General features: G+C 50.2%; 9 protein-coding genes and 3 long non-coding RNA genes across 43 annotated transcripts; 4 read left to right on the top strand and 8 right to left on the bottom strand.

Moving 5' to 3' along the window:
- Positions 1-16802: 16802 nt before the first annotated feature.
- TMEM235 (transmembrane protein 235) lies at positions 16803-22951 on the bottom strand. The gene is given in 5 exon segments (XM_074320217.1): positions 16803-17336; positions 17339-17544; positions 19481-19618; positions 20194-20274; positions 21920-22951. Coding segments are annotated over 5 exon segments (1095 nt in total). The 5' UTR covers positions 22101-22951; the 3' UTR covers positions 16803-16847.
- Positions 22952-27023: 4072 nt separating this feature from the next.
- Positions 27024-35129, bottom strand: BIRC5 (baculoviral IAP repeat containing 5). The gene is made up of 4 exons (XM_019735462.2): positions 34952-35129; positions 34587-34696; positions 33113-33230; positions 27024-29257 (listed from the first exon to the last, which is right to left on the bottom strand). The coding sequence occupies exons 1-4, from the start codon at positions 35060-35062 to the stop codon at positions 29168-29170; spliced, it is 429 nt and encodes a 142-aa protein (XP_019591021.1). The 5' UTR covers positions 35063-35129; the 3' UTR covers positions 27024-29167.
- A 6266-nt stretch (positions 35130-41395) lies between these two features.
- On the bottom strand, positions 41396-56116 carry AFMID (arylformamidase). Of its 3 annotated transcripts, none has more exons than XM_019735671.2 (11): positions 55962-56116; positions 54347-54437; positions 46237-46341; positions 46104-46152; positions 44974-45059; positions 44807-44879; positions 44520-44617; positions 44155-44233; positions 43914-44055; positions 43590-43694; positions 41396-41824 (listed from the first exon to the last, which is right to left on the bottom strand). In XM_019735671.2, the coding sequence occupies exons 1-11, from the start codon at positions 56019-56021 to the stop codon at positions 41792-41794; spliced, it is 921 nt and encodes a 306-aa protein (XP_019591230.2). In that variant the 5' UTR covers positions 56022-56116; the 3' UTR covers positions 41396-41791. The 3 variants fall into 3 exon arrangements, with proteins under 3 accessions (XP_019591230.2, XP_074176798.1, XP_019591228.2); XM_019735669.2 differs by lacking the exon at positions 41396-41824 and adding an exon at positions 43255-43470; XM_074320697.1 differs by lacking the exon at positions 43590-43694 and having other exon boundaries at positions 41645-41824.
- Positions 56117-56142: 26 nt separating this feature from the next.
- TK1 (thymidine kinase 1) lies at positions 56143-65423 on the top strand. The gene is made up of 7 exons (XM_019735672.2): positions 56143-56417; positions 56523-56554; positions 57890-58000; positions 60226-60319; positions 63950-64039; positions 64367-64486; positions 64577-65423. Exons 1-7 carry the CDS (start codon positions 56352-56354, stop codon positions 64790-64792), a joined length of 729 nt encoding a protein of 242 aa, XP_019591231.1. The 5' UTR covers positions 56143-56351; the 3' UTR covers positions 64793-65423.
- Positions 65424-66522: 1099 nt separating this feature from the next.
- On the bottom strand, positions 66523-70377 carry SYNGR2 (synaptogyrin 2). 2 transcript variants are annotated; one of them, XM_019735673.2, is made up of 4 exons: positions 70209-70369; positions 68122-68359; positions 67705-67844; positions 66523-67601 (listed from the first exon to the last, which is right to left on the bottom strand). In XM_019735673.2, exons 1-4 carry the CDS (start codon positions 70305-70307, stop codon positions 67404-67406), a joined length of 675 nt encoding a protein of 224 aa, XP_019591232.1. In that variant the 5' UTR covers positions 70308-70369; the 3' UTR covers positions 66523-67403. The 2 variants fall into 2 exon arrangements, with proteins under 2 accessions (XP_019591232.1, XP_019591233.1); XM_019735674.2 differs by lacking the exon at positions 67705-67844 and having other exon boundaries at positions 67244-67601; positions 70209-70377.
- A 543-nt stretch (positions 70378-70920) lies between these two features.
- On the bottom strand, positions 70921-82873 carry LG15H17orf99 (linkage group 15 C17orf99 homolog). Of its 4 annotated transcripts, none has more exons than XM_074319494.1 (6): positions 81766-82873; positions 81428-81460; positions 74340-74639; positions 72774-73040; positions 72496-72632; positions 70921-71501 (listed from the first exon to the last, which is right to left on the bottom strand). In XM_074319494.1, exons 2-6 carry the CDS (start codon positions 81441-81443, stop codon positions 71241-71243), a joined length of 981 nt encoding a protein of 326 aa, XP_074175595.1. In that variant the 5' UTR covers positions 81444-81460; positions 81766-82873; the 3' UTR covers positions 70921-71240. The 4 variants fall into 4 exon arrangements, with proteins under 4 accessions (XP_074175595.1, XP_074175593.1, XP_074175594.1 ...); XM_074319492.1 differs by having other exon boundaries at positions 81822-82871; XM_074319493.1 differs by having other exon boundaries at positions 72774-72995; positions 81822-82871.
- On the top strand, positions 74866-84310 carry LOC141568804 (uncharacterized). Its single transcript, XR_012492019.1, has 3 exons — positions 74866-75035; positions 80482-80680; positions 82904-84310. It is a non-coding gene; the product is annotated as an uncharacterized LOC141568804 (long non-coding RNA).
- A 333-nt stretch (positions 84311-84643) lies between these two features.
- Positions 84644-93781, bottom strand: TMC8 (transmembrane channel like 8). Of its 7 annotated transcripts, none has more exons than XM_074319487.1 (17): positions 93437-93781; positions 92846-93186; positions 92397-92675; positions 92048-92199; positions 91575-91724; positions 91195-91277; positions 90517-90653; positions 90046-90193; positions 89464-89634; positions 89028-89167; positions 87420-87543; positions 86958-87055; positions 86587-86770; positions 86300-86430; positions 86062-86220; positions 85557-85635; positions 84644-85091 (listed from the first exon to the last, which is right to left on the bottom strand). In XM_074319487.1, exons 3-17 carry the CDS (start codon positions 92543-92545, stop codon positions 84861-84863), a joined length of 2136 nt encoding a protein of 711 aa, XP_074175588.1. In that variant the 5' UTR covers positions 92546-92675; positions 92846-93186; positions 93437-93781; the 3' UTR covers positions 84644-84860. The 7 variants fall into 7 exon arrangements, with proteins under 7 accessions (XP_074175588.1, XP_074175590.1, XP_074175586.1 ...); XM_074319489.1 differs by lacking the exon at positions 93437-93781 and adding an exon at positions 93187-93318 and having other exon boundaries at positions 92846-93040; XM_074319485.1 differs by lacking the exons at positions 92846-93186; positions 93437-93781 and adding an exon at positions 93187-93334 and having other exon boundaries at positions 92048-92195.
- TMC6 (transmembrane channel like 6) lies at positions 93332-109124 on the top strand. Of its 12 annotated transcripts, none has more exons than XM_074319484.1 (22): positions 93379-93406; positions 95084-95178; positions 97153-97293; positions 97448-97572; positions 97746-97841; positions 98190-98348; positions 99717-99822; positions 99970-100054; positions 100326-100583; positions 100902-101092; positions 101958-102102; positions 103274-103429; positions 103931-104082; positions 104179-104260; positions 104446-104543; positions 105240-105329; positions 105635-105710; positions 106463-106596; positions 106730-106906; positions 106991-107069; positions 108005-108072; positions 108815-109124. In XM_074319484.1, the coding sequence occupies exons 3-22, from the start codon at positions 97226-97228 to the stop codon at positions 108876-108878; spliced, it is 2409 nt and encodes an 802-aa protein (XP_074175585.1). In that variant the 5' UTR covers positions 93379-93406; positions 95084-95178; positions 97153-97225; the 3' UTR covers positions 108879-109124. The 12 variants fall into 12 exon arrangements, with proteins under 12 accessions (XP_074175582.1, XP_074175585.1, XP_074175578.1 ...); XM_074319477.1 differs by having other exon boundaries at positions 93380-93406; positions 97445-97572; positions 103928-104082; XM_074319480.1 differs by lacking the exon at positions 93379-93406 and adding an exon at positions 96074-96205 and having other exon boundaries at positions 95104-95178; positions 97445-97572; positions 103928-104082.
- Positions 98342-99792, bottom strand: LOC141568805 (uncharacterized). Its single transcript, XR_012492020.1, has 3 exons — positions 99575-99792; positions 99080-99192; positions 98342-98689 (listed from the first exon to the last, which is right to left on the bottom strand). It is a non-coding gene; the product is annotated as an uncharacterized LOC141568805 (long non-coding RNA).
- Positions 109125-112933: 3809 nt separating the features above from the next.
- Positions 112934-232440, bottom strand: TNRC6C (trinucleotide repeat containing adaptor 6C). Of its 8 annotated transcripts, XM_074319476.1 has the most exons (23): positions 231917-232439; positions 196832-196931; positions 196042-196063; positions 178100-178417; positions 158720-161317; positions 148106-148321; positions 146193-146359; positions 143438-143518; positions 142005-142062; positions 139927-140069; positions 138415-138564; positions 136893-137039; positions 134321-134440; positions 132083-132166; positions 131614-131845; positions 128715-128882; positions 127511-127702; positions 126868-127011; positions 123407-123523; positions 120682-120876; positions 119832-119902; positions 119197-119336; positions 112934-115965 (listed from the first exon to the last, which is right to left on the bottom strand). In XM_074319476.1, exons 2-23 carry the CDS (start codon positions 196892-196894, stop codon positions 115605-115607), a joined length of 5787 nt encoding a protein of 1928 aa, XP_074175577.1. In that variant the 5' UTR covers positions 196895-196931; positions 231917-232439; the 3' UTR covers positions 112934-115604. The 8 variants fall into 8 exon arrangements, with proteins under 8 accessions (XP_074175577.1, XP_074175575.1, XP_074175570.1 ...); XM_074319474.1 differs by lacking the exon at positions 123407-123523 and having other exon boundaries at positions 131725-131845; positions 138415-138588; positions 143438-143590; positions 231917-232440; XM_074319469.1 differs by lacking the exon at positions 123407-123523 and having other exon boundaries at positions 138415-138588; positions 143438-143590.
- Positions 232441-258052: 25612 nt separating this feature from the next.
- LOC141568836 (uncharacterized) lies at positions 258053-270623 on the top strand. 2 transcript variants are annotated; one of them, XR_012492055.1, is made up of 6 exons: positions 258053-258126; positions 258405-258533; positions 267129-267261; positions 268208-268362; positions 269374-269432; positions 270113-270623. It is a non-coding gene; the product is annotated as an uncharacterized LOC141568836 (long non-coding RNA). The 2 variants fall into 2 exon arrangements; XR_012492054.1 differs by having other exon boundaries at positions 268208-269432.
- The last annotated feature ends 11186 nt before the right edge of the window (positions 270624-281809 follow it).

The following is a 281809-nucleotide window of genomic DNA, read 5'->3' as shown; positions in this document are numbered from 1 at the left end:
ATGCATATTCGCCAACAAAAAAAAAGTTTAAAACCCCCATTCCGGGAACAGCTGCCTGTGTGGGGCCCGGGCGGGGCTGCTGAGGCCCGCCCCCACCCCACTCGCTCCTCCCCCAGGAAGCCCTCCCCGAGTTCCAGGGGGCTGTCTCCCAGCTTGGCCCAGAGTGGGAGGGGAGAGGGCGGCTGAGGGGCTGTGATCCCAGGGGTGGAGTGGGGGAGACTAGCCCCACCGCGGGGGTGGCCCTCGTGTATCCCCAGAGGCTCAGCCCTTCGGCAGGGCCCCCCAACCCCAATGCCAGGCTGGGTCTAGGTACCCAGCTGGTGCCCAATAAGCATTTACTGAATAGACGGATGAAGGAGCCAATGAACTAACTGATCCCAGGTTGCAGGGGAGGTTCTTATCCTGAGCTCTGGCAGAGGACTGGCAGCCCTCACCCCCACCAGCCGGTGGCGGACACCTTTTTCAGGTGCAGCTTGAGGGCCTCAGGTGAAAATGCTGGAAGAATTTCCAGAGTCAGGCCACAAGCCTGGCAGAGTGGAGCTGCCTTCCTCGCCTCTCCTGCATAGGATTGCCCAGCACTAAAGGAAGGCTTGCCCTGCCGTGCCCCACCTCAAGGACCTGCCAGGGCTCCCCACTGATGACAGTGTCTAATCCCTCAGGCTGGCTTTCAAGGTCCTTTGTCCCACAGTGCCATCTGCCTGGTCAGGCAGGGCTTTTGCATGCTCCGTGCCCTTGCTGGAACTGTCCCCAGGTAGCATGCCCCACCCCCTGCCTACTTATATAAATCTTGTTCCTCTCTGGGTCCATTTCCCATCTTGGAAAGGAAGCCCCCCCCCACCCCCACCCCTCTACTCTGTTATCTCCTCCACAGCTATTCAGGTATTTCCTTAACACCCAGTCTTGTGCTAGGGACCCAGAGAAGGAAACAAGTCTTGCCCTCCAGTAGCTGGCAGCCCAGGGAGGGGCACCAGCAAGTGACCGATGACAAGGCTGTTCAGAGGTAAGCCAAGAGTAGAGGAAAGGGGAGAAAAGGGTGTGTGTCTTGGCAGAGGGTTGAGGGCTATCCTGGAAGTCTTCCTGGCAGAGGAGGCAAGCTGAGCCCAGTCTGGAAGACAGATGGGATTCCTCCCAGTATGGAAGGCTGGACAGTGCCCTCAGGCCTTCCCAGCACTGACCCTGCTGACTCACCCAGGACTCTGGGAGCCCTGGAATCTTGTATGGTTAACTGCCCACCTGACCTGCAACATGTGATAGCCCAAGCTGCGTCCTGCCCTGCCCTCGGCCCTGCAGGAGCGTAACAAATATTTGTTTGTGGAATTAATCTCTCAAGCCCCTCTGTGGGACCCAAAGCTGGAGGGACAAGTGAGTGTGCTGGAAAAGCACCAGCTCTGCATGCTGCCCTCCATTCGAAGGGATTGTTGGTTCCTGAGCAGAGGGCCCTGCCATGGCTGCCTCTTCCACACCCCAGGGCTGGGCTGGGGCAAGCTCAGTCTTATCTCAGCTCCCCATGGGAGAAAGATAAGACCAGAGAGAGGCCCAAGCCCCACCTGTGTCCAAGACACCTCCTGCTCCCCTGTCACCCTGTCACCCAGCTCGAGACTTTTCGCGGCAGCCAGCCCTCCAGGTTCTTGAACGTGGGACCGCCCTTCGTCCTGCCCTCATGGACTTCGGGCTCAGCAGGCAGGTGCGCAGGATAAGAAATTATACGGCCTGAGAGACAGTGACCCTCAAACCTTCCCACGGTTTGGATCATACACTCTCTAGTAAGAAAGGTTTGTGCTCATAACTGTGTGTGCATAGTTATTTATAGATTACAAGTTTCTACGACTATATAAATCTATTGCCTGCATTATGAAATATTCACAAAAGATAGACATTTTAAAAGGATGACATTTAGATACGAAGCATAAAATTCTCCTCCCCACCCCCATGGATGATTGTGTGTAACCCACTCTGGAGACAAAAGTCAGGGGGAGACCCCTTGGACTCCCCAGCATGATGGGGTCCCTGACACCTCCCCTACTTTGGCCCAGGCCCTAGCCTCAAATTCCAATCTTCCTTCTTCCCAAAGCTATTCTGTCAGCATTTGGGGAGCCAAGCCCGGGGTACCCAGGGTGCCCCCCAACAAGGGCCATTTCTCTCCCTTGCAGGGCTGCCGGGGAGAGAGAAACTAGACTTGTTTGTAACACAGGGGACAGAAACAGGCCCACCAGGGACAAGATTGGGGTTCCTTACAAGACAAACTTCCTGCACAGTTAGGGCACAGAAGGAGGGTGCTCTTCAGCGCTAGATAACTAGGTTCAGATCCCACCTCTGGGGTAAATGACGGAGCGAGAGGCTGCGTGGAGAGAGCACGCTGTACGTAGGTGTCCAGCACACAGAGCTGTCACTGGGAGTGCTGTTCGGGACAGAGGGGGGATCTGCCCCCAGGGCACCCGGCGTCTGTTCTGGACTCAGAACCTGGTGAGGTTATTCTTGCCCACGCCCTTGTGACAGTGTGACTTCTCTGGGGTAGCTGGGGAGGCCCCCCCAGGGTGGACAAGGTGGGCAAGCCCTGACGTTCTGCAGCAGAAGAGTTTCCCGTCTTTTCCCCCTGGGGATATGGGCCAAGGGAGTCTCTAGGGCAGCAGACCACAAAGCCCAACTCCTTCCATCCACCTGCATTCTGTCCATGTCTGCTTTCCAGAACCTTCTTTCACCTTCCTTCCCACACAGGCTCTGGTCCCAGTGGCTGCAGGAGTGGGAGACAGGGAGGTAGGGGAGTGTCTAAGGGGAAGTGTTCCCCCCGTGGGTACTCAGCCAGGTCAGAGGGGCAGCGGAAGGAGGCCTGGCCTCTGACTTGGCAGGACCCCACACAGGATCAGAGCCTGTGTCCCCCTCATTCTTGGGTTCTCTGACCCCAGCACACGGACAGATCTGTGGAACTAGACCTACACCAGACGGGCCCCTGTGCCCATGCCCAGGGTCTGACCCCTCTGTCCTCCCAGCCTGGTGGGCAGAGGGGCCAGGGCAGAGGCCTGGGGAATAGAAGCTGACCCTGCGCCTCGGCCCAGGCCGAGTAACAGGAAACGAGAGGCCTATGACGGTAAGCAAGTGAGAGAGATTCGAGAGATTAGAGTCTGCTGCCTGATCAGAAGCTGCCTGGAGCTGGAGGACAAGTTACTGGAAGGAGGAGGCAGCTGCAGCAGTAAATAATGCCAGACCCTGAACACTTGTCTCTAGTGACGGGAGCCCAGCTGGGGCACAAAGGCCGGGGCCCCTGGGAGGGGCAGACGGGGCAGAAGCTGCAAGGCTGTGCTCTGGTTGCAGCAGAATAGCGGTGGGTGGGGGAGCCTGGGAAGGCAGGGGTCCAAAGGGCCTGAAATGGAAAGGGTCTCCAAAGCTCTGCAGCAGGTCCCTTGGGCCCAGCCCCCAGCCTCCAAGGAGGCCCTTGAAGAGGGGACCCAGCCCTGAGCGTGCTTGGCTCCCCCAACATTCCTCCCTGCCCCCACCCTGAAGCCAATTCCTGGAAGGCTGGCTGCTTCCCAGCAGAGCAGAGTGAGCCCTGGGGCAACTGTCCCAGTGGATTTCCCAGGATTCCAGCCTTTCCACCCACCAGGCTGCCAGGCCTTCACACTGGGAATTTCTGCCCCTCGGGCGCCCTGAGGCCCCTGAGAAGCCCTTAAGAACTGGCGCTCCCCTTGGCCCCTCCCCACTGTACGCCAAGCTGTGGAAGAGGTCGGACCCTCACCCAGCACCTCCAATCCCAAAAGGCTGAGCCCCCTGCCTTGCACAGTGTAGCAGGGACCCTGAGAGGCAGCAGAGGCCTCCCAGCCCCATGGGGTGGGGTGGCTTAGGGATGGAGGGGCCGTGCTGGGTGGAGGAAGGGGCCTCCAGCCTTGCCAGAGAGAAGTGGCAGGAAACAGGACAGCACATATTATGCATGAGTAACTCAGGTTCATGGAGAGGAAAGGCCTGCTCAAGGCCACCTGCCCAAGGCCACCTTTTATTCCCTCCCAAAGCCATGGTGGCACTCGCTTTCCATCCTCCTGTTTGGTTCAGACCAAGACCTTCCCCAGTCCCACCTCAACTGCTCCTGCCCCCGGTCAGGACTCTGATTCCCACCCTGACTCCGGCAGCCAGCCCCGCCAGCCTGGGCCTGGGCGCACTGGCCACCTAGGAGAGGCCACAGGCCCGCAGAGCAAAGAGAAGTCCCCTCCCACGGGGTAGAGGGAATGCAGCCATAGCGTCAGCCGGGTGACTCCTCCAGGGCAGTGGTTTTGCTCCTCCAATGTGGGATGAGCAAGTGGCTGCAGAGAAATAATCAGTCACTGGTGTAACTTCGCGGGTAAGGCCGAACTTCCAAACTCGAGAAGGGTAATTAGGAGAGTAGCATTGTGACCCTGAGGGCAGGAAGGCATACTTCAGACACTAATCATAAAGGAGATGATAGATTTAACTCCATCAAAGGAAGAACTTGTAATCTATTGAGAATTCCATAGACGTGAAAAGACCGGGACCAGAAAGGGGGGAATGTTTTTTGCAGTAACTATAACCAAGAGGGATTAAGTGTGCTGTGGATATAGATGCCTCTGACAAATCAATGAGAGAAGACTTACACAGGCTCCTCACAGAAGAGGAATCTGAAAGGCTCAAGCATCAGAGAAGATGCTCAACTTTATGAGCAGTTGGAAACAGCAGATGAAGTCAAAAGATGCCGCCACACATCCACCAGAATGGCTCAAGTTATGAAGTCTGATAATTCAAATGACGGGGACAATGACAGGCCGTCCGGCAGGGAAAGTGTCAACCCCTGGTTGGGAAAACATTTGGCATTGCCTGGTCACCTTCGCCCCAGGTGTCTGCCTTCCATATGCACACAGGTGCCCCAGGAAACGCGAGTGTGACTGCGCCCAGCAGCGCTGCCAGGAAGCCAATCTGCAAACAGCCCCAGGTCCCTGACAGACGGCGTGGAGGCATCAACTGTGGCCTGGGCACACAGCCGTGGCAAAGAATGAACTAGAGCTAAAACTTGGACGAGCCTTGCAGGCATAATTTCCACCCCAAGGAGCCAGGCGTACAAGGTACACAGCGAGTCACGTTATGTCAAGTTCAAAATGTAGCAGGACCCAGCATTGGCTAAGGCATCCATCCATCCACGGCGCAAGAACCATCAAGAAAAGCAGGTGAAGCTCACAGAGGTCAGACAGCCTGAAACCTACGTAACTTTACTAACAATTGTCACCCCAATAAACTAATTAGAAAAAACAGAGACAAAAACAAAGGTCAGACAGCAGCACTAACTTCCGGCAGAGGGAGGGGTTGTTCATGGCAGGGAACCTTCTGGAATCCTGGCCATACTCTATTTCTCGGTCTGAGTGACAACGACATGGGAGTTCATTTTACATTTAATTGTAAGACTACAAATATGCTTCTGTGCTTTTCTGTATTATGTTGGGTGCTGTCTTAGGACTGAAAAAAAAAAAAGCCCAGTGTACCTGAGCCGTGCCAGGCTCTGGGACGCCCGTCTAGCCCTGCCCCTGGCACTCACGTTCCAGGAGCTCATGGAGTGTGGATGAAAGGTCCGTGGTTCTCCCTCGGCCTGTGCAGTGCTGTCTCCCAGCTGCCCTAACCTCAAGGCCACATGGCTGTCTGCAGGGCTTGCCTGCCAAGCAGTGGGTTGCAGCCCCGTCTCACCCTCACTGCCTCCACTCTCTCCTGGTCTCCCACCCTGTTTGGATTTCCTTAGATGGCTCTAAAGGTGGCCCCTCTCACACACTCGTGTTTCCCTCATCAGTGAGGGAGGCACAGGGGCTTGGGAAGCCTTCTTCTTATCCTCTTCCTTCCCTTCAAACAGTCCATGCATGTGGACTTGACATAGGGCAGCCCGCAGAGGGGCCAGGTGCATGCCCACTGCCGTGCCCAGCCAGGGCTCCTGGGCCCAGCACTCTCCCTTTGCTACCCCCCAAGCTGGGGAGATGATGGTGCAAACAGCTGTCACTTGACTCCTGGGCTGTCAGGACTGGAGCCAGGCCAGCGCCCTATAGATCCTGCAGGCTCAGGGCCAAGAGGATGGGTTGGGAAGGACATTTCCCCCAACCTGTTTACTAGGACCCAGGCCGCTATCTCTAGCTCCAATCTGCTGCCTCCCTTTATCTCAGCAGGGCCAGCCCCGGGTTCCCAGCAGCAGCCTCCACCACTCACTTCCTGCCAGAGGCCCAGCGTTACAGGAATACGCAAGCAGCTGAACTCAGCTCATGCGTGTGTGTGTGTGTGTGTGTGTGTGTGTGTAAGAGTGTGCGCCCACACCCCAGAGCTTGCACCTGGGGTGGGGGGATGACAGGGAGCTTCGGGGTACAGCGAGAGGCAGCCGCCCCAGGATTCATGTGTCGCTCCCCACCCCACTGCCCTGCAAGCCTGCCCAGTGTCCTCCCACCGCTCTAGGCAGTGGCAGGGATCTCAGAAAGGCCAGGGAAGGGGACCCCCAGACCTTCTCCCATGGAGAAGCCGAGGGAGGGCCAGCATCTGTTCTTCACCCATTCCTGGCCCCCTCCCGCCGAGACCCAGGGACCTAGCGTCAGAGCTCCCTGCCTCCCACAAGTGTCCATGCTGCCTGGGGGTCCCGGGGTTGGGGAAAGTTGGACCACATGTCCCCTCATGTCAGTCATTCAGCTGGCATCACTGAGCACAGTGGGCTGGGCACACAGAACACTCCAAAGGCCAAGAACATCCTAGCCCCTGGCCATAAGCCACGGGTAGCGAGGAGACACGTTACCTGAACCCCAGAAGGAGGGCCACCTCCTTCCCCTGCTGGGCTGGGTTCAGGGGGGCTTCCTGGAAATAGGATGTCTCAGCGGAGCTGGAAGACTGAGAAGGTAGTAACCAGGGACACGTGCCCATAGTTGGGGGATTTCCGGGCAGAAGAAATGGCAGGTGCAAAGATATGGGGGTGAGAGAGAGGTCAGTGCATTTGGGGAACAGAAATGTTGCAATTCGGCTGCAATGTGGGGTGAGGGAGGCAGGAGGGGCAGCATCCTTGGAGCAGGGCAGGAGCCCAAGGTGGCCTGGCCAAGAGCGGTGGCCGCAGGGGCAGGATACGACCCCATGACCTCTGGGGATTGGGGCTAGACTCTCCTTTTGAGAAGAGAGGGAAAGAAGAGGTCAGTTCAGTGACCTGCGCAGTGGGGAGGGGACAAGCTCGGTGGACTGCCCAAGGGGCTTCTGGCTTCTCAGCCCAGCCTGGGAGTTGTGAAGTGTCCCCAGCTTACCAACAGGACAACTCAGATCTCAGATACAGCCAGGGACACACACAGGTGTATGCGTGCACACATATACACATACACATACGTACATGTGGGCACGCAACCCACATACCCACCCCCACAAACACATGCTTACACATGTACACAGCATCCCCTCGCACATACATGTAAACGTGTGCACATTAAACAATATTTATATGCATATGTGCACATTCATCCACACACAGACACAATACATGTGAACACACAGACCCTCATTCACACATATACACACATGCACGAGTCTAGACAAACCCCCTGAGACCAAGCCTTGGTCAGGGGGTCTCCCCTCTTGACATGGCTTCAGAGACAGGCCTTATTGCCCCGGGGAGGGCCCCCACCCTTCTGCCACACTTCCTGTTCCCTCTGCAATGGGGCAAGCCACCCCTGGGACATGGCGGGTGCTCTGGGACTAGGTAGGAGGTGAGAAGCAGCCACCCGCGAAAGGAGTCTCTGTTGGGCCTGATTCCCCCAGCTCTCTGGGGAGACAAAGGCCTGGTTTGGTGAGCAGGCTGTGCCACCTTGGTGGCATTCTCAGGTTGCCCTAAACCCCGCCCAGCCTCCCAGCCCCAGGTTGCAGTGAGGATTGACAGGGAGGCTTTCCAAACTGTGAAGTGTCTACAAACAGAAGGCCTTCTGTGTTTCTGCCGTGGCTGGGAGGTGCCTGGGGATCCAGCTGTTTGTCCCTTTTCTCCCTGCTCCCCTGAGAGCCACCATTGCTGCCCCAACCCCTCCCTTCCTTCCCATCGAGGCCTCTGCTTCCCGGCTCCCACTTCCCAGCAGAAGGGCTGGAGCCAGACTGAGATAAGGGGCTTGTTTTTTAAGGGCCTGGAATTCGGTGGAGGTTGGAGGTCAGAGCCAGAGAGGCACTGGGGCTGCGGGTAGGGAGCCTTTCCTTTAGATGGGGGTCCTTGGGGTCACAGACCCTATGGGGATTTGCAATTTCCACCCTTTTAGAATGGCCCTGCTTGGTACAGGGGTTGAGGTGGAGAGCTCCAGGGAGGCTGTCAGACCCTGGATGTAGCCGTTGGGCTCCATCTCCACCCCTGCTCACTTCTCTAGTCAGGCTGTCTGCTCTTCTTTCAGGGCCTCAAACGCTCCAGCTGCCTCCTAGCCTGAGCCTTTGCCCATGCTGTTCCCTCAGCCTGGGGCACTGTTCCCTCTGCTTTTGTCTGTCTTCAAAACAGCCCAATCACTGCTTCCTCCAAGAAGCCTTCCCAGATGCTTTGACCAGGCCCATTGCAGCTTCTCCCAGGGGCTAACATCCTCCTTCCCAGTGCCCTCTGTTGGGCAACATCCTGTCTTCACCCCAAGAACGTCAGCTCCAAGTGAAGGCTGCTCTGGCTCACCTTTGCCCCAGACCCCCCTGGAGCAGGCACATGGCAGAGCTCTGATGAAGGTCAGTGTCTAATAAAGGCTGGGTGTCCTCTTTGCTGAGAGGTGCCCTGATTGCAGCTGTGGGTGCCTCTTCTGGTGAGCTGTGACCCTGTGGGACTGATTTCCTCCTGTGGGGGACATCTGTGGTCCACATTCCAGGAAGGGGAGCTGCCAAGTGGGGCTGGGCATTCGGAGGGAGGCCTGTCCCTTCACCACTACCCTGCACTGCCCCTCAAGGGCAGACCTCTAATTCTTCCTCCCGTCATGCCCATGAAGTCAGACGTTCAGACTGGTTGCTTCATCGTTTTGTCCCTCTGCCTGGCACCTGGGCAATGCTGGGAACACAGTACATGCTCAACAAATCTGTACTGAAAAAAGTAAAGGAAGGGAAGCTACTTTTCAGGGACAACATAACACAGTGGCTGGGAGCCGGGCTCTGGAGGCAGCCAGATGGGCCACTTCCTCAGCAAGTGACCTTCGGCGCACGTCACTAACTTCCATGCGTCCCCATCTGTAAACCGGGGATGATGATAGTATTTGTCTCCTAGAGCTGCTGGGAGGCTTAGCTGACATGTGTCAAGTGCCTGAGCTGTAGAAGCTCCACCGGCCTCGGTTTCTACTTGGGGAAGCAGAACCCTCCCTCTCCCACATCCCAGGATATTGAGGCCCCCCCCTCGCACCCCCAGCTACGAAGGCCGAACTACAACTCCCAGCATGCCAGGGACCCTCCCGCCTGCCGGGGTCAGCCACCTCTGGTCTGGGAAGTCCCGCAGGGCCAACCCCGCGACTCTGGGTCGCCCTCACCTGGGAAGGTCGGGCCAAGTGGCTGGGCACTGTCCCTGAAATACTCCGCGAACTGGTTCGGGCTGTGGCCCAGCGGTACCGGAGTCGTTGGGCGCAGGGGTCTGGAAGCTGGGTGGGGGTCCCGGCGCACGTGGTGGATTTGCGCAGCGACATGATGACCAAGCCCGGGCCGGCCATGAGCCGGCCGAGGCTGTCGTAGGGGACAACTACGGCGAGGGCTCTACCGTCCGCGGTGAGGGGGGCTTGCAGGCTGGGGCCGGGGGTCGTCGCGGCGACCCCAGAGCGCTGTCCGTGGTGCTGGCAGGAGAGGCGGCTTGGGGCGCAGGGTAGAGCTTCAGCTGTAGGCTGGGCATTGCGCTCTGCGTCCTTGCTGCTCAGTCAGGCCCAGCACCTGAGGGCCTGGTAGAAATGCAGATTCTCGGGTCCCACACCGGACTTGCTTAGCCAGAATCTGTATGTTAACAGGATCACCAGGTGATCTGTGTGCTCATTAAAGTGTTGCCCACCTGTCCGATGAGATGGGTGTTATCCCATTTTGCAGAAGGGGGCTCTGAGATGCTGAGGGAGGTGCTCAAGGTTCCATACCTACCTACCATGTTTCCCCGAAAATAAGACCAGGTCTTGTATTAATTTTTGCTCCAAAAGACGCATTAGGGCTTCTGTTCAGGGGATGTCATCCTGAAAAATCAAGCTAGGGCTTATTTTCCAGGAAACATGGTAGTAAATGGCAAAGCAGGATTTGAACTCAGATCTCATTCTAAAATCTAGCTATTGTCCTGCACCCACCGCATGAAAACAGTCTAGAAAAGGGGGTTCTCCACAGGCTGCACATCCTGAGGGGAGGGGTCTAATAACTTAGGGAGTGTCTCCAAGGCACACTCACTCCCACTGACTGGTACTCCTTCCCTGGGTTGACAGCTGCTGCCATTGCTGTTGCTGGGGTGTGTACAACTCTCAGCTGTGCCAGGGACAAGCCACAGGGTCGTCACTTGAGCCCTGAGGGCCTGCCTGTGGGGTCAGGTGGTGACTGGGGCTGGTTATGTACCCAGACTACACCAACTACCAACTATTGTCTGGAACTTCAAAGACGCTGAGTCCACTGCTCAGCAGGCAGCCTGATGCATAAACAGTCACTGCCAGCCATGGGGTGGGGGAGGTGCTGGGCTTGACCGGTGTCCACAGAGAGTGCCTTGGGAACTTGGCGGGGGAGGGGGGCTTAAAGGGAGGCATGAGACTCACAGGGATTTGGGGGCTTTGCAGAAGAGCCCTTTTAAAGGTTGAATGGAAGCCACCCCCCCCTTTCTGCCCAGCAGGGAGGAAGTGCTGGCTCACTGGGCAGGAAACTGCAGAAGCATAGTAGGGAGAAAGGAGTTCAGGATATGGACAGGGAATGTGGCTGGGGTGTGGGGTGCAGGGGCACCCCTGTCCCTGGAAGGGGAGGCAGAGGCCAGATAGTACCAGCCTTAAATGCTATGCTAAATGCTTTGGACTTGATGGCACAGGCAGAGGAGCTACAGCGAGCTTTAAAGCAAGAACCAGAAGCCCCCTCCCCCTGGCCCCCCAGAGTCTCCCCTCATGCAGTCTCCTGTCCTGTTCTGGGAGAGGAAGTCAGCAGGGAAACCGCAGGGCCCCACCTGCTAAGGGCTGATGGGAAAGGAAGTGCGACAGGTGTGAGATCTGGGTGGGTCAGGGGGGTTCAAACCACAGAGTTTCAATGTGGGGGCATCATGGCCCAGGAGGAGGTGGGGCACAGAGTGTAGATAAGGGGGCTCTGGACCCAGATAATTGGTCACTAAGACCGCAGACTGTGCAGCTGGCAGCCTGGCAGACACTTAGCACCGTCTCAGGCAAGGTGTCCTCATTCAGACAGCTGGGCTCATGGTTGTGAGTAATGCAAGGGGAGCCCTTGGAGCAGTGACTCTGGGCTAGTGCCAGTTGATGGAGCCCTTCCCTCCCCCATCCCTGTCCCCTCCTCAGAGCTGCAGGAAAAGGCTGCTGAGCTGCAGGGGGTGGAGCGGACCTTGTTTGTGCCCACCAACACCATGGCCAAGCTCATCTCTGGTGGGCACAGGGCGACTTCCGTTTGCCCTCCAGGTTCACCTTCCATGCTTCTGCCTTGTGCAGGGGCTATGACATCCGTCTGATCCCGAGCCTTCTGGATATCTGTTGGGTTCAATCAGTGGGGCCCCTGACAGGAGATAAGGGTGTGGAGGAGAGTGAGGTGAGCATGTTTGTGCCCCTCCCCAGCTCCCTCCTCGAAGGGGGCCCCTGGGCCAGGCAGGCAGCCCTCTCCATACTTCTGTTTCCAGGTTCCTGTAACCACACCCTCTTCTCGCCCCTTTGCCTGGGGGTCCTGTGCTATCCCTCCTGACTTCGCTACATGCTGCCAAATGTTTGTAAATTGTTCCTTTATTAAACTCTCCGGTTTCCCAGTGTGCCTGTGCCCTCTGTTTCCTGCTGGGGCCTGACTGACGCGTGTGCCCTGGGCTGCTTGTCCTCCAAGGGGCAGCCTCTGCCAGTTTCCTGGTGCAAGTGCCGCTCTACAGGGGGCCCTCAGGGCGCAGGGGTGCAGGCTGTGCAAGGCCCGCGATTCACAGGATGGTCATCCTAGTCTCGTGTACTCAGTGGGACGATTCTCCAGTACTTGGCAGTAAGGTCTCTTGAAGGGGCGCTGTTCCCTCACTGACATAGGCACTTGGGAGCCAGCTGTGGCCCTGGAGCTGGGCAGGGGCAGATGCACCCCATGTGACTGTATGCCAACTCTGCCCCCCACCTGTCTATCTCAGTAATGTGTCACTGTCGGCGCCGGGGTTTCCAGCTCCTCCTGGGGCAGGAGTGCCACCTCCACGTCAACGAGCAGGGCGGGGTAGCACCCTCCCCTGGGGCCAGCGCAGGGTGCTGGGTGCTCAGCACTTCCGGCGGAATCCTGCTTCCCAGGCACAGGGTTGGGACCTGGGAGAGCGGCCTCTCCAGGGAGGCGAGGAGAACCGTTCCCAGATTGGCCACGCGGGGGCAGCCGCGGTTCAGGCCAGCCGCTCGAACACCCTCCGAGCTCGGCGCCCTGCTGCCCCCTAGTGGGCACCCGGAGCACTGGGCGCTCCGCAGGAGGGACAGCGCCCACTCAGTCCCTCCCTCTCCTTAGCTGGGATGTCTATACCCACGCCACAGCTCAAGGGGGAAGGCTCCACGGCAGAGCTGGGGAGGAGCAGACAGGACGGAGGTAGGAGGTGCTGCAGGCCCCCTGGACCTGTTCCTCCACCCCACACACCTGCAGATCGCGGGAGTGCACTCCCACTTCCTCCCGGACCTGCCCGACGGCACCGTGGACACAGACGAGCTGGAGAGGATGATCACACGGGGCCTTGGGAGCCCCTACCACCCGGCCTGCGAGCTCATTTGCCTGGAGAACACTTACAACAGCTCTGGGGGGCCGGGTCCTCTCCATCCACTACCTACGCCAGGTAGGTCCCGCCCCACCACTGCGCCCCTATCACCAGCTGGGCGTTGGGCCCCTCTCCTGGGATTTGGCCCCTCTGATTTGCGCAGTGGGAGCCCACCAGTGGCCAGACTGCTGTGGGAAGGACGTGCGCGGTCCTAGGCTGCACAGGCAAAGAGAATTATGCCCCAGTTTAGGGCCCTTAGTGCCCGAACTTTCTCCACCAGAGCGGAGACCCCCTGCCTGCAGGGAGCCGAGTGCCAGAGCAGCACCAGCCAGAAGGCTGAGAAGTGGGCACTAACTCACTCTGCAGCCCTGTTCCTCGCTGTGAGCGGGAGGAGAGCTCCTCCCCCGTGGAACTGTGGGAAGAAGCTTAAACAAGATGAGGCTTTCGCTGCTCAGACCATGGAAAGCGTTTGGCCCATGTGAGCACACCGGCTCCACGGCTGTCAGCATCCTTACTCTGCAGGGTCCGGCACAGCGCAGTCTCTAACTTGGGTCTTTACATCCATTCATTGAACCTTCACAACTCCCTGAGGTCCCCACTTTACAGTTGGGGACACCGAAGCCCAAAGAGGTTAACTGATTTGTCCAAGGTCACACAGTTAAAAAGTATCAGACCAAGTCTGGTGACTCCAAAAGCCAAGTCAGGACTAAGGGTCCCTCGTTTCCTCCCGCTATGGTTGGGCTGCCCTCTGCCTTTCCTGGGGTGACAGGGTTGGGTATTGGTGGGGTCGCGGGATCGGGCGCCACTCACCGCAGGACCCGGGCCCAGGACTCCAGGAACTGGCACCCCCTGTCTGCTCTGTGGAGACAAACATGGTGATGGTGAAGGTGGACAGGCTGCCACCTGAGGAGCTGTGCGGGCACCTGCAGGCCATGAGTAGTGCGTGTGCTGCTGTTCCCCTGGACGGAGCGGTCAGTACGTGCCGTGTGGGACCGTGACATCTCGGCACAGGACACCAAGCTGGCACTGAGGAAATGGGAGTTTGTGCTGAAGCAGCTGGGGCCCTGAGGACGGGGTGACAGGACCCTGTGCCCTGGCCGGGATGGAGGCTGGCAATGGAGGTGTCCCCAGGGAGTGGGCAAGAGGAGAGGGGGGAAAGCAACACCCCCATGACCTGCTGGTCTCCTTGGACCCTTAACCTCCCACCTGTGTTCATTCAGCAAGCCCTGAGTGCCTCCTGTGTCAGGGACAGGGGGACCCCGTTCCAGCCCCTCACCATAGCCCAGGTGGCCGCCAGGGCAAGACCTCTACTCCCGGCACACAGGACAGGACCGCCCTGAGCTGGGGTTGGATGGCAGAGGGCACTAACTGCCATGAGGGGTGTGTGTGGGGTGTGTGGCCTCATCGGGTAGTCATCTAACATGTTTGTACCTTTTTAAAACATAAAATTTTCTGCTGACAAAATAATGTCTTTATTGTGATTTGGGGCTGGGTCTCATTTTCAGCAACTCCTGGGGTAACTTAGGAGTTGAAGTGAAGACCAGCCCTCTTGCTGAGGTCCACTGGACACCTAGACAAAATATAACAGGCTTTTAAAAATCACCCACAAGAAACCACTATTAATATTTCTGTATATTTTCTTCTGGATATATATGTATGTACTTACTCTGGCCTGTCTGGGGCAAGTGCCAGCAAATGTGCTGTAGTCGTTACCCATTGCTGTGTACCAAGTCACCGCAAAGGGTAGCGCCTCCAAACAGCAAGAGTCCTTCATTATTTCTTGCAGTTTCTGTGGATTAGCCATTAGGGAGTGGCTCAGCTGAGCAGCTGTGGCTCGGAGCTTCTCATGAGGTGGCTGTGAAGACGTTGGCAAGGGCAGCATTAGCTGCATGACCCACTTCCAGGGTGACTGGTTTGCTCGGCCACACGGCTGGCACACTGGTCAGGCAGTTGGCAGGAGGCCTGAGTTCCCAGCTCGGAGGGTCTTCCCAGGGCTCTGAGTGTCTGCACAGTGACAGCTGGTTTCCCTGGGACGAGCAGACTGAGACTGAGGCAGAAGCCATGTCTGCATGACCTAGTCACACTCACTCTGTGGGACTCACTTCTGTGGGGCAGCCCGGTTGGCCCTGGCTGAGTGGGGCAGGGGCTACATAAGGGGTGAGGCCCCCAGAACGAGGCTCACAGGGGCCATCTTGGAGGCTGCCTACTACATTTGTGGGTGCCAGCTGGGAGTGGGGCCCAAGCCCACGAGAGGTCCCTGTTCTCAGAGGTCGGGCCTCCTGGGTTGGGGCACAGGTGGCATCAGAGGACGATCAGAGCCAGCCCACAGGGTGGTGCAGGTAAATGCACCAGAGGGAGAAGGGCCAGAGTGGGTGGGAGAGAGGACGGGGTAGAGCTGGACCGTCACTGAAGGAAGGGCTTAGATGGGGCGAGAGCAGGAGTCAGGGCCGTCCTAGTCAGTGCCTGTCACTCGACTGCAAGGAACAGAGGCCCAGGGGAGCCTCTGAAATCTGGGACAGTGATGGTGAGAACACGTGTGCAGTCCAGGGACATCCAAGAACAAAGTTAGTACAGAAGGGTTCCTGGGGGGCGGGGATTGAGAACTAGAGGCTGAGAGCCCAGTCTCTGCCAGCTCTCAGCCTTTGACTCCACCTTCTCCCTCCTGATTGGCTGTCTCCCAGCTCTGCTTCCGCTGATGGTCAGCTTGCCCAGTACCACGGTGGTTCGGCTCAAGTACCCTCCCCACAGCTTCTCTTGGGACAGGGAGCCATGGTCCTGAACAAGCCGCGTCGCCAGCTTTGGTCAGGACTTAGGGGTTGCAAGTGACAGAAACCCAAGTTTCTTCTAAAGAAAAGAAATGATCATTGGTTCATGGGATCAGTTAGGAGGGCCCCAAGCAGGACCTGCTCAGATGCCTGTCTCAGCTTCTCCAAGGAGCTGCCACCAGCAACCCAGGCCTCACACTCAGAGCTTTGCCATGGAGGGAAAGGGGACGGGACCTGACCATGCAGACTGGGACAGGCGTGCTGGCTGGGGAGCCGCGAGGACCAGGCAGGAGACAAGGAGCCTGCCAGCCTGTGTGGCCTCATGCCGGGGAGGGAACAGCTGGCCTGTCCAGACTCACGGCTGCTCCTCCTTGTGCTGTGGAAGCACGTGAGTCAGTGCCCTCGGGCCCCCACGGGGAGCGGGAGCACAGAATGGGGTGCCAGCAGCCACACTGTCTGCTCAGCTGCGGAGTGGACCCACCCACAGGCTTTGGGGGCCCAGCACACTGCACCTCAAATCATGCACTGGCCTTCCCCTGGGTGGCACTTCTGTGGCCTTTCACCTTGGCTGTGTGGCCTGGCCACCCGGTGAAGGGTGAAACACTCACTGTGGAGACAGGTCAACCAGAGAGTGAGGCACTCACCCCCCTGGCCGGTGTCAGGAGGCAAGCAGGTCTATTCTAGAAGAAGGGAAGGGGCAACACTACACCCCCCCACACACATACACACATACACACCCTCCCCCAAGGGGCTCTGGGGTCCCAGCGGCCACCAAAATGCATCTTTTCCAGTGTCCTGTCCCCAGAGCCCAAGCCCAGCTGCAGCCAGGGATAAACTCGCCCACTGTGCATCCCCCAGCAAACCGACAGGAGAAGCCGCAGTGGGGCGGAGAGGGCAAGGAGGTTAGACCCTGATGAGCGAGCGGTGAGATCTGCTCACAGAGCCAGGCCCTGGATCCACCGGGAGGCCCAGGGTGTCCCCAACGCTGCGGTGCCGACCTAGAAACAAGGAGCTTGTGTCTGCAGAAGACGGCTCTGGATCACGGTCTCACACACACACACACACACAGTGTCTCTGGATGGGTGGATACACACACACACAGTAAGTGGTTTGGCCCTTGCCCTCTTTGTGAGCTGGAGGCATTCATGATCTATGCTGAAAATTTTTAAGAGAAAGAAAAGGCTTATGCCGCACACAGTACAAGCCGATTTATTTAAGGACAAATTGGCACAATGTTGCTACACAGATGGGTAAATGCTAAAACACCAGTAGGAAGAGAAGTCCCCACTCAATTCCCTAGCTCTTTGTCCTTCAGTGGGACCCCCAAGATGGTGCCAGCCCCTGTTCCCCCAGGAGCTTCCTGTAACCTTTGAAGCAATAAGGGGAGACTGAGGCAAGGGGAAGACCAAGGCAAGAGAGGCTGCCATTCCCACCCTCCATCCCCCACCCCCAGGACACACCTCAGACTCCGGAAGGCCCTGAACCCAAAGTGACGCTGCCGTTTGCTCTGGGGTGGTCTGGGCCTCAGCCTCCCCTTCTGTAAAATGAGTGAATGAATGGTGAGTACGGTGGAGGGCGGTGGTGGATGGGCCAGCGGGTGAGCGTGCAGCACAAGGCACGTGCCCAGCACAGTGGGTACCTGCTTCTGTCTCCAGCTCTCTCTCACCCCGCCATCTGCCCGCCTGCCCCGGACTCAGATGACCACAGAGTGGGGGGCGCCCGGCCGCCGGCTCAGGCTGAGGGCTCTGGCTGCTGCGAGCAGGAGGGTGCCGCTGAGCACCTCTGAGGCGCAGGAGCCCCAGGCCAGGGCCACAGACCAGCCGAAGCTGACACGGACGTCCTGCACGTGCCGGGCACCGTACTGGCGGGCTGTCTCGGCGAAGGCCAGGTCTGAGTATCTGACATAGATGCTGACCCCTGCCAGGGTCAGGGCACCTGGGGAGGAGACAGGGTGACCACCCGGTGTGTCTGCCTGCTGGGGGTACCTGCCCTACCTGGGACCCTGGCTAAGATGGTCCTGCAGACACGGCCTCGCGAGTTCCTGCCCACTGGCCTTTGGGGAGAATGGAGACTCCCACCAGTCCTCAAAACCCAGGACCTCACCTCCCACAAAACCCCTTGCAAACAGCACCACCTGCACCCCTAACACATGGTCCCCACTCACTGCCCCCACATATGCAGCACGCACGCTCCTGTATCCCTGAGTCCCCAACACACGTGGGTACACACACACTGCTAGTGGCCTCTACCTGCAGCTGGGGGGCTCAGAGCCCTGGCCCGGTACACCCTAGCTTCCTCTCCCTCGCAGCAAGCCCTCCTCACTTCACTGGGTCCTCTGGCCGAGCCTGTGTTCCCACTTCCAGAAGCCGTCTCCCTACTGAGGTCTGAGTGGCAGGTGCTTGCTCTCTGTTCCCTTAACCCCCCATCCTTCCCCAGAGAGGCTGCCCTCTCTGCGATCTCCGCGCAAAGCTTCCTTCAACAGAGCAAGGTGGGCTTTGCACTGGGGACGGTGCTGGGTAGCCCTTCGTCCGGTGGATCAGGGAAGCAAAGAGCTAGGCACTGGGACTTTTCCTGTCCACATCGGCTCAGAAGGACCAGCCCACGTCCCGCAGCTGCAGGCTGATGTCACAGCCCACTCTCGGTGCCGACTCTGGGGAATGTGGGCCAGGGGGCAGGTGGACCCCAGTGCTCCCCCAGGCACTTCCCGGGTACATGGTGTTCCCTGTGGACACTGTGCAGGCAAGTGCAGGAGGCCAGCCAGAGCGGCCCCTCGGGGCCAGGTCTGGATCTCGCTAGGGCCTAGCGAAGCGGCATAACCTGGGTCCCCTAATTGCCTGCCTCCCATGCCGGCCCTCTGCAATTCCCCTCTTGACCAAAGATGGGAAGCAGGGAGCGGGGAGAGGACTGACAGCCTCCAGCCCAGAGTGGGGAGGGGCGGCAGCAGAAGTTATGCATTTAATTTTGGGGAAGACGTGGAACACATTGAAAAAGTGGGCTCTGGGCGAGGGCCAGCGCCCCGCCGCGGGGCTGGCAGGCACCTCTCTCAGGCTCCCGTGGGGAGCTCTCATGCAGCTGGGGCCGCGGAAACTGACGCATCTGTCTCAGCCTGCAGGGGTCAGACCTGCGGCCAGGCCCTGCTCCTCCTGCCGCCAGCTGAGCTCCTCTCTAAGCTGCCAGCTGCCTCCGTCCAGCCTGGCTGAGGACAGAACCTGCCAGAGCAGGGGACAGAGTAAGCTCTCAAGCTAGACCCCCCACCTGTAGCCCCTGGCTGGCACCAGGGCCTCAAGCTGGGCGACTATAGTGGAACCCATTACTCCAGGCCCCGTCCACCCCCATGTTCCTATCTCAGGGGAAGCACCCCATCCACCCAGTGTCATCTTGGAATAATCTGTGTGCTCCCTTCTTGCAGTGCTGATGGGAGGGAGGCGTGGGGCCAGCTGGTCCTCAAGTGCCACAACCCTGACAGTAGAGCTGGTCTGGGACACCAGACCCACTCAGCCTGGCACTGAGTGGCATGGGCTCTGAGGACTATCCCCAAGGAACCACTGGCCTGCTGTCAGCGACAGCTTTGGACAGTTGGGGGCACTGGTTGGCCAAAGGCACTGAAGGGTAGGTCCTGGGATCACCTGGGAGATTCTTGAGCCTCCCAGGCCTTGAAGCTCAATCCTGGGGCACGCCCACCCCTGGCCCTAACTCTTGGCCCACTTCTAGGACCCCTGCCCCTAATGAGGTGCCTTCACCTGCTGCAGCTCAATCCCCAAGGTGGGCCAGGCCCAGGCTCAGCACAGCCCAGAGGGGAGCAAGGCACAGGCGGCAGGCGAGGCGGCACCCCACTCCCAGGACCTGTGGCTCCCATGGCCCCCAGACTCACCCCCCAACAAGAAGTAGCAGCCGGTGAAGAGCAGCAGAGGGACGCTCTGGGCCAGGGAGCTGAGGAGGCCACACATCCAGCCCATCACGACGAGGACGAGGCTCAGAGGCAGGACCACCATGACGGCTCGGTGCAGAGCTGCCGGGAGAGGGGGCTCAGGGTGCAGGTGGGGACCCGGCCCTGCGCCCCAGGCAGGCCCAGGTGAGCGTTTCACAGCCTGTCTGTCTGGAGGTCCACCTTCAAGGACTCACAGGGCCACCCTGACGGGAGGAGGAGATGGATCACCCGCCTCTCTCTGATGCCTCCATCTCCATGGTAACCGCCCAACCCTCCCAGTGGTCATCTGTTGTCCTGGCACAGGTTCCTGAGGCCCAAGGTGAGGGAGGCTTCCCCTGCACCCTCCCCAACATCCCAGCTTCTCTGGGGCAGCAGATACGTGCCCCCCAAGCCACCAGGTGGGAGATGCCCTCCAGGTAGGCTCACTTGGAAACACAGAGTCCAGAAAGGGCACAGGGAGGGCAGGGCAGGCTAGGAGTCGGGTGCCTGTGGTCACGAGCCAACAGCAAAGCATTGGGGCCCGGGACTAGTGACGAAGGGTCTTCAATTATGTACGGAAATGTCTTCTGGGCCACGCAGGGTCTGGCTGGCCATTCTGAGCCCAGCCTTGCCTGAGATTCAGGAAGGACAGCGGGTGACTGCACCCCAGGACTCACAGAGGAGGTGTCGCACTGAGGTGGAGACGTCCAGGCTCTCACTGGCAAAGGGGTCGATCAGAGGGATGCAGCTGTTCTGCCCTAAAAGCAGAAAGCATGCCGAGCCTGGCGGGCGGGACACCTGTGGGCCACCACTCACCCTGCGCTTCTCTGAGATGGGCGGTCCTGCAGCACGCTGATGGCACTCTCCAGTCCCTGCCGGTGGCCTCAGGGCCCCATCAGACTCTCCCCTGGAACTTGGAGCTGAAACTCCAATGGCTTTAGATAGCCCGAGACCTTTCCTATGTTTCTGCTATGTGCACATAATACCCGCAAGGCTGCCTGCAGGACGCCCTTAGGCCAGGGTCCCCGAGCTGCTCATATGCCTGGATAGGGAAAGGGTGCGTGCAGCGTGGGCTCTGACTACCCCCCTGCATGCACCCCACCCACACGTGCACACACACCAGCACACATGTATGCACACGTGCACAAGTCTGTGTGGTAGGTGAACAAACAGCTCAGTCCTTCCTCCCCAGCTGTACTGAGGAAGCCACCGTCTCACACACACACACTCCTAGTCACCTACACAAGTGCTCACACACTTCTCACTCTCACATACACCTACACACACATACACACTCACAGTCATATTCATACACACACAGACACATGCTCACGTACCTCAGACTCACTCACACATGTCGCTGCTCCCTAGCGCCTACTGTGCAGAAATCACTCAGGTTGGCCCCAGTCCGGTGAGGAAGGCTCTGGAAGCCCTCCAGCCTGCTGGTTCCCAGCACTGTCACAGGGGCCTGAGGGAACGCCCTCCTCTCTCCCAGCCCTGGCAGCCTCTGCACAGCTTTGAAACACACATGGCATCTGTTTTCTGCCAGTGTTTTCAGGCCATCAGGCGGTGGGGGGAGTAGGGGTCTTGCCCCCATGGCCCTGGCTGTAGCTGAATGGCACGGAGGGGGGGCAGGTAATGGGGCTGCCGGCAGACCTCCGGGGACTCGGACAATAGTCAAGAAACCACTCCTGGTCACTTGCATGAGGACCCCCGGCCTTCCCAGAGGCCCCAGCTCCCCACATCTGCGCCTCCCTCCTCCACCCCCTTCCTGAGGAAGAACAGGCCCTGCCCAAGCCTTTCCCTCCCTCATTCCTCTGACACTCCCTCCACCCCCAGGGAACCTGAAAAGCATCATTCTCTCCCCATCTGACAGGCCAAGACTTTGAGACTGAAGGGGGGCAAGGGCCCAGGCCACACAGTGGTGAGTGACAGAGACCCTGTGAGCCTCAGGGTCACCTGGTATCCACCAAGTGACTAGCCACTGCTGCTAACAGGAGACAGCCCCTCCCCCCCAACAGATGCAGCCGAGGGGCTGCCCACCGGCTCTGCCCCAGAAGGTGACGTGTGCTCACACACTCACACATGTCGCTGACCAAGGCAGCCCGGTGTCCCCCAAACTCTCATGGCCTGCCCGCCCGCTGCCCCCCCACCCCCCGCCCGGATCTGAACCAAGTCCCTTCCTCCAACTCACCCTGCTTTGGGAAGGGGCAGAGATGGAAGAACGAAGGTGCCAGGAGGGAACCAGAGACCCCCTGAGGGCAATATGCGGGTGGGGGAGAACTCTGAGTGCTTCTCCGGCGGAGGGGGTGTGGGGTGTGGGAGGGGCCGATCTGAAGCCAGGGGCCGGGCCAGGTCGCTGCCCTACCTGGTGCCCCACGTGCCGCCTCCCCAGCCGCGTACCTTCGCAGATGTGCCAGAGCCCCGAGTGCGAGGAGAGCGGCCCGGGGAGCCCGGTGCGGTTGCCAGCGGCCGCCACCTCCAGGAGGTACCAGTAGTCGCTGCCCACCGCTGCCGCCAGCAGCGCGAAGCTGAGCAGCGCGCCCAGGGCAGCGACCAGGAGCAGCGTGCCCAGCCGGGCCATGCGGGGGCGGGGGCGGCAGAGGCGGCGGCAGGGAGTGGAAGGAGCTGGGAGGTGAGGGGAGTCAGGGAGATGAGGGGAACCGGGGAGCTAGGAAGCCGCAGTGGTCGGGGGGTTCGGGAGGCGAGTGGGAGACGGAGGAGAGGGAGTCTTGAGAGCACGGAGTCGGGGCGCCGGGGAGTAGGGGAGCAGGGCGGAGGAGGGGCGCTGGGGGTCGCAGGGAGCCGGAGTGCGCGGGCGGTGCGGATGTTCGTGAGGATCTTCCAGGCACGGCGCCCCCACCGGCTGGCGGTGCCCCTCGGGTTCGCAGGCAAATGGACCCCACCTCGCTGCGATGGCCAGCTCGCGCCCCCTCCCTTGCCCCTGGACGCGCGGAGGACCTGGGTTCAAGTCCCAGCTTCCCCAACAAGCTGGCCTGACCTTGGGTCTCTGGGCAAATTTTGTCATCTCTCTAAACCTCCCGTCCTTCAGCCACCGAATGGCCTGGCTGGGGAGGAGGACGGGTGGGGCCTGAAGCTGCCCAGGACGGGGTCAGCAGGCTGCAGCCCCTCCCTGCTCTGGGAACTCTCAGCCTGAGTGGTGGGAGGCAGCCCCCTGGGCTGGGGCACTCGGCCGGGGCTGGGGCACTCTGCCCGGGCTGGCCTTGTGGTCCCGGTCAGGTCCACAGATCAGGACCAACCAGAGCGATGGATAGGGTGAAGTGGGGTGGGCGGGCTGGCTGGGGGGCTGCAGAGGGAAGAAGCTCTACTTCCATTAGCTCCTAATCACAAATGCCCTCTGGGACAAGGCCATCACTCCTATAGCAGACAGGCAGGAAGCACCTGCTCCGGCAGGTGTCAGGTGCTGGTGAGGTGGGAGGCTGTCTCCTGGGGCAGGCAGTGACATGCATGGTTGGGACAGGCGGGGGCTGTCAGAGTGGGACTCTGGGGTTTCATCTCTGGCCATGGGAAGGCCTCCTCTTTGGGCCCCTCACTGCACAGAGCCTGCAGAGAAGGGCTCAGAGGCTGGAGGTCCACGTCCTCAGACGAAGCAGTGAGACTTAGCGTCACCCCAGAGTATTCGTTTCAGCCCCCTTTTCTCTACTAGGTTCCTCTGTTTGTAAAAGAATACAGTCAGTAAAAGCAATTGCAGCAAAATTGTTGAAACGGTACTTCAAATTGCATTCAGACAGAGCGGCTGGGAAGTGTTTGGGTCGCGTACAGGCTGTCCATCTTTCCACACCTGCACCCAAGGCTGGGTTGGGGCAAGCGGGGGTGCCCAGGGGCTTCCTGGCTGTGGCAGTGGCAGCGTCAGTGGCCTCTGTGCCTGACAACCCTGCCCTCAACCACTGCTCTGGAAGCCAGGTGGCAGCCAGGGGCCCTTCTCTCTAGGGGGCACTGGGCCTGGAAGGTGAAAGGAGGCAGACAGGGACAAGCATCAATGAAAGCAGAAGGGGGACTGGGGGAGGGGAGCGTGGGGTTGGGGCGGGGCTTCTGTGGAGAACTGCTGCGGGCTCTGACGACGGCTGGGGAGACAGGGTGAAGAATGGCCCCATCTGCCCACAATATGACGGGATTAGCATGGCTTCATTTGGGTCAAAACCTTTTGTGTGTTTAAGGTATGAACCGAGACTCGTCAGGGGGAACCCCTTTCTGGCTGCATGCGCACGTGCTTGCTCCCGGCGACACTCCCCCTCGGCCTGAGCTGGGGTCTCCTTTGCACCTCATAAAACTTAAACGGGACAGGATCCGGCTGTCAGGGCCAGCAATGGGCGTGTTCGAGGCCAGTTATTGCAGGGCTGTGCATCAATGTGTCGGAGTAGCCACCCCCCCCACACACAGGTAGGTCGGTGGCCAGGTTAGCAGTCTGCACCCCATCTGCTTTAAAGCGCTGGTTCAGACGCGGTCGGAGCCACTGACCGGACTGTCCCTTAGGCAGTGAGCGCGTCCTTGACAGGCTTCTTTGATGAAGTCCGCCAGTGTACTTCCCTTGAGATGCACCCGAATCACACCCTAGCCCAGTTCTGACAAGGTGCCACTTTAGAATGCCCCACTACTTTTCATTTTTCATCCTCCTTTCATCAACTTGCAGCCCATAATTAGAGCCATCAGTGGGCCACTTGGCGAGCACCAGCCTGTCAGGGCCCTTCAAAGCCAGCATCAGACCACGACTGCCAAAATCAGGGGCAAGAGTGATCTTGTGATGGAAGAAATTCCAATTATAAGTGACAGGAAACAGGACTGTGCCCAAGCCTCTTTGCTTTAAACTTACATTCAACTAACGGGACAGCAGCTGGAAGAAGTCTGCCTGAGCCCGTGAAGGTGCTGGAGCAGACCCGTCTCCTGCTCCAGGCTGAAGACTCGCTATATAGAACACAGCATGTTGCCCAGAGGTAGCTGAAACCGTTGGCAAAATCACAGAGCAGCTCAGCACCCGCGACACTGCACCTACGCTCACGGCACTTGGCAAACATCTCCACAGACTACGAACTTGCTACCTTATCCAGCAGGTGCACTCACCTACCCAGGTGTGCTGTAAAGCTCATCTGTCCTGGGAGACTTGAGACACTGTTCTAGCCCCAGTGACCATCCCAAAGGGTTCTCCGAGGGCTGAGGTCACAGCTTGGAAGCCTAGCTGATCTCCTTTGTGAGATGTGGCCTTGACCAAGAGGCAGCCACACAGCTGAGAGGTCTTAACCCCAAGAGTTGACAGGTCTGGGGAGGGCTCATCACTGCCACCTGGCAATCCCTGACCGGACTTTGCTAACAGGGAAGCAGGAAGGTGGCCCCGATGCCACCCTGTGCCCACATCAGGGGAGGCACCTGCACCCTGCAATGGACTCTGCTCCCCCTGCCTGGCGCTCCTTTCCTTTCCTTGTCCCCCTCCTGGTGGCCCCCCCTCTTGTTCCCGGACACTCAGTCCTGTCCTGCTGCCACCCGAGGCGGAGTTCATCGTTTTTGTTCCTGCAGATTCGCACCACTCACAGGGCTATTGCTGGCCTGTCCTCCCACCATTCAGAACATGGGGACGCTGAGCTCATTGCGGGCGTCCGAGTACTCTGGGCTTCAGTGACTGGACACAGCACCTGGCCCACAGTAGGTGCTCAAGCAAGTATCTGAGTGAAGAACAGATAAACATCACCACCGTGGGGACCAGGTGGGAACCAACCCCAGAAGCCAAGGTCCCAGTTTGATCCCCACCAGCTGAAAACAGGCTCAAAGGCTGTCGACCGAGCCTAGTGGAGAGAAAACCTCCAGCCCAGCTGGTTCTTTGCTCTAAGTCAGGGGTGTCCAAACTGCGGCCCGCGGGCCAACTGTGATCTGCAATCCATTGTTAATTGGCCCACAGCAAATTCCAAAAATATATTTAGTTTACTTACATAAACCAGGTGAGGCAATACGTACTTCACCTTGAGTGAGTGGCCTGGCTGTTTGTGTATTTTACCGCATATGGCCCTTGGTAAAAAAAACATTGAAAAAAGTTTGGACGCCCCTGCTCTCAGGGTTTGATTCCTCCAGGGCAAGACAAGTCCTTCGCGATGGAGGCAAGACTGGCTCCAAGCCAAGCCAGGTGACGGCACCACTCACCCCTTCCCAGCTCAGACCTTAGATGCTGAAAGCGCATGTGTACTTAGTTACAACAGGGGAACCGGCAAAGGGTATGTGGGAGCCCTCGCACAATCTTTACAACTAACTTCCCGTGACTCAGTTCAAAACCCAAAGCTGAGATGTTGCACCGTGCGACTCAATGGCGCCGTGGGGAGGCAGGTTCCACCTCCGTGGACAAAGGCCTGTCTGGTGACAAAGCTGAGAGATGGAATGTGGACAGTGTGGACAGCCCTGGCTCTGGAATCAGGCAGTTGACCATGGCCACGCCCGAGGCTGAGGGCCCAGCTCTGGGGCCAGACTGCCTGGGTTCAAATCCCAACCCTAATACTTACTAGTTGCATGATCTTGGAGAAGCTATTTCACCTCTTTACAGGTCTCCATTTCTGCCCCCAAAAATGCAGAGATCACATTAGACATTTTGGCAATTGGGAGTTATTTCTGAGCACAACCTGTGAAAAATGTCAGCACCCCAAGGGGGTGCTCCTCTGCCAGCGGTGGCTGGTGGCTGTTCTCAGCACACCCCACTTTCAGTCAGGCTGGCACTCTGCTTTTCACGGCGGGAGACACATGGATTTGGATTCCGAGGCTGGCCCGTTGGGCTCCAATAAGTCACAGCTCCTGTGGCGCCTGCGAGCCACGCACTTACCACCCTTTCCCGTCTCCCACCTGACCTAGAAAACCGGAGTGAACACAGATTGGAAAGGGCAAGGCTGCTGCCCTTGGCAGCGGCCTCAGGCTCGATTCATGGATGTCTGTTGAGCTTTCCAGCCAGCCATCATCATGGTCCAAGGGTTTTTAGAAAATCCATTTCTGGGATGAGGGAGCGTGGACGATGTGCTGCCCCTCAGCCTTGCTCTGCGGCACCCCCCAAGGCCGAGAACTGCATCACTACCCACTGAGCAAAGGGACTGAGCACAGAAACAATTTTTCTCAGCTTCTCCACAAAGCCGGTTGGTAAGGACCAGCCATTAAAGCAAAGTGTCCACTTACAGACTGGCACGTGTATCAAAAGCAGCAGTTGAGATGAGTAGAGAGGCTGCGGTGCTTTTCCCCCTAACAAAACCGCTGCGCTATTCTCCACGCTTAGAGAGGAAAATATAATACATTTCTGAGATGCAGCAGGAAAACCTAAGCCCGAGGGGATTTTTCACAGCTGGTTTATACATGGAAGGAGTCCCGACGACACACGCGAGTGGGTCTGGGGCTCAATGGCTCTTGCAGAGGCCGAGCTGGCTGTCTGCCCGGATGCGTCCCTCCCCCCGCAGGAAGGATCAGTTGGCAGGCTAAGGAACCATGAAAAGCTGACAACATTTTAAAAACGCAGCAGGGTCCTCAGCCGTGTTTGAAATGAAATGGTCTTTATTTTTCGGAAACAACCAAGATGACCTCCAGGTTTCCAGCAGGACTCGAACAATCCAGCCTACAGCTTAATTTCACGGAGGAGGGAAAAATCACATCTATCATCTTAACATCAGGCTTCGGCCCTGCGTGAGCGGCCTGGGGAGGAGAGCGGAGGCCCTGGTGTGGCCAGCCAATGCTGTGGACACGGGTGTCACAGCTCTGGGGACAGGACCAATCAGGGCTGACAGCGCCTGCAGCTGCTCACCACACCCCACAGCTCTGAGGCAAGTCATTTAAAAAGGATTCAGCCCACTGCACTGTTCTCGGGGTGGGAGCAGCCAGCGCATCCGACGGCTCACTAGGGCTGTCTAATCGCGCAGCAGTTTCGTAAATGAGTTTCTGCTCCTTTCTCTCTGAAGCCACCTAAAGGTCACATCAGTTTCCCCAATGACTTAGAATGGCTGTGTGCTCACATTCAATTCTAGTCTGTGCTACTCTGAAAAAGAACAACTCACACAAAATAAGAAACTAGCAGTGAGGAACCTCAGGAGGGGCTAAGGGCTTGGTCTCGACCCCCCCTCGTCATAGAGTCACGTATCTGCAATAAGAAGAGCCAGCTGGGGCAGCGCAGGTTTTATAACCCCCGAGTTACAGGTGAGGAACCTGCAGCTCAGGTGCAACAAGCCCCCAGGCCAGCATCTGGTCAGAGAGGGCACCGCCAGTGGGGCTACCCCCAGTAGGGGCACCACCAGTGGGGTACCCCCAGTAGGGGCACCACCAGTGGGGTACCCCCAGTAGGGGCACCACCAGCGGGGGTACCCCCAGTGGGGGCACCACAAGCGGGGGTACCCCCAGTAGGGGCACCACCAGCGGGGGCACCCCCGGAGAGGCCCAGTGCGAGTCCCACACCTTCTCCGGCACGACTGCTCAGACTCTGCCTAGACCATCTGCAGCTGAAACGCAAACAATATAAACAAGTTATCCGTTTTAAAAATTTTCCCCAAAGAGGTTTTCCAATGTAATTTTTAATTAATTGACTCCATTGCCATCCTTTAGGGAGACTCATATTAGAAAGACGGGTGAACTATCAGCCCCCTAATCCACGTCATTAACGGGAAATAGCTATTTGCAGAGAACTGGAAATAAGACCAGGAACTTCCGCCTTGGGTTTTCACCCCACCCCTGCCTGCCCCATCTGTGGGTGACAGCCCGTCCAGAGCCGGCCTCCCCCGGAAGAATCTACTCGGACTGCCCTCTTCCAACCAGAGAAGAGGAGGCAGTGAGCGTCCCCCAGACAATGCCGCGTCTGGCATTAAGGACCTTTTCCTCGTCTGTTTTAGAGAAACGCTGCCACCTTGCCACGTGCCCGCTGGAGGTGAAGGATCTTCAGCTGACCGCAAAGCACGAGGCCAGCCTGACTCAAGACACCCGCCTGCTCCGCGCCGTCCAGCCCTCACGCTTCCATCACAGGAAGGGCTCTGGCACACATTGCGTCCCGAGGCAGCTCGAGGCCCAATCCCACTAGTTCTCCCTCTGTGGCTTTGAAGTTTACAAAACAATGGAGTAGGTGAGGAAACCCCTTAACACATAGCATATTCGGAAGTTTGGCAGGTAGAAGCATGGTCGCAGGACCTGTATGCATCAAAGTCAGGTAATACAGAGTATTGGGAACACAAGAAATGCACTGTAAATTTAGATTATGCAAATAAAATTTAAAATGGATCCTTAATTCTCTTTGTTCAGTAGCAATGGACCTGTGATTGCATTCACATCAAATCTCAGGCTTGACATCTAGTCAACATGAAGCCCAGACACTTCACTGTGGAAGGGCTCTACCCACGTGACCACACTTCTCACCTTCCCACCCTGGCAAGTCCAGGAAACAATAAAGCAAAAACTAACAAAGGAAAAAGAGAGATTCCATCACTGCACTCAGCGATACCAGGTGCAAAGACAGAAGTAGCGCCTGGCACCACTTCCAAGAAAAGACAAAAATACAGTTTAAATATTCTCATTTCAAAACGTTGACATTCTCCTTTTCTAAGGCACTGTTAAGGGGCCCCACAGAAAAGCTGGAAACACTGGGGACCATGCCTTGGCAATGACGCATTCCACTCGGGCCAGGAAGTGCGGCGGAAGGCGTCACTCCATGCCAGCCAGCTGCTCAATGGCATAGCGTACTTTCTTTGCAGTATCTTCAAATTCTTTCTGCTTATTGTTGGTTTCCTTTGCCTGGAAGTAAAGAACAGACCCATGAAACCAAAGCAAGAGCTCCCATATCACACCCTGTGGGCCAGATCAGGAAGGACGAGGTCCACAGTGACATCCGGCTCGGCCACCCAGCGCGTCTGGCAGAGCCCCGCCCCCCATCACCCCGCCTGCGTCAGCCGCTCCTGCAGGGGAGTCCCGAGCCCCCCGCCCCTGGTCCAGCTGATGAGACCCTGTGGAGCATTCCTTTCTCCTGAAACACAACACCTTCATCTCCAGTGCTCTCTGGATCTGGCTTCCAACCTTTCATTCTGCTAAGTGCTCTCTCCAGAGGAAAAAATGACAATCACAGTAGCAAATTCAGGGACCTCCTTCCCTATCCTAATTTTTATTCTCCTTGATTTCGCTGTCACATTAAAAATTAAGCAGAACTTTGTGGGGATAAGTCTGTTTTCTAATAAGAAAAGCGATAATGGCTGACATTTTAAAAATTACTTTTCAATATGTACTTTTTTGTGTCTTAAACTTTGCCCCATGTATAAGGCTTACGTATTTTAAAAATAATAAGCTGTCAAGAACAAGAGAAAGCAGCACCTCACGAATAACAGTGTACCTGGTGGTGAACCACTGCAGGCCCGCGGCCTCGCATCACCGATGTGTCACTGATGTGACAACGGCCACGGCCTTTGAAACATCTTTTATTTACTTTTCTTCTTTTTCAAAAAAGCCTAAGATTAATTAAGACCCTATGTACACAGGCTGTAATCTAATCACCATCACAACACCGAGGTCAACAACTTCATTTCACACATTTTCTAATAAAGGAGGTTGAAACAAACAAGAAACTCACTATTGAAAAACATAATAAAACTCACTGAGCCAAACTCCTGCCATCAGGGGCTCATGACTCAGTTCTCCTTCTAGAGCTTCACTCTAATTTCGTCACAAGTGTTTACAAACGAGTCTTACACAGAAGTTTCTCTCCTTGTCTCATATTGCTTAGTCCCTGAACTGATTTCTTTTCAGATTGGTTCTAACTTATTTTTATTCAAAAGATGGAGGCAGGGATGCAGGAGCAAGAAGCGAGTCAGGGCATGTGGGGCTCCCAGGTTAGACCCCCACACCGCTCTCCCTCCGCAGCTGCCCCCCCATCAGGGCCAGGCGAGTGACCCTGTCAAACCCAGCAGCAGCGTCTCCCATTTAAATCTGGGGTCTCAGAAATTCACAGTACAGCAGAAAACAACAATATCCGTTCCTCGTCTTCAGTATTTGTACACATTATTTCATCTTTTTTTTTTTTTTAAATGTCTGATGGGGAGGGGGGTTGACACAGTGTGAGGGATATAAACGATAAACGTCTAACTATTACTTTGTTTTGTGCACCTGAAACTAATAATAAAAAAAATGTCTGATAAACTACTAATGTCTTAAATTATGCGGTACGATCACATAACTGACTCCCAGCCCATTTACCCCTACAGAACAGATGAGGCTCGCATGCCAGCCCTCCTCACAGGGCGAGGGACCCAGATTGCCCCCTGGGTACCCCCGGGTGACGCACACAGGCCTCTGATCATGCCCACCTCCCAGCACTGGCTCTGACCCCGGCATTGGCTCTGACTGGCTCTCGTTATCCATTCACACCAAGACACCAGGAGACCTGTTTTTGTATCAGTGACAAGTTATTTGCAACAAACCTCACAACTGCTTGGCACTCTAAAACAGCCCTGTCCACAGAACTCTGCAATGACGAAAATGTTATCTGCACTGTCCAGAAGAGCAGCCTCTGGCCACGTGTAGCTACTGAGCAGATAAAATGCTGCCGTTGAGACTGAAGGACTGAATTCTAAAGCCTAGTTAAGCTGAACAGCCACAGGTGGCCGGCGGCTGCAGTAATGGACAGCACAGCTCTAAGACGTCACAACAGCAGAGGCGGGGGCCACAGACTTAAAGAGAAAAAAAAAAGCCTTCTGCTGCATAAGTTTTATATACCAATTACGGAAACTATGACCAGCTTAAACTTTCTACTCTTCATTAAAATACATGGATTTTAAAATGCTCTGGAAGGAAATACACCAGACAGTCAGCAGTGGTCGCCCCTGACCTGACACGGGGAGGAAGGGCTTGGGAGTCTTCCTTACAGAAGCTTATGCTGTTTGCTTTGTAATCAAACAAATTAATAAAGACTAACCCATTGTTTTAAAGTATTCTGCTGACGTGGAGAGAACAAAAAATAGTTGCAAGATGAAAGCTGCCCCCCAGACCAGGTGACAGCATCTCCTGGGCGGCTTCCTGCTCAGGAAGGAGCGCTCCTTAGCCCCCTCTCCCAACAGGCTGCCGCCTCCCGCCAGCAGACCTCAGGGTCCACAGCACTCTGACCACACGTGTTTGGGAACTGGACTGTCACAGCTGTAATGTCTTCCTACTTGGTGTAACTACCTACCCTGTGGACTTCTCAGAGTCATCCGGCTTCAGCCTCACTGGCCACACCCCCACCTTCCTCCTGCGGGCTCAGGCGCAGCTTTGTCACGACTGCTCCCTGAGCACCCAAAGCTGTTCTCAGCTACGGTGGGGTCGGCGGTGAATGTTATCATTAGGAATTCTTGTAGAAGGATCAGCATGGTTATGAATAGGCCCGTGGCCTGTTCCTCATATAGCCATGGGGCTAAGAATGGTTTTTCCATTTTTAAACCCTTGTGAAAAACACAAAGAACAGCTCACAGAAACCACGTGGCCCACGAAGGCTGAACTGCAGAAGTGTGCTGATCCTGCTTGGAAGGCTCTCCCTGGGCCACTCCCCAAACCCCGCACTGCAGTTCCCCAGACATGTCCAGTAAGGAGCTCTTCCACAACTTGCTTTACTGACCACCGATTCTGCCCCCTTCCTGACAAGAATCAATTGTTCTTAGCATTTAAAAGTTACTATACTGCACAGAATTATTTCATACTGATCTCCAAAAAGGAACATAATTTTCAAGCGGAAAAGGACCTCAGAAAACTGGGGGTGGAGGGGTCTGTCCTCCATTTGGCAGCAAGGCTGGCTGAATCTCAGAGTCTGCGAGTGGCTACCACGATGGCAAGACCCCCGCCCAGTGCACTGCTAAGGATATTAAACACCTAATATTTATTCTCTGTAGGGCAACCAGATTGAGCAAATAATTACAGAGGATGCCCAGTTAAATTTGATCTTCATATAAACTAGTAATTTTTTTAGTAAACACCCACAAATAATGTGACACATGCTAAAAAATTATTCCTTATGTATCTGAAATTCAGATTTAACTGGGGGTCCTGGTCCTCTCTGGCAACCTTATTCTCTGCAGCCCAGACTGATGGGGCGCCTCCCCTTTGGGAGTGAAGCATGGCTTCACTCGCACTATCTCCCACTAACCGAGTCTGCCTGTCCAAGAGTCAAAGTCCACCTGCAGAAATCCCTCCAAGGTCTAGGTTAGACTGGCACCTCTTCTTCCCAATATACGTAATGTCCTTTCCCCAATACATGCTCTACTAAGTGTCCCCAAACCCTGTTGCCACCACTCACACACGAATTTCACTGTATAAATGACTCCCGTCTCAATTGTCACTGAAGGCAGGAATGGCAGCCGAACCCTCACTGTGTCTGTCCCACCACCAGAGGGAACCTCACTCACACTCAACACACCTTTACTGAGGGACACATTTTTCTGACTGCCCAGCCCCAAGACCACACTCCAGCAGAGACGTTCTTCTGTCCTTTTCTGTCCTCACACACACACCTGAGGGTCTTAAAAAACGCTTACAGAGGAAGAGTCCGTCCAGCCTTTGTGAGGGGCTGGAAAGTTTGGTATTGAAGACGCTACACAGGGCTGCCGCTTGGCTCTTACTCCCCGTAATACATACAATTTTGTTCTTGGCTCTTTCTTTGTCCAGTTTCAAAAATTCCCCGAGGGTTAATTCTTCAAACTGCTTCTTGACAGAAAGGAAAGCACAACCAGATGAATGCTTTTTATGTTCCTCTCTAGAAAAATCAATATAGGAGCACGTCAACAGAGAAAAGCTGGTACAGGGAGAAAAGCAACAGTTCATTATCAACAGCCCCTTTCCCACCACCCACTCCCAGTCTCAGACACCCCCCCTTTGCTTCGGGGCCACGTATGACGTCCGAAGCAGATGTGAGCAGTGCCAAGTCCCGAGCTACCCCCCCCACAGCTCGTCCTAGCACCTCCGCTCTGCATGGACATCTGCCCCAGGTCATTCTGCTGATGATACATTTTGCCTGGAGCCCTTTAACAGTTAGTAGGAAAAGTGTCACACACTGTAAGTCCAGAGCTGTCACATGTCAAATCCCCCTAGAATCCTCAAGGATTGAGGACTGTTTGAAGCAATCTCATGTCACTGGAATTGTTACATAATCTACTGGTTCGGAATAAGGGCAACGCTGGCCAGGCTTCTGCCGGGAAGCCCTATGCTTCGCACCATCCCTCCGCCTGGGGAATAAGCCCTGCAGAGCAGACAGCACAGACCCACAATGCTACTGGAATGGACACAGCCACACAAAGTCCAAAAGGACAGCCAATAGCAACTCAAATCTGAAAATGTTACAGCACTCAGCACTCAGAAATCCACTCCCAAGAACACAACAGGTAAATACGCAGCGATTCCTGTCATGCTCACCATGCCATCCAGTCAATACTGGGCACTAACACCAAACACATTAGGAAAAACAGCCAACTATCCTGGCCAAGAAGAGAAACAACTCGGGTGATTCTCTGGGGACAAAAATTAAAGTCGTGGAAACAATTGATTCTGACGGGGGATGAAAAGGCGAGAAAAGAATGTGGCGTTACATTACGGGAGAGACAGCTGTCACCGTCTATCCGAATATGCGTATATATAGAATTAAAAAAAATAATAACTGGTGCCTTAAAGAACAAAATCCAGAACACTGAAGCGTACCACCTTAAAAGGGTGGTTTCTGTGGCATGTGAACTATAGCTCAATAAAGCTTTAGATTTAAACACTCTACAAGGAGAAACGCACGTGGACATCCCTAGGTCACAATAAGATCTATATTCTGTGCAACCTGAAAGGCTCAGGTACGGTACCTACAAGAACTGGCCTCTCTGCAACATGCAGCCTCAAGGACATCGGGCCAAATCAGGTTAATTAGGTTGGACGCATCGCCAAAGCACCAGCACAGAGAATCCGCCATTCGCAACAGCTGCTTAGGGCACAAAATGAGGTCGGAAAACCGTGGCTCCCTCACTAAGCGTCTTGGAAGTGCGGGCAGTTTTCCGGGGCTCGGCTCAAACCAGCAGCTCGGCGTGGAGCCAGGGCACCCAGGGCCGCCGGCGAGGCCGCCTGGGCTACTTACACGGGGTCGTCATCCGGCTCCCAGCCTTCCAGCTCCTTGAAGCAGAAGAAGCACTGGGCCAAGTCGGGCTCGTTCTCAGTGGGGCAGTGGATGAAGCCGGCCGCGGCCATCTGCAAGGGGGACACCCCTCAGACCCTGGCAGGGACGCGTCCCGGGAGCCCCGCAGGACGGGTCGCCCCGGGCCCCAGGAGCCCACAGCGGGGTCGGAGCCCCGGCGGGAGGAGTCGCCCCCATCCCGGGAACCCACAGAGGAGTCGGAGCCCTGTGAGAGGGGTCACCGAGGGCGGGGGTCGGGGCCTGGGACGGGGCGCCCAGGCCTGAGACCCGGTGGGGGGCAGGGGTCCCGGGAGGCCGCGCGGTCTTACCCGTTCCGGTGTGCAGGCGCAGCCCTCCAGGAAAGGCCAGTTCTTGAACGTAGAGACGCGGTGGTCTTTGAGATAGAGCTGCCAGGCCGGGGGCAAAGACGGGGCTCCCATTGCACCGCCGCCGAGCGGTGCCGTGATTCAAATCCGGCGGTTGGCGGCCCCCGCGGGGCATGTCGGGAGCGCCCCGCTCCTGAGCTGTCCGCCCGCAGCATTCTGGGAGTGCGAGGCTGGGAGGCGAGGGGCGTGCTGGGAGTCGTAGTCCTCCCGCCGCTGGATTCGGCTCCTGTGCGCTGCGCATCTGGCAGCCTTGGTCCGGCGCTCGCCCCTTCTCACGCTTAGCTCTTGCAAAGAGTGCTGGGGGAGAGCAGCTGACGATGGGCTGAATCTCTGTAATGATTCAAGAAGTGGCCCTTGTTGAGTACATATGTATTAAGCCCTTTCAGCCTGCAAACTCCAGTTTGTTTTTGTTGGCGCTCCACTCCCGGAACCCTCTAGAGCCAGCTGCCTGCCGTTGTCAAGCCGGCTGGGTTATAGAGTGTACAGAGAATCGTCCATCTAAAGACCGCGCATCCATCATGGGAAAGATGTTGCATAGGTGAAATCCGCAGCTAAACTTCCACCCTTGCTCTAGTGAGCTACCGTGTTTCCCAAAAAATGAGACCTAGCGGGACAAATCAGCTCTAATGGGTCTTTTGGAGCAAAAATTAATATAAGACCCGGTCTTATTTTACTATAAGACCGGGTCTTATGCAATAATATAATATGATATGATATGATATGATATGATATAATATAATATATAATACCGGGTCTTATATAAGACCAGGTCTTATATAATATAATTAATGTATAATATAATATACCGGGTCTTATATTAATTTTTGCTCCAAAAGACGCATTAGAACTGATTGTCTGGCTAGGTCTTATTTTCTGGGAAATACAGAATTAACTCGTCTCTTATCAAGTGTTTTCACTGAAGCTTCTTGGAAGTCCAGAAACTGACATTTGGACCTTTATTCTTTCCTTTTCTCCAGTATTCCCCCAGAATTAGATATCCCTTCAGGTCAATAGCTAGAGCTCTAACTATGCTGCAGCATCCAGATACTTATTCAATCCTGTCCCTTTTGATGGGCCCTCAGGTTTCTGATTTTGTGCTATTACAAATAATACTACAATAAATACTTTGTATGAATATTCTTGTGTCCTGGTACTTTTACTTCCATAGGCTAGATTTCTAAATGCAGACTTCTAGGTCAAATGTGCTTCTAACATGTTAACACCTAGTGCCAGATTATTTTCCAAAAAGCTGCAGCAGTGCTCATTCCATCTGCCATGACTGTTTCCTTGCCGGCACTAAATATTTAAATTGTTGCCAACACGTATTTTTGGTACACTTATCTATTGAGTTGTTTCTCTTTTCCTTATCAATTTTTAGGCGGTCATAGGTATATGATATTAGCCTTTTAGCTGTTATGGATTGCAACTTGCTGTTTTATAGATGAGAAAACTGAGGTGTGTGCAGCATAAGTCATGTCCATAGAGGTCACAGGGGCATCAGAGCTGTTAAAAAAACAAAGCTCGACTGAGTAAATTTGAAGATCTAATTGGCTTTATTAAGTGATTCATGAATCTGACATCATCTCTTCTAAGAAACAGAGAGACACTCCCAGGAGTTATACGAAATGGAAGGCTTTTATAAAAAAGAGGGTGTGGGGGAGGGGGGTTATCACCTTGTGACGGGTATAAATGATAAATGTCTAACTATTACTGTGTTTTGTACACATGAAACTAATAATAAAAAAAGAAAAACAAAAAAGAAATGACAGAATTGACTAAAGAAAAAAATAACACTACAGAAACCAGTACTTCCACTGATCAGAAAATGCCACTACAAATATGCAAAGGAAAATAAAATCCTGAGGAAAAATATTTGTGAAAAAGAGAAATAAAAAATAATAATAAATAAAAAAGAGGGTGTAGGGAGGAGGTCCTTAGCAGAAGAAAAATAAAAGTTCATTGGAGAGTTCAGGGTGACCACAGCTTCTCATTGGCTGAGCTGCAGTGTTTTCCATTGGCTGGACTTGTTGCTGGGCAAGAGAAAATCTTCCTACCTCCTGCCAGGGTGGTAAAATAGATACACGTTTCTGTTGGAGATGCAACATTAGTCTTTTTCTGTTTGGAGTAATTGACTATAGTAGTAGAGCATGAGACCTCCCTCTATAGGCCTTCCAGACTCCAATTTTAGTTGAGGTTTTCATTATTAATTTTTCACACAGCAGATCTAGAAGCTGGCTTGTTTATCGCCCATCCAAAGTCTCCAGCGCTCCAGCGAGCTCATGTGGTGACAAAGTCTATATTTACTGAGCCCTTACTTTGTATTCATTCATTCAGTGAGTACTAATTGATGGCCCACTATGCTCCAGGTACAGTTCCAAGTGCAAACAGCCCAGCAGGAAATAAGTCAGGCAAGGTCCCTATGTGACACCTCAGGCACCATGGTAGCACATCACATGCAGGAAATCACTTTACTGCTTATGTAGAAAGCCGGAGGCCTAAGTCTGTGCATGTGGACCACAGATATGAGTGATAATCTTTCCCATAAGATTTTTAAAAAGTATTATTGCTCGTATTTTATCATATACAACAGTAACATAACATTGATATTTATTATAAAGTTGGTATCTATTATAATATTGTATATGCAGAGAAATCTCAACATGTGGGGCTTGGGTTACTTTCACTTTCTATGGGAACTGAAAGAGTTATAATTAAGCTGAAGTATTTGGAATGTCTGCATTTTTTCTAGATCATTCTTTTTATTATATATATATAATTATATATGGTAAAAATATATATAAAATAAAGTTTACCATTTTAACCATTTAAATGTCCAGTTCAGTGGCCTGAGGCACATATACACCGTTGTGCAGCCAGCACCACCATCCATCTCCAGAACTTTCTCATCTTCCCAAACTGAAACTCTACTCATTAAACACGAACTGCCCATTTTCCATAATATTTTGTGACAAATATTTAATTCATGGATGAGCTTTTGGCTATATCAAATTTTAGCAGTAATAGCTTCTGCAATTTTGAGCTTTCTGCATTATTACTACCAAGTTCCTATAGTCTTGTGTGAACTTTTTTTTTTTTTAATTTTTTGTGTCCAACTTTTAACATCTAAATTTAGTAGTTAACAAAACCTTGAGACTTATATCAGTTTAAATAAGATATTTACCATGTGCAGTTTCAGCTGTTGTCAAATTTTGTTTTGTTCATTTCTACCAGTAATAGTCATTATGAATTGGATACGAAGCTGATAACTTAGGTTTATTTCTCAGCTTAATTCAAGAGAAAATTGTGAGCAATTTTGTGAAACAGAGTGGGAAGAGAAAATGAGGGAGAGAAAAAACATACAAAGATTAAAAAAGAGATCCACACAGAGGTGGGAAGGAGGGTGAGGCTGTGTTGGTTCTATTAGTTGCCAAATTCTCAGGGGCAAAGGTCTCCCTGGTTAATGTGAGAAGGTCAAGACCAATTTCCCTGAAGCCTGAAAGTTGTCCCACAAACTGCTGTCACATCAAATTTTTTGATCTATGCCCACCTGAGAATACAAAGCAGCAGGAGCTTGTTTTAAGTCATATGTCTTTATTTAAAAAGGAGGTTGATCACCTCATTTATTAGTCACTTAAATTTCTTTTCCGTGATTTGCCCATTCATGCCTTTGCCCAGGTCTCTGTTGGGCTGCTGAGATTTTTTTCCTACCGCTTGTTGAGTTTGTATACAGAAGGGACTTAACTTCATTTGTCATGTCCGCCACCCCTGCACCCATTTTGTTGTTTGTCTTTTGACTGTGTCGTGTTGAAATTTGTATACAGTCCTATTTATCACTCATTTCCTTTCTGACTATTGTTTTCTATTTCCAGTTGGCTTCTGTCGTTTTGTTGTTTTTGCCGTGCTGAGAAAAACGTTATTCCACTCTGAGATGATTTATAAAAGATACTCATTGACAATGTCTTCTGGTTTTGGTTTTTATGTTGAAGTCTTGACCCCTCCAGAAGTATATCAATGGAAGGCGTGTGAAAGGGGTTCTGATTTATGTTTACCAAGATCCAGCCAGTTGCTCCCACACCGTTTGTTCAATAAGCAGCCTTTGCACAATGGGTTTGAAACACCACCTTTCTCACATGCTAAACTCCCTTGTGTGCTGGCACCTATTTCCACAGTCCTGTTCTGTCCCTGGATCTGTCTGCCTACTCCTGCTCCAACCAGATTCTTTTATGGGTGAATAAATAGAGACCCAGAGCCTCTGGCAGAAGTCTGGAAAGGACAGAGTCAGGGATGGAAACCAGGCTCCTGGAACAGGTTCACGTGCAGCTCCCAGGTGCTAGGCAACCAAAGAGGGCCGACACTTTGATCTGCTCCACAAAGTCAGGGAGGAGAGCTTTATGGGCTTTTGACATCACACAGAAAAATGAGCTTGAAGGGAGAGGACTGGGGAAGGAAGGAAGGAAGGAGTTCTATGTCCCTGAGGACAGGGCTGCGTCCCCAGACCTGGGTGTCCTGGAGGGCCGTAGTCCAGAGGGGACCAGGGCAGGGCCACCATGATGACAAACCTATCGGAGAGCAGGGAAAGACCAAGGCAGATGCTCCCTTTCCATCCTCAAAGCAGGTGTCCCAGCAACAGTAAAACCTGCAGCCTATGTGTGTCCTTGGCCTACGGCCAAACAGGGTGTTCCGGTCACTTCCAGAGCTGGGCGGATAGCGAAATCAGAGGCCTCATTGGTCTTCCAGCCTCACACGGGCCTCCTGACTTGTGTTCTTTCAATGTCACAGCTTTTGGGTAATTTTTCATCTTATCGTTTTAAAATAAAGTAGCAAGAATAATACAAGGAATTCTCATGTACCGTTTACCCAGATTTTCTAACTAGTTTACATTTTGCCCATTTATTACTCTCATTTGCATTTTTCTCTCTCCGTGTGTGTATGCATACATATATACACACGTATGGATGTATGCATATATATCATATACATATACATGTATATACTTTTACCTGAACCATTTATGAGTAAGGTGAAGGCAGCCTGCCTCTTTACCCATAAATACTTCATTCTCACCACAGCACAATTGTCAAAATCAGGAAATTTCACATTGATCAGTTATCTAATTTAGTCTATTTAATGTAAATTTATAGTCAATTAAAATGTTTATAGTAACATAAGCATTTATATTAGATACAAGGAAGACAACTAAAATTGCCCACAAGTTCACCCTGTAGGTTAACTGCTGTTAAAATGTGTGTATCCTTCCCTTTTTTCTCCATCTATAGACATCTACGTGTAGAATATCATCTGCCTACATCTATATCTATATATCCTTAAATGAAAACAGACTCATTTTTTTGTTCTGTCCTTCCCTTACCTTAAGGCATTTTGCCTTAAAAGGTCATAACCCAAGTGTGGTGATGAGGGTTTCCTGCCAGCAGCCATGAGGTGTCCCACAGGAATTTGTCACAAATATTAGATGAAGTCATACAGTTTGTGAGACATTTCTTTTAAAAATCTAGAGTGGAGTCAAGTCATACCTGTCATGTCATTCTCATAAGCCGGCATCTTGAAGGTTCTTTGAAACATTGTGATGTTTCAAATTAGAGACGACACTTAAGTGCTCATTACATTCTTACCCTAAAGGATTCAAAGAACCCAGAAGAGGCCAACACCCCGCTCCCAGGTTCCCAGCTCCACGTCCCTCCCGAGGGGAGCAGAGGCGTACATCCTCCCCGACCTTTTCTCTGCATTCACACAGGGGCGAGCACACGCAGAAACACGGCATTTTGTGAGTGTGTACTAGGTAACATTGCTGAGCTGGTAGTGTGTCTTACTGTTGGGCACCTTAATTTTGCCACGTAATTCTATGTCCTGGAGATTTCCCACATGGTGAACACAAATCTCTTCTAATGGGCTTGTGGTGGGGCTGCTCAGGTGTACTTATTCCTTACTGATGAATATTTAGGCTATTTCCTACGTTTGCTATAATCAATCGTTCTTGAACTGCTAGCTATTCAGTGTGGGAGGGAGGCGGTGGGCCGCAGTGGGTGGTGGGTGGCTCCTTGGGAACTGCACACACCGCTGTGGGGGAGGAGCAGATGCCATTGTCCTGTCACGTCAAGGTATTATCTGGAGGCTAACACCCCAGGGCTTTCAGGGACAGACCCAAACTTCAGGTGTTGTCCAGGAAAGAGTAGACAATGGAGTGAAGCAAATGAAAGAAGAAAAGCTGGTTTGGGACACTCTTACAAACGAGTCAGTAAACTTTCCTGAAAAGAACCAGATAGTAAATATTTTAGCTTTGGGGGCCATCTGGTCTCCAATGCAACTACCCAACTCTGTCACTGTAGCTCAAAAGCCACCACAGACACTTTGTAAATGAATGAACATGGCTGGGCTCCAATACAACTTTATTTATGGATGCTGAAATTTGAATTTTATATAATTTTCACCTGTCATGAAACAATAGTCTTTTCTGATTTGCTTTCAACTGTTTTAAAAAGCTTGTTAGGAGCTGACATTTTTGTCACACCTCTCAGCAGGCAGGGGGGCCAAACTTGGGGAGAGGCGTCGTCCTGGGCTGGATCCTCTCTGGAGCAGCTCAATCCAGGCCAGGCCAGGGCCGTGGAGACCTGTACGGTGCTCAGACTGGAAAGAACAGACTCTTGCCAGGGCAGATGGACAAATGGAGGTGCTACCAGGCCCAGAAGTGGAAGCTGGCGAGAAGGGGACGTGGTAAGGTTCTTTGGAGAACAAGTCGGGTGCACACCCGTTGAGGTTCAGGAGGCTTCAGAACTCCTGGAAGATTGTTTTCAAAATAATCTGCAGCACAAGGAAAAGATATGAAAGCCCCAGAGTTGGAGTGGCTCTTGTGAGGATCTCTCAGGAGGAATCTGATTAAAGAAACAGGCTGCATTAATGCTCAGAGAAACGTAGTCCTTTCCCACCTCCCACAGGAAATGTTCCAACAAAGCTCCCCACCTTACGTACACATACCTCCTGGCCGCTGCCCATGTGTGTATGACCCATGAGCCAAGAATGGCTTTAGTTTGTAAACGGTTGAAAAAAATCCCCAAAAGAATATTGTTTCGCAACATGTAAATATTATATAAAATTCAAATTTCAGCATCCGTAAGTAAAGTGTTATTGGCACCCAGCCATGTTCATTCGTTTACGAAAATTGTCTGTGGTGGCCTCTGAGCTAGAATAGCAGAGTCGAGTAGTTGTGTCAGAGACCAGAAAACCCCCAAAAGCTAAAATATTTATTTCTTAGGTTTCTCAAGAGATGACATTGATGGGTGTTTTGTTTTCTTCCCAGTTAAAAAAAATGATACATGTTCACAATAGAAAACATGGAAATAGCTTCCAAAAATGCACTGATGACACCACGTGGTAAAGGCTTTCTTTTCCTAGGCATCTATATGCCTCCAAAGGTCCAGCTGTCTGAGTATTTGAAAGGAAGAATTTGCTGGCTCTGCTGTTTCTTGTTTCTGCTCTCACATCTGAATCAACGTGACATGTCCTAACCAATTTTCACAAACTTCATTTTGTCACCTGATTCGACCATAATTTAACCTCCCTGGGCATTTAGGTCGCTGCCAAGGTTTGAACATTAATAAAATTGTGGAGACTGTCCTTGTGTGTTTCCTGTGACTATCCTGAAGACAGAGTCCACGCAGCAGAATTACTGGGTCAGTGGTTTGGGTCCACATTGCCAGACTGGGCTCCCGAACTGTCAGGCCAGCGTGTGCTGCCAGGAGCAGACCTGGAGGAGACTCCCTCACTGCCTGCTCACCAGCGCTGGGCATTGTGAGAATTCAAACGTTGCCAGTGAGAGATGTTTACATTCCATTTCTGTGATCACGAGTGCACTTTAACCTCCCCCCATATTTACTGGCTATTTACATTTCTTTTAAAATGGTCTCTTATTCTTTGTCCATTTTTTCTACTTATTCAGTTCTTAAACAGAAATAAGAACGGTTCTTATTGATTTGAAAGGGCTCTATATGTAGTAAGGATATTAACTCCATGAATTAACACTAAATGCTATAAAAGCCTGGTGGAGGTGGCAGCTGATTAAAAAGTGAAGTTAATCGAGTGCTTACCTGCCCAGAAAGAAAAACAAAAAACAAAAAACAAATGGTAACTCTGTATCTGCCAGATCGGTGGCACATTTTCCCCAATTTATCCTTTGATTTTTACAAGGATTTTCCATATTAAAATTGTCATGAACATTTACCCACCAAATCCACCCATCCTTTCCTGTATGGAGTTGGTTTTGCTTTATGCTGAGCCACAGACAGGCGAATACTATGTCATACCTGCCTCTCCCCATCTACAGCCCCCTACAGATCCTACCTGTGTGTCCAGGACCAGACCCTGCAAATCACCTGGGGCTATTTCGGAGGGAGGTGAAGTACAGGAAGCAAGTGGGGCACTCGATTCCTATTGTCAGGTCCCCCAACCTCCTGGATGCCAAAAAACCAGGGCGGAGGTTCCACTGTGCTCCCCGCCTACCCAAGGCTCCTTATGTGTCAGGGCTATAACAGGACCCATGCTGTCCACGGTGAAGGGACGCACACCCCACCTGGGTGAGCACGTAGTCTGGCTGGGTCAGTTTCCAAATGATTTCGAAGTGATCCACATCGTGCACTTCTTTAAACGAGGCTTTCCACCCTGCCCTGCACAGCGTCTGTGTAGGAGCAACGAGGGAAGAGGAAACATGAGGGTGCAGGAGAGGAGAGAAGGGCTCTCACACAGCGCTTGGCACACACCAGGGGTCACTAGTATTTGAATAGATGGCTCATGGTCTTTGTTGACTACATGGCTCATGGTCTTGGGGTTTTATTTTGGTGAAAAAAGAGGAAGATGATGAGATTACCTTAGGTCAAAATCAGAGTGCTCGGCGTACCTGATAAAACTCTCTGGACTGGCGGTGGAATTCAGGGCTGTCGTGGTGGCCCACAGTCACCAGGATGTGGCAGGCGGGATCCACGGGCTGCGTTAGGCCCGCCTCCAGGAGGCGCTGTGGGCTGTTCCTCTGAGCATCCTCCCTGGTGCAGCACAGGTGGGTGAGGACAGAGAGAAGCCTCACCCCGGGCCCTCCTGGAAGGCTCCAGGCCAGCCTGGGGGAGATGAGGGGAATGACTCACAGGGTCAGGAGGAGAGGGTCATTCACAGACGTGTGCATGATGGGCTCCAGGTCGTATATCCCGCTTACCAGGAAAAAGCCTGTGAAGGTGAAGAACAGTCAGAGGGCCAGGCGGCACCACCCAGACCAGGCCTCAGGCAGGCACCAAGTGGGCAAGATGCGGCCAACCCAGGCTCCAGGGCCAGTGGGGCCAGACCAGGGTAGGAGGCAGAGAAGAAGCACAGTAGGCCCTGCTCGTGGGGCTCAATACCCCCAGGTCGAACCACTCATGGTTGTTCGGATTTTGAGCAGCTAGTGCAGACCTCCAGGCCCAATATGAGAGGGTGGAGGCTGCCCGGCCAGACTGCAGTGCCCATCCATGGAAACCTTTGAGGTTGGGGGTGACTCCATGCTTGGTCCAATTGGCCAGGAGCATCATTGCGGCCAGGTGGGCCCCAGCTGAGTGTCCAGACAGGTAAATTCCCCTGGAATGGGCCAGAGCAGAGAGCCAGATTTGCATGGTTTCCCCAAAGCATCAGGCCAGTATCAAGGAGTCCCAATTTGCCTTCTGCTCCACAGGCCAGAAGGGTAGCTAGGCTGCATTCAAGGGGCTACACCCATGGTCCTCCCACCCAGCATTGCCTGACAAAGAGAAACCCTGCAGTCATACTTACTCATTGCGCGGATACTGCTTCTGGACAAACACGATGCTCCGGGTCACTTGGTCTACCATCTGGTCCAAGGTACCTGCACAGAAAGCATGAGCTGGCTCGGCTCCAGCAGGGGCTCGCTCCCCACCAAAGCCCATCAGCCCTCGAAGCTGCAAGACCACCCTAATTACCTTTGGGGGCAATAGCATAACCCACTACCACCACGGTCACGCCCTGTGCTGTCAGTGGGTTCACCATGAAGGCCGACGCGTCTTTACTGCAGAAAGAGACAAAGACGTGCAACTTAGCCAGCTACACTGCTTCTGGGTCCTGTCCACCCAGAGTACCATCGCCTTCCTCTGACCCCGGGTGGTAGTGAGAAGAAGGTAGACTTCCTGCCACATTACATGCTAGCTACAGGACCTTGGGGATTTTATTTAACCTCTAAGCCTGGTTTCCTCATCTGTAAAATTGAGACAATTATACTTCTCTTAGGTGCTGGTTTGGAGAATTGAAGATCAGACACGTAGAGCGTCACCTGACTAAGGATAAGGTGCAAAAAATGTCTAGTAACATGAATGCTTGAGTGGGGAGATCCCACCTCAGATCCCTCCTTAGTAAGGTCCTAGGGAGCACAGTGTCCTGGAAGACCCTAAGTGCCTCTCTGCTTATCTTGGGATGACCATCTGTCCTCGTTTTCCCAAGACTTTCTCGTTTTTATCACCAAAAGGCCCATGTCCTGGGAAAGCACTCAGTGCGGAGCAACCTGGGATGGTGCCATGTCTTTGCTGGCAGAGGGGACTGAACATGCTTCTCACTCGATATAGTGGGTTGAACAGTGTCCCCCCAAAAGATACGTCCACATCCTAACCCCCAGTACCCTCAAATGTGACCTTATTTGGAAATAAGGTCTATGCAGGTGTAATTAAGAATCTTGAGATCATCCTGGATTTAGAATGGGCCCTAAATCCAATGACGGGGGCTATTATAAGAGAAAACAGAGGGAGATTTGAGAAGCAGACAGAGAGGCCATGTAAAGAGGAAGGCTGAGATCTGAGTGACGCAGCCACAGCCAAGGAAGACCTAGAACCACCAGAAGCTGGAAGAGGCAAGAACAGGTTCTGCCCTAGAGCCTCTGAGGGGAGCGCGGGCTGCTGACACCTTGACGTCAGACTTCCAGCCTCCAGAGCTGTGACAGAACACATTTCTGTAGTTGTAAGCACCCTAGTTTGTGGTCACTTGCTGCAGCAGCCCTCAGATACTCATAGGCCAGGAAAAGATGAACCTGCCTGTCTCTAGTCATCCGAATTTCCTGGCTCACCTTCCACTCTGCCAGTTTCCTCCATGAAGAAACACACAGAAAGGCAGGGCTGTAAGACAAAACACAGGGTGCCCGGGCTGAGGCAGGGTGCCAGCTGAGCTCTGCTGCGGGACCACCATCTCCTTCCACTCACCTTCAGACACTTTCTCAGGAAAGTAGATGTCCAGTTTCTCCGCTTCGCCGTCTCCATAGCGGACATCCAGCAGGCTCCTCCTGGTGGCCCGGGCCTTCTTGGTGGCTATCTCGGGAAACAGACAAGTCGCTGTCAGCACAACCTCAGGCAGCAGCAATTCCTATTTCATTTCAGGTAGCACCCTTTTTGCTGAAAGCCCCTTTGGGTTGACCAGTCAGCTCCAGCGCAAGGCTCAGAATACCAGCATGGGCCAGGGAGCTGTGTCCTACACAACTAGACTGAGAAACAACGGCTTGAACCAGAGTGGGGGGGGGGGGTGAGATGGAAGAAGGCAGGGAAAAAGAGTAAAGTGAAAGTAAACATGTTTATGTGCAGAGCATATACATGAAAGTAAAAAAAAAAAAAAAAAAAAAATGTGGCAGGCATTCTGCCTTGTTCTCCCTACCACACAGGGTCAGAGAAAGGCAGTTCTCTGGGTGGACAGGACCCAGAAGCAATGTAGAAATGCCCCTCACTGCTTCCCCAACAATCACAGAAATCCAGGCCGCTTAAATCTCTCCAACACCGGGCACTAGACAGTGTAAATTGGTAAGACCTTCTGGAGGGCAACTTGGAAATACGTGTCAAAACCCAAGAAGATCATATTCTTTGATACATAAGTCTTCATCCATATATTTATTATAACAGTAATCAGAAATATTCCCAAGGACTTGTTTTAAAGATGCCCATGGTAATGCTACTTACAATGGCAAAGCATTGGTCACAGCCCATGTGACCTGTAACAGAAGACTGGTGAATTGCATTATCGTATATCCCCTCTCTGCTTTATTGTTTATCCCAGCATTCATTATCCTTGATATGGTTTTTTATCTTGCTTACTGTCTGTCTGTTGCCCTCACTTGAACATAAGCTCTGTGAAGACGAGGGCTTGGCCCACCTCTGTACACCCAGGACTTGATACATGGTAAGCACTTAAAACTGTGTGAAAAAGAAAATTGTGTAATAAATAAATATTTTAATAAGCAGTGTTGGGTCAATTGAATATGCAAATGGAAAAAAAAGTTTCTTAATCCCTACCTCATACCATGCCAGATCAATTCCAGATAGACTACAGATATACATGTGAAAGACAAGACAATAAAGCTTTTAGAAAAGAAAGTAGGGGATCCTCATGACCTTGGAACAGGCAAAGATTGAATAAAAAGGACCCAAAATGCACTAATCAAAAAGGAAAAACTGAAGAGTATTTCATGATGTAGAGAGAAAATACATTACACAAATGTCACAGACAGTAAGGAAGAGGAAAAATATACCAAGCATGATTGATGCCATCTTTCTGATATTGAAAATTGGTGGGAAGAGACCTGCAACTTGGGGTATCTGCTCCTGGAGGCCCCCAGGACACCAAACTTGGTGGCCACAGTGGGCCCCCAAAGAAAACAGTGCTCCCCTGGGGTGAGTCTGCAACTCCAGAAGAGGCCAACTTGGTAGGTGAAGATAGTTTGCATAACTGTGTTTACACAAGTATGCATAAAACTTAAAACGGGCTGTTTTCATTTCAGCTGGGCTGCTCAAAGCCAAGAGAAATAAAAATGATGGTAGATGCTAAATTTCTCATGTGCCAAAGCCGGGGCAAAGTGGCTGCAAAACCAGTTTTGCCATCACTGACCATGTCACTGACCCTGGGAGTCAGTAAGCCAGGGAAGGCTATGTTTTATGGGTCCCCACTCCCTCTCCCATGGAAGAGGGAGATGTCCTATCTCCGGAAGCTTTAAGCGACCATCTGCGCAGAGAACCTGGTGTGTGACTTCTGCAGGGATCTAACCACCAGAACAAAACAGGCTCCACGTGTGTCCATGTGCCACGCTGGACACAGACTACTCTGAAGGACTTGTGAAACAGAATCGACCTGTTAGTAAACAGATGACTTTCAAATGATTAGAACCACAAGACTTTTTTTTTTGTAAGATTTTATTGGGGAAGGGGAACAGGACTTTACTGGGGAACAGTGTGAACTTCCAGGACTTTTTTCCAGTCAAGTTGTTGTCCTTTCAATCTTAGTTGTGGAGGGTGCAGCTCAGCTCCAGGTCCAGTTGCTGTTGCTAGTTGCAGGGGGCACAGCCCACCATCCCTTGCGGAAGTTGAGGAATTGAACCGGCAACCTTGTGGTTGAGAGCCCACTGGCCCATGTGGGAATCAAACCGGCAGCCTTCGGAGTTAGGAGCATGGAGCTCCAACTGCCTGAGCCACCAGGCTGGCCCAGAACCACAAGACTTTGTTAAGTGAATCAAATATATTGCATTTGTGATTCTAAGCTCAAGTGTTCCTTAAGAATTTAATCACATTTTGTAAATTGTGTTTAAATGTTTAGAGGAATTTAATCTGTGAAAGTTACGAGTTAACTGACCATCAATTCAAAAAATAAGTGAATGCCATTAATGTTTCCTATGAAGAAATTATATGTTTACATGGTTAAAAAAAATACGTAAAAGGCTTTTCAGTGAATGTCCCCCCCATCCCCTAGTTCCCTTGTCCCCCGCCTAGGTGATGACCGTTATCAATGCGGATATAGAATCTCCCTGCCTTTAATCCGAATGACAGCAAATTAAATACATTTCTGCCCTGCCAGTTGCACTTAAAATTTCTCCGAGAGCTTTCCCAGTCAGTACACAGCGTCCTCATTCTTTTCTTTTTTTAGAACAGTTACTTAGTATTCCATCCTATGGCTGCACCTTAATTTATTTAACCAGTCACACCAGTTGCTTAGGACAAACAAACCAATCCAGATTATCAGGAGATTCTCTTGGCTCTCCCTCCCCCAGTTTATCCTGAACCCTGTTTCCTCCCCACCCCCACTGAGACCACCCTGGATTCCCTTCACTTCTCCCCTGGAAGGCAGCAACTCCCCTCTGCTCTCCTGCGTTCACCAGGACGCCCCCCTTCTGTAGGGGGACTCCTGTCTTAGCTCCAGCTGCCTTAACAAATATCATTGAGTGGGCGGCTTAGACCACAGACAGTCATGTCTCACACTTCTGGAGACTGAAAGGCCAAGAGGAAGGTGCCAGCAGAGGTGGTGTCTGGTGGGGGCCCTCACCTTGGGTTCTACACTGCCGCTTCCCGCTATGTGCTCACGTGGCTCGTCTCTGTGGAGGCAAGCTCTCTGGCTGGTGCCTCTTCCAAGAATCCTCCTGGATCAGGGCCCCAGGCCGGTGATCTCATTTAGCCTTAATTACCTCCTTAGAGGCCGTATCTCCAAATACAGCCACACTGGGGGGCAGGGCTTCCATATGTGAATTTGGGAGGTGTGGGGGCAGAGCCCCAGAAAGTAGTTTCCAGGCTCTAGGCCTCACATAGACAGGTGCTGGCTCAGGTAGTAAATTGCCATCAACTGTGATTGTATGGCCATCAGCTGTGGCTGGTTGGCCGTCAGCTGTAACCAGTGAGCCATTGGCCACTAATATAACTGCTGTGGCTACGCTAGCAGAAAGAGAAGAGAAGAAGAATGGGGGCTAGCAAGAAGATGGCGGCTGGGCTGGCAAGCCTGGATGGCGGTTTGCGGACAGTGTGGATCCAGCCTCCAGTGAGAGTATAGTGCCGCCAGAGAGAATATAGTGGTATGACTCCCCTACCTATGGCTCCGTGGGTGTTCCTTTTTGGCCTCACCATATCCTGCGTTCTTGTATGGGGAGCGGGACCAGAGACCCCACAGGCCGCCCAGCACGACAAATGGCGCAGCGAGCAGGGTCTCCCGCATGACAGGGGGATACAAACATTCAATTCACAGCAGCTCCTACACCCCCCCAATGGCCCTGGGGCCCTGCAGAATCAACTCTCCCCTGCACACCTTCTCCAAGGGGTGACCCTCACACCCCACCCTCCGCCACCCCCCTCACATGCTCCATATCGCCTGTAGTACTTGCTCTTATATCACACTGACACTTACTTATTCCTTATTCATTATCTATCACCTCCCTCCCCCCCGGAACCACAATGATACATGGGTGGGGGGCTGTCTCTTTGGCTCACTGATAACCCATGCACATAGATGAGTGACCAGCACATGTTAGGCACCCAATAAATATTCACTGAATGGATTAATAAATGATGAAATAACTGCTGAGAGGCATCTTGGCTTTGCTATCACAAACAACCCTGCCCTGAAGAGCCTTGTACACACATTCTTGCACCAGCTTGCAAGGGTCTCTAGGAAGTGCTCTCAGCAGTAAAATTTTTGGATCAAAGGTATAAAGGCATTTGTCATTTTGAGGCCACCGCCCACTGCCCTCCGTGGGGGTTTACCCTCCCACCTGACAGGTTCACCAACAGAGTGGGTTCCTCAAAAGGGAGTGATTCAATTAACACAAGAGTTCTTAAAGGATACGTGAGCTGACTAGATTGATGTGCCCAAACTAGGAAAGTATCTAAACTGAAGAGTGACTAAAACCAAGCAGCCATAGGTGTGCATTCTCATGCACAAGTCTCCCTCCCTCAGATATTAAAAAAACTCAACTAACCCTGAGAAGGAGACATTGCCTCTCTGTAGGAAGTGGCCCAGGGGTTGGTGGCAGGCAGCTGGGTGCAGGGACAGAGAATGAGGTGACCCACGGCCTCCTCTCAGAGAGTGAATACCCAAGGGCAGGAACACAGGAGCGTGTCAATGAGACCTTATCACAGACTTCCTTTTCTGATTAAAGCAAAAATGGAGCTTCTATTATTCACAACCCAAAGTGTCAAAACTCTTAACAGATAGAAGCTCCAGGCCCTGGAAGCCCAGTCCATGGACCCAACTGTGCATCATGTTGGAGCAATTAGGGGAAGCAGGGGCCAGAGCTCCTAGAGACCAATGCAAGTGTGAGGCAGGGAGACCTGCCACAACCACGGAAGGCTGAAGACCAAGGGTCTGCTACATACAGAAGCTTCCATCTAAGAGAAGGCCGGGCCCATCTGCCCCCTCTAGTTAACAATGGCTGGCAGAATTATTGATGACCTTATTTTAAAATCTTCCAGTAAATCTAGGCTCCTTTTGCACTAAGAAAACAATCATTACCAGGGGTGGCCAGTTAGCTCAGTTGGTTAGAGTGTGGTGCTTGCAGCACCAAGGCTGCCAGTTTGATCCCTGCATGGGCCACTGTGAGCTGCGCCCTCCTTAAAAAAAAAAAAAAAAAGAAAAAGAAAGAAAAGAAATCATTACCTGAAAATAGCCAAACACAGACAGTGCAGACCGGGGCTACTTAGAGTGTGGTCTGTGGATACTGGGAGCCCTACACTATTTGCTACTGGTCCATGACAAGCCAAGTGCCTAAGGAGAAAGTAAGCTTTTAGAATATATGCAGTCTGGGCGACCAGATGGCTCAGTTAGTTAGAGCAAGAGCTCTTAATACCAAGGTCGCCTGTTCGAGTCCCACATGGGCCAGTGAGCTGTGCCCTCCACAGCTAGATTGTAAAAACAACTTGACATCCTGGAAAAACACACTGTTCCCCAATATTCCCCAATAATAAAAGGGGGAAAAAAAAGAAAGAATATATGCAGTTTGGCTAGAACGGCTTTGTCCATTGAACTTAATAATAAGAAATTAGGACTTTCAAGCAAAAACTTGTACATGAATGTTCATAGAAGCACTATTCACAATCGCCAGAAGGTGGAACCAGCCCAAATGTCCATCAACGAATGAGTGAGGAAACAGAATGTGGTATGTCCATATCATTGGATATTACTTGACCGTAAAAAGGCATGAAGTTCTGACACACACGACAACACGGATGGACCTCCACGCTCAGTGATAAGAAGCCTGACACAAAATGGCCACGTATGTGTGATTCCATTTATATGCAACATCCAGAATAGGCAAATCCACAGAGACAGAAAGCAGTTAGTGCTTGCCAGGGTCTGGGGGTGGGGGGATGGGAGTGACTGCTTAATGGGTAAGGGTTTTATTTCTGGGATGAAAATGCTTTGAAACTAGAGGTGATGGTTTACAACCTTGTGAATGTGCTAGATGCTAATGAAGGGTTAAAATGGTTAAATTTTATGTTCTGCGCAACAAAACAAAATTGGGACTCGTATTTTGTGTGCCTCTTTTTTGCTTTTCATTTTTCTGGTGCAGAGGGACAAGCCCAATCTTGCAGCCTGTGAAGGCAGGATGTGCCGTGGGAGGCCGCAGAGGCTGTCAGTCACGCGGCCCGGCTGGATTAAAGGGTGAGATTTCTTGCCAGTGCTGCAATGTCCAGCTGCTTGCCTGCGATGTGCATCGCAGTTTGGTTTAATCGTTACCCAATAATAAAACATGTTTGCTTTCTCTTTGTGGAGAGGTTTTCTGTCTGGGTTGGCAGGAGACTTTATCTTTCATTTTTTCTACTTGACATCATCCCTTTGCTGTGTTTTGCCGTCTCCTGTGAGTTTGATTCTAACGAGGCAATCTCCAAGTTTACAGGTGGCACTGATGAGGTCTTGGGAACCCCACCACCAGAGGCCAGCTGGCGCTCACTCAGTCACACTGACTGATTGTCCTTCCCACCCCCACCCCCACCCGTCAGCCTGCTCCACTTACCAGGAAGCTCCACTAGGGGAAGTGGCGACCATCACTAGCTGTGTGAGCTCAGGTAAGTTATTTAACCTCATTAAGCAGGGCCTGGACTAAGGGGAGGTGAGTGAGGTGGCACCAAAAACTCAGTAATGAAGATTGCTATGGGCCAAATGTTTGCGTCTCCCCCCAAATTCACATGCTGAAGCCCTACCCCCCCCCATACGATGGTATTTGGTGGTGGGACCTCTAGGAGGTGGAGCTCTCATGATGGGATCAGTGGTCTGTAATAAGAGGAAGAAAGACCACAGCTCTCCCTCGCTCTCTGCCATGCGAGGACACAGGGAGAGGGCCCTCCCCAGGGAACCAAATCGGCTGGCACCTTCATCTCGGACTTCTCAGCCTGCAGAATTGTGAGAAATAGATTCCTATTGTTTAAGCCACTCAGTCGATGGCATTTTGTTATTGGAAGCCTGAAGTGACCAATGCAGAGAACAATAATATTGAAATGTGATACATATTTTTTTCAATCAAAATTAATGCCAAAAAGCCCACGATGAACAAAATGTCAGCATTTTAAATAGAGACAAGCGCCACCCCAGCACACGCATGGCCCTAATGAAGATGGTCTTTGTCTATGACATGGGCCAGCTGGGGCAGGGAGAAAAGGAAGGGAGGCGGAATGTGAACGTAAAGCTGACCACAGGGCTTATCGAGAGCCATTACTAGAGTCCCCAAGGGCCAGGCAGCACCCTCTTCTTAGCCCCTGCTTCTTACTCGTGACTCCCTTTCTCAACCAGGAAGATAAACATGTTTTCTACAAACTCACTGAGTGTCCCTTCACACTCAAATATTTATTGAGCGAGCAGAGGTGTATTTGGCACAGAGCTGGGTGCAGAAGGGGACTCTGGCGAGCCGGGACACAGATCCACCGCACAGAGTGGGTGCAGGAATGTGCTGGAATAAGCCCCCACAAGCCTGTTCCTCCAGCTGAGTTAGAGAACCACCAACCCCAGGAGCTCTGTTCAGTCTGCTGAAACAAAGGTGATTTGCCAACATCCGGTTTTCCCGACTGAAGGGAGAGGCTGGCTTCCTCCTCACTAACACTTCCCCCCATGGAGACTGCTTCCCCAGCCCAGCACAAATGCTCCTCCGAGGGTTAAAATCACTACAACATTCTGGAGACACACGGCAGAGGTGGGAATTAACCTTAACACTTCACTAACTTACAAGATCCCAAGCCCTGGTCTTCACCGTTTGTATAAACAGCAACAACATCCCACGTGCAGCAGTCCAGTGGGAGGCCTTGCTTTTTTCACTCCACCTCCCTGTGCACTGTGCCATGTGGCCGTTAGGCCTGGGTACTATTGGCAGAGCAGGAGGGGAACCGAGGCATGGTTGACTGGGCCTCCCCTGACTCCAGTGGTTCTGTAGCGAGGGCTCCCTGGCACCTGGCCCTGTCCCCAGTGCCTGGGCTTTGGGAATGCCCCAAGAGCTGGGGCTGTGCGGCTCCACCCCTCCCCCAGCATTCTGAACCACTGCCACATGCTAAAGCCCACCCAAAGCGGCCACAGAGAGGTCCCCAGTACCCTCGTTTCCGGTCTGTGAGTAGGTCCTCAGGGCTTCCTCTGCTCCCAGTCGGACGACCCATGTGCTGGGGGTGTACTGACGCTCCAACTCCTATGGGATACAGACACAAGGCTCCATAAGACCTGTTCTCCAGACAGAGTGAGCCCGCCACACACACATTCTTGGAAGCTCTTCTGTCTCAAGAAGCCCCCTGACCGGTATTCTCAGGCTCTCAAATTCAAAGGCCCTCCAGTTTCCAGCCTGGCAACCCATCCCCACTATCCTCCCACTAATTAATCAGATACAACATCGCAGACTTAAAAGGGAGATGAGGTCCCATAAACACATCCCAATTAATGCTACCATAAGCACCACTCCTATAGCACTAAGCCCACGGGCGGCCAGGGAGCTGCGGTGGGGTGGACGTGGAGCTGACCCCTGGAGAGGGTACAGTTGTGACTGGGGGAGGACACAGCACAATCAAAAGCACAGAGAGAGCATGGGAGAAATGGAAGTGTTGGAAACGCTGACCTGCCAGATTGCTAAAACGCAGGGGTGAGGCTGGGAAGCTGGGGCTCGATGTCAGGCTAAGATGTTCAGAGCTAACGCAGAACATAACAAGGGATAAGGTTCCGGAGACAGGGCTAGAAGGCAAAGAACAGGTGAAGCCTGGAGTGGGGAATTTGAAGGCAAGATGGCCTCGTGGAAAGGTCTTGGGCTCCGGAGTCATGTGGGCTGAGTGCCATCCAAGCTCTGCCACTTACTAAGGTGTCTTACCCTGGGCAACTCACAGTCTCTGGGTCTGTTCCCTCATCTACACACTGGGCATAATAACAGCAGCCTCACAAGATTAAAAGACAAAGCATGTAAATGAAGTAAAGCCAACCATTCAAATGTGGGTACTTCTTGTTGAACAGCGCTTCTCGTGGCCAGGGCTCTCTGGGTCAGGACCCTCTGTACCTGTCAGTGTCATTACTTGTAGGATGGCTCACTCTGTGGCTATCATCTTTCTTGCTATCATTTGGTAATGCTATTGCAATGGATTTCTGAGAGTCCTCTGATATTGCAGGTGTGTGTGTATGTGTGTGAGAGACAAAGACAGAGCGCGAGAGAGACAGAGAGACAGGCAGACAGAATAGGATTTCTTAGGGGCAGTACCCACAACTTCCATCAGAGTCTCAGATGTGTCCATAACCAGAAAAAGAGACAAGGCCTCCAGTGCAGGACTAGTTAGGAAACTATAACTGAATGACCGTCATAACAAGTGCTTTCATATGTTGCTTCTAGCCCTCACAACCACCCCACAGTAAGCACCAGCCTTTCCGTATCTTTGCGCATCTGGTACATCCTCCATACACATTGCATAACGTCAGGCTCAGGTGGGGAACTTCGGCCCCAACTCCGGTGGGCTTATGGATATTAACGTAGTCAGGGCTTCAGTTTTCTCTGCCCTTAAAATCAGGCTCACAAAATCCCGCCTGCGGTGAAAGCGCAGCGCGAAAGCCTTCGGGAGCTGCTGGCACACAGTAGCCGCTCATCCACGACCACAGGAGCGTCTGGGCTTCCTTCTTGGCGCTGCCCCCTAATCCCTGAGCTGTGCTCCTCAGCCCCAGCCTCTCCCTGCAATCCACCTACCTCTTTAGACAGCTTCTTCCAGGGAGCCTCGCCTTTGCGAAGCTCAGCAGGGTCACCCATCTCGCGGTCCACAACCAGAGGGGCACACGCCCCGCGTACTTATAGGGGACGTAGGGGGCGGGGCGATGCTCAGGCACCGCCCCCGGAGCGAGATTCACCGCCCTGCGGACTTGAGCCGGGCGCGCGCATCCCCGGTCCCACCCACGAGGGGCAGGGCTGCAGATAAAGTCTCCCGCCAGTTCCACGGCCGCACGGTGATTGACTCTGGGGTGGTCGGGGCCGCTCCCGATTGGCCAGCGCGCCGGGGTAAAGCCAGGCGCGGGAACCCGCGCAAGGTTCCGGAGCCGCGGCAGCAGAGGGGTCCTGTTCAGCGAGGTTCCTGGAGGTGCCATGAGCTGCGTCAACCTGCCCACCGTGCTGCCCCGCTCCCCCACCAAGACCCGGGGGCAGATCCAGGTATGGGCGCCGGGGTGGGGTCCTGGCAGGCGGGATCGGGGTCATGGCCGGTGCCCTGGCGTTTGTGCACAGTGGGCCCCGAAGTGACCTCTCCTTCTTTTCTAGGTGATTCTGGGACCCATGTTCTCAGGAAAAAGGTAACGGCCTCGCGGGGTGGGGGGTGGCCCGGGACCACTTTCTCCTCCGCTCCCTTTCCCAGGACGGTGTCCTCCCTGGCGCCCCTCCCGGGCCTGCCGCCCCTGTCAGAACCCTCCCCCTCTAGAACCGCCCCCGCCGCCAGACCTTGCTTTCCCGCCCAGGATGCCGCTCCTCCCTGAAGTCGATTCCTAGAGGACGCTCTCCTTCCCTGCTTGCCCCGGTCAAAACGTCCTCTCCTTAGCAAGGAAGGCTCCTTCCCGAGCTGGTCACGGCTCACAGTTTAGCCTCTCACTCGGAAGGGGGCATCCAAGTCTTTTAAAAATTGTGTCCCCTGTGGGCCAGCCCCTAAGCTTCTTGCAGTAAGCATCTGTATGCCTCCTTCCGGTGAGACTGTACTGTTCGCTTAGATGGCCAGGAAACTTTGCACACTGAGGAGTCAGGTGATGTGCCTGCTCACCCGTGTGATAGAACCGCTTCCCAGACCGAGGTGGGGCTAGTGAACGCCTCAGTAACCCCCACCCCGGTCCATGGCCCTGGGGGAACACTCCAGCCCAAGTCCCTGGCCCACAAGGGGGAGGCTCAGCGTGGGCTCTTTGACCCAGAGGCAAAGTGCTTTTTCTTTGTTGAGCAAAAACATTTTGTGATGTCAGTTCAGACTGAAGAACTGAGAGATTACTTTGGACCCCTCGCCTCTGTTTGGGGCCTTTACCTTCATCCACTCCACCATATCCGAGAAACTCACCCTTCCAGACCTCCCCAGACCACCTAAGGGCCATTCCCTGCCAGCAGGCCCCCAGTGACATAGGACACTTGTTAATGTCCCTCTCCGGTCTAGACTGAACTCGCAGAGTGAGGCCCTCTCATCCTCACTGATCTTTCCCACGCACTGCCCCTTGCTCTTTCCATCCATTGGTGGGTTTCTGTACACTCTTAGAATGTGGTGGGGGGGCCGGCCCAGTGGTTCAGGTGGTTGGAGCTCCGTGCTCCTAACTCCGAAGGCTGCTGGTTCGATTCCCACATGGGCCAGTGGGCTCTCAACCACAAGGTTGTCAGTTCAATTCCTCGAGTCCCGCAAGGGAAGGTGGGCAGCGCCCCCTGCAACTAGAAATGGCAACTGGAGCTGAGCTGCGCCCTCCACAACTAAGATTGAAAGGACAACAACCTGACTTGGGAAAAAAAAAAAAAAAGCCCTGAAGTACACACTGCTCCCCAATAAAGTCCTGTTAAAAAAAAACAAAAAAAAAAACGAAGGCGGTGGGGGAGCCCAGCTTGGGCTGCTGGGTCCTCCTGCCGCTCCTATGCCGTGGGCCTCACCTCCCACTCTGTCCTTGCAGTACTGAGCTGATGAGACGAGTCCAGCGCTTCCAGATTGCCCAGTACAAGTGTTTGGTGATCAAATACGGCAAAGACACTCGGTACAGCAGCAACTTCTCCACGCATGACCGGTGAGTCCCTGCCCCTCCTGTCCTGTGTTGACCCCTCTTCTGAGAAGCCCAGTGAAATTCACAGGACACAGAACATACTGTCAGAGCACGTTTTAGTGGGGATGGTTCATAAGGCTGATGCCTGGCATTGAACGTTCAAAGCCGCAAACTTGCCAGGTTGTGTGACAAGGCAGCCTGGGACAGCCTTTCATGGACTCTAGCCCAATGGTTCTTAACTGGGGACGATTTTGCCCCCCAGAGTCCATTTGGCAATGTCTGGAGTTTTTAGTTTTCACAGCTGGAGGAGGGGGTGCACGTTCCTGGCATCTAGTGGGTGGAGGCCGGGGATACTGCTGAGCAACCTGCCATGCGCAGGATGTCCCCAAGACACAGAAGTACCCGGCCCGGTCATCAGTAGTATGTGCCGGGGTTGAAAAGCCCTGCTCTGAAGTATGCACCTATGCAGGTGGCAGGCTGGTTTTGTTTAGACTGCATGTTGGTTTTTATTTAACTTTTCAGTTGGCTTGTCCGCGCTGACCCCGTCATCTTGTGGCCTTCGTGCATTCCCGTTGTATGTTTATCTGCCTGCACCCCGTGGACATTTCAGTCTGCAGCCTGATTTCGGGGTTAAATTTAGTTCCCCTCCTGCCCCTTCCTTGGCAGCAGATTGGGGCCTGAGACACTCCTTTCTTGGCCCTCCAGACTTGTCCACCTGAGCCGCCGATGCAAAGCCATGCTGTGCCACACACAGGGCTGGTGGCTTCGCGGTGGGCATGCGGGCTTTCTGAAGCCAGGTGGATGGTGGGGTGGAGAGTGCCAGGGACTTGTTGTTAAGTGTCAGGAATGAGAGTGACGTTTCAGGCTGTGCTGATGCCGGTGCATTTACGCCTCCCAGTTTGCTACCTCATCCCTAAAACATGGTGTCCACTGCACAGGACTGCGGCGTATCTGGGAGGACAGTGACAGCAGAGGAGGCGGCACTGTGCACTGATTAGAAGTTCAGTTTCTGGAGTTGGTCAGAGCGGGGTTAAATCTGACCGCTGGCAGAGTGTCACAAACCCTGTCTAACATGGACTGTAGGGGCAGTGACCATGACTGAGTCCTTGGCAGGAGTGACAAAGCTCTCGTTTTGCTCCCCGGCTAAAGCTGGAACCAGCTTGCTCTCTGCCTGCCCTCTGCTTCTTTCTGTTTTGGGAGGGGAGACGGAATTTGAAATGCAAGAAATGGTAGGATGATGGCAAGATAATAACTAAGCAGTAAAGTATTTTATTTTTTTATAAATACAGCCGCAAACTGCTGAGCCTTCAGAATGGTCCCTGCTTCTCCAAAGGCTAGCTCAGAGGAGCAGGCAAAAATGGAAACGAGAGAAAACATTGTAGAAAAACATGGACTCTGTTTCAAAAGACAGAGGGCAAAGAGCAGCATTCCTCTTCAAACAGACCCTGGCTGTGGGAGCAGGGTGGCGTCCAGTCTGTCACTTCATGCACTGGAACATCCCCACACACGGCCTTCCGCTTTCACACTGCTGGGTAGGAATCTCCCCGCAAGACCCATGAGGGAGCTTTGTGACAGCGGATGTGAATCCTGGTTCTGCCAGCTAATGGCTCCAGGATCTTGGAGAAATCCTTTAGTTGGCTAAAGGAGCCAAGTGGGAGAAGTTCTTGTAGGTCGTTGCACGGCTGCTGGCGTTCCAGGCTCAGCCCTGCCCGGGCACGCAGGACTCAGAGTCTGTTGCTAACCGTCTGCCGAGGGCCCTGTCAGCACTCTGCCTTCAGGCTTCCTTCCTCCGTGAAAAGAAAACGATAAAAAGAAATCCTATTTTGTGACTGTACTGGTATGAAGACAAATATAACGCAGACTGATTTAGAGTTATTCTTCTGACTTTTAAATGAAATTAGAACATTTCATTGGCCCCTAAAGGACCGTGGGCCCTGGGTGCTGTGCCCGATGAGCTCACCTTGCCCACCCCGGCCCACTGAACAGTGCAGGAGAGCTTTATATCCGGCGTCGCTAACTTCTAGTCCAAAGAGCAGTGACATAGCTTGTGTTGAATAACCAGTTTTCCGAACAAGGGCCTTTATTCTCCCCAAATGCCCTCCCATGAGCACCAGCTCCTCAAAGCTCTAGGCAAACAGCAGCCCGCTTTGCCGGTCGGTGAGGGTGGTCACGAGAGCTGCTCTGGCCCCTGCACTGTGGTTTCTGGTCTCCTGGGTCACCCTTGCTCATGCTCTGGTTTCTTTCCCCAGGAACACCATGGAGGCGCTGCCAGCCTGCCTGCTCCGGGACGTGGTCCAGGAGGCCCAGGGCGTGTCCGTCATAGGCATCGATGAAGGGCAATTTGTGAGTTGCTTTGTCTGGGCATCATGCCCCCTACGAACTCCCCTGGCTGTCTTCCGATTTCGTCTTTATTTGGTTCTCTGGTTTAAGCTGGGTAGCAAATGGTAGGTTGACCAGTATTTTTCCTTGTCGCTTTGGAAAAGCAGCAGCAATCCTAGCAGCTCATGTGAAGGCTGCTCTCACTGCGGGTTACCCTCTGGGCAGGTTTGTGGTCCGTTCTGTCTCAGAACAGTGTGTCCTAGGACACACTATTTTCATTTATCTTGCTGTGTATTCGGTGTGCCTTCTAAATGTGAGACCTCATGCCTTCACTTCATTTCAGCCTCTCTCTGCAAGGTGTTCCGCGCAGCCTGTCCCAATGTGTGGTTTTGATGACTGAGTTTTCATTTCTGGGATTTCCGGCCAGTTCTTTTTTTGCGTCTGCTACTCTAATTCACATATATTCATTTGTCTTTAATAATTGACTGTTGTTTTTCTTTTAGTTGATGTGATTCCCTTCCATGGTCGTTCTATAAATCTTCTTTTATGGTCTTTCCAGCTCACTCGGTGTCTGCTGGTTTGAAGCGTGTTCCCTGGCTGAGTAGGCAGCTTGTCTTTTGTGGCCTTAGTTTCTCTCCTGTGCTTTGGAACTTTTTGTTCCTGCAAGTGCATCTTGAGTGAATGGAGCTAAAACATACTTCCAAAGGGGACTGCTTCCGCGCTTAGTGGTATGGTTGCCTCCACCCAGTGCATTAGGGTAACGTAGCTGCTGTGACAAACCCAAAATGTCACTAGCTTAACGGGCTAGAAGCTTATTCCAAGTCAGTGGTAGGGAGGCCTGCCGAGGAGGTCCCCATCTTCACACGTGGCTTCTAAGATTCCCTGGGTGGCCACATCCAATGGTGAAAATGGGAAACGAGAGGGTCTCCTGTGTGGGAGCCAGGCTAGAAGTGTGTAACTCGCTGACCTTGACCACTGGAATTGGAGCACATGGTCCCCTGAACTGTACATCTAGTCATGCTCTGTGCCCTGGAGGAAGAGGGAATTGCAAGTTAAAGATAATTTTTTGTTTGTTTGGTAAGTGGTTAGCGATCTCTGCCTGCCCAGGGCAGAACCAGGCCCCGGGGCTGTAATGTCCTACAGGGCACTATGAGATGCTGTCCGATGTGAGGCACAGCCCCACGCCTTGTTCCAGTGGTGAGGCTGGTGGGTCTCCCACCCTCGAGTGGGGTGGATCCTTTGGGGTCCCCACCCCACCTTCCTGAGGGTCGGCACACATGTGTTTCTTCATGACTCCAGGCAACGCAGAGGCGCTTGGGTTGCTTTGTGAAGTCTTTGGCATTTGGGGAGATGCATCTGAAGACCCCCAGTCGCAAGCAGAGGATGTAGGTGGGCAGCATGGCTCCAGGGCACGCCGGCCTTGCAGCGGTCACCCCTGCGTGTGGTTAATGGCTTGGCAGTAGTGGAAGTCGTGATTTTAAAAACCTCTTTCTGGGGCGGCCCGGTGGCTCAGGCGGTTGAGGGGTCCCTGGAGAGGGCTTTAGGAGGCCAGGTTAGCTCTTGATTCACTGTCCTCGGGAAGGGGGATGACTCTGTGACCGGCATCGTAGGCCTGATCTCTAGGGAGGGTGGACCAGAGTAGGCTAGGGCTGTGCTCGGTAAAACAGCAGCGGTCACTCCTGGTAGCCAGGAGAGGGGAGGTGTGGCCCTTGTTCACGTTTGGTCTGAGCTCAGACGTCGTTATGGAGGGTCTTGTTTCTGTCTTGATCCACCAGTCACAGAGTGGCCTTGCCTGCTGTTCACGTTCCATGAAATTAATTATGTTCAGAAGGATAACACCAAGACCCGCTGTGAGTGCCAGGCCAGCTCCTGCTGCTGGGGCTGCTTTTCTCTTTTTACTGCCCAGAAAAACAAACCAAAGCCATGTAACGTGGTCTACATCCTTCCAGTATTTGTAGATGCATATTTTGTTATAGACTGGGCTCATACCACACGATGACCATTTTCCCATGTCAGCAAATACCCATCCTTACGAATATGCCGTATCTTCCTTAAGTCATCCCCTGTGTGTGGCATTTAAAGGCTGCGATGGACATCTCTGGCTGCCATCTGGTGTACTAGGATTTCAGTACCAAGTGGAACTGCTGGTCAAGGGGCCAACCTCATTCATTATTTTCTGAGGTTGTGCCACATGGCAGCAACTTTCTAGGTGTCGGGGATAGCACCTGAGTCTCTGCCCTTGAGCTTACATCCCCTCACAGTTCTGGAAGCCTGTAATCGAGCTGTGGGCGGGGCTGGTAGGGCGGAGGTGTGAGGGCGGATCTGTTCTAGGCCTCGCCCCGGTCAGGGCTTGTAGAGGACCGTCTTCTCTCTGTGTCTTCACATTGTCTTCCCTCTGTCAGGGTCTCTGTCCAAATGGCCCCTTCTTATCTTCAAATAAGGTCACATTCTGAGGTATTGGGGGTTAGGGTTTCAACATATTAATTGGGAGGGTAAGAGGGGACACAATTCAACCTAAAACATCACCTAAAAAACTAATGGCAATAAATGCCAGTGACATGGTTACCAGTGGACATTTGGAAATGCTATACATGCCTGGGTGGCTCCGTCCTTATCTTTGGTGACGCAGGAACCCCCACAGGGGCCCAGGGTTCAGTGCTCCGGGGGTGGTGGTGGTGGCATGTGAACAGAGGACAAAGTGTCCAGGGGGAAGAACTGGCTCTTTGACTATGGCATCAGTTTTGGGGGTGGGGGGCGAGGACCCTCCTAGCGTCCTCAAACTCTGGTGTGGAAGAGCCTGTGTCCTGACGTATGTCTTAGTGTGGAGGGTGAGCTGCAGGGGTGCTTGATCTTGGGGGGTGTTGCCCTCTGAGTGTGGCCACTTGCATTGCTCTTGGTTTTTCTAACAGTTTCATGGTCCTCATCTCGCTAGGCACTCAGGTCTCAATGACCTCGTACCCTCAGTAAACAGGCCAAGGAAGGCCTGAGCGGCTTGGAGAGAGACCCTTTGCCCAAAGTCCGTTCACCCAACCCAAAGACCAATCTAGACAGGTGAACACCCTCAACTGAAGGTAATATGATTGACTGATGAAAATTCACCAAAGGATTTGTTTAAGTAGCAGCCTCGCCCTGGGCCACGTAAAATGACATTTGGTTTACCAAGTAAATGACCTTTCTGCAAGCCCTGCATTTAGAAGGGCATGCTGTGTCATCCTGGCATCATGTGGACCATTATGTTAAAAAAGGAAACGGAAAACCCAGAGAGAGCCCACCTGCCTACCAGCCAAATAGAATACATAACAAACTGAGTGCCTTTGATCCTTAATGCCAACAGCCTTTCTTACCATTTCTTAGGCTCAAGAATGTGACGTCCTTGCCAAGGTCACACAGCTAATGGGTCCAACCACGAGCAGGTCCCAGCCCGAGGCAGCCCTCTGGCCTGAGCGTGCACAGCCATGTGCGAGGGGGTGGGGGGTGAGCGCAGGAGCACTCACCTCTGGTCTGGGGGGCCGGGGAGGGGGTTAGGGTCTCTGTCTGTGTTTCACGCTGATCCCAGTGCTGGAGTTCTTGGGTCTGGCAGCATCCTCTCCGTGGCTGCTGGAAGCTGCTGCTGAGGCTGGAAGTGCACTCTTTCCTTCACCCACCCTTTTCCAGTTCCCTGACATCGTGGAGTTCAGCGAGACCATGGCCAACGCAGGGAAGACCGTGATCGTGGCCGCACTGGATGGGACCTTCCAGAGAAAGGTAGGCGTCTGGTCCAGGTCTTGGATGGCACCTGGCAGGCACACAGCTGTGCACAGGAGCTTCTCCTCCTCCTCAGTGCAGTGCTCCCTGGATGGCGGGGCCTTGGCCAAGCCCCAGGCACTCAGACCAGCCAGCCCCAGCTCTCCGGTTTGCCAGGGAGTGAGTCTATCTCAGATGAGGGCCCTCGGCGTCAGGGGGTGGCGCTCTGGAGGAAAGCAAGGTCCAGGGAGTTTCCTGGCTTCGTGCTTGTGAAGCAGAGGGTTTCCAAGGCAAACCCGCCTGGAGAGCGAGGCGAGTGTGCGCACCTGCTCTTTCCCTGGAATGTAGGCTTTCGGGACCATCCTGAACCTGGTGCCCCTGGCGGAGAGCGTGGTGAAGCTGACAGCCGTGTGCATGGGGTGCTTCCGCGAAGCCGCCTACACCAAGAGGCTGGGCACCGAGAAAGAGGTAGCTGCCCCCTGAGTTCTCCGAGGGGGTGGGGGCGGCCCGGAGGTGCTGTGTCCGCTCCATCCAGGCCCTTCATGTCCCCTGCGCCAGGTCGAGGTGATTGGAGGAGCAGACAAATACCACGCCGTGTGCCGCGTCTGCTACTTCCAGAAGGCCTCGGGTCAGCCCGCAGGACTGGACAGCAAAGAGGACAAGGAGAACTGCCCGGCGCTGGGGAAGCCGGGGGAGGCCAAGGCCGGCGAGCACGCAGGAACCAGGAAGCCGTTTGGCCCTCATCAGATCCTACAGTGCGGCCCCGCCAACTGAGGTGGGGGGAGCCAGCGCCCCCTGGCGGATGCCTGGCCCCTGCACGCTGAGCAGCCTCTTCAGAGGAGGAAGTCCTGGGAGAAATGAGGTTTGTTTCACTGGCATTTGGAACTTTCCGTGGGGCTGGCGGTCCGCAGTCCCAGTTCCCTCCACCGGCCTTTCTCAGTTCCCTTCCCAGCTGCTGGTCCATCATGACCACCCCAGGCTGGCGCTGGCTACTGCTGATACCACTCCTTCTGGGTGAAGGGCAGGCCACACGCTGTGACATCAGCGCTGCTGGCTTCTTCCCCCTCTGTGGCTTTTACCGTTAAGTTTCTGTTCTTACTGGGAAGTGCGGACACCAGCACCTCTGGCTTAGCACTGAGCCTCGTTCCACACCAACGCTCCGTCCCTCTGCCTGGGACAGGCTCCCGGCCTGAGGATGGCAGGACTTGTGCCCTGGACTTCCCTCTGCATTGAAAGCCCTTCCTGTTTCGGCGATCACTTTCTCAAGAATGACAGCTTCCTTCACATCGGTGAAAGCCTGCTGGGGCTCAGATCCCAGGGGTTGGCTAGTCTTTTTGGGGGGGGGGGTGTTGGGGGCAGGGTCCCTGATTCTTCTGTTGTGAAATTAATAACTAATATTGAAATGCACCGGTTGTTGGAAGCACATTACTTTTTGGTGCCTGGAATTCCCCGGCTTGCACTGTAGACACTCCGACGTGATGTGATGGGGATTTCTTTCTAGATCTTTTCCTAGTACGACTGCTGTCTTAGCCACAACCCTTTTTAACTGAGAAATGATCGTGAAGCATGTCCTAAGAGGAACATTCGCTTGCTCTTCTGCCCGGGTGGGTTTCAGGACAGAAGAGCCTGGGGCCCAAATTGGAAAGACGAGGAGGCCGTGGTCGGTGCTGCCAGCTGGGGCTGTGAGGTCAGGTTTTGTTTGTGAAACAGACACTGGACAGTTCAGGAGCCAAGAAAACTAGCTCAGCTGTGTCTCTAGGCGGCTCACATGGAAGCAAGAATCTGCTGGGGTGAGGGTGGGGGTGGGCCTGGGCTGTCGGTGTGCCCCATGCAGATGGGATCGGGGTCCCAGATTACACTGAGGTATAGTACAGCGGGGAGGCTGCAATTCACAGAACGCTATTCATTCTCACTCGGGATTTTGAAATGATCAAGGCCGACTTTTGACAGCTCCCCGTCATTGCTCAAAAAACAGAAGCTGGGAGCTGCTTCAAGGGGCCCTGGCCTCTTCTGAAGGATGGGCTCATTCCCCTGGGGTGCGGGGCTCGGTGGCCAAGCCTGCTCCCTGCCCTGTCCTGGGAAGTATTCCAGGAATGCTGAGCCTTTTCTGCAGGAAGTAGGGGCCCTTCCGAGGGTGCCTCTCACTCTACTGTGAGAGGAGCAGGAAGCAAAGGGTTACTGGGAAAGGAGCATTTGGAGGGTCAGCTCCCAGGTACCCCCACCAAAACTCTAGCAAGCGTGCAGCAGGACCCTGGCAAGGCAGCTCAGAAAACCCGGCTTGTTTACAAGCTGAGCACAGTTGCTATTTTAAGCTATTGCTGGAGGGCACCGTGAGGAATGAGACCCCAGGCGGGAGAGGGCAGTCACTCGGCATGCTGGAGGGGCAGCCTGCCACCACCTTGTTCAAAATGCAAGTTCCACAAAGCCACCCCCGAGGGGTCCCCCAGCGTGCAGCTCCTCTTCCTCCGACCCCCAGGCTGAGGCTCAGCCAATGACAGTGGAGATTTATGAATGAGAAAAACATTTATTCCATCTTCAAACCAGTCTAACGCAACCCAAGGGGTGCCCTGTGTCTTCCCCCTAAGCTTTTTAATACATTCAGAACAGCCTGGGGGCTGTGGGTGCACCCACACCTCCTAACTAACAGTGGCAGGATATTTACATAAAGCTGGGTGTTGTCAGGCAAAGCCCCTCCCTGCTGCCAGGGGGTGAGAGCACAGAGCAGGAAGTGCTGCCCAGTGTCCCTTGGGGTGGGCACCAGCCCTGCCCCATGGCTATCAGGATGGTGGCCCAGAGGCACCGGGACAGGGTGGTTACTCCAGATCTGAGAGTAGAATGAGCAACACTCGCAGTGAGCACGGGTGGCCCGCTCTCGGGCAGGTGGGGGCATAAGAGCCAGGGGCGGGAACAAACCTGAGTGAAGAGGAAGGGAGCCCCAGCCCTGCACCAGCAGCAGAGCAGTTGGAAGGCCCCCCGCCTCATCTTTGGCAGAGAACCCCAAGTCACTGCAGCCACCATGGCCGGGTCCTGGGCCCGGTTCCTTTGGGCTGGGGAGAAGCTAAGGCACTTGTCAAAACTGCATGTCAGGCACTTCTAACTACTCCAGGGGGGATTGGGGATCATTAAAAGCAATGACAAACGTCTAGATAAAAACCCTTTTCTAAAAAATGCCCTTAAGGAGGGGTGGGGCAGCCCTTGGGCACAGGCACTGCAGGGCACGGGAGGCAGGGGCTCCCTGGGCTTTGTGAGCTCCGACAGGTGACAGAAGCCATTTGGGACGAGAGGGCTCTGCAACTCCAGGAGGCAAACCTCGTGGGAGGAGTTCAGGATGGAGGGGTGCCCCCCAGGCACCCTCCCCGTGCCCCTTACCATCCCCGGCTGCGACTCAGTACACAGGGGGTGGCTGGTAGCCCTCGGTGGTCTCGGCATTCTGGGTGAAGGGCGGCTGTTGGTAGTTGTCCACAGGTGGGCCTGGGTAGGAGGCGTAGGCTGTGCTGGGGTCTGGAGTGGGGTCCACGTAGTTCTGGATGAAGTCGTCCACCCCGGCCTTGTAGCGCTGGTAGGCCAGAGAGGCCAGCACACCCTGCAGGGAGCCCCGAGGCTGGGTTCCTCCACTGCCCTTCACCAGAGCCCTCCACTACCCTTCATCAAAGCCACCAAGGACCCTGGCCACCCAGTCCACCTACCCAGGAGAAGATGGAAAAGAAGCTGAAGGTGATGGCTGCGCGGGCTGAGTCGGCTCCCACCAGCACGTCTTCCAGCTTGGTGGCCACCCACTGGTTGGTAAGGAAGCAGAAACCAACGAACCACAAGAAGGTCCAGAGAGCTGGGGAGAGGGCCGGGAGGACAGGGTTGGCTCCATGGAAGAGGCAGGGATCTCCCAGAAGCCTCCAGGAGCGTAAAGGGCACTGATACGGAAGCCGGGGTGGGGTCTGGATGCCATCTGAGGAGGCCTGGTTTCAGATGTTCAGACATCCTGTGTGCAAGCCTGTCTGCTCGAGTGGGGCTGGGGACCCTTCTCCGCTCCCCACCCCTCCCGAGGGCACTGAGGCCCCCAAATCCTATTCACCTCCCGAGATCAAACAGAGGTGACCGACAGATACCTGAGAAGAGCAGGTCACCGATGACCAGGTACTTGCGGTCAGTGGCATTGCTGATCTGGGGGAAATAAGCGTCGACCACGAAGAAGAAGGCACAGGCCAGGAAGGCCAGCACCCCGATGGCACTGCCGTAGCGGCAGGCGTCCTCATTGTGGTTGAACACGCAGTATCTCTGTCGGGAGTCGTGGGTGTTGCTGTAGCCCTCGCCAAAGATGCAGGAGAACACTATCAAGGCGAAGACCTGGGGGCAGAGGCGGGGGCTGAGCGGCTGCAGGCAAACCCAACAGGGCACACGTTGTGGGGAACCCTGGCCTCTCCCACCGCCACTGCTCCCCTTAGGAGGTCAGCAACGAAGCCCCTTCTGAATTTGAGTGAGCTGATAAGCAAGTTGCTTCCTGGTGCACAGTCCCTCCATTCTCACTTCTGCCTTCTGCCAGGTCCTCTTCAGACACCAGATCACAAGGGGCCTGGCTGGGGGTTCCTAAACTGGGAACATGTGGGAAAGACTGGGGAATCTCCTGGGAGGGGACTTCCTGCCCCAGCTGCCTGCCTGGAGAGGTTATGGAGGTTAGCTTCATGAAGGGGACTAAGGGCAATCTGCCCATCGCCACTTTTAATGACTTTTAAATGAGACAAGCTACAAAATCATAGCAACTCAGGCTTGTTGTCTCACCCTGATCCCCTTCTGCCCGAGACACCGCTATAGCGCTCAGCCTCTGCCTGAATGCCCCAGTAATGGAAGACTCCCCCACCTCTTGGGAAGGCCATGCCAGTGAACGCTGACTCCCACCCCCCAAGCTCCTCCAACTCTCCCCTGCTCAAGGCTGGCCTCCCCAGTTTGGCCAGCTTTCTTCCTACAAGGACTTCGGGGCTCTTTGGTGTCCTGGGCCCTCCCCTCTGAGGAAACCCCAGTCTGTCACCTGCAGAGAGTGGGTCCTGCCCACACAGGCTGGTCTGACCAGCAGACCTGTGGCTATAGCTCTGCACTCGTGGAGATCCTGGGGGTCCTGGGGTGGGGGTGGAGGGGGTGCACCAGTCAGGACTCCAGGAGGGGCTCCAGGCCCATGGGAACAGCCTCATGTCACCTGGTCGCGTCCCCAAACTCAAGGCCACTGCCCATCTCCACCCCAAGTCAGCAGATGCAGGACAGCCTGCACACCTGGTTCCTAGTGGGACAGGCCCAGGCCTCTCTGTCCTGCCGGGCCTGCCTGCTCAAAGCCCTCTCCATAGGCTCTGGAGCTGGCAGTCATAAGCCCCACCCCCAGCAGGAGATGAAGCCGGAACTCTGTGATGCTGGGAGCAGTGTGCCAGGCCCAACTCCTGGCACTGCCATCCCGACACACGGGACATCTGCTCTTGTGGTCAGACCCCACAGTCAGACAGGGAGGGGGTATGAGTGCCACCATGACACCTCAGAAGGCTGCAGTCCCACGCAGGGGTGGTGTGGACACTGCAGGCTCAGCCCACTGCCTGTCCAGCTTTGGATGCCAGTTGTCCAAGAACATGGGACCACCCCTTCCAACCTTCCCACCCCAGTACCCTGGGGCTGGAGGTATTGCCTAGCTCACGGGGAGGGGTATAGCCTAGGGTCACGCGATCTTAGGAGAGGAAGCAGACCCGTGGGCTGCTCCTGAATGGAAAGGAGACCCTGTTTCAGAGCCAGGCCGCTACACCCACACCCGGCACCCCACGTGGCTTCGGAAAACCCCTTCCGGGTGAATTCCCCCAAGCTCCAGTCGTGGTGTGCCGGCCACCTGTCCTGGAACTGCCCCAAGTTCCTCCCACTGCCAACAGGTTGACGGGCCTGCTCCCCACGGCACCTTCCGGCCACCCGGCGCCCAGGCCCAGGGGTGGAGCTGGGGTCGGCGGAGCCCCGCGGTTGAGCGGGGTGGGGGGAGGGACGGCGGACCGCGACCCCCGCGCGCCGGCCCTACATGCGCCACCTCCAACCCCCCCGCGGCCCACCGTCCTTCCTCCACGCCCCCAGCCCTAGGAAGCCACCACCTGTCGCGCTGGTAGGCTCGCGGCGTCTCCCGCGGGGCCCGGGGCGGAGTCGAGTCCTCGCGGCGCCGGCGCCCCCGCCAACTCACCGTGCACACGGCGCGCACCACCACCTGCGGCTGCGTCAGGTAGCGCCTCAGGTCGAAGGAGCCGCCCGCCTTGGCCGCGCCGTAGGCCCCGCTCTCCATGTCGCCGTCGTCGCCGCCGCCGCCGCCCGGGACCGCCAAGGAACCAGCCGGGCGCACCGCCCTAGCCCCGCCCCGGGGCGTGGCTAGCGCGGCCCCAGGGAGCGAGGGCAAAGTGCGGGCGGGCGGCGGGACGCCCCGACGGCAGGGACTGCGTTTCCAGCCGCAGACTCGCTTCCGGCCGCCGAGCGCTTGTCCAGCCCCACGGTGGGCTGAGGTCTGGGCGCTCGCCACGCTGGCCCTCGGCGCGACCCGAGAGGGGCCAGAGACCCCCCAGGAAGAGAGGGACTCACGGAGGGCGCGGCTCTCGGCCCCACCCACCTTTTGCCCCTGCACTCCCGCCTCCCCCGTCCGGGCGTCATCTGCTCAGGACCCAGGCTCAATGCACCCCCACTCCTTGCCTCCCCATTCCACTCCAACCCCCCGGCCACATCCTGGACCGCCTCCCTGCCTGGCCTGTCATTTCTTCCTCCTCTCCCGAGCTAAACCTGGGTGGGGTTGAGACCACCCCCCAATTCTTCCTGGGCTGGGTCCCGCCCCAAGGGTTGTGAAGGGCAGAGTGACTTCAGACTTCCAGGCTCCAAGAGGGTGTGCAGACAGAACGGAAGTTCCAAGGTGACAGGCAGCCGGCAGAGTTTAATCCAGTTCTAAACCAAAATGGGTCAGAGCATAGGAACAGGGAAAGCTCTGTGTGGGAAGTGGGGAGGGGTGCCTTCTCCAGGGGCCACAGGCTGAGGAGGGAGGAATTCCAGACACCCTTTGCTATTGCAGGTAAGGTTAATGAGGAGGTGCTGGCCAGGTGGTGCTGAGTGCTCCCAGGTGAGCTGGAACATCAGAGGTCAGTGGGTGGAGCCAGAGGAGGTGACACCAGGAAATGGGGGGGCCACTCCAGGGAAGTGGGGAGCAAATGTGGGGGGAGCTGCGTCTTTTCACAATCTACCCCCACCTTCTTCCCAGACCCACATGGATGGTGACACACAGTGGAGGGGCGACAGGCCGCACAGAAGCCACTCTGTCCTGTGGCCTCCCTGTCCCTCTACAGCCTCCACCCCATCCTGAGGTCACAGAACACAGGGGCTCCAGGAATCCAGGCTGGCATGCTTGTTCTTCATTCAAATGGTGGGTCCTTCTGTAGGGGGCAAGCACAGGGGCTGTCCCGGAGGGCCCTACTGAGCTGTCGCATCTTGTGGTCACAACCTTGATGACAGAGGTGAGACTCCAGGTTAGGCAAGCACAGCTCCCAGACACTTCCTCCCCCACCAAGGCCTCCAGGAATTTTATGGTGTCAAGTGCATCAGTGCTTGGGGCAGGAGGAGGGACATGGGGCTTAGTCAACCCACTAAATGAAGGGGGACACTGAATCACCAAGAGGGCAAGTGCTGGCTCCTGGTCACGTGGTGAGTGGGAGCCCAGTCTCTATACCCAGAAGGGAAAACTGAGGCTCAGAGAGGTGACACTGGCTTGCTCAAGAGTCTGGCCTTTGGAAAGGACCGAGACTTCAGATGGAGAAAGGGGGGCTGACGTGAGACAAGGAGGCCAGACTCCTGGACAAGGCCAACCGAAGAGGCTGAACTAGGAGATGGCAGTGTCTTAGGAACTGAGGGATGTGAGAAGTTGACGGGGCAGAGGTGACTGCCACCACAGGCCAGACAGGTGGAGCACAGAGAAGCCTGCAGTGCCTGGGGTTGGGCAACACAAAGGCCCTGGTCACTTTACAAGTCAGTGAAGTGATGGTCTTGGAGAGGGGGCCTCAGGAGGTCTGGCCCTTGCCTTCTGTCACCGGCTGGGAAGCAGTGACCTATGTGGTTCCCATGGAGGGCAGAAGCCCCTGATCCACCCTGGTCCCCAAACGCATCGTGCCGCATCCCAGTATCCCTCCAGACCCATAAGGAACACAGGAGAGTGCCCCACCCAGAGGCTGGCTGACTCCACTGCAGGGCAGGGTGGCTGGAGCAGCAGTCATGGCACAAAAAGCCATAAATCAGCAAGCCTGAGGCAGGCACCTGGCACACGGCAGGCCCTTAATAAACTTCTGCAAGTCACACAGAAGTGACATGGCCCTTTCCCTGTCCTGGTGGCAGGTCTGCCCTTCAAACCTACCACCCACTTCTCTCCAGCCTGGGCTTCTATTGGTCCACACAGGCCACCTACTGTTCTGACTCCTCCCCCACATCCAGCACCAATTTCCTACCTGGTCCACTTGGTCCAGCCCAGCATCCAGGAGGTGATAGCTGCAATAGAGGTGAGGCTGCCAGCCAGCATAAAGGTGGGTCCCTGGGGCAGCTGTCCTGTGAGGGAAGCGGAGGTGTCTGGGCTGGGTGGGCTTCTCTAAGGTAGGGCCAGAGTAGGCATGACTCCTTCGTGATACCCTTCCCAGCTCTTGGCAGCGGCCAGGTGGAGCTCTTCCACCTCCCACCCATCTACCCAGAAGCTCCAGCTGCCCCTCTGGAAACCAAGGAGCCCTCTCACCTGGCGGCACCAGTGTGAGGGGGCTGCTTTGGACACTGATGTCATTTTCAGCCTGGCACTGGAGCCACTCCGACGTCTCGGTCAGTGGGAAGGAGAAGTTGGCAGGCTGCCCGTAGGTTGGTTTCTGCTGCATGTAGACGTGCCCATTCTTCCCAATCAGGCTGTAGGTGATGGGAGGGCTGCCGAATGCCTGGCAGGCCACCTCTACCCTGGGGCCTGACCCTTCGTCCAACAAGGTAAAGTTAGCTTGCAGCTGGGACACGGGATCTGGCAGGGTGCACAGGGTAGCACAGGCATGGCTGGAAGATGTAATACCCTCTCTCCAACAGGCTCCCTTGTTACAAAATAATGAGCCTGGAGGTCTAACTGTGATTGCCACCTCCTCCAGGCAGCCTTCTGGATTATTCTTTCTGCCCTGTGTCTGGGCTTCTACCCTACTTGCAATGTGTACCACACAATTTCGCATTCGGTTTTATTCATGTGTAGCATATTCTGGGTTGCCAGACTTAGCACATAAAAATACAGGAGGCCCAGGTAAATATGAATTTCACATAAAGAATGAATAATTCCTTTAGTGTGAGTATGTTCTATGCAAAATTTATCTGGCAATCCTATTTATATTGTTTCAGTCTTGACTCTTTTACTGGACTACACATGCTCTTTCAGGACTGTCACTTAGAAGATTCTACTATCCCCCAGGGCCATCAGCCTAAGGCTCTAAACAGCCTTACTGCTAAGTCACAACCACCACCATAAGTGGAATACTTACCATCTACTAAGAACTTCCAGTGAATTATTTCTACCCTCCTGGGATAGGTAGTCTTGTCCTTGTTTTGTAGATGAAACAACCTAAACTCAGAGAGGTTGAGTGACTTGCCCAAGGACCCACAGCCCACTGCCTGAGATTGAAACCCTCGACCTGTAATGTCCCAGACTGGGCTCGCCTCCCTGGGCTGTCTCCTCCTAGGTGTGGGCCCAGTGCCACCACAGGTCAGGTCGGGCAACACTTCCTGCTTCCCAGCCCTGATGCCTCCTACCAGGAAGGACCAGAGTTAAGATCAGGATACAAATCAGAAGAATACACATTTGGGAGCTTGATGGAGTGGGGTTTGAAACCATCATTTGCCACTTGCAAGCCAGGTGGCCTGGGGCTACGTTCTCCACCTCCGAGAACTTTAGCTCCCTCCTCCACAGGCGGGAAGCCACCCTCAGCTCTGTGATGACTAAACTAGATCAAGAACAAAAAGTACCCACTTTATCAGCTTGAAGTCAGAGCTCTCAGCAAGTGGGGCTTGGGCCCTGGTCACTTCCGCCCTCAGACTCTGTTTTACTCTCCCTTTGGGCCCCCTGAGGCCCCTGCCAGGAGATTGTGCCCTGGGGGGGGGGGCAGCCAGGATCTACCCCAGCCTGTGACCAGGCCCCAAGGGACCGAGAGTGGTTCTTGGAGGCCAGTCTGCCTTTGCCGCATAGCCTCAGACCCCAGGCCCCACGATTCCCACGCCTAGGAGCTTCGCTTATCTTCCAGACCCTGCACCCCACATGTGTCCCCTCCCCCGATGTACTCACTGGCCCACAGCTCCCAGTACATCTGCAGCTTGGTGCTGACCACACGCTTGCCCCCGGTGGTGGCTGCCTGGCAGAAATAGGTGAGCAGGTCTGGCCTGGACTTGAGCGTGACATTGATGCTGAAGGAGGCTGGGTCTTGGGTCTTTACCATTTTCTTGGCGACTTCAGTGTCCCCAGTGCCCCAGAGGGAGTAGGTGATGGGCAGAGATGCATGGGGTGAGTGGCATGTTATGAGAACTCGGCAGGCTTTGGGGAAGACCTCCAGGACTTTGTAGGCAATGGAGATCTCAGAGGTGCTATCTGGAGGTGAAACAGTCAGAGGAGGAGGAAGAAAGCCAACATTTGTCAAGCACCGTGAGGAAATGCTGGTTTGGCGGTTCCTCAAAGAGTTAAACAACGAATTACCGTAGGACACTGCAATCCCACTCCTAGATATGTAGCAAAAGCATTGAAAACAGGCCTCTAATAGATACACATGCACACGTGTTCGTAGCGACACTGCTCACACTCGCCAAAAGGAGGAAGCAGCTCACATGGCCGTCCATGCGTGAACGGATAAATAAAATACGGTCTCTCCATACAACGGGACAGTGTTTAGCCATAAAAACGAGCGAAGTGCCTACCGACAGACACTACGACCTGAACAAACCTTGGGGACGCCATACTCAATGAAACAGACACCAAAAGCAACATACGGTATGATTCCATTCATGTGAAATATCCCGAATAGGAAAACCCATAGAGAAAGAAAGCAGATGGGCGGTCAGGGGCTGGGGGAGGGTAGTGGGGAGTGACTGCTCATGGGGACGGGGCTTCCTTTTGGGGTGATGGCATGTTCTGGAACTAGACGGAGGGGGTGGTGGCAGACACGGTGAATGCACCAAATGCCCCTGAATTGTTCACTTTAAAATGGTTCAACTTGTCATGTGAACTTCCCCTGAAGTTTTTTTTCCAAAGAAAAGAAAAAAACTGCGAGTAAAAAGTCTGCCTCCTGGGTTTAGACTCTTTCTGCCTTTCATATTTACTATGAAAATAAAATGAACTTGAGACATGAGTAGGAAGCATGGAGAAGTTTGGAACACTGGATTCAACTTCCAGATTCAACAGTTTTGTGAATCGTAAGCTGTGGGGACAGGCAGAGACATTCTTGCACATCACTCTGTCCCCAGCCCGTGGTAGGAAACCAGAAATGTACTGTTTGTTGGCTGCGTGACTCTCAGATGAAAAGGCAGGTCCTGTCTAGTGACGCCCTGCAGTATGGCCTACGTTCTTGTTCCAGGGATGTCCTCATGTGCTCAAGATGCCAGCAGTTCAGGCGTTCCTTGAGTACACAGCTGAGCTGGGGATTTCCTCACAGGGATGGGGACAAGTCAGGTACAAAGTGGACCAGTCACCTGATGAACTGGCACTGCCAGCAGGCCTGGGCGTGGCGGTGGCCTGGAGGAACTCCAATGCCTGTCCACTCATGTACCAGAGGCTTGTTCGTGTCAGACCCACCAGGGGACCTGGGATTCAGGGGCGGAGGCGGGGCCACAGCGCCCAGAAAGGTCAACACCTGGTTTAAAGGGACAATCAGAAGGCAGGGGGCAGAGGGCATGACCCAGACCCACCAGAGGCATTACGGCGGAGGGACCCCAGGGTTGGAGGGGATGGGCGAAACTGAAGAGAAAGAAGCCACTTCGGGGAAAGCAGGACCTCAGAAGAATTGGGGAGACCCTGGAGGACACGGCATGCTCACACACCCAGAGGTCGCTACCCCTAGACCCAGGGTCAATGCCCAGTCTCCAGCCGCTCCCAGCAGGGGTTCACCCAGCGAGACCACCTCTCTGCTGGTGTAACTTTGGAAGTAACTTTCTATTCTGTAGGCACATCCTGGAGTCGGTTCTGACACACAAAACACCTCTAAGGTCTTTTCATATTGAGCCTCAGGCTGCCCGTAGTGAATTCTCCACAACAGCCACCGGGATTAAACAGAGCTGCCTTCTGAATGGGGGTTTGGGAGAGAGGGCTGGATTATGAATGGTGCATTTTCAAGACTGGTGTGTGGGGGCAGTGCCGGGGGAGGGTGGTGGTGGAAGGAAGCGTCTATGAAACCTGAATATCCTAGACCTCATGCATTCCTCGTGCCCGGCTAGGCACGTGGGCTCTGGAAACCACACTGTGATCAGAAAACTGCTTACTGAGCAGAGGAACAAACTAGACTGCAATGGTGTTCAGAGACATTACCTAGGACTCCTATTTCTGACCACTAAACATATTTCTTTCTAGACCGGTGGTTCTCAACCAGCAGTAATTTTGCCTCCAGGGGATTTTTGTGTCTGCAGACATTTGGCGGTTGTCATGAGTGGGGGGGGTGCTCCTGGTTTCTAGTGGGGGAGAGGCCCGGGATATGCAGTGCCCAGGACGGCCCCAGAGCAGTAGGATCCAGCCCCAGTGTCAGGAGTGTCGAGACTGAGAAACTGGTCTAAGCTGCTGCCCCAGCCTCATAGAGTCAGGATTTCTTCCTCTGCCCAGGGCTGCACAGCCACCCACAAATACGTCCTCCTCTGTGCCTCTTTCTAAACTTCATAAGAAACCCTATTTTTTAAATACTTTTTTTTTTCCCCCAAGCAAGCTTTCATGCAATATCCTTGATTTGAAACGAGGCTGTCTGGAGAATTGAAGCTGCTCTGTGGACACCATTCTGCAAACTGCTCCCAATCATTGGTCAGCACGACCCTGGCTGGGGCCAAAGGGCCGACTCATGGCCCACGGCGGCTCCTGGGGCCAGAATCCCTCACAGGGGAAACGGGGGCCAGGGCAGAGGTGTGATGACACTTCTCGTTTTGCTTCCTTCACGGAAGGAAATGATCTGGACTTATAACTGAAACAAAAAAGCTCGCCCACCTTCATTTCCATTGCATGGCCATTAATAGAAACTTGATTTACATAAGTTCACAGACAGGAGCATTTTTTTCATACACTACGCAGTGGGCCATTCACTTTTTATTCTAACAAGACTTGTGTGGTTTTTTTCCTTTTGATTATTTCGTGTATGCGTCTAGCCCACCAATAATAAGCGGTCTATCGTTTGTTTTAAAATTCATCAAGCATGTCAGAACATTTGAATGATGGAATGTCACACTCAAACTTTGATGAAGTGACAAGGCCATCCTTGGGACTGGACGCTGAGCCAGAAGGAGGCTGGGCTAAGTGGGTGGCTGTGCGGAGCGTCCATCCAGACCCAGGGGAGTAGAGCTGCTGCCCAGCCAGGCTCAGAGGCCCTTGGGGATCGCCCCTCTCTCCGTACTTGTCTCTGCGACACCGGGAAACTTGGAGATTCGAGTTCCTGCCTTACAGATCCAATTCATTAGACCTGAGGTGGGACCCAGGAGCTGATTTTGAACAAACAACCTACCTGTTGAGGGTTGAATTGTGTTCTCCAAAAAGTTCTGTTCAAGCCCTAACCCCTTGGTCCTGTGAATGGGACCTTATGTGGAAATAAGGTCTTTGCAGATGTACCCCAATAATCTATACTGGGTTAGGGAGCCTTAACAAGAGGAGAAGACACTCACACACACGCACACACACGCACACGTGTGCACACACACTCACACAGACCATGTGAAGAAAAATGGAGGCAGAAGTTAGAGCGTGCTGTCACTAGCCACCCAGTGCCACGGGTTGCCAGGATCCACGAAGCCAGGACAGAAGCATGGCACCGCTTCTCCCTCAGCCTCCTGAGGGAACCAGCCCTGCTGACACCTTGATTTTGGCCTTCGAGCCTCCAGAACAGGGAGAGAATCAATTTCCGTTGTTCTTAACCCCCCAGTTTGTGGCACTTTGTTATGGCAGCCACAGGACAAATGCAGCCACCTCCACGTGATTCTTGTGAAATGGTCTAGAACCTCCCTCAGAAATACCAAACGGGTTTTAGGAGTAAATGGAGGACAATCCATCAAGGTTCCCTTGCGCTCGCTCAAGGACGTACAGTAGTTTAAATGTCCTTCACCCAGATGCTGCCCCTCCGTCCTGTGTTCACAGCAGCCCACAGGAACCCCCTGGCTCCCAGGTCACCCTCCTCCCCCTGCCCCACCCCACAGAGGGCCCTGCATGTCCCCCTTACATCCCGCCTCCCAACCTGCGCAATCCTGACGCCCTCCCATTGCGCCCCCGGAATGCAGGCTCAGTTGGTCCCCAAACCCCCATAACCCTCAACACCTTCTCATCTACCACACCCAGTGGAAACCAGCCCCCTCCCCAGGGCACGGGCTAAACCAGCGGCTGTCTGAGGTGGTGTGGATCCCCACAGCCTGCCCAGCAGCGGCCTGGACCATGGGTGTGGACATCCTTTCAATGTTTCTGGACTATTCTCCCTCCTTCCTCCCTAAACACCAGCCTTGAACCTCACGTCTTCAGACATATTCCAGCTACCCCTCTGGGTTACAATGACCTAGAAATGCCCATCATTTCTGGAAGATTCTTGCCCCCGGTTTCTGCTACAGTCATGTGTCACATAAGGACGTTTTGGTCAACAATGGACCACACATACGGCAGTGGTCCCATGAGACTATAACGGAGCGGAAGGATTCCTATCATCTAGTGACGTCATAGCCAGTGTGACGTCATAGCACAGTGCATTCCTCATGTTTGCTGTGACGCTGGTGTAAACACACTGTGAGGCCAGTTGTGTAAAAGTGCAGCACATATGATTACGTGCAGTGTGATACTTGATTATAAACTGCTATGTTACCAGTTTATGTTTTTACTGTAATATACTTTTTATCCTTAGAGTACTCTTTCTACTTATAAAAAACAAAACAGTTTTGCTATAAAACAATAGCTGTGTTCTGCCAGCAGTGGCCTCACACATTTCCCATTTACCACATCTCTTAATGGCATCGTTTTCTCTTGCGCTTGATTTAACCTCATGTTGTTTTGTACAGTAACGTGCTGTACAGGCTGGTAGCCCAGGAGCAATAGGCTGCACCACACAGCCTAGGTGTGCAGTAGGCGACACCATCCAGGTGTGTAAGTGCCTCTGTGATGTTTGCACAGCGACGAAATCGCCTTACGACGCATTTCTCAGAATGTGTCCCTGTCGTTAAGCGGCGCCCAACTGTACTCTCAATACTACAGCTGCCATGATTCCCGGTATTTCAGAATACACGGTGTATCTTTGCAGTACCTTGGCTTTTCAATTTCTTAACGTTCAGTATCTTTCGCCCAACTTCTCGCTCCCACTGAAGCCAGTTCAGTGCATAAGACGCCACTGTAAGGCTGCTCTTCAGCTGATCCTTCCAGATCAGCCCAAAACTTTGGGGTCCTCTTCCAGGGCTCTGCCTCTCTCATCCCACCCCATCCGTCAGCAAGTGTAGCTAGCCTGACCCTCAGACTCTACCTCGACCAATGTCTGCCTTGTCACCCATCTCTCCTTTGAATTCGGGGAACAGCCTAATGACTCTCTGGGGTTCTACACTTGCCCCATGTGTCTCTTCTCAACACAGCAGTGAAAGGACCCCGTGAAGGCCACACCAGATCCTGTCTTCTGGGCAAACCGTCTCACAGCTACGCCCGTAGGCCATCCCTACCCAACCCTCTCCCACCCCTCTTACCTCCCCCAACTCTCCCCTTCTTTGCTTCCTGTGCTCTGGCCATGCAGGCCCTTGTCCAGGCACGTCCTGCTCTATATGTGTTTGCTTGGGTGTCCCCTTCTCAGTGATGACTTCTCAGTAAATGCTGCTCGCCCGCCCCACCCCCACCCATGTTCCCTTCCCTTCTCCCTGCTTGCTTTTCCCTAGGGCAAATCACATGCTAGCATGTGTAGAGTACGCTCAATTTTATCATCACCTGCTCCTCCAGCCCCATTAGAATGTAAGCAGCATGAGAGCAGGGGCTTCGTTTTGTTTCTGCACCTTGTACATCCATCCTGGGACTTAGAGCAGGGCCTGCACCAAACAGGTTCAGCCATATTGAGAGAATGAATGAATGAATGAATGATTTAGCAGTCAGTCTCTTAGGAGTTTGGTTAGCAGGACTTGCTTGGCAAGTGTCTGAGCAAAGTCAGGTGCCTGACAGTGCCCTGGGATGCACCCTGCCCAGGTTCTTCCCTGAGACCCAGAGGCCTGCATAGCTTCTGCTGTCATATTTTTTTTTTTTTTAGCTGAAACACCACAATGTGTTTGTTTTTAAAGCGAATGAGGAAATGATAGTTCAGCCTGTGCCGCATTCAAGTGAGACCCGCCCTTCGGTGGAACAGAGGAGGAAGCCAGCTCTTCCACCCTGTGACCGGGGAAGGTACCTGCTGGGACCAGGCAGTGGGGAGAGCAGCTCCTCTGCCCTGAAGACGTGCAGAGGAGGAGGTGACCTATCACCGTGACCTTATGGGGCACAGGGCTAGAAATGGGGCAGGGGAGAGGGCAGGAGAAGGGAGGGGAGCAGAAAAGCGGAGATGCAAAGCCGAGCGGAGTCTAGACCAGGAGTGTCTCCTCCCCCTGGCTCTGCAGCACCCCGATTCATGGAAAGCAGGCCCAGACGCCCTCCTGCTGCCTCTGAGACTAAGGCAACCTCCCCTGGCTGGATCTGGCGGGAGCCTGGCCTTCCCCATTCGCTCACCGCCATCCTCCCGGACCACGCACGCCCCCCCAACCACGGCGCCCCTCCTGACCGTGGCTCCCCCCACAGCACCGCACCAGAAAGCTCCCAGCCCTCTCTGGGGTCACACCCATCGGGCAGAGCTATGGGGCTCCCAGAGGAGCTTCTGCTCCAGATCTGGGGTAGAGAGATTAGGATACACCTGCCCAGGGACAGGCCCTCCTCCTTCACCAGCACGCACACACACACACACACACACAGAGGAAGTCAAACACTTTTGTTACCCCATGTCCCCTGGAGGTCCCCACCACCACCAGCCTTCTCTCCTCTCCACTCCCCGCAGGGCCCTACAATGTTTGACGCTGGGTTTTAGAACTGTCCAATTGTCCACCAGCAGACACGCCGTCACCAGCAGCAACCTTCCCACAGCCAAGGCACCCACCATAAGTGCGGGGCTCTGACTCCAGGATCCCCAGCTGGGGGCCCTTTTCACTCCCACATGGTGGGCTACTCACCTCCTTCCTGCTCCATGGAGAAGCTGCTGGTGGCTGTAAGAGAGAGAAGAGTGGAGAGAGTGGTAAGGAGAGAGCTCAGGGTAGAGGGGAGGCCAGAGACCGCCCAGAGAGCCTCCTACGAAGGCCAGACAGGACGCTCAGGACTCAACAAGCATCTTCATTCACAGCAGCCCTTTCAAGCCCACACTTAGTATCATCAGCCCATTTTGCAGATGAATAAATGGTGGGCCCAGAATGGAGAAGCAATAACTGGGCCACATATGCCGTAAGGGGCTGGTCTGAGACTCACGCCCTCTTCGTCTTGTGCTTCCCAAGGTGTCCATGCCTTCAGGTCCCACCTGTCCTGTGCCTCCCAGCACCCTCCACCTTCCAGGATGCCTCCAGTGGGGCTCACCCAGCGTAGCCAAGCAGATCAGTAGCCGGAGCCTCATGTCTCTGCTGGTGTGGGGCCCTCTGCTCAGGCTCGAAAAGGCTCACCCAGTGGGGCCCCCTTCCACCCTGGTGTGTCACCAGGGCGTTCCTTGGGAGGTATGTGAAGCAGGGAGATAACCCGGAGGCCACAGCACCCCAGGGCCTCAGAAGCCAGGGCTAGGCCCAGAACAGCAGACTCCCTCACACCCTGCAGGGAATTAGGGGTACCTGGGCCTTGGAGCCAGGCAGGGCTACACTCAGCCAGCACTGCTGCACTGTGGGCCCTGGGCTTGTTGGGTAGGTAGAAGGTGTCCACATCCTTTGCTCAGGTTGTTCCCTCTGCTTTCATCTCCTGTCTGAAACCTCCCTTCCCTGCTAGTCACCTGCTCTGTGAAACCTCCTGCTGGGGGTGACGGCTCATCCTCAGAGCCCCTCCCACCCCAGGGTGTCTTGCTGGACAGTTGTGATCGGAGGGGTCTCAGCTCCCCTTCTCATCTCTCCCACTTGTCTCCTTAGGCCAACGACCACATTGGAATAGGACCTTGACCACACTGCTAGGAAGGGCCAGGCACCCCTTGGGACACTTTATAAGTAATTGCTGCTTAAATCCTCACAACCACTCAGAGGACGGTGGTGTCATCCCCATGTGGCGGCTGAGCGCACTGAGGCCCCGAGTTTGCTGATTTGCCCAAGGCCTCCAAGTTTGTCCTCTCCCTCCCAGCACCTAGGGAGCCTGGCCTTGCACTGGGCTGCTTCTCAGTACACGTTCACTGGAGGGGTACAAAGGTGCTAAGAAAGGACCTTGATGGTTCTGTGCAGTGGTTCTCCCACTTCAGTGCCCATCAGCACCATCACAGGGGCTGCCCCACTGGGCCCCAGCCTTAGAGTTTCTGACTTGGGATGCCAGGTGGGGCCTGAGAATTTGCATTTCTAACAAGTTCCCAGGTGATGGTGATGGGGCTGGTCCAGGGAGCACACTGGACCCAAACTGCTCATTGGCATTGTCAGTCGCTTTCCTGTACTTGCCCTCCCTCGACTGAGCAGAGCTCTGTGTCTCCCTTGTAGGCTCATCGCCAGCCCCAGAACAAGGTCCAGCACGTGTTGACAGACGGATAGGTCTTGTGATGCTGGGTGACTGAGAGGACAGCGACAGGAGGTGCTTTAATGACCATATAAAACTGCGGGCCTGAGGGCACCCGGCCAGAGCTGCCCAGACTCTGTGTCATGGCCTGGAATCCAGCCAGGCACTGGGCCTCTGGTGGAGATAGGGGGGCTTTTCAAGCACGTCCTGAGGTTTCCCCTGCTTTCCCTCCAGTTCTCGATCCTGGCTGCAGGTAAGTCACCTGAAAGCTTCAGACAGCCCCGATGCCTGGCAGCTGCATGCGCCTGGATCAATTGCATTGGAGGCGTTGGCACGGGGCCACTTCTGACAGCTTCTCAGGTGTTCTCAACGGCTGAGGTCCCTGGATTGAGTCACTGCCACCTTGGGCCAGAAGCTCCAAAGACGGAGCTTCAACAGGCTCAGGAATCTGACCCAGCCCTGGGAGTCACCCCAGGCCGACCACCTCCAAGGTTCCTCAAGGTTGGCTCAACTGGGGGACACAGAGAGGGCAGGAGAACAGACTCTGCAGAAGGCATGGCGGGGGTGGTGGTGGTGGTGGGGTGCCTGTCCTGCTTTCCTGAGGACCAGCCCTGTTTTGATGTGCAGTTGCTGGGTTAGAATCCTGGGCGCTGAGGAATCCTGCTAGGGAGAGGCCAACTTCAGAACGTTTGTTACTCAGGCTCAAATAAGCCCTATAAGCCGCTCGGGGTCAGGGCGGGGAATCACAGCCCCAAGCCTGTTGTCACACAGCAGCCTAGCCAACAGTCACACCCCCGCCCTTCTTTCCTTGAGGAAAGAATAGTCTGTGAGACTGTGCCTTTTTGGGGCTTTGCTTATCTCAATGTTTTGCACCTTATATCTCTGTTTGGTCCCCAAAAGATGGTTTGCAGCCAAAGACAGGTAAGATATGTCACGTGATATACAACCTAAGACAGGTGGAACGGAGTGGGGACCCCTGATGAGCTGCCTTAGAAAATCTGGGAAGGAGCCTTGCCTCTCCTTCCCCCTGCCTGGGAAAAGCCGTTGCTGACTCTGGCTTTCCTCTCTCACCTGCTTGTGAGAGAAGTCATGAGGGCAATAAAGGTCAGCTCTCTCAGCTTATCTCAACGGAACTGTTACAACAAGAGAGACTTGCCCTCCAGGGAGGTGCATGCCTCACCTGTCATCACAAGACTTTCTGCTCCGGCTGCTTGGGGACAAAGATAATTGGTTTGATTCACTTTTGTGACATGATGTATGAGATTCACAGACCGTGGAAAAGATAGTGCTACTTCCTTGTGCGATTATCAATAAAAGCCACCAGTCGGCCCGATTCGGGGCTCCAGTCTCTGGTGACTGTGAGACGCATGGCCCTCTGAGATTTAACGGCATTAAGTCTCTGTTTCTTTCTTTCTTAAAACCTAACCCAACGCCGCCCCTTCTTGCACCCTCACTGCCCGTGTTGTGCTGGACGCGACACAAGCCCCACACTGCTCCATGCGGCTCTGGAACCAGTGCCCAGGGGTCAGATCCTGGCTCTGCCCCTTACTGACCGCACCCCCGCGGGTCTCCATATCCTCACAGGTTTAAAAGGTTGTGTGGGGCACCGTGCACGGAGAACACAGCCACCCCCAGTGCAGGTTTGCCCTCACAGCGGCCAGGTCTTCCCTTCCCCAATTTTGTGATGGCCCTTTCCACCGTAAACAATTTCCGAGCACTTCCAATGGATGTATATTCATAAATTGTATTCATGGGTTACTGTACTACTTACTGTAAGATGCACATTATAAAACACTCAACAAAAAACAAAAACACAAACACAAGTTCCCTGCTGCCCTTGGGTGTGTGAACCCCGTTCTGAGGTGCCCACTGAGGGGTTGGGGATCACCAGGGGGCAGGAGTGTGGAGCGTGGGGTCTACAAGTCGGACCCTGGGGAGGCTCTAGGTGGCGGCGGGGGTGGGATCCGTGCTGCTGGGGAAGTGGAATCTACAGGTGGGATCCGCGAGGGAGGGTCCCGGCCTGGGGGATCCTGGGCAAGGGAATCCGGGGCAGAAGGATCGCGGGCGGGAAGATCGCCAGTGAGGGGACTCAGGCCCCAGAGAGTCAGCGAGGCCCGGGTCTGGCAGCAGCCGCGACAGGTCCTCCACCAGGTGCCACTTCTCCTGGACTTGCTGCAGCAGAGGAGCGAGCAGCTGGTTAACAGCCGCGCCTCGGCTCAAAAGCCCGGGGTGGGGAGAAGCAACCTCCCAGCCCCCTCCCACTCGAGGCCCCGCCCAGGTTTACCCCCAGCCCGAGGTCACGCCCCATCAAGGGTCCCCCAGTAATTCAGAGACCACGCCCCCTCCAAATCCCACCCCTAGTCCGAGGCCAACCTTTATTTGGCCCCGCCCTGTAAGGGCCTAGTCCACAACCAAGACCGTCAGGGTCCCGGCCCCGCCCTTAGCCTAAAGCCCTACTCCTATCCAAGCCTTGTTCCCAAGCCTAAGGCCATATTCCTGTGTATGGCTCTTGGCCTGAGGCGATACCTAGAGCTCATTCTTTCCCTCCACCTTCTCGGCTTCTCTGCCAGCCTGAGACCACACTCCTGGGCAGGGTCTCACCTGCAGTCGGTTGCCCTTCCCAGCCAGATGACTTACCCATACCAGCTGCTTGCGGAGGCCGTGGATGGCCCTTGCCTTGGCCTGGGACTGCGAGACGCACACGGTCAGGACGAGGCTTTGGATAGATGGGGATCCAAGATCAGTCACAGCCCTACTTCCTCCTCACCCAAGTCTCTTAAAACACGCCTCCTGGGGTCTTTCTCTGTCTTGCACTGGCAGACAACTCTCTCCTCCCTCCCACGGGGGCTCAGGCCCTCTCCTCCAAATGGCAACAAGAAGAACCGCTGCAGGTTTTCAGCACATCTGCATTTCTCCAGTGATTAGGTAAGATGCCAGCTTTACAGGCGAGGTCCTGAGGGAGCTGCCCAGGGCCTCAGGAGGAACCCCCAGGCCACCTGCCTTGTAGCTCATGCTCAGTACCCCCTCCCCTGCCTCCCTGGCTCCCCTTGTCTGGCTCCCAGATCCCATGAGACTGGCTGGGGGTGCCCACGGAAGGAAGGAAACCCCCGCCTCCCTCGGCCCCTGTTGTCCTGAGAGGAACCTGAGCAGGATGAGGAGGGGAAAGCTGAAGGCATGGGAGCCCAGGTAGTGGACAGCACGCTGGCCAGAGGGTGGCAGCCACAGGGCCACCAGCTCCGGGACCACCTGCCAGGGGGCCGAGTAGTTGGCGAAGAGGCCGCAGTCCCAAGAGGAGTGGATGCTGTGGAGAGAGGGCCAGTGTCAGGTTCCCGGGGAGGAGCTGCCCGCCTGCCAGCCTCCAGCCTCTCTACTCCCCTCACCTGCTGACCACGTAGCCCAGCGGCACGGTGGCCACAAGCAGGCCGAGGATGAGCACCAGCTGGAAGAAGAAGGTAGAGCTGGAAGCCCGGAATCGGCGAGGGGACGCCCTGGAGTTCCTCAGGAGGGTGTACTGGGGAGCAAGAAACAGCCGTTGGGGGCTGCTAGCCCGTTTGCACACACCAAGGAGTCTGGAGGCCCAGGGAAGGGACGCTGGGTGGGGGAGGTGGCAGAAGCGGGAGCCCCGCTCAAGGTGAGTCCTGCTCCCTCCCAGCCCGTGAACCTGCACCTTCTTGATGTAGAAGGTGAGGAAGATGAAGATGCTGTTGAACAAGGGCAACAGGGGGCAGTAGAAGAGGCCCATCCAGGTAACCGTCTGCGCTGCCACGATGTCCAACACGTTCTTGGGCACCAAGAACTCCTCCCGGTCCAACCAGGCCCAGAACCGGCCTGAGAATCGTTCCACCAGCAGCCTGGGGACAGGAAGTGTCCAGGTACCACCACCAAGAAGAGCACGTGGGGTGTCCTAGTTATGGCCATGGCCCCCCACACTCACTCACTCACACGGACACGTGTGTAGAACGGCTCACCCTTGGCTGTGGCCACTGGCCATCCCCAGACATGCCCAGGTCACCCCCGTGGTGTCCCCACGTGACTCACCTCCTAGGCAGGCTGACGAGGAAGGTGAAGGCCACGGTGAGCAGGAAGTTGAAGGTGCTTAGCTTGTACAGCTCCTCCCCCACTGAGTTCTCCCAGCACTGGTGCAGAGGGGCCCTTGTCACCACCCACAGTCCCCGGCTGCCCTTCATCCATGGGGGAGGGTGTCTCTGGGGTACAGGAGCCTTGCCCGGAGTCTGATATGATTGCTAAGTTAAAACCCGGGCCTTGAGGATAAGATTGGAGCAGGGAAACCCAGCAGCAAGGGCTGCCACCAGCACGGCGCACAGCGTGATGCGAATGGCGCCCCCTGGAGGTGAGCTGAGGTATGGGCGGCTCTGCCCCCAGCCTCCCGCAAAGGTGAGACCTGGAGAGGGACAAGTAGATCAAAGGGGCAGGGAGGTCCAAGTGTGGGGCTTTGGGGAGATGCACGGAAGGGACAGCCCTGATGGAGCCACCAGCTACCTGGTAGTCGCAGGCGTCGTAGCCGTAGGACTCACAGCTCGTCTTGTTTCTGCCGATGCACAGCATGGTCTGACCCAAAGAGAAGGAGAACATCCCCAGGCTGGCCAGCTTCAGCACCACGCACCTGGGGGCGGGACGGCGTCAGGGGCGGGGCCCAGGCACGCGGGCACGCTAGCGCCAGGATACAGGTGTGGCTGAACCCTGCCTATATCTGGTCTCTCGCAGGCCGGGCCCCCTCTGAATCCAGAGCTCAGCCTCCTTCCAACCTGCTCCATCTGTGGCAATGTTCCCCAGAATCTTGGTCTCCAGGTGATTCATGGGAGAAGGTTCTGTTTTTAAATTAGTTTGGGAAATACTGCACAGGGTCCTCACCACCCGCCCAGCTGGGAAATTCACAGGCATAGCTAGGCCTTTAGTATCCTAATTGCAGAAGAGATCTTCCTGTCTCCTACCGCCTGTTAATACCCTAACCTACTTACACTGCCTCGTGGATCACACACACGGGCATGCATAGCTGGGTCATGCACGTTACCATATAACCATTGCATGCACGTTATAGCTAGTAAGTGTAGACGATTTAATGCTGACACATGGTAGGCTGTTAACAGTGGTTCACCTGTTGAGGGAGGCTGCGTGGCAGGTGGGTGGGATGGCAGATGGAGAGAAAAGCTGGGCTGGAGCTTAGGTCAGTGGACCAAAGAGGGGCTATGGGTCCAAGACAGGACCCTAGCCTGGAGAGGGGAGACAGAGCAGAGCATGGGGGCAGAGGAGGGCTTGCGTTTGAGCCTCCACCCAGCAGACTTGGCGAGCTTGACCTTGGCCGAGGTACTTGGTCCCTGCGAACCGCAGTTTCCTCAAATGTCCAGTGGGGATGAGGATGGTTCTGATTTCACAGGTCATGGTGAGGGTTGTTGTGGGGACAGAGTCCCAGAGAGCAGTTTCCAGGCTCTCGGCCTCACGTGGAAAGGTGTTCACTCGGGTAGTAAAAGGCCATCAACTGTGATTGGATGGTCATCATCTGTAACCAGTGAGCCATTGGCCACTAATATAACTGCTGTGGCTATGGTAGCAGCAAATGGAGGCCAGCAAGAAGATGGTGGCTGAGCTAGCAAGAGCGGATTGCAGAGGCATGGAGTATAGTGGTGTGACTCCCCTATCTATGGCTCCGTGGGTGGTCCTTTTGGCCTCACCATATCCTGCATTCTTATGTGGGGAGCGGGAGCTGAGACCCCGCATGACACCCTGCATGACAGTTGACAATGTAAAGGGTGTAAGCCCTCAGGTATGTGGTAACTGTGTGTGTCCCATGTTCCTGGTTTTCCTAAGTATGTGAAGCCGGTTCCCAACCCCTCTGTCAAAACAGTCACTGGCCCCTCTGAATGGCTGGCACTTGGTCCAGACTGCTGGCTTGCTTTGGATGGACAGGAGTGGAATACCTCAGACCCGGGTCCCTGAGACAGAGTGTTCTGGAAGTGCCCACCTGGCTTCCCTTGCTGGGCTCTCCTGGTGTCAGGAAACAACCAAGGCGGGAAGCAGGACACAGCTCTCCTGCCTCTGAGTCCTCCTTCCCTCCCCCGTCCTCCACACGGGGTCCCACCTGTCACTCACCACATAAGGGTGAGGTTGACCTCAGTGTTGGGAGGGTAGTTCTCCAGCTGGACCAGGAAAACAAACAGCAGAGGCCCCAGAAAGTTGACCAGAGCGATGACCCCAGGGGGCAGGTACTGGAGTAGCACAAACAGGGGTTCCTACAGGGGAAAGCGGGGAAGGGATGCCCATGGGCTGGAAGGTTCCCAGCAGCTCCCCCATCTTCTACACCCCCTAAAGTGTAACTCCGGGCCAGGCCCTGCCTCTGGAAACCCACAGACTATGGCAGCATGGCGGTCGGGATATTCACAGGTAGAGCCAGTCTGACCTGCCGTGACCTTGGGCAAATGCTTTCACCTCTCTGAACCTCAGATTCTTCAACTGCAAAGTGGGACCATCCTGTCCCCTCCCACAGTTCTGGCCAGGGTTAAATGAACGCTTGTCAGTTGCCTGGCACCTCCTTGTTGTCCTGCGAGTATTTGGTGGCCCAGAAGATGGCACTGATGCCCCCGACCACCAGGAGCCCAATGAGGACGTTGACCCGCAGGCAGGTGAGCAGGTGGCAGGCTCTCTGGGACCGGGTCTGCTGTTGCACCAGCAGGAAGCGATGCCCCTCCTCCAGCTCTACCTGTGGTGGGGGCGGGGGAGAGGCAGGTTAGGGCTGGCGATGGGGGGGAGGTGCATGGCAGAAGAGGAGGGTCAAACAGACCCAGGCCTAGGTCAGTGTGCGTCCGAGACAGGCCGCCAGGATCTAGGCAGGGTGTGGATGACACCGGGGCAGGGACACGTCCAGGAATGGCGGGTGGTTTTCTGCAGACTACCCTCTCCTTGCACTGTGCAGGTGAGTGCTCACACCTAAACACCGCCACAGCCCCTGCCTCCAGCTATAAGACCATGTGCACACGCGCACACACGCACACCAGCACTCAATCACACACAAACACACACACATATATTAATAGTGACCCATGCTCTGACACTCAGGCTCAGTTGCACACACAGTCACACGTCTTACACTCACACATGTCCTTGTACACACCTTGAACTCGTTGCTGATCTCATGCTTTTTGATGGTGGCTGCTTCCTGTCCCCGGATACAGAAATCCCAGGAGGAGAAGACCTTGGCACTGAGAGGTGACCTGTAGTCCTGGCCCAGGAACAGCCTCTGAGGCAGCCCCTTCACCATCCTGGAGGGGCAGGAGGCCAGGGCTTATGGGGGAGAGGCACCTCCTGCCTGCCAGCCACAGCCTTGGCTCAGCTCTGGGTCTGGAGTGGGAAGCCCCTGACAGCCCCAGGAGCAGGCTTGGGCCAAGGCCTGGGTGGGGATACAGGGGCAGTGGCCCGTCCCTGAGGTCTGCAGCTGGTGACACAGACTCTGGACCCTGGAAGCACCCATGAGTCTTACTGAACAGGGGCGAGGGCCTTCCTGAAAACTGGGGGTTACCACGCCAAGGGCAGAGTGAGCAGGGAAGACCCCTGGAAGGAGGCAGAGGCTGGGGCCAGCTCTCACCGCCGCAGAATCCCACAGAAGCAGAGGAGCAGGCAGGCCAGAGGGCTCAGGAGGTAGGCCAGGCGGATGCTGTATGCAGAGCTGCTCTCGGGGCCTGCCCGGTACCCGCCATAAAAGAGATAGGTGTTGTTGAAGGCCTGGGGACAGGAATGATGACAGCTGAGCACGAGGCCCTGCCAGGCTGTGTGCTAAGTGCTTTCCATGTATTAACTCATTAACTCGCACCATAACTCCATCAGGTAGGGGTAAGAGTACCCCCATTTCACAGAGGCTCAGAGGGGTTAGGCAACTTGCCCAAGGCCACACAGTTCTGAGGAAGAGACCGGACTGGAACACACGAGCCTGCACGGCAACCATGAAGTGGCTTCCAAGGATTAGGGTCGGATGGTGCTTATCCCAGAGGCCTGGGCACTTGTCCCCTCTTGTCCCTTGAACCCCCACTTCAGCTGGGCCCTGAGGGCTGTGGGCACATGTCCCTAGTCCTGAGCTGTGCATAATGGCCTCAGCCTCTTTCTGTCCTCGTCACTGGCCCAGCAGCTTCTCTGTGGAAGGCCATGCCCCCCTAGAAGCCAAAATGTCCTTGGAGGGATGGGGGTCCTCTTAGACTGGGGTCCCCTGAGGGCAGTTCCCTGGGTTCCCCAGCCCTCCTGGCCCATAGCCAGGACAGAGCCCACTTACCCTGCCAGTTAGAACATTCCAAAGTTGATTGTGGAAATTGGGAACACTGGTCTGGAGCTGGGTGCCACCAGGGCACTGGAGGGCTGTTGAGGGAAAGAGGGCCACTAGGGAGGGGTCTCTAAGGCATAGGTGAGGCTCTGCCCCTACCCACTCCATAGCCCCCAACCCCAGGGAGGCCTGAGCAGTGCCCTGAAGATGGGTCAGGAGGTATGCCATGCAAAAGGCTCGGTCACTTTGAGTCGCAGAGCTGGACCCAAGCAGAAAGATGCCCAGGGTCAGGGCACAGAGGGTCAGGGCTGTCCCGATACTCTGAGCCCTAGACCGGCCCAGGGTGCACGTGGGCTCCGGATCACTGTTCCCTCCATGGGCCAGGCACTCACTGAAGTTAAGGGCAGGGCCTGGGTCAGGGGGCCGGAGCCAGACCAGGGGCAGCAGGACGAAACTGGAGGTCAGAAGCAGGGTCAGCAGATTGAGCAGCAACAGGAAGCGAAGGAAGGTGAAATAGGACTGGATTCCAGTGCCAAAGAGGCCTGTGAGGAGAACAGCACTCATTCAGGGAGGCACTAAGCCCGGGTCCAGCTGAGAATCCCAGGGCTGACCAACCCAGCCGGGTGTGGGTGATCAGCCTCCTGGGACCTGTTTCATGGTCAGGCCCTGGAGGCCTAACAGTACCTCGGACAGCCACCAGGGGGTGCTGCCGCTCTGGGGGTAGAGAGGTGTGTATGAGGATGGGGGGGCTTGGTTGGTGGGGACAGAGGGGCGCAATGGTAAGCGGCACAGTGCCCTCCTCCTGATTCTAAACTAGACATTGAGACCCCAGAGAGGGGAGGTGGGGTTGGGGTGCAGGTCCTACCCCCGATCTCGTAGAGTGCCCCTTCCCAGAGCCCAAAGCCCTGGGCCAGCCGCTGCACTGCCTCCCCCAGGCGCCGTCCTGCAGTCTGCTGCCTGCGCTGCCACCGCTGCCAGCATGAGGTCTTCACCCCCTCGGGCGGCTCGCGCAGCTGCCTGGGATGGGTTGGTGATGGGGGCGTCCCTGAGTCACCCCTGTACCCACCGGGCCAGGCAAAGCAGCGCAGTGGGCCGGGGAGTCTTCCATCCCCACCCACTCCGACAGGTGATTTCCATTCCGGCCACCAGGGCAGCCTCGTGCTGCTCTCCCCACCCCCACGCCAGCCTTGACCCTGCAGCTGTCAGGCACTCACCGGATGAAGCGCTTGTCCACCATGGAATAGGGCAGCGTCCGCACGGGAGCCCTGGAGCAAAACAGCCGCTCCATTTCCTGCTCCCACAGCTCTTCGCCTGCCGGCTCCCCGTGGGCCTGCCCCGACTGCACGGACCACTGCCGCAGCATCTCCGCTGGGGCGTTGAGCGTGGAGCACGGTGGGCAGCACCCCTCCCTCCCCAGGAGGGGTGTGGGGCCCCGGCTGGGTGAGCGCCAAGGTCTCGGCTCTAGCGTGCCCAGAAATGAGGAGAAGACATCCCTGTTGGAAGAGGTCTGCCTCAGTCCCCACCCACCTCCCAAAGCAACACATGGCCACGGGCCTCAATTTCCCCGCCTGTAAAATGCGGATGCAGGTCTAAAGGACACGTAAAGATGGGACCCTCACAGCCAAAGCCAATGCACATGGGCCCAGAGCCTGCCCTGCCCCACCTCCTGTGGCCTCAGGCCTTGTCAGCCATCCTTTGGTGACAGACAGTTCCCGCTCCTCTGCTTTGGGGAGCGGCCCTGCCCCGAAGCCAGCGGTTCCTAGGATCCCGCGTCCTGCGTCACCCGGCGTCCGGCGTGCTGGGTTCCCCTTCTGTCAGCTGTCTGGTGGCCGGGTCGAGGGGTGGCTCCAGCTCCGGCCTTGGGAAGGGGACGAGGGGACCCCTCTGCCGCTTGTGCAGTGACTCTAAACCACCCTGTCCCCCAGCGCCAGCAGCCCTTCGGCCTCATTTGTCTCTTCCATCCCTCACGTGCCGCCGCCTCCACCAACTGTGCAGCCAGCTCACCTGGGGACAAGGGAACATGTGCCGGGAGGGGACCCTCTTCGGACCTGCTCCCTGGACGCCAAGCAAGGCTGTGAGGGAGCCGAGGGGAGGGGTCACATGACAGGAACCCCAGCTCCCTCCGCGGCCTCCGCCCCCTGCACTCCTCTCCCCCCACCCCCGGCAGTTTCCTCTGCCGTCGACCTAGGCCGGCACTTCCTGCGGGCGCGGGGCACAGCAGCAGGTGAGGCGCGGGCAGCTCAGCCTCCCCCACCTGGGCGGGGGTCGGCGCTTCCCTTCGCGTGCGGGACTCGGGCTGGCCTCACTGGCTCAGTCCGCGGCTCCTGTGGCTGCCGCTTCCCAGCCCCAAGGGGCCCCAGGCGGCGGTTCCGAGCCCTGAGCCAGGGGCTGTGAGCGCGAGCTCACCCCGGCCCGCTCCTTTCCGGCCTGGGGCGCCACAGCCTCAGCGGCGGGGCTGCGGGGGCGGCGGGGCGCAGGGGCCCGGCCCCTTATCTGCCGGTTGCCGGTGGCCCCAGCTCGGCTTGGAGGGCCCGATAGTGACTTAAGGGGTGGATCCCATCACGTCGGGCTGAGTTCTTCTTAACATCCCGCCCTTATCATTGGCACCCAGGCCTAACAATTGGCCCATGGTAAGCACACAGTAGGCGCAGAGAGTTGGGGGAGTGGGGACAGATCTGGCAGTGTCCATGGCAACTGCTCCAGCGGGCCTCAATCCAGGAAGGCTCCCCAGAGGAGGTGACCTTCAAGTTGGGCCTGAGGTCAGGTGAAGAGGCTGGAGCATGGGCGTGCAGGGAGGCAGGGAGCAGTGGGAGGAGAGGCAAGGTGTAGGTCTCTATGCTGAGGTGTCTTGTGCCAAGATCCAGCCAGAAGACCTGAAGACCACACTGATCGTTGCAAAATAACCCCAATCCTGGGCCCGCACTTTTTGTCCAACCTTAGTTCCAGGGCCCTTTTCTCATCGAATTGCATCACTTGTCTTCATTTGGGCATCCTGGCTTTGCCCACCTGTTTTCCCCTCCATGGGCGGGGAGGGTGTCTCTCCTTCCTTTCCACCTTCCAGCTCACTTTCACCCCGCCTGTCTCTCAAGGCTTCTCCTGACCAGGAATGTCCCCCCAGCACTGACCAAATCCCGCCCATTTTCTCAAATCCACGAGCGCCTCTCCTCTGGCCTTCTGCCAGTCTTTCTCAAAGTCAGGCTTCTCAGCAGAGTGCCCAGGTGGACCAGACTCACAGGAGGCCTGTTAACCTCTCAGCCTCAGTTTTCTCATCTGTGAACTGGGGACATCCATACCCACCTCCCTGTCTTGTGGGGAATAACAGAAAACAGGAATAGGGACAGTCTCCTCCTCCCTGCCCCTCCTCCCCACCTAGCACACAGGAAGTGCCAGAACTCTTGCCTGAGCGACAGCAGAAGCCACGCGAGATGTTAAGTGGGAGACAACCAAGTTCACCAGCGAGCCAGGGATTTGTCAATAGGCGGTTCTGCTGGGGGAAGGGTTTACCCAATCGGTGTTGCAAGGCTCTGTATCACTGGGGCTTTGCAGCACTGCGTTATGATAATCTCCCTTGGAAGTGGGAGGGCTGCGATTACTGCCCCCATTTGAAATTTGGGAAAACTGAGTCCCATAGAAACTGGGGGCTTCACCCAGAGATTAGAATAGATCTAGACACTTGGGGCCGTGGGATACGAGGAGGGGTTGAAGTTGGCAGGGAGAGGGCACAGTCTTGAGGGAGCTGGAAGCAGGGGTGAGGTGCGCCCTAGGGCCAAGTCGGGTCACGTGACACCTGAGGTCTGCCACCACGTGGGCTGGGCTGGGCGGTACAGTTCCCTCTGGCCCCGCCAGGCAAGCGACAGTCACAGGTTGCCACCTCCCTCTGACCCCGAGGCCCCTCCCCCAGGTGGTGGAGCCCAGATCACAGTTCCCAGGGGCCTCTTCCTGGGACAGGTGAGCTGCTCGGGGTGTGCAGGGCCCCTCCTCCCCGGTACCTCCCAGGTAAGCAGAGGGATCGTGTGTTGTTCCAGGCGGGGCTGCAGGCCTGGGGCTTGGGGCGGTCCCCTCGTCCTCGTCCTCAGCCCCAGCAATTCCTATGCAGCCCGGCAGCTCCACCCCTCCAAATTCCTCTGGGCTCCTTGGGCCACTGGGCAGTAAGTTCCCTCCCCGTGTTCTGGACGTCCCAGGGTGTGACCCTCTCAGGACAGGTGGGGCCAGGAGACCTGGTGCCCTCAGCCCACTCCAGCTGGCCCCGGGGCACCCAGTCGAGGGCAGTGGTGTGTGCCCTGACCGGAATGGGAAGGGGCTAGGGAGGCTGGGTTGCTCAGGCCAGTACGACTGACTGCAAGTGGGGTAGTGGGAGATGGGCCAGTGGGGGGTCCAGGGGCTCCCCGAGTAGCCGCCACCCCTGGGCTAAGGCTGGGCTGCAGCTCTTCCTGGGCAGCAGCTGCTTCCTGAGGATTGGACTTGCTTCCGGCTGGGTTGAGGTTCCTGGAAAGGGCTCCACCCTGCTCCTCCCCACCTGGCTCAGGGCTCAGGAATGGTGCACCCCAGAAACTCACCGGACCTGCTCTGGCCTGGGGTAAAATGCCAGGGCGCCAGGTATTAGCTGGATGTAAGTCCTGGCAGTACCCAGGTGCCAGTGCCCAGGTGGGCCCAAGCGAGCCTCCATCCCCCGGGAAGGAAGCCTGGATCCCAGGCCTAACCTATGAGCACCTTGTACTAGCTTCCTACTTCTCACCTCCACACGCCCACCTGTCTCCCTGTTTGGTGAAGGGGTGTGTTGGGAGGCCTGTGGATCTGGCTGTGGGTGGGTCTGTCTGAAGGCATTCCAGCTCTAGGAACTGGATTGGGGAGCACACAGTCAGCCCCAACTCCAGTGACTTTCCGGGTTCAGGCTGAGGGGCAGAACTGCCTCTGACCCATCTCTCCGCTGGTTTTCCCACACTGTTCCCGCTGAACGAAAGGGGAAGGGGCTTGGATTGCATGGGACCTGGCCTCAGAGACTGGACATCCTGGATGCCCCTAAGTAAGGACCTTGTCTCGGCATAGTCCTAGCAGGGCCTGCTCTGCACCCCAGCCTCGCCCAAGGAGGCCCCCTAGAACTGAGCCAACTTTCCTGAGTGCTGAGTTCCCTGGGGGGGTTGCAGGGGAGGGAGGACAGGGGACAGGGCAGATAGAGAGGGCAGAGTCCTGCAGGAGTCAGCTGGTGGCTGAGAGCTTGTTTTGCACGCCCCACTCCCACGGGGTGAAGAGCACAGACAAGGCCGCCCTGGTTCCAGTTGTCCTGGGTGACGGCAGAGCCCTCTGCCCAGACAAAGGCTGGACAAAGGCGGCCTGTTTAATGCCCAGCCACCTCCCCCCAGCCAGCTGCCCTGGCCTGCCCACCCTGAGTGATGGAATGTAGAATCAGTCTCCTGAGAACTGTCGACCTTGCAGTACTGGGTGTGTAGTAACCGCTGTGTGTGTGTGTGTGTGTGTGTATTGAGATCTGGGTGGGGACACAGCTGAAGGAGGCCCCAGGGTGGGGATTTCCTGTGAGGAAGTGCTGTGGGGGTTACAGGGCGGGCACAGGAAAGGTCCCAGAGCTGCCCTGACCTCTCTCACCAAGAGGGCAGCGTCTCTGGGGCAGAACCCTAGGGATGAAGGGCTGTGTCCACAGCACCCCGCCCCTTCCCTATTTCCCAGGGACTGGCACCACTGAACAAATCGATGGGAACTGCCCCCAGCCCACTCCCTTCCTTCCTCTCTCCCTCTCCTCTTCTCCTAGGCACTGAAAAGGGCTGCCCCTCAGTCCATCTTGGCATGAGGTTTATTTGGAGCCACTCACCTGACCACGTGTTTGGCTGTGGATGGGGGCAGGGTGGAGGCTCAGGCAGCCTGAGTGGCACCTCCCATGGTCCCTGGGGAGCGGGGGTTTGGCTGAGTGCCAGGCACTGAAGGCCAGCTTTGGTGCAACGCTCCCTGTCTCCTCAGATGGGCAGCGGGACGCTTCGAAGCTGCGTGTGCCCAGGCTCTGAGCTGCTCTAGGTCTGCAGACTGGCTGGGCATGGCAGCAGACATGGCCCGGTCGCTGGCCTTTCTCCTCAATGTCCCCGAGACCCCAGAGGACAAGGGGTAAGTGCTCTGGGGCGGGGGGTTGGAAGGCTGGGATGTATCATCCCCAGGGAGAGCCCATCTGGATCATGGCCTTATGGAAGGGGCAGGCTGCTGGGGCGAGGATTGGGTCAGCCACAGTCTGGACTCCTGCCCCCTGTTTCTCTCCCAGCAGCCCAGAGCCCAGCCCCTATGATGAGAGCGAAATGCATGACTCCTTCCACCAGCTCATCCAGGAGCAGAGCCTGTGGGCGGCTGAGGAGGGGCTGGAGCTGCAGCAGCAGGGATTGGGGGCCTCAGGTGAGCCCGCCTGGCCCAGGCCCAGGTGGTGGGACAGTGTGGGCAGGGCCCTGACCCCCTCAATCTCTCAGGACGTCCCTCCCGACGGTCTACAGGCCTGGGACGGGGATGGGTGGGGGACATCGCTGGCCCCGTGTCTCCAGGACCTCCAGGCAAATCTTTCCGCTTTGCAGGCAGTGACCACCAGGCCCTCCTGGGGCCTGAGGGGACCCTGGCCCACAGCACGGCCACGCTCCGAATCTTGGCCAGCATGCCCAGTCGCACCATTGGTGAGTGGGACCCTGTGCCCTCAGCCCCGGCATTGACCCCGGTCCCTGGGCTGGGGTTTCCGGGCAGGTCTGTGTCCCTCAAAGCCAGGCCCTTCCAGCTCCTGCCCCACCCCGTCTGCTACCCGGAGGCCCAGTACAGACCCATGCAGCCCGCTGAGTTCTAAATACGACTCCAGGGTCGTCACAGGGATAAAAATAGGCCCTTGGGAACCCAGTGGTGCCTGAGTCTCTTCTAAAGGGATGTGCCTGGGTCCTGAGAAGGGGAGGGGCAGCCGCTGCCTTCCTGTGAGGGTGGGGAGTTGAGGCCTGGCCTGCCCTGACCGGTGCCCCTGGCCGGTGCCCCCACAGGCCGCAGCCGAGGTGCCGTCATCTCCCAGTACTACAACCGCACGGTGAAGCTACGCCGCAGAACCAGCCGGCCTCAGCTCGGGCACCTGGGGCGCTCGGCACGGCCCAGCCTCCGCCTATACGACCTGGAGCTGGACTCCACGGCCCTTGAGGAGGAGGGTGAGTATGTGGGGGCCGAGCCTGGGTGGGGAGCAGGGCGGGCTGGCCAGGGCGAGGGCTGGGGTGCAGCACACCTAAGGACCCCTCCCCTAGCAGGCTGCCTGAAGGCCCTCAGCTGTGAGGTCCCTTTGCAGGAGGGGGAGTGTCTTGGGGTATCTGCCCCTGGAGCAGAGAAGTGGGGGGCCCTTTCGGGCGGTGAAGGGTTTGGCTTGGCAGGCAGGTGCTCAGAAACGTTTGCTCATGCACTCCACATCTATTGAGTACTTGCAGTGTTGTAGACGCTGGCCTCAGCTTTGGAAAGCCAATCCATTCTGGCACTTGTGCAGCTTATTGTCTGCCCACTGAAACAGAGGAGAACGAATGGAGAAGCAGATGATTAAAGCTCAGATAAGGGCAACCAAGGGAAGGTGGGAGACCATTATGGAAGTGTCTAGCTTAGAGGGACCCAGAGAGGCTTCCTGGAGGAAGTGACGCCAGAGCAGAGGGGGCATGTGCAAAGGCCCTGAGGTGGGAGTGTACCTGGCTTGTCTGAGCAGCACGGAAGCATGTGGACAGGCTGGGGAACAGGGAGCGTGACCAAAGGAGGGGACAGGCCGTCTCACAGGCTGGCTCAGGCAGTCGCTGACACAGTCCTCCTGGCTGTGCCTTTTGGACTCTGACCTCCTCAGGTCTTGGGTACTTGCTTGGGGCCCTACCTCTGTTTCCTCCCTGGGTTTACCCAGGGCCCTCACCTGGTGGGTGATGGAACAGTGCAGGGCTGTGTGGGCTCTGGGGTCAGGGTGAACGTTCCAGTTTTGCTCTGTAAACCAGGCCAGGTGTTCGCTTTCTGGGTGTCATTTCTTATCTGTAAAATTGGGCTGAAGTAGCTCTCCCCCTCTCACGGTGGTTGTGAAGATAAAAGGAGGTAAAGAGGGTGAGCACCCTGGTTCTCACCCAGATTCTCCACATTCTGCCCTTCCCCACTCACCCCATGAGGGCGGGCATAGTGGGAAGTGGTGGGGTTGGGACCCCACTGCTGCTGAGCAGGTCATTTAGGGGTCAGAGCAAGGTGCCTGTGGGGGCACAGGAGGAGAGTGTGGGTCTAGGAGGTGGCCCTGGGAGGACGCTGGAACCTGATGGAGGTGGGCCCCAGGTGGAGGTATGCGAGAGGACGGCTGTGGGGCTGTGAGACAGGCAGGCAGGGCGGGTCTGGCTTCGATGGCCGGGCAGAGAGGAGCCATCTGTACCTGACAGGGCAGGCAGAAGCCTATGTTGGGGGCGGCGGCAGGCAGGCCTGTCCAAAGTCATAGTGGTGTCCAGGGTCATGGCCACAGTGGCTGGAAGGTGGGATGCTGCCGGGCGCTCACGGGCTCCCTCATTTTCCTTCAGAGAAGCGGGTCCTCCTGGTCAAGGAGCTCCAGGGCCTGACAGTGGCCCAGCGGGACCACATGCTCCGGGCGATGCCCCTCAGCCTGGCCGAGAAACGCTGCCTGCGGTCAGTGCCCCCGGCCCGGGCGGCCCCGAGACCCACTCCCTCCAGGGCTGGGTGGTGGGCAAGAAGGGCGCTGAGCCTGCAGTGGGTGGTCCCCGGGAGGGAGCTGGGCCCTCCCTGGCCCGGCCCTGACGCTGCCTCTGCATGCAGAGAGGAGACCCGGACCCTGAGGGGCTGGCAGGGCCGTCGTGGGCTCCCGTCCTGCTGTAACCGTTTCCAATATGCCTGTGTCCTGGTAGGAGCCTCCTGGGCTGGGCTCTGCTTTTGGGCCCTGCTTTTGGGCCCCCATTTGGGATGGGGCTGGGGTGGCCACCCTTCCTTCCTCTGCCGTCCTGCGTGTGGGGTCCCCTAGCCTTCGGCCTATGTTTGGTGCTGTGAATGGCCCCCCTCCCCTAGCAGTGTCCCGCCCCTGCCCCTGCACCTCCATGCCCGGCTCCTGGGCTCTTGGCTCCAGGACCCTCCATGGGGGTCCTGCCTATAGGACCTTCCTGTCTCTGTCCCCACAGGCCTTGCATGACCTGTGGCTGGGGCTGCTGTCCCTGCTGCACGTCCTGACGCCTTGGCGCTACGCCCTGAAGCGGATCGGGGGCCAGTTCGGCTCCAGCGTCCTCTCCTACTTCCTCTTCCTCAAGACCCTGCTGGCTTTCAATGTGCTCCTGCTGCTGCCCCTGCTGGCCTTCATCGTGGGTGTGCAGGCTGCCTTTCCACCCGCGCCCCTGGGCTCTGTGCCCGCCTTCACCGGCCTGGAGCTCCTCACAGGCGCGGTGAGGGCTTGGTGGGGGGGGCAGGGGCATCGGTGGGGTGGGCCGCCCTGGGGAGAACCTCACTCCTGCCCTGTGCTGTGACTCTGGGGGGCTGCAGTCAGCTCTCCTTGAGGTCCTGATGTCAGCGGGGCCTGGAAGCCCCAGGGTGGCCGAGGCGCTTTGTCTACTCTTATCCTCGCTGCCCCTGTCCTGGCCCGGCCCCTCTCTGCCTTTCAAATCACCCTCCTCCACGGCTGCCCTCCCTCTGTCTCTCAAAGCCTGAGGTGGGTCAGGTGTGGGGAGGGGAGTCCCTGACTCTGCCGGGCCTCGTCCCCACAGGGCCGCTTCACCGACACCGTCATGTACTATGGCTACTATAGTAATGCCACACTGAACCAGCTGTGTGCCGCTCCGCTGGACGGCGGCCAGTGCACCCCTGAGGCCGGCAGCCTGCCCTACAACATGCCCCTGGCCTACCTTTTCACTGTGGGCGTAGCCTTCTTTGTCACCTGCATCACCCTGGTGTACAGGTAATGTACATATGGCCCTGAGTCTGAGCACCATTGGTCCATCCATCCATCCATCCATCCGTCAATCCATCCACCCATTCCTCCACCCATCTATCCAGCTACCTCTTCATTTATCCACCCACCATCTGTTCAACCATCTATCCACAGATCCTCCTTCCTCCTCCTCCCTCCCTCCCTTGCCCCTCCCTCCCTTCCTCCTTCCCTCTCTTTTTCCCTCCCTCCATCCCTCCTCCCACCTCCCTCCTGTTACCCACACTTTCTTCTTTCCACACGCCCACCCTACAAACATTGGCTGCGCTGGGTTCAGGGCAGGAAGGTAGATGAGGAGCTCACTGTCTAGGGCAGAAGACAGACCAGCGAGGAGGCTGGGAAAATCCAGCAGCCCTGGGTGTTTGTCCGGGCACTACAGGGCACTGGGGGAAGAGTCAGGCTAGCTTCCTAGGGGAGGTAGCCCTGGCCCCAGGGGTGGAAGTTAAATAAGAATGGGCAGGGAAGAGGGGGGGGAAGGTGTTTTTTAGTTACTGGGAGAGGCAGTGCAAAGGCCCTGAGGTGAGCCAGCATCTGCAGCCCATCTGGGTGGGCGGCAGCAGGCCATGTCAGTGGGGAATGGAGCCAGACCCCTCTTCTAGCCCCTCGTGAGCACTGTATTGGACAGGGCTGATGCAGAGTGGCCAGCGGTCACAGCAGGAGGCTGAGAGCTGGGTGGAAGGAGGGGCCGGAGGAGTGGCGGTGGGCTGGCCCAGCACCAGGAGGTCTCCTCCAAGAGGGCAGTGGGTTTTGGTGGCAGGGAGTGTTCTGTCTGTCTTCTCCCCATCCTCTGCGCCCTCAGCCCTCGTCACCCCCTGCCTGGCTCTGTTCATCACAGCATGTCCCATTCCTTTGGGGAGAGCTACCGGGTGGGCAGCACGTCGGGGGCCCATGCCATCACTGTCTTCTGCTCCTGGGACCACAAGGTGACTCAGAAATGGGCCTCCCGCCTTCAGCATGACAATATCCGAACCCGTCTCAAGGTGAGCCACCCCAAGAGCCTGGGCCGGTGTCCCTACTGCGAGTCCCCAGGACACCAGTTGGGCCTGCTTGGCACCCACCTACCCAGCCTGGGGTCCCCTTGGGACCAAACAGCCAGAGCTGTGCTGCCCGTAAGCCGGACATGGGGTTGGAGGTCTTGTCCTGTCAGCAGTGACCTGGCAGGTGCTTCCCCAGTTCAGAGACTCAGCTAACAGACGAATTGTCCTGGTTCTGAATTCCCTCCTTTGGGGCTGCCTCTTGTCTGCTGGCGAGTATTAATGTGAAGGAGCCGTGTGAAAGAAAAGTCTGCTCGCAGTGGGCTTCAGTAGGCGTGCTGCTCAGGGGGCCTGTGATGGCAGTCTGTCCTCCGTCCAGTGGGGACTCAGTGTCCATGCACCCCCACCCCCACCCCGGGCTGGAGCACCGGGCGCTGGCCTTCCAGTGGGAGAGGGGTAGGTTTGTTCTTGAGGCCTCTCCAGGAGCCCCTGTCCTCTGGTCCCCAGTGGGAAGAGGCCCAAGGGGCCCCAGCTGGCACGTGCTCCTGGCTCGCCACAATAGCTAGCCCAGGGTGACGACTGTTATCTCCCTGTGCTACCAGTGGGGAAGTTGAGGCTCAGAGCTTCAGTCCTTTGTCCGAGGCCACAGGGTGAGAGAGCTGGGCCTCCTGGGAGCTCTCTGCCATTCTGGGGTTTTGTGTTGCAGGATTTGTCAGGAGCTCACAGCTTCTGTGGGGCTAATGGGCCTTCATTGCCCTCAGGGAGCTCCCACTGGGTTGCCTCATGGGAGGGGTTGCCTCATGGGTCCTGGTCCCGAAGGATGGCTCAGGATCCAGGGCTGGGAGGGAGGGAGGAGGGGGCAGCGGGAGAGGTTGGGCTTGGCCTCAGGATGCAACCTGAACCCGGGTAGGGGCAGGCTGACACACCTGGGAGCTGGTGGGGATCTAGAGCTGGGCACAGCCTTGGGTCCAAGTGCTGTGCTCTGTTTGTTCCTGGAGACAGGGCTCCAGAGCTGGTGGAAGGACAGGCAGCGCTGTGGGGGGGGGGTGGGGGGTGGTGAGAAGCGACCCCTCGGTCTCTCTGAGCCTCCCTGTGTCTGTGTGTCCCTGTGTGTGTGTGTCCGTGCGTCTCTGTGTGGCTTCGCTGTGGGGTGAGTGATGATGCGCTGCCCTTGCAGGAGCTGCTGGCCGAGTGGCGGCTGCGACGGGCCCCCTCAAGCGTGTGTGCGCGGATGCAGCAGGCGTCTGTGCTTGGGCTCGTGTGGCTGCTGTGCCTGGCGGTGACACTGGGCTGCACGTGGGCCATCTACGCCTTCTCTGAGTTCATGATCAAGGTGAGGGGCCTGGGTGGGCAGCCCCGGGGGCTCTGGACTTGGGGGCAGACTCCCGCTTAATTAGGATGGGTGACCAGTGAGCAGGCATCTGCCCAGCCTGAAGTCAGCCGTGGTGCCTGCCCCTGTGCCCAGGCCTGGGAGGCAGGGTCCTGACTTCCTGTTCCTGGGGGCTGCCTCCCTCAGGCTTCCTTCTTTGTCTCCCCCTCCATCTGTCTCATGCTCTCCCCTATTTTCTTTTCTTGTTTTCTCATTTCCCTTTTCTTTTTCTGACACCTGTGCCCCCATCCAACGCCCCGCCCCTTCCTGTGTGGTTTGAACTTGAGGCCAGGGGTGGATGTATCTTGTGGGAGGGAGGTGCTGCCAGCCAGCTCCACCCCCTCCTTCCTCCCTGGGACCCCTCACCCCACAGTTGCCCCACCTCCAGGGCCCCTCAGTGGACCCGGCCCTGTGGAGGGGACGTCTATGATGACCGCTACCCCTCCCCCTTCCTCTCCCTAGCAGAGTCCTGTGTCCACTGAAAGGGAGTGGGCGCTGCTGGCCCTGCCCCTGGTGGTCTGCCTCCTCAACCTGGTGGCCCCCTACCTGTACCGCGGCCTGGCCGCCCTGGAGCGGCACGACTCCCCCGTGCTGGAGGTATACTTGGCCATCTGCAGGTGTGTGGCAGTGCGGGGCAGCTGGGGCTTCCTGGGGTGCAACCTCTGTCTCCCCAGGCACCCCTCCCTCAGCCTCTGTGCCCCCCACCCTCACAGGAACCTCATCTTCAAGATGGTCATCTTGGGGATTCTTTGCTACCACTGGCTGGGCCGCAGAGTGGGCGCCATGAAGGACCAGGTGCGGGTGGGCCTGTATGGGGCAGGGGGAAGCGTGAGGGGCTGCCCTGGTCCCAGGGATGGGGGTGCAGGGGTGGCGCCTCACAGCAGCCCCGCATGCCAGCCTCACCTGACTTACCTGGTCCACAGGCAGGTTGGAGGCCCCCGGGTGGGTGGGGCCCCGGGCTGAGACCCTGTGTGTTTCAGTGCTGGGAGAACTTCGTGGGGCAGGAGCTGTACCGGTTCATGGTGATGGACTTCATCTTCACGCTGCTGGACACGCTCTTTGGGGAGCTGGTGTGGAGGTGAGACCCCTCCGTGAGCGTGGGGAGCCTGCCCTCGCCTCCGGGCTCCTGGGCTCCCAACCTCAGAAGGGCTCAGAGCATCCTCACCTGCGTGGCAGGTGGGGCCACCTGGGACCTCAGACCTCCCAGATCAGACCATAACTCTCCACCCACGACGGCTTTTGTAAAAAAAAGATTGTTAAACAGAAAAAGAGGAGACAGGATGTAACGTGTTTTTAGGTTGGAGAGGAAAAGAGGTTTCACTGAGACGCGTACAGTAGAATCTCAGTCTTGAACAAAGAGGAAAAGGGCAGGAAGAAAGAAAGTGGAGGGACATTTTCTCAGTGCTGCAGGTGGCCCACTGCGGGGGCCAGGTTTGCAGTCCCTTCTTTTTGTGTTTTCTTTGAGAACATATGAATTTCATAATAATACACATTTTAAAACAGTGAAATGTTTGATGCCAGTTGTGCGTGTTTACACTGAGGCGTATCTGTACGTACTGGGAAACACGGGACTGAGACGAAGCCAGTGGACTCTGGAGCCCTTCAGGGCGGGGACCCCAGGCTGCCGTCTCCCCTGGGCGCCTGAGGTGGAGTGGGCTGGGCAGGGACGTGAGCCGGGCGTGTGCGCCGCATACGGGGGCCTGCCTCCTGCGGGTTGGTCTCTGGCATGGCCCTCCCTAGTCTGAGGGACCTGAGCTAAGCTCCTCTGCCCCAGACTCATCTCTGAGAAGCTCAGGAGGGGGAAGCCTGAGTTTGACATTGCCCGGAATGTTCTGGAGCTGATTTATGGGCAGACCCTAACCTGGTGAGCATCTTCCCCATGTCCCCCACTGCCCCGCCTGGGGGAGGGCTGAGCTCCTTTACCCCTTGGGGCCACTGGGATCCTGAAGTGACGTGGGCCCTGACCCCTGGCCCAGGCTGCACCCACTCTTGCTGCACCCTTCCCAGGGTCCCGAAGCCAGCCTGGCCTTGGGGTGTGGAGGGGAGGGCACGGGGCAGCTTGTTCCAACCCCAAGCCAGGACTGGGTGGCCGTCCTGGCCTTGGCGAGCAGCGCAGGGGTCATGACCCAGCCTCCGGACTGCAGCCCCCTCCTCTCTGCCCCTCTTTAGGCTGGGGGTCCTCTTCTCGCCCCTCCTCCCCGCCATGCAGATCGTCAAGCTGGTGCTGCTCTTCTACGTCAAGAAGGTAACGGTGCTGGAACCCAGGCGGGCTGTGCGCCCTGGAGTGTGGGCAGCCAGGGTGGGCTGCTTGGCTGGCAGACACGGGGCCCTGGGACTTGGGAACTTCCCCCTGACCCCAGGGCTATGGGGCTGGCAGCCCAGGGCCACCCTCTGGGGTCGGTCTCATGACCCTAGGGAACCAGCTGGCCCCCTTCCTCCGGCATCACTGCCTTTGGCAGCACCCGGGCGGGTCCTTGGTCATTACTGGGTGCCTGTGTGTGGAGTTTAGGGCCGGGGAGTTGGGAGAAGCTCAGCCTCAGGCCCTCTGGCTGGGGCAAGCGACCCTGGTCCTCTGTCCTGTCGAGGCTGCTCAGGTGAGAACCAGGCTCTTCTCCTCCAGCCTTCCATTTGCTCATCTCTACAATGGGGACAGTGCCCAAGGGGGGGCTGCCGGAGATGAGGTTTACAAAGCGCTGGGCGTAGTGCCTGGCCCAGCAGAGACCTGTCCATGGCTGGCGGTGGCTGTTAGTACCAACCCTTCCGCACACGAGTGGCCCCGGACAAGCCAGCCCACCCTTCGCCGTGTGCCTCGTCTTCTCCCTGTGATCCAGCGGGATGGCCTGGCTGACTCTGTCTACCCCTTCGGGGGCTGGCCCTGTCCTGTGGAGTGGGGAGCCCCATCCTGTCCTGGGGCCTCTTTCGTCATGGAGGCCCCCTCCAGGCCTGGGGGAGGGGGTGTGTGGCAGGGCAGTGGCAGAGCACAGTGTTTGTCCCCAGATGAGCCTGCTGGCCAACTGCCAGGCACCCCGCAGGCCCTGGCTGGCTTCCCACATGAGCACCCTCTTCATCTCGCTGCTCTGCTTCCCCTCCTTCCTGGGCGCAGCCATCTTCCTCTGCTACGCCATCTGGCAGTGAGTGGGCGCTGGCCTCGGGGGGTGGGGTGCAGTCACCCCGGGATCTGGGGAGGTGCAGTCTGGAGGGGACTGGGGGGTTGTGGCTGGTGCCCGAGGTTTGGGGTGATGTGGAGGTTGCCTTTGCCTGCAGGGTGAAGCCCTCGAGCCTCTGTGGCCCCTTCCGGACCCTGGACACCATGTATGAGGCAGGCAAGGTGTGGGTGCGCCGCCTGGAGAAGGAGGGCCCCAGGGTCTCCTGGCTGCCCTGGATCCACCGGAACCTGGTGGAAAACACCTTCCCCATCTACCTGGTGTCAGCCCTGCTGCTGTGAGTGTGGGGTGGGTGGGGCCCCAAGCTTGCCCCCCCCCCCCGGCTCCGCCGGGGGCCAGCCTGACCACCCATCTCCGGCAGGGCCATGATCTACCTCAACATCCAGGTGGTGAAGGGTCAGCGGAAGGTCATCTGCCTCCTCAAGGAGCAGATCAGCAACGTGAGTGCTCTCCCAGCCTGCACCCTCTGGGGGCCACCCACTAGCTCACCCCCAAAGCCCCTCCACACCTCCCCTCCCCTCGGATCTGGGCTGTTTGAAAGGATTTGTTTGCCAAACAAATTACATTGATTAATATCTGTAGCTTGTGTTAAGTGGACATGTGGACATGAGGTAGCCAGGCAGCCCAGCTGCAAATGGGACGAGGGCCCCAGTGGAGAAATGCAGCATTTTAGGGTGTGTGGCCCTTCATGGCTGCAGACAGTCTCTGTGAGGATTTTTGAGACACTGGAAGTGGCTTTTGGACCTCCTGGGGATGCAGGTTGGAACTCAGACCCTGTTCAGTGCCTTCCTATTGCGAACAAGGGGAGGAAGGTTAAGAGTGGGTTGGGATTTAAAACAGTTTTACTAAGCACATTGCAGTCTGTCATAAACGAGGGAGAGGCAGGGTGGGCCTGGAAGCTGGGGCCTCCACTGAACGGAAGCTGGTCCCCGAAAGCCCCATGCCCAAGCTGCCCAGCACCCCGAGAGGTGGCCCTGCCTGCCCCGTGACACAGATGCTCTTATCCCCCATCTATGCATGACAACTCTGAGGTTAGAAAGGAGGTAATTTGCCCAAGGCAGTTAGTAAGTGGCCGGGGCAGTTTTCAATGGAGTCAGGCTGGCTCTGGGACCCTCGCTGTGTGACTAGTCACATTTCCCTTTTCACCTTGGCCGCTAGGAAGCACAGAGCTATTATATGCCCACTGCCTGGCTCTGGGCTTTTCCTTGTCCCTGTTGGGTGCCCCTTTCCCCCTTCTTTAAACTTTTTGTGCTTGTGCTGTTGAATATTCCTCGTGAGCTCCCCCAAGTGCAGTCTGGAACAGGGCAGTTCTGGACGGACAGACAGATGGATAATTTTTCTCTTACCCTTTGTTTGTTTGCTCTGGTGTTTCTAGGAGGGAGAAGACAAAATCTTCTTAATCAACAAGCTTCACTCTGTCTATGAGAGGAAGGAGAAGAGCAGGTGAGGGGCCTTGGAGGGGGTGGGGCTGCTCGGTGGCGCAAGAGGGTATTGTGTGGATTTGGGGGTGGTAGACAAGTGGCTGCTGGCTCCCTGGGTGCCCTCAACCTCTTGCAACATCCCTGCCCTCCTTTCCCACCTTTCCTCTTCCTCAGGCGTGTGGGGTATTTGGGGGAGGAGGATAATGGTTAAGTTGAAAGGGTGTCCTGTGGGGGCAGGGCTGGGTCTCCTGGCCTCTCCCCCTGTCCTCTTTGTCACCCCCCTTTCTTTATACATTTGGGGCCAACCTGGCTGGCCCTTCTCATCTCCCTTCCCTCTGCCCCCCCCCCCCCGTTCTCCCCATGGGGTGACTGTCCCCACATGCTGAGTCAGTCTTGGTTGCCCCTGGTCTGCAGGAAGCAGCCCCACTTCTTGCCCTTCACCTGTTACTTGGGTTAAGGCCAGGGAAAGGGAGATGAATTCAGACATCTTCCTGCTGCCTGGACAGCCAGACACGCAGGAACCCCCCCACACACACACCTGGGGGCAGGCCGATGCCCCGGTGCTCCTTCTGGCCTCCGCCCAGCCCTTCACTTCTCCCTGGAGCCTTGACTCTGGGAGGCCTGAATGCAGCTCCTGATGGAGGTTACTGGGCCTCTGGACTCAGCGGGTTTGAGGGACGACTGGTGGGCTCCTCAGCCTCCCGTGTGGGTGGCACGCTGTCCTGAGGCCATAGCGGGTCCTCGCTGACTTCCCTTTCTGGCAGGATTGGTAGAACCCAGGAGGACGCGACATCCCCGGCCCTGCTCACAGACGATAGGGACACCTGAGAGGACAGCGATGAGCCCGATGAGCCCGATGGGCTTGGCATTCCTGCATCGCTCAGCAGCTTGGCCTGTGTCACCATCAGTTCCCACAGCCCTGCAGGCACAGACGCCGCCCGGGGACCGTGCTGCTCCCCTCTGGGTGATCCCGCTGGGACATGGGAGGGTGATGAGACTGCAGTCCCAGTGAGGCTGGAGCTGGGACACCTCTACTGGGCCCTATTTATTCTGATTAAATGTTTTGCAAAATGGGCTCGTGTTGGGAGCCTGTGCTCATGACCTGGGCCTGTCCAGGTGTGCACAGCCTACCTTGCTGCCCTGGGGACGAGCCACTGGCCAAGGTCACGGGAACCTGTGCCTCCTGCACGTGCACCTTTGCCTCCTGCACCCCCTTCAGCTCCTTCTGGCTCTTCAAGTCTCTCCTTGCCACACCAGGGCCCCACAGCCTCTCACCAAGTGCCCAGGACAGGAGATGCGGTGTGCGTCTGCAGGTGCCTGGCTGCTGTAATAGTATTGACAAAATGGGCTGCAGCGCCGACTACAGGGCGCCCTCTGCTGGCTGAGCACCAGATGGCAGGATGGGCACGTTGCAGCCAGAGCGCAGGGGACCACTCAGGCAGGCAGAACGAGGGTCGTTTCCAGGCGACATAGCCAGTAACAGTGATGCTTTAGTGGTTATCGGGGTAGTTGTGTGCAAATTAGGGAGGGACTGGGAAATGACATTTAATTTGTAAAGTAGCCATGGGGAGAGGTAACTGCCAGGCAGAGGGGCAGCCCGTACCCAGACCTGGGCCAGGAGGGGGGTGACCCCAGGTCCCCCCGTTTGAGGAGCCTGTGGGATGCCGAAAGCCTGTGGCTGTGGGGAGGAGGGGACCAGGCTATCACAGCCCCAGTGTCCAATGCCTGGGAGAACAGCCCGGAACTGGGGGAACAGCCCTGGGTGGGGAATGGTCAGTGGGATAGGGCCCAGGTGAGGCAGTGGGGGGCCAGCTCAGACCCACGGCAGAGATGCCATTGCCATCAGCAGTGTCCCAGCTGGGCCCACGCTCAACCCAAACTGTCCCTTTCCGAGGACGGTCCCCTGGGGGTGCTGTTTGGCAGATGCCACCCACTGATGTGGCCACGGAGGCCCACGCGGCCAGCGTCACTTCTGTCCGTGGGGGACAACAGCACCCTTGGTACCTGACATATCAGGGTCCCTGGGATCATTGCAGCCGATCCAGCCAGGTGATGCTTAGGGACCTCTGCAAGCAGCTGGCACTGATCCTGGGTGGCGTCTCTGGGCTGTGGCTACGACCAAAGCCATCCAGATGCCTTTCTCCAAAGAGCCACGGGTGCACTTTTGGATGGACAGACACTGACTGACTGCTTCATTTGATGTGCCATCACCATCAGTCACGACTGACCGAGCCCATTTCCCTTGTCTCGCAGTAACCGTGAGGTCAGGACAAGCGACTACAACACACGCTCAGAGGCCTGCCCACGATGCTTTTGCAGGGGTACCACGTGACGGCCAGTGATTTCCTCAAGCACTAATCTAGGTGTTGCTCTGTTTAATGTCTACCATCAGTTGACTTTAAGGAGATTATCCCCAATGCTGTGTGTCGGCTTCATCCAGTCACTTGAAAGACAAGAGAAAGACTGGGTTTTGCAGGGAAGAAATTCTGCCTTAAGACCTGAACAACTCCTGCTTGAGGCTGCGGCCTGCTGGGCTGGCCTACAGACGTCAGCCCTGCCAGCACCACCGCTGTCCGAGCCGCTTCTCTGGATGTATAGGGCACACCTCTCTCCTCGGTGCTGCTTCAGGTGCGTGTGTGGCCCCGACATCTCCGGCTGGAATACCTCACCACGCTCCTTCTGTGATGGAGCCCATGTGGGGCTCACTGAGTGATGGTTGTGGGGTCACATGGGCCTGGATTCTGACCCTTATTATTTGGTGGCCTTGGGCATGCTCTGTAACCTCTCCGATGGAGCAAATGACACAGCTCCTATACAGCGCTTAGCACCATGCCTGGAAGCTGTTCTGAAAACAAAACAAAAAACAAAAAGCTAGCTATGATTGCCAAATGAGACCAACTGCACTCTTGGGAATTGCTGTATCCCATGGACGGGAGCTGACAGTGCTATTTCAGCCTGATGACAAGGTCCCTCTTTGGCAGTGCTTTCTACCTTGGCTGCGCAATGGAACCAACCACCAGGAGACTGACAACCTCTGATGCCTGGGGCCCACTCCCAGAAATTCTGGCTGAGTTGATTTGGGATGTGCCCTAGCACTGGACTTTTAAAAATTTTCCAGATAGTTCTAACACGCAGCCAGGGCTGAGAACCACTGCTCTCTGCTCTGTCTAGCATCTGCAATGTCACTTACGCTGGAGGCAGTGCTGCACTTAGGGGGTGTGGGAACGCTTTGTTTCTGGCCTTCACAGCCACTGGGCAGCCAGACTTGGAGGCCACGCCTGCTAACATTCAGGGAACAGTCCCGCACCAGCAAGCCTGTCAACAGCGTTTCTGCTGCGAGCCCCGATGGGCAAAGCCAGTACATCATCTGTGCGTCTGCAGTGATTCCTGCGTAGGTTTCTCTTGATCCATCCCAAGTGTACTTACTACTCCTGCAATTATTCTTCTTGAAATGCTGTCTCATCTCCCATTTTTTCAGCGAACGTGCTCGGCTCTTCACCATCTCAGAGCTTGCCTCTGTCACTAGAATCAGTGCTCTCCACCATACCTCTCCCATGTCACAGCCTTTTCTCTGCACGTCACGCTGCTACCAGTGGGTGGCACCACCTACCCAGCAGCTACCAGCACCTTGTCTTTTGCTTTGCCATTCTCCATGGTGTTGCCAGAACAATTAGAAAGTACAACTCTGAACCCATTCTTTTCTTCATTCCAGACACCAAGCCTCCTTTTCACCCGTGACTACCAGTCCCCCCTCCTCCGTCATGTGAGACAGTCTCTTCGGATCTTGGCTTCCTCTGTGTCCCCCCACCTGTCCGTTGCTTTCCTGTTTGTCAAAATTCAATCCGACCTCCCAGGTCCAGAGCAAATGCCGCTGCCTCCAGGCAGCCTGCCGCCCCCACTGGCTAGTCCTGAGGCAGTGAGCCTGGCCTTCTGGGGGCGGTGCTGGCAGTTTGCTCTCCTGTAGCAATGACACAGGCACCAGGTGAACACTTGCTGACGGTCTGGCTCGCAGCTGGCAGAGCTGCTGCTCCACATTCATACCAGTTTAGAATGTCAAGTGCATTTTGACTGGCGAAGTTCTTCCTCTGGTCTTTCACTTTTTCTCCTGATTAGGACCCCATTCAGTGCTTTTCTTCTCAACTTTCTGGAGTTTGGTTGGAGCCAGGAGTTTACCACCTTGCCCGAGGGGCAACCCGGTCCTATAGTCTTGATAAAACGAGGAACTGACCCATACTTAGGAGTGGAGACAAGACACTCATTCTGCTCATCTCTGAGCAGGGAGCCACAGAGGACATCTTGGTTTGTCTTCAGGAGGCTATCTTTATAATCCTGCTGAAACAAAGCACGACACTGAGCATATTTAAGGCCATGGTAAGTGTCCCGGGGTGGATCTGAGAAAACCACCAAACTGTTCTTATTTCGAACTGCCACCTGAAACACTGTGGTGACGTGTTGCTGCTTATGCAGCTCCGTAAGTTCTATGCTTGTACAAAGTACTAGGTAAAAGTTAGCTGCGGCGATGACACAAAAATAAAGGAACAAAATGTCTAAGAAACACATAAGACCTTCATTACTCTCTTCTCTCCGAATACTTCCAATGCCCAAACTGGGTCGTAGATGAGCATGAGCAGTGGTGCCTCCCATGTGACCGAGTCAGGCGGGCAGCTGCTGGTGGATGGCCCATAAGCTCTGCTGCACCTCTCGATGACTGAATAAGATTTCAACATTAACTGAAAAACCACCAAATAAATAGTAAAATTACAAGTCAAGCAATCGAAACTCGGAGTTTACCTAATTACATAAACTCTAAGGATGTCATAAGAGACCAGAATTTGTTACATACAGCAGGACAGTTCTCTTTCCCAATACATACAAAGCGAAAATTGATAGCCGTCTTTGAAAAATAAAAAAACACATTTATTTGAACAGCCAAGAAAAAAATTGCAATTTATTAAGATTCAACAAAGCGTTGTACTTTTGAAAGCAACTTTCGGTGCATGTTCTTCAACAATCACATTCTATGAGGAAAACATTAAAAGCCACAAACTTGTTTCTTAATCTCAGAGTTACAGACATCTTTAATTCAAAATAAAAGGTCAAAAAAAAAAAAACAACACAAAAAACAAAAACAAACAAACAGATTCTTTACTTCCATCCCCAATTTAAAAGTATCAGTTTTTCTACAACTCGATGCTAAATGGCAGCCTGGGAAGCCGTGTGTCTGGTGCACACACACGCGCACACGCGTACGTATATTTGACATACATACGCAGGTATATATATACATCAAATATAGAGAACGCATGTAATGGCAATGAGATGCGATTACTCTGAGGAAGGTTGGTTTAGCTAAATACACTACTAAACTTGAGAAAAAAAGTCTTGAACCCAGTTTGTGCATAGTTCATGATCCTCTATAAAACCAGCTTTTGTTGATCTGCAATTTTGCAGGACCTTCTTCTTTTTTTAATTTTTTTTTTGAGTTTTTTTTGTTTTGTTTTGTTTTGATAAAACCATTAAAAAGCTAATTAAAAAAAATGTAATGCACAAGTTTCCTGATCAAGCAGGCAGGGAGCACAATGTTCATATATTTTTTTAAACATACTTGAGGGTATGTTACTCCATTGTCTTTCTTTCTTGCAAAACAATCAAAACATTGATCATTTTTAAAACATAAAGCAATTTTTAATATATAAAGCACTCTTCAAACATCTATTTCTTTTGAGTCCATTATTTGGTAAATATGTAACTGCTACACATTAGAGATTAGGTATTTTTCTTCTTTGTGTTTTTTTTTTCCTCTTTTTTTCTTTCTTTTTTTTTGTTTGTTTTTTAATAACATCTTCAGTGCTAGGAGTTGGGTTACAAAATACATGAAATGGTGTGGAGCTGCCCCTCGGGAACCCTGGCTTTCCTGAGAGCGCTTCCGCATGTGCAAGACACTGACCACAACGTCTCGTCACCTCGACGAAGGGGGACAATCGACAGAGTCCACGACGATGGCCGGAGGGGAAAACACTGTTCAATCCCAGAGCTCTGAAGTAGCGTTATCTGCATTCTGAAAATAGGTTTCTTTATGACGGAAGTCTTTTTTTTCTTTTTCTTTTTTTTAAATTCCTTTTTAAAACTTTTTTATTTTAAAGTCTGAAGGAGAAAAAAAGGTCTGTAAACAGGTGGGAGCCCTCAGCACAGGCTCCTCAGAAAGCAGTCACAACCCACGTCCAAGTGCTTGTTTGTGTTCCTGCCGTGGAACCTTCCATTCTCTACAAGTATCTATGGCCACAGTTCAACAACAGTTTTTTTTTTTTTTCTCTTTAACTTTATATTCCAAATGGAAAAATGGTGCAATACTCTGGTAATAATTTTCTTGCATTAGTCCACAATAAAAAGCTGCTAAGGGTAGGTATACATATTATTTCTCCAGAGATATACACTGTAATTTTTAAACACAATAACAGAGTCCTTGAGTAAACATTTACACATGAATTGTCACCGGCCCTGTCCTATGAATTCTCTTTAATGTATAGGATTAGCTAAAGGAAGGGCAGGGACACTCAGTGCAAAGTTAGAAGCTAATAATAACAAACGTTTGACCAATGCGCCAAAAAAAAAAAAAAAAAAAAAGCATATACTGAATAAAAGGGAAAACCCACAGATAAATTCCTCACACACTTAACAGACGAACACAGTGTGCACACACGCACACTTGTTTCAACGCACACATGCACACACACGCGCGCACACACACACATAGGCTGTGAACTTAGAAATTTTTCCTAGAGCCTGTTTCTGCGTACGGATGTCGACCTGGAAGTGTAGAATTAGACTTAGAAAGTGTTCACATTTCATTATTGGCCTGCTGGATTCAAGTATTTGCATGTTTGATATGTCTTTTTTTTTTTTTTTAACTTTTAAAAAATATTTTTTGGGATAAAAAAAATGACATGAAAAAGTAATGAAACAAGGGTTGATGTGCATAGGCGGGTCCGCGGGAACGGGGAACAGAGCGCAGACCGCTCCTTCCGCTCAGCTCACTGGGCCGGCCGCCAGGACCGCCAGGCGGGGCCGCGTCTGCGCCCCAGTGGTGAACGCCAGCTCCCCCTGATTACGGGGTCCGCCTCTGGTAATGTGCATAATCGTCACAGGCTCGTTTTAAATAGGCTTTCTCGTCTCCCTCCCTCCCTCCCCCCTTGATAAAATAACCCTTTCCAGCCCACAATCTGAAAAGTGCCCTTCATGATAGAACTATTCTAAGCAGCTTTTATACTTAAAAAACCAAAATGACAACACACCGTACAAACATAAGACAACACAAAATAAAAAGCTATGAGAAACATCCCGTCATTAGCTGGGACACTGACCAAGCGCAGCCGCACTGTCTCGGGAACAGTTCGCAAGGACTGCGGCCAAGCTTTGTCTTCAGTACTGGGCAGAGGTACTTGAAAGGGCTGCCGGGCTGCTCGGGGCAAGCGGGGTCCGCGACGCCCGGACTGGAAAGGGTCAGCTTTTTCTTCTAGTGCTGATGATTGTGGCGCCCACAGGGTCCTCTCGGTCCTAGATGGACTCCCCACTCAGAAGGTCGCCAGGAAGCAGAGTGTTCAGCGGGGTGGGGCTTCCGATCACCCTGCCGTCGTCACTGCTGGGCGGGCCCCACAGGCTGCTCGAGTACTGGGGAACCCCGCCCCACAGCAGGTCACTGCTCCCTTTGCCCGCCAGGCACGGGGCGTTCCAGTGGCCGGCGTCACTCCGCACCAGGCCGTGGGAGCTGCCCGAGGCACCCAGCCTTGTCTGGCTGGTCCCGGTGCTGGACTGCCAGCTGGAGGTGGGTGGCAGGGCCTGGCCTTGGGCTAAGAAACGATTCACTTCTTCTTCGCCAGCAAACTCGGCCAAGATGGTAGTGTTTCCCAGAACACACCTGAAAGAGAGAGCAGAAGAGCAACAAAACTGAGAGCTGGTTTTTTGAAAAGAGCAACAAAATTGACACACCTTAAGCCAGACTAAGAAAAAAAGAGGGAAGACTCAAATAAAATCAGAAATGAAAGAGGAGACATTACAGCCAATACCACAGAGATACACAGCATCGTAAGAGACCACTATGAACGATTATATGCCAACATATTTGGTAACAGAAAAAGTGGACAAATTCCTAGAAACATACGACTTACCAAGACTGAATCATGAAGACACAGAAAATGTAAACAGGCCAATAACGAGTAAGGAGATTAAACTGGTAATCAAAAACTTCCCAACACAGAAAAGCCCAGGACCAGATGGTTTCGCTGGTGACTTCTACCAAACACATAAAGGAGAATTAACACCAATCCTCTCAAACTCTTGCAAAAAGTTGAAGAGGAGGGAACACTCCCAAACTCATTTTATGAGGCCAGAATTATCCTGATACCAAAGCCAGATAAGTACATAGACGACAATTACAGACCAATATCCCTAGTAAACACAGATGTAAAAATTCTCAACAAACTATTAGCAAACCGAATTCAATTGCACATTAAAAGGATCATACACCATGATCAAGTGGGATTTATCCCTGGGATGTAAGGATGGTTTAACATATGCAAGTCAATAAATGTGATATATCACATGAATAGAATGAAGGATAAAAATCGCATGATCACTTCAATAGAAGCAGAAATAGCATATGACAACACACAACGTCCTTTCACGATAAAGATCCTCACAAATAGGGTATAGAAGGGACGTGCCTCAACAGAATGAAGGTCACGTACGACAAACCCACTACTAACAATATACTCAACGGTGAGAGGTTGAATGCTTTCCCTCTAAGATCAGGAACAAGACAAGGGCGCCTACTCTCACCACTTCTATTCAACAGAGTACTGGGAGTCTCAGAGCAATCAGGCAAGACAAAGAAATACAAGGCATCTGAATTGGAAAGGAAGAAGTAAAACTGTCATTTGCAGATGACATGCTCTTACATATAGAAAACCCTAAAGACTCTACCAAAAAACCCCCCAAAACACAAAAACTGTTGGAACTAATCAATGAATTCAGTCAAGTTGCAGGATATAAAACCAACACACAGAAAACAGGTGCATTTCTATACACTAACCTGAAAAAGAAATAGAGAAGAAAGACACACACAGACCGATGGAACAGAATAGAGAGCCCAGAAACAGGGCACCGAAAATACTCAATGGAGATATGATAGTTTCTTCAATAAAAGGTGCTGGGAAAACTAGACAGCTACATACAGAAAAATGAAATGGACCCCCCATTTCACACCACTCACAAAAATTAATGTTAAATGAATTAAAGACTTAAACATAAGACCTGAAATCATAAAACTCTTGGAAAAAAATACTGGAAAAAAATCTCCCTGACATTGATCTTGGCAATGGTTTTTCTTTGGATATGACACCAAAAGCAAAAACCAACAAGTGGGACTACACGAAACTAAAAAGCTTCTGCACAGCAAAGGAAACTATCAAGAAAATGAAGACAACCTATGGGAGGGGAAAAATATTTGCAAACCACCTATCTGACAGGGGTTAGTATCCAACATACGAGTATATAGGGAGCTTATATAACTCAGTAACAACAACAAAACAATCGGATTGAAAACGGACAACCTAAGTGTCCCTCAATGGACGAATGGATAAAGAAGGTATGACACACACGCACACAGGAATATTATCCAGCCATGAGAAAGGACATCTTGCCATTTGTGACAACATGGATGCATCTTGAGGGCCTTATGCTAAGTGAGACAGTCAGACAGAGAAAGACAAATTCTGTGCGATAATCACTTGTACGTGGAATCTGAAAACAGCCAAGTCATAGAAGCAGAGCAGAATGGTAGGAACCAGGGGTTGCGGTTGGGGGAAATGAGATGTTGGTTAAAGGTTATAAACTTCCGGTCAGAAGATAAGTAAGCACGGTGACCATAGTTAACGATAAGTACATCACATACTTGCAAGTTGCTAACAGAGCACATCTTAAATGTTCTCACCGCTAAAAAGAAATGATAATTACGTGGTGTGATGGAGATGTTAGCAAACTATAGTGGTAATCATAATACAACATACAAATATATTAAATCCATGCAATGTACACCTTAAACTGACAATGTTGTATGTCAATCGTATCTCCAAAAAAACCTCCACACAAACAAACAAACAAAACAGAGTAGGCCAGGAGCCACGTGAGTGCAGCAGCCCTGCGTCTTCCTGTCTCACTGGCTTTCTGCTTTTTCTAACGGGAAAAGTACAGCCGAAGGCTTCCCATCACCGGCCACCCAGACAAGTCCTGCAGTTCCTGTTTCACCACTGCCACTTCCAAGCCCAGTGTGATACCTGGTTCTGATTTTAGACGTCCAGCAGCTACAGTGTGTGCTGCAGACAGTGCGCCCTTCAGGGAGCCTGGAAATGGACCATTGAACTTGAGCCTCACTTAGGATCAGTGGAACTTACACCCTGGGCGGAAAATAGCAACGACTAGTTTCTAGGGTTCACACGTCACATGATGTCACTGAGGAAGTCCACTCACACGTCTTATCAAAACTATCCTCACATCAGGGGAAGAGTTGGCTGTAAGGACCATGGCCAGGCCCAGCAGTGGGCACGAACAGGTCATATGCCCGTCGTGACCGGGTGGAGAAAGTGCCTTACTTCCATCACTGGGCTCTCCATTCACTGTCCCGGGGAGACCTTTCCCTAGTGGGGGGAGGGCACAGCCACAGCAACTCAGCAGAAGAAACGGACACGTCACAAGACGCCTGCTATGGGTTGATGGCCCTAACCTCTAATATCTCTGATGTGCCTGTATTTGGAGAGAGGGTCTTTAATGAGGTCATCAGGGTGGTGGGCTGACTCCACTATGACTGGCGTCCTTATAAGAGGAAGTCAGGACACAGACATACTGGCAGTAGAGACAACCACATGAGGACGCAGGAAGAGGGCGGCCGTCTCCAAGCCAAGGACGGAGGCCTTGGAAGGAAGCGACCCTGCTGACACCTTGATTCTGGACTTCCAGCCTCATGACCACGAGACAATCAATGTCTGTGCCTCTGGAGCTTTGTCACAGCAGCCCCGGACACTCCTCCAATACCCCACACGGGCACTGCTGGGGCTGCAGCCACACGGCAGCCGCGTGGGGTGAATAGACGTACATGTGCAGGGACTTCTGGGCCTTGGCGGCTTCCTCCTTGGAGCTGTACCGGACCACAGCGTTGCCTTGCGTCAGGTTCAGGTGGAATGTGATGAGAGGCCCGTGCTGCAGACACAGCGTCCGCAGCGTGGAGCCATCGATCTGCGTGAGGAAGCAGAGGGGCGGTCACGCGCGGCCCGTGGCTTCTTCCACACATGCTCATCCTCAGGGAAAACGTGCATGTGGTCCTGTGCCCTCAACACGGGACAATGTCTGTGCCTCAAAGGCTCAAGACATGCGACTTTATACTTCTGTGGCCATGTCATTTAAAAGCCTTGGACATTTCACTGCCGTGTGATGAGTTTCTAACCAGAAGGAGAAAAGCCCATCCTGCGTCTGGTCCCATCACCAGAGCACACGACACAGAACCTGCGGTTCCTAGCAGCCCCGTGGCCCGTGACCTGGGAAGGGGGGAACACAGGCCAAATCGCTGGTGAGTGGGCCGTTAAAGGCGAGCAATTCTGTTTACAAAGGTGTATTTTCAAATCTCAAAAGAGTAACACGTCAGCAAGAACCTGGTTAAGCCCCCGGCTGTCTGCTCCATGCTACCCGCGTCCCCTCTGGGCCCGTGAGCTCGGGGACCCCGCCCCACAGTACCTGGGGCGTGAGGTTGCGGAGAACGAGCCAGCTGCTTGTCCTTCCCGAGGTGTCTGTGCTCCAAGCGGAACCTGCACGAGCCCGGGGAGAACTCGGTCAGTTACCTTTCCCAACAGCTTCTCATCGCGCCAACATCGTGGCAGCACGGAGCCTGCTTAGCCTTTCTGTGTGACAGGCCTGAACTCACAAGGCCTGCAGAGGCCTGCGGGGGATGACAGAGCTCCCCCGTCTCCCTCCCCTCACTTAGCGCTAAACTTGTTCTTGTTAATGAGACAAAGCAGACACGCAGGGCTGCAATTAAAAGGCTGAGACAGCTATTTCACACTATTATCTGTGGCTGGTTCCAACCTCAGTTCCTTGCATTCCCAGGGCCTGGCTTTCATCCCTGCCAGTCGGCAGAGGGCGCCTGCTAGAAGCAGTAAGGGGGGTGGTGGTCTCACGCTGGGGCGCTGTATGGTTTGGGGCCAGGAAAGCCCTATACTCCATTGAAGTGTTGTGGAGCAGATACCAGAGTGGAGCTGAGACCCTTGTGCTGGCCGAACAGGACATGTCCCAGGCCCAGCGTGGCCCCTCGGTGATGCTGTGACACTGGGAAACTGTGGCCCAGAGTAACCAGTCCTGTCGTGATCACCCGGGCTGATGCGGAAACACTGGCAGCAGGTGAGCTGGGCCCAGACAGTGCCCTGAGAGTCCAGGGCACCTCGGCCCCCTCTAAGCCCTCCCAAGTCCGGGGGTGGGGGGCAGGGGTGCTCAGAAAAGAGCCGCAGGACAAAATAGCAGACATGCTCCCCAGAGGGAAAGCAGAGAGGGCATGGAGCACCCCGCTTTGAACCCGAGAAGCGCTGCGTACCGGAGGTGTAAGAGCTGGTCCAGCCGAGGGGGCTGGCTCCCCACGTGGAGGAAGGCTTGGGATTGCTTAGCCCTGGAGGTGGCCTTGTGGGCGCAGTAGTGTTTCTGGGCACCTTCCACAGTTCATGGGACAGAGAGGCTTGCGTGTGGGAGGCGGGGCCGGAGGACCACGTCGATTTCATGTCTGACAGTTTACCTGGAAGGCAGAGACACGGTGTATAGGCTTTGTTGAGACAGAGAAGGCAAGTCCCTGCAGTGTTTGTGGGACCACACACAGTGGTCTCGGGCACCAGCAGACTGTGTGCGTGATGAAAAGGAAACACTCAGTAAAGCACCCCCACACGACCACCTCGGGGCGTGCTCTCCCTGGAGCTTCCACCCGAGACAGTCTGCCTGTGCTCAGTGTACATCCGGCCAGTATTTCTGACACTTGACCAATGTGACACTTGCTAAATGTGCCAGACACAAGTGTGCCATCAAGGAAACAGCACTTTTGTCGTTCACTGTTAAAGGTAACCTTCTCAACATTCTGCTTGGACATTTTGTAATGTAAGAAATTCATCAAGGTCAGAACCTAACTTGTGTGTATCCTTCACGCTGTTTCTTTGGGTATGAGACCCTGGTCAGAGCCATGCTCCCTGACATACCCCGCCCGTCCTGTCATCTTGGATAGCTCTGAGACGTGCCCTCTGGGCCGCACTGGGGCACTGGGTGTACCCCAGCTGTACCAAGGGCTCAGAGGTGCGGAATCGTGGAACCTGGGTGGGGGAAGAGGGTTTGAAGACTCTGGGAGAAAAAACAAAACCGGTAACGACCATTGGCCCAGCCCCTGCTGCGCTCAGACGCCTGGACGCCTGCCACGCTCACCTCGCCGGCCAGCGCAGCGCACAGGTGTGGCCGCCATGGTCACTGGCGCTGGGCTCCTGGGACAGCACTGCAGCAACCAGGTCAACATAACCCTGGCCACGAGTCGACCGTGACATCATAACAAACAAATGCTAATCTCAGCAAACGTGCCACTGGTGAGAAAGACCAAAACGCCAGGAAAGCCTGACTTAGATACAGGGAAGGTGAATTTTATTTTGCCCCTTCTCTTTAGCTAAATGATTATGAAGCATTAAAAGTCTAAATATACCACCTTTGTAAATATTAGAATCAACGTTGGGAGGAATAAAGATAATACAGAAGCACTTTCTCTCTCTTTTTAAAGATGCTACATCAAAACTCCTTTCTCCCCTAGGAAGTGGTAATTAAAGAATTCCTACAGCATTCTTACATTGGTTTCAAAAAAGCCTGGACAAGAAGGTTTGCTGAACACAGAAATACGTCTGAATAAGTTTGTAAACCATGTATCCTCCTTACGTAAGCTTGCTATCTATGTACAAACCGACTACACATCTTGTGCGTGTGTCCACATTTCTCTATATCCAGGTCTTAACATTTTCAGATTCAAATTCCTCTGAAGCTTTTCTGTCAAACAGGCCTCGATTCTTCCTAGAGGGACTCGTAAAGTCTAGGGCCTGGGGGACTTCCAGGCCCTGCATTTCTCCGCATAACGGGAAGCAGTTGTACTTGGGGGCTGGGGGTTAACGAGGGGCCTGCTACGGTGGCCTCCACCCCTGATGGCAAATGAATAAAACGGCAAACTCCAAGCAGGTGCCGCCTCCACAACTTCAAACCCTGTACCCCCTTGTCTTGTAGCCACAGGGTGGAGGGAGGGGAGGAAAGTAGATACATTTTGGCAGCAGCAGTTTACATAAGCACGCGATCCTCCTGAAGACCCCACGGGGATGTCACCATCCCCACTTTCCATCACACTACATGGTCACCCAGCTCAGGGACAGAGTAAACAGACCATCAGGACAAGCCAGGCCTGTCAGATCTGTTTGGGGAAAGAAAGCACAGGCTACCTGATGAGACAAGTAAAGAGTTAATGGGGGCGGACGGGTGGCTCGGTTGGTTGGAGCGCGTGCTCTTAACCACAGGTTGCCGGTTCGAGTCCCGCAAGGAATGGTGGACTACGCCCCCTGCAACTAAGACTGAACAACAGCAACTGGGCTTGGAGCTGAGCTGCGCCCTCCACAACTAAGACTGAAAGGACAACAACTTGACTGGAGCTGATGGGTCCTGGGAAAAACGTGCTGTTCCCTAATAAAATCCTAGAAAAACACACTGTTCCCCAATAAAGTGAAAAAAAAAATTAATGGGAGCTAGTAGGATGGGACAGGCAATTAGTTAACAGGAGCAAGCTTGTGAGCTAACAGGCACGAGCTTAAACATTTGACCACTTGGCTCTGAATCCCCGGGCTAGCACTGTACCTGCAAGCTGACAAGCACCTCACACATCCATCACAGGTGCGCACAGAACAGTTCCCAATCGCAACAGCAACCCCCTGCAAGCTGACAAGCACCCTACATCCTGCATGGAAAAATATAAAACCCCAGCACTTCTCATCGACGCAGCTCTCTCCGTCAGACTCTGCCCTGACAAACTTCTTCTGCCAGTATTTCTCTTACCCTCTGTCTCAGCAGCTCTTTCTATCAAACTGCCTTGACAAAATTCCTTCTGCCAGTTCCCAACAGAACTCTCTGTCTGACTTCTAACAAATCATTTTGCTCTCCCACTTTGAAGAGTCTCATGAAAGCTTTCACGTTCTGCGAACCACCAGGGGTTAATTCTATGCCAATACACTACCTGCAAGGCGAGAGCCAGGTGCAACGCATACCTGTGGTACTAGGTGCGGGTGCAATGCTGCTGAGTGAGCGACTGTAGCCAGAGGCACCGAGTGGCCAGGCACACAGGGAAGGAAGCGTGGCACTCTGAGATGATGGTGGGGGGGACCCTGCAGAACCAAACATGGCACTAAGAAAGGTGGGCAGCAGGTGTGCCCCTCTAAGTGGCCATGAAGGTTCTAACAACCAGAGCCAACTGCCTCCCAAACTGCCGATTTAGTAGATAGCTGACAGTGAAAGCGTGCTGTGGTCAAGCTCATGGAGACGGTGTCCTACTCTGGGTCCCCAAGCTTCTCGTAGACCAGGGACCTTCCTGACAGCTGAGGAGGCAAAGACCAGGAGACAGCACGAGCTTGTCTGTGACAGGGTTTCAAGGCACCAGAGAAAAGCGCTGTCCCCAGGGGGTTTAAAACGCCACATCAGAGTTTTAAAGGATCACACTGATTTCCCCCTCCACGTAAGCTAAAAATATAATACAGGGCAATCCAATCACCATTACTTTCACACCTCAAACAATATCCACAAAACTAAAAAACAAAAGGAAACAATACTCTACACTTTTTATTATAAATTTTGCCATAATGACCAGCCCTTTTTTCTGACTCAAATGTCTCAGGCATCCCATTAGTTCCCACATTTCTCATCTGAACTACAGGAATAATGAAGAGAAGTCTGTGCTAATAATTGTGAACTTGAGCTACTGCGTCCCCAGAATGGCAGGTTCCTATTTTAAAAACCTGTTCCTGAACCCAGCAGGAGGCTGAGGGTATGCGGGCCCCTTGAGACACCCTTGCTTCCCGAGAAAGCTCAACTCCCGGGTGTTTGGCATGTTTCCACGTCACCCTCCCTCATAATTCTTGGAGAAAAGCTAGAGGCTGGGGAACAAGAGGATGAGGCAGTGATAACAGTCTGGGTGGAAGGAGGATGGAATCGGAGCCCTGTGACTTGGAAATTACCCCACCAGTGTGCGCAGGTGGCTGGGGCAGGGGACACAGACACATAAAAGTGTGGCTGCCACGTTTTCCACCACAAATAATCTCAGAAGTCACGGGACCCCCTCCTGGGTGGTGCATGGACAACCTCAGGGGGCGGGGGAGGAGCTTTCACACAGACCACCAGGCCTGTGACGCCTGGCAGACCGGTGCGGTGCGGTGTGTGCCCGGCACAGCTGTGCAGCTGCCCTGCTGTGAACGACCTTAGAATGGGGACATCGGAGCAGAAGAACACTGAGCTGATCCGAGAGCTGCGCGTCTTCCATTGTACAAGATTCCAAGCCCCCGCCATGCTGAGCTTCTTCCCAAACCCTCCTCTCTCATTCAGCACTAACAGGCCGTCCCCAGGGTCCCGAGGGGGTACTACTGCACCCCATGTGGTAGTTCTTTTATAATTCACAATAGGGTACTTCGATTCTAACCGTGCTCTAGCTTTGAAATTTTGTTTTAATAATGGAATTTGTTCCATACAGTGAACTTTCCTTTCTAGATGAAGTACCAGTCGCAGGAGGTCATGAAACGGCACGTGTGCATCTCACACTTCTGGTCAGTGGTCACTGCATCCAAGTTAAAACTGTAACAGCTGAACAAATACTCGGCCAGTGTACACTTCTGATGTCAAGTCAGAACGTAACACCGATGGCAATAAATACAACACAGCACTTGGTGTGCTCAGCGAAGGAACACGGACAACCCCACTAGGAAAAGACGTACAATAAGCCAAGGCCAAGAGGTGGGCGGCTACTTCTCACACTTTATCTTCTACAGCACAACTTAATTTTTTCCCTCTGTACTTTACATCAAGCTGGTCACTCAAAAATATGAAAGCCTTTCGTGGCTCAGTCAGAGCTCAGTCCCCAGAGGGGAAGCTTGGAAGCCCCTGTGTGGGGAGCAGCGCGTTCCGCCCTGGAGAGGCGGCCAGCCAGGTCTGCCCTTAGCAGTTTCCTCACCCTGCCCTGTGGTGGTGGCACCTTTGGGTCCTTAAGGTATGTTTACTGTGCTCCACTTCTCTCAGATAACAAAGCAGGTGCTGGAGCAGAGGAGCAAGGGCTTCCCGGGGCTGTGGTGACCTGGTCAGGGGATGGACGGAGGGGAGGGGGGCATTTGGCATGAGCAGCCCCAGACGTCATGTGACACCAAATGAAGAGAGCCGCCCAGGTGGGACGGCTGCTGTCTGATCTCCACCCCAGAGCTGGACAGCCCTCTTCTCGTCTCCTGGCGCAAATGCCCCTCATCCACTCAGATTCCCTGCCGCCTTGCTCGGGCACTCTCAGCTGCTCAGCTCTGTCCTCAGAATTCACCTGCGTCTCCGGGCCGCCTTGTCACATCATGGCACACTCGTGTTAATGTGCAGGACCTGCATGCCCCAGGGGCCCCCCCCGGGACCAAGGGATCACGGATGATCCATCGGGCACCGGGCAGGCTCCCCGCACTGGCACAGCTCTGCTGCCACACTCGAGCCGTCAAGCAGTGAGGGCTGAGTCTTACTTCTGTCCTGTGCCTCAGGCCGTCCCCTTGGCCTCTCATATAGGCTCCACTCCCCACAGCTCTGAGTCCCCTGTGCCACTCTTCTGTCCCTGACGGTGGGGATGTCCACGACACCACTGCTCCAAGAAGCAACTGCACGGGACACGGGGAAGGCATTCCTCTGGGAGGGCGGTCTGGATTTCTCCTGGCTTCTACCCCAACCCCAGACACACTCAGAATCTAAGACTTTAAAGAACCATTAAAAAGAAAGGCATCTCTCCCACAGGTCGTATCTGAAGCCGGAAACCTGAATGATTGTGTTGGGAACTATTCAAGTGCTGGCATTCGTCACAAGCACCTGTGGTAACCTGGCTGTTCCTTCGCAGTATTAGAGCGCTGATGACAAACTGTCAGCCCGGCACCCACACAACACCTTCATCTGCAGCCGCGGGGAAAGCGAGCGACTGCTTTTCCCAACACTGCACAGGAAGTCTCTACTTCTGTTCTGTAGCGCAGCTTATCGCGTCCTTCCACTGGGTCCTGGCATCTCCCACAGGTGTGCCAAACCTCAGCATCATGCGTTTGTCAGGAAAAAGTCCTGGGGGTGGGTTTTGGTCGTTCTACCAGATATTTTGTGGAAAGGAAACACAGACTGAGATAGATGAGTAAAGGGTTGTGAGTTCATTTTTAATCTAAAGAGATTTCAAGTGGAAGCTTTTTCATTCAAAAGCTGGCTGGTTAACACTGGGATTTTATAACATGACGCTTATGAAACATGACGTGTTAATAAATCTGACAAAAACACGTAGCCCAACCCAGCCTCCATTTTCGCCAGGATCACTACCGGACCTCTTCTTGTGCTGCTACAGATGGCAGAGAAGCTGCCATCCGACGTGTCTTCCCCCACCCCTGCTTCAGAGCCCAGACTGTCACCCCTGATGCCCTGAGTGTGTGCAGAGACCTCCCGCACAAACGCAGGCGGAGCCCCTCCTCACCTCCACTTTTGAGGAGGTAGCGGTTGACATCCTGTATGGTGGTATTGATGGTAGGCCCAGTGGGGACACTTCCAGGAGTGACGTCAGGGTCATTCTCGGGGTCTATATTCTGAAGTCCTTTCCATGGGACTCCAGGATGGAATTCTGGAAAATTCCAAACAAAATGAAAATCAAAACATGAGTATTAGAGTACCTTCACGTTGCTTTATGACAATTTGTGGAAATTTTTATAATCTGTTGACTGAATCAAAAGACACATTTTAGCCTTTCTTTCAGTAAATCATCAATTGTTGGGAACAAACCAGAGCCAGGCATTACATTACAGCTGCCACATAAGCACAGTGTGCAGACAGAATGAGAAAGCCTGGCAACAATCTGATCAGATGGACTGTAGTGCCCCTCTCCCCATCTCCTTGCCATTCCCCTTCAGCTCCTACTGAACTGCAGAAAAGCACCTGACACTGATCACACCCAAAATTGATCTGACAAAAGGATTTGCAGTGAAAGAGCCAGAAGTGTGGGGCCAAGGCTTCCAGGACTCTTAGTGGAGGCCTGGGACTCCGAAATTGGCCTAACTGCCCTCCCACCTCCGCCCCATGCATGTTCTGATCCGCTGCTGCACACAAGTGTCGTCTGCTCTTACCTGGGGGCCAGTTGATGCTGGAGCCATTTGAGATTTTATCACTGTCAGATTTGGCACGTGACCAGCTATGGGGAACAGCTACTGGAGGACTGGCTGGTGACTCACTGTTCTGGATTAGATCGTACCGGCCGTAGGAGTCGTCAATGGAGGACTTGGCTGGAGGCCCAATGCTTAGACCTCCAGCGATAGCACCTGGGGGACAGCAGGACACAGACAGCCACGTGAACAGGGGAAGCAGAGCCTGCGCCACCTGGCACCAGGCCCAGCCTTTCCTAGAGGTACGTGAACTGGCAGGCTTGCTTTGTCCAGCATTCTCCGAGAATAAATGACTATTTCAGCTAGCACACACTTCGTCCTTGGAAAACTGAAACTCTGACGAACCGTTTTAGTTTGTCATGTTGGAAATCCTGGCAAGATGCATGCCCATACACAGGAAGCTGGCCCAGGGAACCTTTCTTGGGAGAGCTTATGAGTCACTGTCTGTGGTGAGTTATCAAACGTGCGGGGGTCTCTCTGTCCTCCCTCCCTCCAGACAGAAGGGGCGCGTTCACTGTTACAGACTAACCCAGCTCGCCACAGGCTGCTGAGCTCTCAGGCCAAGCGAGGTGCCCAGAGAGCACGTGATCATTTTCTTGTAGAATTAATCATCAGAAAGAATTTTCTTTTTCTTTTTAGAATGTTTTATACCAAGAGGGAATTACATACCCTATTAAATTTTCTTTGCTGTTTATGCTACCAGGAAATCTAGAGCTAAATTTAATGCTTACCAGTGAGATCACCTCCTATGGTTATTAGCATTTTTGCTTCTTCCTCCTTTCTAAGCATTGATTTGCTATTGTGTTTTATCATTTCATTGAAAAAAATCTCTTTTCAGTAGGCTCAAATTTTTTGTTGTAGAATACAGATGTAAATAAAAAGGAGGGAGACTATGCCCTATATTCTTTGCTGTTCTGGGGCATTTTTAGTTTCTTCTGGGTTTATAGCTAAGGTGTGATGGTTAAGGTTGCAAGAAGTCTGATCACTGACCAGCTGGAATCGTACGTCCTCTGCACTGGAATGGAATCGTTTTTATTCAGCTTTCAGCGCTGACTTCTCCAAAGAGCAATGCAGCAGGAGTAACAAAATGAGCACGCCCCATGATACAGCTGGGGGATCAGTGAGCAGACGGCGGTAAGCGGGCCGCAGGCATCGCGCTCGGACCTACCATGCTTGCTGGGGTTCTGGTCGAGAGGAGCAGCAGCACCGGGCAGGGTATCCATCGGGTTGGGGTGTGTCCACTGGGGGAGGCGGGACTGGGACTGAGACGGGTCCTTCACCGACAGACCACCAGTCATGTCCATGCTGTTGACATTCATGTTTGGGTTCAGTCCAGCTAAAAATAAAAACACTATGAGGATACGCCTGCCGTCCTCTAGACGATCCCTTTCTAAAGCTCTCTTAGAGGATCAATCTGAGTCTTAATTCACAGCCAAATCCTGTAACATTTAGTGCTCGTGGGAAAAAGAAACGTTTTGCCTTGTAAACACCACATATTTCTAGGAATATTATTCCTGAATTAAGGTGAAAATGGTAATAAACAGTCTTTGATTAAGTAGGGGTGATGACTCTTCATTTTAACTGTTTCAGTGCCAAGCATGGCTGGTCGGGACGATTCAGGTCTACCTGCAGCGAGCGCACTTGACACAAGTCTGCTTGGAAGGACTTTATCAAGTCAACACCTAACTCCTGTTGAGGAAGTGAACTATCTGAGTGTGGTGCTGCCAGCCCCCCCCCCAGGCCTGCTGTGCCGGCCTGGGGTTGTTTCTCACAGCTGAAAGCAGGCACTTTGGTTACTGTGCCAGGTTAATAAAGAGAAATGAGGACGATGATGAGAAAAAGGCTGATGGGAAAACCAGGCACGAGCGGGACAGACTGCTTGGCTGGAGAGAATGACCAGCGGGAAGGCAACCCAGTGTTGACAGGTCACTTTCATCAGTGACGGTCCCTGTCCCACAGGCCCCAGAACACGCGCAAAGGTGCATCTCTGCTCCAAGCAAGGGATTCGACATTTTTGTTTTTAACTAGAAGTCAGCGACTGCAAACTCAAATGCCCAGGTGGGCCAAGTGGCAAGGCAGATGGAGGGGAAGTGGGCCTGGTGGGGACAGCGGCAAATGGGACAGCGCTTACCCTAAGTAAGCGGGTGTCACTGGTGCCACATGGAATGCACACCCAATGCAGCCATTTTCAGGAGAAGCCAGAGCCTCTTTTATTCAAAACTTTCCAATTTTAAATGTTGGAGAGAGAGAGAGAGAGAGAGAGAGAGACCAGCGTGCAGACCTAAGAAAACACTTTTGCGAGTCAGATATGGCCAGTCTCTGCTTTAACGACTCTCCATTTCCACCGACAGCTACCTAGTCGGGTGAGGGGTGCAAAGGGCTCCAAATCCCCCGGCTGGACCTCAGCCCACCCTCCCACTGCCCGTCTCTGTTCTCCCCCACAGGCAGTTAAAATGCCTGGCCCTGGGCGACAGGCCCGCGCTGGAACACGGCCTCTTGTCCGTACTAGGCTTCCTCCTCGTTTACGGAAACCTTATTTGTTTGAGGTCCGTGCTTTAATCCTGCTCTGAGTTTCCTTTCACCACTGAAGGTGAATGCGAACTCTCTTCTCTGTAGCCCTGTAACAATCCCGCCACAGGGGCTATGAAAGTTATTTTTTCATTTTTATACGCCTGATCTTCCTGCACAGGCCAGAAGCTCCAGGAGTCGATACAGCATAACAACGGGAGGCCGTGTGGGAAGAAACGGGGACGGGAATTACAGCGGCTGAAAAACATTGCTGAGAACCTACCCAATGGGCAATGTTACAGGCTAAATTTCTTATACTTTATTAGCTATTTACTTTCAACACATTTATTTTATAACTTTAATGTGAATATTGTAAAATTTTATCAAAATTATTTTTCATCTAATTTTGAAGATTCACTGCACTAATTCTTTCATTTGTACTAAGGAAAAAAATCTTTAAGAATAAAGATTAGTGCACTTTACTCTCCAGATATAGGTTAAGAGGATAGATGGATACTAGGAAGCTGAAGGTAAAGCATTTTAGGATAATAGACGGAACAGAATTTATTTCTGAAACAACTATTCCTAAAATAGAAGTGCTTACATCATCAGCTAACACTTCACAAAGTACTTGCTATGCGGTAGGACCACCTTAAGAATTTCACACATGAACTCGTTTAATCTTTAAAAGAACCCTCTGAGGTAAGTATTCCCACTTCACAGATGGGGAAACTGAGGCACAGAGCAGTCAGGCAAGTTGCACAAGCAAGTATGAGCTGGTCAGTGGCGGAGGTGGGACTCAGTGTGGCAGGTTCCAAGTTAGGTCTTACCTACTAGACTATTCTGCTTCCCAAACATAAAGGGAAGTGACAGGTCGGCCGGTAACTACAGGGACAGAATAATCAGTTCAGCATCTACCCCAAGTGTCACAGGAAGGACAGACCATTGGTCACATCAAGCAGACAGTGCTCACGTGATTAGAGCACGCCACTCCTTCCAGAAGGGATATTTTCCGCTAGGAGCAAATTCCCTGTCACTCAGCTGCCTTTGTCCCTTTGGATATGTATCCCCTGGGTTCTGGACTCCGTTTGTCCTGCAGCTTCAGCCTCTAAGAGCCAATGCCAGACGAGTCTGTCTCCTGGCAGGCCTGGACGACCGAGGGCGGCACCGTGTCCCCTGACCTGTGGGTGCCAAGTGCTGAGCACGCGCCTACAGGTGAAGGGTCAACGTGTTGTGCCAATTTCATGTCATACTGCTTTTTAAAGTGCCTGGGTCATAAAGATGTGAAAACTTTACTGGCACCACCGTTCTAAACTCTTCCATGCAGCTTAGGCTGGAGGACAGTGGCCGCTAGAGTCAGGAGTAAGCCAGGAAAGGAACAGGCTACGGATTCAGCAAGGAACAGGAGAGGCTGGCAGCTTCTGCCGGTACTGCTTTGAAAGATTTTATACCGGAAGTATGGCTAGTGCAGCCCGTGCTCGGAGAAGACAGCTGCTGGGGCCCCTCACGCAGGAGCCCTGAGGCACAGCGGGGGCCGGGCCTAGGCCACAGAGACTCACCAAGAGGGTAAGGAGCGAAGGTGTTGGGTGAAGACTGCTGTTCTTTGGTCTGCAGGTCAGGGAGGCCAGGCGCCTGGGGGTGCGGGGGAAAGCTCTCCATGGCCGACTTGCCTGCAGAGGGGTGCAGAGACAGGTGTGGTGGGGGCGGCGGTGGCTTCACGAGCAGGGCCTGGGCCAGCTGGCGCTGGTGCTGCTGGATCTGCTGCTGCAGGTTTGTGATTGTGCGTGCAACCTGGCGGTGGAGACACACACGTTAGCAGCCTGCGAGTGATGCCCATCACGCGGCAGTCTCCATTATTGTGATGCCCGGGCCAACCTCCTCCCAAGCCCAGCGAGCCCAAGACTTCAACGGGGAGGCTTAGCGAGAGAAAAATCCTAACAATACAGCAGCTCGTACGTTAGAGCCCCTCAGATCAGACAAGACGACAGCTAATGAATGCAGCGAAACACCCATCCGGATGCCACCTACTTGCTGCTCCTGTTGTCTCATGGGTCCGGAAACATTACGCTGGGCCTGTAACATCTGCTGCTGGATTTGTAAACGTTGGTATGCCTGTTGACAGAAAATAAGGAAAATATTATGAGAAAGCCGTCCACAAATGGTTCACCTTCAGTACATTAGTTAAAAAAGTAAAAAGATAAAACGGCCAGGATTCTCGGTCCCCCCACCACACTGTGGTTTGAACATATTTTGACACAAGAAACCTTTTTTAAAAAAGGACAAATGTCTTCCAAAACATTTCTAGTGCACTGATTTTTACAAAGTAACCCAGTCAGTACCCCTGTTTAGTGTTGGTCATGAGGTTTGTCTGTAACTATTTTCCAGTTAATGATCAAAATTCTTCTGCTCTCGACTCACACAGACTAAGACGAAAAGAAATGAAGTGAAATGAAAAAATACTTATTCTTTTAATGATACAAACTAAAGTTGTCCAGAATGGCTCAGAAAAGGTGGCAGGAAGGTGCTGATCGGTCACTTAATTATACACGTTAAAAGGTTTGTAAGAACCATGGGCCCTGTGACAATCCAGTCCTCATGGAGCCTGAAATCCAGACTTGTGACATGTCTGTCACACATACCCGGTCTACGAACTGGATAAAATGATCGTGAGACTGTTCCGCACAGATGCAGAAGGTTTGATCATCCGATTGTTTCAAAATGTTGGTTGAATATCGTAAATTTTTTTCATCCAACATGGATTCTTCTGGGACAGTTTTGGCAAAAGGATACATTAATATAGGATCCAAATAGAGATTATACTATTGGAAGTGACTCATTAATCTGTAAATATGGAGAATAAAGTGCTTCACTTAGTGAATCCTTATAGGTCTTAAAACATAACTTTAGGATGAACTTTTAGCACTGAACTTTATTTTACCTATTTTTCTGGAAGAAAGCGTAACGCTGGTACACAATTTTAAATCAGAACAAGTAAACACAATTCGGCACGTCCGTGGTGTCTTTCACACTACAGGGGTCAATAAAGCTGCTGTGTGAATCAAGACCCTAGACCACCAGTCTGATAACCAGCTGCGTGACATGTCAGAATACAGCCGTGTTCTCAGCGTTATCATGGAGTAGAAAGTACTTTCCTCGCTGATCAGAGTAGTAAATGACATGCTCTGTGGAGGCCAGGTCTCTTCCTGTTGCTGTTGGTATACAAGCAACAGGACCGCACCCCTGGAGCCCTCCCCACGGCTCAGGCCCCAGGAAGCCTCAGCATCATATGGTCTCGGTGGCTCTGTTGCCCTTTACGGAGGAGGGGACAGCCTGAGAATCCAGGCACGACCCCATCCCCCATGTTGGAGCTCTGTGTGCTCCACTCATGCTGTCACTTGTCTCCAGGACACTTTCCTCCTCCATGCGACCCCGCTACTGACTGGGAGACCAGAGACGCCAACTGGTTAGACATGTGTCTAACGAAGAGGAAAGGGTCAGGACTCTCCTGTAAGGAATGGTTTAATGACACTGGTTTTGTCTAGTGAAGGCCTTTTTCCTCTTTCTTTATGGATTCCTGGTCATTTCCTAGAAGATAAAGTTGTTGGACAAGACTTCTACAGAAATCAGGTGACAACGTATTAAAGAACTAACACATTTGGTCCTTTAGGGTGTGTAAATTCAGCCTGCACCTAGGGACATGATGGCATCGCCTTTTATGGTGAAAGTAAGTCTGCTGAAAATTCAAAATTCAAGATATGTCAAATTATAAAACTTTCAAGAGTTATTAGGTTACATCAGCCTTTCTCAACAGTGATGCTGAGAGAGAATTAAGTCCTAATTTCTGAGGCATCTAATGTATGTAATAGAGTAACTTCCCTCTTATGCTTCGAGAATAGCTGTATGCCATCCTTGGAAGAATTTAGAAAATAGTCACTGAAATGATTTCTGTGTTTTGTGGCTGAGATGAGAAAGTGGATGAGAGAGGCTGGCTGAGAGCTCAAGCTCAGACACAGCTACGTGAGACCTGGGCGACTCCAGGAACACGGAAGAGCCAAAGGATTGATGGAGCTGAGTAAACACCCGTGAGTGACAAACTTCCTAATTCTCTGAACAGTTTAAAACCTTCACAGAAGTCTCAGTGACACTCTCTACAGGAAGAAAAGTGTTCGATTACTGCGTCAGTCAGCATGTGTTGCTGGAGTCTCTGTGTATATGTCAGCGGAACGTTCTCCTTTGTTCTAGAACGCGCACGGATCGCCTACTCACCAGCTGCAGCTGATAGAGCTGGTTCAACATCGTCATATGCTGAGGGTTAATTGGCGAGGTTAATAGTGCAGGGTTGAGACCAATGTTTTTTGCTGCAAACTGCAAAAGCTGTGCTTGAACCTGTTTAACACAAAATACATCATTAGGCGCTGAATCACTACTAAAATATTTACTCATCTGTGTAGTTTCCAGGTTCAAAATTGATTAATTAATGACAATTATATTTGTCTGAGTGAACTTCAAAAGCCATTAAAAAATTTGTATACTTTTTAACGTTACTTAACATGCTTTTATGAAGAATAAGGAAGGAATCTCGGAGACAGGGAAGAAGGGGGAGAGGGGAAAGAAGAAGAAGGATTTCTTCCTCCAAATGTTTGACTTGTGAATTAAGTTTCTCATTATGAATTAACTTAGTTATGAACAGACTTCCTAATTTCTTTTCTGAGAGTGACTCTGGGCCCTTCCTCTCAGTAACCCATTTCACCTTCTGTCAAAGGGAAGTGATTCTCTCTCGGTTCGAGCCTTATCAAAGGAGGCAGATGATGCCTCTTGGTAGATGGCAGCATGCCAGTGGGCAACAGGGTCTCGTCCCAGGGTGGGCAGTAACCCCTTTTCAAGTGTACACGCTCGGGAAGTGGTCCCCTTGCTCGTGGGAGCAGACACTCCTCTCGGTGGGCACAACTGCCCCCAGCCTCCCTGGGGCAATGCACTTGCGCGGCTCTGCCAGCCCTGACCTTGACTGTCAATCTGCCCACTGTTCAGAGGTGCCTGGCACTGGCTATTTCAATGTCCACGTGTCCATTTATCAGAGCATTTATGCAGATGACTTTAGGTAGAATACGGATGAGCATTTTTTACCTTAACAATTGTCTAATGAGTATCAGAAAAATCTTGATTGTCCTATTTATGGTAGATATGTCGTTTCCTTGAAGAATACATTTATTTAAATTAAGACAAGTCAACTGAAAGGAAATGTGACAGTACAGTGAAGTGGGCGGCACACAGACTGACATTTGGGACACGTTAGTCTGTTTGCTGAGTGTGTGAAGACTGCCGCCGTCCCCATGCCCCGGAAACCATCTCTCCTTCTGCCCCTCAGGCTGGAGTGACCATGTCACGTGGTTTGGCTTTGAGTGGAAGTGGTGTGTGCAACTGTCCACCTGGCAGAAAGCGGCTGCCCAGACTCCACTTTCCGCCCTGCTGCTGGGACATGGCCCTGGCAGAGCGGCTGCCACTCACCCTGCTTTCCACAGTCACCTAGAGAGCAAACGGCTGTCTCATCTAAGCGACTGTATTTTGGGGTCTTTCTGTTACAACCATTTACTCTGTATACTAACTAATGAATTTAACTGTGATTTTACCCAGGTTTCATCAGCCATTTCACTACTCAGTGCACAAATGTGGTTCACACTGACTTCCAGCTAACTTTATAATTCATCATTATACTGGATGGCTGCGTACTCTTCCTCAGGGGTTAAGGACGGCAACACTGCTCAGCTGACCCCTGAACAATGTGGGTTTCAACTGCATGCAATTCAAACCCATGCTGTTCAAGGATCAACTGTAATTGAAAACTCAGTCCAAAGTCTAAAATTATGGAATGTTCTAAAAGTAAACCATATTAATGAAAATGTTGTATTATGCTTTAGAGCTGCTATGTAAAACAATATCCTTTTCCTCAATTCTATTTGATCTTTTTTATAAAGAATATATAGGCAAAAATGATCTAATACTAACTACTAAACTTAACTAAAAAGCCTATAACATGCGCACTATTATGTGTACCGTGTTTTCCTGAAAATAAGACCTAGCTGGACCATCAGCTCTAATGCATCTTTTGGAGCAAAAATTAATATAAGACCCGGTCGTATTTTAATATAAGACCCAGTCGTATTTTAATATAAGACCTGGTATAATACAATATAATACCAGGTCTTTATAATATAATATAATGTAATGTAATAGTGGGTATATAATATTATAATACCGGGTCAATATAATATAATATAATATAATATAATATAATATAATATAATATAATAATATAACATAACACAATACAATATAATACCGGGTCTTATATTAATTTTTGTTCCAAAAGACGCATTCGAGCTGATGGTCTGGCTGGGTCTTATTTTCGGCAAAACATAGTAGCATCACATTTCCTTTCGCACTAAAGCGCTATTCAATCTGACTGCTTCTGAGAGGTCTCCTCTGTGCTAGGCAGCATTTCAGTGTGTCATTTCCTCTCCCACCAGTCTAGCACAATGCCCTGGGTGCATCGGAACCACCCTGTCACGGCCAGGACGAAAAGCACGTCTGTGTGGTGTGCTGGGCCCGCCCTTCTCCCTGGCCATCCAGGCCCAGCCAGGCGGGCGACTCTGGGAGCCATGCTGAGAACAGCGCTGGCCCGGGAGAATCAGACGGCGGACCAGTACCGGAAGGCCTGCTCTTCTTCAGAGTGGGTTAGTTCACTCTCACTTTAAAACCTTGATGTCACGGAGGCGCGAGCTGCCACAGAAAGCAAGCATCTGGGTGGCCTCGTTCAGTAGTGCCCGGATGCGGGTCTGACCTGAGGGGATAGAAACTGAGGCACTTGAGCACGGAGACTGGGCTGGGAGGAGTTCAGAGGCTGCACGGGCGGCTGCGGCGGCTGTTGTAGGGTCCTGGCTTGTGCTGGTCCGCTACTGCCAAACACACCCAGATTGCCACTCGGTATCTGCGGGGACACGAGCGGGGACAGAGCTGTCACAAAACCACAGCTACAGGAGCCTCAGATGGGGTGACATGCTTTGTTGTCCTAAATAGGAATGCCACATGGTATCTACTGGCCCGTGAAGCTTGCCTGCGTTTTACATCACAGAAGCCACACCATAGCACCAGTTTTAATGTGTTTTGAAACCCAGCTATCACATTAAAGAAAGCTCTAATAATACAGTGCTACAAACAATAGCATTATGTATAGCTATCTGGATAATACATATTCCTAAGAGGGTATTTATGATGAGTTAGAGGCATAATGTGTGGGGATTACTAACGTGACAGAATAGCCACATTTTCAAATAGGAAATATAACTATTGTTTCAACAACGAAACCTGAAATTGAAGAAGCTGACAAATACAGGTGCTAACCGTGCTGCGTGTGGTACCTCCCGCTCTGCTGGGACGCGGTACCGGACAGGTACTGGGCAGAACCCTGCCGTGTGGGTTCACTCCACGACCCCACCCACACGTTCCAGATGGCAGAACATATGACCTGCAGATGTCCCACTGAACTACCACCAACGTGAGCGATGTAAGATCGCGAGGCTCCTAAGGACAGGACGCTGGTGACAGTGGAAGAGGCACTGCTGGTAGTTAGCCCAGGGCAGTGGGCACATGTGGGCCTGCTCGGCCACACTGAACACCCATCACAGCACCGACTTCAAAGGTTGTGTGCATCAGCCTCACCCACAAGACAAACCAAAGAGAAGGGCGTCTGTATCTATAGACGAGAAAGGCAGGGTGTACTGCACATCACTTCATTGTACAGAATCCGGGGGACAGAGTGACACAGAGCAGAAATCAATCAGAATGCTCAGGTCCTCCCCCTAGCGACGTCTGACAGTGACTTGCACTTCCCCAAGAGTGTCAGAGGCAGGGAAAACTCTCTGAGGACCCGAGAACCTTCCAGGAGATGTCACCCCTATTTCTGGGAAAAAGGGTAGGATGTGGGCTTTTCTTACAGACCACCGTAGTTAAGATCGCAATTTATGCAGGGGTCTGGCAACAGAAGGCTACTTTACAAGATGTATCATCTAAACGAGCAGTAGTTAGCACCACAGTGCTGAACTCAAACACGTTTTAGTTACGTGTAAAAATACGCCTAATTTTGAAGCACTTCCTGTAAGATGGTTAAAACTCAAGAACTGGATTCAACTCTTGACACCAGTAAATCACTGGAAGGGAAATTGTTACGGCATTTCAACTACCTTTAACATAGTTGATCATATTTTAAAATACGGGCATTAATTACAGTAAGAAAGGGTCTGTCTCAAACATGCCACAAAGGCAGGTGAGACACAGAGCACACCGCTCTCTCCCAGCGGCCTTACCTGTCGAGAAGAATTCAAGTTTTGCATGCCCAGCCCTGAGGCAATCCCACCCAGGGCCTGATTAGGGGGTGCACTGTTTGAAAGGGGGGGCTTCAGGCTTGGTGAAGGCAAAAATGGTGAAGTCGTGGGCTCTTCCACGAGGCCGCCACCCTGATTGGAGAAAGAAAGGGTGAGCTGTGTGCAGTGTCCAGCCACACACAGAGCACAAAGCAGTTTCCCAAGACATGTAAGGGATATGGATGGAGAAAGAATTAAAAGATCAAACAAGTGGATAATAACAGAATGGAGAACATGGGCAAAGGGAGGGGGAAAAAGAAAAAAGAGAAACAGGATTAAGATGCTGCTTTCATTTTAGCAATTAGTTTACAAACACATACATTCACTTATAACATTCTCATCCACTACTGACCCCACCTAGGGGTACGAGTCAGGAGAAAGAGACAAGAACTCAGCAAAAGTCTAATTTGGAAAACACTTTACAACCACTTTCAAATAAACAGGTTCCTTTGGAGATGTCACTGCCAAGGCTCTAGGCCTCCATTATGTGGAATTCTGCTGACACACAACTGTGTTTGATCTACAAACACAGCAACTTCATACGCTTTAACTCAATAATTGGGCAATGTATAAAACACACAGAATCCTATTAAATTTTTTTTTTTTACATTTATCGAGGTCACACTATGTGCTAGGCCTTTTGCAAATTGATCTCATCTAATTTCACAACAAGCCTGCAGTATTATTGCACTCTTTAAAGATAAGGAAATCAGTCAGGCTCCCACACTTAAATTCCAGCGTCACTGGGCACCCCAGATCTGGACCCTGGCCACACTGGGGCAGGGCAGGGCCGGGCCAGGCACCCCACGCCAGCTTCCTGCAGTGGAACGAAGGACCCTGTTTCTTTGAGAATGGAGATGGAGCCCCATCTCTTCTCCCATGACCCCTTTGTTTTTAATTTATTCTTTCTGTGTTCAGTTTTATTTTCAAGGTGAGGGGACGATACTAAAAAGAGTGAACTGGTGACTGGACTTGTTAAACATCTAAGGGGAAGATTCCCCACAGACACCAGCATGCCCTCTGACGTGGCCTAGCCAAGCAAGGGCCAGCCAGAATCGGTGCCCATGCCCAGCCACCTCTGGTCCCTTTTTCTGACATCCAACATGTAACACATTATTTCCAACTGGAAGAACTGTGCATGTAAAATAAGACAATAACATAGGAATTTGATGCCCCTTGTCTATTGGACGAATTGAAGCAGACAACCTGGCCAAGTTCACCCAATAAAATGAAAATCAGTTCTCAATTTCAGTGTTTTTTCATTCCTCATCACATCACATGAAACGTAACACTACCTCTTTTGAGTTAAACATTTATATATACTTGAAAAAATGGATAAAAGTCACTTAAATGTTACAGTTCAGCAGGTTTTTAATCTGGCTTCCATTAAGGACACAGTTAAAATGAAAAACACCTCTTATCAAACAAATGGACACAAACCACCTGAATTCCTACCTTGTCGAGAAAGGTGGGGCGGTCCACGGAAGACTCTTTGGAGATTGGTGGGCGGCAGCCAAGGGGCTTGGTGACCATTCCATTGTAGTCGGTCACTCCCAGTCCACGCTTGTCCATGTCCACCTTCTTTTCCAGCAGAGCGCCTGGAGCACAACAAACAGAAGCCACGTGTAAGAGAGAACGCCTGAGAAGGACCAGCCACGATACTGAGCTGCTAGACGGGTGGATTTCAGACCCTGGACCCCCGGAAAACACGGAGGCCCTTGGTTTGGTTCTGGCTGAGGCCCGACAGTCTGCGACCCTGCGCTCAGTCCTCAGCTCTCCTCCCTCCACTTGCACCCTCCATCCAGCCACACCGCCCTCAGGGGCTGCACTGGCCTCTCCCCGGTACACATCCCCCTTCTTCACACAGGCATCAGTCAGCGGTCACTTCCTCCGAGGGGCCCTCCCTGATGCTCCCGTCGAAAACAGCTCCTCTGTCCCACCTACAGCCATCAATTTCCATTTGCTGAGACCCTACTAGTTGCAAGGACTCTTCTAAATGTTGGGGCCACAATACAGTGCAAAACAGACACTTTTTGTCCTCACGGTCTTTCAGTCTAGTGATTAGTACTTGTTCAGCTCATGTCAGCTCTGCACTACTGCACAGAATGAACTTCTCCCGGCGCACAAGGCCTTCCTCCTCCATCCTTACACCCTACATCTGGCGCTGCCACGTGCTTATAAAGTGGATCCCCACGACTGGCAGACTCTGTACTTGCGAATGTACCTGCTGGCTGAAATTTGTGGCCCCCAAATCAGTAATTCTGGCACTTGTGAGGTCACTTGTGGACGTGCGCGGGCAGTGAAAAATGAGTGTCTTGCCCGAAAGCCAGCTCCCATCCGGTAAGTGAGGTCCTTCCTGTGGTCTGTTTAGTGGCACATTTTGTGTGCTTTTTGTTGGTGACTTCGGTGTTTACAGTGGTCACCAGCACAGTGCTGACGTGCAGTCGTGTCCCTGAGCAGGGAGGCGGCGACGTGCCCCAGGGAGAAAGCGAGGTAGGGAAGTGTGTTTCAGGCGCCAATTACAGTGCTGTTGGCCATGAGTTCATGTTAGTGAGTCAACAGTACGACCCATCCAGAAAAAGGAAAAGTCACCAATCTGTACATAAGGTCATTCGGAAAGCACTAAAATGACACCTATGGTGTGTGCTGAAGCTATGGAAAAGATGAGAAAGTGGCTAAATTTGTGGAATCACAGATGACTGATTAAAAAACAACAACACAGCCAATAGCATTGGTGTGAGTCTAAAAGCCAAAGAAATTTATGGTCCTATTACCCAGGGTCAGGGAAATGGTCAACCCTTCTTAGCTCATGTTTTATTAGAAAGAAATATGGCATATGGTTATTTGTGAGCAATGTATGTTAAATAAGGTATCTTTAAAAAGAAACACACATAAAACAAGGTTACATATTGGCTGGTTGGTAAAATACTTTGTGCAGAAGCTCGCAGGGACGCAGCCTGCATTTCCCTCAGGAGAATGGCTCAGTGCAGGCAGCGAGCTCACAGAACCCAAGTGCCACAAGTAATGAGAATAAACTGTATTTCACACGTAAATATTTAACACAATTACTGTTTGCAGGCTAGCTCCAGAACGAGGGTTCTCCACAGAGTAAGTGCTCAGCCAGCACGGCGATGCCTCTGCCGGCCCCTAAGCCAGTCCGCTGTGGGGCCAGGCACGAGGACATGCTGTCAGGACACAGTGAGGCCTGGCACGTGGCCCCTGCCCTTCTCCACAAGTGACACTCTTACCTCCCCTCAAAAGAGAGGGAAACAAATTTATCCATTTACTGAAGGTCTGGAAAAAAATATAAAAAAGCAAACATGCTTCAATGTGCATTTGGCCATTCTTCCCCAAGAGACTTGAGATGTGGTCAGTGCACGTCACGTGGTTACTCCTGGGCTGTGGCCTGGTCCTGTCTATGCGGCATGTACCCAACCATTAACCCACGACTACAATGGAACGCCTCTGGATTTCAGAAATCCACAAACCGGTACCTTTAAAAAAGCCTATTCTCAGCGCGTGATTTTACTTACTCATGGCCTGATCGAGACTCATATTATTACTCTTCAAAGCCTCTTCAGCTGGCTCTCTCTGTGCAGGGAAACAGAGTTCTCGTTAGAATTGCCCGTTAACAAAAGGAAAAGCTTGCCAAGAGTTCTGTCACTATCAACTCAGGGAAGTAGCATCATTAACTTAATGTTATTAGGTTTGGAACTGGAAATACTTTTCTTCACTCTTGAGCCTAGAGATTAATGTCTAAATAAAAAATACCTGTCGCAAGAAAACATACGACTTGATTTTTAGAGTCAAGGACGTGCACTTAACAGTTCAGACAAAATGCAGCACCAGCACTCGTGGGATTATTTCTGGGCAACACTGAACAGCAACGGTTCAGCAAGGCTGAACCCCCTGCCAGGACCACAGAGCCACTGATGAGGACACACGCAGACGGGGGCAGGACAGGCCCCAAGGCTAATGGGCCACCTCCCATGTGGCCTCTCTCATGCCAGCAGCTGTGGGAAGTCACTGTAGGAATCAGCTCATAGGCTCATTGCCTGCTTCACCGAGTCTGGGCTTTGTCTGCTGTCCACTACTTTTCACCAAGAAATGGAAGAACAAAACCAAACCAGTCGGTTCACTTGGGTAAGTGTCCCTGTGCTGGGAACAGACTGACTGCAGTGGAAGACCCGAGCCCACAGGGTGCTGAGCGCAGTACTGCACTGCCACCTGGCTCCCAGCGGGCCGCCACGGCTCCTCCCAGGGCCCGTGCCCGCCGTGAAGGAGGTCGATCCCTCCACTAGACTAGGACCATTCTAGACTCACTCTTTAGGGCCACCCACGGTAATCAACACGATAATCCACAGGTAATCAGCCACTTGGATAAGGACTTGGAAAGAAGACGTTTGCAGGGATACACGGCAGGTGCTGGTGCTGTCGCTCGCTAGTGGAAGCCCTGCCGTTCGGGTCTTGGGGACCGAACAGACTGGGTACACTTGCAGAGGGACACCCTGCGAGTCCCAATTCTCCCTGCACATGACCGGAGACATAGGGACTCAACGGGTGTGCTTAGGATTCTTTCTCTGGCCACGAAGCTTTTACTTTACATCAAGTTTTCTCTTGGGATCTTTGTCAATATACTGCATAAACTAATAAAAACACTCACTTTTAATTACAAATGAAAAGAATGTAAAACTGTAGAAACGAATGAAAATGAAAAATCCCGCAGCACTTTTTATTCAGGGAAAAGGCTCTCACGCATTTCTCGAGAGAAACGATGAGGCTCTGCCGTCTCGTTCAAAGCCATGGTCCCTAAACACGAGTGCCCAGGGGAAAGGGGAATTCACGAATAGGCTGTGACAGCCGACAATCAAGCTCCTCCCTCGAAAGCCTTCCTTCCTTCCTGTCACACATGACAGACGTGGGCAGGACACACGGGGACCGAGCAAAGCAAGCGAGAGCCAATCACCGGGAAGCCCATGTCCGTGAGTTGTTTGATGAGCCGGTTCATGATCCAGGCCTCGTCCTGCTTGCCAGACGTCTTCATGCCCTGGAAGAAGTGTGAGCGAGGGACAGTCCATGAGTCACGTTTCCAGGCGTTTCTTCTAGATCTGGGAGATGCCTACAACTCACAGGGATTTTAATTAAAGGCAAAGAATCGCTTCGTCGATTAGTTCTGTACTCTGGCAAGTCCCTGACAGTATTTCATGGCTAGTTCTGTGGGGTTCTTTAGGGTGGACTTTAAAAAGCCACATAATTACTTCTCTTCCCCAGAGAATGAACTGAGTTCGTCACAAATATGTACCACTTCCATGATCCAATAACCGTAGTAAGTGCCCCCGAACCCAGCCCTATGCTAATGCTATGTGAAGTTCACTAAAAATCACATGTTTTTTTGCCCTTTTATAAGCTTTATTCTAAAAGAAGACAAAAGGCAAGGGGTTCCTTCCAACAGAATCAAAAGGCAACAAGAAGAAAGGAACAGAAAACCTGTTACTTTTGTTAATTGTTCTTTGCTTACAGCCCTTAGGGCAACCGGCAGTGAGGGAGAGGCTGCAGAGAGGAGAGAGGGGCCAACTACAAAGAGCAAGTGCAGGGGGGCGGGGGGCAGAAGGCCGGAGCAGCACATGACCCCTTTTCTCAGTCATTGCCCGCTTATTCTAAAGTTAGACTCCAATGGTGCATTAATACAACACAAAAAAGTCCTCCTCTAAAGATTCTTCACAGTGCTGTTCAAAATCGAGCCTGCCTTGACTACAGAATGGGCGGATGGGGAGATAGTAAAGGAACTGGCTCTTGTCCTGACAGGAAGCCGTTCACTTGGAGGCTGATTCAGTCATTTCTGTGCCACCAGGGTCAGATCTGCCCAGATTCTACAACATTTTAATGTACCAATTTGGTCTTTCTGGCCCCATCATTAACTGGATTAGCAGCCAGCCCGACAGTCAAAGCCTTCTTTTTGATGTCTGCAGCCACGTCTGCTCCTTAGGAACAGAGAGCCCTGATTTCAGTTCCTGGTTTCTGCTTACTGCTAACTGAATGCTTTCTTAAATTAAAAAATTTTGAATAGGTACTACATTCATGATGTGAAAAGTTGAAAAAAGGTGTACGTGAAAGCATCTTCTTCCTACCTACCTGCCCAGTGCTTAGTCCCTCTTCTCTCCAAGAGGAAACCACCGAGCAGTTTCTTACTTATCATCCCAGAGAATTTTTAATTCAGTGGAAACCATCATGAGCACGTGTGCGTGTATGTGCACAGACGCATGCACACGTGCACACACACACATGCACACACATGCACACACTTGCACGCGCGCACACACACACACACACACAATTTCTTTCAAAAATAATCTGCTTTGCTTTCCGTAATATGGATGTGGCATAATTTAACTGGTTACCCCATCAATGTACATTTATTTTCATTTTTTTACTACAAAGATGATAAAATAGAAAAGTGTGTGCCAATGCCATTTGCTATACCTGTGATCAGTGGAAATGCTGTGCCAGAGTTTGACGTGTCTAATTTTGGCCCTCCGTTGGGTTATACTAATTTATATTCCTACCAGCAATGCGTGAGAGTGCTGGCTTTCTCACAGCTTTGCAAACAGACCGTGTTTATTAAACTTCTGGTTTTCTGCTGGTCTGAGAAATTAAAAATGGCATCTCTTAGGCTTGTTTGAAATCAAGCTCTTTCAACAAGTCAGGCTGAGATCCTTCCATGTTTAAGAGCTAGCTGCATTCTTTTTCTGGAGATCATCCATTCACATTCTTTGCTCATTTTTCTATTGGATTACTGGTTGACTTAACAAAAATCAATTGCTAGGATATACACACACACACACACACACACACAAAACCAGCCCTCTCATGATGTGAGTTACAAATACTTTTTTCCAGTTGTTAACTTGTCTTTTGACTTTGACTAGGGTATTTTGTGCCATGCACAGTTTTTATGTTTATCTATTACAGTTTATGAGTCTTTTATTTTATGGCTTTTAGATTTTCATCACAGTTAGGCCTCTCCCACTCAAAGATTGTTTCAAGAATTCTTTTACATTTTTATTTTTCGTATTTAAATTTGTGATCTACTTGGAATTTCTCCTGGTGCATATATGAGCTGTGGGCGGATCTCACCTAAGTTTTTCCAGATGGCTGCCCATTTGTTTGAGACAACTTAATGGTCTTCCCCAGGAGCTCTCAGACTTTTGGGTCTCAGAACCCCATTACTCCCTTAAAAATTAAGGATCCTAAAGAACTTAGGTTTACATGGGTTGTATCTATCGATATTTACTGTACTAGAAATTAAAACTGAGAAATTTAGAAAATATCTTTTAATTAAAAAAACAACAAACCCATTATACGTCAGTATAAATAACATTTTCTAATGGAAAACAATTGCATTTTCTAAAACAAAAATTGAGAGCGTGAGAGTGGGGAGGGTGGCACTGCTGTGCGTGTCTGCCAGGCTCCTGGCTGACCGGCTGCTCAGAGGCAGCTGGACTCTCATGCCTGTCTCTGCACTGGCTTTGCTGTGAGAGCACTTCCGTGTAGTCTCCAAAAAACTCTACCCTATGCTTAGGAGAGACCCCGAAAGAGTCTCAGGGGCCTGTACTCCGAGGACCTCTGGCCTGCCTCCCCTCACTGGGTAGAGATGCCACAACCAAACCGAATGGGCTCAGCAGGAGCACTGACTCTGGGTCTTTCTTTAGTGTCACGCACACCTTTTGGAGTCCTTTCTTGGGGGCATTGCCCCAGGAGCTGCAGGAGGAGGCGCTTTCTTGGGAAGCAGCACTGTTCCACATGGCCCCTTCTTCGTCTTCCCACTGACTGGGACCGAGGCTCATGTCGTCCCCACCACTGCCCCAGCCTTCTTGCATAGATTTTGAAGCTAGAAAGAGAGTGAACATGAACTAATCAAATTCACCGTTCCTGAAGCCGACAGTGCTGCCTACGTCACTGAGGGGGAGGTGGGACCAAAGGGGCGGCTTATCATTTATCTTCTCACTACTTCCTTTCCTTCAGACCTAAGAACTGAATTTCTCCACCGGATACATAATATGCATGCACGTGCTTTTTTCTTCAAATGCCAGCCATTTGGAGTCTGTGCTGTTCCAAACACCCTTAACTGACTGTAGATCACTGTGAAGCATAAACAGTCTAAAAATAAATCCTGGGGGCTACAGGAGAAGGTGGCAATCTCCATCTACATGGTATGAAATGGCCAGTAAAACGCAGAGTTGTGAAAATGTCACTGTCCTCATGTGCTTTTTAATCGCCTGCCACAGTATGCTGTGTGGACCGGTGCTCCTCCAACGTGACCATACGTGAGTCACCTGGGGACCCTGAGGAATGCACCAGGTCTGCGGTGGAACCGATAGCCTCTGTTTCTGCCCAGCTCCCAGGAGACGCTCCCAGAATAACTGGAGGGAAACAGCTGAGGCGCCAGGCAGATGGAACTACAAGCTGACTACCGAGTTTCGATTTCAGGATATAATTTTTTCTGCTTTCTTAAAATACAAAATGATTTTTGGTGTAGAATTTATCTATAAAGTTGTCACTTCCAGGGAGAAACGGAAGGCTGCCAAAGATTAGGCAACAGCACAGTTGGCTGGAGACCGCAAGACAATGAAGACATGCTGCTGACAGGGCGGACAGGCATGTAACTGGGCCTCCAAGGACACATGATGAACACAAACACACTGCCTTCAAATGGCACGGGAATCTGAATACCCGGGAGCTGCCTTAGCCTTCTGATTTGTCACAAGCAGCGCTGTGAATGGAACCAACAGCCCAGCAGGATGGCAGGTACATGGCGCATACTATTCAGTGTTGGCAAAGGAACAAAACACAAACGGTCAAGTCACATTTTAAGACTCAGACACGTCATGACACTTCCAAAGAAAATGTGACGCTTCTGCAGCCGAGTGGACACTTAATTTCCACATCAGACTGACGTCATCAATCTTATATTCGTGCCTGGGTCAAAAGCATCACATTGCAAAACACCCGCACACGACAGAGTTCCCCTACGTAAGTGTGATCTGACATTTTAAAGAACATGTATTTTATACGTGTCCTTATTACACTTTCAGATAAGGGGAGGGAAATGCAACACAGTGATTTTTCCTTTTTTTTCAAAAAAAAAGAGAGAAAGAAAAAAAACAACGCATGAACCTGGAGTACCCAAAGCAGAATTTTGTTTCCAAGGCAAGAAATGTCCGACTGCCCAGCAGCAACATGTTTCAAAACCTAATCTGAAACAGGAAAAAGCCTGCCTTATGCACCTTACTCGGTGAAAGAGCAAGTTTACATTGTTCAAATGGCAGCAAGGACACTGAAGTGCCGATGCTCTGAGTTGTATCAAGCAGATAGGCTGCAGCATTCTGATTCTTTCATTTACTTATTTTTTAAAAAGGAAAGCTGGGCTTTTGTTAGAGCTCCTTTGTGCTCACGTATCTGGCATGGCAAATACTTCTGTACGGTCTTGGTTTAATGTTAGTCTTCAAGTATAAATAAAATGAGGCAAGTGTCCTAAAAAGTAATTCTTGCAATTCAGCTTCAAGTGTCCCTCTAAATAAAATACTCGGACCCACTTTAATCTGCCAAAGCTGGGCCGGCAGGACGCCGGGCTCACCTGGTTTGCACAGGGCCGGGGTGGCAGTGGGTGCGCCCGCTCGTCCAAACGTCACGGCCGGCTCGGTGGGCGCATCTCCCCACCCGCTGCTGCCGCTGGGCGGTTTGCCCCACGCTGCCGTGCCGTTGTCAACCAGGGTGGAAGGGGAGGATGGTTCTCCCCAAGAGTTTTCGGCCTTTGAATGAACATTAGGCATTTCTCCCCAGCCTGATGAAACTGAAAAGGGTGCCAAGGGAGAGAGAAAATAATAAAAGTGAAACAAAGTAAAAACGGTCATTCCAAATCCAAAATAATTCCGAGATAATCTACCTTTGGGATGGCTTTTAGCAGAAAATGAAATGGAGACATTAATCACATTTGTTTAGCTTCTTAAAGTTGCAACTTTCTTACTCCTGATTCCCCATCCACTTAAAACTGCAAGACTATTAAATGTTATTTCACAGTATTTGCAACATAATGGGGTTTAAAATAACAGTTTAAATGAATGGCTAAGAAATAGCTTTTTAACTGATATTGTATGTATATGTAACGACCTAAAAGAAAATTTGTATTACATTATTTTGTTATAAGAAAATTTACAAGTTGCAAATATATACTGAAAAACTTATTCTTATTTTTTGACCAACCATCAAAGACAGAGATCCGGGGAAAGAAATGAGAAGATGGCAGATTAAACAAATACAGATAAAGCAGTCCTGGAGAAGATAGACAGTTCCCAGGTGCCCCCTAGGGGGCTGCAGAAGAACAGAGGCGTATGCCTTAAAATATGGGAACAGAGTGGGGGACTGTGGGACAGGGTGGTTCCACAGGCACACTGACGACAGGGTTCTCTAGGAATTCTTCCTTCGTTCCTCTGTCCTGTCCTGTTGCCATAGCATCCGGATCAGGGACTGGTACCGCATGAATCCAGAAGGCTATGGCATTACCATCTGCAGGCACAGAAGAGGTCCTGGGCCAGGCAACAATAAGGTCTCCCCACTCTTTACACTTCAGTCAGGAAAACATTTTGTTACATGTGTAAACTTCATTTTTCCCAATCAATGCAAATTCTGGTCATTTTGCTTCTGCCCATAAGCTCCCTCGACACTGCTGACAGTCACGCTGACAGCTCATCTCAGCTGTAATTTTCATATAGACACAGTTTCTCAGAGACAGAAACGTGAACGTGTTAAAAACTACCTGAAGACTAGGAGGCACAAATGCAAACAGTCAGGCACAGATTTTACATTACCTGGTCGCAAACATAGATATTACTATCTCAATTATAAAACTTACTCATTTTCTGACTAAAAAGAGCACGGAATCAGTTCCCTTGATGCTCTTTATTCTAATAAAATGTGCTAATATTGATTAATGACAAAAGGACATACAACCTATGAATCACTTTAAATTACAAGCTCTACGCTGAGCAATATATTATGTAAATTATTACCAACAACAGGGAAGTTAGCCCTAATCAGTTATTGTTGACAATTGCTACTATTATATTACCCATCACACACAAAACAATAATGTATATCGGGAGAAGCAGTTTTACAAATTGAAGAGACAAAATTAAATCAGGAAAATTAACACAGCTGATAAAAATTAGGGATGTTTTGGGAAGATAAAATAATTCAGATGTTCCCAATGGCCAATCAACTATAAAAATACTGATTTATTATAGCTAATTAAATAACGAATTCACCTAAAATTGGTTTGTCATCCTTATACTTCCATCTCTTTGAAAGGCAATACTACAAATCATTTAAGTCCGAACTGAGAATAAATATCAAGACTATGGTAATTATAATCGATTAATTTTTATGAAACATTTTAAATTCCTATTAAAGCAGAAATGTCTACAGAGTATTTTTATATAGAAGGCAAATGATTTGCAGGTAGCATGTTTTAAAATCTTAAAAATAAATGGAATAATTGCTTTCTCAAAAGTAAAAAACCCTAGTATTTCCATTTTAAGTTGATCTCTGATAAGAATGTAATTGACCTACAACGCCCAACTCACATACACATCAGAATATGCACCACTGACACGGGAAAAGCTCTAGGAGAGATGCTAAAAACAGAGGCACACTAGATAATTTTGATGCAAAGCAAATCTTGTCAGCAGACAGAAAATAGTCTTGCATACATACTGCTAAAATAAATGTAATCTCCACTGTTCAGTGTTCATTGCTGCAGTGACTTCGGTATCCTTTTTGTTAATAATTTCATAGCGGTTCTTTTAAAGTTGGGCCTAATGAGGCAGAACAATGTCTATCTTACTTATATTTAAGACAGCTGTATCAAAATTTTAACAACGGTCCTTCAAATACGACCACTTTTGGCAAAATAGTTCTGTACTGTGAGGTTCAGGAATCATCATCTCCTTTCGTCAACTGAACACATACAGTGTTGGGAACAAAATAGTAACAATGAAATGCCACCAGAGTATATCGTTTTCATTCAGTTTTGAATACACATTCTTCATCTTTCTATCAGAAGGGAGAAAACAAACCCAGAGGATGATACAAAAAGGAATACAAAGCAGATCAAAGGACAGGGAACTAGAAACGCGGGAGAGTCTTTGTGACTTGTCTTAAGTACGACAGCCAGTTAAGTCAGTAGATGGCATTCTTTCTTCTGTGAAATCAGAAATCAATTCCAGCTTGTTCCATGAATGATTCTTTCACAGTTTTATAAGTATGGCGGGCAGTGCTTTTTGGGAAGAATATTCCATTAAAAAGCGGCCAGTTACAATTAAGTGAAGGAAAGATCATGACAAAGGACTAAAAATTCAATTGACTAAGCGTCTGAGGGCCCGCTATGTGCCTGGCATTTTAGGGCCTGACTTAAATATTAATGAGATGGGATTCAGCTCACGCGGAAGCCTGTAAGTGTGATGTAAATTTATAACGATACTTGGTCGGCTACTGGCTTAACGAGAGAGCAGAAGCGGCAGCTATAGAACAGTTAATTTTTCTTATTTGAAATCAAGATAGGTATAAAGTACAGCTTTATACAGAAGCCTTTGCCCAGTCAGAAGGCAAAGCATACTACTTTTTAGAATGCCTCATTTCGTGCCCTTTATTTAACACTTCTGTCCCAGCCAGGGGACTATTTGATGGCTGCAGACGAGGGTGTCTCCCCAAAGCTGGCAATGGCCTTGAGCGGCACAGCAGCCTCTTACAGGAGCTTCTTTTGCTTGCCGTCCTGGATCATCACAGAGGGGAGGTATTAGAAACAGGAAAAAAATCATACTTATTTTTTATTTTAGCGCATGAATACAGATTTTGAAAGTGCTAAGTCTGTCTTATTGATATGAGGGCGGCCAAAACCATACGTTTGTATCTTTAACTATCTTATTCATTCATCATTTTGTACTGAGTGTGAATCCCACCTTCCAAGTCCCCCAAAACACAGAGACATGAAAACACCCAAACCAAACCAAACAGAAACCCCATATCCCCAAAAAGCAAAGATCACAGATCATTCCTCTTTTAGTAACTATTGCATGGTGCTTAAAATAGAATTACTCTGGCTGGAGAGGTCAGTCAGATCTATTTCTGAAGTTACGGCATGAAAACAGGTGAGCTCTCACAGCATCGTGCTGATTCATTCCACTCGCAGGTGACTCTTGTTTTGGTATCAATTTTACAGCAAAGGGCGACAGGAGCAGGTGAGTGTCCAGGACAGGGAGTCCTGCAGGAAGGGCTGTTCTCCAGCTCCTGTTCTTGGGGAGACGCAGGGGAACAAGATGCACGTTTTACCTACCTAGGGAGAGAATGCCTACATCCAATTTCTTCCAAGTTTTAGCTTAGTGAATGGGCGCTGCCTCTCCCATGATTAATTCACATGATCTCTGCGACTGGATATAATATTTGTGCCAGAAAACTAAGTGATAAGGCAAATAAAATATCACCAGATTAAGTATTCTAACGAAACGTAAAGTTTCCCCTTGGCTGAAGCCTTCTTCAGGGTACGAGACAACTACCTTGATTACCAGCGGCACAGGCAGAACGCCCGGGATGGCTAAGGAGCCATTCCTGAGGAACAGAGGGGAACAGGCAGTGAGATGGGTAAGAAAATACTCTGGAATAACATCGATCTTAGCAGTACACTTCCGCCTTCTGACTGCTGTATGGTGCTAACACCGCGGTTCCAACCACTCTTGGAAGACGTAGCCCCACACGAGATTTCAGGCCCCCTCCACTGTGTCCCTCACTGGTTTCGCTCAGATCTGGTCTTCACATCTGATTCCAAATTAATTGTGCCGTCATCTCTCTACCATTCCAGCCCCAAAACCCCTTTCGAATTATCTAAATATTTTGGTGAACCTGACAGAGTTCAAGGATGAAAAGAATCCGTATCTGGAGAGTCTCCTTCGATCTTACTGTGAGGACTATTATTCACCAAGTTTTATTAATTCATAGTCAATGTTCTCCTGTGTCTGCAGATTGATTTCCAAGTGTCCCAGAATATTTATTTCTAAGTGCACCAGATCAGGCTGCTCGGTATTTTTAGGAGCTGCCCTCACCCCTCAGAAACGTGAGTGCTAGGCTTGCATTTCCTCACTTTTGGCCACACCTCCACTAGTCGTCAAATGACAGACTGGTCTCCAGAGACCTGGTAGCCCCTGGCTGCAGGGGGGCTCCAGGGAGCAGGGCCCGCCCGCTGGCTCACTGCACTCGAAGTCCCCCGGGCAGTGCCGACGAGGAGGGAGGGACCCGGGCCAGCAACTCCCCGCGCCAGCAGCCTAAGCATGGCCCCCCGAGTCCTTCTCGGGCAGCTTACCCTCTCCGATCCAAAGGCAGGCGCAGGGACATTTCTCTGTGTTATTACTGTGTTCTAGCTCCAGAATGGATTTGCACAAGATCCAAATGATCAGTTCATGAACCTACACCGCATCACCTAAATTAATATCAGTATTCCTCAGGCTCATCAGGAAACCAATTAGTATCAATTTAACAAGAATGGGACAAAAAGGATTGTCCAGTAGTATCTACGTCTATAAAACTGGACACATAAAAAACATGTAATTGAGAAACATACTTTGTAAGACAGATCAATACCCTTAAGTGGTAATGCTCACCAATTTTAAAAACAGTTTAAAACCCAAACTCTGAGATAAATGAAAATTTTGTAAAATCACAGCATAGGTCAACAGCAAAATGGCAGAATACCTAGAAAAGACCACCTTTATAAAAAGCAGAAACTTCATCAGTCATCATGTGTAGGGCTTTGTTTGGAATGGGGAATCCCAGTCGATTTATAGAAACCCGTCTGGGCAAGTGTTCAAGCCACTAGCTAACCCACAGCCTGCAGACGCTGTCACTGCGGCTGCCATCATTGACCCGGGCTGCCTGTGGGTCACGATCCCCTACAAGGCGGGCCAGGGGCTGACATTCATGCTAATGAGTGGAAAGGACCAAAAGGAACCAGCTCATTGTCACTGCTATGAAGGCCACTGCTGTGAAAGCATGACTGTTCCTCCTCCCAGCTCAGAGAACAGCTTGGTCTAACAGGCTGGACAAGCGATGGGTTCAGAGCACCTGCAACTCCCAAGGGATGAACTCGGCTCTCCTTGCAAAAGAACGCTTGGTCCAGGACTGAGACTTAAGTCATCACAGGTAACGCAGGGCAGGAATAATAGCTCAATGCAGCGACTTTGTGTCATGGTAGAAAAAGAGACTAATACTATAAATGGAAACATTACTAAGTAACCCCATTTTATGCTGTGCAAGACACTAAACTTGACATAGTTTCTGTATATGGACTTTCTACATGGAAAACATGTGTCTAATTTTTTGTTTCTCTCTGTTAAGTGGTAAAACAAAATTCACAACTGCTTCTACACTATTGCTACAACAACAAAGATCACGCATGCCCAAAAACCCAAGTGCTGGAGGGGAGAAAAAGAATACAGTAACAGTTACCACGGTAAGAAGGAGCAGTTTCCTTCTTTTACATTTGGTGATAACATGTGCAATTTTAAAAAACAATTATCTATAGATATTTTTCACATAAAAGAGCATGATTTTGTCCTTCTAACTAAACAGGAAAGACTTTGTGCAGGGGAAGGCACACCTTCTCTGGCTACTGAAAACCGTTAGGAGTAGATTTGAAGGGTAACTACTGAAGAGGAAAACAATCCCAGTGCAGCGTGGTTTCAATCTCTGTGGGGTGTTCCAGACGTCCTAGTCTAGTCTAGAAACGGCAGCAGGCAAGGTACGTATTACACACCTGAGACTGCCCCACCTCCTCACCACACGTGTGCCTCAGTGGACTACTTTACATCTGTGAAATAAGGATGACGTGAGAGGATGCGTGAGAATAAGCCACAGAGTCACCAAGCGCCAGGACCCCAGGGCCAGGCACAAGGACACACTGCAGCTGGAGCTTTTCCGGAAGATGGTGAGCAGAAGGCGGGGACTCAAACTGTGAGCCATGAAGAAGAGCTATGGGAAGGAGGATTTCCAGAAGAAAGTCTTGGCTGGGCAGAACATAATGGCTCCTTGTAACCCTTCCCCGAGTACTGTCTGTAAACCTTTCCTGCACCGCTACTCAAGCCCCTGAGTTTTCTATCAGTGGCCTCCCCACTAGACTCCACCACGTCTTAAACTTTATGTCCCGTCACTGTTGGCATCAATGACCTTTCTTCCTTCTCGCTTTCTCCTCATTCCGTCAAGTATTTTATAAGACTTAACTGCCTAGAAGTGTTAGCCACATATCAGCAAACCCAGGAATCACAAATTCCAACACTCCAGGGAGCCGGCCAGTTACTGTAACAGGCTCATGTAAGACCACAAGCTGGGTGGTTAAGGGCGACTGCTCAAAGCCACGGTCCGAGCTGGGGTCCAAGCAGGGGTGGTGAGGAGTGTGGCAAACGAGGAAGCACCGGCCCTACCTAAAGGCAACCAGTGCAGGTCACTGCTGCCACGGGAGTCCAACGTGTTAGACCTTCCAGGTTTCCAAAAGAAGCCAGAAATCGGGAACTTACACACATTTTCATTTAAAAATATGGATTCACATGAAAACTGTGGCCCTGAAAGGCGCATTTGTGGGACCAGGAGCAGCCCATGGACCACCAGGTTTTTGGCCATTTGTTTAGTGACAGTGAAGTGTATACAGAGACTAAAAAAGTCTTGAGCCCCAACAAGGATTCTGGATAGTGGCTCAGAGGTAAAAGTGAATTGCTGAGGAGACTGGAGGGGTCCCGCCCAGCAGGTGGACCAGTGGGGCCTGGGGGGCAGTGGTATCGGAATTGAACGCAGAAAGCACAGCTCTTCTGTCATCCCAACTGCGGAGTGCTTACAGGGAGAACCGACCAGCTGGCCGCATGCCGCGGATGGCAAGCCCTCCACTCGCCCGCGGCACTCCTGACCTCCCCCCGCCCCCCAGCCCCATAGTGCTGCCTGGCACACAGTGGGTCCCCATAAACACATGCAGAGCAATGACAGTGTATCCACTGTGAAACTGTGATGGCTCCAGGGCAGCCCTCAGTTCCATTCTCCAACTCTGCTCCGACACTCTCTCTCTCCCCTCTAGGCTGGTGTCCTCCACACCCAGAGAAAAAAGGCACACCTGAGGTGCCCTTCTCTGGCCGCAGGCAGCCCTGCCTCCTCAAGGCGGATGTAGGCATCTCCTCCCAATGCACCCATTCTCCCTTTCTACTTGCTCCTTTCTAGCAGCTCTTAAACATGCTCAAAACTCTACCATCTTGAACAAAATCTCTGCTCTTGACCCTGCCTTCTGCTCACTGCCACTCGCCCATAGCTGTACCTTCAGCTCTACCTCTGCTGTCCTCTCCAAGGACATGTGCCTGCTGCTGTGCTCCCGGCAGTCAGTAAATGACACAGGTATCTGCCCTCCTGCTCAAGCTCTGAAGCCTCTTTGCTCGCACATCCGAACAGTTTCCATGTCTCGCTGCTGTCTCCGTCCTCAACCCCCCAGCGCTATTCTAATCCGGGCCCCCACCATCACCACCGAGACGTCGGCCCAGCCCAGACCCTCCTCTCCAGCTTTGCTTCCCAGGGACCTGTCCTTCCTTGCATAGCTGCAATGAGTCTACAAGTAAGCCTCGTCCTTCAGTCCTGCTGAGGTCTTCCGACCGGCTTCCCAGACCTCAGGATGCAGCCCAGCCCTCACAGCCTAACAGGCCCTGCCCACCCTCCAGCCCTTTCTGTCTTCACGTCACCCTCCCCACGCACCCCAAGCGCCAACCACTCTGGACTCCTTTCTGTTCCCCCAAAACGCCAGCTGTTCTCGTCTTTAGGCCTTACGTGCTAGTCCCTCTGTGTGAAACGCTTCGTACTTTTCCTCAATGTCGGCTCACCCCCAACCCCCCATGATCAAATCCTTGGTGACATGCATCCTGTACACCGTTCTTTCCCGTCACGACTGTTTGGCACCAGAACTGTCTTTCTGACCGAGCAGCGGTTCCAAGAGGCCAGAGGTCCTATCTCCTACCCTGTTACATCCTGAGTGTCTGTGTGCTACGCCCAGTACCCAACAGGGGTTCCACAAGGCATTTGGAATGAGTGTACACGAAATAAAAGGACAAAGGTTCTAGAAGCATCACTGTAGATGGGCATGAGGCTAGGAGACACCTTACAAACTATGGGGCTTGCTGGACGACCATAAACCATGGGACTGAGCAGGCTCGGAGGCGGGAGCCAGGCCAGAGCAGAGCACGGCAGAGCGCGGCCTCAGCTGGGCTTCCGATGGCGTTCTGGGGGGCGCTGGGGGGCAGCACGGGTTCTCTGCCTGGATCTGTTCCAAAGATGTCTGATGGGCAGAACAATTTTTTTTAACCCAAACCTGCAAATTATAGTCAACAGGCACTCGGCATCCATTTTTCTGCCTTCCATGGAACTTCCTGTATCACAGCAGCCCGAAGTGAGCAAACAGAAGCACACTCTCCAGACTCCCTCGTTGGGTTCCGGACCCACAGTTAGTCCCATAGATCAGATGACCGAGTGAGTGACCACAGAGAAAGGACTCCTGGCCTGGTCTTTAGGGCACTGTTTATAACATTTAGGGATGGTGTAAAACTGGCAGGAATAACTAACATGCCGATCACAGAATCCGGGTTCAAAAACATCTCAACGGGCTGGGGGACTGGAACCCAAAAGTTTCCCAGAAACAAAGTTCTACACTTGGGACCCAGCAACCAACTACCCAGGAGCGTCCTGAGCAAGAAGGGGCTTCAGAGCGGCCTTAATAAAAAGAGCGACTTCAGGGTTTCAGCTCAATGTAAGAAAAGGGGTGTGATGTGGCTCAAAAAGGCCAAACGCAACTTGGAATGCGTTCATTACGAGCAGGATTTCAGGGGTGAGGGCGGTTTTACTCGCGAGTAACTCTGCACGGATGGAACCAAACTTATAGTCCTGACTTAAGTCCTGGGCACAAGGACCCTCACGAGCCTTCGCTTTTCCAGAGGACAAAAAGGATTTAACGCCGTGACTATGAGCCCAGCTGTAGGAGCCAGGAACGGCTCCTGGAGGAGGCACAGGGGACAGGAGAACTAGACGCAGCCGTCTGAAGTTCTGCAGTATGAGAGGAGAAATGCAGCCTTGCTTTGCACTGTCCCCAAACTATCCGAGCAATTCTAGCACCTGGAGAGAGGCTGACTGAGCCTCCGTCTAAGGACACGGTAGCCACAGTGACTGGGAAAGAAGTGCGGTGGGGGCCTCCCCGCCCTGTATGTGGGCCTTCCGGTTGCTTGGTGAGTGTGTGGGAGAGGGAAGGCCCTGAATATAACGCCCCGAGTTGGCCTGCACTCTCCTTCTGGTCCCTCCTACACCGGGAGCTCTGTGATTGGTGAGCCCAGGGCTCACTCCCTGAGGCAGGTCCCACGGCTGGAGCGGAACGATCCTTTCTGCACGGACCAACATTCCAGCGAGAAGTATGGGGCCTGTTAAGTCCACAGGGATAAAGCCCAGCTGAGTTTTATCTGTGCACACAGGTCCCTGCTGCATGGTTATTTCCTCTGTCATAGTTCCTGCTCCCCAAGGGCAGGCTCTTCTCTGGATCATCTTAGCATCTTCTTTCCCACCTTTTCTCCATGCGTCTAGAAGAGCACCTTGCACAAAGCAGGAACTCAAAACACAAGTTTTAGTCTAATTTTAAGATTTTTCTTTCAACTGAAATAAAAACATGACTTGTATAACGCCATTTACGTTTTACAAGAACGGTTTTATTTCAGTGTTAACCACACATCAGAAACACCCGTGGAGCTTTAAGACCCACCAGCGGACGGGCGTCCCTCCAGACGGGTGATAGGAGAAACCTCTGAGGTCAGTACGTACCCCCTGCCCCACGCTCCCAGGTAATTCCCACGAGAGCCGGGGCTGAGCACCACTGGTTTATCTCATAAAGAAATGAAGACTCTAAGTGAACACAGACTCACATAATGGTCCCCTGTCTTTCCTGAAGAGGATGTGTTTATTTCTTCTACCTTCTCCTTTCCATTGAAAGTGCTTAAGATATTTTTTTCTTGAATAGAGCGCTTTCAGGGAATCCTGCTTTAATTCTACAAGGTGAAGGGCACTTAATGCCATCTGCTATAAAAACACGAGTCTGATGAGAATAAATGCTTTTTTACTTTTAAATAATAGAAAGCACATCCTGTACCTGGACCGAGCAGCGGCGACCGGTTCAGCTGGGCGCTGGCCTGGAGCGGTGGTGGCGGCGTCTCGACCACGCTCGTGTTGTTACTCGTGGTGGTGGCGGCAGCGGTGGTGACCGCCGTGCTGCCCTGGATGCCCGGGTTGTTCCTGTCCCACATGTTTACAGTTTTGTTGTTGTAGTTGCTTGGGTCACCCCAAGCTGAGGTACCATCATCAATTTCCATTTTGCGGCGAATGGATGGCGGAGAAGGTTCTTCCCAGCCCGTGGCCTCGCTGCTGTCCTTCTGTTTGATGGGGACCGGCCCCCCGATCCACCCTGCTCCTGTCTGTTTAACGGAAGCGGCTCCTCCCCAGTTACTCACGCTGTTGTCCTGGGGTTTGCTCGCCCAGTTCTGTTGGGGGCCAGGTTTTAAAGACTCTCCCCAGTTTGTCCCTGGATTCACCTTTGCATTTGTGCCGCCGCCCCAGCCACTGGTCCCAGACCTTGTAGCATCATTCCAACCAGACCCTGATCGATTGCTGTCAGCATCCCATCCAGAGGCATTTTTTTTCCCATCCCCCAAGTGTCCAAGGACAGAAGACGAGTCTGCCCAATCCCCCCCTCCGGCACTCCAGGCGGGATTTGATTTCTGTCCATCTCCCCAGTTTTGAGATTTGGGCTTCTGAGGCTCACCCCAGGTGGGTGACTTGTCCTCCTGACTTACGGTCCCACTCCAAGCGTGGCCACTCTTGGCAGCAGCAGCATTAGTAACAGCAGTAGAGCTTATCGAGTCCCCCCAAACCCCTGGGCCGTTTGGCGCTTTGTTGCTGCTGTCTCCCCAACCTGTGTTTGCTGGCGCAGCAGCAGGCGGGGAGCTGACCCACCCAGATACTGAAGAGGTATTTGTACTGTTCATGATGGACCCATCGTTCTTCCCCCCTGAGTTTGAAGGCTGAGTAGCTGCACAACCCCAGGCCTCTGTCCCATTGTCATTTTTCCTCTCCGACCTCGGGGATTCTTCAAATTCCCAGGCAGTGTTTTGCTTTACTGGAGTCTGTCCCCATCCAGTATTAGACAGAACTCTTGGGTCGAGATCGTTCCTTGGCAGCTGGATGTGCCCTTGGTCTGCAATCCCCTTGTCTCGCCTTCGGCCTTCCGCCCCCTCCCTCCCCGTGCTTCCTTCATTGTAACTGCCAGAACCGTCGCTGCTGCCTTCACTGGCAGTGGTTGCAGAAGACGCAGCTTTGGCCCAAGAGTTCATGTGTTCACTGCCAGGCTGCATGGCAGGGTTCTGGCTGCTGACACTAGGACTGTCCCACCCTGTTGATCCTTTCCCACTGATGTCACTACTGGAATGCTGGTTCGGGGGCTTGCCCCACTCCCCATTCACACCGTTAGAGGTGCTTCGGCTGGGGTGGCCCCACGCTCCCGAATGGATATTACCCATGCCATTGCTGCCACTGCCCCTTCCCCAAGCGAGGATTCCAGGACCAGCAGGAGGTCCCGAATCCCAGGCGTTCGTCCCATTTCCTTCCTTTTGCACAGCACTGCTGGATCCGTTTTGTTTAGCACTTAATGCTGAGCTCACAGTGTCTCCATTCCCCTGATTGAACCCCGAATTGCTATTTCCTGCGGCAGGGTTACCTGGGGACAGTCCCCACACAGAACTGCTGAGTCCCTCACCACCACCCCCACTGACTTGAGAAACTGATGATCCATTAGCACCAGCAAGGCCTTGCAGGGGGGGCGGGATGATGGCCCCCATGCCGACAGCCATGCCCCAGTTTGGCAGTCCGTTTGTCTGCATTGCATTGATAGGGTTTGGTGAAGAGTTCATGGGGTTAGTGTTATTTGGTCCATCAGTGTTAAGGTTCTGAGGTTGTACGCTGAAAGACACATTCTGAGAAGTGGACGTTTGTGGTTCTGTGCTCTCTTGCGGCAGCAAGTTTCCCCAAGCACCTAAAGTGCCTGCTGGGTTCCCATTCTGGGTGCCCATGTTTTGACCTATGGCACTGACCGGACTGCAAATACTGGAAGGGTTGCCTGTCGTCACAGTTCCTTCATGTCCCAGTACAGGCCAGGCAGCTGGGTTGGCATTAGGATTAAGGTTAAGATTAATGCCAGCATTGGAGTTGGAAGCACCCCAGCAGTTCTGACTTCTCCCATCTCCAATCATGTTGTCCATTTTCCCATCCCCACCGCTGAGAGAGCAGTGAGCGAGGCCGGAGCTGGAGCCTGTGGCTACGCCCCACACTCTGGCTGCGTTTCCGTTGCCGTTTGCTCCCCCTGCTCCAAGGGCACTGTGATTAGAAGGGCTTTGGACGAGTGCGCCGTTGGTGCCATTATTGCCATTTGTCTTCTTGGTATGTCCAGTGAAGCTGCCCTGGGCACTCCCTGTAGCCATGCTACTGTTCTCTGAGCCACAGTTGGAGGCAGAGTCAGTGTCTGTAGTACATTCTGAGGCAGATTCGGGCTCTGCTCCTGTGATGGAAGGCCACGCCTCCTTATCAGTCCTATCTATTATCACTTTATCCCAGCTGCAGTTGGCTTCACTTCTGTAAGTGGGCGGCTGTCCCCAGTGGGAACTTTCATAATGATCTGCCAATCCACTGTGACTGAGATCTGAAAAAGATGAAACATTCAAAATTAGATTTTCCTCCCATCTGTCAACGAATCAACTGTTAGCTACTCTTTGGGGGAAGCTCATTACTTCAAGGTTCCAATTCTGAATGACAAACGCTAAAAAATGACTTGAAGAAAAGTTATTTGTCTTCTTCACAGCTCCCATGTAAAACAGAGTTAATGTTGCTCAAATCATATTAATTGTTACCACCACACCAAACTATCACTCCTCTTGAGAAGATTCACAATGCTCATCAGCACATGAGAGGCTATGAAAGCATCTGTAGTAGAGAAAGCTACGTAACCGTAACCGTGATGTATAGCACTTTGGAAATTTATGCAACTGCACAACACCTATAAATACCCCACATCTTTGGGACACACTGGCAACAACAACAAGTTCACATGGATTCCTCAGTACAATCTGTAGTTCTCTTCAGAGTTACAGTACTGTGTAGAGGCTACACAGCTCATTGAGAAGACAAGCATTGTAAACGCCTTGCAGAATCATATAACAGGACCAATATTTTGGGGGTGGGGGACAGATGGGCAGGGAGAGAGGGAAAGAAGGAGTGGGGGGCGGGGGGAGGGAGAGAAAGGCGGTATTAGAAAATGCTATCGTATGCTATCAAGGGTTGTCAGGGTTAGAAATCTTTAATTACATTTATGCTACTTCATCTGCTGTTACCAGCAATTATGGTTTATCACTGTTTCCTGTGAATAAACAAAGAATATTCTCAGCCCCACATCTGGTACCTTCTTTGATTTCTAAGGATTCCTTCTACAATTGCTTTCTATTTCCTTAAATTACAGTCTCGTCTTTGGAGATTCTCAGAATAATTTTATGTATCTTCCTGAAGTATTTATATCATTTCACTCTTATCCTTTTAAAGAATTCAGTATTAGATACCTGCACTTTATCTCCTACGATTTCCTAATTATTTGGGTATTTCTAACACTGCAATCAAACTTATATTCCAATGAATTTTCCAGCAGACTTTATTTGAAGTATGTATCCTCAAAAATGAAAAATATATAAAAAATAAAGTTACCTGTACATATAACAAAAATTTGGAAATCCTTGACAATTTCTTTACATAGTACGATATACGGATAATTGCAACAAAAGTTTTCTTCTCTTTTAGAACCTTTTCCTCATTACGTTCTCTTCAAATTTATTTTAACAAGAAAAAGCTTACTCATGGAGAGTAAAACTGAGTTTCCCAAAGGAAATCTCTTTTAAAGTTTGATGGAGTTAAAAAAAAAAAGGAAGAAGTATGTAAAGAATTATCACTATCACTGAGAAGAACATACTAAAGCTAACTTCAACCTTAAAAACAAACAAACAAACAATTTTTGTTGCCTGATTTAAAAGGAATGTAATGAGTTTAGAATTATGCCCTAGGTACTTCTAAAGCAGGTAGGTATTCCAGATGAACTCTGCGAAGGGGAACAAAGATAGGCAACAGAAAACTTTAAGTATCAAAAGTACTATAAAACAACTACGTTTTTGACAATTTTCCTTGTTGGTTTTGTACATACTATAAAAACCAGCTTATATAGCAACTACATTAAAGAAATAAATGAGATGACAACCAAGATGGCGCAGTAGGTAAACGCTGAGCTTACCTTCTCTCACAACCACATCAAAATTACAACTAATTTACAAAACAACCATTATTGAGAATCGCTTAAAATCAAACTGAACTGAAGCCTTTCAATAAAGGACGCGCAGAAGAAGCCACCTCCAGACTGGTAGGAAGGGCAGAGACACAGAATGGGCTGGTCCCACACCCACGTGTGACCATTAAAGATCGGAAGGGATATTTCAGCTGTGGGCATCCCCCCAGCCCCCAGAGGAGTGAGAGGCCCCAGCTCCACCCCAGCCCAGGGTTCCAGTGCCGGGGAGAGAAGTCCCCATCATTTCTGGCTGTGAAAACCAGCGGAGACTGTGACTGAGTGAGACAGTGTGCTGCACCCCCAGGCGCTCCTGTTAAAGGGACCACACGGACTTACCCACCACTGGAATCACTGGCTCTGAGCTCCAGCTGGGGCAGAGGCAGCAGGAACAAATGGTGGGGAACTGAGTTATCTGGCTTGGGATGGGCTGGAGAGGCAGCTTTCTCCGGGATAAGGGAGCTGGTGGAGACCATTGTTTCTTTTCTGAGCCCTCCTCCTTCCCCACCTGAGTCTCCTTGGCAATTTGAGACCCCAACCCACCCTGCCCCGCCCCACCCCACCCAACATTCGGGCACAACCAGGCTGCTTTCAGTGGCTTTTTCATGCAGACCTCCTGCCTTTGCTCAACCTGCAGACTTTTGTGGAACACAGACAAGCAGCATCTGGCTTGAGCATGTCCTGTACCTCTGGCTGAGCAGCCCTAAGCCGGCACTAGTGGCAGCGGGCCTTGGTTCGCGGCTTGGCCTCTCAAGGCACTTCCAAGTAGAGCACGGGCGGCAGATGCTATGGATTTCTTTCTGGCTCCAGCTGGGTGGCCCCAGGTGGGGCATGGGCTGTGGCTGGACTTGATCTACAGCAGATCCCCTCCCAGGTGGTCCTGGGGCTGGCTCCCCCAGTGGCCAGCTTCAAAATGAGCTGGAGCATCACCCAGCGGCCTCCAAGTACGACATACCCATGGGGCGATTGGGCAGGCACCAGAGTCCTGCTGAGGCAGATCCTGCTCTGTAGGATCAGCCCCTGCACAACAACTCTTCCCCTGTAGTCAAGCCCAGTCCTCACAACCAGTGAGCCCGAGGGTCAGTCCCTCACAATGATGTGCAATTATCAACCAAGGCTCAACTACAAGAGGAGGGCACACACAACCCACACAAGGGACACACCTGGAGCGCGTGGCTCAGGTGACCAGAAAGACTGTGCCACCGAACCCCACAGCACACCTACTACATAGGCCCATTCTATTAAGACCGGAAGATATAATAGCCCTACCTAATACATAGAAACAAACACAGGGAGGCAGCCAAAATGGGGGAGACAAAGAAACATGTCCCAAATAAAAGAACAGAACAAAGCTCCAGAAAAAGAACTAAGCGAAACAGAGATAAGCAATCTATCAGACACAGAGTTCCAAACACTGGTTATAAGAATGCTCAGTGATCTCAGGGAGAACTTCAACACAGAGATAGGAGGCAGAAAAATGGAGATGGAAACCATAAAAAATAACCAGTCAGAAAGAAAGGCTACAATAATGGAAATGAAGAATATGTTACAGGGAATCAACAGTAGATTAGACGAAGCACAGGATCCAACCAGCGATGCAGAAGATAAGGTAGCAGAAAACACCCAACTAGAACAGCAAAAAAAAAAAAAAAAAAAAAAAAAATCCAAAAAATTGAGGAGAGTTTAAGGGGCCTCCGGGACAATATCAAGCATACCAGCATTCACATTATAGGGGTACCAGAAGGAGAAGAGAGAGAGCAAGGAATTGCAAACCTATTTGAAGAAATAATGACAGAAAACTTCCCTAACCTGGTGAAGGAAATAGACATACAAGCCCAAGAAGCACAAAGTCCCAAACAAGATGAACCCCAAGAGGCCAACACCAAGACACATCGTAATTAAAATTCCAAAGGTTAAAGACAAAGAGAGAATCCTAAAAGCAGCAAGAGAAAAGCCGTTATTTACCTACAAGGGATCCCCTATAAGACTGGCAGCTGATTTCTCAACAGAAACTTTGCAGGCAAGAAGGGAGTGGCAGGAAATATTCAAAGTGATGAAAAGCAATGACATACAACCAAGATTGCTCTACCCAGCAAAGCTGTCATTTAGAATTGAAGGACAGATAAGGAGCTTCCCAGACAACAAAAAGCTGAAGGAGTTCATCACCACCAAACCAGTATTACAAGGAATCTTAGAGGGACTTCTTTAAGATGGGATGGGGGTTAAGGATGGGTGAAAGGGGAAGGGATTAAGAAGTAGAATTGGTTGTTATACAGAGTCATGGGGATGTAGGTTATAGCATAAGGAATATAGTCAATAATACTGTAATAACTAGGTATGGTGCCAGATAGGTACTAGATCTATCAGGGTGCTAGATGGCAATGGGGTGGGGATCAGGGTGAAAAAGGTGAGGGCATTAAGAAATACAAATTGGTAGTTAATACAGTATGGGGAATATAATCAACAATGTTGTAAAGATCATGGAAGGTGCCAGATGGGCACTGGACTTACCAGGGGGATCACGTCATAGACTGTGTAGATGCCTGACCAATGCACTATACACCTGAAGCTGAAGTAGAACAATATTGAATGTCAACTATAACTAAATATATAGGTACATATAGTCATGGGATGTGGAGTGCAACATAGGGAGCTACTTGATGGAATTGTAACAGCTATGTAAGATGTCAGGGGGGTAGCAGCTTGGGGGTGGGTTATCACTTTATGAGGGGTTTAAATGTCTAACTATTACGTTGCTTTGTACACCTGAAACTAAAAAAACAAACCAACAAAAATCAGAAAAAGAAAAAAGAAATGAGCCACTCATCATTTAACACAGAAAATAAGACCAACTTAAAAAACAGACTATTCCGTCCTCAGCAATCTACCAGTTCACTCTCCCACCTGTCCTGCTCTCTCCAGGGACAGGTTTACCACGAGGCAGGCCACTCACCTCTTGATTCACTGCACCCCACTCCCAGGAGGCAGGAGTTAACTGTCCCGCTTACCCACGCATTCCTTCCTTCCCAGGCTGGAGCACCTAACACGTAACAGTATCTTTTCCATTCCACAAAGGTCAGACTGTGGAAGTCTCTGCTCTTGGTTAACGGCCTCCTTCACGGATTTGTGTGAAATGTTTTTTAACTATTGCTCAGCCCTCAATTCGACAGACTCATATTCAGTTATATGTCCGGTTTGAAAAATGCTGTCTGCCCTTGACGGGTAAGCACTGCAAACTAGTGGGGAAAGGAAGCACTAGCGAGTAAGCGCTGCGGGACAACTGGCCACACGCAGAAACAAAAGCAGATCCTGCCTCACATCATACATAAAAATAAAGTCTGTGGATTAAAGACCTAATTATGAAAAGCAAAAAGCTTCTTTAAGCTTAGTAAGGAAACATGGGAGACTATCTCTATGACCTTGGACGCTGTTATCTTGTTACAGAAGACATAACGAAAGCTGATAGATTTGACTATGATATTAAAAACATGAGTATGACAAAAAAGCTAAGTAACAAGCCACACACAGAAAGGAGGTAGAACAGATAAAGGAGGAGGATCAGAATAAAGAACGACAAATCTGTAAGAGAAAGACCAACAACCCAACAAAACGGGAAGAGGACAGGAACAGGCGATGTAGAGAAGAGGAAACCCAAACAGCTACTAACACATGCAACAATAATCAACTTCATCATACTCAAGAAATGCACGTTAAAACAACGAGACACCATTTCCCACTTTGGATGGTCATTTTCACATGAAGCTTGAGGACTGAGGTTCCTTTTGGGGGAGACAAATGGGGTTGGGGGCGAGATCTACAACATTTCTAAAATAGAGATCTGAAGGAAACACGGCAAAATATTATGTCAAACCTGTATTGTGAATGTAATTTTACTATTTTCTGTGTACTTTCTTCTATTTTAAAAATATTTTAAAAAACCCCACCACATTAAAAATCCTTAAATAGGATATCAAATGGACTCCCCAAAGGTACCCAAGGTAAGCAGCCAGTGTTCTGAGGCAGTAGGACTATATAATTAAAAGATCAAATTTTTACTGTTAGAAAAATGTGGTAACTTTACAAGAGCAGAGAGAGTCAGTGTCATTAAAGAAACAATCTGATCACTGAATTAAGAGTCTGATTTCTGAAGATGAGTTCCTTTAGGGCGTGGATGGTATCTTGTTAGTTTTATATCCATAACGCTTGCCACATATTAGACGACCAATAAATGTTTCCTGGGCAAACAAAAGAATAAATGTATAGAACCAAACCTGACTTATAGCTAAAGCCACCAATTAGCTGAACAATCTGAAGTCATTGCTCAACTCTAAAAAGATGACGATGACCTGACGATGCAATCCCCCAGTTGCCAGCTCTAAAACTTATGGTCCCTAGAGCTTGGATATACCACACATTCACATGAGAATCACATACCAAAAATACCAAGCACATATGTGGAATAGTCCATCTCAACTACAATAATAAAGCAAAGATTTTTTTTTTTATTGTTGTAAAATATACAAAACATAAACCTCCCATTTTAACCCTTTTTCAGTACATAATTCAGTGACTTACTGTGCCACCGTCACCACTATCCATCATCCCAAATTGAAACTCTATACCCATTAAACAGTAACTCTCCATTCTCCCTTCCCCCAGGCTCTGGTAACCACTATTCTATTTTCTTTCTCTATGACTTTGACTATTCCAGGTACCTCCTATAAATGGAATCATACGACTTGTCCTTTTGTGACTGGCTGATTTCACTCAGTATAATGTCCTCGAGGTTCATCCACATTGCAGCATGTGTCAGAATTTCCCTCCTTTTCAAGACTGAAACCACATTTTGTTTATTAATTCATCCATCCATCACAATCTGGGTTGTTTCCACCTTCTATTGTGAATAATGCTGCTATAAACATAAGTGTATAAATATCTGTTCCAGTCCCTGCTTTCAATTCTTTTGGGTCTATACCCAGAAGTGGAATTGCTGGATCATATGGTGATTCTATGTCTAAGTTTCTGAGGAACTGCCATACTGTTTTCGGCAGCGCTGCACCATTTTAAAGATTCTTACAGCAATACACAAGGGCTCCAATTTCTCCATATCCTTGCAAACACCCGTTATTAGGTTGGTGCAAAAGTAATTGTGGTTTAAAAGTTTAAAAATAATTGCAAAAACTGCAATTACTTTTGCACCAACCTAATATTTTCTGTTTTTTGAATAATAGCCATACAAATGGGTGTGACATGCCATATCATTGTGGTTTTGACTTATATCTCCTTAATGATTAGTGATGTTGAACATCTTTTCACACGTAAAGCAAAGAATTTTTATAACCAAACTTATTCTGTTTAAAATGAAAAGAATCAAAGACAACTACATTGTTTAGAGCTGGAGAAAAACCAACATAAAACCCAAAGAGTTTTCTATAAATATTGTAAAACAATTCCAACATATGCCATTCTCCTATTCAGATGATTTTGTTTTGGTATATTCTACAAATATTTATAATCAAAATATAAAACTGGAAATAATAAATACGAATACAAAAACGAGCTAAAACATTTAGTTTCTGATATTGTGAGATGATAAAACGTAGGGCAATGTCGTTGCTTATGGAGAAAAACAAACAAATCTAGGTCTTCACATTTTGAGCTACATCCCATAACATTCTATAAGAAAAAGTAATTTATTATGAGGTAGTAAGAAGCTAAGGTAAGTAATGAAATTAATATGGTAACCAAACCTGAAAAAGGTAGATAGAAAACAAGAAGAAAAATTGGGTGGAAAATACTGTATCAGTAATGCTGATAAGTACTTGAATTCTGTACTTTCACGGGTAGTCTCTCTGCTCTTAAAGCTTTATAAGAGCAACAAAGGGTCAAGGCCCAAAGGCTAACAGTGGAATTAAGGAGATAATCCCGTGAGAAAAAGGATCTTTTTCATTCACACAAATTTTAAAATCCCAAATTTGAAGAAAAATATTAGTCATTAGGATAAAAAAGAAATTGTCACACTGAAGTGTACCCAGGTCTCTAGGGGCGCCTGTGCAGCCTGGCTGTTTCTAAGTTGCGTGTCCGTTGTCTTCTGAAGGATGGCTATGCTGATATGACTGCTACTCCTTTTTCCTTCTTTCTTGGTTCTTCGACAACATCAAAATAAACGTGGTCTCCAAAAATTAATTTTACTGAAAATTCAGTGGTGGCACACAGAGACAAAAAATACATAAAAAGTAAACAAAAACTGCTGTTTACGATTAAAAACTCTCTTTCCAAGAGCAGATTCTAGGTATTTCTCTGAAAATTTTGAAACAAACAAACAAGACAGGGACTATACGTCATACTCAGCTATTATTTTACATCTGAAACAATCTTAGTAGTATTACAGTTTATCATCTCACTTTCCATTTGTGCGAGGTGGGCATCCACAAATACAGGCAATTCGAGTGCTATAAAGGACATTATGGGGACAACTGGTAAAACTGAAATGCATTATACTGAGATATATTAGATCATGGTATTAGATCGATGTTAAATTTCCTAAATTTATAATCGTGCTGTGGTCACATATGAGGACACCTTGGTGTACAGAAGATATTCAAGTGCCATGATATCTGCGATTTACTTTCAACTGCTGCTCCAACAAAAACATGAAACCGAGCAAATGAGGGAAATGAGAGCTAAGATTGGATGACCAATAGAAGGCCCCATGTCAATCCACACGGCAAACCTTAAAGCCTTTCCCTATGTTTTTTTATGTTAAAAATAAGCCAAAGTTCTAATTTTCCCCACATCCGGCAAGTTTGGAACACTTCACCTTTGTCAAAGATAACTGAGTTTGGTAAGCTCCGATTACTTTCCCACGATACAGCCAGAAATCCGGACGGTGCGAACGGTTTTTCACCTTTAGTCCCCATTTCCTTAGATGGCAGCCCTGCCAAGACACCTACTTAGGAGAGTAAAATCTATGAAAACACAGAACTGAGCCAATGCGAGCTGAGCTGGCACAAAGCACAAGTGCAGGAAGGAACGAGGTGGTCCTGAGATAAGCCTTCCTGTTGGGTGAGTCGCAGGGTGTTACTGCTCTGAAAGGAGATCTCCAGAGGCTCACTTCTCACCAATGAGCGGAAATGCTCAAGTCTGTTCTGAAATGGACTTGTGCTCAAGCTGAGAAGGCTGGCAATCCTTAGAAATAGAATTCATTGGAGGGGCTTAAAGGAGGCAAAAAAGTGAATCTGTCATACATTTATCTATGTGTCTTTACTTACTGTGTAAACCACTAAAAATACCTTCCTATTTTGATGATGAAAACAGTAGATAAGGAGAAAAAAACGAAAGGGTCAAATATTATGATGTAGTTCATTGTGATTACGCGTTGAGAACTCCAAAATAATACAAATTTTTTCCAAGAAAAGTACTTTTGGGGTTAGGATCAAAATGAACATTACGTAAAACACAAAAAGCTAAGGACAAATAGTAAAAGGGACTCCAGGCTGTGGTTCTACACTTCTGATTTTCGGCCTTGCTGTCTCTAGTTCTGATACGTTCCCGGTGCCCCAGGAGCCCTCTTTACAAACACCTCTGATTCTGCACTTTGGGGCCCCGTACTCTGCCTGCCCTATGCGACTCGAGTCAGGGTCCTCAATCTCAAGTACCTACAGACGCTCAGGTTCAGCTGAACACACATTAGTCCTTCCAATTTAGCAATTCACAAATCTATTTTTTAGTAGTAGTCTAAACGACAGAACTATGGGAAAAGAAATTGTGACGTGACTGAGTTCTAGGAACGGCATTTTGAAATGAGCGAAAGTGCTGAAATGAACCGAGACTGTGGTTCTCTGGCAGGGGTTCCAGACCCTCCTGGGCAGCCCAGGAGCTTCAGAAGACTACAATCCACACTCGTGATATATAGCAAGTCTGGGAGCGTATGAGACAGTCTTCATGTCCATAAGACATCACATACTTCACAGCACTTTTGACACTTGGCTATTTGAAGTTCCCCGTATTTCCATACACACTGAATGACCTGAACCTCACAAATTATACCCACACTTTTACAGATGGGAGATGAAGCTGAGAGATGTCAAACTTGGAAAAGGTGTTGGAACTAAAAAGCAGTAAGGACTAAACTAAACCTGCATTTGCAGGATAAAATTCTAGTGTTCTTTCCACTATACCATTCATATCAAAATAATTTCCCCTAAAAGGCTTTAAAAAGTGATGAAGCTTGTGTATAATGTTAAATTGTCTTTTCTTCTGCCATTTAAATGGTTTACACATTCTAAAAATAGGTACTATAAAAGTCTTAAGTAACACAACTGTCTTAAGAGATTAAAAAGGATTACATGATAGCATGGTTTAAAGAGAAAAGTTTTCTTTTTTGCTCTTAATTCTAAAATGTTAAAGATATAAAGATAGAATTTTCAAGTTAAAGTATTTAACAAACAGTGTCCAAAAGCTACAGTAAGCAACATTTTAATTAGGTATCAAATTAATCAGATAGGGAAGTGTGGACAAGATTTTCTCAGAAGTGTGCAGAATGCTTAATTAGTCCCAACACAAATAGTACATAATTCGTTCTGTATCACCACAATCCTTTCAACTGAAATGACAAAATAATAAACTAAAATATGTATCATAAAAAAGAATCCTAAAGGCTTGCTATCAGTGAAAATACATGTTTACTAATGCTTACTGGTAACACAAATTCCTTGTCACTTGGTTTCCAAGGGACGGAATAAATGTAACAACTGTTTTCAGCTTTTGGGAAACCAAAACGCCTCCCCCTCGACTGCATTTAACTGTGTGGAAAAATCTCGGGGAGAAAGTACTTTGAATTCCGAATTCCTTCGCTGGACAGACTCCGACACACTTCATCTGCCCACTTCTATGACGAGGAATTATGAAATGCAGAACAGAGTACAAGGTTTTGGAGTGAAAGGTTTACTGGAAACAATAATGAAAGTGTCCAAGAGAATAAGCTTACTGCCTGGGTTTTTCTCCAAATGAGCAGGAAAAGGAGATTGCTTCTTCAAGGTTCGGAACCTATTAGAACAATAATAAAAGTGGGGCAAAATGAATGGCTTCCTCCTTTGGGAGGCTGGCGAATGCTAAGGAAGTGGAGGAAGCCCCGCAGGCGGCAGGGATGCCACGCTCGCCACTGGGCAGCAGGGCTGGAGCCGGCAGCTCCTCCAAGACGCCATTTTATCAGCCTGCCCTGCAGCCGGGAGCCAGAGCACAGAGCTGCCGTGCTGTCTGGATGGCATGTCTCACGCCGACTTGGGACAAGCACGCGCTCTCTGCTCCATGCGTGTTTCGTTTCTCCTGCTCTGCCAGGGCTGACGGGGGCAGAAATACCTGCAGAAAGGTGCCTCCCACCCCCCAGGAGACACTACCTTGCGAGCCAGCTGCCTGTACGCCTGAATCTGGGGTCGTCTGGGCTCTCAGCTCCACCATGTCAGCCGTGTACAGCGACAGCCTCATCCTGTCGCACTGCCAGGAAAGTCCAGGGGCAGGCCTGCGCCCAGGCAACCTGCAGGCGCCCGCGGGCAGCCAGCCGGCCGGGCAGGAGTTGGCAGTGCCCTTCCCACTCCAGGAGGCATCGCTTCATCCCCTCCAGCTGGGGGAGGTGCCCACGGAGGGGATTTGAGAGCTCTGATTATCTAACTGCAGCTGACACTAAACCGATCTTCCTTCCTCTTCCAATTCTTTCAATTGTCACAGACATTTTTATTCAGGACCTAGTCACAGTGAGCAGCAGAGCCAGTTTTCTGCTGTGTTTTTGAAAGTCAGCCAAGAGAATAACAGTATATTGCCCATGGGCTGCATGCAAGTAAACTACCACTCACACTGCCTTTGTTTCCGTTCCTCCTTCTTCCGAAACACCCCTAAACATTTGGCATACCAACACCAGCTCCAATATTTGAAATTAGCCCCATATGTAAACTGGCAAGCATCCAACTTCTTAATTACTTTCCTGCCTCTATCTAAAAAAGATCTAAGTAGCAAACACAGCCGCATATTAATCAAAGCCTCTGTTTATAAATGTACAAAGCAACCACCAAAATAATACATTGTTCTGCCTTTAGCACAACGAAAAAGGTTTTGTTTTTTTTAAAGAAGAAAAAAAGCTCTCAAGTGTTTCAAGCTGCACTTACGCTTCAGATTTGCAAAAACATAGTCTGAATAGAAACTAACATAACGAAATGACATTTTTCTGGAACTAGAATCACTACATTTACATACTAACACTTATCTTACCAGTTAACATTTTTTGCCAGTTGGCTAAACGAGCTCCCCTCCAATTCAATACATGAAGTTAAAAATCCAGTTTCCCCTGTATCCTTTTATTAGCAGGTCAATGTTTTATTTCAGGGCAAGCGGTTATTACTTAAAGGGAGAACCTGGAACCAGGCGTGGGAGGAACCCTGGCTTCTCAGAGGTCCTTCCGCCCGGGGACTCGTCTCTTTGGACACTGCCAATGACGGAGGAAGGAAAGAGGCCCTCCCACGGGGCCGTTCCTGCCTCACTGCTCAGTCCTTTCCCCCACTCGTTTCACCTCTATCCTCTGAGCTGGCGAGTCGGTGGCCTCCTGGGTTCTCAGAGCAGCCTTTCTGCAACTGAAATGCCCACAGGCCCTCTTCCTCCCCGGGCTCTTCCCAGGGCCCCCTCAGCTCCTCTCCAGCCCTTGCAGGACGTTTGCTGGCCCTTTCCACCCTGGCTGCTCTGGGCACACCTGCATGAAAGCCTGTTTCCCATGAGGGATGCAACCCACAGGAGTGGAGTCATGGCATCAAACACTAATGGGAACAGTCTTCTTGACGCTGGAAAATTTCCTTATTTTGGAGCTCACTATAACGAATCTGTTCTTGCTTTAAATTTACTATCACTCCGCCACCAGCGTATGGAACCTCAGAAGCACCCAGGACATCTTCTGCATGCCAGGATTGGAAGTCTTGGTTATCTTAGCAAATGTGTGAAGTTGACTTAAATAATGTGACAAAACCAATGACGCCTCTCCACAACAGCTAGGGTTAACACAGAGCTGGCACTAAGCTGACACAGGCAGGGCATGGCAGAACCTGCAACCTGAGAGGAAATGGGAGGATGTTTCAACTGCTGTTCTCTGGGGCCCGAGACATAGCGCGAGTCCAACTGGTCCTCAGACACAGGTTCTTCTTTATCGTCGTATGATAAAGCACGATGCCGGTCATCGGACGGTTAATGTTACTCCACTTGTAACTGACCCAAAGACGCAACAGTCAACTCGGTTCTTGTCCCTCTTGTCTCTCGACAGTCTCAACTCACCAATCACTCGTTCAGGCCACAGGGCAAAGAGTGACCGCTGAGCATCAGGCTGGCGAGAAAGAGCCGTGCTCTTGCGTGTCTGCAGGACGCACTGCTACAGATGGAACGGGGGTGGTCAGAGACAGGAGCACCCAGAAGTTTGACAAATTCTGCCAAATTGCTCTCCTTAGAGCGTGTACCTATCCGCATTCCTACGCACAGCCCTTTCCCGCTCTCACCAGTCAGGTGTGGTGGTTCTGGAGTCTGGTTGTGAAGACTAAACAACTTGGCTCTAGCAAATGTGACTCAGCACTCAATCAATAGTTCCGTGGTGATTATAGCAGATTTTAAAGTTTTGGCAATTGGTAAGTGAAAACTAGTATATTACTGCTGTTGTCATTTTCATTTGTGTTTTCCCTGATCATAATATTATTTTCAATATGTTTAGAACTCATTTTTCATAGAGTTTTATGATCTGCCTATTCACATTCTTTGCCCATTTTTCTATTGGACTTTTTTTCCTCGTGGATTTGTAGGAATGCTTGATATTTCCTCTCTGGTTTTATTTATGGGTCTGTACAAAAGTTTTTAGCTTTTACACACTCAAATTTGTCAGCCTTTCTTTTCATGGTTTCTGGCTTCCGAGAAAAATCTCACCCTAAGATCTGGAAACGTTCTCCTAGGCCGCCTTCCAGTAGCGCTCAGCTTTGTGTGCACACGGCCCTCTTGCACAGTACTGATCTGAGCGTCACTTCTCCATGATCTGTAATGTCACATCCCCGCCCACCCAGGTCTCCATGTATACATGTGTTTATCCCCTGGGCTCGCCATTGTAGTTCATCAATCGATTTGCTTATTCCTGCCCCACTAACACATTGTTGTAATTATTAGAGGATCACAGCTCCATTTGGTAACTCATTACTCTTTTTCAAAATTTTCTTGGCGATTCTACTTTATGCACCTTTGTTCTAGATGGATGTTAGAATTAGCCTGTCAAGTCCCAAAAGCAGTATGTTGAACAGCTTTGAATATGAATTTGACTTGATCGTACGGTAAGTTTTGGGGCCAGTGTATTGCTATTACTTAGTAATACTGACAGCCCACCTTTGTACCCCATTTCCTCTTGTTGCCCCCTTGCATTCTGTCCCCTAGCTACACTGAAACCCCTTTGTTACCCAAGGAGGCCCTATAATGTGGGTGTGTGCCTTTGTGCACGCAGGTTGCTCTATCACCTGCTCTGCACAGCTGCTCCAAACGCACTCCCATCGCGTCCAGCGCCAAGCCTTCCTTGGCAGCCGCACCGGTGGTCTGGGTTAGCTGCTGTTTCCGTGTGTGCACATGGCATCTGTGAGTAGTGTACTGACTTCCGGTCCTTCCAGCGGACCGCGGCTGTGAGCTGGCCATCCCTACTACACAGTACTCAGGGGGCATTCAGGAGGTATTCTGCTCAGTGCATGAGGAAGACAGGCTCTCAGGAGCTGAAGTCCGGAAAGGTCAGCGTCTTCTGCCCCCTTCGTAGAGGTGTGCAAGTTCAGTGGTACTCACTACTGCCTGCCTACTCATTCTGATCGGGTAACAACAGGACACAGGCAGTGAGAAAGTGTTAAGCTTAGTGCACAGGCTTCTCTAAGAAACAGCGAAGCTTGGGGCTGCAATTTTTCGATACACGAACAAGCCTGACAGGTTAATGTAAATCACAAAACATCTACTGACATCCTTTTGGGAAGCATGTGGTGCATAAAGGAAAAGAAAGTCTGTCGGGCCAGGTCTGTCTCCATATTCCACCAGTTGTCTTATGCTGTGACAGGATATAAAATTTATCTACACTTACACAGCTAAGAAAACATACAATTTCATGTTTCAGTTCTTTTAAAACTTTGTCATTTTATCTGTCAGTCCTTTTGGTTTACTGGAACGAACACAGGAGCCTTCCATTCTGACAGTAAGGACTGCAAGGCCCTGCCCCATGGACAGAGCAGAAAAATGGCCAAACACTCAGGTGTGAGGAACGAGGATGCTCGTTCGTTTTAGCAGGTTTGGACTATGTGATTCTTTACAGCCATGGCAAAGGCACTTCAAACTCCACCCACTCCTTCAATCCTTGCTAAGCACACTGAAACGTGTGTGCGTGTGTGTGTGCATGTGTGTGTGGAGGGAGGTTCCACATACTGACACACTTGGGGAAAAAACAAAAATTAATGTGCTGGGCTGAAATACCTCCCAATCTTACTTTTCTTACCACTGGAAATGATCTGCTATTAACTTCTTAAGGATTAGTCAACTCAAACTGAGTTCCACTGATCCAGCTTTCGTACTTTTTAATTCTTCAGTTTTTCAAAATGAGCATCTTAAATTAATACCATGTTTCCCCGAAAATAAGACCGGGTCTTATATTAAGGTTTGCTCCAAAAGATGCATTAGAGCTTATGTTTAGGGGATGTCATCCTGAAAAATCATGCTAGGCCTTATTTTCCACGTAGGTCTTACTTTCGGGGAAACACAGTGTATATATGTAGCAAGCTATTGCGGTGTGACTATAAATCTATCTCTGTTAAGATTTTCCTGAGGACCACATTTCAGTGCTGACCGTAACTGTACATTTGATTATAAACTGCTGGCAGCTACGTAGGTGGGACTATGTTCTTGGTCAGTAAGTATATTTGATCATTTCTTTTCTTTCTTTCTTTTTGCTGACAATCATTGACCTCTACTCCCTCTACCAGGAATCTAGCAGATGACAGCCAAGGCTATTTGAAGAGACATGGCAAAGTTGTCTAAAAATATGTGTTCCGAATATACCACAAAGTCACGGTTTTGAGAAATACTGCTATAAATACTTTTGTGTCATGTTGGAATTATAAAAGGCAGCACATGAGAGAAAACAAATATTAATATGACTTGTGACATGTTTCTTTCAAATTCCAATCTAATACAACAAGCCTCCTTGCTTCTCTAATTACAGACCTGAATTTCACTACCATCAGCAAATATGGTGTCCATGCTAAAACGGGTGCCAACTGTCAAAACAGAGAGATTTAAGAAAATAACCGAAACGTGGCAGTTCAATACATGTATTTTGCTCTCTTCCAAAAATTTCTCTAAAACTCTAGTTTAAAAAAAGTCTTAAAGTCTAAATCCTTAAGGTCAGGATGTAAACGGGAAGAGGACAGACGAGAGATGCGATGTCAATGTTCTGGAAGCTGGGGAGCAATGAGCAGGGGTGGCCTCTCCTGGGAGCTGAGAGAAAGCGAGGCTCTCAGCGCAGGCAGACGCCACAGGCAGGAGGTGGCCTGGGAGCCGGACACCGCGAGGCTGCACACGCGCTGTCAGGCAGGTTTGCCTCCGACTGTCTCGTTACCATCACAAACACCCACTGTCCACCAAACGCTATCAGCTCCCTGCAGAGATGCGTGTGCACACTCAGGCACCACCCTAGTGGGCTGACAGAGAGGGTTTTATTTAAAAGTCCTCATGCAGGTCCTACAGCATCTGCCTGGACAGATTTCCATGCCCTGATGGACAGACCTTCAGTTTGTGGTGAGCAACAGACTTGGCTGAAGTAGCTAATGCCATGTGAAAATATATGAGAAATAATATTAGAAAGTAGGGGGAAACAGAATTAAACTTTAAAATCCAATTGAAATGTATCTATCGTCTATCTGTCGATTCATCCATCATCTCTCTATGTAGCCAGCTCTACCATATGTATATAGTGAATATGAACCACAATCTGCCCACTTGTATTCCTGGGCAGCAAAGCTGGCAACAGCACACCCGGTCTCAGAGAAAAGGACGCCGCGTTCTGTGTGGGCTTACCTGGTTGGAGTTTACTGGGCTGCTGCGCTCCGGCTCCAGGGAGGGGAGGAGGGCTTAGCCCTGCAGGCCCAGCACCCTGGCTTGGGCTGACACTGGTCAGAGCCCCCGTAGGCAATGGCTGACCTCTCTTTAATAGCTGCTTCTGTTCTTGCTGGCGGAAGCGTGGAGGCACCTCGCGAGGCAGGTAACGGGATGCAGCTGGCTGCTGGCCGCTGGCAGAGGCACGCTTGCCATTACTGCTGCTGGAGAGAGTGCTGGTGGAAGTACTGGGACCGGCAGGTTGGGGCTGGCTTGAACAGGTCTTAGTAGGTTCTGGCACTACAAGGAACAAAATGAGAAGACCCCAAACTTTAGTAACACTGCCTGAAAACCCAACCCAAACCAAAGGAAACAAAATGAAAGACTGGGAGAGAAATGTCCATGCAGTGCTTTGGGGACAGGACGGCCTAACGCCTGGAGTTCTAACTCTGACACCCAGTTCTCCTCTGAGCTAACTGCACCCTGAACCTGAACTGCATCTCCTGAACCACAGCTTCCTCATCTGTAAACTGGGTGGGTTAGGTTAGAGCAGCAGTTCTCACACCTCAGCTCGTATCAGCCGCAACCTGAGGGCGGATCAAAGCCCGGACTCCTGGGCCCCACTGAGGGGATTCAGTAGGTTGGAGGGGAAGGGAAGCTGAGAATTTTTTCTCCCCCTTCTTCCATCTCCCCTCCTCCCCCCACTCTGGTTCAAGCCGTTGTTTCTCAGTCTAGTTGTGTAGGACACAGCTCCCTGGCCCACGCTGGTGTTATGAGCCTTGTGCTCCCCACAACTGAGGCAGTCGGTTGCCGGTCGTCGGTCGGCTGCTCACAGCAGCTCGTGGCAGCTCACGCCGGCTGCTCATGGCAGCCGAGCTCCAGGGAGAGATGTTGTTCACAATCTTAGTTGTAGAGGGTGCAGCTCACTGGCCCCTGTGGGAATCAAACCGGTGACCTCGGCATTAGGAGCAAGGCGCTCCAACCACCTGAGCCACGGGGCTGGCCCAAGGCTGCGAATTTGTTTCTGTTTTTACAATTTATTGTTTTCATTGGGGTAACACTGATTAATAGCATTATATAAATTCCAGGTGCACGATATTATAATTTTGTATCTATTTACTCTACTGTGTGCTCACCACCAAAAGTCTAGTTTCCACCCATCACTCTGTTTCCTACAAGTTCCCAGGCGATGCTGATGCGGGCGGTCCCTGGGCCACAGCCTGAGAACCAGTGCTCGTGGTCAGTGTTTCTCCAAGCTCAGATGTCTATGAATTTATATATATATTTTAATTCTGATTGACAGTCTAAAAATACATATACTGGTGGAGTCAAGATTATGTGAATAACCAAAACGTCTGTGGTGATGGTATCTACCACACTACTACACTCCACCCCACACTTACTGGGAAAGAACACAGGTGGGCTAATTTCCAAACTGTATTTGCATTAAGTGAAAGTCAAAATGCTATCAGAGTATGTGCATAGCAAAGCTCTCACAGGAATTTAAATAGAAAAAAGGCGCAGGAGTGTTGAGTGATAACCTGATGCGGCCGCACTAACAAGCCACACGCGAAAGGTGACGTGAGTAGTGACCCTGCATGTGGAGGGAGCACAGACATGTCAAGTGCGAAAGCACCTGAGCCTCAACGGTCCTTCCCATTTTGAGCTCGAAACAGTCATATCCAATAAACATTACATTCACCTTATTTGAAAAAACATTTTTTCTTTCTACTTAATTTGTAAATGTCTCTTGTTGTACAGTTGAGTAAAAGCTCCACGGGAGACACATTTGTACCTACTTCTGTGTACACCTTACATATATAAGTGACATCGTAAGACAATGTCCAGTCAACACTGCGGGGGAACATGAGACGTTACTGCTCTCCTTTTACAGCATTTCTCGTGTACCGCCGCGGGTCCCGCCGTCCACCCCTGGGGCCCGACATGACATGTCTGCACAGTCTATCCGCAAGGCCCTGCCCGCAAACCCTCCATCCTGGATGAAGCCACTGTCCTCTCTCTCTACCCAGACTCAGATCACAAAGGCTCTCAAGAAATCACAGCCATGCAGTTAGGTGTCACCAGGAATTCATGGTCCCTAACCTCAGGACGCCCTCAGCACTTCCCGACCATCCTAGTTTCCGGGGTCTGCCTGCTTCCACTGCTGTCAATAACTCAGTCTTGTGTGGGTCTTGTTTTAAAAGAAAATAAAAATAGTTGTAATGAACTTGTCCCATGTCTCCTCTCCAGTCGTGACGATCACCTTCATGACTACTGAGTGAAAAGGTAATATGATGCTATTACTTAAGAAAACAAAGGAAATATATTAAGTTTAAGAGATTATTAGATTACGCTCTTAGAAACCCAGATGCTTTTAATATAGCATTGACCTACAGGTAAAACAAAATTCACTCTACGTCAGATCTATCAGCAGAAGATGGGGTGAACTGCCCAACCCCTTCCTGTGCCCTGCAGACTCCTGGCTCCGCGGGCCCTCGAACCACAAACGGACTTCAAGGCTTTGGATTCATTCATCTGCCCTGGACACTCTGAAGAGGCCATCCTGTTGCCTAACTTTTGACCATCATGTCTATGCCACTGAACCCAAATACTGTCCCACATTGCCCCCAGCTCTAGTCCAGCCTCAATCTTCAGTTGCCTACGGCACAGTCCTGCTGGGAATGGGTCACCCTTCTAACTGAATGCATCCAAAGGCCCAACACCAATTTCCTGGGTCTGAGCCCAGCACAGTGCTGACTGCTGCAGGAAGGCACTAAAGCACGACCAGTTTTTCACCTAAGTGAGCCAACACTCAGCTGGAGAAATGAGAACCACAGGACACGGAAGCAGGTAGTCGGTACTGACCGGAAGTCAGCCACTTAGAGAGGAAACATGGCCGACCACGTGTTGTCCATATGGTCGCCGCCAACCACATGTGGCTGCTGAGCACTTGAGGTCTGAACTGAGCTGTCAGTATATACATTTTCAGAGTCAGTACAAAAAATAGGAATCTTGTTTACCATTTTTATATTGACTGCATGTTGAAATAACATTTTGGATATACTGAATTAAAAATATATTACAAACAATCTCACCTGTCTCCTTTTAGTTTTAAAATGTCGCTACTAGAATACTTAAAATCACTTATGTGGCTCACATTTGTGGCTTGAATTTTATTTCTACTGAATGGTGCTAGTCTGTCTTCTGGAGAAAGGTAAGATTTGAGCTGGTTTCTCAGAAATATTGTTAAATTTAAATAGTTTGTTTTCATAAAGGACCATCGGTTGTGGTAGATCACAGCTTTTCCAGGTGAGAGATTTCCCGACAGCTCTGTGCTAGCGCCTTACCACACGTACAGAAGGGTGTCACTATTTGTTCAATTAACAAGACAGACTAAGGGCAGGAGTACAGCGCCGCACAGGGCTTGGTTAGTTACCAAATGCCCATTGTTGTGATGGTAACACTTCCAGCCGCCGGCCATGCTCATGGTGTGGCTGCCGGTGTGGGCGTCGCCCGGGACCCTCAGGAAAGGAAGGAGAAGCTTCACTCGCCAAGAGGGAACCATGAGTTCTAACCTGGGGCCTGTGCCCCAGCACCTTTTATGTGAGACAGTGATCTACCTTCTCTGGTTTAAGCCAGTTATTTTTCAGGTCTTCGAAACTAGCCGCCAGTTAACATAATCTCAACTGATAAGTGGAGAATCTCCAAATTTACATCTATTCTTAGCAATAAATCAAGTGGGCAGTTTCTAAAGAGCCGTACACCTCTTCAGATGGGAACTGCTCAATCTATTGCTGCCCAAAGACAAAGAGTCGGGTCTCAAAGTGGTCTTGACATTCCTCTTGTCAAACAGCCGACCCGATGGCCGTACCTTAATGACATCTGGGGCATCACAAACCAGTCTGCCCGGCACAGCACTGCTTTCATACAGCACACCTCAAGGCAATGGGCATTTCAGCTCCATTTCATTTACAGGCCATCAACGAATCATCTGTTTTATTCAGAAAAAAATTACAGTAGTAACCAGTTAATAATGACATAGCTAATAAAAGAACTTCCAGCAAGCTGGAAATCTGAGTTAGGCTCCTTTGCCTAATAAGCTTTTTCCTTTTAAAGGAGGGTGACATCTGCTGGTGGAAAAGGTAGTTGTTAAATTATTATATAAGAAAGCAAGTGTTAAAACAATTTTCTTCCAAGAAACCATTTTCTGCTTTCAGTTCAGATTTTCAGAGGGCACGGTCACAATAGGGTCCAAACAGCTTATAAATCCCCATTGCTTTTCTAAACAACAGGCTACAGCGAGGGCAGGAAGCTAAGGATGCTCCTTGTCAGAACTTTCTACAACACCTTGTCACAGAGCAAGAGCAAGGGAGCTGCCCTGGTTGGCCCAGGCTCCTTGACTTTCACTCCAGCCTGGTCACTACGTGGGTCTGTCTTGGCCTGGGTCTCAGCACATGCCCCTGGCCGTCCCTTCACTGTGCCGCTCAAACTCCTGTACCACCCCAACGTCCAGACTGTCTGAAAGTGACAAGGCCTTCTGCCCACTTCCGCTATGCTGAGCCCCACTGCTGCTAAGAAGCCCTCTTATAATCGAGCATGGTCTGCCCAAGGGCCCTCATTGTAACTGTTTACAATTTGCCCTACATGCTTCGGAATCCTCACACCACCCACTCCCTCTCTCAGCCCATGACTTCAAGGTCCCTGAGGCAGAAGCGGCTCATTCATTCAGTACCCACCTGCCAAGCCTTTGCACAGCCCGGCCACTGTCTAGGTACGGGGGTGAACCAGTGGACAAAAGGGCAGACTCCCACCCAGCGGAGCTCACACCTTAGCTGGGAAGACAAACACCGAACATGCATAATAGGCTACATAGTCACCAGAAGGTGTTAAGTGCTGTGAATAATGAGGAAGCAGGGCAGGACAAATAGGGTTCAAACTTCACTGTTTCTCATTTTAATCTGCCTTCCACTCTTTTCACCCCCCACAAAATGTGTCAGTATCCTCACTTAGCCTCTCCCTATTTTCTAATTTAGGAAATATTTAATGAGTGCCTATCTTGTGTCAGGCATTGGGTGCACTGAGGAAAATAAAGAGATGGTTCCAAACCTTGAAGTTTATAGTCTAAGAGATAGATATTACCTTCAAAATGATTCTACAAACATACACATTACCATAAGCATGCTACAAGCAACAGTGGAACGGAACCTAATTGAGGTGAGGGACTCAGAGAGAGCTCCTCCAAGGAAGTGACAGCTAAGCTGAGCTAGGTGAAGCGTGCGTGCCCGTCTGTGTGCTCACTCCCACCTGGGAGCTGGAGCCACGTCTGGGCAGGTGCTGCTGTGGGGCAGCTTGTTTGCCAGGCCTGGGACAGGGCCGAGGGAGCGCTGCTGGACATGCGGCTGGAGAGGCAGCACAGACTGGGTAAGGATCCTGGGTGCCAGCACGTGGCCAGTAGCTGGGGTGGCAGCTGGGGGCAGCCTGGCGGAAGGACGCTGCACGGTGATCCTGGCCGCAGCAGGTGGAGAAGTCTGGGGCCTCCAGTTCTGGGGAGTCGTCTGGGGCAGGCTCCTCTGATGACAAACTCATGCACAGACCATCATGTGCTCTTTAAACTCAAGAAGCAGGTGACTTTCATCAAGAACGTCTGTGTAGCTCTAGAGCCAGGTGGCCCCGACCGGCATCCCCTTCCCAGGGAAGGGAAACGACATGGCCACATGGCCACAAGTGGCAGCAACCTCGTTGTTCTGGTTACAGATAGAGCAGGAACACACTCAGGAGGTTAAGTTCCTCCCCAGGGACCTCACAGAGCAGGAGAGCCTGGGGTGCCCAGTGCACTGAGGCATTTCCATCTGATCACCCAAGTCATACTGCCAAGACATGCTTTTCTTTAAAAATTTATTTGGAAGTACTTACGATGTACAAAAAGGCGTAAGATGAAATAATCAACAAACCTCCATGTACCCGATGCCAGCTTAGTAAGAAAATGCTGTCAGTTCCACCAAAGCTCCCTTGGCCCCCGCCCTGACTGCACACTCCACCTCCCCTGAAGAGACGATCGCCACACATACTGGCACAGGTCACTCCATACACTTCTTGGGACGCATAGCATGACTCGGGGGTTAAACCTCAGCTCTGCCGCTTACTGGCTGGTGACCCTGGGTAGGTTACTTAAGCTCTCTGGCCCTCAGTTGTGCCATCTGTAAAATGTGGCTAAGTGGGGGAACAATGCCTTCCTGAGAGGGTCCTCTGAGGAGTGAACGCATGTGCAGAGGACCATTTAGAAGAGCGTTCGGCATGTAGTAAGTGCACTGTGTTTACGTTATGTTAGAGGAGGAAAGTCAATGCCACCTGCTAAAGATGGTTAAGGTCGACCTGATTCAGGACCATCGAGTGGGTCCAGGGACCACTGCAGGGGGATTTCACAGTGGGGGAGAGACTGGGAACAACGCACGGGCACGTGGGGATTCACAGCCAAGGAGCTGGGTGGGGGCAGCGCATGGAAAACTACTAAGAGGTGGGGGTTCTGGCTAAACGGGGTGACAGGATGCAGGTGAGAGTGATCAGACATCACCTGAGGGTGGGGTGGGGTAGGGGATGAGGAACCCAGAGGTGGGGGTTCTGGCTAAACGGGGAGACAGGATGCAGGTGAGAGTGATCAGACATCACCTGAGGGGGGGGTGGGGAGGGGATGAGGAACCTGGGGGTGGGGGGTTCTGGTTAAACGGACTCAGCAGGGTTCTTGCTAAAGCTGATTTTACGAGGAAGTGCACAGATGGGCCTGGGAGATGGTCTAGTAGCCTGATTAAAGTTTGGTCAAGCAAAGAATCTTTGTCAGTTATAATAATCCTCGTCTTCCTCCTTTCAGGAGCAATGGGAAGTATTTTAGGCCGATCAAAAAACAAAAACAAAGTCACACTAACTGAACTGTCGGTATGAACTAAAAGAAAGAAAGGAAGAAGGTAGGCAGCGACTCAGAGAAGTTACCATGGTGATTAGGAAGCAGAGAGAATGACAGCTGTACTCAGGATTGGAGGATTAGGTCTCTGGTCTGGCCCTAAACCTCCCCCCTCAATTTGGTTTCACATTTCCACTGTTGGAAAGTGTCAGGCACTACACAAACGTTCAGGAACAGCCATCCCATCGTTTAAAACGTTACAGAGCAGCTGTCAAAGTTGTCCCCTCTCCCCCAAAATGCGCAGCGGCAGGACTGGCAGGGTCTGCTTCACAGCTGCAAGGAGCCTGAGCTAGGCACCAGGCCCCGTTAGCTGGGCGTGCGCGCGCGTGCGTGCGATGGGGCAGGCAGTGACCTGGCTGCCCTCTGTCCTGAGGGCGCAGCTCCCCCCCGAGTGTAAGCGCAGCCCTGGACATGGCGGAAGTTTCTGTGCAGGTCCAGTTCCCAACTGCTGCCTTGGTGGCGGTGAGGGACAGCCTGGTGGCAGTTTCTGGATGGCTAGGTTGCAGCAGTGACACTGTACATGTGAAGTCAGCAGTGCCAGTGGGGCCTCTTGACTCTTCCCCAGGAGGTCTTCAGGAGGACTCAGTGTGGAGTCCTTTCTGGTGGCCTCAAGCACGCTCCCTCCCCTGGCCTCTCAGTGATTTGATAAGCACCCAGTTCCCTATACTTAACCTCACTTCTGCTTCAAATAGCTAGGGTGGTTTCTATACCCTTCAGCTGAACTCTGGTTAAGAGCCCAGACTTCTTTTAGCAAGTAGTACATTTAAATCTTGCGTCCACCTGGACACCACGGCATACAGTATGAGCTAGCAGGTATTCAGCAGCGGTTTCCTTCTCATGGTGTTTACTGGACCGGGACTTACCTACATACACCCACAGTTAGAATCTCAAAAGCTACCACCATTAGCCTAACATATACTAGCAAGTAGGCATGCAATGGATTAGAGAGGCGTATTTTAAAAGTAACTTTTTAACAGGTAAATGCTAACCTACAGGGACACTTGAACGTACATACTTGAACACGGCTTAGTTCTGAAATTTGGATGCATCTTTCAGTTGGTGCATAAATTTAATATAGTTTTCTCATTCACCCTCAAACTCCATCAACAAAACATTATTAAATCAATGATATGTCCTATAATTGATGGCACCTCAGAACTTAAGTTTTGTATGTAAAGCTCAGAATTTCCCTTATGCACAGACACCACCCAATGACAATGAAAGGTGAAATATTTTAAGAATCATGCATTAATTCTAGCCATTGCAGAATATATACTCGAAGAATCAGAGTTTCTTACAATTTAAAATTTAAATTTACTCAAATATATATTATTCACTATTTGCAAATGTGATTATGGAAGAGAACTATTCCCCTCTGTTAAAATAATCAGTAATTCCAAGGAATATTTTCACAATTACAGTTTCTTCTGCAACCTGTACAACAAATACTGTAGCGAGAAGTTTCATTAGCACAATGAGATGTAGGCAGGAGTGAGCTACGAGCAACAGGGTCCATCTGCGTGTTTCTGGGTCCAGTGGGGTACAAAGCGGTGGTCTTGTTTGTTCTGCCGAGGCTTCTGCCTGATCCGTCACCATGGCAACTTTAGGAGCCCAACTCAAATTGAGCACAAATATTAACTACTAACTACATTAACTTGGTGTCTGTTGCTAATGAGAAATGCTGTTTAGAGATATTTTCTATTCTAACACAGTTACCTCTCTAAAAGATATTAAATTAAATGCTACTCTAAATATATCAGACTGGGTAATATAAATGTTAAAGTAAAATTATTTTAATAATGACTACTCACAACAAGTATCATTTCATTAGACAGTTACTTTGTTTTGGTCCTTGGATTCTTCTACTCTAAAGAAAATGTACGTTTATCATACAGGCAAATATTTCTAAGTTTTCTTAAACAACAACTGGCTGATTTAGATTAAAATAGAAAATCTGGTAACAGCATATGTTAAAGCCGAGTAACCAATACAGCATTAATATATATTGGCTTTTCTATAAACTTTTCAGTACGTAACGTCAATTGGAATGCTCCCCAAATGAGACGACACACTGGACAGACTGCGAAGGGTAAAGGAGGTTCACTGAGTGTACAGCTTCTTTCCCTCACCTGCACCCCGACCGCACCTCTCCCCAGGTCGAATCATCCTGAACTGAACAAGCTCTCGAAAAACAGCAAATCCTATCTGATGAAACACAGAAAGTTTAAGTGGAATTAATGCCTCCCAAATTTTCTCTCAGGACATGTGTGCCGCCTTCTGCAGCAGGACTGTGTGTGTTTTCTTTAAAAAATTGTGGACTAGCACTAATCCAGCCATGTTTTCCCCCCAAAGTGCAAAATCCAACTGCTGCCAGCAGAGGGAGCCCGAGTTAAGTTTAGTCAGAGAAGGCTGGGCAGGGGAAGAAAACTGGCCCTACTGCAAAGGGATTTTTTTTTAAATTTATTTTTTAAATTTATTGGGGTGACAATTGTTAGTAAAATTACATACATTTCAGGTGTACAATTCTGTACTACATCATCGATAAAGAAAAGCCTTTATACTGCTCTTACGAGAAGGTCCATCTCCCGTCATGCCCCACCCATGCTGTCACCAGCTACCTTTAGCTTCCTCAACACCACTCTCCCCCTTGCTGACTACTCCCCTGCTAAGCTGGCTGTCTGTCGTCGTTGTTGAGGTCCGGGAAAACACCACACTCCAGCTAGCCAGAGCCAGCCTTTGCCCAAGCCGCTCCCTCTGTGTGTGGGAGCCTTGCCCTCGCTCCCTCTCCCAGGCCCGGTGACACGCTGCTGGTCCTTCAGATCCCAGTTCAAGAATGACTCAGAGCACCTGCCCACCTCCCAGCTAGCTCAGGTGCCTTTGTCCGCTGCTCTCATTGAACAGTGAGTGCTCCTTTCCTTCCACAGTGGACATCTCAGTCAGGAATGAGCCACAGCGTTGTGAGGCATGTTTTACGTCCGTGCCCCGTAAATCTCTAAGCTCCACGAGAGCGGAAAGCACGTCTGTTTTCTTACATCCTTCCCTCCCCATAGCGAACAGCACAACGCCAGGCAAATAACAGGTGTTCAATAAACATCCCCCGGATGAATGATTAGCCAGTTACTGTCTGAGCTCGGCCTGTTCTATCAGCCTGACCCCTTTCTGTCCACCCCGGCCCACTCGGCTTGGTCACCTGGAGTCTGAACTGTGCAGTGGCCAACGGCACCCACTGCCTCCCGGCCTCTCTCCAGCTGTTTAATGCCGCCTCATCTGGCACATTCAGTGATCTTTCTAAAATATAAATCTCATGATGTCACTCTCCCACTTAAAGCTTTCCAAGGAGTCCCTCTGGTCTAGAAGATCAACTCTGAAGTCCCCAACACAGTGGACAGGGGCTCTGAGCTAGCCTGCCTACCCCCACTGCCACCTCTCTAGTTTTAGCCCCGTTTTGGTAAGATACGCTGTCAAGAGCGCCCAATTCTAATGGCCTCAGGGACGGGTTTGGGAAGACTGAGATGATGCATCCGTCCTCGTCCTTTTCACAGCTAGCTTGGGGACAACTTAGAGTGACCAGCTCTAGCAGGTACTTATCCCGTTCATAACATCCTGCCATTCTATCCCGACACATTTACCACATGAAAGCATATCCCCGTACAGATTTGTGTATGAAAGTTCACAGCAGCTTTTATTCCTGACAGCTAAACATGAGAAACAACTCAAGTGTCTCTGAACAGATGAATGGAGTAACAAATTGTGATACATCCAACAATGGACTACTGCTCAGCAATGAAAGGAACAATTACTGACATACCCAGCAGTCATGGCTCTTAAAAGTGTGAGCTGTGCACAAGAAGTCTGGGGTGCGTGCTGTCTGATTCCGTTTATATGTAACAGTCTAGAAAAGAAACACTTCTGTAGCGACAGGAAGCACTCCGGGCTGATGGGTGAGAGGCGCATGCAGAGTTTCCAGGGGTGATGGGTGTGGTCTCGATTGTGGGGATGGTTTCACAGATGTACACATGCCAGAACATATTAAATTATTCTCTTTAAATACACGCACTTGACTGTGTGTCAGTTATAACTCAATAAAACTATTAAAACAGAAAAAGGAGGTAATCTGATGAATTATTTCTCAGAAAGCAGACTGTCAGCTTCCTTTAGAGCTATAAACTATAAGTTTCTCTAAGCTGGAAACTTCCTTATGTTTACCGTTTAGTGACGAGCTAGACTAAACAGAGCCGTGGGCTTCCCTTTACCTGAGACTTCGTAGACGTGCCCTCAAGATGCGGTTAAAAGGGCCCGTAACAGAGAACAGTGCTGCTTCCCTGCCCTCACTGCGTTTACTTCCTGTCTTCTAGAATTTCATCAAGAACTTACATATATGGACCTGCTTAGTGTTTTTTTTTTTGACAAATTTTTATCCTTTTAAATTGCCTACATATTAGGGGGAAAATACATCTTAATACACTTTCTTTTGTCTCATGGAAAAAATATTAATGCATTCATTATATCCTCTTCCTGCCAGTGATTTAAGAGTCAAGTTAAATACAGGCGCCGCTTAACAACAGGGACACATTCTGAGAAATGCGTCATAAGGCGATTTCGTCGCTGTGCAAACATCACAGAGGCACTTACACACCTGGATGGTGTCGCCTACTGCACACCTAGGCTACGTGGTGCAGCCTATTGCTCCTGGGCTACCAGCCTGTACAGCACGTTACTGTACAAAACAACACGAGATTAAATCAAGCGCAAGAGAAAACGATGCAATTAAGAGACACGGTAAATATGAAATGTATGAGGCTTGAGGAAAGAGTGAAGGAAAAATGGAGTCACTATAGTCAAGCTAATGAAACTACTTCAATCAAAGTGGGCTGAAACACGAGCACTCGATTTTATCTTCGTTTAACTGGCCTGGGAACGTAAACTTTTGAACTTCCCAGTGCATTATCAATGCCTGGAGACATGTAATCCTATAAATAAGCCCCTGAAGAACGTTCATGTGTCAGACCACCGACATCTAGAAGATCACTATCTCAGACCAATCCAGAAACTAAGATGCAGGACTGATTTTTTTCAAGAACGTGCTTTTTACATAAAAACTCTCAACCTCTTCCTTTATTCTTTGGAACACTTTGGGTATTGTCTGGTGGTGTTTCTAGAATTGCAATTTGTTTAAGACCTTTGAATAAAACTTTGTCATTTAATTCTAGGGAAGCCTCCTGATTCATTTACGCTTGGTTGACAGGCTGCTGCAAGTGTATCACAGCATACTGTTTTATAGCAAACATTCTTTTTAATAAGTAGAAAGAGTACACTCTAAAATAATGATAAAAAGTATAATAAATACAAACTGGTAACACAGTGGTTTATTACCATTACCAAGTATCACGCACTGTGCATAATCGTATCTGCTGTGCTTTTACAACTGGCAGCGCAGTGGGTTTGTCTACACCAGAATCACCACAAACACATAAGTAATGTGTTACGCTACAACAGCAGGAGGGCTACGATGTCACCAGGTGACAGGAATATGACAGCTCCTTTATAATCTTATGGGACCACTGTCATATGAGCGGTCCGTCATTGACTGACTGTAATTACTTTAAATTAGAGCAACATGGCTAAATAAAGCCATATCTAATATTTAAAATCCTAATAAGATATCATCCCATAAAGATCTCTCTATAATAAATCTCTTAGGAACTTCTTTCGGCCTTATTTGTAAAGATCTTAAAATACTTCCTAAATGAATGGCTATACTGATAATAGATATACAATATCTACATCTTCTTTATATGATAGCAGAAAAAACAGATAACTGACAACCAGAGATAAGGGCCCAAGTTCTAGTTCTGTCAAAACTTGTACAAACCACCTAACCTCTGTGAATCTCATTTCCCATCCAACACAGGAATTGGACAATCTCTAAGGTTCCTTCAAGCTCTAAGATTTTATTCATTTTGTAGACAGGCAGATAAAATGTCATATTAAAAAAAAATATGTTCTGAGCATGATGGCTAGACTTTCAGCTACTGCCTTTAAGAGTAACTCATATACTCAGAATGATACTCGCTTTGGTTATGTGGATATGAACATGAATGCATGTAAATTCGAGGAATCTGGCCAACTTTATTACACAGTGTAACGCAGGAAAACACAGATATGATGCTTACAAATGTAACTGCTGATTGTTGTGTTGAGAACGCTGAAAGACTGAGCAAACAGCAATCAACTGCCTTAGCTGGACAGAGTGCCACCTCACTGGAGTGCAGAAATGTGGGTTTTCATGTGTTTGTTTTTATCAATATCTGACTATGGACTTGGGCATGCTTTAAAACCCAACTGTCACCACTTTTCATTCATGTTGAGAAAAAAGCCTTATAAATGTATGTTTAGAATGAGCCTCAATGGCAGTATAGCACAGTGCATGAAATCTGTGACCCCAAAACTCTTATCACCCAACATAATGCTACTGAAAGAATATGGTTTAAGTTGATTTACATGAACAAAAGCACATAAAGGTTTTCATAAAATTAACTATTACAAACCGAATGCATGGCAAAGTTGAATACCTGACCACAAACTTACATAGTCCTTTCAAGCAAGATTAGGGAACTAACTAAAATGTATGAATTTATAAAAGTATATGACCTAAAACCATAAATCACTAATTATATGGAGTTTGAGCCATACCGGGTCACCAAGGTATTCACTTTCATACATAATATAAGTTTGAGTTTTTTGTATGAAAACTTATCTTTCTATTTTATGAATTTCAGAAAACCTGGCTAAAACCACCAAATTCAATTCACTTCACATTTATGAGTATTACTATGGTTAATCCCAAAACCCCCATTAGATCCGTTAAAAACCAAGAAGACAATATGGAAAATTTCGTCTCCCAAAGTCATCATATCCATCTAAAGCTGTTACTTGTGCCCAAATTAAGGGCCATGCCCACAACAAAAGACAGAGATTACTGATCACTGAAGAAAACCCTCATTATAGAGTGTGCGACACAGACCCTAGGAAGCCCACAGCAGAGACACAACACACATTACAGGTATTTCACAACAGGATTCTACGTGAATCCCTTTTCTCCGTGTGACAGTATCTAGGGCCTCACTAAGGCGTAACAGGTAATTGTGTTCAGCTGGCTCTTCCTTTAGTCACCAATGCAAGGCAATATTTAACAGAATTACAAAGGACCATTTTGTGAACAGAGGTTCTCAAATTGCTTAGTACAGGTCCTTGAAGGGCTGGGGGTGGGAGTGTTAATTGGGGGGCGCCGAGTCCATATAAAATACATGTTTACGTGCATGTACCTGCAGACACGCATTCAAGGATGGCCAACAAAATGCTAACTGGTAATCGTCTGAGCATGAAGGGGTTTCAAGGGAAGTTGAACTTCCTTTTAGACGATGCTCAAATGATTTTCAATGAGCATATACTACTTATATTTTTCATCACAGAAGGAAAAAATAAGGAAAAGATGATGGCCACGACCACACCCAAGCCTAGAAGGCCACAACAGAAGACATGCTCAGGTTCCTGAGGGGTGCAGGACCCAACCCCACCACAGGACTTGCGTTCTCAGGGGTACAGAGGAGAGAACTGGGGAGAGACAAGAGTGCACCCACCCACTCTCTGAACACAAACCCCAGAGCTGAACTAGTGTGTGTCTTCTTGCTGCGGAGAAAACATGACATCCGGGCAGGGCGCTGGGTAGGAATGTGGGCACACAGTGCCGCAAACTTACTCAGTTGGCCTGAACCTTAAAAGAAGAAGAAAATGACCTCAACTAAGAAATCCCATGCTGGGATCTGAAAAACAATCAGGGACAAAATTTATTTTATTTGTAATTTTGTAAAGCAGACCTTCGAGAAACCTAGTTTTCAGATTCGGGGGTGGGGAGTGGGAAGCATGCTATATATTATATTAAGCTAATCAAAAAAGATAAATTTCTAGTGAGATTTAATTCTGCATGAATCTCTTAAATGAAGATTCGTAGTTCAATAGTTATAACCAGATACAAAAACTTTTTAAGCGTAATTAATGATATAATGAAGACTGATCCACCACGAATGGATTGGGCTACTTATTCTCTAGGTGAAAGCAGAAAGATACATGTATAATATATCCTAAAGAGTTCTCTGAAAATGTTTAAAACAAATGAAAGTTTGAAGAGGTTAAGTTTCAGTTACTGATAAAATTATGTCAAATACAATGCTAACCAATGGAAGCACTGCTTCACTAACGCTATCTGAGTGGTATGTGTTCTCGCAGAGCAAAGAAATTACTAACTGATTTGGTCTAGTTTGGGCTAACTATAAAAAAAAATCAATTCTAACTTCTTTTACTATGTTAATTGATTCCGCATATTATGCAAGTTAATGAATAATTGTAGGCTCTCGTGTAAGAAGAGTATTCTTGGACTCACTCAAATCCTACATTCCAACAACTCAGGGCGCTGAGACTTCTGGGTGCCGCCTTCGGTGGAGAGCTGGGGTCTACAGCTCCTGGTGATTCTGGATGGGTCCTCACCTCTGGCCAGGACACATGGCCTGGCTCTGGTGTCAGAGGCAGGACTGAAGCAGACTCTGCCCCTCACGAGCTCTGTGACCTCGTCTAAGTTAGCATCCCTCCCTGAGCAGCTCTGATACAGGGCTGTTTTGAAGCACAGGAGGTACTGAGACACAGTAAGCGCTTGGTAAATGTCTACTGTATCCCTTTCGTGGATGCTGTAACTTCAGGAAGATTCTGGGCACATCAGTCCAGCTATTTACTAGCTATGCAGTCTTGGGGCGTGTGGCGAAATCTCAGAGCTTCCGTTTACTCATGGAGTCAACATCGTCAACCCTGAGAAATAACAAGCGCCAGGGCCCAGTACAGACACAGTCTGGCATGAAAGCAGCCGAAGAGCGCGGATGCTGCATCTCAGGCCTCCTGACGGTGCAGAGTGCCAGCAGCTGGGGATGAAAGAGTGACCTGCCCTTTTCCTATACACACTAGAGCTGGGGAAATACATTAAAACGCTAGAAGGCTGGAAAAGTACACCCATGGCATGTGTGAGCACCAGGACTATGCCTACAATATAGCTCACATGTTCAGTCAGGCCCAGGCTGTGTGATTTCACACACGTGTCCAGTCAGACACTCAGAACCACCATCGTTTGAACTGATAATAATGGAGAGCCTGAGAAAACTGAAAATGAATGAATTACCTAGCAGCACTGTTAGATTATTTATAATTCAAAATGCTTTTTCTGGTTTAGAAGGACATTAATAATCATTACTATGATCTGTTCTAAGGCTAGTTATAGTTAGTACACTTACTGACAAATTGTACCCAAAGGATCAGTATTTATTTTAGAGAAGATAAAAGAAGATAAAAACCCAGTAGAGTTTGGAGTCAGCCACGAAAATTCTCATCAGAACAGTAATAGAAAATAATAACTCTATATAAGGTGACGGGACAACGTAATTCATGAACAGTGTATAACCATAAGCAATTTGTTACTATTTGAAGAGAAAACAATGACAGTGACAACGGAATATAGCTGGTACTGAATCAGGTTGTGAAAACTCAAAATGTTTAAAACAAATAGGAAACGGATGATTTGGAGCACTAATTCTGTACTTTTAACTGACAATTAAAAGAAACCACTGTTTCTTATTCAAGATCATAAATTCAAATACAACTATGTATCGTACCCCTTTGGATCTTTGTGAAAAGTGTCATGTAATTTTGCTTTACTTCTGAAACTGAGAAAGAAAACTCTGTCCTTTTTGAAAACCATGTGGCCTTTTAATCGTCACTGTTGATGAAACTCATCTCTTAGTGCAGCCGTGATGGACGAGCCCTGAGGCCCCCTGCACCGGGTCAGAAGCCCGGGCTCCCTCATGTCCTGCCCTTACACTAACTGCTAGACCGAGAACCAGCCACTTAACTCAGCCATCGGCCTCAGGTTCTCACTGTAAACCAACACCTGGCCTGCTCAATTATGCAGTTCAAATGCGGTAACATAGGTGAACTTTACTTTGAAAACTATAAAATGCCAAACAAACAGAGGGCTCATGGCGGTACCCCGAGTCAGCACTGTCAGCAATGTCTGACAGCGCCCGTGTCTGCGTGTACACCTGTGTGCATGTGCCGGTCCGGCAGAAATACAAATCACAGCTAACCTCTCCCGAGCACCAACCAGGGGTAAGGCACTGAGCCCTCTTCTTGCGGGATCTCATTTAGTCTTCACAACACCTATGAGGCAGGAACCACTCATTCATTACCTTTCTCATTTGAAATGCAAGATCCGCGGGGCTTACAGAAGTGAAGTCACTGTGGATGTGCCTCCCACGTGTGTACTTGTCACCACGGGGCAGCCCCCACCCATGTCAAGTCTACAATGAAGAGGCCTGGAGCGCTGCTTCCATTCTGCGCCTTCTCCAGCAAACCACAGGGCTGCCTGAGTTACTGTGAGAATTACGTTTCCACCAACACCCATTGAGACAGTAATTAGCAAATTCTGGACTTGGAGAATAAAAAAGAGATCTTACACATTAATAAGCAAAGAGGGAATACCTCAAGAACATGTCACTTTTTGTTATAAATAGTTGGCAAAGAGAAATTGAAAGCTTTAAAAATATTCAGTATCTTTTTGGTTGTTCTTATTCAAATTGAATCAATTTATCAGTTTACTCCTTGTTTGGTGGAAATCAAATCAAAGCAAAGTTACACAGCACTGTTTAGAAAGCTAACAGAACCTTCTTTAGGCGTTCAGATAAGCAAGAGCCGATGAGATGCAGATGTACAATCAGTGATAAATGAATGTCACAGTGAATAGTAAGAAGCAGGTTCAAAGGCAGCGCTTGAGTCTTTGTTTTTAGCCGTCAATTAAAGAAAAAGTCATCTTCATCATAAAAAGTTTGGTGCTACCATCAAATGTACCCCACACAAAATAAAATACACTTACCTTTGGTTTTTTGATCAGCAGCCTGAAAAAAAAACCAGAAACTCTTTAGGAATAATAATGTGTAGAATGTACACATCTATGAAAGTTTATAAACAGATTTTAATATTGGAAATTTTACAACAAGTTTTGCCCAGTTAGTTTATTAAAATGTATTACTGGGAAAATGTATAATTGTCTATATGCTATTGATTATATGCCAATACTGATCCAAAAGCAAACAAAACTACCTGGAAGCTCATTTGAGCTCTATATTCTAATATAGCTTAAAAGGTATACAGTTTAAATACAAGATACATTAACCTAGGCAAGAACAAAGACAAATGGCATAATTTGGTATGTTAAATGTCACGAAATTCCAGCATGACCATACGATTTAGGACTTGTAATTTGTAATATTTACTAATAGGACCTGTAAAAGGACATTTGCCAAAGCTGCAAGAATTATTTCTAGCTTTTCTAATAAAATAATTTGAATGGCCCTTTTCTCGTTTCTTAAACATGGTTGTTCTAGACAGTTCATTTTAAGTAGAATAATATGGACATTCTTTACTACCAACAACTGAAATCAAACTTCTTTAAAACACAGCTCTAATATTTCTAGGTCTTTAAGAAAGACATTTCGTGGCTGTCACCCTATTCCACTAGTACAGTATGTATTTTTCGTTAATTATCGATTTAGTACACTAATGTTTAAAGGTAATAAATGAGACTCGGCAATGTAATGGCCACGACAATGCAAATGAGACGCACGATGAGTATAAGGACAGCGAAGTAGTAACTCGAGCCAAACCTTTTTCTGAGCACCTTCCTTCTTTTTCTTTTCTTCCTGCTTTTTCTTTTTCTTTTCTTCCATCAAACGTTCCTCTTTTTGTGTTTCTTGTTCTTTCTCCCTATTAAATATAAAGAAAAGTGGTATTGGTACAATGTCCGTTTTAAATAAAAAATGAAAACGCATTCTCTTCAGAAAGTTTTGCGTCAGTGTTTCCCGTACGGTAGAAAGGACACCGGGAAGACGCGTCAGAAACGGACTTCACGCCCCACCGCGTACATGTCTCTAGAACTACCCCTGTCCTCTTTAGTGGTTCAGCTGGTCATTCATTCAGCCCTCATTTCTGAGCACCAACCTTTCACTAGGTGATAAGGGTACAAAATGGAGTAAGAGACAGTTCCCATAGTGCAGCCCTCAGACACTGCTCCTTAAGGTGTTGCTCAGGCACCACCATCGCCAGAATCATAGGGGCTACCTATTAAAAACATACATTCCTGGTTCCACTCACTGCCCAAGCAAATCAGAGTCTTTGGAGGTGATTCTTACGCACGCTATAATGACATGTTTGTCTGACAAAACAACTGGGTTTCAACGGATTCCTACACAGCACGGTGAGCTTCTATAAGGACACACTGAGACACACAGCAGCTCAGCTTGGAAGGGTCAGGCAGCCCGCGAGCCAGGGCCTGAAGCTGCAGAAGCGTCTGGCTGGCAGGGGGTGGTGTGTCAGTTATTCACTTACTGCCTGTCTGCTCCAAATTCACCCTTCAACACATGCTCTGCAATAAGAGACAGTCCTTGAAGCATTTCTCCTGTCCTGGGAGCACAATGAGCTTTCCCAGCAGACGGAAGTGGAGGGACACTGCAGGAGAAGGGGTGCCTGCTGCTTCTGGCAGCGGCGAGGTGGGAGCTGGCACGGGCATGTGGCTGAGGACCCGGGCATGAGCCCAGCCAAGGGCTCAGTCACCTTGCAGCTCTGGTGTGGTCTAGTGTCACCCTCCTGTGACACCGTGCTGCAGGCCTCCGGCTGCCTGTCCCACCCAGACACTTATTTTCACGGTCCTCCCAAAGACATGGCCCTCCTAGCGGGGACCCCATGTGCTCCACGCCTGCTGTGCTAATACTCACATCTCCTCTGCACACCTGAATGCCGGCCATGCAGGTGCAGCTTGCCACCAGCAGGCTGCCACCAGGGCCCCCACTTCCTGTGTGCCCATGCAACTGGCTGGCTGCTGCCTGAGGCTGGCCTGGGCTGGGCCTGTGCTCCAGGGAGTGCCACCTGCTGCCCAGCAACTGCAGACCAGCTCAGGCCTGGGCAAACCAGGGGGCTGCTCTGCCATCCAGTGGGCTGCAACCACCCCTTCTTCAAGGAGTGCGGACCCCCGCCCTGGGGTGGCGGTGTTCGCTCTTCCCTTCCGTCCTCCCTCAGCCCCAGGTACCATGTAGTTTTCTACAGTCGCTCTTTACCAAAGTTTAATCACTCTTTACAATACACTTTCCCTGTTTACATCCCACGTGGTTTCCACCTCCCAACTGGTCCCAGACTGATACAGGTGGGAAGGAGGATTTAACAGACTAAGCAGAAGGCGTAACATGCATGAAAGCCTTCGCAAAACATCACCATCCATTCATTAATGTTGTTTTTAAATTTTTTTAATTTTGGAGTTTGTTTTTAACTTGTAAATGTGTTTTATATACAACTCCACGCATAAGGAATTTCCACCTAGAGTCAGTTTGTACGTACTTAAAGACTATCCTAATAAAAGTAATTGGAATCAACACGGGGGCTGCTTAGAGAATACATTCTTCCTGTAAAACAGTGGTTCTCAGTCTTGGCTACTCATCAGGATTACCTGCGAAGCTTTAAAAACTTCCAGTGCTAAGGCTGCACCCTTTTCAGGAAATCTCTGAGTGAAACTCAGGCAGAGGCAGTTTTTAAAGCTTCCAGATGGCTCCAATGTTCAGCCAAGGTTGAGAAAAAAACTACTTTTAAAGGAGGTCCGTACATTTATCGTTGGAAAACGGTTATTACTCACTATCTTACATGATGCTTTCCAGGAATATTTTCAAGTTAAAAGGTGCAGAGACACTAAGAAATCTGCATTTACAACCTTCTCCTAAGTACAGGCAGGCCCTGTGATGGGTTATGCTCTAACCATCGAGCTGCTGTCACACATTTGGGCAAAGGGAGCAAATACAAACCAGGGAGGTGTTGCCCACACTTCCTGCTATACTTTCCTAACCTACATACAGCACAATGAAAGTCTTCAATTATCGTCAGATGTTAAATTCAATAAAGTAGGCAAGTATAGCTACAGTATTAAATGGTATTCAATAGCAGATGGAATAAAAATTATTTTTGCTTAATTCTATTCCTCTGAAAATTAAATTAATTAAAGTCAGCTATTCCCCCAGCAGTACAGTTAAGGTTTTATTGTAACAGTGAAATAAAATGTTGTAAATAAAGAGCTCATGTAGCCAAGAGGTATCTTACACCTTCCTACCTGAGTTCAAGTTTATATGACAAAGCACAATCAAATGTATGCTCTTTAATCAAGTTTCATCTAATCACCGCCAACTAGCAGCAGCAGTAATTTCTTCCGCGTCTAACTCCCAGTACAATTCTGTCACTTTTCATTAATAATTTAAAAAAATCAACACTGAGTTACATTTTGACTCTCTAACATAACACACGCTCACGAAGGCAACACACAACATAAAAGGTCTGTAACACAAGCCAGGCTGCCCCTTCCTCAGTGCCCACAGGCCCTGGACTTAGAGGTAACACGTTAACGGCTTCTCAGATCTCTCTCAGAATATTCTCTCACTCTCTGAAACTATATACTTCTCTATTTTTTAAAAATAACAAATGGTAGCAAACTATTATCCACGCTCTTCTGCATTACTCTTCCTCACTTAGTTACATAAGTTCCTCCACATACTGTATTTGGATTATTTCTAGACATCGATGTGACACATTAGCAATTTAATTCCCGTAATAATGGATAGCGTTTGGTTCTTACCGTACCCCCATCTTCCACCCCATCGGCGCTTTCAGTGAAATCTGTAAATGGCATTTGCTTTATAAACAGGGCTGGGTAGTGCCCTGTGATTACAGCGTACTTTTTGTGTAGCTGTTTTCTAGAGTTCCTCATGTGTTTTTTTTCCTCTTGCCCACCTTTCCTTACAAAAATTGTTTGTGTTTTGACACCCCACCCTCTTCCCGTTTAACACATGAGCCCTCTCCCCCACTGCATTTCCAAATCTTTCCAGAGCCTTCCGTCCAGCTCACTCTGGCCTGGGAGCACCCTCTGCCAGAGTTTTCTAGTATCTTCTACTTAGTGTATTTTTAAACATTTCTAATTGTAGTCAAATACACATACAATTTACCATCTGAACTATTTTTACGTGTACAACCAATACTGGCACATTCACACTGTTGTACAATCTCCAGAACTCCTCATCTTGCAAAACGGAAACTCTCCCCGCGAAACAACTCCCCGTTGCTCCATCTCCCCAGCACCCCAACCAACACTCTACTTTCTGCTTTTATTCATTTGACTTTTTCCCTAATGACTAGTGATCTTAAGCTCTTCTCATATGCTTGCTGGACATTTGTGTATCTTTTTGGAGCCTACATGACTCTTTTGATCATAGTTTAATTATTCTTTATATATAAACCTTGTTTGTATCACTGTACCACTCCGGCAAGCCAGACTGGTACAGTGCAAAGGAGGAACCTACAGACTGAGCAGAAGGAGCAGCACATGCAAACTCCTCAGCAAAACATCATCGCCCATCCATTCATGTTGAATTTGAATTTATTAACTCAGTCATCCTGTGACTTCCTTTGTCTTACTTGAATTATGCCCTCAATTTGCTGGGAAACCTCCTCAAGTATCTTTTCAAGAAAGGGTAATTTTTGGAGACCATACATGTCTAAAAACAGTTTTAGGCTACTTGCCGCTTCACTGCTGGTTTGGCCGAATATAGAATCCCAGGCTGAAAGTCGCCTGGAAAGCCACCACGCCCCTGGATTCTGGTGCCTAGTACCCACTCAAGGGAAGGCTGCTGTCATCGCGCCTTCCAGTCCTTTTTAAAGGTGATTTTTTTGTTTGTTTCTGATGCCTCTCTTCATCCTTAGAATTCTGAAATTTCATGATGACGTGCTGGAGTGTCTTTCTCCCCCATTACTTGTGCTTAGCACTTGGCTGATGCTTTCAATATAGAGACACTTCTTTCCATGCTCTATTTTCCTGACGTCTCCTGTTTGCTAAATAACAACATACTGAACCTCTTGGACTGATGATGTATAACTTATCTTTTATACCTTCTGCTCGGTCTTTTTATTACTACTGTTCTCAACTTTCTGGGTGCTTGGCTCAACTGGGTCTTCCAATCCTCCTTCCGTGGAGTTTCTTACTCCGTGATATTTAAACATTTTAATGACTTTCTTATTCTCTGGTTGCTCTTTTCCCACGACATTCTGGTCTTGCTTTCTGGATGCAAAATCATCTCTCTTCTAGTTGAGGATATTAATTAGGGGTTTTCTGAAGTTCTTCTAAATCTCCTGCGTTATCTTTGTTTCCCTTCTGGACACTTCTTCCCTTAGACTCTCTTTGATGTGACAGCCTTTATCAATTGTCTGGTAAGCTCTGCTGTCCATTCAGGCTTAAAAGGGAGACACCAACAAACCAATCAGCTTTGTGTGCACAGGCTGGACTAGTTTCATGCTGGGCTGTGCTTTAGGGAGATCAGGTAGGGAGCTGGCTAGTAGAGTGGCCGCAGATGCCAAAACAGGCAGCTCTTTTTTGCCCTGATTACCAGGGTGCTTTATCTATAGTATTAATTACAAGACCTTAACCACCCAGAACTGCTCCACTGCTGAAATTTTAGACATCACTATTTTGCATTCTGACCATAACTTCCTAGCCTTACTCCTATTTCCCCTGTACCTGATTTTTTATCTTCACTGAAACCTCCTATTTCTGGACTTCCGTTTTTTACTAAGTTATTTTCATCAGCTCCTTTCCTGGAAAGCCTAAACTTTATGACCATCTCATATGCCCACTAATTCAATCACTCAGGAATTAGACACCTAACATACGTTATTTACTGTGACTAAAGAAGAGATTCCTCTAACAAGTATTTTCTGAACAATGGCATTGTAAGTGCTCTGGGATTTCCGCAGTGAACAGGCAGAGTTCATATGCTTTCAAGGACATCCATGGAAATAATGCCTCAAACCACTGACGAGGACGACAGCCGCAGCACATACAAAGCGCAACAGGAGCGTGAAACATGAACACCTCCATCTACCTGGGTGGTGCCAGGGCTTGCGTTACCTTTCTGTTACAGTCAGGGGCGTTGTGCCGTATGTCCCGGTTTTAGTGAACACTGTGTCCTTCCCCTGTCCTCTGGGCTCTAAGTACCCTGGTGGAAGGACTGCCTTCTGCCTCTGCAGCCCTGAGAAAAGCATGGGCGGTGTGCATGTGTGGGCCAGCCCAACGCAGCACAGCAAGGTCTTGGGAAATTGAACCAATGCCGGAACCACCGCCCACAGAACTCAAGCCAGACTGTGGTCTGAACCTCACCGGGCTGACTGCCCGATAAAAACAAAACAACAAAACCAACACGCTCTAGAGGAGTTTAACAGGACTCAAAGTCTACACAACATATTCAAAACTGTCAGGATAAAATCCAAAATCACTCCTCATACAAAGAAGCGGGACACTGTGGCCAACTGTCAGGACGGAAGAGACACTGACTCCCAGATGACCCAGGAGATGGAAGGTCAGACAGACTTTACAGCAGTTACCACTACTCTCCAGGAGGCAAATCAAGGCAAGTGCACGCACGGCAGAGAAATAAACCCAGAACCAAATGGAAGTTTAGAACTAAAAAATACCTGAATTTAAAACGTCACTGGGTGGGCTCAATAGAAGAACGGATATGACAGGGAAGAGTCTGTGAACTTAACGGGGCAACAGAAATTATCCAATCTGAAGAACAGAGACAAAAAGATTAGAATAAAAATGAACAGATCCTCAGGGACCTATGGGATAATATCAAAAGGTCCACCACTCACATCATGGGAGTTCCAGAAGCAGAGGAGAAAGAGACTGGTGAAGAAAAAATATCTGCAGGAAATAATGATGGAAAACTCCCCAAATGTGGTGATACAAATTTACAGATTCAAAAACTTCAGTGAACTCCTAGCAGGATAAACTCAAAGAAAACCACACTCAGACATATCACGTGCTGAGTACGAGCAGCCAGATTCGGAAGGATGTGTGCTCCGCGGTTCCATTTCTAGGACACTCTGGAAAACAGACTAGTCACTGCCTGGGCCCGGGGTGGAGGCAGGTACAGACTGCAAAGGGGCCGTGAGAGGAAGTTGTTTAGAGGGTGATGAACTGTCCTGGATCTTGAATGGTGATGGTGGTTTATGCATATTACATCTATATTATACATATTTGTTGAAACATACATAACTGTACACCAGAGAATGAACTATACTGTGTATGTAAACTTTTAAAAAGTGAATAAAAAGAACAACACAAATAAAAACCAAAAGCACAAAAACAATTTCTAAATGGTCATGGAGTAAATGCTGAATACCTCCCTCTGCACACACGCCCCCGCCACTATTCCTGGCCTGATAAGACGAGAGGCCTCACGTAAATGGGGGGTACTCCCGTGGGGGGCGTGCACAGGCCTTGTTTGCCATAGGACCGTGTACCACAGGCACAGAGGGAAGGCTGGAGAAAGTCAAGAAGAGGCTCAGGGCAGCAGTGGGAACTGACTAACCCTTGGGAACATGACTGCAGGACTGTACTCTGGAAGGGTGAAGAACTGCAGGGTCTGAGGGGAGCCACTGCAGAATCAGTCGGCCTCGGGGTATTTCAGAGGAACGCTGACATTATTTTCATTTTAGAGCTAATATGGACTTCAGCCCCAGGATTTGGTTCTCGAGACTTATTACTGTGGCTAACGCACCGAACCAGAACCAAACCCGACAGCACCCTCAGTAGGAGCTGCTGTAGTCGGCCTGACCAGACAGCCTCAGAAACAGGGCTTTCTGCTTCTCACCTCATCAGCGTTTCATGGCACTTGTTCTGTAACCACTGGCAGAGGCACACGCCGTCCCCTGTCTCACCATGTTTTCTATATTCTGTTAGCGCAGAACAAATGATGTTCCTCGTTTGGTTGGCTTTTCCCTGTACAACACGTTGATTACCTCCATCTGCTTTCCCCCTGCTTCCGCCCCCTCCACTCCGGTTCAAGCCGTTGTTTCTCAGCCTAGTTGTGTAGAACACAGCTCCCTGGCCCATGCTGGTGTGATGAGCCTTGCGCTCCCCCCCGCTGAGGCAGTCGCTTGCTGGTGGCGGGTCCGGCCACTCACAGCAGCTCACGGCAGCTCTCGCCGGCCGCCGCCACTCACGCTAGCCACCAGCTGCTCATGGCAGCCCAGCTCCAGGGAGGGCGATTGTTCACAATCTTAGCTGTAGAGGGCACAGCTCACTGGCCCATGTGGGAATCGAACCCGCAACCTCAGTATTAGGAGCACGGCGCTCAACCACCTGAGCCACCGGGCCGGCCCCTCATCTATTATTTTTGCCACTCAGCTTCCTGTCCTCTTCCCACTGGTAACAGCATGCCGACTTCCCCTCAAGTGCCAGTCCCTGTCTGTCACTGGACAGTGGCTGCAGGAATGAGTAATGTGTCTGGCCAATCAAAGAGCACAGCATTCCTGGGCGACAGGCACGACTGACGATTGCATGGAAACCGACCAGGATCAGAGCGGTGGAAGGTGCGGGAGTCATCTCTCAGCCACAGAGGGCCAGAAAATGAAGCTAATGCCCAGAGAAGCTAAGAAATGAAGAATTAAGTCTCCATGACAAATGTCCTTCAAGCCCAGGAACAAGTCGTTTCTGTGACCTGCCACCTCAGTGCCATGCTCTTGCCTGGTCCTACTAAACCAGTCACACTGCTCACTGGAACCTGAATCCAACCGGCTGGAAGTCATCTCACTGACTGCAGCCTACAAACCATCCACTGCACTTGCTACCCGGGTTCTGCAGGCTGCTGAGCCGGGCCCTTCAGCTTCTCCTCTGCTGATGGCAGTTCTTCTCACCACTCCCAAAATTCCCAAAGTTCTCCCGCCCCAAATTACACAGGCACTTTCCGTTGCTTGTAACCAAAGAATCCTGACAAATGCAGTTTCTCAACAATCTGCTTATTTAATTTAGGCTTACTCAATAAATGCTGACTGGATTTAGCACTATTTATGACTTATCTCAAAACGAATCAGATTCACTAGATAGTTTAAACAACTATCAAAACTGCTTCAGTATTACTATAATAACATGTCAATTACAAGTATAGGAGTTGTAAGTACCATTTTGTGAAAACCTTTTCTTTATTTCATTTCTGAGTTTAAAGTAGCCTCAAATTAAGTCAGAAAATGACATACGATTTTTAATGTCGCTCCGTTTTCACAGTCAATTTATATAATACACTTGAATATGTGTGCTTTAAATATGCTCACAATAACAGAAGCAAGTCCCCAACCAGTCTCTCGGAGACAGGAATCCACGCTGGCACGTCCCGTTGTGCAGGCGGCACAGTGCTTATCAGTAAGGAGCAGCATGTCACATTAGCTGCAAACTTTTATAACATAGGTATTGTGTAAACCACGATACACACGTTTTCCCCAAAAATGTCTCCTTCCAACTACTGAGGAACGCGGAGGTGGGGAACTGTGTTGACTGGTTACCGATTCACTGCCTCTGGGCTCCACACTCCGCTTTCTGCCCCCTCTGAAACCGAGCTGGAACCTTGAAACGTTTTTCCTTCGCCTGCTGGCGCGACGTTACGCTTTTTCAGCAGAGGGCGCTGCAGAGACACAGCGGGAGCTGAGCGCTTCGCACCCGGCAGGCGGCCGCAGCCCGCAGCCCTCACCCTGCAACCCCGCAACTTCCCGCGACCGCTGCTCGGCGGCTCCTCTGCCATCTTGTGAGTCACAGCTGTGCCCTCTCCAGTGAGGTCTGGACCTCGGCCTGGAGGGCAGTGCTGACTCCTTCTACCTGCTATTCTCACATTCTTTCGAGCTTTCTTTACTTCTCACTGGCCAATCCCTCATCACTTGTTACAGTTAGCAATTCTTTGTATTAAAACCGTCCCTGTTCACATGACTGTATGGTTTCTCCCCTGATAGACACAAGAATCCTTAAATTAAAGCCTAATTCAACCCTGTCAACAAACTGGAGACTTTTTAATAGTGTCACATCACTAAATAAATAAAATTCACAGACGTTACCTAAATGACATCAAAATATAAAACTACACATTAATTAATACATAGACCCGAAACATCAAAACTGATAGGTGGAGAAAAGGACTCTATTTGCCTGAATTTGAGTAATTATCACTTGCCCAGTATTTGTTTTTTATTCCATAGTATTTCTATACTCTAAAACTTGGGGTACATTTGAGGAAATTTAGAAAAGGCTGTCCTTTGTGATTATGAACAAGAAAGGACAAAGTCCCAGCAGCATATAAAGTGATGAAGGCCAGTCCTGAAGTGATGAAGCAGACGCCCGGGGCAGTGAGCAATGAGCGATCTGGCCGGCAGACGATCTCCACGGCAGCTTCCTATTAAAAAAATCCTGCAGTTCTGTGAACTGAAAGGACTGTTAACTGTAGATTCAGCTTCAGGAGCCATTAAACTACCTTGTGCTCAAAGCTGGATTCTAATTTGGGAGCGCAGGCAAGTGCACACGACCTGGGCAGAAATAGCTTTGTGACAATCTGCACAAAGGAAGAGTCAAATACAAAGAGATGACACCACCATTCACCAAGTCCCCGGCGTGAAACATCTGTCAAGTCCAGGGTTTGTATGTGAGGATGGTAGGAAAGAAGGTCTCAAGGGTATGTGCTGGGGTCAGAAGCTGATAAAAGTCTCAAATGCCTGCCTAAATAGTTTCCATAATGAAACCTAAGGTAGAAAAAACTTACCAGACAGCTTCTCTCATGCCTAGAGAATGTACAAAGCCATGCTTTATTAAACCATCTCTTGTAATCTCCTCGCAGCCAAAAGCATGATGGGAAAACTCAGGGGACTCTCAAAAACTCAGCAATTCTGGGGAACCAAGGCAACAAATGTCCAAGTATTAAAGTTTCTGATGGTTTTGTTTAATCCAAAGATAAAACCTAGAAAATCAAGCCTCCATAGATACCCAGTCAAACTGAAAAAATACCAGGGCAGCAGACAGTTTGAGGCTGTGGCCTTAGGAAAAACTAATAGCAGTAGCTGTCATTTACTAAGCACTGGACTAGAAAGGCCTTTCATACAGATGACGTCACTCCCTCTTCCACCCAATCTTGTCGCAATGGATATCACCTGCAGTTTAAAGGAGCAGTCGCTGCAGCTCAGAGGGCCCAGCGAGTAGCCCGATGTGACCCAGTGAGTGGCAGAGCCGTCAGGGAAGCTGAGGTCTGCCTACCTCTCCAGCACACCTGCATTCATCCCGTTACACTGCATCCCTACAGAGCACGTGTTCTTCACTGTGGCCAGAGTGAGTGCCACCTGCTCCAGACTGAAGACGGGAAGGCTGACCTTCCTATGGTTTGGGGCCGTGAAGAGCCCAGTCAAGACGGGCTCTTAGATGCTACGTTAGTTACAGTATAGGTGAAGCTGCTATAACAAGGAGACCCCAAAATACAATGTTCTCCAGATGTTTCTCCCCCACAGTTCAGAGGCTGGCCAGGCATCTTGGTTCCATGAGGTCATCTAAGGACCCACGCTCTCTTCATTCACTAGAAGAGGGAAAAGAGGAACCGCAGAGCCAATCATTTCCTTTTGGCTCGTGCCCTAGAAGTTCACGTATTATTTCTGCTCACATCCATTCACCAGAATGTATTCACATGCCCAGAACTAGATACAAGGAAGGCTGGGAGAAATGTCTCTAGATGTGTCCATCTAAAACCTGTTCCAAAAGGAAGAAGGGCAGAACGCATTCAGGGACAACTAGCAGTCTGTGTAAGGTCTGCCCACCTTACATGGAGGTAAAGTCTCAGTAATGCTTCCACACAATCAGCATCACCAGGTTCCCAGCAAATCTTCCGGAACGAATCTGGTACAAAATACCACGTTTTATGTAATGTGTCTTCAAATGTATACACCATCATTCTATGCACCATTAAGAAAGAAAAAGGCTCCCAATTAACACCAGGGCACACCACTGTCTATGATACATACCAATTTCAGAGATGTTACAAGTGGGAACAAAGTAGAGACAGAAGATTAGAACAAATGAGATACAGCCTGCATGAAATAACAAATCAAGTGGAGCTACCCTATGGAATTACTGGATACAAATCAATTAAATTTTAGAAGACAAATTATTATAGTTGATAATGTAAATGATATACTGAGGCCACACCTACACTTCATGACTTAAGAAAAGCCAACTCAATTCTATGGGAGAGAGACAGCTACTTTCCTACATGAGGGGGTGGGTTCTGGCCCAGTCAAGAGAGCATGAAGGTTCCCTGTAGGCGTGAGCTAAGTTCTGAAGGGTGACTAGCTGAAGTGGCAGGGGCACAATATGGACAAAAGCTCTACACTGGGAAGGAAAGTGGCACGTTTGAGAAACAGCAGGGGGCCTAAAGCATGGGAAGGAAGACAGAATGGCAGAGCAAGTCTGGAGGGCAGACTACGGTTAAACCTTCGGTCTTTACCCTCAGAGCAATGAGAAGCCACTGCAAAATTTAAGCGAGAGAACAATCATATTTTGTTTTTCCAAGATCATTCTGGCTGCGATACGAAGCATGAACTCTAAGGAGAAAAGAGGGGACACGTGGAAAGCAGGTGTAGGCTCCTGCTGTCAGTCTAAGAGGGTTCAGACTTGGCAGTGTAGATCTGGGGAGCAGTGGAGGATTTGGGCACAGAAAGCAGGGTTTAACAAATATTTCGGAGATAAAAAGGATAGAACTTGGGGAGATGAGCGTACGGGAGAAGGAGGCCTCGAGAGCCCCGAGGTCTCTCCCCAGTGTGACTAAGTGCATGACGGCGTCATTCACCAACATCAACGTCCCTGGAAAGGATGTGTTGAGTGTGAGACACTTGAGCAACTGGGAAGGGGGCTGGCAGCTAGATTATCACTCTGGAGTCAGAGGAAACATGCAGGCTGGAGAAAATCTTAGGAGACGTCAATATAGAGATGTAAATCACAGCCAAGTCATAGGGGAGATCAAGGAGGGAAGGGGTTAGAGTGAATAGAGAAGAGGGCCTGGGCCAGGGGCTTAAGGAACATCGACATTTGAAGGTCAGGCTCAGAGGGATGACACTGGCGTTCAAACATCCACCCGTTACTCGTGCATCCATTATTCATTAATACCCGGCCACAATGTGCCAGGCTGTTGGAGGTGTAAGGACATCCAGAGAACGAATCCTAGTTGCAGACACTTCCACTCAGTGGTCGTTCCCTTTCGTGTGCTACGTGCTTCCACACGCTGAGACCGTACTGCGCGGCAGACAGTGTCCTGGTCCCGCCTTCAGGAGCTTACACTTTAGAAAACTGTAGTAAACACACAGCTATTTGATGACCTGGAAGGTGGCTCCTTACATTTAAATCTATACACCCGTGCATCTCTCCAGCCAAAGTCCAAAAAGTTTCCTTGAAAACTAATGTTATTTCCCCCAATTACTGTTCTTCCTTTGTAGGCACATGTACATAGAAGAGATTTAAGCATTCGGCACCCAATGAATGACATCCAACACTGAAAAGCAATTGTGTAGTTTCAAATCCCACTGAAGAAGTCGTTAAGAGTCTGAAACACAGACAGGAGCACCGAGTGGAAAAGATGCTGATTATAACCGAACCCTTTTGGAGTCTAAATATGCTCAGACAAAAGAGAAAAGCAAAGGGGGAGCTGTGAGTTTTTAACCAGAAATCATTACAGTATGGGAGCGACCTCCTGTGAGAACAGATTAACAGATGGCCAGATGCAGAGAAGAAATTCTGATGGTGGGGAGAAGATGCAAGGAAGAAGGAAGAACGGTAAACATTGCTAATTAGCACGACGTTGCTCGTGTGCAGTTGACCACCATCTTAATTCACACTCTCAATAATGCTTAGTTCAGTTCAGGGAATTTTTTAAGCTTAAAAAGTATGTATGGTTGAAATAATTCTTTATATAATTGTGTATTTTTTTATTTTTAACAAGGCATTCTCACACTAAACAAGCTTCACAAATATAATTTTTAATGACAGCACAATATTTTCATTGTGCAGACAGATCACAATTTTCTTCACAATTCCCATTTATTTAGGTTTTTCCATTTTATACTATATACATCACTAATACCCTTTTATGTAGTTTGTTCCGTATTTGTGATTATTGTCTTGAGAGATTTCCAGAAGCAGATTTTCTAAAACAAAAGGGTATAATTGTTTCAATACACATAACAAAACTGTTATCCAAAATCATTTTAATAATCTGTATTTTTATTAGTTGAGTACAAGAGTGCTTATTTCAAAACACTCATAAGCTGAGTATTGCAATTTTTAATATTGGTTAATCAGATTGAAAAAGCATCTCATTGGCTTTAATTTATAACTCTGATTATTAATGAACATATTCCCCCTATTTGCTAAGCCACACAAATTTTGTTTCCTGTGAATTGATTGTTTATGTCCTCTGGCTTGTCTGTTGGGTTCTTTATCAATTTATGAGTTTATATATGTTAAATGCATGAACCTTTTATCATATTGCTGTAAACATTTTCCCATTTTTAATTTGCCCATTAATTACTTTTGGCATTCAGAAGTTTTAAATTCCCATAAAATCTCACAAAAAACTTTCATGAGATTTTAGTGTAAAAACAGTTCCCAAACTTCCTATTTCTATTTCCTAGATTTCTCAATTTTTTTATACAGATGATGCTTTATTTAAAATTTATTTAGGTGCATAGGATTTCCCTTGCTTTCTTTCTAAATCAAGTAGTTAAATGAGAGCTTGTGTGTCACTTAGCATCCCAGGACTAAATGATCCTTCCTTTCTCTGCTCATTTGTGACACTGACTCTTCATATATCAAAGTCACATATAACAGATGGGCCTGAAGACCATTCTACTCCGTTAATAATTGTGTGCTTCTGCCAGGACCACATTATTCTAATTATTTCAGTTTTATAAAATTTTGGTTATCTGTTACTACTAGTTTCCCTCATTACTTTTTTAAAAAATTTATTTAACTATGCTTTTATCCTTCCAGATGAAATTTACAACCATTTTGTCATGTTCCAAAAAAAAAAAGTATATTTAAAAAAAAAAATTAGAATTGCTTTAAATCTACAAATTAATTGAACTGAAAGCTCTGTAGGATTTCATTTTCCTATTTGAGAATAACCTCTCCATTTCTTTCTCTCCTCTTTCAGTGAAATTGGCATTTTCTTCATATTTATTTCCTATATATGTTAAGCTCATTTCTGGGCATTTCATATTTTATTGTTATTATGTATAGGATCAGGATCAAATAGTCCATGTAATGCCCAAATGGTGACTGGTTTATCTATATTGCATCAAATAACTTTTTAGCTGACCATCTTGGGTTTTCTGGGTATGTAATCTATTAGCAAAAACCACCTTTTCACCTTTTGATATCTTATTTCTATTTCATATTGTGGGAGGCAGAATTCTGAGGTTCCCCCTCCACCCAAGATTCCTGGCCCCTGGTGCACACACACATCCCAGTTCCAGTAGCACAAGGCGGGGCACAGATGGATTTGAATTTACATAAACTGCGAGAGGAGAGACAGTTAGTAAATGGCACAGCCCATCCCTTTGGCTACTCAGCTTCCACACACACCCTCTATACACATTTGCACTAAACTGCAGGAAGCGTGACGACTGTTTCCACCTGACTGCATGCAGCTCTCCTCCTATAAATGAAGATGCTCTCACCTCCTCCCCAAACACAGTCCTAACACCACTGTGTCCATCACTGGCTATATTAATTAATTACTCCTTCGATTCAGTACAGTCCCACTAAATATTTTGTTCTCTAAGGACTAAATTGTCAAGCTAACTCCTAACAACTTGTACATAAGGGAAAGAAGAGGAGAAAGTTGAACATACAGATGTAACAAGCAAAGCAAAAAACGATGCTAAATGGCTGCCATTCTCATTTCTGTACCTGGTCATGAGGTCACGAATGGGCCCACGGCTTTCCTTTCCCACATTTCTGTTGTCCTCACTCAGAACCTCAGCTGGTCAGGGTTCTTAACATGACAGGAGGACTCAAACCTTCACTCCCGAAGGCTCTGACTCCTCAACAGCTCAGCCTGTGGGGGCAGGGGTATGGCAGATTGGCCTTCCTCTTTAATATTGAGCATAGGAAGTACTTACTAAGAGACACTTCAGAAAATCCCCGTTATAGACATAATCTGCCTTGCCCCATTGTGTAGCCTCACCCCCATTCCTCCTCAGTAATCAGGATTAAGCACTCCAGTCAGTAAAGTGACCCCTTTGGCTCAGTGACATAAAGCGCCCCATATGGGTGGCGCCTCGTGTTCCAATTCAATGGAATGATTCTGTGCCCCTGCTAGAAGCATTTCCCAACTGGAACGTAAGAACACCTCCCCCAGCAGAGCTCAAAGTTGCTGGATGGGAAGCAGAAATTCTGAGAGTGAGTTATTACGTGAAATAATAGTGAGAGACTGCGTTTAGGGTTTTACCATGAAGTGTGCTATGGAAAGTTGGTCTGAGAATTTACACCAAATTAAACAAATACCCTGCTCTTCCTAATTTGTGTCTAACAGAAGAAACAGTGATAAGGAATTTATCTCTCACTTCTTTTGATTCTGTTAATTTTTGCTTTCCATAGTTTGAAGCTATGTTATTTTGTGCACACCAATTTCCTGGTGGATTGACTCATTGTTCATTATGAAATTTCCTTCATTTCTAGGGATGTGTCTTGCTTTGAAGTCTATTTAGTCTGACTATCACTTAAATTGTCCCACCTATTCTATGTTCCCTTTTTCTCCTTTTGGACCAGTATTTTTTATTATTTCATTTCATATTCGTCTTAGCTTAGTAGCTATAAATTCTCCTATGCTTTTAGTGGTTAGTGGCTTTTCGCAACTCAAGTTCCAAGAGAAAATAGTCTTCCAAAAACTGATCTATTTTTCAACTTTTCCAAGATGATACACACTTAATGACATTCTAGGTGCAAAGAATTCATTATATACAGAAGATGTTTTAGCATAGGAGTTGGCCGACTTTTTCTATCAAGGGCCAGATAGTAAATATTTTCAGCTCTGTGGGCCATGGGGTCTCCACTGCAACTACTCGACTCCGACATTGCACCATGAAAGCAGCCACAGACAACAGGTAAGCCAATGGGTATGGCTGTGTTCCAATAAAACACAACTTACCAAAACAGGCAGCAGACTGCACCTGGCCATGGGCTGAAGTGTGTTGATCCCTGCCTTTGGGCACTAGGATGAGATCTCTCACTAAACATGGTTGGAAAGGCTGCCTGGGATATTACATCATATAGCCCAGACTCATTAGTCTTTTTAAATATAAATGACAAGGAACTTAGGGTATTAGCTATATTTACCCTGCGCTTGTATTGCTATCATTTATTATTTTTAGTTTTATACAGTTAATATTACTTTAGATTCAGTCACCATTTACCCTTCCCACTGATCTTCATTCCTTTTGCATCTCCATGCTTCCGTCTGGAAGAATTTTCCATCTACCTGAAGAACACTCCTTATAGTGTCTTCAACGTGGATCTGCTGGTGATGAATTCTCACAAGTTTTTGTCTGTCTGAAAATGTCTATATTCTAACTTCATTTGTGCTTTATATAACTTTCTAGGTTGGCAGTTATTTTCTCGCAGCACTTGTAAGATACCCTTCCATTGTCCTCTGATTCCCATTTCTTCTGCAAAGGAAACTGTCAGTTACTCCTCTGAAGGTAATGTGTCTTTTTCCTCCTTTGGCTAATTTTAAGACTTTGATTTTTAGCAATTTGTCCTTTTGTGTTTTTTTTTTTAATTTTGCTTAGATCCACAGTGATTCTTAAATCTGTGACTTGACAACTTTCATCAGTTTTGGAAGATTCTCAGCCATTATTTAAATATTGCTTCTGATCTGTTCTTTCTCCTCTCCTGAGACTCCCACTATAAGTATTTTAGACTTTTGATAGTGTCCCATTTGTCTCTTCTGTTTTTCTTCTTCATCCTTTTGTCTCTGTGCTTCAGTGTGGGTATTTTCTTCTGCTCTACCTTCCAGTTCACTAATGCTCGTTTCAGCTATGGTTAATCTGCTATGAAACCATCTGTTACTGTAGTTTTCAATACCAGAATTTCCATTTAATATTTCTCCACAGTTCCCAGTTTTCTGCCGAAATTCTCTATTTGTCATCTAATTTTTTTGAGCATATTAATCAATGTAATCTTAAAGCCAAAGTTTGATAACCCGAATATCTGGATCTTCTGCAGATGTCTTTTTATAGTTTTAAAGATTTTTTTCTTTTTTTTAAAGATTTTATTGGGGAAGGGGAACAGGACTTTATTGGGGAACGGTGTGTACTTCTGGGACTTTTCCAAGTCAAGATGTTGTCATTTCAATCTTAGTTGTGGAGGGTGCTGTTCAGCTCCAGGCAGTTGCCGTTGCTAGTTGTAGGGGGCACAGCCCATCATCCCTTGAAGGAGTCGAGGAGTTGAACCAGCAACCTTGTGGTTGAGCCCGCGATCCAACCAACTGAGCCATCTGGCCACCTGGGAGCAGAGCAGCAGCTCATTGACTTCATTCTAGTTGCGGAGGGCGCAGCTCGCTGGCCCATGTGGGAATCGAACCAGCAACCCTGTTGCCCAGAGCTCACGCTCTAACCAACTGAGCCACCCATCCTCCCAGTTTTAAAGATTTTTATTAATATGTGGAAATAATATTAAAAAAGTTTACTTCTTGAATCATATATTAATATCAGCAAGTAGAATACCCATTTGCTTCTTTGGTAGTATAAAAAAGGGAAAGAAATTAAATTCTTAGCATGGAAAGGCTAGTGTTGCTGGTTTTGGTCTACAGATAATTTCTTCTGAATATCATTCAGGTTCTAGTCTAAACGTGTTGTCCAGCAGTGAGCTAACAACTTCGATTCCAAATATGACTAATCAAATAGGGACAGTCTGTTTCCAATACATACATAGAAACTAAAAGATGAAAATATTTTCACTCACTAAACAGTACTGTAAACCTTTATCATTTGAGAAATGTACTCTTTTTCTAAGCACTGTGAAAACCTACCCAAGAATTTAAAATCACTAGAAATATGGTATCTTGCAAGTTACCTTTTTCTAATCTGTTTTTGGAATGTAAATCTTTTTCCCTATCAATATTGTATTAGTCTTGGGTAAACAGCATAGTGGATATTTGTATAACTTATGAAGTGATCTCCCTCCTGAGAAGTCTAGTAACCATTTGACACCATACATCGTTATTACAATATTACTGACAATATTCTCTATGCTGTACTTTACATCCCCATGACTACTGTGTAACAACCAATCTGTACGTCTTAATCCCTTCCCCTTTTTCACCCAGCTCTCCAACCCCCCTCCCCTCTGGCAACCATCAGTTTGTTCTCTGCTTCTATGAGTCTGTTTCTGTTTTGTTTGTTCGTTTATTCTGTTCTTTAGTTTCCAGATATAAGTGAGATCATATGTTGTCTTTCTTTCTGACTTATTTCACTTAGCATGATGTCCTCTAGGTCCATCCATGTCGTCGCAGCCTGTCTTTCCTCTTGACTTTCAGTCATATATGCCTAGTGTTTGAGCGCATGTTAGTCACCGCATGTGAAAAATGGTGAGGCTAATCTGAGGCTCCGGAGGGAGGTATCTCCCTCTAGTGCTTCTGACTGGCACTTATGAGTAGAGGTGAATCACTTCAATCGATTTCAGCCAATTCAAGATTTTAAGTTTTTGTGAGGGCTGGACCTCAGGATCATTCTGACATTCACCACTACTCCTAGGGGAAACTTTTTGGGGGGCGAGGGGATCCAACCAAAAGCCTGGGGTGTTTACCAGGGTCCTCCTCTGCTCCCAGCCCGTGAGTCTGCTGAACTGTGCTTAGCTTCTCAAGCCGTTTTCTGTTCCGCTTTCCAGTCATAGCATTTGAGTTGGAAAATGCCTCCGAAGGGTCATGTTTATTCTGCCTCTTCAGACCACCCCTCAAATTCCCCAATGTCCCCGTGGCTCCCAACGCCTTCAAACAGTTGCTTTTGATGTTCTACCAAGCTTTTCTAGTTTTTGGTAGCACAGCTGGTCTACTACATGTAGTCTGCTTCAGCCAGAAGCTGAAGTCTCAAAGAATGTCAAATTATTCAATGACTTTCCAGGTAGCAATTAAGAGAATCTTATGAATTTTCTTTCTGGACCCACTACTGTAGTGGGATTTTAGGATTCTTTGCATCCCCTAAATAGACATTACTTGGTCTTACTATCCTACTGATTCAATATGCTGCTGCATATGTCTCACATTCTTTTTAGAAACAGGTTTTTAAAGAAATAATATGAATACTGTGAATTATACTTTCTGGTGAATTACTTAAGATTCTCAGATTGTATTTATGTGACAGAAATGTGAAGTTAGCTTTGTTGCTCTCCTTTTGATGTTTTTAGCATCATAATTATGCTAGCTTCATAAAGTAAGCTGGACAGCTTTCCCTCTTTTTAAAGTTCTGAGACAACTTACACAGTATTCAAAAGTATGAAAGAATTCTTATTAACATTATCTAAAAAGGAAAAACTTTGGAGATAAATTCTCTCATGCATAAAATTCCTCCTGTTCTACTTCGGTTTTCTGGATTCACAAAGGATTCTGTGGCTACTTGAAAAGACCCCGTCCTAGCACGAATCTCAGACTCAATAAATGTTGTTTCCTTTGGACCTAAAAGTTGTCTTTTTGATTCGTACCAGGTCATAAATATCTACTATTTTTGAGTTGGGGAGTTGCTTTTCATTACGAGCTTTAAAACTGCTGCAGACTGTGTGTGAGGAGGGTATCAGTGGGACTGAAAGGGCCGCTTTCCTGTCCCCAGGCACGCCAATGCCGTCCGACTTCGCAGGGAGAGCTGCTATCAGTGAAGTCCGTCATCTACCCCACGTGAAGATTTAGTTACTCTACCAGCCACACAACACCTACTGAGCCTGCTATGCCTAAGTCAATAAGTGAAGTTTCATAAAAGATGAAGAGAATTAAATATGACTCCTGCCTTCAAGGAGTTTATAATCTAATAGAAGAAACAATACATAATCATTATAAAAGATGTGCTGTAAGATAGATACAACTGGACACACTTGTAATAACTCATACAATTTATATGCAAGCAGCAACATGTTAAGTATTCTATTTTTTCTCTCTTTAACATTCCTCTAAAATGAAGGGGAAAACCAAGCTTTACATATAAAGTGACTACGTGACTGTGTATTTGTTAGGTATCTGATCTTACTGAATAAAGCTTTACTACATTATGATAATTAAATGCCACAGGAGACAGATTTCTAAGCATTTCTGGAACCCTGACTGGGACTTCACTGTGTGAAATACAGTAAATTAAACTGAGAATGTGATCATCACAAGAACAAATCCTAGTAGTCTACAAAGAATACAAGTTCCAGCTCTGCCCCATGTACTTGGGGATAACTGTACACGCCAGCACTTGCGGGTATTTCCACGGTAAGACAACCCCTCCTCCCACCCTTACAAATCCTACCACCACGACCACCATGGGCATGTCTATGAAAGGGTTAAAACAATGCCACTCTCTAGATGCGAATCACAGCTCTGAAATTACAGTAACATACACACAAATAGATAACGGCAGCGCAGATGTGTGCCAGTGAGGAATAGACTTTGCAGAGCTGAATACAGGGAAGATGACGTACACCTACATTGTCAAATTTATGCACTATCTCACATAATCCCTACGCTAACCTTGTAGGCGGCATCATTATCCACTTCTTCCCAAAGAGCAAACAAATAAAGTCATTCAGCTAATAAGCGGCATTCCTAAAAATCTAGCCAAGAATTGACAACTTCTTCCAAGACCACTTATACCAGTGGTTCTCAAACACTGGTTATCACTTAGGAGATGGTTTCCTAACACTACATTCACTCAATTTATAGGACTCTCCTTTAAGACCTTTCTTCTTTGCATGGGAACGTCTTTTATTTTATAAAGTACTGGTAAGAGTGGATGGTGGTAGTTTGTATTCCAACGTCTTATGTGGCAAGACAAAGGTGGCAATGATACGTAGGCTTCCACTTTTGTTGATGAAACTTTGCTTGTGTATTTAGTCCAAACGGCTCTTAATCACAATATTTTCAAAACAGATTTCACTGCCAAAAGAAAGGTTTGATTAAATAACATTTAAAAGATACTTACCTTACTACAAGAATGACAAATATTTTTAAAACTGTGTGTGTAGTTACCCTTACAGGCAAAATTATACGGGTGGCACCCCCATTCCACCATCTTTCCAGTGGTTACTTAGGTTTGGGTTTGCTGTTTGCTTCTCTTCGCACTGTCCGACTACTCCCACCAACATACTTTGAAACTTAACCTGTTGATATGCTCATTTCTTGATTGAGGCAATGATTTCATAGGTATATACATATCTCAAAACTCATTAACAGTATACTTGAAATATATGCAGTTTATTACATGTAAAAGAAAAGCAAACCTTAATAAAGATGATAAAAAAATAACCTCACCAGGATAATAAGGTATTTGAGCCTTCTGATACGTATTACCACTTTCACTAGCAACATGAGTGGAAAAATTTCTTTTCTCATTCTCCTTAGGATTATAGTTAAAACTGTGCCAACTATGTTTCCAAAAATTTCTGGTTTCTTTAATTTGCCTTTCTTTGATTACTGCAAGATAAATTTTTTAAATGTTTGCTAACTAATCTGTTTTATACAATGTCTTTTCCTTTGCTGATTTACCTATGCCAAAAGGCATAAAACCAGCTTTCTGCAAGATCCGGGTTCGAGCCCAGAGCTGTCTGATCTGAGGCAGTCACCACTCTCTGGATCTCAGTGTTCACCTCTATGAAGCCCACAGATCTGCGAATTCTTAATACTTCAAATTACTTAAGACTTATTCTTGGAAACGCAGCAGATGTACAAGCTATAATTCTAGTTAATAATACTGTTGTCACTAATCCATTATCACCTTGACTATAAAGAGTATTAAACAGTAATGGTAATAAAAACCCCAGATAAAACCAAGCATCCTGTGACCTTGTCGAACTTATTTACTAGTTCTAGTAGCTTTTTCTTTTTCTTTGTGTGTGTGGATTCCTTAGGGTTTTCAACACAATCATGCCATCTGTGGGTAAGCACAGTTTACTTCTTCCTTTGCAATCTAGTTGTCTTTATTTCTTCTTCTTCTTCTTCTTTTTTTTTACCTGATTGCATAGGCTAGCATCTCCAGCAAAATGCTGACTGAAGCACAAGGACATTCTTGTCTTGTTTCCAATTTTAAGGAGAAAGCATTTCATAACTCATCCTTAATAAGTATGATGTTAAATTCTTGTGTATGTTTTTCGTATATGTCCTTTATAAAGCTGAAGTTCCTTTCTACACCTAATTTCCTGAATTTGTATAACAATTGGGTGTGGGACTTTGTCAAACTCTTTTTCTGCATCTATTGGGAGGATCACGTGGGTTTTGCGCTTTATTCTGTCAATATGATATATTACATTAAGTGATTTTAGGATGTTAATCCAAACTTGTCGTCCTGAGATAAATCCCACTTGGTCATAATCCTTTTCACACGGTGCTGGACTTGGCTTCCTAATATTTGAAGATTTTTGTGTTATATTCATGAGGGATATTGGGCTGTAGTTTTATTTTCTTGTGATGTCTTTGGCTTTGGTATCATGACAATACTAGCTTCATAGAATTAGCTGGGAAATGTTTCCTCTTTCTTTATTTTCTGGAAATGCTTATGAAGGCTTGATAGTAGTTCTTTACCTGTGTGACAGATTTTACCAGTGAAGCCAACATGAGCAGGGCTTTTCTTTGTGGCAAGATTTACTCATTTAATTTCTTTACCTTTTGTGCGACCATTCAGATTTTTCATTCTCAAGTCAGTTTCGGTGGTTTGTCTATTTCTAGGATTTCATCCATTTCATCTAAGTTGCCTAATTTGTTGGTATAAAGTTATTCATAGTATCTACTTAATTTCTGTAAGGTCAATACTCATGTCCCCTCTTTCATTCTTGATTTTGGTATTTTCTGTCTTCTGTTTTTCTCCTGGTCAACCTAGCTACAGGTTTGCCAATTTTGTTGCTCTTTTCAATCAGCCAGCTTTTGGTTTTGTTGATCTTCTCTACTAGTTTTCTGTTTCTATTTCATTGATTCCACTGTAATCTTTGTTTCCTTTTTGCTTACTATGAATTTAGTTTGTTCTTTACTTTCTGGACCCATAAGGTGGAAGCTTAGGTTACTGATTTGAGATCTTTCTTCTTTTCTAATATAGACATTTAAAGCTATAAATTGCCCTCTTAGTACAGTTTAGCTGCATCACATAAATTTTGATATATTGTGTTTTCTTCTCTTTTTATTCAGTTCAAAGTATTTTCTAACTTTCCCTGGTGATCTCCTTCTTTGTCCATGGGTTATTTAGAAATCTCTTATTTAATTTCTTATGGATTACACATGGAGAGGAAGAAAGGAGTCAAGGGGGACTCCAAAGTTTTTGACTGGAGCAGCTGGAAGGATGGAAGTGCTGCCCAGTATGATGGGCAGGCACGCAAGCAGGGCAGACGTGGGGAAGAGAAGGAGCTCAGTTCTGGGTCTGGCAGGTAGAAACGCTCTTTAAGCTGTCATGTGGAGAAGGCAAGTGGATATGCAAATACTGAGTCTGGGGAGCAGTCCAGGCTGGTGATAGAAAACTTACGAGTCTTCAGGGTATGTGAGGCATTTAAAGTCATGAGACTGAATGAGGTCACCAATGGCGTGAGTATAGACAGAGAACAGAAAATTTACACAAGTGAAGTTAGAGAAGGTTTCATGAAGGAGGCTGGTGTTATGTTAGGTATGTTAGGACATTTAGAATTTGATCTGGCAAGGACAGCAGCCAATTCAAGCAATCATTAAGCCATGAATGTGAAATAAATGTTATCACATGACAGCATGTCATACCTGTGACTAATGGAGGTACTAATGATAACCAGATAATGGTATCAAGAGACCTAAGTGTCCAGAGAAATAGACATTTAAAAATATGGAAATATTGTTAGGCTTATTGCATAGGTTTATTAAAATGATAACAGCCTTAAATTGTCCATGTTCCTAAACAACACCCTTACCCACACACCCCTTTTTTTTTCTATACCCATGTGGCTCTCTACCAATCTCAGTCATTTAAGATTTGTATCTTCTGGAAACTGATATCTAAGTAAAGAAGCAAAACTGTTATCCCTCCCATCAGAGAGCCAAATAATGAAACAAAAGATAGCATGCTTATTCTAAAGGCATCTCCTTACCTCCTAGGTCTGTAAGGGTTTACAACACTCCATTCCTTCAAACTTTTTGTGTTGAAAGAGCCAGAAGAAAGATACAATGCAGAATTAAAATGGGTCAAGTAAGGGAAATTGCTTTCCAATAGAGATTTGAGATTGACTAGGAAGTAGTTGAATTAGGCAGAAGACAGTTATCACCCATTCATATGCTGCTCTTATAGATCAAAGGCGGCTTACTTCTGGCTTACCCCATTAACTAAAGGATTCTAGTTTCAAGGTGACATCTATTTTCACAGAAATGTCTTCTCACTTTTTATAATTTGGATCAAAACTAGAATCCCTTTAAATAGGCTTAAAGTTTTCAGTAACATTACTTTTCAAATAATGCTTCAAGAAAGACCTGTTGCTGTGGCAGAAAAACCACCAATCTTGTGAGATCTGTTTGTCTCACAGACACGCTCCTGCCTAAGCTTCATTCTAGATGTCACAGTTAGAAATCAGGGAGAATAGAGAGTTTACCACCAGGTTTTTCGAATATAATGTTTCTTATAAACACATCAAAGTTTGCTTTCTCTTAATACATTTTTAGAGCCCAAAATTATACTATTTGGGGCTGCAAATCCATTAGACACAGGTTATTTATGTAACATTTGATAATATTTTAAAACTAAAATAGGTCACATGCCACAGATCAAATCTGGGGCCCCCAAGATCTCAGTTCTTTAAAGATACTGAAAATCACTCCATCCATCGGAATGAGGTCCACAGCAGGACTCCAAGCTGCCTCACTTTCCTCACCTACTGAAGTGAATAAAGGAGAGAACACCTGAGTATTAAGCGCTATGTACTGGGCACATGGTAAGAACTCAAAAACTACAGCTACCACGAAGTTCAGCATCCTTTCTCCAGCTGTGAATGTGTATCTTTAGAGCAAACAGGCTTTGGAACATAATAATCAAAATGAAAGAAAAGCACACTTTTCAGTCTGTTGCTTCAAACTGAGCCTTTACTCCTGTCTCTGAAGTTCAAAGTTTCAGGAGAGAAAATGTAAAAAACAAACAAAAAACTGAGAACACGAAAAAAGCAAATTATAAAGGGTGGGGGGGAATGTTATGGGAAATACAAATAAAAGGCTAGAAAACCTTCAGTGATCTTAAAGGCTGAATTCTGAAATCGATGTCCACTAATTTGAGATTTAGATGGAAAATCACAAATTAAAGAGAAATAGCCATTTTCTTAGAGTGTGGGATCTACATAATCAAAATCCTGCCACTGAAGGTAAAACAGGCATGTGTGTAGTTCATTAAGTAACCACATCTAATAATTTTGCTAAAGGAGAACTTAAATAATGAGTCAACAAAAATGGATTTCAAGAAAAAGAATTCTGACAATATCCTTTTAAAATTTCATCTGATTTCCACAGAGCCCCCTTAGAGAACAGAATAGTTAAGTTTAATATATGCTAAGCAGACATTTTGGATTGGCCAGAATGATCTCATTAGTTATAACTCATTTTTCCAATGGTCTAATATCTGAAGGTAGTTACCAGATCTGTACAAGACAAACCAGGAATTATTTTGTACAATTTTATCTATCATACCTAAAGTTCAAATGTCCATAAGAAATGTCACACCTTATTTCTTCACAATTTGGTTAGTGGCCCTTACGCAGGTCCCTCATGGAAAGGGAGCCGCCCGTTCCTATGGGTCCCCACAGAAAACACAGAGCAAGGCACCCCTCTGAGGGCTCATCCACACAACTCTGCTCACACCTGCAGCTAAATCCCCAGAGTCTGGGCAGACTAGTTGAAGTTATGGTCGGTTACTATCCTAAAAAGACGAAGAAAGGAGGAAAAGTATTCATTTATCAATCTCTTTGCTTCTTCCACTATCATTTGTGGAAGCAACACCTCTTTAGAATCAGATAACTCAAAATAATACTGAAAAACGTTATCTTAGCAGCCGCAAAACACTGTACAAAGACAAACATGTTACTATCCCTGCTATGAAATAACTCCAAATCTAATAGAGAAATGATTCTGACAGTGAAGGGTTTTTGCAAAGCACTAATTTGTAAGGGGTTTAGAGTCTAAAACGAACAGGGAGAATAAACAACGCTCATCAATGAAATACACAACCATAACATATACGAAGTACGATGGTGACCAAGGTTCCTATTCATCACTGGAGTGTGGTAAATAATATTTCTGTCTGTTTTAAAGTTTTCCCATCCCTCTACAAGAGTGTTAAAAAAAAAATCAACTTTGTGGCTTTAATTTCTTTATTAAAAAAGAATCTATTATAGCTTGTTTAAGGAATAATCTATTAAATTTATTTAAACTTTAAAAAGTTCTGGTAACTTCAACACAGCCACTACTCACACTGGTATACATTTATGTTATAATCTGATCTTGTTTCCTGGAAATACTGATGATTTGTTTTCTCTCTTTCTGTCAATATCCAGCAAGTTTACAATATATCTGGGACTGTTATATCAAGTCGGAGTTAAGATTTTGTTTAATGGGTCCAGGACTAAGAAACTTTGATTTCGCTGAGAGTATTCACCATAATTAACAGCAGAACCCTATTATTACACGGCTCATTACATACTTGGATTTATGCTGAGAGTCAAATCTCTACCCTAGAACCTCACACAATAAACTTCCCAAACTGCTATCTTATGTGTCATCTTTCACCATCAGCATTTTAAAAGGACTCTCTTCTCCATGAGCTACTGGAAGTAGCACAAGTGTTTTATTTCTAAACACCAGTACCAGAAGGTGCTGAAAGGATTTGGCGTTGGTACGAGTATATGCTTGTAAAAACATTTTAGACAAATGTCTGATGCTCTACATGATCTGAACTTCTATAAAAGTTTGGCTTCATTTTCTTCGGTACTTTCTTGTATGGTAATATGAGAATGTATATCTCATTAAAGAAAGCATCATATAGTTTAAAATGTAAGCATAAAAATAATACTGGAAGTATTGAGGGGGGAGGGGACAAATCTAAAGATCTCCGTGGGTTGACGAAAAATTTGTAAAAATAAATAAAAGGACTCACTGTATATACATAACCAAATGTTTTACGCGGAGCTTCTTTACTGACCTAACTGAAAGCCCCTCTGGCACACCCCAGAAAGAGCAGAGTGCTCTGCCTGACCTCTTAGAACTCACTGCTTTTAATGGCCCACACCAATCATTCGTACTGTTTTGTCTGCTGACTCTTCTTACACCTTTTCAGTCCGACCCGACCATCAGGCATCGCCAAGCCTGCATCACCGTACAGGGACAGCGGCAGTCGCCGGGGTTTGCACACGTCCAATCTCGCCTCCACCCACCCACTGTGTCTTGGCTCCACAGAAGTTTCTAATCCATCGTTGAGCTCACGCCATGCCCATCAACAAACACCAACAGTTCCCACCAGCCAAAGAAAGGAGGTTCTCCCACGCAGCCCCTCTAAATCTTACTGCCAACCCAGAGCCTCCACTTACAGCCAGACCGCAAGGTCATTTATTCAATAAAAACAGAGTCCGAGCCGCTGTCTTAGGCACTTTCCAAAACGTTCCCCCCACGCAGCCTGCCCACCCACTGGTCTCCTTGTGGCATCTCTCTTCCAGCAGCCACATCGGCAACCTTCCCGGATCCGTAAGTGAAGTCTTGCCTGACCCCTGTGACCCTTGGGTGGCCTTCCTCTTCTCAATGACACTCTCTCTCCACATTCTCAAAGTCTGTACCACTGAACCAGCAGGCGGTGTGAAGAGAAACCAACGCTTGCTGGTCACATAAGTCTGGGAAAGGCTGGGCTGACAGTGGGAAACGTACTCCTTTTGCTGCGGAACTTCTCCGAGCATCTAATATGTTCACAGGCATCTTCAAGAGGGCAGACGTGGCGTACGGCCATCTAATTACACACTACCACAGACCTGGGCTCAGGAAGCTTCACAACATTTCATTGCCATCTCATTTTTGCTGTTGTCACCGTTGTTTTTACTGGTTCGGTGCCCGTCTCTCCCCAGGAGGACAACTCCAGGAGGGCACGGAGACGGCGTGCTCCTTCACTGTGGTTACTGCACACACAAGGCACTCGTTTTTGTGGAGTCAAGAAGAAACGACGTGACGGGGCTTGGGCTTTGGAAGGCAGCACAGGGGATGGCAAAGGGCTCAGCCTCCAGCATCAGGGACCTGGATTCTTTACTGAGGCTGTGACTTTGGGGTTTTCTTCACCCTCCGTCAGCCTCAACTTCTCCATCTATAAAATGAACACAGTACAGCACCTCCCTCAAAAGCTGCTGTCGAGAAATAGGTAACACATGTGAAGTGTCCCAAAAGCATCCAGCTAACATTAGCAGACGGATCAGTGGGACACAAATCAGAGAGAGAGGCTAATGTAAAAGCTACTCAAACGATCCAAGCTATTGATCCATGTGGAGGGCTCTGAAGTGGACTCTCCAGTGTGGCTTCACGGCCTACAAATCGTAGGATCTGTAGAAGTTACTGCCTTGTCTGTCTGTCCTTTCCTCATCTGTAAAATGGAATTAATAAAAGCAACCATTTTCTGCAAGTGCTGTGAGGATTACATAGCACGTCCTTGGCACACTAGCACATAGTAAATACTCCGATACGAGTCGTACCTGTTTGAAGAGTAGTTTTAAGTGGAGATCTGGTTACCAGAGAGGATGCTTTCTAACTATTCCCACCCCACCTCGTTCAGCTGTCCTCGGTGACTCAAATGTCCTTGCTGCCAAACAGCCATCACCTTCTTCCCTCCCCTCATCTCCTTACCCAGGAAAACCTCGTTTAAAACGCCGGCCTCTTCCGGAAGAACAGAGCCTATTAAATTCCCTGCCTAAAACTCTTTCCCCTCCTGCTCGGCATTTCACATTTCATCTAGTGTAAGAAAACATAACATAATCAAAGCAGCAATTCTGCACCCCCCACCCCAGCTTAATTTCTGAACTCTGCTGTTAACATCTTTTCAAAGCCCGAATAGTTGGAACCATGATAAGCTGTATCATGTGCCACTGCCCAATTTCAGATCTGACTTTAATTCCCGGTTGCTATTTTAACTTAGATTTCCCTGCTTATTAAAAGAGTAATTAAAAGGAAATTATCTTCGGGAACAAAAAGTAAACAATACCTTTGCCAGACTCAACCCAAGCAATTGATTTCAGTTGTGAGACATCTTATTCTTAATAAGCCAGACTGCGCACACAAAATGAACCCAGCCAAGCGCACACCCCAACACGACCGTGGCCCTCCGCGGGGGGCCCGCCCGTCCCAAAGGGCCCAGCCTTCCACAGGCGCTAGCCCATGGCCGAGAACCATCGGCCTTGACACTGTGGCATGGCAGGTCTGCAGTTCAGGCCTTCAGAGGAGGGTCATTCTGAAGATACAATAGAGTATTAATGTCTAGAAGGGTCTAAAGGAAAACCTAGTCCTTCAAGAGAAAAAAATCTGTCCAAGTGATGGCATTCTAGAGGATCACAGGGGATCATCTGGGTTTTGTACAGATGTTGGTCACAGAAAATGCTGTCACCTCATAATGATGATGATGAGCTGACATATTTAGACACTCTTTCATGTTCATATTTTTGTACAAATTTTTTTTTTAATTTTGGTGTCCAAAAAGGTTTATACGAAAGCGAAGTGGGAAGCAGCCACGCTAGACCATTCCATCCCTCCCTCGGGCTCTCCAGATGACCCTTTGGGCCCCGTGCGCTGTGACCCAGTGGCCCCACGATCCTATGTGTCTTTGGGCACGATGTTCTCCAAAGGGAAAGAAGTATCTCGACAGAGAGGCAAATAAGAAGAGGGAGACCTTGGGACAGGTAACTTGCCACTCCGTATTTCCTAGAGCAAATATTTAAATCCATTGGCCTAGAAGAGACAGGTTTCAGAAGCCATATTCTTGCCCATCCTTAATCATTACTGTATCTTAGAAAACCAAAACCCCAATGCATAGCTGGAACTCTGAGAGCCAACACAGAATATTAAGAGTTCAAAACAGCAGTGAACGCTGCTTTCCCAAGGCCATTCCTTCTGGTGTGGTTTGCAGCCATGGCGGGCTCAGGAGGGTGCGAACAACTATCTGTGCTACAGCAGTGATGTTTCATGGCTGGATGCCCAGATTGTCTAGCTCTGCACACAGCTCTATAGTCTTTTGAGGGCTACAGAGGAAGAATGCATTCTTAACAAACAGCTCTCCATCCTGCAATAGCTTCTTCATTCTCTGAAAGCATCTGTGGCCAAGAAAAGAATTCATTTTTAGTAAAACTCCAAAAATGGCACAAAGGACATGAATTTTCACCATATTTTTAACAAGTAAAACCTTGTCACATCCCAGTTGGAGAATTAAAATACATGTTTTACTTTTCATTAAATAAGTTATAGTTCAAATGCATAATTTGCACAAAAGAAAACTTACAAGATTATTTTAATCAAGTTATTCAAACAAGTTTACTGGGCAAGGATTACACATTTCTTGGTTTCAACTTCGGACATGCAATCTCTACACAAGATTATACAGTTATTTCTGAGAACCAGTAACCTTTATATTTTTAAGTAATTATATTAAAGTTGTGTATTAGCTCAATGTTTGTAATTGAGAACATCTTTATTGCATTAAAGTCTATTTAAAGAAAGTTTACTGTATGTTATTTTGCAAAGTAAAGAATGTTCTCCTCGTGACTGAACAATTATTTGATTTGTAAAATTTTAGATAATCACGATTAGACTGGCTTAAAGCAAGAAAATCTGAAAATCTGCCTTAAAAAGGCTAGCTTTCATGATAGTCTGTTCTCCCTGCTTAAATCTATGACATCTTCATACAAAATTATTCAGATGCTAAGTGTCTTAATTAAGCAACTAAAATCCAGTCACCTTCACTGTGAAATCGGTTTTCATAGAAAATAGGACACAGTACCAATACACTCTCAAAAGATTTCCTTAGAGCTCATCTAAAACCTCAGAAGATGCTCTGAAATGAAGCTGGAATGAAAGATAAAAACCCACTAGATTGTCTCCGAATCATGAGTAAGAAGCCAAAACAATTTCAATGAAAGAGAATAAAAACAAAACAAAAACAAAGTTCTGTGGTTCCTCCCCACTTAGAACCTTCTATGCACTGTCTGCTCAGGACTCTTCAGCCTGGTCTCTTCCAGGTTCCAAGTCCTCTACCGTGTTTCCCTGAAAATAAGACCTAACCGGAAAATAAGCCCTAGCATGATTTTTCAGGATGCCATCCCCTGAACATAAGCCCTAATGCGTCTTTCGGAGCAAAAATTAATATAAGACCCGGTCTTGTTTTCGGGGAAACACGGTATTAATGTGCCGCTCTTTCCTCCATTCCTCGTGCTTTCCCTACAGGCTTCAGTAGCTCTGGCTAAGTACTCTCTGCTTTCTCCATCCCCAAATCTTAATTGTTTCATATGCTAGTCCCATATGTGGAACAAACAGCCTCAACTTCACAGCCAATCTAGCTTCCCTTATAAAATCCTCTTGGATATCACCTTTGCACAATAAACCCCGACAGAGGAGTAAATAAGTCATCTAAGATGTAAGTACGCAATCTCATGGATATAATTCCTACTGGGGAACGCCCAAAAGGCCCATAAATAGTCTTTAAAATGGTTCTTAAGCCTTAAAATGGTAAGTTGTTAGGGAAGTTATACAATACCAAAGACATTCTATATACTCAAATCAAATAATAGATAAGTAAACTAATTTCCACTAGTTTTTTTTTTTTTTTTTTTAATTGAAAATTAGTATACCTTTCTTGAGGCCACCAAGGATAAGCTGACATTCAGGACCTCACTGCCCTCACTTGGAGTTTGGGAAGTAATGCAAACACCCCACTCTCAGCCAATACTGTAGAAAGTTCATCTTTCATTTCTTTCCAACTGAAATCTCTCCTCTGTAAGGAAGAGAGCTGCCCCACTCCATCCCTGACCTACCCCCCTCCAGTTTGGTTTTGAAAGTGAGCCAGATGGCAGCATTTGGAAAAGCACAAGTTTATCTCAGTAAAGCTGGCTGCTTAAGAAAAAGGAGGTGGTGGTGAGAAATATTGTAATTTAAAGTTTCCTATATTCCCTCCCCACTTATTTTTTTAATCACTGAGAGTTGAATGAAACAGTTCACCCCAGTTTCCCTAATAATTAGCACTCTAATGCAACTATTTGTTCCAAAATTCCCGAGCCAACTAAGTATAAATATAAATCTGTTACAAAATAATCTTTGTAAAGTGTTAAAACATATGCCACTTGAAAAAGAACAACAATAAACATTGTGAGGAGGAAAAATCAACATTTACATGTACCCCAGGTTACTACTAAAATATTTAAATGCCAGAATCCAAAATGAAATAGTTAGGATTAAGCTTTATGACATTCTCACTGTCAATCTTATTTAATTTCATATTTTAATAGTAAAACAGAGGTACTGGTCAATCAGATCTTTGATTTGGAAAAGCAACATGGAAGACTTAGAATCAGGCTTTTAAAACTAGATCCTCATAATAAAATCAAGTCTAAATATATATACAGAGGTTGCCAAAAAATATATATACACATTTTAAGAAAGGAAAACTGTATTAAAATAGTAATAATATATACCGATAACAAAAGATTTATACAAGTCACGTTTGACTTTTGCAATGACAAGAGGTGCTTCTGATTGTGGAGAACTACTGCTTGTGCAACGCTGACCAAAGTGTCCACTTGTACACATTTTTTTGGCACCCCCGGTGTGTATGTGTATGAATGATATCTGGGACACGCAGATCCCCTTGGCTGGCTAAGTGCTAACTGGAAGAAATTATTCTGTGTCACCATAAGTATAATTTAACTTAACCAATAATTTTACTATTACCATTTTCTAGGCTATCAATTTCTCATGACCAAACTTGTGAAAGAAAAACAGAATTTAACAACTGCTATTCTTATGAAAATACAAATATTAAAAACTTTCAGTACAAAAAACTTTCAGTGTAGGTAAACAAAGTAACCATTATTCAGACTATTGTGTTCTGTAAACACCAACAATGAAATTAATTTCTATACTATAACTGGGTTGGTCATTTTAAAAATTCATTTTGCATCATTTTCCCCAACAAAGCACCCTAGGGGTGCCACGCTAAAAGGTGTTCAAAGACCTTCACCACGTCTGTGGTTCTAGAATGTAAATTTCTTCAAGGTGCCCTCTGCCAACCAAGTTCATTTGGCCTGGGGCTAAATTTTATCCTTTATTCTTTCACATACTACTAGTACTGAAGGAAGTCTGGGATCTATGCACATAATTGTCAGCACCCCCTACACATTTCAAACGGGCCACCACTGTCCTCTGAGATCACTCAAGCCACATTGCCAGTGTCTCACTCATCTCCATAGTTACTTAATTCCAAATGTAGGAAACGACTTGCATAAAATAAGCCTTGTGCAGGGTCAGTTACCTTCAGAGACGTAGCCGCCTCTCATAGTGATCGTCATAAACTGACCCCCTACCCCCGCCCCAATACAGCGACCTGAACACGGAACACAGGAGAGAATCCCCGAACCTCGCCAACACAATGGAATAACCCAGCCAGCCGCCTCCAACTTGCAACTCCTGCAAGACGCTCAAGTTGGACATGTACAGAGCACCATTTTGAGTTCACAAGCTGCAGCTCATGCCTAGAAATAACTGAGCACACCACTCAAATGGAGGTTCAATCTGACAGAGGCAAAGGTTCGAGACAATTCACTCATTTTGTGCAGCACCACCGATACCGCCGAGCGCCTTAAACCGCAATAGGTGCAATAGGATCTGCGGCTGCTCCTCCCCCGCCCGCGACACCGAAGCACAGATCCTGCATCCTCGTTGAGATCCCCCCAGCTCCGTGTACCCTGCAAGCGAATGGCTTCTCCGCCGGGAGCCCCTACATTCGCATCTGCACATTTTATGAGCTACGAATCAACTAGTTAAATCTCATCCACAAGGTAAAGGTGCAGAGGTGGCGCCGAGGCGCTTGGGTTACGCGATCTGATAGCAGGGCAGCTGTGATGTGGCGCGGCTCGCCTTCCCGGGGTGCATCTCCCCGCAGCCTGCGACGCCGCCAGCAGCCCACCTGACTGCAGGCCGGCCCGAGGCCGCGGCCCGTGCACCCTCCCCCAGAGCACGCCCAGGGGTTGCTCTTCCCGCAAACAACGGCACCGCAGGCCCTACACCGAACACGCTGGGGCTCCCGCATGCCGTCAGAAATGCGAAACCGGGGGGCGACCATTCGGAAACGGCCCTCTCCCACCAACTGCATCAGTGTGAAAACACCACCACGGACGTGTCACCGCACCGCCCGTGGCGATCCCGCCGGCTCCCCCGCGCACCCCACCAGCACTGCGAACCTCTCTCCCCGCGCGCGCGCGCGCACCCGGCCCCGAGCCGCGGGCAGCGCCTCCCGCTGCCCCGCGCCGCGCACCCCTTCCCGCCGGGACCCGCGACCCCTCGCGCTCCGGGCCCGGCCGAACAAAGGCAACACTGCCAGCTCGGCCAGCTCCGGCACCTCCGAGCCCGGCCCGCGCTCACCTGGGCTCCGTCCCCGGCGGCGGCGGCTCCTCGGCGGGGCTCCGGCGGCGCGGGCCTGGCGGCGGCGGCGACGACAACTCCAACAGCCGCCCTGGGGCCTGCGGGGAGCTCGGGCGGCGGGGGCCCGCTCAGCGCCGGCGCCGCGGGCTCAGGTCCCCGCGCGGGCGGCGGCGGCGCGGGCGGGTGGGCGGCGGCGCGTCCCGGCAGGTCCAGGTCCGGCCCCGGCGACGCCGCGACGCGCCCTCTCCTCGCGCCCGCGGGCGGGACGGCAGCTCCGACGCGGCCCGGGATCCCAGGCGGCGGTGGCGCTCGGAGCTCGGCGCTCGGCCGGCAGCGCTCCGTCCGCCTCCGGCTCGGGCGGGCCCGCGGCGGCGGCGGCAGGAGCGCGGCGGGCGCGCGAACGGCCCTGTCAGAGGCGGCGGGGGCGGCCGGGGCGGCGCTCAGGGCTGCGGAGCGGTGGGGCCGGCGGCGGCGGCTGCGGCTCCCGGGGCCGTCGCGCTGAGGTGCGGAGCTGCCACCGCGGCCATCTTGTTGCTCTAACTGACAAGAACCCCCCTCCCCCCGCTCCAGCCAGACGGGGCGCTCGCGCCCCCTTCCCCGCCCCGCGTTGGCCTCCAACAGGAAGTCGTCCGGGCCCTTGGCACGTGACTCCACCGTATCTGCATACCGGAGGACCAACTGGCCAATCGGCGCTCTATGCCCCAGCTCCGCCCCCGCGTGCCCCTCCCCTGCCCATTGGCTGGTCTCAGCCAGGGCACGCCCCCACAATCCCCCTTAATACCCGCCCGCGCTGTGGTTCCCAGATCGCGCGGGGAGCGCGCCAGGTTGCGTGCGGGTGCGCGCTCTGCCTGCCTGGGCGCGTGCCGGTCTTGGGGCTCGTGCCCCGCCCGGGGTGCGTCGGGAGCTGCCCTGCGTCTTTCCCAGTCTGTTGGTGCTGTGGCTCGGTGTTAACGCTCTGACTCTCGGGGCGCGGAGTCGGCCCTTCGCGTATGCTTGGCTCCCGGCCAACGCGCCGCGGCGCCCGGGTCCGAGCCCGGGTTTTGTGCGGTATTTTCACCCGGCGGCGTTGGTGTTGTCTGCCGCGGCGCCGGGCGCCGGCACTGGCGCGCGTCCCGCCCGTGCCGTGCACACGCCTTGCACCTCCCCACCGTGCACACACACGTACACGCGCCGGCCGGGGCCCGGGAGCATCCTGCTGGCCGCGCGCCTCCCAGCCCGCCCCTGCGCGCCGCCGCTCCCGAGGGAGCGCCCTGCTGCGAGCCAAACAAGCCTCGCTGCGAAGCAATCCCTGGGGGACACATCCCTTTCTCTGGAGCGCGAACACCCGCCCCCACCGCGCAAACGGCGGTTTGGGCCGAACCCGGGTGCTCCGGCTCCCACACTGCGCGGTTGCTTCCCGGGGCTTGGCACCCGATCGTGGACCTCCATTCCGCTGCTCCTCTTCGATATACACTAGTCAGTAATCGCAGGTAAGGTCAGGAGCGATGTGCAATTTAAAAGTCCCCTTTTGACTTTCGGTTCAAGTCACGAAAAGGTTTTAAAACCCAGAATTGTCTGCATTTTCGTGAAGGGTTGTGGAAGCAGGCCAGCTTTCCCCTTGGTGCGGCGGAGGCTCGGCGGCGCTACTTGAAAGTTGTTGATGTTGGAGGAGGCCATTCCTGTCTACGTGTCCCCATCTTGAAGAGCAGATAATGACACACCACTTTCGCAGTGCAATTTTGTTACCGCAAGTGTCATGCTTTAAAACGTCTGTGGATGAAAGAGACACAACAAATTCCCCACTTTCGTTTCCCTTCAGGATCGGTGCACTTCTCTCTTCTGTATTTTAAGCCCTCCTGTAGTCAGATTCACAACCAGCACTCTAAAGTCTTCAAGTGTCTGTGTTGTGTATTTCCCCTCCCCAAAACCCACATCACTGAGAAGGATCTGAAGTCAGACGGAGCTGACATAGAGGCTTCTGTCTTTTCCCATTCAACATTTTATTTAGTGATTTAATTCCTGACTGCGGAGAAACCTGCATCCTTTGTATTTCTCAGTGACAGAGGTATTGTCACATGCTCCAGGAGGGACTGTAAAATAATAGCATCTTCAAAATATGCAGTCACCACTAAATAGAGGACTAAATCAACAAGCAATTCGGGTACCTGGGGGACCAATCATTGTAATAAGCAGAACTTCACCTTGTGGAAAATTAAACCAAAATCTCATTATTTAGTATTTGTCCTTGCTGTTGAATTTGTAGCTGTAACCTCTCGACTTTTCTCTATCTTGTTCTCTTTACTACCCACCGCCCTGAGTTTAAACCAGGCAAAATAATTTTCTTCTATTATCTTAGACCGTAAACACCTGAAGAAAGGGCAGCTCTTATACTGACCATATTTCCTGAACCATTAAATTAGACTCATGGTTTGGCATGTGGACCAGTGGCAGTAGAAAGAATATTTGAAATGAGGGCTGACCCAGAAGCATTGAGGCATATGATGGTCATGAGGATGGGGACTACAGAACACAGTGTCATTTATTCGTGGTCACTTGGACTAAATAAAGTATGAGTAAGGACCCCAGGCAAAGTTGTGAAATGGATGAGTGCATATTTACGGTCTGCCATCCCCTTATCGGCCCTGTCACTACTACTTCATAACTAAGGTATGAGTTAATAATCTGTAAAAATGGGCAAACCCCACAGAATTACATTTAAGAGGGTTAAATGTTAAATATAGCTCTTGTTAAAAATCAACTAGTTAAGGACAGATGGAGAAGACCTGGCTGGATACAAGCTCATCTTAAAAAATTGTAATTTTAGGTGGCCACACGCTCCACATGTGCGAAATGGTTTGTTACAAAATATACAGTCTACACATAAATAGTGTCCAGTTCAAGAGACTGTTCTCTGAGCTGATCAGATCCCACATGAGTGTTACAGCAAATTCTGGGCACTGTGGTGTGAGAAAGGAATTGATCGACTTAAAGACTGTCTCAGGGAGCTAGCGGTTGCTGATGAAAATCCTCCAGTCATTGAGCAATGGCTGAAGGAGTAGAAGAAGCCGACAGGAAACCAGAGAAGGCAGGACAGGATGCCTGTCTTCAAATATTTGAAGAACTCCCATGTACAAATAGATACAGATACATTTGGTGAGAACCTAGAGGCAGACATGGGGTTAGTGGGTGGAAGGTTTGGAGGCAAGTTTTGGTTCCATAGGAAGAATTGTGAGATCTGTCGGTAGAGACTCCAGCTTGAAATGTGGCAATGTTCACCTCTAGTTCAAGCAGAAAGACTGGGTGATCACATCCCTATCTCTGTGGCTATCACAGAATAGATTACTGCAGTGGGGACAAAGGTTGAATTAGCTCAGTGGTTCTCAAAGTGTGCTCCCTGGACCAGCCGCGTCAGTGTCACGCAGGAGCCTGTGAGAAATGCAGCTTCTTGGGCCCAACTGCCAGACCTGCTGAATCAGAAACTCTGGGGTTGGGGCCCAAGTAGCTACGCTTAACAAGCCCTCTAGGTGATTCCAACACATGCTAACATTTGAGAATAAAGCAAGTGGTAAAGGGCACCTGGCCTTAGGTTCCTATTTGTGATACTTGCCCCTCTTCCATTCCCAGCACCTCCTACCACACAGGGCTCCCTCCTCAAGCCCCTACTTCCATCTTTCTATCTCTGTTGATTCTGCTACTAGCATTTGCATCCTAATGGTGGGCTCTAAAAGGAAAAGCTTCCGGACTCAAACAAATAAATGATTGCTTTTAGATGAAAATGGAATGGAGCTGGGCTCCCTTCTTCCTGCTTGTTGCCCATAGATAGCAACTGTCTGGACGTTTAAAAATGTGATAAACTTAAAAGGTCTTTCAGACAGGCATCAAGACACAGGGCTTCGGTTCTCAAACTCTGCTCATGAGAATCACCAAGGTAGCTGGTCTTAAATACAGATTCATCCAGGTCCAGACTGAGGCTGGTGAAGCTGCGTATTTAACCAAGTGCTTCTGATGTGTTTGTCCTCTCACTACACTGAGGAAAATACTGGAGCATAGATCAGAACCTTCAAATGTGAGCAAGCCTTAATCTCAACTCTACTGCTCACGGGTTGTTTGAGCTTAGGCAGTTTTCTGGGCCTCAGGCTTCTCCTTAGTACTCCTCACTGGCTTAGAGATTCTCATCGAACAATGACTGAACCTGTGTTAAGTGCCAGGCAGTGGACTAGATGCTGGAGACTTAAGGCTGAAAGCCATGGCTGATCTACGATTATCACGCATACAGGGGAGACGTGGGTCATTCTAGAGGGCTCAGAGAGACTTCCCGGAGAGACCTCTGGTCTGAGTCTTGACGGATGCAAGAGGAGCAATGGTCAGAAGCTGACAGAAGGGCACCGAAGATAGAGGGAAAAGCCAGTGTAAAGGACATAGAGCAGCACACACTTTCAGGGGGCTGCAAGGTGTCAATGGGGTTGAACTAGCTCATGTATAAGGGGAAGGGGGGGAAGGGGGAGAGATGAGCAGGGGCCAGATTACAAGGAGCGTCTCATGTCACATTAAGGAGTTTGAACTCTCTCCTGAAGGCAATGCAGAGCCCTTGAATGGTTCAAAACATTATTTTACTTGGCTGTCTGAGAGATCTCTCTGGAAACATTGTGGTGGATGACATGGAGAAGAAGGATAAGATAAGAAGGGTGAGGCAGTAGGTGAAGGCACAAGGCAGGAGGCCACAAGTCATGCAGCCAGGAGATTAGAACCTACGTAAGTAACGTAAGTAACGAGAGCAGCAGTAGAGTTGAAACAGAGAGGACCCGTGTGAAAAATAATTTTAACTCCAGGGGGTTTGGGGACTGATATATACGGTAAGTAAGTGTAGGGACAGAGTCCCAGAGAGCAGTTTCCAGGCTCTCGACCTCACATGGGAAGGTGCTGGCTCGGGTAGTAGATGGCCGTCCTCTGCGACTAGTTGGCTGTCAGCTGTAACCAGTCAGCCATTAGCCACTAATGTAACTGCCATTAAGCTAGCAAGTGCGGGCTGCAGTTAGCAAGGGGTTGGTTGGCAGAGAAGCGTGGATGGCGGATTGCAGAGTGTGTGGATCCTACTTCCTGTGACTCGCACGGGCCCCCAGCGAGACTGGGGTGCAGGAAGACCCCCGTTGGGGTACTGGCGGATGTTTGCTTTTGTGTCTCGACCAGCCGCCATCGAAAATATAGTGGTGAGACTCCCCTATCTATGACTCCATTGTTGTTCCTTTTTGGCCTGACCATATCCTGCGTGAGGTGGATGGAAGGTGAGGCAGGGACTACAGGAGACAGAGCCTCCTGTGAGTCTGCGTGGGTACACGTGGAGTTGGGGTCCTCTGGGGAATAGCTAATGGTGACGGTCAGACCTGGAAGTCAGGAGAGATGTCTGTGCTGGAGAAATCTATCTGGGATGGTCTGCATAGGGTAGACGTTGAAGGCGGGGGCGAAGATGACTCGTTCGGGGTGTGGGTTAGGAGCGAAGGCTGAGGACTGAGCCTGAGGAACACCGAGGAGGAGGGGAAAGCCTGACGGAGTCTGAGAAGGGGCTCGCTGCGTGAGATGTGGTCTCCAGGAGATGCGCCAGTGGAACCAGAGAGGCCAAGAGGGGAGGGGTTTGAGGAAGGAGCAGGCAGTCAGCAGCCTGGCAGTAAGGTCCACATGACAAGGACAGGACAGCGGCCACCAACCTGGGCAACCATGAGATCATTTTGTCCTTAGCAAGGGCGGTGCAGGACCCAGGGGGCAGCAGGCTTCAGAGTCAGCAGGAGGCGTGAAGGGGGGCAGGGGTAAGGACGGACCACTTTTGTAAGATTGGCCATTGTTACAGGTTGCATTGTGTGCCCCAAAAATATTTGTTATAGTCTCTAACCCCCAGTACCTCAGATGTGACCTTATTTGGAAATAGGGCCTTTGCAGATATAGTCAAGTTAAACTAAGGTCGTTTGGGTGGCCCTAATCCAATGCGACTGGTGTCCTTATAAAAAGGGGAAGTTTGGACACAGACAAGCACACAGGGAGAAGGCCCCATGAAGATGAAGGCAGAGATCGGGGTGATGCTTCTACAAGCCAGGGAGCCGCAAAGACTGCCAGCCAACCACCAGGAGCTCCGGGAGAGGCCTGGAGCAGATTCTCTCTCACAGCCTCTGAAAGAACCAACCCTGCTGACACCTTGATCTTGGACTTCTGGCCTCCAGACTGTGAGATAATGCGTTTCCGTTGTTTAAGCCGCCCAGTGTGTGGTACTTTGTTACTGCAACCACAGGAAACCAATACAGCCATGAAAGGAGAGGACGTGACTAGAGAGAAATGTGAGGCCAAGAAAGTGGTTTTTCATTGTTGTGTTTTGTTTTGCTTTTTCAGAGGGAGAGACTTGAGAGTGTTAATATGCTGAGAAGAGTCCGTAAAGAGGACACAGCAAAGAGGAAGGTGTTTTTCTGTTTGTTTGAAGGGGTTGAGTGCGGAGTGAGAAAGGCCTTTAGGCAGGTGGGGGTAGGAGGGGAGGACTCTGTGTTCAGGGCCTGTGAAGGGTCCCTTTTGTTACTGAGACCAGAGGGACGCATGGAGATAGTTGCAGAGACACATAAGTATGTGTGTGTGTGTGTGTGTGTGTGTGTGTGTGTGAGAGAGAGAGAGAGAGAGAGAAAGAGAGGTGGGGGGAGGTTTATCACCTTTTTTTTTTTTTTTTTTTTTTTTAATAAACTGGAAAGTGGCCTAGGATTCCTTCTGGGTCTAAAATTCTGTTTCTAGATCTTTTGCAACTCAATAGCTATTTGAATACAAATTATTATTTTGTTCTACATTAATAGTACTGCATTATAATTTATTGTCTGTGGTGTATTAATCCTAATAGGAAACACACTCCTTGTATCTTTGCCTGCTATTAAAACAAATTCCATCCCCCAAATTATGTGGGACCACATATCTAAACCATGGTAGATATATTTTGTTTGCCTTTGTTTCTTTGGGTCTGAATCATAAAGTGACATTTTGGATTGTCACTCCTGCTCACTCTGCAACCCGCTGCTTATCCCCTGCCCCCCCCCCCCCCCGCCCTTGCAGAGGACTAAATGACCTTGTTGGCACACGTGGGCGCTTCATAGCACTCTCTATTGGGTCTATTCCTACCAGACTCAGGGGTGAAAACCTTTGTGAGGTCATCCGGGTACAGAACATACGATGACCAATGAAGTCGTGACAAGGATGTTACCTGTACCGCGGGCTCAGGTATTTAAAACAGCCTCATTTAGCTGGGTCCTGTGATACTGGGCGGACAGCTTTGGGGACGCTGAGGCTTCTTAGATCCAGTTCTGCCCAATGGCAATCTGGTGTGGTGGGAGGGGAGAGAGAAGGTGGTTCAGGAAGCAAAGTTTCATTGGGGGCTGAAGGAAGGGTTCCTTACGGGCTGTCGCCCAGCTGGGCTTCTCTGTGGCCCAAATCTGCTCATAGATCTGGTGATCAACTAGGAGCTGGGCTTCACGTTAGCAGCCAGTAACTCTTGGATTGGCCATCTGAGTGAATTCCCCATTCTGGGACTAGCTCCTCCATCCTTGAATGAATTAAGCAAATATTTGCAGGCCCCAGGGAAGCCAAGCTCTGCAGACATTCCAAGCTCACCACCACCCTCCTGAGCTGATGATAAAGATATAAGCAATTTTACCTCCGTGGCCTGCATTCTATTTTTGCTATAGCATTGATCACCTTCTGTGATATATAATTTGCTTTTTTTTAATTAAAATTTATTGGGGGTGGCAATCATTAGTAAAATTACATAGGTTTCAAGTGCACAATTCTGTAATACATCGTCTATATATCACATTGTGTGTTCACCACCCAGAGTCAGTTTTCTTTCCATCACCATATATTTGATCCCTTTTACCTTTGTCTACCACCCCCCGCCCCCCTTACCCTCTGGTAACCACTAAACTATTGTCTGTGTGTATGAGTTTTCATTTTTTTATTTGTTTGTCTTGTTCCTTTGTTGCTTTCAGTTTTATATCCCACATATCAGTGAATCATGATTCTCGACTTTTTCTCTGTGGTTTATTTCGCTTAGCATAATAATCTCAAGATCCATCCATGTTGTCGCAAATGGCACTATTTCATCTTATGGCAGAATAGCATTCCATTGTGTGTATATACCACAACTTCTTTATCCAGTCATCTACGAAGGACACTTTGGTTATTTCCATGTCTTGGCCACTGTAAATAAAATTGCAATGAACATTGGAGCACATATATCTTTATGGATAAATGCTTTCAGAATTTTTGGGTAGATACCCAGGAGAGGTATTGCTGGGTCATATGGTAATTCTATTCGTAATTTTTTGAGGAACCTCCACAGTGCCTTCCATAACGGCTGCACCAGTCTGCATTCCCACCAACAGTGTATGAGGGTTCCTTTTTCTCCACAGCCTCTCCAACACTTGTTACTATTTGTCTTGTTGATGATAGCCATTCTGACTGGGGTGAGGTGATATCTCATTGTGGTTTTGATTTGCATTTCTCTGATGATTAGTGATGCTGGGCATTTTTTCATATGTCTATTTGCCATTTGTATGTCCTCTTTGGAGAAATGTCTATTCAGGTCCTCTGCCCACTTTTAAATTAGATTGTTTGTTTTGTTGTTGTTGAGTTGTATGAGTCCCTTATATATTTTGGATATTAGCCCCTTATCGGAGGCATTGTTTGCAAATACCTTCTCCTATTTGGTTGGTTGCCTCTGTATTTTGTCGACAGGTTTCTTTTGCTGTGCAGATAATCTGCTTTTTATTGTGCTTATTGTTTCTTATCTTCCTGATTAGGGTGTGAGCTCTGCTAGTGCAAGATCCTTGGGTTTTATTCATTGATGTATCTCAAGCACGTATAACAGAGCTGGCTTCAAGTGCTCAATAAATATTTCCGTGTTGAGTTAATGAAGGAATTATGCTATGCTGTGATAAATGTCCTAAGAAAGTTAATGTCAAAGGGCTGTAGGAGAAACGACATCTAGATATCATATATGAGGGGTGAGTCAGGGAAGGCTCCGCAGAGACATGGCATTTAGACAGCTTTGGAAGAACGGATAGCGTTCCTCCCCTCCTTCCCTCCCTCCAGCCTCCCTTCTTCTTCTTTCCTTCCTTCCTCTTTTTCTCTTTCTTAGTTGTGTACCCATTAGTTGAAGATTTAGGATGACACACAGAAGAAATACCAGAATGGTTGACATTTACAACAGACAGTTCCTGAGACCTTTGTAGAACCCAAATTTAAAAAGAAAGTTTAATATATTATGTAATTTTCAATTTATTCCCCAGCCCAAGTAAACCAAAATGCATACTTGATCGCGAGTAGAAAACAAAAATGGCTGTGTTAGTTATCTGTTGCTGAGTAACAAGTTATCCCCAAATTTAGCAGCTTAACACAGCAAATATGTTATAGCACACTGTTTCCGAGAGTGAGAAACCCAGGAGTAGCCTAGCTGGGTGGTTCTGTTTCTGAGTCTTTCATGAGGTTATGGTCGAGCTGCTGACTGGGTCTGTGGTCACTGAAGATTTGACTGAGGCTGGGGGAGTTGCTCCAAGCTCACTGTCATGGCCATTGGCAGGAGGCTTCAGATTCTCATCACGTAGACCTCTCCACAGGGCTGCCCATGACACGGCTTCTCCCAAAGTGAGTGCTCCAAAAGCGAGAGCAGCATGACAGAAGCCAAAGTCCTCTATAGTTTAATATCGGAAGCAGTACCCTATCTCTTCTGCCACATAGACCAACCCTGGCTCAGTGTGGGATGGGACTACACAGGGTGTGACTGTCAGGAGGTGGAGCTCATGAGGCCATCTTGTAGGCTGGCTTCCATTACAAGAAGTCTACACGGACACACAAATGCCCGGAGGTCAGCTCATCTCATTTCCAGCACATAAAGTTCAAATTCATGACTTAGTGAACTTCAGATCAGTGTCTTTGAGGTTGCTGCCATTGCATAGGGAACAAGGTCTGCTGGGAACGCCATGTTTGGGGGATTCCCTTAGCCGTGTGGAGCCTCATTTCCCTTCTCTTATATCAATGAGATTGGACCATATTGCTAAAGTCCCATCCAACTCTCAAACTCTATGACTTAGAAATTCCGTTTCAGTGGTTCTGTCAATAGTTATAGAAATGAAAAAGTCTATGAAGAGAAGATGGAATTTGTGCTTAAAAAATCCCACTGTATTTAAATGGATGGGAAGTGCTCCATGGAATGTATAGAACTAAACAGGAGAGATGATGACAAGATCTGGTGGCTGGGACTATAGGAGGTTCTTGTGGAACCACACAGTTTGGACAAATGAGTGAAACGTTGGGCTCAGCCAAGAGTTTAGATGTGGTTCTGTAGGTAGTGAATGTGGCCAAGATGCCTCCACCAAAATTCATACTGCCCTTCCACACTGTGAGTTTTCACCAAGGAGAGGCTGACCAGCCAGGGACTACATTTCCCAGCACTTTCTTCTCATCTAGGTATAGAGCCACATGACTGGTTTTGGCCAATGGAATGTGAGCAGAAGTGATGTGTTTCACTCGTGTACCTAGGCAACTGAGAAGCAGTTGTACCTTCTCGTCTCAATCCTTCCTCCTCCTGCCTGGATGCAGAAAATGTTAGGGCCCCAGAGGAGGGAGGAACCTTCAAATGAAAAGGGCCTGTGTTTCTGAAACCTCAAGAGGAGAAAAATCCACAAAGCAGGAATACCAGATGAGTAAAAAATGTATTAGGTGAAGCCCTTGAGAGTTATTTCTTCCAGCAGCTACCACTACCCTAACATACATTAGCAAACCTTTGTAAAGCCTTTCAACAGGGATTTCAAGAGAAGAATGGTCTTTGGAAGATGAATATGCCATTGATTGGTAGGATGTGTAGATAAGTGGGAGGGAAACACTGAAGGCAAAGAAATTCCCCAGGAGGCTGGTGCAGGGACCACCACATGACGTGATGTGAAGAAGCATCACATTGCTGTTCCCACCTCTGCTTCATGGTGGGATTCATAGAAAAGAGTAATGAGAACCTTTTCTCCTTTGCATATTACATGCTAGACATTACGATATGCACTTTATACACATTAGCTCATTTAATATTTTCAGTTCTTATTTAAATTGTTATCTTGCTATTGTAGGCATTAAAATAATAAAAAACTCTAATCCATATATATGTATAGTTTTAAAACATATATATAGTTTATATATATAGTTAAAATATATATAGTTTATATATATATATATATATATATATATATATATATATATATAGTTTTAAAAGGCAATCACATACTTCTAGTCTTAAACAAACAAAAAACCCTAGTCTCATGCCCCATCCCTCTTTCCTCTCAATTCCTACTCCTAGGAGTAACTGCTTTCAAGCCCTTGAGCTGTTTCTTCTGTGGTTTACCTTCACATTTCTAAAAATAATATGCTTACACTCTTCCTTCTTGATTTTTCTATGTTAATATCATGACTTCCTACTTCAGAAGACGAGGATTTGGTTCTTCTACACCAAATCCCACCATTCTACACATTTCCTCCTCCTGATGGACAAGCCTTCAAAATCGGAATTGGAGGTGAGTTTTCTAGACAGGCAACACAAACATAGCAAGAGTTAAAAGAGTACATAGGTCATCCTAGAGAGTTAGAAGGAAATAAAGCTAGAAAGGTAGGTTGAAACCAGGCCAAGGAAAGCCACCAGGCTAGGGAAGCAGAGTTTAACAAGTGTGCCGTGGGGGCCATTGAAAGTTTTAGGCAGGGGAGTGACATGTGCTAGGGGATTGTTAACCAGGCAGCACCATTGGCGGAATCAGAGCAGGAATCAGGACAGTCCAGGCAATTGGTCATTCATGCAACCATTCATTGACTCAATCAACTTTCTCATTTGCATGTGCATACAGACCCTTGTTAATGCTTGTCTCCCCTGCTAGACTGTACTTTCTTTAAGAGCAGAGAGTGTTTGTTGTTTTGTTCGCTGCTCTGTCCCGGGACCAGCACAGCGCCTGGCACACTGCAGGTGTTTAATTAATGTTTGTGGAAGGAAGGAAAGACAGACCTTGAAGATAAGTAGGGTGGTGGCCAGGATGAAAGAGTTGGAGGTATTTCAGAGAGAGACATGAATTTGGCCACTAATTGGCGGGCAGAAGACTGGAGGGGTCAAAGTGACTCACTCAGATGACAAGCCTGGGTGAATGGAAGAATGGTGGTGTCAGGAACAGGAATAGGAGGATTTTTGAGGGGGTTGGTTAACATGCAGACAATAGATCATCTTTAATAATATTTGAGTAAACAAATTACCAAACAAGTTCAGTCTGTTGTTAAAGTCAACCCAAGGGAGTCTCGACCCAGTTTCTACCGAGATATTTCCTCACATGGTTATCCCAAATGGCGTAGTGTTAAGCTTAGATGGCTGCTTAGATGCCAGCAGGGGACTGGGTTCCCACTGGTTTCCTTTCGGCCATGTTGTTAAATGTCCAACCATTTCCACATGAGCAGAATCATGTCTGACTGGTTCGCTCCTGTACTCCCAGTGTGCAGCGTGTAACAGGTACTCAATACATATTTGTTGGATGAATGAATGGCTTTCTGCACCAGGAATTATTGGTTTACCTCTGCCTGTGGGTGTTAGGGAAGGCGTCCTTCACGAAATGGGTTCAGAACTAAGGAGTAGATGAGTATCGGGAACGAGGTGGGTCCAAGCATCCTGGGCTCAGGGCTCCATGCACGTAAAGGTGGGGAAACCAGTGTGGGGCATGGAAGCAGATTCCTCTTGGCAAGTGAGGTCATGGAAACAATGCTGACCTCAGACACCCAGGTGGAATGCTTGCTACAATCCACAGGGTGAATAATCAGAGGAGTGAGGCCCGAGAGAAATTCACAGGCTTGTTGCAGCTGCCCACACCACAGATTTCAATCAGTCGATGTAGTGGAAACAAGGGCAAGATTCTATGGAGCCTGTCACAATGTGTGCCAATCTGCTGGGACACGAGCGTGCTCCCTCCTTCTGGGGACTGATCCTGCGCTTAGACCCAGGGAAGGAAGGTCGGGGAGTCCCTGTGTTGACTTGCAAAATCACCTCTGAAACACAGCCTTTGTGTTGGGAAGCGTGACTGGGAATTATCACAAAATCTGTCTCATCCACTGGTAGGCCTCAGGGGTCATTGTCCCTTGGAGAAGAACAGAATGGGATTCCAACATCTGTAAAAGGAGTCCATCTTCCTGACCCTGGGAACCTGCTTCTTGCAGGGGTGCCTACCATGTTGAACCCCACAATTCAAAATGCATAGATTCTGGTGTGTGTGTGTGTGTGTGTGTGTGTGTGTGTGTGTGTGTGTGTGTGTAGCCAGAAGTGGTAAAACAAAACAAAACCGAAAACCCAAACTTGGTAAAATTCAGAGGTTACCAAACGTCTACATTTGGCATCTGGTGTGACCTGGAGTCAGCCAGGAGGTTCTGGGTGTTCACCTGGCACAGCCTGGGCAGGGTTCCCAGCTGCCAGTTGTCAGACCATGGGTATAATGTGATACTGGAACAAGAGAGAAGCGAGAGAATGAAGTTCCCTGCTCTCATCATAGCAACCGATTGTCTATTTTTGTTTATTTTATTCTTTCCAACTGTAAAATAATACACGCTCTTTACGAAAAAACATAGAAAATAGAAAGATGGAAAGAAGAAAAATCTCACACGGTCCCAATCCCCAAAGACGCCTATGTTAATCTTTGAGAGTGTTTCCTCAGACGCAGAGCTTAGCATAATTTGACAAACCATCGACGGCTCTGTTCATTGTTTTTGAATTACTCTCCGGGGAAAAGGACAAGTTCAGTCTATAAGTAAGAAACTTTTGCACATAATTGTTCATGTGATGACAATAAACTCCATAAAAACCATCTTAATAGCAGACATATTGTCTTATCAAATGACTTTGCCGTAACTTATATAACGAATCTCCCACTAGATGCAAAAGGTACAAAATGGTCGAGATCAGAGTCCTCGTGGCTGGGGGACCTGGGAGCGTTTCCTGTCATTCAGAGGTGCCAGGTTGCATGTGTGGGCATCGGCACTGTTTGCGCCCAATATGTTTTAAACCAAAGCATCTCCCTTGCTTCCCTCTGCCTGTTTAAAGATTGAAATTTATCCCAAAGAACAGATGTTAGTAACTCCTGCATTTACTTGGGAAAATCTTTTTTCCCCGTTAGTCTTCATTTTAAAGCAGATGAAATAAGTGGGTTGGCCTCTTGAATGAAGTCAGACTGAAGTAGTTTGCGGTTGCCCTTGGGAAGTTCTGCCACCTAACAGAGCTGCTTTCTGAAGTTCATGGACACCTAGTGCCTTGCTCACGATGGTTCTGTGTAGCCCATGGTGGCAAAAGATTCCCATTGGTCGGTAGCGTGCACACCCCCCGGCTGAGCCAGGAGGCCTTTGGCAGCCTCGGTTTCCCTGCTGCCCCTTGAAATCCACCTTCCTTCTCCAGCTCTGCAGGGAAGAGATGCTGCATGACCTCGGGGACAGTGGCTGCCCCAGGGTGAGACGTGCCCTTGGGAAGCCCCAGTGGACCCTGCAGTTGTCAATGTTGTGGAGCGATGCCATGAGAACCAGTATTAAGACCTGCAGCCCCCTCCTGGCTGCACCACCAGCTTGCTGAGCAGGAAATGGCACCTCAGAACCCTGTAAGCGACGAGCCCAGGCTCCCTGGTCCAAAGATCTGTGTTCGGGCACAACCGGCCCTTTGTGTGTTAGGGTCAATTGTGGCTCCTAATTGGCAGTGTAAACAATGGGCCTCTGTGTTTGTTCCCAGAAGACAACAGCACTCTGGAGCAATGACACGCGTTTCAACGTCCAAAAAAAAAAAAAAGAGCAGAGCCTGACATTCCAGCAAAAATCTCTGAAAAATCCTGCGCTTATCGCGAAAAGACCTTGTTACACAGTCCGAATAAATGGCTGCAGCACCAGCCTCCCAGCACTCGGCAGGCCACAGGCGCTTGGCGGGGACTGGCTGAGCTCTGGGTGTGAAGTGTCAAACAGTGCAGTGATTAGCAGCTTGCAAGCTTTCACTGGGCGTGATTTAAGGCCCTTATCTGCCTCAGAGGTCCTCCATGCCCGATTCAACTCCAGCTGACCACAGTAGCTTTCAGGAAGAGATCCTCTCTGCCCTACAGACGGCCCAGCCCCCAGAGGACACCGCCAGGGGCAGCGAGCAGGGCTTCCAAGCCATGCGTCCTTGAAAGAGGGAAATGAGAAGACACCTGTGGCCAGACTATTGGCAAAGGTAGGGGCAGCTGTCCTGGCTGTTTGGGGGAGAAACTTGGAGGAGGGGAGTCCTCAGATGCATCCCTGGGCTCCGTAGCCCCTCCGTTTTCACCCCAACTCTGGCACTTAGTGAGGTTGGGAGCAGGGGATGTAGCAGAGCCAGCAGTCAGACCCTGTGCACTGATGTGTTGGTCAGTGTTCTGCAGAGGAACAGAGCCAATGGGGAAAGATAGGTAGATAGGTAGGTAGCTAGGTAGATAGATAGATAGAATGAGAGAGATAGGAAGGGAGGGTAATCTGCTTTATTCAAAGCGTACTGATTTATGATTTAAATGTTAATCTCATAAAAAAAATCTGAAAAATTCCTTCACAGTATCACCTAGACCAGCGTTTGACCAAACAATTGGGTACCGCAGTCCAGCCAAGTTGACACGTAAATTGAACTATCACAACTGCCTTGGTGCCCAAGGTGGTGACATGGTAGGTGGTCACTGGGTATGTGTAGACTGTACAGATGAGTGACTGGGCTGGCCCTCACCTCATCCCAGTCTTGCTCTCTTCCCGGCACCTGCTCCCATCTGACATCCTATGTTTTACCTAGTTATCTGCTCTTGCCTGTCCCGGATTTGTGTCTGTTTCGTCCTCCGTGCCCAGAGGGGTCCCGGGCATATAGTAGACAGTCAATAAATTTTTGCAAACGAATGAATTTGAAGGGTAGCCATGCCCACCAGCAGAGCATTAAGCCAAGTGTGAGGTCTTTTTACGTGTCGGGCCCTGTGTGACTGCACAGGTCTCAGCCCTTGTTACACGCGGTCCAAATAAACAGCACTTTGCTTCATATGGTCTTCATTGGGCTGTAGATGTTTCCTCCCACACGAGGCTGTGAGACTCTGGAGGGCTGGGGCCATTCCAGTTATCTTGATTTCCCAGTGCCTGGCACAGAGCCTGGCATAGACCAATGAGTTCAATAAAATGCCAAACGATTGAATGAATTGACCGACAACTTCATAGTTAATTCCTCACAACCCTTCGCATTCCTGACAGTCTCCATTGGCCATTTCAGCCTTGGCCTCCTTTCCCTTCCCACAAGGAGTAAATACAGTTTGACTCTCAGTGCCACTGGGGGAACCTGCAGTCATCCGGCCACTTTAGGGTCAGGCCCAATGCTCACTCCTTCAGTTGTCCTCACCCTCCTGCATCCACGGGTTGGGCAGACGTTGATCTGAACCTCTCCGCAGGCTCTTTCATCAAGAGGCGGGACCTCTTGTGATTTTGAGGGATTTATAGACACCCATCCACCCTTCATGAAATTTTTCAGCAATACAGACCCATTAGACAATGATTCAGAGAGAGATTAAAATAATGAAGGTGAGAAGAAAGGGAGACCTTGTCCTGCTGGATGGAACTCCATCCATCATCATTTGTGGCTCTAAGGAAGAATGACCATCCCAGCGCATTAAAGAAAGTTGTCAATTGGGCACCTGTGAGACCTCAGAGAATTGTTCCCTGGAGAGGGCAGTAGGTGGGCAGCCCCATCCACGTGATGAATTTATCACCTGAGAGCCCAGTGTGGTCCCCTGGTGGAGCAGGGAGTATTTGGAAAACCAAAAAAACAAAAAATACTCTCAACTCCCACTATTCTAAGGAGAATCAGAAGTGAGACTGAGGAAGAGTCTTAGGAGACCTAGGACCACCCAGATGGTCCCCTGAGATCAGATTATCACCCACTTTTTCAAGAATCACCTCTTACACCCAATTTGAAGTTTTAAAAATGCTTCAGATTGTATTTTTTTACAATAGCATATGGTTTAAAACACAGCCCATTATAAAATGATTAAATAGATTAATACACATCATGTCAATGTAATATTATGCAGTTAAATGTTGACAAAAACTACAGGTTAAGGGAGAAAAGGGAAGTATTTAGTGGAAAAAGGCAAGACAGCAGGCACATAGATGATAGGACCACAGCTACATAAAACATCTACAGATAGGAAAAAGATTGGAAGGAAAAGCACCCCCAAATACTAATAGTCATTGTCTTTGGGTGATGAGATTATTGGTAGCTTTTTGTTTTTTTGTAATTTCAAAATATTCGCAGTTGGGCAGGTGTGGATCAGCGCCATCCCTGCCGGAGGCAGCAGGCAGGTGATTTTGTGACTCAACTCTAGCCCCCCCTTACGATAATAGTCACCCAATTTTTATTTAAGGATCTACCCTCACATTTAGATAACTAACAATGAGCTATTCTATTATTATTACTATTATTGTTATTCTATGGTTTCAGTGAACTCCTGGATTCAATTGACTTATCTCATCTCAGCCACAGAGTCTAGTTGTGAGATGGGTGTCCATCCATGGAAGCTAGTCCAGCCCAACGAGACTCTCTATTCCATTATTTGTATGTGAATTAAATATGAAACTGACTGCATGGGAGGGGAGAGTCCATCTGGGAATGAAGCCCACGGATTTCAGGTAAGAGATGGATGGCAAATCCGATCACATTGGCTGAACTCCTGCATCAAGCCATACCTGAAGCCAGCCCTACCTTCAGCCTCCGGAGCCTACATTTTATTGTGCTTAATCCCATTGGGTTGGTTTTCTGTCCTTTGCAGCAGGAGGAGTGCTTTCCAGTACACTCTGTTTGAAGAGCCTCTGTCCTGTTGGGGACACAGACAGGTGAGGATGGGGTGTTTGGTGCAGGAGCCTAAAGGAGGACGGGGAGCTGAGGCTGGACTCTTGGAGGTTCCCTGGAGGAACGGATGCCTGACCTAAGTTCTGCAGGAGTGGAGTGAGTCAAATGTGGGAAGCTGTTAAGGCCTGAATCCCTGACGTGCTCCCACGTACCTGGCCCAGTGACTCCAGAGGCCTGGATGAGATATGGGGGCTGTGAAGCCCGCATGAGGGCTCTCCAGAAAGCGCCCACATTTCCTGGGCACCAGAGTGGAAAAATTTACGCTCTCCCAGAAGGGAATTCTGCCTGAAGCTTCCAGATTGCCAGATCAAGCTTCAGGGAGGGAAATTTGGGGACGAAAAACAAACCTAGCAGTAAAGCGCCCAGGGAGGAAATTTTATAGTGAATTTGGGTGATTTTGGATTCACAAAGATACATACCACCTATCAGAGTTGCGCAGGGGAGGAGAATGTGGGGGCGAGAAAAGCTGGAGTATGTTTTTCTTTTGACTTGTGGTAAAAATGTATTTGCAATAGAAATACCGTTCAATAAATACATAAGTAAATCATGAATAAACCATCAAATACCGCTTCGGTTTTCCACTGACAGGAAGAGAAGCAAGTTCAAGATCATCAAAAACAGTGATAAGAAGGGAGGTGCCAAGGGAAGGAGGAAGAAACCGCTGTACTTGACTGATATTGCCATGGGGCATGGCGGTGGGGTCACGGCAACCGTCCTGGGTAAATACGAGTGGGAAGAGGTGCTGCTGATTTGACGCAAACGGCTCAGAAGGGAGGACTTTACACTGAATAACCCCGGGAAGATCTAGGGATTATGGGCTCCGAGGTGATTTCCTAAGGGACGGTGCTGAAGTGCCTCATTTTATTGAAAATTGGACTGTGTGAAACAGGGTCAAATTAAGGAACCTTTCTCAGCAGTTACCTGAGGGGCCTCTTCTCTCTAATTACCAGGATTGCACAGTTGAATCAGCCCCCATTGTTCAGCCTGGCTTCTGAAAAGAAGCCTTCTCTCAGAAGGTGCACGAATGCAAAGCTCTCTGAAGTGGTTAATCTACCAGAGCAACGAAAAGGTGGTTTATTAGGTTAATTGTGACTGCAAAAAGCAAGAAAACAAACAAACCCAAACCCCAAACTGCTGGGAACGTACATTTGAAAGTAGATGCTCGAGACTGTTCAAATATAAACATAATCGTGGCCCCCAACATCAGTGTGGTAACCAGATTATGTTAAATCCTCCTGATAACAAACCAGGAAAGCCTATATATACTAGTGTCTCTGCGAGCTGCACTGTGAAGTTAGGTGGCCCGGGTGACAATCACCTTGGGAGCTCCAGGGACGGCCTTGAACCACGTATTGTTTTTCTCTTTATTCCTATTCACCACAACTGTAAGAGAGATGTTAGCTGACACATTTCTCCTGACACTGATGATAAGATGTACCTTCATTTTGAGAACGTTGGAAAGTGAAAAAAATGTTTACTTTCAAATGGAGATGTATTAAAAGGTATGATTATTTTTCTGTGTCGCTATTTTGCGCTTTTTCTGCCTCTCTTTCTCTGTCTCCCCATTTCTGTCCTCTCTTCCCTCCCTTTCTTCCGTTTCTAGTTGTACATTACATAAGACAATTGGCTTTAGCTGGGAAATTTACAGCGGGGAGGGGTGTGGGGGCGCCCTTAGGAAAGACGGGTCCATGTTTGCCTGGGACCTGTTTTGCCATGGTCACCACCCCCTAGGGAAGCAACCTCCCCAGCAGAGAGAACAGATTTGCCATCCTCGGCCTGCCCGCCGCCCCCCAACCCCACTCCACCTGAGTTGTCCCTGGTCTTGAGTAACTGAATTCTCTGAGTCTCCTGGTGGAACACTGGTGATAAGATCCGGTCTCATAAGCTTCTTTGCTTTTCTCAATTTATTTTATTTTTAAAAAGATTTTTATTAAAATATAGCTAACATACAACATTATATTAGTTTCAGCTGTATACCATAGTCATTCAACATTTATGGGCCTTAAAGCAGCGATCACGCCAAGTTAGGAACCATCTGACACCATCTCACGCTATCACAATATTATTAACTATATTCCCCATGCTGTACATTACATCCCCATGACTTGTTTGTTTTATACCTGGACATTTGAACCTCTTATTCCCCTTCTCCTTTCCCCCCTTTTTAATTTTTCAATTACAGTTGACATTGAATATTATTTTATATTAATTTCAGGTGTATAGCATAGTGGTTAGATATTTCTATAATTTAAGAAATATCCCCCTGACTAGTCTAGTACTCACCTGGCATTAAACATAGTTATTACCATATCATTGACTATATTCCCTATGCTTTACATCCCCATAACTATTTTATGTCTCAGTTTGTACTTCTTACTCCTTCATCTTTTGCACCCTGTCCCCAAACCCCTCCCATCTATCACCCCAACAAATCTACTACCCATCTGCACCATACATAGTTATTACAATATTATTGACTATATTCCTTATGCTCTACCCTACATCCCCATGACTACTGTGTAACAACCAATTGGTACTTCTTAATCTTTCTCTCTTCTCCTTCTGGTACCCCTATGATGTGAATGTTGTTAAGCTTGGTGTTGTCCCAGAGGTCTCTTAAACTATCCTCATTTTTTTTTTTGGATTCTTTTTGCTGTTTTGATTGAGTGTTTTCTGCTACCTTGTCTTCCAAAAATCACTGATTCAATCCTCTGCTTCATCTAGTCTGCTGGTGATTCCTTCTAGTACACTCTTCATTTCAGTTCTTGTATTCTTCACTTCTGACTGGATATTTTTTAAGGTTTCTATGTACTTTTTTTAAAATTATTATTGGGGAAGGAGAACAGGACTTTTATTGGGGAACAGTGTGAACTTCCAGGACTTTTTCCAAGTCAAGTTGTTGTCCTTTCAATCTTAGTTGTGGAGGGCACAGCTCAGCTCCAGGTCCAGTTGCCATTTTCTAGTTGCAGGGGGCACAGCCCACCATCCTTTGTGGGAGTCAAACCAGCAATCTTGTGGTTGAGAGGACACACTCCAAACAACTGAGCCATGCGGGAGCTCAGCAGCAGCTCAGCTCAAGGTGCTGTGTTCAATCTTAGTTGCAGCGGGTGGAGCCCACCATCCCTTGCGGGAGTCGAGGAATTGAACCAGCAACCTTGTGGTTGAGAGCCCACTGGCCCATGTGGGAATTGAACTGGCAGCCTTTGGTGTTAGGAGCACGGAGCTCCAACCGCCTGAGCCACTGGGCCAGCTCCCTATGTACTTTTTATGCTTGCTATCCCTTTGTTGAAGTTCCAACTAAATTCCTTGAGCATCCTTATAATCATTGTTTTGAACTCTGTATCTGGTTGGTTGCTTGCCTCCATTTCATTTAGTTCTTTTTCTCGAGTTTTCTCCTGTTTTTTCACTTGGGACATATTTCTTTGTTTCCTCATTTTGGCTGCCTTTCTGTGTTTGTTTCTATGTGTTAGGTAGATCTTCTAGGTCTCCCAGTCTTGGCTGGGTGGCCTTATGTAGTAGGTGCCCTGTGGGGCCCAGTGGTATGGTATCCCTGGTCACCTGCACTGGCTGCTCCAGGAGTGTCCCTTGTGTGGGTTGTGTGTGCCCTCTTGTTATAGTTGAGCGTTGGTTGCTATTGGCACATCAGTGGGTGGTATTGACCCTCAGGGTGATTGGCTGTGTGGCTTTGCCATGTCCATAGCCAATAGGCTGCATTGTGGCAGGCTTACCCTGGTGAGTGGGATTTGCCCCAGTGGGCTCTGGTGCCTTTTGAGACTGCCCTTTGTGTGGGCCATTTATGGGGCTAATTGGTGGTGTTCTGCTGTGGTCTGAAGCCAGTCTCCAAGTATGTTGGTTCTGGGACCTCTTGGGAGGGGCTCCAGTGCAGGCCCAGGTCATCCACTGCCTGTGACTGGCCAGGGACTATCTGGTAAGAGTTACAAAGTGATCTGTGGTTGTTCACTGCCTGTGCTAACCCTGGAGGTCTGTGGGAGAGGCCACACTGCAGACCGAGGATGTCTGCCACCAGTACTAGGCCTGGGGTAGCTCCACAAAATGCTGGGACACCCTGAGGCCAGCTGCCACCTACTGGCTCCCTTAAAGTTCAGCCACTGATAAAACCTCATGCAGTTGCAAGATGGGTGAGGCAGAGTCTCAGGGAGTCACTAGAGTGGGAAGAGTTGTGGCCACCAGGTTAATGTAGACGCTTGTTTGTTGCGAGTGCTGAGCCTGGAGCTACTCAGCAAAAGTCTCAGAGCTCACCGAGACTTCATCACCTGCCTGGGGCCTACTGGACTTTGATAGTTTTTCAAGAAAGCATACAATACAGGTGGGGCTGGCTGCTCTTGCAGAAAGTGCCTCTGGCATTGGGGGTGTCGGGTGGGGCACATCCCAGTGAGTCAGCAGGGCAGAGCTGTGGATCTCACCAGACCAATCAGATTTAGATTTGGCCATAAGCGTAGGGGGTGGGCTAAACACAGGAAAGATGGTGCCAGCCTGCTGGCTACTTGGGAGAAGGATCCCTCTCAGAGAAAACGCCGAATGTCCTCCAGTCCTTGTCCTGAAGCAACACAACTCAGTCTGCCCCCTGTATGTCTCCAACACCCCCCAAGTTACTCTCCCTGCAGTGGAGCCTAAGGTGAGTGCCTGTGAGTGAGTTTGTGTGCCCGCCCTTTAACAGGACACCTGGGTTTTGTGCTGCCTCTCATCCCACCCAAATGGTTGGAATCCCTTCTGTTTTTCACAGTTTTTCTCGGCACCAGTACTCTGGCCTAGGAGGCTGGTTTGGAGCTGGGGTCCGTCACTCCTCTGCAGGGAACCTCCATTGCCGAGATAGCCCTCCTGGTTCTCAACCGCCACACAGAGGTTTGGGGCCAGTTCCGTGTCTCCACCCCTCCTACCCAGTCTTGAAGTGGCTTCTTTATATCCTTAGTTATAAAACTTCCATTCAGCCAGACTTCACATGGTTCTCCAGGTTGACTGTTCTATAATTTCGTTATAATCTTAATTTGTTCACAGAAGGAAGCAGGCAGAGTGTGATCTCAAATCTCATAGTGTTCTTGAGAGAGTGAATGAGATGGTGCCTTTAGACGTCCACGGAGAGCTCAGGACACACAGTAGCTGCTTAGGAAACATTTAGTTCCTCTCCTTCCTGTGAAACCCTGTACATAAATTGCGAGTATCTCCTTGCTTGTCACACATGCCAACGGATTCTTTAAATTGAAATAAGCAGGATCTCTTGGCCATCACCTCTCAAGGTCATGGAGACCCAAGTTGTGTTCTCCAAATAATGAAGAAGTTTTTGAAATTTGGACAAGTGAGAAGAACGCATGAGGAAGGGGATAGAAAGAAGGAGCTCAGAAAAGAAGGCATCCAGGAGAGGGGGCCAAAAGAAAGGGTGGTGTGACGTATCAAACTCAGGTAGGAACGCTCTTCTGGATGTTTGTTCTGGGCAGTGAGAAAGAAAGAGCAGGGCCAGGACTGGGAAATTCATGCTAGCAGTGAAATCGCTGATGACAGAGAGTTTGCTGACCCTCGGTTCAATGAGACCGTGAAGACTTGGCCTAGATCAGTGGTTTTCAGACTCAAGTGGAGACCCACTGGTGGGTCAAATCAGGTTGAGGGCTGTGAGAAACAGAGCTAGGATAGAATAGAAAAAATAATGTTAAAAAATAGAAAAATAGAACAGAATAGACAATTTCAGCGAGAGAGGACCATGTAAGGGTGAGACCTTTTGTGACGCATTTGTTTCTGTTATTTTTAAACATGTGTGCATGTGTGTCACTGGGCTGGGGTCGTGGTGTAATCTACCTGTCATTGTGGGTCTCAGCCAAGAAGGTCTGAAAACCACTGGCCCAGAGAAACCCAGACAGAAAGGTGTTGCCATGAGAAGGAATTCGGGAAGTAGGGGAGTGTCAGGGGGCGGCGGGGGCGGGGAGCTGGGAGTCGAATTCAAACCTGGAAATTTGGGCTTCTCTGCTGACCACACTAGGAAAAGCTTGTCCTGGAAGATGACTTTCCCGGGTGCACTGGGTCTGGAAGTGCCTCTGGGCCTTGTTCTCAGGGGAGTTGGGGTTCTGGCTGGATTCAGGATGTAGTTAAATTTCAACCTTCATGGAACCCAGGAGAACCCAGTGTCCTAACATGGATTCTCTGGGATTGTGGGGTGGGTGGTTTCTGGCTCTGATAGAACATTCCAGGAACATCATCTTCTTTCCCCCCAATCTAGGGAGCCTCACCCCATTTCCCTCCCAGCCCCTTTTCCTTTTCCACCGGCTCAGCTCCGGTGAGGGGGCTAGAGAGGCAGGATAGGCTGATAGTGTAACGGAGAGAACTTGCTGTGTCAGGGGACGTGGAGGTACCCAGTGGGCATGGGCTAGGGGCCCTGGGGGCTGGATTGGAGGTAGGCACCTGGCTATCAGACCCCAGAGTCTGGGCTTCATGTAGCAGCACAGCTGTTGGCTATGTGGACATATAGGGGGTGGGTTCTCCTGGAAAGGACAGGGTTGACAGTGGTTTAATCTTGCAGGTGTGATTCTGGGCGGGCAGGTTCCGGCTGGCCCAGAGGTACTCGGGAGACCCACTCACGCCTGCTGTTGCAGACTCCCCTGCCTGTCCTAGTCACTCTCTCTCTTCCAGGAGCCATGGACAAGCTGCAGACCCTGCTTCCACCAGGTGTTTTGGGTTCAGGCCCAGGGATAGGGGCAGGAACAGGTGTTTGGCCAGGGAGACCTGCTGAAGCCTCTGAAAGCACCTCTGTCCTTGCCACAGCCTGACTCTGCCTCCTTCCCACTGCTCTGAAACTGGAAAGGAATGTGCCCAAGTGGAAAAGAGGCCAGATATTCTGGATAAAAAAGGGGGAGTCTGACCCCAAAGGAGGATGTGTCTGTCCCTCCACTTATTTCACGGGACAAGGAGGCATTTGGAGCAGCAAGTGTCCATGGATACGCCTCCTGCGCTGTGGTGATCAGAGGCAGACAGCTCAGCTCCAGCCTGTGTGTGTCCATTGAGAAGCCACCTGCTACGTGGCCTCTGGTACAGGAAGTGCCACAGCCTCTGTGGAAGCTTCTGCCACTGCATGAGTGGAATCCATTCGCCCTTCCAGCCCAGAATCATCCGCGCCAGCCCAGTGAATATGTGGGCGTGCCCATGAGAGACAGAGACAGAGAGAGGATGGGAGGTGTGTGTGTGTGTGTGTGTGTGTGTGTGTGTGTACACGCACACGCAAGTGCATGCACACACACATGCCCAGAGAAAGCCTTTGCCAGGCCAAAGCAAACAGGAAGCACAGGAGAACATCTCGGTGTGGAATCTTCTCCAATGACCCTTTTAAATAAATGACAAACAGTTAAAACAAAAGCCCATTTAGCTTTTATGCCTGTGATTCGTGGTGTCCACTCCAGTTAATTACAGTGATTTAAAAACATCTGCATTTAATAAAGAACTTTCCCCTCCCCCTGTTCTCAATCTAACCCCTCCCCCCAGCCTTTCTTAAGGCCACTGGGCTAACTCAGGAATTATCGTCTCTACCAAGCCAGGCCATAGCTATCGAATGTGCAAGAAGATGAGACTGCAGCAAGCCTGGAGAACCAGGTGAGGATGGGGCTGGAAGGAAGGAGCGGGGCCAGGTGGGAGAGGTGAGGAAGGGGCTGGCGGGGAGGGAGCTGGGCAGGCCTTCTCCAGCAGAGGATCGCGGGCTGCAAAAGTTCAAATCTGGGGACTAGGTAATGGGTATGTTCCAAGCCCATCATTCATTCTAGGCCTTAGGGCTGTTTTTTTGACTAAAAGGGAGACTGAGGTAAGGCAGGGGGCTTCACTCTTCTCCTGAGGGTCTCCCTTTGTTCCAGGAAGAGGGCTGGGGAAGGAGAGAGAAGGGCAGGAGACTGAGAACAGCAAAGGGAGTGGAGAAACCTCCAAACTGGGCATTCAGCCCTGGGTCTAGAGCCTTCTTTTTATAAAACATGACGTCTGGTTTCTGGCTGCCTTCTGCTACCCTGGTGACATGTCTCGGGTCCTGCCTGTCATGGGCCACTGCGGCTCGTCAGTGGCCCCCAAATACATCGGCCCTGGGTGAATTTGTCTGGGCTCCAGCCTGCAACCAACAAGCAGAAAGGCTCTTGGCTGGGGCTGCTCCACTGCTGCCCCCGCCCAAGAATCTGGCTCCCGCAGCTGCACAGAGCACTCCCTCCCCTCCCCCTGCAGGTCCCAGTGTTCAGCACAGAGGAAGTGTAGGCCTGTCACCACGGAGACTGTCCTGGGTCTCCTGGGTCGCTGCTGACACCTGATTTCAGTGGAGGTGAAAAACTAAACATGGACTCCACCCAGCAGTTCAGGGCTTTGGGAGACCCAGATTTGGGGACCCTGGGAGGGTGAGGACATGGGCACAGGGGGGAAGGAGGAGAAGAAACCAGCTCTGGGGCACTGGGAAGTGACAGGCTCTCAAGTCCCCAGTGAGAGATCTAGGACTTCCAGAACGGGGGTGTGGGGGGTGCAGCAGGGCCAAGAAAAAGGGAGCAGGTGTTCAGGCATCACCAAGGGCTAATGTCCTCCCTCCTGGCCTCCACTTCCTGCCAGAAGCCTCTCCTCCCTGTAACTGGCCCACAGGGACTCACTGGCCGCGTGACCTTGGGTAAATGAGGTGGCCTCTCAATCATCTGTAGAATGGAGGCAGCGAGCGTGGGGCCTCACAGAGCTGTGCTGTAGGTAAGTGAAGACGTGCCCACGAATCAGCATGGCTCCTGCACTGGGGACGCACTCCGTCAACACGGCCTGTGCTTGGGCTGCTGTTTCAGCACCTACCCACTCCCTTCTCATCTTATCCATCCTGGTGTTTGTGTCTGTCTCCTCCAGAGGGGCGAGTCACTGAAGAAAACCGACCAGGTCTTTTTTATCCTTGTAGTTTTGGTAGCTTAACATAGTACATTGTGTGTGGCAGGCATCTAATATGTGTCATTGAGTTAAATTGAGTCAAATCTGGATTTTTGGTTTTCCCAAACTTGGGGAGTAAGGGAGCTATGGGCAGAGTTGCTCTCAGAGTGTTCTGATTGGGACTTCAAAGGAGAGATGACAAACCCATCCAGCCTCTTAGATAAGGGCTCTCCTGAAGAGGTGGCCAGGGTAACCCTGGTTGTTAGCAAAGATTAGTTGTTGTCTCTTGAAAGGGCAACGTGAAACCACAAACCTTTCTCTTCGTGTGAGTTTACAGCTAATTTACAGCATGTCCTATGTTTGAGCTGCTAAGATTTCCCATAACGTAACAGAGCCCAACAATATCCTGGGTTCACCAAGAGCTGCAGGCTCTTTGTTCCTGAGAACTCCTGGCAATGACCAGCCCTTGGCAGCACAGAGCACACTCACCGTTGTTAGGTGACCCTATTCTTTGCAACCCATGATCTAGTGAGAATCCCGTGGCCCAGGGCTAGCACACAGTCAGAGCTCAATAAATATTTCTTGAATGAATGAAAGAATGAATGAATGAACAGTGAATAAAATGCCAGAGTGGAGCCATATGCTTTTAATACAAAGTCGGTGGGTTTGATTCCAAAAAGCTTTGTCTCTTTTCAGAATTAAGTCTGTGCTGTGTGGTCCTATGGAAGGGCTTTCTCTGGTTGCTTCTTAGCTCATTCAGCAACTATTTATTGAGCCCCTATCATGGATCAGGCTCTGAACTCTGGAAAGGAGTGGGACGTAGCAACCCAGCCCATCACCACTGTGGGAGATGGTCTCCAGCTCTGGGAGCCTGTCCACATGACACGGGTGGAGCAGTACCCCGGTGGTGACAGCTTTGTAAGTTATTGCTGCTTGGCACTTGCTCCCAGACAGCATTTTGAGTCTTGCCCTTTGAGTGTGATGCCCTCAATGTTTTGCTCTCCAGGCTAAGATCCCCAAGCGGGAAAGGTTGGGATGACTTGGGTTGAATTTCTGGCAATTTCAAAATCTCCAGGATTGATCGATCCATCTATCCGTCATCAACCATTTATGAATGGGGCCACAGGGTCCAAGCCTTACGCAAATTCTTGCTAGAACATACCCTGGGCCCCCAACTTCCTCCACTGAGTGCCAGGCCTGCCGGGTGAACCCCTTGTATTGTTGGGCTCTGCTGACGTCATGGAAAATCTTAGCAGCTCATGCACAGGACTCGCACTTGTCAATTAGCAGAGAGCTGATCTCCAAAAGAGAGGTTTGTGGTTTCACGCTGTCCTTCCAGGAGACAAAGGGCCCTTTCCCCTGGCCGCTGAGGAGCGTTTTCCCGGGCACGCTGCTGGGCTACCCACCTCCAAGGCTGTGCAAAGCGGGCCCTGCCCCTGTCCAGACACGGGAGGTGGAGGTCAGGGAGATACCTGCATTTGTCCCGGCACCTGTGCCCACACTGAGCTACCTGCGTGAGAGGGAGGGGTGAGGAAGCTCTTGGGGAGGGGTGGGGGTGGGGGGTGGCTTGCTTGCTCGTCGGAGTAGGAATGACAAATGGCTCCCGCTGGGCACCCTGCCTGCCTTCCTGCTGGATCATTCATCTCCGAGGCGAGTGATTTGCATACTGACGTGTGGGAACTGCTTCCCTCAGCGCTCGCCTCCCAGGCTCACCCCTTTCCTCTCCTCCTCGTTAGCATTCTAGCCCAGCTCAGAACGGGCTGCCAGCCCCATGGCCACCTTGAGTGACGCCCCAAAGCCCTTGAACACTTCCCTCACTGGCACTGCTGAAAAGGATAGTTTGTTTCCAAACAGCTCCAGTTAAAATCGCCAAAGCTCTGGGGTGGCCGGTTAGCTCAGTTGGTTAGAGCACAATGCTCATAACACACAAGGTCGCCGGTTCGATCCCCTCAGAGGCCACTGAGATCTGTGCCCTCCTTAAAAAAAAAAAAAAAAAAAAAAAAGTCAAAGCTCCTCTGAGGGGCAAGCATAAGATCCCAATTCGGTTGGGGGTGAGGGGAAGAGTTGGGACAAATGACACTGTGCCCTGCCATTGGATGTTCTGATAAGGGGGCGGGAAGACCGACTGCCCACCCTTGTGCCAGGCACCCTTCCTGCACCATTCAGTTCCCCGATTTACAGCAGTGCTGCAGGCCTGACATTCCAGCCCTGGATCTGCTGACTCCAAAGCCCAAAGCCCACAGGTCAGCAGGAGGCCACCTGCACTCCAGGGCCATCAGGGGAAGAGGGTGGGTGGTGGTGACCAGTGACTGGCCACCCGGAGGCTGGAGGGGCTGGGCAGCAGAGTGGCTTGATCAGGCTAAGATCCAGGCCCAATTCCCCCTCCAGGTGCTTCTCGGCTTCCTGATGAGCTCATGCGTCCCCCCGCCACCATGGCACTACCACGTGCCCAGAGACTTCCAGATGCCCCCAATTTGCAGGGCCAGCCACTCTGGGGGTGGCACCTGGCCATGGAAACAGTCACTGGCCATCACCAGCCCAGTGGGTGAGTTCCTGGTTGAGGGTGTCCCTCAGGGGTAAGGCCAGTGTAGGGGGCTTCTGAGGGCTGGGCAGGGCTCTCTGGGAGGTTCAGTGGGGATGGGGTGTCCCAGGGGAGAAGTTTCCTGAATTGGACAAGGCTGTACAAGAAACCCACTTGGAATCTGTGCCAATGTTGTCGAGGCCCTTCCCAGATAACCAACGCAGGCTGCACATTTTAGCACAGAGGGAAGCCGCCTTATACTTGATACTCAGGAAGGGTCTGGGGGCTTTTCATGGAATGGCCTCCTCCCCTGGTCCTCTGCCCTCAGGCTCTCTCTCTGAGAAGGGGCACTGCCTTGGGTGTACCCCTCAGTCCCCTGGCGAGGAGAAGGCTCCACTTTCCTTTTTTCCTGGACTGTGACAAATAGTGCAGGACCAAGAGCAGGCAGGGTTTGGGGGGAGCTGTCTGTTCCATGTGTGGGCAAGGAGGACACGCAGTGTCCATAGGAAATTTAAAAACAACAGTCAAGCCAGCAAAAATTGCTGCATTGTGTGAACACCACGCGCCTGCAATATTCCCAAAATGTGTTTTTGTTGGTCGACGTTCTAAATAATTGCTGTTACTGTTGGGTTATAATAATATATATGTGAGCGTCCAATTAACGCGTTCTTATTACTTAACCATGGGGAAGTATCTCGTCCTTCATGGGAGTCAATGTGGAAAGCCCCAGTTGTGCTGCAGGCTGCCCGTGGGGGATGGCCGGCCGCGTTCATCTGGGGAGTACGTTCGTTTGTAAGCATGCGGAATCCTTCGCGATGCATTCTGGTGCAGTTTGTGTGTCTCATCCCCGAGGAGCTGCACTGCCAGAGGGTTAGAAATAAACAGGCACAGCACAGTGACCACAACCGAGACACAGCTGGACGCACCTCAGCTCAGTCCTTCTGTGGGACTCCGTGTACTATGATTTTATGTGTGTTTAACATTTAAAACGGTGAGGCCATAGGAACTGTGACAAGCTGCATTTACGCTTGGAAAGTATAAATTTTAGTGGGTACACGACATAGTTTACTGAATTCAGACTATCTTTTTCAAATGAAAATTTATTCTTTTAAAATGCTTGCTTTCAATCACAGATCAAGAAAAGAATGGCTAGTAAGCATTTCATTCCTGTATTGGTTTCCTGCGCTGCTGTAACAAACTACCACAAACTCGGGGGCTTGCTACAGTATACGTCTATTATCTTACAGGTCTGGAGGTCAGATGTCTCAGGTGGGTGTCACCTGGCCAAAATGAAGGTGTTGTCAGGGCCGGGCACCCTCCAGGGAATCCAGGTGAGGGCCCCTGGCCTTTTCCAGCTTCTAGAGGCTGCCTGTGGTCCTCAGTTTGCAGCCCCTTCCTCCACCTTCAAAGGGCTTCACTCCAATCGTGCTTTTGTCCTCAGGTAGCCTTCTCCACTCTCAAATCTCCCTCTGCATTGCTCTTCGAAGGAAGGACCCACGTGATTGCTTTGAGGGGCCCCCCTGGATAATCCAGGATACTCTCCCCATCTCAAAACACCTTAATTTCATTGGCAAAGACCCTCTTGCCATATATGGTAACAGTCACAGTTTCTAGGGATGAGGATATTTTGGGGGGCTGTTATTCAGCCCACCACAATTACCAAAATTACTTTGTTGTGTGGGGTGGGGGTTAAAAGAAATCACCCACATGAGACGAGGCCTGAGGCCTGGCACTGCAGAAAATACCTGCAGGAAGCACGTTTTGTTGCAGGTGAGGGGGAGGCTGAATTTTGATGCAGGTCAGGGATGCATGTGTGGTCTGTGGGCTTGATTGAGTGGTGTGCGAAGGCCGGTGGAATGTGAGGCTGTTTGTAGGGCTGTAAATCTGGTTCTGCTCCAGGGTCAGGCTTGGTCCCTGTAGGACCTTTATGTTTTATTCTTAGAAAATGATCTTCATGACACATGCATTACTTATTACTGTACATGTATGTCTACATATACCGTACAAACACTCCAGAATTGATTGAAGGCCTACTCTGTGCAGGCTTTCTTCTAGATCCTGGAGATTCAGCAGTGAACCTACAGATAACCCCTGTGCTTGTGGAGTTTACATCACATCTGTGTGTATTTATTACTTGTGTCGATCTTGGGCTGTGTGTTCCTTGAGGGCAGGCCCGTTCCCTAAGAAGAGTGCCTGGTCCATGGCAGGCCTCTGTGAACACTGATTGGATGAGTTAATGCCTCGTTGGGTCCGTCTCTGAGAGGTAGGAATTTGGAGTTAAGGCTCTTTGAGTAACAATATCCCCACAGATGACATGTACGGATTTTCTTGTTTCCACAAGAAAATTTCTCGTGGTGATGCTGTTGTTTTTCCTTTCATGTTTCCTCAAAGTCTTGGAATTCAGTGTCTGTTGTGGATCCAAGTTGAATTTCTGAACAACTAAGGGTGCAAGGTTCAAAGCCAGCCCTTTGGTGGATCATTCACTGTTTTGCTGAGACCTGTGTTAGGTACCATGAAATCCAGCAGACTGAAAATATGGTCTTAGGAGAAGTAATTTCCCCTAGATCCCTGGACCTAAAAACCCCTCCATTTGGCCCTTAAACTTTGCACTACTTTCTATTGCCCCCCATTTCCCTAAACAATACCCTAAATGGTGTTGTCCAAAACCCTTGGGCCTCCACCCAGCCCCGTTCTCCATACAGACTGGACCGAGAGGCGGAGGAATCAGACAGGAAGATGCTCAGTGTCACAGGGAACAGCAGCTGCGTTTGGGGCGGGTGCTGTTCTCCAGGCCATCAGCTCACCGCTTTGGATTAGTTTGGGGAATTTTCTGATTCTCTTTTGGCCCTGTAGAAAGGGATCAGCGCTCCATACTTCACCTCAGCTTTCCTGAATCAGTTCAGAATCTTTCAGACTCAGAGGGAAAAAATAAAGAAGAAACTGGCTGAACTCACAGAGACTGAGGCAAAGCCAAAGCTCTATGCTCCTTTAGTGATCCAAACCCTTAAAGTTTGCAGAGGCTGGTGCCATCTGTCCCGGGGTGGGGTGTGCAGGAAGAGAGGCCCAGATGGGACCCTTGAGTTACCGAAAGACAAGCCCAAGAAGAGAGACAGATCAAAGGAAAAGAGGCTAAATAGCAGACACCCCCCCCCCCCCAAATGGACACACATTCAGGCTGTGATTCCCGCCCGGTGTTCCGATGACATGAGCCAGGAGAACAAAACTAAGGGAGGCTTTTAAATGTCATCACCAGGCTTCTCTGTGGAATCAGAGCTTTGTTATTTATTGTGTCCCATGAGGAACACAGAATTCCTTATGTTCAGCGGGGCTGGAGCACTTTCAGCTCGGCCGTCCAGCTGAGCGCCGTATCACGGCACCACGTCAATTTGAGTCGTTCTCCGTAGAGATGCTAGAAGTGGAAGAAGAATTTTCTTTCTTAAGTGGGTGTCACCCAGGATCATGGCACACCAGACGACAATGGCAAGAAGCAAAGGGAATGGGTCGCATCAGCCTCTGCCTGCCAGTCACCAGGATTTAGGGAGGTGCGTGTGTCTACAAGTGGCACGCTGTCCCAACCCCCACCCGCTCCCTCTGGGCACGGTGGGGATTTGCCTGAATATCTGTGAACTAAAAAGGCCTAAACGTGTGCAGCCAGTTGGCTGGGGCTCCAGGCTTTAGCTGCCTCCTGTCATTGTCCCAAAGCCTGAGCCTAGCGTCCCTGAACCTCCAGCCGCTCCTCTGTGTCCTTGGGGGAGAGGGACAATTGGGTGACGCCCTGGCCAATCTGGGCAGCCGCAGCAGCTTGGCCCCATTTCACCTTGATGCCGGCAGAGCTTCCTTCTGCTTTCGGAATGGGGAAGCTCAGACATCAATCTGAGCTTTCCAAGGAGTTTCAGTTCCACGTTTTGGGCTGAAAGGAGGCACGCTGACAGCTTTTGCCCACATGACGACGTTCAGGGACCACGCCAGTGCTTTCTAGCAAGACCAGAATGTCCAGCCAGGGTTTCAGGGATGAGCTGAGTCCTCTCTTCCCAGAATCCTCTCTTCTTCTTTTAAAGGAGACCTTTTAAATGAGGCTTTGACACTTGGTCATAACAAGGCAGCGCCTTGGAAAGAAACTGCATGAAAAATGTTACGTTGCACACCCGAGACAACGTCCGAGCAAGCTGCATTCGGTAAAAAATATTCTGCTTAATTGATTTTCTAAGAAAAAATTGGCTGTGTTTCCGTGGGCCTGTCTATTGATCTGCAGCCCCACACAGAAGTAATGAAGACGCGCTCTGATCAATAAGGCCAACGTGTGTCTTACTCTGTCTGTTCTGCCCGCCTGCCGGGGACGCGGCCAGCCGGGGTCCCCAGACGCCATCTGAATGTGAGCAGCCTTCTCCATGATGGCTGAGATTTATTTCTATTGGCATAAACATAACAAATGAAACCCTGATGACTTTTCTTGCTCTGAAAGCCCAGAATATATCACATCAGTCATCATGAAACACACAAGAACACAATTTGCAAAAAGAAAAAAGAAAGAAAGAAAAACTGCAGTTTTGAACCTTAGTGTGTTAACTCCTCCCCCATGCTTAATTAGGATAATATTTTACTCTTATGATTTTCTTTCTTTTATATGCTCTGTCCCCCCGACCCCCGCCCTACCCTTCAGATCGGTTTCACAAGTCTTAGAAGGTTTTTCTGCTTCTGAGGTGAATACCAAGTACAGGTAGCTGTAATTGCAGGTTGATAATTCTGAGTAGAACTAACATTGCTGTCTTATCCTCTAAAAAATAATGTCAAATGAGATAAGGCACCGGCAATAATACACAAGCGGCAGTCGGAGAAATACTGCATTTGCTGCAGAAAGAAGAGCTCCCTGTACCTGATACATAATCTTGGCTACTGTTAATTTCAGAATTTATCATTTGCATTTTGCCCTTAAGCCAGAGGACACTGCCTGATGCAGACTCTCACCACAGGCGGTGGCAGCTCATCCTGCTGCTTTGAACATGCTGTTGTCAGGCTAGCCCTGTACTAACCGATCGCCACCCCTCCAGGGAAGGTGGTGGGAGTGGCTGGGTGGGTAGGGGTGCGTGATGCAAAATAAGGTCGTTAAAATGGGGACCAGCTCTCGCAGGACTTCGTCTGAGGGCCCTGGAGAGCCGTGGAGATTTTTATGAGGGGAGAGAAATAACCAGATGTGGGACTAAACAGCCATCACTGGCTACAGGGCAGAACTGCTGTTCTCAGCCCCCCTTTTTGTGCCAACGATGACGACGATGATGATAAGAATAGCTAACACTTACAATGGGCCCGGCTCTGCTCTGAGTTTTATATCCAGCAACTCATTGAGTTCTCACGCCAGCCCTACCAGGGCGATACCAGTATTCTCCCATTTTACAGAGGAAGCACACACAGCGAGGTCCCACACGACAGGTGACCATCACACGAAGCACAGACCCTTGGTCAGGTGTGGAGTCACCCCCCCCCCTCAGCTCCCCAGGGATACGTGCTGGATAGGAAGCACCTGAGTGAGGTTACCTTTCTTAGAGGGTTGGTAACTTTGACTCAGACTAAATCGTATTCTAAAATGCAAACCTTTGGGGATAATGCAGCTAGTGGTGACTGATGGAGTGTACACACCTTCAGTGGGTATTACGGCTATAAAGTCCAATTTGGAGAGTGGTATGGAGGCTGGGAGAGCTGCCGGGAGCAGGGCAGGGGGATGGTGTGACCAGCGTGGAAGGATGGTGCCTGCCTTGGCATGGAGGGGAGAGCAAGGACTGCGGGCCTGTGCCCAGGGGTCCCTCGTAGTAACCTGGTGGATGGGGGTGCCGTTCAGAGGGGGGTGTGTACCTGTGTGCAGGTATTTATGCCGTCACCCCACAGATGTTTGTTGAGCCTCTTCTCTGTTCTAGGTGCTGGGACACAGCAGCAACATGCTGGGGACACAGCTCCTGGAGGTGACACACCAGTGGGGAACAAACGTGTCCACAGCGGGGGACAGAGAAGGAGGAGCTGAGACGGGCTGAGGGGAGAGCAGGAGGGCTGGTGAGTTCAAAGCTCCGACATATGCCACACACTTTCCATCCAACATCCCGGTTAATTCTTACAACCGGTGCGCAGGAGGCACTGTTGGGAGCTGGCTGGTCCCCAGGGGCCCGTTCAGACAACTCGCCTGCTTTGAACCACTCAGGGAGCGTGGAAAGAGCCTGGGGATGGGACAGGCAAGCTGAAGGAAGGGCTGGGTCCTTCTGTCCCGTTAGCGGCTGCCTAAGTAGCGGCGGGTGGGGGGGTCTTCTCAACAGAAGGCCTCCCCCCACCCCAGTGTCACCCCGCTCTACTCCACGTCCTGGAAAGCTCAGAGTTCATGCCTCATTTGGGCCAGATGACAAAGCTTAGGAGGTAATTTCTCAACACAGTCACCCACCTAAGTGGCCTTTGGTGCCACAGGTCCTCTCCGAGTTCCGTGGCAGCATCCCCGGGACCCTTTAAAATAGAAGGGAAGCCCAGGCGCCCTCCCAGCCCTGGGAAGTCAGTGCCCCCAGGTGATCCTAAGAGCAGCCCAAGCTGACAGCTTCCGGGGTTAACCCAGCAGTGTGCGTCCTCCGTAGGTTTAGGCGACAGTGCTCTGGAACCAAACAGAAGGCACGGGGCAGGACGGATGGGGAGAAACAAGGGAGTGGGGACTCGAAGACAAATTCCTCTGTCCTCCCGCCTTGTCTAGTGAGCAGAGAGCCACAGGCTGGGGACCTTCGGTGGGTGAGAACTGTGTGTGGCACAGCGAAGGCACTCAATGACTGTTTGCGAGTGAAAATGTGTGCAGTGATGGAAGATGGGGGTGGGGTGGGTGGATGGATGGGTGGTGACGGAAGATGGGGGAACAGCAGTTTGGCCCCTTCTCATTGATGTTGTCACACAGTGTGGTTGTGGGGGCGGAGATGGGAGGTGGCTGAGAAAGTGGGGTGTTCTGTTCACTTTGGCTCTGGCTTCACAGGAAACGCTCATGGAAATGAAGACTGTGTCGGTATAAAATTAGAGCTTAGACTGTGAGCCAGCCTTGAACACAATTTGTCTCCACCGAGAAGCTGGAAGAATCTCAGCGTCCTGAGGGAATCTTTAAGTCTTCTAGTTTCTTGGTCCGCTTTCCAGGTGAAATCCTATCCCGAGCGTGGCTGGCTTCCAGCTCGTGGGTTCCGCTTTCTCGTTGGGGGGCCTACTTGGTCGGGACCCCCCAACATCTCCTTCCCGAGGTCTCAGCCTCTGTGTCTCTGGCTCTAACTGGGAACCCTGTTCCCCACTTCCCTCCTGCCTTCCTGGCCTGGCCCTTTGCCCCCTCGTAAGCCTGGCAGACTGTCCTTCCGAGACCCTGCTCCATTGTTTGATGTTGGTTCAAGGACATGGGTGAAGTGTCAGTGTGTCATCGCGCTGGGAGCAGCCCCTTTACAGAGCTGCTCTCTATTCTCCAGTTATATCCTTTCTACATTTTGGTGTTAGAAAGTCCTTTAATTTATAAGATAACGGTGATGTTGGATGGCAAACGCTTTAAAAACTGTACTTACTCAAAGATTAAGCTGGCTGTTCACGTCCATCCCCTACTTCTGTTTTGGAATTTTGCCACACGGTGACATCTGGGGGGTGGGGGGTGTTTCATCTCCAGGTGAGGTGGCCACAGGGCAGGGCTTCCAGGCAGAGAGATGGAATTAAGGAGGGAGGCGGGCAAGAGAACCCCAGGAGCTCAGGTGCCTCGCTTTCTCCCAGCCTACGTGTTGGGTGGACATTGATTTGACAAACATTGATTGAGCACCTACTGTATGAGAGACACTGGGCTGGATCCAGGAAAAACCAAGACATAGGACCAGTCTCTGCCCTCGGGGTGGGGGCTAAGACTACAAGGCAAAAAGTGACACCTGGGGAGAAATGGAGTGTCTTCAGAGGGTGGGACCACTGCTGGCATCACATGTCCCCCAGTGAAGTCACATTGTTACTTGGGTTAGTAACTGGGCCTGGAATTCCATTCTGTTAAAGGGGACAAAAATCTACACCTCAGAGATAATACCTGGCAGACATCATTGGCCGAGACAGACCTGTGTGTATGTGTGTCTCTGTGTGTGTCTTACATGTAAACCCACATCACGGCATTTTACATCGTTTTGTTTGTAGGTTAGCTTCACGCTGGTGGTGAAGAATGGGGAGCGTGATGTACACAGGTGTGGAAACAGGTGTGTCATTTTGAATCTTTAGTGTTGGCTGCAACCCTTGTTATTATCATTATTGTTTAATGTCTGGTCCTCATGTGTATATGAGAGAGAGAGAGAGAAGCAGGGACAGAGAGAGAGAATGGCCAGAGATAGAAAATGGTTCCTAGCTGCCTCATGTGATCCGTTTTCTCTTGGCCTGAGTTTGTAGTGAGATCAGCCAAAAGGAAAATGAGAATGAGAGTGAGTGTACGGTAGAAGGGAAAACCATTTCCGGAGCATGTCATGTTTCAAACTTGGGGATGGGATGTGGTTTGGGGTTTGGGCACGTGCGTGACATCGCTGCCTCCGCCATTCCAGTGGTCAGCACGCTTGTTTGACAGCTGGATGGCCATCGGAGGCAGGGCTCTTCTGGAAGTCCCTCTGGATGGGAGGGGTCGTTGTCAGGCACTTTTTGGGCATGGATATCCCAACGGAGCCCCCACTTCCGGAATGCGTGCCATGTGCTGGCACGCTCACCATCCCGCAGTCCCAGCCCCAGCCCACTGCCCACTTTCTGCTTTTCCAACACATGGCGCTCTCGCTGGTTCAGAGCTCTCTCTCTCTCTCTCTCTCTCTCTCTCTCTCTCTCACACACACACACAGACACCTTTTGTTTTTCTTTTCTTAGCTGGAACATTGGATGTTTTCTTCTTCCTCCCCAGGAATGAAGCCATCACAGTGACTCTTGAATCTAAATTTCCTGCAAAAAGAGAAAGCAGCTTGGTTCCTGCTGGTGTGAGAGGTGGCCTCTGTCCTCCGTCATCACAAGCTGCAGTTTTGTGGAGCCCGCACCAGCCCACAGCTCATCTTCCCTTCCTCTGGGAAGCAAAGCGAGTGCCAGATCTCTGACATGTCAAACCAGCAAATTACAGGGAGAATTCCGGCACGATGAACCTGACCCCGCACCTAGGAGGCTTAAAAATATGGTAATGCAATTAGCAGCCTCAGCAGCCTAATGAAGCCGTTCTAAAACGCTGATAAAATACCACTAAAGGAAAATGCTTAAGAGCCTCTTCAAACTTTCCAAAATGTGAAGTGCAGCCTGATGGAGAAAATGGCAATCTAGTCTCCTTTCTCCCAGGTTCAAGATTAATTAGGGGCTTATTTAGTGCATGAATGAGGAAACAAATGAACTCTTGGATGGCAAAGCACTGAAACCAATTTTTTTCATCTTTTTTTACAATTACATTCCTATCATAAAAGTCTTCATTACACGTTGTCACCAGTGCGTATTGTGTGAGGGATGCCTGGGCTTTTGATAAGACTGCATTTCCTTCCCATTAAAGAGGGCTCTTATAACAAAAGCCTCTTGTTTTTGCCTAGCAGCTAAGGGTTGTGGCCTGAAACGGGAGTAAATTCAACTCCCTACTTGCCCTCCTTAAGCTAAGTTCACCTTCCTCGTCTGCAGACATGACCATGTCCCAAACAGGACAGCTCACGAGGCGCTGGGTGAATGTACCTGACTCCCTGGATGGTCCATTTGTTTATTCAGCTGTTTATGATGACAGACAGACGTGGTAAGAGAAGTGGGTCCTGCAGACCTTTCTCCCCCTCCCCACAAACAGCCTTTGGGGGAAAGCCAGTCCAAACAACCACCCTGCTCCATCCCACCAGTCACTCCATACATTCCGCAAATGCTCGTGGGTACTTATGCTATGTATGCTCTGCTGGGTGCTGGGGGGACCGCAGTGAAGCAAACCTATATTCTCCTGCTCAGGGAGCTTATAGACTGGGGTTGGTTGCCTTGATATTTGCAGGTTACCTTGGTCATTTCTGGCGCTGGTCTGGCTGTGCTGGGACTCCACAGCAGATATCACCTTTATCTATTGGATATGTCTATGGAGCTGAGCGACATCACAGGTTGATGTGAACACAGAAGGCTACGCTGGCCTTGAGTGTAGCTTTTATCTGCATGTGCCTCTCCTCCTGCATCCACGAACTGGGGAAATGACTACTGGTGACTGCCGTGTCACACTGTGGTGATTGGATTCTCAGGGGCATGATCCCTTTCTCCTGGTGTTCAGGCCCTGCCTGTGTGGTCCCCTCCGTGAGTGTGGGCAGGACCCGTGACTGACAGGATCTATGTGATTAGGTTACCTAAGATTGTAAAGCCGTCTAGTAAGGAAACTCTCTCCCTCGCGGGCCCTGACTGAGCAAGTGGCCACGGATGAGCTCCTTTGGAGACGCCATGAACCGGAAGCTGAGTGGACCCCCCGGCTGACAGCCAGCAAGAAACTGAGACCCTCAGTCCAAGAGTGCATAAAGCACAGAATTCTGCCAATAACCATGTGAGTCTGGAAGTGGATCCTTCCCCAATCCAGCCTCAGATGAGATCACAGCCTGACCTGGACGGACTGCTTTGTGAGCCCCTGAGCTGATGGACCCAGACCAACTGTGTCAGGACTCCTGACCCACAGAAACTGTGAGATAAATCACCGTGTGTTGTTTTAAGCTCATCAGTTTTGGGGTAATTTGCTATGCAGCCACAGGACACTGGCGAGGCCACGCACACTCCTAAGTGGGTACACAGGTTGGTTAATTTTAAGCAACAGGCAACGCTGTGACAGTAAGGATTAGAGTGAGACAGGGGCCACATTTGATGGAGAGACCTCTATGCACCTGAGGCTGTTCTGGGGCCCAAGCAGAGAGGACGGCCCTGGGGGATGGTGATTAGCGTGCAGGGTCCGGTCTCAGGGCACCTGGATCTGAGCAGCTGGACCACCTCTTAGCTGCTTGATGCTGGGTGGGTGCTCTAACCTCAGGGAGCCTCAGCTTCCTCATATACAAAGTAGAGGTGAAGATCGTCCCTTTCTCCTCCTCCGCGTAGAAGGAGTACATGCCATACTGGGTATGAGAGTATTTAACTCAGTACTTGGTCCGTAGAGAGTTCACAGGGAAGCACAGCTTTAGAGACATAAATGGTAATGAAATCCATGTGACGAAGCAGCAAGGTATGAGTGTTCCTATCTTACAAATGAGGAAGCAGAAGTCCAGGGAGGTTAAGGAACACGTCCAAGGTCACACCGCTAACTAGGGCCTCATCCCCCGCCAACAGGTTTGTGCTCCCCTGAGTTGGCTCCTGCATCCTGCCTGTTTGGAATGGTGACAATTGTGGTTCCTTGAACCAACAGGTACAGTTGAAGGGATTTCCGAGAGCTGCCCAGGGGAGGTGTGCCCTTGGGGCAGCAGGAAGTGTGGTTCGGATTTCTTCTGTTGGTTCTTCGTCTGCCTCATACAGCTCAGAGCTGGCTGGGGCTGGAAAGCCCCTCGTGGCAGGCCAAGGACACACATCTTGGGCCATGCACCCAGTGGGCCGGCTAACAGCTATTGAGCCAGGCAGACCACAGCGATGCCAGGCCAAGCTGGGGCCCCACACGAGGGAGGCAGTGTCCAGGACGCCTCCTGTCCTGGGGTCCCGGGCAGATGACTCTTCTTGTTTGTATGTTTTGTTTCTATAGAGATGTCTGTGGCCTCTGCACTGACTTGCATTCCCATGTCTGTTCATTAGCTCCAAAAAGCACATGTAGGGCGGCTGCAGCCACCCGTATCCAGAGGGGCTGGCTGATATTCGGTGGAGATGCCAACACCCTCTCGGTGTAGGGGGGCATCTTTGGTGCCGGCATTCTGGCTTTCCTGGTTACTCTGGTGAATTATCACCCACGTCTGTGCTGTGTCCTGGCTTCCATTCACCTTGGATGGCGACCTTCACCTTGGTGAACCTCTTGTTTTTGAAGGTTAATTGTAGCAGGTACAGAACCAGCGTGGGCACGAGTCCCCCACTGTGCCATCCCTGACCCTCAGGGCCAGCACAGAGCCTGGCAGGCAGCAGGAGCTCAGAGCGTGCTCACGCCTGCATGAGTATGGCTTGTCCCCTCATCCGGGTACAGAGGTTTGTGGGTGTAAGGAGTGTCGCACCTGGAGGGCGATTTCTGAAACAGGTTCCTCTTCCTCTGGAGCGTTTGAAAGCGGACAGGGCTGATAGTTCAGGCTGCATGAAGCAAGAAGGGGCCAGCGGGGCCGTCCTGAGGAGGGGTGCGTCTCTGACTGCTACTCGCAGCCCCAGGTCCTAGCCCACCACCATGGGGTGCGGGGAGGCTATGGATATCAAGAGGGAGACTCCTGGGCCTGCCTATTCCACCCTTCCCCCTCCACCCCCTTTGCATTTCTCATCTCAGACAAGGAGGTATTGGGAGTAGGAGGGGGGTTAGAGAAAAGCCAGAATCCATGACCGAGTCTGGCAGCTGGAGCTGAACCGCGCTGCCGAGGGCCCTGGCCACTCAGAGAAGTGTCGGACCCTCGTCAGGTCAGTGGCATCGCTGCTGGACTTAAGACAATGCTGTCGGGCTGGGGGACAAATGGTGGCCTTCGGGCCCCTCCCTGCAACCTTTTGGACGTGTCCTTCCACTGTCTGCTTTGCCCTTCACTGCCTCGCCTTCCCAATTCCGCAAACAGCTACCCTGAGGCCGGCCTCTTTTCTCTTGGCCTCACTGCCTCTTTTCTCTGAGCGTGAACATGGCCGTGGAATCTTGGCTCCTTCTCCAGGGCAGAACCTTGCAGCTCTTGGGTGCCACCAGCAGCACTTTCTCAGCAGGCCCCAGGTGCCCGTGGCCTGGGGACAGATGCCAAATGAGGGCCGAGTGTGTGGCTGGGCAGCCCTGAAGAGTGGTTTTGAGGTCAGTCTGGGACAAGCAGAAGCGTTCCCCCAGTTGACTCTCTTTCCCAGTGCAGGAAATAGCCCCAAGACGGCTCCAATCTTAGAAATCCTGGTGAACTCACCCTCAATACTGTACCAGGCTCAACAACCATCCTGTGCAGCTACAGGGAGGCACAGGGGCGTTTGCAACCCGGAATCACTGCGCATTCAGGACAGGCATTCCCTGGGGCTTTGGGGGCACATACCTTTGGGCACCACACTGGAACTGGAAAGGACGGCTGCAGATAAGACATTGTCAGTGGCCTGAGCCCCAGGAAAGGTGGCATTCAGAGGGTTGGTCAGGTCTGTGGTGGGTGGGCAGCCCCTGCCCTCCACGTAGCCCTGCTCACCGCCCCCATCGCCAGAGCTCCTTGTGCTCGATGGACAGGAAGCTGGAAGGAGACTGTGGCCTTCAGAGTACATGGAGGGCTCAGCAGCTCAGCTACCATATGACAACTGGAGATTCAGAGAGTGAGCTCAGATTTACATCCACTTTGCATCTCATTTGCATAGGACAGGCAGCCTGCCAAGCCCACACCTCTCCATCATCCTCTCACGGGGGCGGGGGAGGTGGAGGGGGCCACCTCCAGGTCCTCCAAAGGAGGAGAGGAGGAGGGCCAGCCAGAGGAGGACAGGGCCCGTGCCCCTGGCTGCGGTGGGCAGGATTGGCTCTCCCGAGGTCCAGTGTTCCCTGGAAAACCTGCCAATGGGCAGAGGAGTTCTCCCTTTCCTTGGGAGTCATTTTCTCTCTTAAGCCAAGAGCACGCTGTGCTAACCAAGGGCCCCTTGCTTTTCTGTAGCTGCCAGTAGCACAGCGGTCCTGAGTGCTGTAGAAAGGGGGAAACACCTATTCCTGGGTTTGAATGAACTACAGAAATTCTTTCATCACGATCCTTCAGGCGACTGGAGGCTCAGCCAGCCCCTTCCTGTGCCAGGCTGGCCAGCCCGCAGAGCCCACCCACGGCAGGCCAGGCCACTCTCAGGGTCTGGGGGCTTCGGTGAGTCTCCCAGGACCTACCCTGGCCTGACAATGCGGATTCATCCCAGAGGGTCTGCAGTCTGTACCGTTTCCAGGTTTAGAATACGGTTAGGGACAGGACTTTGTGGGATTACAGGGCTGGTTTGACTGCCAACCCTGGGCCTGCCACACCCTGACACTGAGCTCCAGAAAATAGAAAACAACCACGGAAGCAAGCAGAGCACTTTACCTCCCCTCTTTCCACCTTTGAAAACGGCAGCAATGGACTGGTGAGTTATGATGGGGCTTTGACACCCAGCAGCCAGGAATCTCTGCCTGGAGCTTCGCGGAAGGTGCTGGTCCTGTGCCGACTGCTTGATCACATTCCAGCTCTGTCCTTATCGCTGTGTGACCCTGGGAGAATACTGAACCTCTCTGAGTCTTAGGTTTTTATTGCCTCTTAATAACCATAATACCATCTTGAAATTGACCATCATTAGTAAATCTGAGGTCCAGGGGTCAGTGACACCTGTGATTCAAGAAGGGTATTCTCCTTCTTCCCCTTTACCACCCCCTCCCCAGGGATTCAGCATTTAGGGTAAAAATGAACCCTCGCCCCCATCTAGCAGATGTGGGTCCTGGGATCTGACCTCAGCCTGTGCTTGTCAGTGATTCTTCCCCTGCTCTGCCAAGGGGGGGGCCAGCCTGGGGCCTCAGCCATGCCAAGCACGCTGTCCTCCTTCTGAAAGATCAGGGGAGCTGCTTTGCCACCAGGTACCCACAGCTTCACAGAAATCCATAGCTGCCATCCCCTCCACACACTCAAAAAAACGGAGGGAGTGCAGTGGGGAGAGACTGAGATCCGAGAAACACCAAGCAATAAAGGACTTTAAAATAGATTTACTTTAATTATATACTTCGGTAATTTGCTGTAGTTTCCCATCCCATTATTAAATTACAACAGTAACTCATCTAATGGATTTTCACTGAGAAAACATTCATTTTATTTTATTATGATTTTGTGCTATGGTCTATAATGAAGGCAACAAAATGTGCCCTTGTACCCCGAATGGACAGGGGTGGGGGAGCCAGGGAGCAAGGGGGGGGGTGTCAAGATGTCCTCTGTTAGTTCCCTGGGCAGATGGAGGCTGTCAGCCTCGAGCTATTAAAGATGGAGTGCTGTGGGGAGGGGCATCTCGGCAAGAAGGGACCTGGGGTGGGGCTCTTGGGTTGGAAGGGGAGAAGTGGGGGCTGCTGGGGGCTGGTGAGCCACCCTCTGCCTGAGCAGATGAGATGGACAGAATGGGGTCACGCCTCCCCTCTAGGTCTGAGCAGGCCCGGGCAGCAGGGAGAAGAACCTGGGACGTTGCTCTTCATCCTCCCCTTGGCTGCTTTCCAGAGGTGAGATGGGACGAATGAAGGTGTGAGAAAGGGTGGCAGGAGCAGCCATAGCTGTCCCTGGGCCGGTTTCATTTTCTTTGGCATGGAAGGAGAGTGTCCAGAGACACTCAGTGCCACCTGGCCTTGCTCCACCTCCCCCAGGGCCAGTCCTGGGCTGTGCTCGGGTGTGGCTGGCGGGGCTGAGTTTGGCCTCAGTGCCTCTCCCACTGGAGTGGCTGCGTCTGGAAGGCTCAGGCCTGGAGGGACCATCCTTGTTTCTTTGTCTCTATCTTCCCCAGCTCCTCTGAGCTGGAGTCTTGGTCACCCTGAGTCTCAAATGTCCTTCTGCCTGAGTATCAGACAAACAGAGGGAAGGAGGGAGGGAGGGAGAGAGAAACACACCTTTGTTGTCCCCACACCTGGGTGGCAGGGATTGGAATTACGTCACTGATCATAACAGTAATACTAATGGTAGTAGAAATAATAATAATACATGTTTTGAGGACCATTTGCTTGGCCTTGTGTTAAGCACATTATAAGTGCATTGTTCTTCAAATTAGGACAGCAATCTTATGAGGTAGCTATTGACAATTATTATTCCTCACTTATTAGGTTGGTGCAAAAGTAATTGCAGTTTAAAATGTTAAAATAATGGCAAAAACCTCAATTACCTTTGCACCAGCCTAATACATGCAAGGAAACTGAGGTTTAGGTTAGTTTCTAAGATGGATAAGCAGAGTTCCTGATGGAGACCTTGACCTAGATGTGACCCCGGAGCTCATGCTGGTCACCCCTGATGCTTAAAGGTTAGTGTGCCAAAGAGTCACCTGGACAGGCCCCATGCCTGGGGTTTACGAGGGCTGGGTGGTGATGGCTGGGACAGGATCTTTATAATGAGCCACCTGGCTCAGGTGGTTCTGCCACAGGTGAGAAGCTGTGCCAAGCTGCCTGCCCCCCCGGAGACACACGCTGCCACCTTGGTGGAGGCTCCAGGGTTACTCCCTGAAGCTCTCAGTCCCACCCTCCTCCTCTCTCTCCTTCCTTTCTTGGTCGGCCTCGATGCAAGAAAGGCGGCCTGGACCCTGCTCTCCAGGGCCATCTCCTGGTGGGCCTGTCTGGCCTTGTTCTCTCTGGGGTGAGGGCCTGGCCCAGAGGCTCAGCACCTGGTCAGGGCTCCGCCTACATTCCCCGCATTATGCTCTACCTGCCCAGTCTCACAGGATGCCACACCTGCCCCGACCCTACCTGCCACACGGAGGGCCTTGTCCTAGCCTACTCTGTGCTTCCCTTGTGACTCAAGCCACCTTTGCTGAGACCCTTCAGGTTCTGCTCAACTCCCAAGAGCCCCCTGACTGGAGGGGCTCTGTCCTGCCTCACCCCAGCCACAGGCCAGCTGCTCAGCTGCATCCCCAAAGCCCGCCCTGTGCCAGGTCACTTGCCCTGCTCTCCTTTAGAGGGTGGGGCTCCATCTGGTCCCAGCTCAGACTTCTTCCCCTCCCCCACCCCGCCTCTAGGCTGCAGGTCCCCTGAGGTCTGTGAAGGAGGAGGTGAGAGGAGAAAATCATGCTCACCTGCCCACCAGCTAGGGTTAGGGTTAGGGTGTCACGGGAACAAAGCGTCTCCGCAGGAACTGGCATCTGTAAGCCATTGTCACGTGTGTGGCCCATTAGAAAACCAGGGACATACCTCCCTCTCTAAGCCACACTTACACAGCCGGGCAGGTCAGAATTAAGTGGAAGACACACTGTGGTATCTTATTTAACGAATTCCTGGCAACAGAGCTTCCTTGTAACAAACAAATGAACAAGAGCAATTCACCAGCCACTCAAAGCTGGGCATCCAGTGAGAGCCCCACCAGAGGCGTGAGTGAGGATGTTTATGGGAAGCAGGTGGAAAATTGCTTGGGAGGGCGAGTGTAATTAATGGGTAAACTCAAGCACCTTAAGACAAATTAATTTGTCTCCAACCTTGAGCTGCTCAGCCAGGGATCGGGGGAGGAGAGGAAGAGGAGGAGGCAAGTTTTGCTGGTGATCACCTGATTTCCCACCCTGAGGGCCCAGGTGCCTTCACCTGCTGGCCTGGGGAACTCAACGGGCCCCTTCCCCCAGAGTGGGGCGTGCACGGTGGCCAGGCAAGCCATGAGTGGGAACCAGAGCTGTACCCACATTTGTGGTTTCCAGAAGCTCTGTTTTCTCTCAGGAGCGGCTCTGAGATATTCTGAGCACCAACGTTTGGTGCTCTTGCTGCCCTCACTGAAGATCCTGGGCCACGTCCTTCCCGGTTCTGTATCAATGTAGCATCGCACGTAATTCCCAGCCCTGGCAATCCCACTGTGACGTTCCAGTGCTGCTTTAGGACAAACTCTCTTCCCCACACCGTATGGTCCTGCGTGGGCAGTATCCTGGTCTACGAAGCTAATTAGGGGACAAAGAGGACACAGCATGGGGAGCTGCTCCCCGAGAAGCCTCAGATCCCCGCCATCCTCCAGGGAGGTATTTTAGAAGCAGAGTGAGTCTTGATTGTGAAGTTGGAATGAGTTCGTGTTTCTGGTTGGTGGGGAGCTTTTCTTGCTCATTGGGCTTATTGGTCATTGATGTCTAAACAACGGCCTTCTCGTCACCCTATGTGTGTTTTGCAGGTTGCTTTCCTGGGAGGATAGGAAGTCTGCCGAGTGTTTATTAGAGAATGAAATGAGGGAAGAGGGCAGGAGGAGGCAGAGGGGGGCTGTCCTGCCCTGCACCTCATAGCCCCCATCCACAGGCTCTTGCATGTGGCCCCTCGGGAAGGGGAGGCCCTGGAAGGGGCCCGTCTCTGCAGCTGAGGGCCGCCAGCATTGAAGCAGGACCTGGGTGGCATTGTCCAGCGTCCATCACTTTGTGCCATTGCTTGGGGCTGGCCTCACTGATCGTCCAAGGTGGCCTAGGACCCTAGTCTTGGCCTCCATCTCATTGCCACCCATGTCCTAGCTACTCCCTTTGAGTTCCCTTTGCCTGCCTAGAGAACACCTACTCATGCAATGTGACCCAGATCCGGTGCCCCCTCTGCTGAGATGTCAGCTCTGTTCCCTCTCCAGCCACCTGTGCTTCTTTCCTCTCTCAGGCACCATGGTGCCTCCTTCCTACCCCATCCTAGAATTTACTTTCATTCTATGGAAATGATTTCTTTGCAGCCTGCCTCCCCACTCCTACCCGCCCCCGACTGTGAGTCGCTTGGGTCAGAGACTATCTTTGGTTTGTCCTTACCCCCTTGGCACCTAGTGCCATGCCTGGAACTTGGAAGATGCTCAGGGGCCTTGCTGAATGAATGAAGGAGTGAGGGCAAGGTGAGGGGTGTCAGCCTATGTCAAGCAGGCTGTCATGCGGGGTCTCCTGTCCCACTCCCCACATAAGAATGCAGGACACGGTGAGGCCAAAAAGGAACACCCACGGAGCCATAGGTAGGGGGTTCACACACTATATTCTCGCTGGCGGCTGGGTTGGAGACACAGGAAGCAGGAGCCACACTGTCCGCAACCCGCCGTCCTAACTGCAATCCGCCCTGCTAGCTCAGCCACCATCTTCTTGCTAGCTGCCCCCCGCCCCGCCCATTTTGCTGCTAGCGTAGCCACGGCAGTTATATTAGTGGCCAGTGGCTCACTGGTTACAGCTGACGGCCAACTAGCCACAGCTGATGGCCATCCAATCACAGTTGATGGCCATTTACTACCCGAGCCAGCAACTTTCCATGTGAGGCTGAGAGCCTGGAAACTGTACTCCTGGCTCTGTCCCCACAGCCTACCAGGCCCCCAGGTGTCAGGCCAAAGCACAGCTCCCTGCCTCAGCCCAGGACCCTGACCACTGCTTGCCCCTGAGGCAGGCAAGGTCCCATCATGAGGGGCACGGCTGCCCCTGGGGAAGTTAGACAGATAGTGTCGGCAACTGACACTCACCCCTTCCCTTGGCCTTTGTCCTCTTGTAAAACCTCCCTGGATTTTTGGTGGCCCTAGCTCTGTCAGTTTGATGGATGGGGCTAGGATTACAACAAACTCTTCCTCCTTGTTTTAAACTCTCTCCCCTTCTGTGAGCGGGAGAGTTGGGCAGAGGAGGGGCTGGTGGCTCTCCCTTGGGGGTGAGGATTTTTAGCTCTCACTCCCTGGGGCCACCACCCTGGCCTTGTAAAGGTTAAGTGTATTTATGTGGCACCTACAGGAGGTCGCCAGCCCTGACAAAACCCGAGAAGAATGATTAATGGCTGGTGTCCTTGTGTCTCAGGCTGGTCTGTGGCTGCCGCAATAGGGAAGGTGGTTTCAAAGGCTTCCCAGGCACCACGGGTGCAGCTCAGGGCTCCCGCCTTCCACCTTCCAACAGGCGGAGGACAAGCTCTCCTGCACCAAGAGGGGGGCTGGGCATCTGGAGTGGGGAGGGAGTGAGGCTGAGGCTGCTCTGAGAGAAAATGAGAGTGCTTTGAGCAGGGCCAGGGTGCGCCCACACCTCGTGGCCCGGCCAGGTGTTTCTAGCAGCAGAAACCTGTGGGTCAGGATAGCAGAGGCTTGTGAACCATTGAGGCCTGTTGCAAAAATTCATGTGAGTTTTGCAACAGGCCCCAGAATATTGTCCTATGTGTCTTACATCAATTACGTTTTCGATGGCTCACCAGTTGAGTTAGTTAAGCCCTGCCCCACCCCCCAGTCTTTTGAGTGAAATGATCACTGGTGGGACAGTTCTGAGGCTCAGTCTACTCATTCCTCAGACGTCCGAGCTCAATGCAGCCTGGTTGTCTCTTTCTCCTTCCCTGTGCTGCCCTCTTCTCCAGCTCCTGGGCCACCTCCCAGAAAGCCCGAACTGCCTCGGCTTTCAGGGAGGTATAAGCCATCAAAGCAGGGTGGTACTTGTTTGTGTGTGTGTGTGTGTGTGGGGCTGTGTGTTTGCAGGGGTGGGGGGCTATGTGTTTGTAGGGGGAACCTGTGTATTTGCAGGAGGGGGATCTGTGTTTTTAGGTGTGAGGTACTGTGACTGTACGTTTGCAGGGGAACATGTGTGTTTGCAGAGGGGAACCTGTGTGTTTGCAGGGGGAACCTGTGTGTTTGCAGAGGGGAACCTGTGTGTTTGCAGGGGGAACCTGTGTGTTTGCAGGGGACCTGTGTGTTTGCAGAGGGGAACCTGTGTGTTTGCAGGGGGAACCTGTATGTTTGCAGGGGACCTGTGTGTTTGCAGGGGGACCTGTGTGTTTGCAGGGGGACATGTGTGTTTGCAGGGAGACCTGTGTGTTTGCAGGGGGACCTGTGTGTTTGCAGAGCAGAACCTATGTGTTTGCAGGGGGGCACCTGTGTGTTTGCGAGGGAACCTGTGC

This window comes from Rhinolophus sinicus, linkage group LG15 (assembly GCF_036562045.2).
Source record: "Rhinolophus sinicus isolate RSC01 linkage group LG15, ASM3656204v1, whole genome shotgun sequence".
Classification (NCBI taxonomy): domain Eukaryota; kingdom Metazoa; phylum Chordata; class Mammalia; order Chiroptera; family Rhinolophidae; genus Rhinolophus; species Rhinolophus sinicus.
This window is presented reverse-complemented; position numbering and strand designations above follow the sequence as displayed.

Bases quoted from the DNA above. Each gene is read 5' to 3' on its own strand.
- TMC6 (XM_074319481.1), top strand. From the start codon at position 97,226: ATGGCAGCAGACATGGCCCGGTCGCTGGCCTTTCTCCTCAATGTCCCC. The intron at 98,349-99,716 runs GTGAGTATGTGG...ATTTTCCTTCAG, and splicing joins CACGGCCCTTGAGGAGGAGG to AGAAGCGGGTCCTCCTGGTC. The intron at 106,907-106,990 runs GTGAGTGTGGGG...CATCTCCGGCAG, and splicing joins CTGGTGTCAGCCCTGCTGCT to GGCCATGATCTACCTCAACA.
- AFMID (XM_019735669.2), bottom strand. From the start codon at position 56,021: ATGGGTGACCCTGCTGAGCTTCGCAAAGGCGAGGCTCCCTGGAAGAAG. The intron at 43,695-43,913 runs GTACGCCGAGCA...GCTCCTACACAG, and splicing joins AGTCCAGAGAGTTTTATCAG to ACGCTGTGCAGGGCAGGGTG. The intron at 43,471-43,589 runs GTGGGGTGTGCG...TTTGGCATCCAG, and splicing joins CAGACTACGTGCTCACCCAG to GAGGTTGGGGGACCTGACAA.
- BIRC5 (XM_019735462.2), bottom strand. From the start codon at position 35,062: ATGGGAGCCCCGTCTTTGCCCCCGGCCTGGCAGCTCTATCTCAAAGAC. The intron at 33,231-34,586 runs GTAAGTAGCCCA...TGATTTTTCTAG, and splicing joins GAGCCGGATGACGACCCCGT to AGAGGAACATAAAAAGCATT. The intron at 29,258-33,112 runs GTATGTATTACG...CTTTACTTCCAG, and splicing joins AAAGAGCCAAGAACAAAATT to GCAAAGGAAACCAACAATAA.
- TK1 (XM_019735672.2), top strand. From the start codon at position 56,352: ATGAGCTGCGTCAACCTGCCCACCGTGCTGCCCCGCTCCCCCACCAAG. The intron at 60,320-63,949 runs GTGAGTTGCTTT...ACCCTTTTCCAG, and splicing joins GCATCGATGAAGGGCAATTT to TTCCCTGACATCGTGGAGTT. The intron at 64,040-64,366 runs GTAGGCGTCTGG...CCTGGAATGTAG, and splicing joins ATGGGACCTTCCAGAGAAAG to GCTTTCGGGACCATCCTGAA.
- SYNGR2 (XM_019735673.2), bottom strand. From the start codon at position 70,307: ATGGAGAGCGGGGCCTACGGCGCGGCCAAGGCGGGCGGCTCCTTCGAC. The intron at 68,360-70,208 runs GTGAGTTGGCGG...CTCTGCCCCCAG, and splicing joins TGGTGCGCGCCGTGTGCACG to GTCTTCGCCTTGATAGTGTT. The intron at 67,602-67,704 runs GTAGGTGGACTG...GGCTCCCTGCAG, and splicing joins TCTTTTCCATCTTCTCCTGG to GGTGTGCTGGCCTCTCTGGC.
- LG15H17orf99 (XM_074319492.1), bottom strand. From the start codon at position 81,858: ATGAGGCTCCGGCTACTGATCTGCTTGGCTACGCTGG. The intron at 81,461-81,821 runs GTGAGCCCCACT...TCTCTCTTACAG, and splicing joins GATCTGCTTGGCTACGCTGG to CCACCAGCAGCTTCTCCATG. The intron at 72,633-72,773 runs GTGAGAGGGCTC...GCCCTACCTTAG, and splicing joins CCTCACACTGGTGCCGCCAG to AGAAGCCCACCCAGCCCAGA.
- TNRC6C (XM_074319476.1), bottom strand. From the start codon at position 196,894: ATGGAAGAAAAGAAAAAGAAAAAGCAGGAAGAAAAGAAAAAGAAGGAA. The intron at 131,846-132,082 runs GTAGGTGGCATC...CTCCACCGCCAG, and splicing joins TGAGACAACAGGAGCAGCAA to GTTGCACGCACAATCACAAA. The intron at 120,877-123,406 runs GTATGCGTTGCA...TCTGCCTTCCAG, and splicing joins ACCCGCACCTAGTACCACAG to GTAAACTGTCAGACATGAAA.
- TMC8 (XM_074319485.1), bottom strand. The intron at 86,431-86,586 runs GTGCAGGTTCAC...CTTGCTCCCCAG, and splicing joins TCACCTTCTACATCAAGAAG to TACACCCTCCTGAGGAACTC. The intron at 86,221-86,299 runs GTGAGGGGAGTA...CTCTCTCCACAG, and splicing joins CTGGGCTACGTGGTCAGCAG to CATCCACTCCTCTTGGGACT.